Raw genomic sequence first — 218,765 nt, forward strand, 5'->3', positions numbered from 1 at the left:
GAGCAGATGGTAGCTGACTCAGCTCTTGCCTCTGTGTGGGTTCCCTGTGAGCCTCAGCCTGGGCTGCCTCTCAGCTGCCCTCTGTCAGCACCTGAGAGTCTCCTGTTGGGGGTCTGGCTGTCCTATGGCCTGTTTCTGCGGGCATCTGGGGGAACTTTACCCATCTTGCAGTCTCTGAGTGAGCCATTGACATGGGACTAGAGGCTGCGGCAGGAGAGAAGACAGCCAGATGAAGAGGACCTGCATAAAAGTCCACACCTTTCCCCGAACCATGGGCAGTCGGCCAGCATTTGGAAACGGCCTGACCTCCCATTGCCTTTCCACAGCTCATCTTGAAACTTCCCAGCTGAGCTGCTAACGTTCTCAAACTCAAGTTCAAAGAGGTGGACCTTGACTGAAGCAGAAAGTGGAGCTGGCCTGCGTCCTCCATGGCTGTGATTCCTCTTCTGAAGGAAGCAGGGTGGCACAGAGGGAGAGCTTGAATTCTGAGCCCTTTGGCTCTGCCGGGGAGTCGGCTGAATTGATAAGACGGTGAAAAGCAATAATACATCGCACCTTCCTTGTGACTTCTGGGCCAGGGTGTTTGACCCAGAGAGACCTGCACAAACACAACGTAAATGCCTGGTAATTCCTGTAACAGGAAGAGACTGGAAACACCCTTCACATGCCACTAGAGAGTACCGTCAGCAACTGTGACGTGTCCCTGTGCTGGAATATCATGCTGCTGTAGAAAGGGAATGCGTACGCTTCCTGTGTATGAATGTGCCGAACCATTCTGGGATTTTTGTTAAGTGAAAAAGCAAGTACAAGTCATTTTAGAACAGACAGTAGTTGGTTAGTCGGCCAGGGAACAGATCAGTGTGCCCAGTGTGCCCACAGCAAGGAAGAAGGGGAGCAGCTTGGGAGATGCCCTGGGTTCAGAGAAGAAACTGAAAATTGCTAGGAACCATGGGAAACTTCTGTGCTCCGTACTCACTGTCTTAGTCAAGCCCCTCAATCATCTAGACAGCCCCGTTTACAAATGTGGGAACGGAGCACAGAGAGTGAGGGAACCTGTTCCAAGTCACAGCAGAAATAGGGCCAGAGAAAGAACGCATAAAACTGGACACTGACTTCATGTCCAAATCACGTCGATCACTTTTTTTCTTTTTCTTTTTTTGACAGGCTCACACTATGTAGCTATGATTGGCTTGGAACTCACTATGTAGACCAGGTTGGCCCAGAATTTCCTGAGCTCCATCAGCCTCTGCCTCTTGAGTACTAGAATTAAAGGTCTATGCCACTACTACCCAGCCACAGTGGTCTCTTTTATTTTGCCTTTTAGAGTGGCTGCTCACTGGAATGAGGTGGCTGAAGGAGAGGGATAGTGGAGGTTGTAATGGGGAACCCAGGAGGCTTATAAGATGGAGACTCAGATGAGAATAGTGAGGGGTTGGGATGTAGTCCCTGGTAGAGTGCTTTTTGAGCATGCACAGGGCTTGATCCTCAATGTGGAAAAAAAAAAGTCTATGAGGTCTTGAGGAAGGCGATGATGTGGGAATTTAGGTGTAGAATAGAGATATTTGGGGCTGGAGAGATGAATCAGTTGTTTGCTGTTCTTCTAGAGAGTTAGAGTTTGGTTCCTAGCATCCATGTCAGATGCTCACAACCATCTGTAACTCCAGCTCCAGGGGATCTAATGCTTCTGGACTTCTCAAGTGTCTGCACTCACATGCACGTATCCACAGGCAAGCACACACACACACACACACACACACACACACACACACACACACACACACACAACTAAAGATAATAAAAACAAACCTTTACAAATAACTAAGAGATTTTTAAGACATGGGAAAAAGGCTTGGTGGTGAGCTAGAGAGGATGTTGTGGAAGAGGGTGGCGCCCAAGGTCCTTGCTTCCGTTTATTATTTTATTCATGCTCCAGACTACTGAGCTGGGCAACAGGTGCTGTTCCCAGAGCTGAATTTGTGTCAGTTACCAAGTCAGAAGTAGCCCTGTCTCAAGGAGCTCCATCCCAGGTGGTGGAGATAAACACTAAAGAATAAGCTGTGGGGAGGAGCTGGAGAGATGGCTCAGCGGTTAAGAGCACTGGCTGCTCTTTCAGAGGACCTTGGTTCAATTTCCAGCACCCACGTGGTGACTAACAACCTTCTGAAGCTCCAGTTACAGGGTACCTGACACTCTTTTCTGGCCTCCATGGGCCCAGTACACACACAGTGCACAGACATATGTGCAGGCAAAACACCCATACATACACAATTTAAGAAAATATGATGAAGAAATACATGATTCCCTGGGATCCACAGTGTAGAAGGAGAGAGCCAACCCCCTGAAGTTGTCCTCTGACTTCGCGTGTCCATGTGGCATGCCCCCATCCATGAACACAGAATAAATGAGTGAATAATTGTTCTTCCAAGAAGAAGTGTGATGATCGTTAGTTAAAATCATGAGAAACAGACTGGTCAGTACGACTGACAGTCTCTACCAGGGAGGTGTCTAGAGTGTTAAGTGGGGTGGTCAGGGACTATTTGGAGAGATGGTTGAACAAAGGTATGGGGAGGGCAAGGGAGTGAGCCCTGTAGATAGTGAGAGAAGGCAGAGGTCTGGAGGGGGAGGGGAGCGGGTCTGATGTGTTTCAGAAGCAGAAGTGAGGCAGATGTCATTCCTAACTAGCAATTTGTCCATCTTCTTTACTTCTGGGCCTAGGAAGGGCCACACCTCCCTCTGAAGCCAGGCACAGTGTGAGATTCACTCTAGCCAGTGAGATTGGAGAGGAGGAGGTGGATTACCCTTCCGGATTGAAGCATCCCTGAGCAGATGAGTGATCCTGTATTCCTACATTCCTGCATTCAGGATAACGCCAACTCTATGGATAAGAGCATGAGTACGAAATATGTCTGCTTTAAACCCTGGTTGGTCTGGGGTGTCCTGAAGCAGAACCACGCCCACACTCATGTGTACAACAGGCCAGGCTTTTACAGGTTGCTGGGCAAAAAATAAGAGTAAGAGATGTCACCAGGGACATAGTGATCAAACTGTTGGCTTCTAACTTGAGAGGAATGGGAAGCCCTGAGCAAAGCTTAGGCAGGAGGGAGATGGAACCCTATGGCATCTTACTGGCAGCCAGTTGAGACTGGCTGGGACAGCAGTGGCCAAGGTAGGAGCGAGGATGCTGTCAAGAGCCTCTGAGATGATTGGGTGGGGAAGGATGGTGACGTGGCCCAAAGTGGTGGCCGTGGCCAGATGCTGGTGTCCTTGAACACTCACCAGTGGATTAGAGAGGGAGAGGAGTCCAGGATGTTCCCACAGCTTTTGGTCAGAGCAACAGGAAGCAGAGAATGGCCAGGTTGGGCTAGTGGGGACCTAGGGATGGGGGAGAGGATGGAGCACTGCAGCTGGAGCACTCGAGAGACTCATTAGATGGCCCGCAGCAGATGGATGGCAGGTGGTCAGGTGTGAGCTTTGATAGTACAGTCTAGAAGATACTGTATGCCGTCAGCACTCAGGCATGATGGGGGCACTGGCAGGTAGGGCAGAGGGATGGCAATAACAGCCTGGAGGTGATGTCTAGCAAGCACTAGGTTCATCTCGTCTGGAGTCACAGGCCTGAGGCTTCAAGGGTGCAGGAGCAGAGGCAGGCTGGGGAGGGAGGGGAAGGTCTGTCTCCCTGGGAGGAGAAATCTAGAGAAGAAAGGCCAGGATAAAGCTCTGGGTGGGGCACCTCTGAGGGAGGCAATGGAGGAAGGAAAACCAAGAAGGGCCCAGTGGGTGGGGTGGCCAGGGAGGCAGAATTCTGACTGGGCCTCTCAGAATCCAGGAGGCCATGTGAGTCAACAATTTGGGAAGAGAGAGTGACCTATGGGTGGGTGTGACGCAGAAGATCTGGGCCTTGTGTGGGCAGAGCAGTGCCAGGGGGAGAGAGGCAGAGAAGCTGTTCGGCCTTGGTGGGGTGCCAAGATGAATATGGGTCCCAAGGGTAGGTACAGAGGGAGGCGGGTGATGGGGGCGAGTGGAGACCTTGAGGCAGAAGCTAGTGCTGTGGGCTAAGGGCCGTTGATAGCGGGCTTTTGCAGGATGGGATACTCAAGTGGGTGAGGGTTGGGGCCAAGAGGAAGCAGAAGGAATCGAGGGGAGGTCGAGCATGTGGACACTGGTAGGTTCCCTGGGGGTCACGCTGGGACACGTAAGACCTAAGTGACCCTTCCTGTTTCCCTGAGCTTCTGAGAGCTGATGGGTTGGAGAGGGTGATGGACTCAGAGCTGAGGAGAGGGGTAAAAAGTAGCGGGGGCACCTCCTACACTGTACCCGACTAAGGCCCTGGTGATCTTCAGCAGTTCTGTGAGGATCATTGGTGGTCTGACTGTGGTGAGGAGACTTCCAGGGGGCCCCTGACAGACACCGAGGTTCCAGAGTGAGAAGATGGTCATAGTGAAGATACCTGGCTGGGACACTAGGGGCAGCAGGGTGGGATACAGGGGGGAGGGAGTCTGGGACAGGCGTGTGGCTTGAGTGTTGGCCATACATATCCTAGCCAGAGATGTCTACAGCCCTTGAGTTTACCTACAGGGCTCACAGCCTCCCCTGGGTGCCCCCAAAGATGGCAGGGGAAATAGATGATGGGAGGCAGAACTCAGGGAAGGGACCTGGCTTTAATAACCGTTCCGATCTACCAAGGTCTTACCTACTAAAGCATTGGAGTAAAACACTTGCCTGAGAGATGGTTCTATGATTTCCTAAGAAAGTGTCTACATCCTCTTTCCTGGAAGCCAGAAGTATTCTGAGAAAAACAAAAACAAAAACAAAAACAAAAACAAAAACTAGCTCCTGTACACACAGTAGTGGTCACTAGACACTCAGTGGTCCCTCGGATGATCTACTGGAGATTGTACCACTGTTCTCCACACTTAATGGGAGAGGCTGATGCCAGGGAGACAGGGACTCACCCTAGGCTGCACCGGGCACAGTCGACTGAGGTTGTTGACTTGGCATGTCAGGTGAGGTTTTTTGTCCCCTGCACAGGGCTGCCCACAGGCTGGTGTGGTCAGGTAAATCCCTGCTTTCCCTATCTATCTCTGGTGGGTTCCTATCCCTGTTACAAAGGAATCAGAGTTTCCATCTCCGGTCACAAAACTTCAGCCAGGGTCCCACACCATGACCTTGCGCTTCCTCATTCTGGCTTTGAAGGTCTGGGGCTCCTTCTTCCTCTGAGGCGTTTAGAAGGGGGCATGAACTCCACTGTGAGCTGGACCATAGGTTCTCTGAGGGCAGGGCTAAGCAGTGAGCTTCAGTCTGTGTCTAGTCCGATGCCAAACTGTTGCAGTGGTTGTCATCCCAGAGGGCCATTCATGAGAAAGAGAAGGGCCTGGAAGGAAAAAAGATGTAGAAATTTCTCCTGCTCTCATAAGTCCTCCAAGAGGAACTTTGGGGCCTGTGTGAGCTCAAACCCTGGGGTACCTATGAGGCCCCTTGTTACAGCACTTCTTGCAGCAGCTCAGGGGCCCAGAGCGGGAGGTAAGAGCAGGGCCAGGAAGGTCTCCTAACCCAGGGACTCGGCACTTTCAATACACTCACCCGCGGGCTCTCTTTCCTCCACGCTTCTGTACCTGCCTCCTGACGTCCTCAAGGCCTTCCTCTAATGTGGCCTTTAGGACCCTCCCTGACCAGCCTCCTGGGTTCACTTCCTTTTTGCTCCCGACGTTGGGGTCTGTGTGCTCCTGGGGGACAGATATTTGTGGAGGGTGGAACTCATGCCTGCTGGGTTCTCGGAGTCTCCCCAGACAGCTTAGGAATGTCTGGGGGTAGAAGAATTAAGTGCCTTGGCTTCCTGGCATGGTTTGACCTGTGTGTGGGCTTTATCTAATCTCCCCAAGGCCTTTACAGGGAAATTTTATTATCTTCATTTCATGAATGAAGCTGCTGGTAGCAGGAGGAGGCTGGTGTGTAGTCAGTCACCCAGGGAGTGAATGGTAGTGAGGGATTTGAAACAGGGGCTCTGTGAGAACTGAATCTGAGGTGGGTATCCTGGCTTCATTGAATGGGTATGGGGGGGTGATTCCTTGGAGGAGGGATTGAGGCTCGGGATGTTGCTGGCAACAGACAGTATCCTCCATGGCAAGGGGTGCTAACAGAGAGGAAAGCATGAGGAAAAGTTGGCCAGTGGAAGGAGCACAAATAAGGAACCGAAGTGCCCTGGATGTGCAGATGAGTAGACTCCGAGGAGGGCACGTAGATGTGCTACAGCATCTCTAGGAACGGCTAACATCAGCACCAGGCTTTGCAGCTCTGAGCCACACCTTCAGCCTTTCTGTGGCTTTTCCATGTTTAAGAGGAAACCCGAGGGCAGTAGCTCCTGCTGTCTGGCTTACCTTTGCTCACTCTGTTCTTCCGCAGTCAGTCTGCTGGGACCCTGTGCCCACTCTGGCAGTTCTGGAGCCCCGAGTCTGTGGACTCTCCCTAGCTCAGCTTTCGGTGTGCTCTCTACTGGCCAGAGTCTAAACCTTTCCCTGGGACCTGTCCTGGAGTCCTCTTGGACTCCTACTTCTAACCTTTTCTGGGCCCAGGGCAGGAGCAAAAAATGGAAACTCCATGTGCCATATGTCTAGATCCTTAAACGTTGTACATCAAGCCAACACACTGCTAAATAGAGCATGCGCTCTCCGCCTACACTGACAAGCACACAGACTAGTACACCCTCACGCCACCTTGGGAGGCAGATCTCAGCAGTCGTGGACTCCTGGAGTGCAGTTTTGAAAAGAGGCAGTATCACGGGTGTGTGTGTGTGTGTGTGTGTGTGTGTGTGTGTGTGTGTGTGTGTGTGTATGTGTGTGTGGTTGCCCACTCTTCCCCTAGCACAGCCTTGACACATGTCACTGACCCAAGGTATGTATCCACAGGCCATCCCCATACTCAGCAACCCTGACTCCTGGCTACCTCTTAGCCCAGGCAAAAGACCCACACAGTCCGTAGAGTAAATCTTGGGGGTCTTTTAGGCAGGGAATTCTGGGTTCTTCCCTGGTAGGAAAGAGAGTGGTCCTGGGTAGGCATGTCCTTGGGCGTAGCCCTATTGGAGGGGTAACTCTAGGGGAGGCTAGACTGAGCTTCTCTGGAACGCAGGATCCAGAGCTGGGGCTCTTGTTGCTTGGCTGGGTTCAAGGGCTGTGCTGCCCCCCACCCTCCAGGCTCTCCTATTCCAGTGTGGACAGCCTTACTCTGCCTGCACCCCATATTTGAGGCATCCGCTAACCATTGGGCCCACCACACCTTGCTGAGCCTACAATTAAGGTACATGGCCTTCTCCTCTTCACTCACACCAGGGCTTCTCCTCCTTTCCCACCCAGCATGCCTCACTTTGCTCATGTGAAAGAGCAGAGGGGGCTATAGCCACCTGTCCCTACCTTCCTGGGACACTGATTTCAGCCAGCACACATACTTGCCTGGCCTCATCTGGCTGTGTATACACCTCAGTACTGAGCCCTCCTGCTTCACTCGGACCCTGAAGGCAGTGGGCAGCCCTCCCCAGCTTGTGCCCAGAAAGTGGGGCACCAACTCCACTTTAGCCAATGTTTCTCGCTCACTCAGCTGAAAAGCTGCAGCTTCCCTGAGGCTCCCAAGCCTCACCCAGCACTGACAGCTCCTTCCCTGATGCTGTGTGACAGGCCGATGTCAGGGCTCCCGCACCTGCTACCCTGCCACGGCTGCCTCCTGCCATGGGGCACAACATCTGCCACAAAAGGGCATCAGGCACCTGCAATCCACCGTCCCCCCTCCCATGCTGCCACCTCTTGGCTCCATCTTTCAGGACTTCCTTGTTAGGGTCCCTTCTGCTTGTGTTGGGGGAATGGAAGGAGGGCGGAGGAGGGGGCATTGCTGAGGACATACAATCTTTCCATCAGCAGAGGAAAGCCCTGGTTCTGGTAGGGTGTCAGGCATTCTAAAGAACGAAGCGGGTTCTGAGCTGTGCCCACATTGGGGTCTGGAGCAGCCCTGACTCCAAATACGTAATCAGGAACCTGCTGAGCTGAGACCTGGGGGCAGAGAGCTCACATAGCTGGATGCCACCTCAGGATCGACTCCTGAGACACAGCCTCTTCCCATCTTTCTTTGCAGGCTGATGGCCTTGTTCTCGCAGTGTCAACATTTCCTTGTCCCCCTCCAAGGCTTGGGTGTGGTCCTGTAGCCAACGTGGTTAGCACCAGACATGGTTCTTATAGGCATATGCTGTTGGCTGAGTGGGGGACCTGGACAAGTGGGTCCCCACCCAAGTATGCAGGAGAGGTATCCTCCTGGGCACATGTGGCTTTTGGGGGATACGTTTGCTCTGCCTTATGTGGTCCCTCCCCCTCTTTTCTCTTCATTAGGGTATCCAGTGTCCCCTTCCTGTCAAACCACCTCTCCTGGTGAGACTTGTCGGTACAAGGACTCCTGGATGAAGGAGAGCCACCATGTGTGGGTCTGATCATATAAATTCATAACGGACTGTGAATAATGGCCTGTGAGCCCAGACCCTTCCAAACCAGCTGGCCCTGTGGGTGAGGTGAGACATGGGGTGGATGGACTTGTAAGAGCAATCCATGGGTCCTCGGTCCTCCCACCCACTGTACCTGCTCCTTGTCTCAGGGCCCCTTTCCTTCTTCATTGGCCCAGCGTAACCCCCTCCAAGTAGCTCTCCTGACTACAAAGAGCTTACGCTACATCTCAGCGAAGCACTTGCCATAATTGGTCCTTGTTCTGAGTCGGGACCTCTGGGAACCGGGGGACCCTCTAGATTTTACTTACCCCGTGGGGACTCAGCCTGTTCTTGCAGGAAGGGAGGAGCTCATGGTATTCTGGCTTGTGTGAGCTGCTTGTCTGAGAAACAGGGGCTCAGTCACATCCCTTGTCAGACACAGTCCGCCCCTCCCCACTCCCCTGTTTCCCTGAAGCCCAGCTGCATCCGAGTTGGGGGCTCAGGAAGGAACTGAGGATCTGACCTCATGTCTGTCTGTCCAACCCTGTCTGGTGCTGCCTCTGTGGGAGAAAGGAGTCAAGCTGGAGGTGGGGGTGTAGGACTAGTAGCCACATAGGACCCAGGCCCTGGGTGAATGGGGAACTGGGGCCCCCAACTGAGAGGCAACCCAGGCTACACAGTAGCTGCCCATGCCTCCCATTCCAGACTTTCTCCACCATGTGATGAGGGATGTACCCAAGAGAAGCACCGGTGGACACCAAGCTTCAAGGCCACCGCACGTCTAGGAGCTGTGAGAAGGCAGTTTGGGGCTAGAGCCAGGCTCAGGCAGGCAGAGCAGAAGACTGGGCTCCCTGTCTGAGGACCAGACATTTCCTCTCTAGGGACTGCACCTTTCTGATGAATCCCCACCTGCCTGGCTGCCCCGCCCACTCCCTCATTGCAAGAGCAAATGAGGTGATGCAGAGACTCTGAAAAGCATAAAGGTGGCATTATTTTTAGCAGGAGTCATATTTGACTTGCTAATTAGCTTCCTAAAAATAGCCTCATTTATTATTGCACAGGGAGAACCCTGGGTAGGAGTTGACACCCTGGATCCTTGGTACGGCTCTTTGGCATTTCTGCTGTGTGACCCTGGCTGGGCCCTGACCTCTCTGGGCAGTTAGGCAGTGAGATCATGCCTGAGGGCCACTGAGGCTGAGACTGGATTGGCAGCTAAATTTGAAACTGAGGAGGAGACTTCCTCCTGTCGAGAGTGAGCTCTGGGATTCCTCTGAGTCATGGGTTAGAGCAGTTGGTGTCACCGAGGCTACCCAGAGCCTGCTGGAGAATTTATCCAAGTCTCTCTTGTCTTAATCATGGGTCCTATGCTCGTCCTCACCACAGAGCCCAACCATCAGGAAGCTTTACAGGAAACAGATGAGAATGGCCAGAGAAAGGCATGGGGCTGGGCAAGGTAGAGAGGGATGGAAGGGTCACCATGAGCCTCCAGCCAGCAGGAGAACCCGTTCTTTCTGATGCTTATTGAGTATGTACTGTGCACTGTCACCGTGCCCCATGCGGCGGAGATAATGGGGCAGACCAGAGGACAGTGGTCTTGTTTTCCTGGCCCTTCAGACCCAGTGGGAGGGAGCGGGCACTCACTATTTACACAATTGAAGTCTTGGTCTGACCACAGAGAGGGGTGTCGGGAAGCCTGTCCCGAGGATGACCAAGGGGGGAATGCCAGGGAAGGCTCCTTAGAGGGCTGACATGGGCTGAAACATGAAGGCTGGCTAGTAATAACTAGGCAAAGTGGGGTTGGGAGTAGGGGGTCCTAAGTAGAAGAACGAGAGGGAGCAAAGGTCCATGGTGAGGGGGGTGGAAGGACTGGGAGAAGCTGGGGCCCTTGCCTTTACCGTCAATATGGTACCCTGAAAGGAAGGCCATTTTCCATTTGAAGCTCTTTCTGTAGTTCAAGCCAAGGGCCAGTGGTTGAAGCAGGGTGAGGATGGAGGAAATGTGTGTGTGTGTGTGTGTGGGGGGGGGGGGTGGCAAGGTGTGAAACCGAGAGCATTGGGACGTGGATTAAGCTTCAAAGTCAGCATGAGGTGGCTGCTGATTCACCAAACACCGCACCTGCTTCCTTGTCTGGTTTCTATTGCTCCTAAGGAAACGCTCATCAATTGGTCATGCGAGTCACCAGTCCCTCCACCTAGTGCCAGCCGGGTAAGTGCTGCCTTATCCCCAGTGTGGTCCTGTCTCCATTTTCCCTGCCCCCTATTCCCAGGTCTCTGCTGTCACTCCTTAGCCCTGCTTGGTGAGGCTGCCGCCTCTGGTGGGCCTTCACGAAAATGGCCTGGATGTAGTAGCATAGTGTGAACTAGAGGGGGCAGTGGTGAAGGGCCCTCAGAGGACAAGCTAAGCCAGCCATGATCCCTCCCATTCCCCTCTGTGGCCTCTTCCCACGAAGGGACCTAACAGCTGAACAAATGTTCAGCAGAGCATTTCACACTGCGGCCTCTCTAGGTGGCCAGTAGTGGGAGATACTGCCCCAGGAGTGGCTACACCCATGTTCCAGCCGCCTGCCTTGGGTCCCAGGACACAGTAAGACTGGGGTTCAAAAGGGGCTCATCGGAGGCCCTCTGGTCCTTCCTGCTAGATGGGGGACTAAGGACATGACCAAGTAGATCATCATGGCACAGAACCCTAGCCTGTGGGATCCTTGTGACCTCTAGTCCTTAGTCCCCTGTCCCTTCTGTCTGCTCTGGGGCCAGGCTCCAAAAGTCCCGTTGAGAAATAAAATCACTAGTAAGGGTTTTAGGGCAGATAGGTTTTTCGGAGTATTCCTTTCTTGGGCAGGTCACCCAAGGGTCTCTCCTCAGGGACCACGTGTGTCATCGCTATTCCTGGAGCCCTCCTGACTGACACTTCTCACCTCTCCCCTATTTCCTGTCTGGGGTCTGAGGCACCCCCCCCCCCTCTCCCCACAGCGGTTGGACCGTCCCTCTCTGTCCCAATGTGATTTCATGGGGACACTTAGCACGGAGCCTGTGAGCTCCCACTTAGGCCTAGCTTCCTTTTCAAGACAGCTTTCTCTGCAGCTGCGACCTGGACACAATCTCTTCTCCAGCCTCCCCCTCTCTTGAGAGCAGAGCTGGGATAGAGTTGGGTGCATTTCTAGAATATTCTCTCAGCTGGTGCACACACAACACAAGAAGGGAGGGAGGGCTTTTTTCTTTTTGTGCACAGGTCAGAAAGGACGAACCTCCTTTGTACCCCAGTCTTATTGTGTCCTGGGAGCCAAGGCAGGAGGCTGGAGCCTGGGTGCAGCCTTTCTGGTGGCCAGCACCACCCCCTACTGGCCACCTAGAGAGGCCCCAGTGAGAGACGTTCTGTTGAGCCCTGCCTGGTCAGCCCAGGGCCAGCTGTTAGTTCCCTTCGTGGGAGGAGGCCGCAGAGGGGAATGGGAGGGACCATGACTGACTTAGCTTGTCCTCTGTAAAATGGGATAATAACACTCAGCACCCAGAGCTGGCTTGATGGTTACACAGACTAATGATACACTTTGCAAGGAGCACTGCAGGTGGAGGGTGTGGGTCAGAGGAGAGCAGAGTGGATTTCTGAAGCTGCCTCAGAGGCCGGCCTGGACTCCTCCTGCCCTGGTTGGCTTTCCGTTGCTGTGGTAAACACCATGACCAAAAGCAGCTTGGGGAGGCAAGGGATTATTTGGCTTACTCGTCCTGCTCACAGTCCCAGGAGCGGGGTCAAGAACCGTGGAGGAGTGCTGCTTGCTCCCCATGGCTTGCTCAGTCTGCTTTCACATCTCACTCAGCACCACCTGCCCAGGGGTGGCGCTGCTCACAGTGGCCTGGACTGTCCCACGTGGATCATCAACTTAAAAAATGCTCCACAGACTTTCCTGCAGGTCAGTCTGATGGAGGCATTTCCTCAACTGATGTTCCCTCTTCCCAGATGACTAGCCTGGGTCAAGTTGACAAAAAAAAAAAAAAACCCAACTGGTACACCCCCTCTTCTAGATCCTGCCTACAGACTCTTTGGCACAGGTCAGAGGTCAGATGGCATCCTGGTCCTTGGTGGTGAGAGAGGCCTCGGGTCTGGTGAGGAGAGAAGATCCTGCTGGCATGGCTCCACTACCTAATGGTACTAGTGTCCATGTAGGCCAGACCCCCAGCACCCCAAGGCAGGATGGGCTGTCTCTGCAAACATCTCCTGGGAACTGTCGAAGGTGACCGGAGACTTCAGACTTTATTCTGAAAGCTCATCACTTGTCCCAGGTGACAATTCTTAGGCCTTAATGAGAACTAATAGTCTTAGGCACCGGGCACCTGGGTCCCTTTCTGCTTCATTATATAACCCTTCCTCCCATCCCATTGTCCACTTTGAATTTCTTGAGTTCATAGGCAACCCCTGGAATAGGTGCTGTGATTAAGACAAAAAAGCAAAGAGTAGTTAAACTTCCTCAAAGCCACACAGCAAGTGAGTGGAGGAGCAAACGGAGTGGGGAGGCATGGATGGGGGTCCAGACAGAGAGAACCACACCCAGACAGAGGGAAGGGGGGCACCAGAGAGTTGGTGAACCTGTGGGTAGGAGCTGTGTGGGGGATGCTTTTTTTTAAGATTTCTACTTATTTTTTTTTGAAGTTTTTATTATTTACTTTTTATGTGTGAATGTTGTGTCTGTATGTACACCTGCATGCTGCAAGAGGGCACCAGATCTCATTACAGATGGTTGTGAGCCACCATGTGGTTGCTGGGAATTGAACTCAGGACCTCTGGAAGAGCAGCCAGTGCTCTTAACCACTGAGCCATCTCTCCAGCCCCATGGGATGCTTATTTTTTGTTTTATGTTCTTGTTCTCTCTCTCTCTCTCTCTCTCTCTCTCTCTCTCTCTCTCTCTCTCTCTCTCTCTCTCTCTCTCTCTCTCTCTCTCCAGGTCTTATTGTGTATCTCTGACTGGCCTGAAACTGGCTATGTAGACCAAGCTGGCCTCGAACCCACAGAGACCTGTCAGCCTCTGAGTGCTGAGATTAAAGGCCTGTGTTAGTACACCCTGTGAGAGGTTTATTTTGGTTTGAGGGACAGCATCTCCCAAGCCGAGTCCTGAACACTGAATGAGGTTTTCTCTGGAGGGTGCTGATCTGCCCCAGCACGTGTGAGCAGCCCAGCCTCTCTGAAGGGTAGGTGCCCTATGCAGTGGGTGGTAGTAACAGACTCAGGACCAGAGACTACTTCCTAAACTTTCCCCAGGTGCACCCTGGTGGTGACCCCAGCTCTTGGAGATCCATCTACTGCGTGGGCAGAGGCTTTCCACTCGGCCAGGAGAGGTCTCTTCCCTTTCTAGCTGCTGGGGTGTTTTGTCTGGTTCCTTCATCCCGGATCCACCCAGGGCTGGCCCTGGGTGGGCTGAAGACTTCCTGCCTGCTTGGCACTGAGGGAGTGGCAGAGGGAGGGCTCCTGCGACATCCCAGCTGGCCTGGGGGCTGCAGTCCCAGATTGGCCTCCGGGAGGGGCTCCTGACATGTTTCTTTAGATGTGTAATTGGAATCGCATGGACTTGGTAATTAGGGGAGGCAGCAAAGTGTTCTAGAAATGACTGTAATTACAGTTACAAGCCAGCAGCTAAGCCAGGAGTTTCGGTGATCACCTGGGGGAACTGGCTGAAGGGAGAGGGCAGATTTGGCTACTGAGCATCTCCTGTGGGCCAGATGCCTACTATGAGTGTCATGAGCCAGACACCAGGCCCCTCCACAGATCTCCGGGGGCTCTAGACACCCCCACAGGCCTGGAGACCATCTGGCTTCTGGCCACAGTATGACAGAGGGGAGAAGCCCGGAGAAGAGTGGGGACTTGGCCAAAGTCACAGAGGCATCAACAGCAGAACCAGGGTGGAACCCAGATGTCCCCTCAGCGCGCGAGAGAGCCTCACAACTTTGGTTTCTGTTCTATGCCAAACTCTCTCTCCTTTCCTGGCACCTCTCCCCACCAAGCTTGACTTACTCCTTGTCCCCTCTCAGGGGTATGGAGACTCTTGCTTCAGCTCTGAGGTATCACTTCCTCCAGGAAGCCTTCCCTGTCTCCCGACTGAGCACCATCCCTTGGGTGGGCCTGTCTTCTTTAGTTTCCTGCAGGGGGATGTGCCAGCTTTTGTGAACCTGAGAACTGGAAATTGTTTTCAGGGATTTTGTGAGCAGGTTGTTAAACACAGCTACTGTTAATAATTAAGTTACGTAAACTTATAATTAAATATATTTATACACACTGGAAACATCATTTTCTAACTTACCACATTTTCCAATTATCTGTGCTCGAAGGTTCTTTGTGCCTATTGTATCTGGTGGTGGAGACCCACTGACGGCGGCGTGAGTCCACTTAGTGTTTAGTGGTGTTAGACCGGGGGCTCCTTGCCTGACGTGGTAGGAATATTCACACTGCAGGCCCCCCCCCCCCCCCCACGCCTGAGCCCAGAGAGAAGGTCGTTGAAGTCTCCAGCCTCCATTGGCTCACCTTTGACCTTGTATTCTCATAGTAGGCCTGGCACCTAGCAGGACTCAGAGGATTAGAACAGGAGAAGGGAGAGTTGTCTCTGGAGGTGCCGTTACCTGTCCTTAACAGCTGCCCTCAGGGCTGGCTCTGGGTCCTGCCCTGCCCTGGGTCCTGCCCTGCCCTGGGGTTCTCAAGGGAGCACAGGTGAGTCCCGTGGGTCTACGTGTTAGGTAGGTCCTGGGATGCTGGCGGAGCTGCTTTCCCAGCCAAGGGCCGCAGGGCCCCGGATAGCCAGTTTAGGTGTGGGTGGTTTTGGCAGGACTCACAGGCAGCTGGGCCCAGGAGAGGTCCTGCCTCTTCCTGCCCCAAATGGTCTGGGCATGGTGCCACCTTCCCGTACCCCTCTTCACCAGGCCACAGCAGGAAAATGGGTGGAAAGGCTTTGGAGCCGGGCCGGCTGCCAGCAGGTATCTCAGGGGTGAAGGTTTGTGCACAGGACAGGCTGAGCAGCTCCACAGTGGAAACATACACCTGGGTACCCAGGCACGAAATGCCAAGGGGTCCTTCAACCCGAGGTAAGCATAGGAGTCACTGAAGGCAAGAGGGACAGACAGCTTGTTCACCAAGCAAGTCCCTTTTGTAAACTTGACTGGCGTAGAGCATGTACACAGGAGTGGCTCAGGAAATGTCGACCAAACCAGGAAAACAAGAACTAAACTCAGAAAAAGACTGGGCCTCAGGCTTGAACCCACTGCCACATTCCCTGACTTCACTTGGGGATTTAATTGTGTGTGTGTGTGTGTGTGTGTGTGTGTGTGTGTGTGTGTGTGTGCGCGCGCGCGCGTTTTTGAGACAGGGTCTCACTATGTAGCTCTGGCTGTTCTGGAAATCACTATGTAGACCAAGCTGACCTTGAACTCACAGAACTCCACATGCCTCTGCCTCCTGAGTGCTGGGATTAAAGGCCTGTGCCCTGTACTTGGCTTATCCATTGGGGCTTTTGAGGGAGCACAGGCAGGACCTTTGGAAGGGGCCTGTGTTGGTAGACCCTAGGCTGGTGGGGGAGACGGTACCCCTACCACCCTCCTCCTCCTCCTCCTCCTCCTCCTCCTCCTCCTCCTCCTCCTCCTCTTCCTCAGACCACAGCCTCTTGGTAGCAGTTAAAGCTGCTGGCTGCCTGAACTAGGGGGATGGGAGAGAGGATAGGTCAAACCCAGCTTCACACATTCTAGCCAGAAAGGCACCGTGGCGGGTAGCAGGTATGTAAGTGTAGGAAGGGTACAGTGGCAGAGAATGGATGGGTGGGGGTGTGAGAGGTAGGCTTGGCCCCCATGAGGCCCATGGGGTTTCTATGTGGGGAGAACCAGGATTTCTGATCTTTCCTGACTTCTCAGCTAGAAGCCTTCGCCTCTTCTGGAACTGGCTCTAAAGAGCCCTCTGGGACTATGTCTGTGGAGACCTCAGCTGTCTTCTCTGCCTCTCTGTTCTCCTCCCTCTTTGAAGTAAGGAGCATTACACAGGCTGAGGAATGTTGTTTGACGCTGGAGCTCATGCCCCACATTCACCCCAACCCTGTGTCCCCCTGTCTTCGGCTGCAGAACAGAGTTAGTACAATTCCATCTTCCACATAGGGCTTCTGGGAGAAGCGAACGGACGAGCTAATTTTATATAAATCATTTAGAAAGCTGACTGGCCTAAGGGAACAGTCCAAAACAAGCGAACTACTATGCCAACTGTTTTGACCAAGCCCCTTGCCTCCTACCTGAGTGGGTGGGAACTGACCCAGGGCTTTTCCTCTCCCATTTTTGCTGCCCTCTAGTGGAACTCATCAGTATCGTCCTGGGAACACTGGTAACTTGTCTGCAGAGGCAATTTCTTTCTTCAGATTTCAATGGAAATTTGCCATTTAAGAAATGGTTGATTTTTGTATAAACTCAAGAACTCTGTTCTTTTCAGCTGTAGGTTTCCAGGGTTTTTTTTGTAGCTGTAGTTAAAATGTAGTGAAAACGAAACAAAGAGATAGCCTTGTTCCTTTCCCTTCTTGACATTAACAATTGACCACTGGTAATTGGTTTTACGGTGGAATCACCTGCATCCTAACCTAACACACTCCTGCCACATCCTTACCCGCCACTTAAGATCCTCCAAACTCGGGAATAGCCTGCCAGGTCTTCTCAAGTTCTTTTTTTTTTTTTTTTTTTTTGAGAAAGGATTTCTCTGTATAGCCCTGGCAGTCCCGGAACTCTACACCAGGCTGGTCTCAAACTCACAGAGCTCCACCTGCCTCTGCCTCTTGAGTGCTGGGATTAAAGGCGTGCGCCGCCACCACCTAACAAGTTCTCATTCTTTGTCCTACAACAATAATACAGTGACCTCGTGTGTTTGGCTCCTGGCCTGTCAGTCTACTTTGTGCTGGAGCAGCAATTCTTGACACAGGGTATAGAGTAGAATTCCTTCTTCCAGAGCTGGAAGCTGCGGAGCCCGAGGGTGAGGGCTCACGCCTGCTGAAGGACTTCTCCCAGCACCATGCCTCGGTGGAAAGCGGAAGGGCAAGCGTGGACGTGGAGGAGCGGGAGGAGCTGAACCCTGATCACAAAAGCATCCTTCTCAAGGGCAGCGCCCTCAAGGCCTAACCACGGTTACCATTGTCATTATTTAGAGGTGGGGTCTCAGCCCCCTAACTCCCTCTTACAGCCTTCATCTCCCACCACTGCTGCGTTAGGGATTAAGTTTCCAATGCAAGAATAATTCTTCTGTGATGATTAATCTTTTAAAAAATGTTATTAGCATATGTTAATTATATATAATAATGGGCTTCATTGCGACATTTCACATACGTACATATTTCCATCATAATCATTCCTATTACACTCTTATTCCCTCCCATTCCTACTAATCCCCGTGTGTGTGTGTGTGTGTGTGTGTGTGTGTGTGTGTGTGTGTGTATGTGTGTGTGTGTGTCCCGAAGAGTTTCGCTGGGGTTGTTTACAGGAGCAGGGACGCCTTACCAGTGACTGTACCACGGACGAAAATGTCTCTCCCTTTCCATCAATTGTTAACCACGTATAAATCCTTGGGGAGGGATGGGATCTCATAAGCCCTAACCCCATGACAGGATGTCAGTGGACTCAGTCTTGTCCAGCTGATGACGTGTGGTGTCAGTTCAAGTGCACAACAGCCCTATCATACCTGGAAGTCAACATTGCACACTTCTCCCCACCCCCAACTCTTCTTTCAGATCTTACGTTTTCTCTGTCCCTTCTTGGGCAATGTTCTCTGAGGTGTGGGTGTGTGTGGGGGGTTAGGGGGAGGCTGGTGTAGATGTCCTGTTTATGGCTTGACCAGTTGTGTATGTTTTAGCAACATTATTCTGTGGGCAAAACCACAGTTGTTTGGAAGGCAGGTTTAACAGACACATCATGTCCACTTAGCCAAACGATAGCAGCAGCGTCTTCGCTCTGACCTCCTCAGTCACTGGCTTTTGATGGGGTTTAAAGTACCAGATGTGGAGTTCCCCCCTCTGCCAGGGGCCATGCTACTGTTGTACAGTGGGCTCATCTTGCCTGGCTGGTCCGTACTGTTGCAGGCAGGGTCCACGGCTGAGTAAGACTAGCGATGACAATTCTCCCTCAGCAGCCCGTGTAGCTCTTTCTGGCCCAATGAAGGCTAGTCAGCAGGAAGAAAGCTTCCAGTCCAGTTCTAGCTAGATTTCTGTATTTCCTGGGGTAAGGGAGCAAGGCACTTTGGGGGTACACTCATCCACAACACAGCTTTTCCTCTGGCACCTGGTTCAGAACCTGTACACAGTAGGTGCTCAGTGAATAACTATGGATCAATAAGGAACTCATTGCAGCCAGGTCAGAAGAGAAAGGGCCACCACGGAAGATGGGGGGCGGGGGCAGGGGGAGGCTCTGTGCTGGGTGCTGGGCCTGCGAAGCTCTGTCCCCGGGTCCCTGGAGAGAGGCTGGTTTAACGGAGAGATGAGGAGGGTGTGTCGAAACTGGAAGAGGGTTAGACATCTGCCTTGTTCCCCTGGTGGGAAGCCAGCAAGGGGAGGAGCCAGCCGATATCTTGGGTTCAGGTCCCGACCCCCAAACACACACACTAGGGAAACAGAGTTCTGTTCTGGGAGAGGTAAGGTACAAAAACATGCACGCCTTGCCTGAAGGAGCATGGAGCTTGGTTCTTCCTGAGTAAATCTGGGGCCATGTGCTCGTGTGCCTGAGGACAACACGGTTAATGGCCACTCTTGAGGCCAGCTAAGATCCCGCCACACCTGCCCGGGGTTTCTGCACCTCCTCCCACGCAGTCTTTCTTTCCAAACCCACACCTCTCAGTTCATTCAGGTTCCACCCCCTCCTCCACAGCTACTCCCCCCCCTCCACCTCGTCAGTACCCCAGCAACCCCTACATCCAATGAGGGAGCCTCTGGGGCCCGAGCTCCGCCCCCTCCACCTGCCTCTGCAGCTTGTGTGGGGCTTCGTTCAGCAGCGTCTGCTTTGCAAAGCCTTAAGCTCTGCTGAGTACCATCCCGGCCCGCCCCGTGCGGTGCTGAAGGCGACGGCCTCTGGAGAGCCCGTGCAAATGTATACTTTGAGGTCTGGCGGGTCCCCCCACTTCCGGTTTCAGGATCGCCCTTTCTGGAGGTGACACTTGGCTTCATGCTTGCTCTCTCCAGCCGCAGGAGCTGGAGCTGGGAGCAGCTGCCCCAGGCAGCCCTGTCCAACTCCTCTTGACCCTCTCTCAGGGCATCAAACATCTGGTAAGTGGGGGGTTTGGGACTGCTAGGGTCAGCTTTGAGTCCACTTAGCTTTTACCGTGGGTCTAGACAGAGAAGACTATTTAGATTTAAAAAACAAAACAACAATAACAACAAAAAACCAAAGTGCACTCTGGGACGGAGTTTTCTCTCCGATGCCCTTATCTGGTCCCGGGGAAGAACTCTGAAATAGCCCACCCTTCCTTACTGCTGTATCCCGAACCAACTACTTTCAGATCCCAGCTGCAGAGCATCGGGGCCCAACTCTGTTATTGTGGACATTGGCTCCACCCAGTGGCGAGAAATTGAATTTCAGCAGATCATCGTGAAAGTGAAGGAGGCAGGTAGCTGGCCGCTACCTAAGACAGGAGCAAACGTTTTTTTTCTCTGCCCCAGTCCTTGCTGCCTCAGACATGACTGAAGGTTGACTCACTCCATCCCTCCATCTGGATCTGAAGGGGGCTGGCTACCGTGCCCCTGTGTCCAATGCTTTTCACAGCCCTTTCAGGGCACCGTCCTTGTGCCACGCAGAAATCTCTCCTGTCAACTCATACCAGTATCACCTGCTTAGAAGGTAGAGCCTGCGGTCACAGAAAAAGCACCAGCAACTTCTCTGTGTCTACTATAGAACCCAGGGCATGTGGCCCTCCCCTTTAGCCCAGGACCCACTCTTCTCAGAGGGAAAGAAATGGCCATGCCAGTGCTGAGGGTCACTTGTTTTGGGTTCTGTGCCCTTTGCAGCTTAAGCCACAGGTTGCGGTAAAGAAGTACTCAGTCAGGGGATGGAGAGGTGGCTTATTGGTTAAGAGGGCTTCTCACTCTTCAAGAGGACCTGCATTGGTTCCTGGCACCCACATGGGTGTAATTCCAGCTCAGGGGGTCCAGTGGCCTCTTCTGGCCTTCTTAGGCACCCCTACATATGTGGCATGCAGAGACATATACATAAAAAATAAGTCTCAAAAAGTAGTACTCTTGTCATATGAAGTAACCTGACACTGCTTCTGGGTCCCTGTTTTGACTTGCCAAATCCTCTGCCACCAAAGTATCGCTGAGGCAGAAGTGTGTATGTGTCTAAGGGCATGGTGTATGTGTGTATATGTATGTGTGTATGTGGTGTGTATGGGTGTGTGGTATGTGTATAGGTAAGGACACAGTATGTGTGTGGTGTGTGTGCACGTACAGTGTGTGTGTGTGTGTGTGTGTGTGTGTGTGTGTGTGTGGTGTGTAAAGATATTGTGTGTGTGTGTGTGTGTGTGTGTGTGTGTGTGTGTGTGCATAGGGCTCTGGGTCTGCTCACTAAGGAGCTCACTACTGGGCATCCTCAGAGGCCCACTCGGGCATGATAATTGGAAAAGAAATGCTTGGCCCTAAAATGAGAATCCTGCCCAAATGAAAACCAATAAATTCGTAATAAAACATCCAACTGTAACATTTTATCAACCTCATTAATTCTTAAATTTAGTATCCATAAAAGTTTCATTACAATTGGAGGAATGTGTGGGCTAGGCTTCTCTCTCTTTGGGAAGTCCCAATTACAAAGCAGCTACTTCTCGATGAATAGTTTCAAGAGAAAAATTATAACTATCTTAAAAAAGATAACAACTTTGGAGCAAATTTTAGTATTTTAGCACATGCCTTGATGGGGAGGGAAGTGGTCTGGAGTTCAAATGTCCAGGGTTCCAGAGGTGCTGAGTCACCAATATCTAAGGTGAAAAGGGGACCGTGGCTGTGAAGGAGACAGGCGGGGCCAGCAGGGACTGGGGACAGGTAGAGTGGCCGCCCTGCACACTGGCAGCAGCACACTGCTGTAACCTTTCACCTCTCAAGCTGGGGAGCAAGGAGATGCTGCACAGGGCAGGTGAACGAAGATCAGTGCTTAGGAGGTGTCAACCCATGGGAAATTCAGCTGGGTAAGTTCCCATAGGCTACCGCAGTGGGCGGGGCCCTGGGGCTGGTCCCTAGAAGTGTTACTTCCTGGGTTCCTAACTGGGAACATGCTCTGGTGAGGACTCTGGCTGAAAATCAGAACTTTGCTGATACTGGGAGGCAGTGACCACCATCTCAGCTACGTGTGTGTGTGTGTGTGTGTGTGTGTGTGTGTGTGTGTGTGTGTGAAGCCGGTCACCCTTTGCCTGCAGATGTCTTGGGGACTTGGATACACATCAAAGGGTTATTAATTCTCACTTTGTGGATGTTTTCACTAATGCCTACATTCTGTTCTTTATCTTTTTTTAGCTGTCACAATGTCCCTGTCACACACTTGTTCTCAACTCCAACAGAAGTTGCTCCCTCAAAGAGTCTTGTTAGGGCTCTGTAATAAATCGACATTTCCTGCCTCCCCTATCTTATTTGGAACAGTGATTCAGATACTAGAGTTCATGTTTCCTGTGCTACCATTGCTGAGACCCCAAATAAAGTCCTTTGACATTTCCAGTCTCTGTGTTTGAATCAATCGACAGTTTCCAGGTTGTATCTCTCTCCACTCCCCTTAACTTCCAAATCCTCACTCACCCCAAAATTTCTGTCAACTGTATTTTATACCTCCTTTCATTTTGATTTTTCTGGACAGAGGAGTAGATCAGGGTCCATTAAGAAATAGTTCCAAAGGCTGGAGATGTAGCTCAGTGTAGAGAGCTTGTTTAGCATGGGCAGGACCTCGGGTTTGGTCCCCACCACCACAGGAGAGAGACAAAGTCCCGTGAGGCACAAGGTACTCATAGGGGGTCCCAGGTACTTATGGGACTAAGGCAGGACGGTCATGTGAGCTAGGAGTTTGAGGTCCCATCTCAGAAGAAAGAGAAGAGGCAGAAACAGCAGGTAATATGTAAAAGTGGAAGAGTCGCCAAAGTGGGGCTCCTTTTCTTCCCTTTAAGATACGAACTAGTTAGTTGTTATAAGCCCCCTTCCCGGGCAGGAAGGCCATGCTTCATTCTTTCCTCAGGAAAGCCTCTCTACTCTCAAGGGGCCACGTGACTGTCTGTCCTAGTTTGCTTCATCTTGCTGTGGTGGACACCATGACCAAAAGCAACTTGGGGAAGAAAGGGTTTCTTGTATCTTACAGGTTAGAGTCCGTCATGGAGGGAAGTCAGGGCAGGAGCCCAAGGCAGGAACCTGGAGGCAGGAACTGAAGCAGTGGACGAATGCCACTGAATGGCTTCTTCAGCCTGCTTTTTATACAAACTAGAACCAGTTGCCCAGGGGTGGCACTGCTCACAGTGGACTGGGTCTTCCCACATCAACCATCCGACAAGAAAATGCCCCCATGGACATGTGCACAGGCCAATCCGATGGAGGAAATTCCTTAATTGAGTTTTCCCAAGTGACTTAGTATGTGTCAAGTTGACGAAAGCTAAAGGAGCTTGCTGTGTAAGCCCGAGGGCCGGAGTTCAGCTCCCCAGCACTCACACAAGAAGAAAAAAGGCAGGTGTGATGGTGTGTATCCATTGCCCAAGTGTGGGGAGGTGAAGACCCCAGGGACTTGCTGGCCAGTTGAGCCGAAACAGTGAGTTGCAGGTTCAATGAGAGACCGTGTTTCAAAACAAACAACAAAACCAAACCTGGAGATGCATTTGAGGAATACGTGTGGTTGTCAGCCTCTGGTCTCTGTTTGTGCCTGCATGGGCAAACACACCTGCATACATGTGTACACACAGACATACTTCACACACACACACACACACACACACACACACACACACACACACCCCATACACACACGCACACACCCCATACACACACACACACACACACACACACACACACACACACCATACACACACACACACACACACAGACTTCACACACACACACACACACATACACACACACACACACACACCATACACACACATACACGCTGGCAATAATAATGCAAAAGGTTTAACAGCCAAACACTGCTGCTTAGGGTTAGTAAAGCCATGCTCATCTCCAGGGCTTGTTTCTTGTTATACATCTCTGGGTCCACTCCTTTCCCTGAGTAATAACTTGTTCAGTAGGAGGATTGCCGGGTGGGGTGTGTGTGTGTTAGGGAGCTGATTGTGTGACTTAGTGAAATGCCTGTAACTGGACCCATGGAAGCAAACAGGGAAAGAGACACATCTCCCCACCCCCCCAGATTTATTTTATCTTTAATTATGATTATGTCTCTGAGTGGGTTATGTGTATGTGAGTGCAGGTGCCCAAGGAGGCCAGAAGAGAGCGTTGGATCCCCTGGAGCTTGAGTTACAGGCAATTATGGGTGCTGGGAACAGAACTCTGGCTCTCTATAAGAGCAGGATGTGCTCTTAACCACTGAGCCGCCTCTCTAGTCCCGAGATACCTGGCTTTCATTTACAGTGGGTCCAAACACCACGTCCAGACACAGTGGATGGTCTTCAGATCAGTGAGGTTACATATGATACCTTGAGAACTTGTGACCTTTCCAAACACTTCATTGTTCCCATAAATCCTTGCCACGACCTTGAAAGGCAAGTCTGATCCGATCCATTTGGAGATGAAAATGTTAGTTCTTACAAGACTCAAGTGACTTTCCCGAGTCCACACAATTACTCAGTGGTTGAACTAAGATTTGAACCCAGGTCCATCTGGCCCCAAACCTCTTGTCTGTTTCATCAAACAAAACTGTGTGAGTACGTCTGCAGTCTGCTCAGCACCTTTACGCGGTGGAGGGAGGGATGCTCTCTTCTCTCTTATAGGGCTCCTGAGGCCCCATCAACCACAGGGTGCTCTCTGGCCCTGACTGCAGGACCTGGGCTTGCAGACCTAGCCTATTAGTTGCCAGAACCCTGTCCACTGTGGTTGGGCAAAGGGCTGTGCATGTGACCCAAGCTGGCCAATCAGTTTCTCAGTGAGATCCTGGGCACTGGAGAGGGTGGTCCTTCTCTGTCTGCTGAGGGAGTTCCCAGGACCTTGAGGTGGAGTTGGGGGGATTCCTGTGTTTCTTCTGGCTATGTGCAGCTTCCTGCAGGACTAGGCGGGCAACAAGGAAGAAAGAACCAGAGGCCGGAACACAGGCTGAGCATTTGAGCCAGCAACTACCTTCGGGGTGCTCGCTTCTGTCCTTGAACTTTTCAAATTGATTTCAATGAATTTTTTTTTATGTATTCATTTTTCTTTCAGCCAGTTTCAGCTGGATTTCTGCCATGTGTTCCACAAAGAATTCTAACACGATTCTATAATTAAAAGTGTTATAAACACAGGAGCTCTTCCCTGGTGGAAAGGGAAAGGTAGCTGGAATTATGAAAGGAACCTAGGTGGTGTTGAGGACACAGAGGAGGGATTTACCAGAAAGCCAGGAGTCCAGCTGGGAACTGGGAGCCATGGGGCGAGGATGAGAGCCCTGATAGTGGAGCTTTGTATAGCTCTCCTCTCCGTTCTTCCATCTCTGGCTTCATTTTCTCCGTCAGCTCCCCCCAACTCCCTCACCCCCAAGTAAGAACTTCAGAAATTTCTCGAAGGGACATGGGGGATAGAGCTCAGTTGGGAGAATGCTTGCTTACCATGCACACAGACTTGAGTTCCACCCCCAGCACTCAGTGAACCAACGTGCCTGAATCCTGATCCTTGGGCGGTGGAAGCACGAGGGTCAGGGGTTGGAGGTCATCCTCTGCTACACAAGTTCAAGACTAGCCTGGGTTAGAGACCCTGCCTCAAAAGCAAAACCAAAAAGTTCTGGAAGGGCCCATGACTGACCCAGCCATGCCGATTCACTTGCTGTTAGAATTGTCCCTTCCATGGAGGGAGGTGACTTGGGGCTGACTTTTGTGGCTCTGGAGTCTTTGCCATAGAAGTGCTTCCCAGGAGAGAATACGGACAGAATGTCTACCACACAATGAAAGCATTGGTCATGTTTTCTTTGTCAGCCACTGTGATACCTGCGGGGGTTCCTGGGGTCCAGACAGGATTCCGTCTCTAAGTTCTGGAGTGACAGAGTGGTAGCCCAGGTGCCCAACAGGGTCATACTGCAGGAGCTCAGGCTCCCATTCTTTCCTGAGGTGGCCTAGCTTACTGAGGCCGCTAGCTGGCACACTAGCACCAAAACACCACTCTTGCGAGAGGCTCTGAGTAGCTAGGTGATGTCACATGGTTAAGTTGTGGCCAATGAGATGCGTGGCATTCTGTGGGCCTTCAGGGTAGGCTGCTAAAGCGAGCTAGCTAGCTGTGTGGGAAGGATCCCTTTGGCCCTGGCTGTCTCCCTTCCCTCCCGTTCTTCCCCTCTGTCCCCTCCCCTATCCTGTCCTCTCTCTCTCCTTCCCTTACCCTTCTTGCTTTCAACAGGTCTCCCTCTGTAGCCCAGGCTGGTCTTCTTTACTACTTCCTCTTCCTCTGGTCACTAACATGGTGAGGGTTCTGGCAGCATGGTGGACTGTGGGATGGCCTTGGGGATGCAGACAAGTGCTCACATGGGAAAGTGGGATGATGGAGCCTAGGGTTTGGGGAGGAGCCGTCACCAGCCCTGGTCTATTTTTGGACTTCTTTTATGCCAGGGACAATATATTCCTATCTTCTTAAAGTCTGTGATTTGGATTTTCTCTTAATCTACCCACATCTTATCCCAGGCAATAATGCTACTTTCTTAATAGTACTGTTGGGTGTTTGTGTGTGTTAATTTTTTCATAAATAGGAGGAAATATTTGCCGAAGACCCCACAGCTGGATGGTGGTGGTTCTGGCAGACTCATGAATGTTTTGGCCTTTCTTACTGCACATTGGTATCACACTGTCTGAGCAGTAGGTCGAAGGCCTGCAAGGTAAAAGACCCACCGAGGCCTGGTCTCAGCCTAAATGGTGGGTTTCTGAGGGAGGGACTGACTGTGATCTCAAAAGACCTGGTGTTTGAGTATTCTGTCTGGGGACATGCCACATATGTCTGGTCTGTGAGTTTCTTCTTAACTGAGTGTCCTTATCAGGCGGAAGCCATTCAATGTCCCCCTGTGCCTGCTGAGCTGATTGTAGTGTCCTAGATGTCCCCCAAGGAGGGGAGTGACTCTTGTAAAAATCATGGGTGATTGGTGCCACATGACTCTCAAGACTGCCACCTTCATTCCTACCAGGCTCGGGATGGGATTCAAACAGCAGAAATTAAGCATCCTGGACCCCTGAAGAGAATGTGTCCTACACCTGCGAAGTTTCAAAGACTACCTGGCCTACGACTGGCTTAGCTCGTACTGGCATTAGGGGGCTGGCGTCTTTATGTCTTTCTAGAAATTGTTTTTTTGGGGTACAGAATGGCTGTTCTGGGGCGGGTGCTCAGGTTGCTAGCATCTGTGAAGGATGACAGGGTGACTTCAAACTCCCTGAGACTGCACCTGGGTGTGGGGATTGGCAGCAGCAGCTGCAGCAGCAGCAGCCTGCTGGCTGCAGACACTGCACGTCTGGAAGAGCAGGTGTAAGGATGGGTGAAGGGATGCTGAGGGCCAGCACAGTTCTGTGTTGGAAAGAGCCTCGTTTCCAGGCCATCGTGGGTGTGGTCCGTGCGGTTCCTCATTACTGCCTGCGGCCATCTGTGCTGGTGGGTGTTTCCTGCTCTGCTGGACTGTCCTGTCCTGTCTGGCCGCCCATCTTCTTCCCATCCTGGCACCTAGAATTTTTAGCTCCAGTAAATGGACCCACTAAAGAGCAGCAAAGGTTTCACAACACTTGCAGCAATCTAGTAAAAACCAAGGCAGGGCTTCGGACTGGTAGAAACACCTCTTTCTGCGGAAGGAAGAGCCGAAAATGTACTCGATCACCTCGGTCTTTTTCCTTGTGCGGTTGCCTGGGTGGGACAGCAAATCTTCAAGATGCTTCTCTCTTACCTCATGGTAACTTTTGTGCTGTTGCCTCGTGGACTACACCAACAGAGGATCATTTCAAAGTGTATTGGAGTGACCAAACCTTAGATAAACATTCCTCTCAAGCAAAAAGCAAAGAGGAAGGAATAAGGCATTCACTTCCTTCTGTGTGGTTAGTGGAGTGTGCATCGATCCTGGGAACAGTCTGTGCTCTGCTATCTGGACATCAAAATGTCACAGAAGTAGTTCTTTGCTCCCTCCACTTTGCCAGTGTTCATAGAGATCCATACTTACCAAGTCAAGCTTTGTGTATAGTGTCTTAGTGTCCGTCAGGTATAGGCGGTGCATGCTCAGCTGTTGTCCTTAAATGGACCGCTCCTGGTGATTATGAATAGTTTTGAGTCTCACCCCGCCCCCAAGCTGACTGCATTTTTACTTTTTACATCTTCCTTTAAAATACTGAATTGATGAACTTTGCTCTTTTGTACAGTGAAGGGTGACTTTGGACAATTGTTGATGCATGCTTTACCTAGAATAAAGGTAATGGACTGTAGCTATTGGAAGCTGCTTCTACTTTTTGCTTCCACGGTCTGCTTGAAAAACTGGTTTCATTAATATAGAGACCAAGTTTATCACTTTTTTTTTTTTTTTTTTTTTGAGACAGGGTTTCTCTGTGTAGCTTTGCGCCTTTCCTGGAACTCACTCTGTAGCCCAGGCTGGCCTCGAACTCACAGAAATCCGCCTGGCTCTGCATTTACTTTTTTTTTTTTTGAGTTTATCACTTTTTTAATTTCAATTTTAGTTTTTGAGACCACATAGCTCTAGCTGACACAGAACTCAACTGTGTAGACCAGACTGGCCTCAAACTCATAGAGATCTGAAATATGATTCTGGAATATAGTCTTCTGGAAGTTTGCTGTTCTGAAGTCTTTAGGGACTTGCTAACTTGAAGTGGTACAAAGAAAGCTAGAACTTTTATCTAAGTTGGTCAGAGTCCTCATGAGGGCAAAGGGCCAACGCTTCCTAAGGATTCCTACCTGTAGGGCAAGAAAGGAACCCACACATAAACGGGCATGGAATTAGCTTCAGTTCATTTTATAGACATCCTTCTCCCATGCGCCCATAAGAGAAACAAATCTTAAGTGGTCTTCCCATCAACTGTGGTAAACCTGCCTTGCTGGCGTGGCGGCTCACTGTGAGTTCAAGGCCAGCCTAGTTTACATAGGAAATTCCCGGCCAGCTAGGGCTACAGTGAGACTGTGTCTTAAAACAAAACAAAAACCAATTAAAAAAAAGTATCCAAAACTAAACAAAGACCTAACAGCAACACACATGAACTGCAAAATTCTCATTTTACCAGTAATACTGGCAGTATTTCAGTTACCACAGGTTTCGCCCTGGGAGACAGTAACTGTGCTGTGTCTGTTTCTTCTGGATATTTCTCAGAAAAATGCAAGGACTGTAGTGGAGAGCGAACTCGGGGTGGTGACTGGCTTTGGTTAGTGGAGATCTTGTAACCCTCCCAGAAGCTTATTTAATCTCTTTCCTTCTCAGTGGCTAGATGCTTAGAGTAGTCCAAGTCTGTGGGATTAAACCTCTAGGGGCCAAAAATGTGACACATTTGGGAACAATTTTTTAACTGATGCTGTGAGACCCATACCTTCCACGCTGCTGGAAACGGTGACACCCATTGTCCCATATGTTTGTTTTTGAAATGTTTCTTGTGACACCTACCTTAATTTTACTTATTTTCTTGTTGTAAATAAGCCTGCCTTCCTGTCTGGATTGTGTGTGTGTGCGTGTCATACCAATTAACGCCTTGGTGGTTGTAATCATTTCTTCTATTTTGTTTTGTACAAAGGGGGAAATTTTTAAAAGCTAGAATCGTGGAAAGAAAGAAAAAAGTCTCTGGGGAGCTTCAGGCTTCTTCGGTATGGGTTGTTAAATATATTCACACGTTCGTGACACTTCCTTTCAAAGGTGGATCCCAGTTCCTCTGCTTTAGTATAGGCCTGGCTTGGTGAGTTACCACAAACACACCAGAGTAGGAGTGATGATCAGAGTAGCCTTCGGCTCTCTCTTTCAGGACTTTTGTTCTGGCTGGGAAATGGCTACCACACTGGGGAGGACACACAGCTGCCCCAGAGGTGAGAAACTGAGGCCTCTGACCCACAGCTAGGGAAAGCCAGGGGCTACTGCCAACAGCCACTGAAAAGGCCTGCAGAAGGGCCAGGTTAAGTACAGCCTGCTCAGATGCTGGCCCCGAAGCTTTAGCTAAGCCTGGGGTGACAGGGACCCCTCACGAGGAGCTCTGAGCCAGAGCTGTATACCCTAGGCTGCTCCTGGTTGACCACTGGTGGAAGATACAGGAGGCAACCAGCATTTATTGTTTTAAAGCCACTAACCTTCTGAATAAGTTGCCATACATCATGAAGCACCGATCCAGCCTTGTCTGGAGGTGATGCTGGGTTTCTAGAAAGAGATGTGAGGAAGCTCGTTCCCAGAAGCCTCCAGAAAACTCGCCCTTGGGTCTCATCTACCTCCACTGAACCCCAGGCTCACTCTGTGATGCTACTGCGAGTGCCAGCCTGTGCCACTTCAGGAGTTACCTCCACAGCAGAGGGGCTGGCTGAGAGGTCTGAGGCTTGAGCTTAGGTCAGGGCAGCTGCCAAGGACAGGATCTGAATGTCTCCCATGCCCTGGCAATCCAGACTCCCTCCCTGGGCAGGGGCTGGTTTTAAAAGCACGCTTGGATGGCCCTTCCCTTCGTTCTAGTATTATCAGAGAGGACCACATGACTGCCTTTCTTTGTGAAGCTCATGCCACAGTTATTCCTGGCTGACGTCATTGCAGACTCGAGGCCATTAGTGATGCAAAACCAGCCCTCTCTAGCCCGGTGTTATCAGCAAGCGTGGGGCTGGTAGGGCAGCAGTCTCTCCCTCAGGGAGTATGACAGTTGCTCATGACGAATGCTCATTTTTCCTGTTTAAAAAAAAAAAAAATGACTGTTTTATATCATTGGAGTCTTGGGTCAAGTAGCTTTGTAAGGACAACTGTCGCTGCCGCTTGTGACCCATGGCTTGATTAACACGAGAGAAGGGGTTACGAGGACACAGTTCTTTGTGCTTGCAAGCTTAGAGATAGCTCTGTAGAGGTAGAATTTACATACCATTCAATTTACCTGTTTGTCTCTTTGCTTTTTGTTATTTTTGAGACAGAGTCTCCTTCCCTACATTGTCCAAGATAGCCTACGCAGCCCAGGCTACCCTTGAGTTTGTGATTCTCCTGCCCCAGCTTTCCTAGTGCTCAAATTACAGAGATGCACCTTCATGCTCAGAACAATAGACTCATTTAAAGCACACAACTAACTTTTTTTTCTTTAAAAACGACTTAGTTATTATTTTCTGCGTGTGAATGTTTTGCCTGCATGTATGTCTGTGTTCCATATTTGTGCATCGTGGTCTCAGAGGTCAGAAGAAGGGACTGGATCCCCCGGGACTGGAGTTATATATGGTCGTGAACTGCCGTGAGCATGCCATTGGGGCTCTTAAGTTCTGAGACATCTCTCCAGACCCTTTAATGATTTTCTTTTTCTTTCTTTCTTTCTTTCTTTCTTTTCTTTCTTTCTTTCTTTCTTTCTTTCTTTCTTTCTTTCTTTCTTTCTTTCTTTCTTCCTTCCTTCCTTCCTTCCTTCCTTCCTTCCTTCCTTCCTTCCTTCCTTTCTTTCTTTCTTTCTTTCTTTCTTTCTTTCTTTCTCTTTTTTAAAAAGATTTATTTATTTATTATGTATGCAGTGTTATGCTTGTATGCCAGAAGAGGGCACCAGATCTCATTACAGATGGTTGTGAGCCACCATATGGTTGCTGGGAATTGAACTCAGGACCTCAGAAAGAATAGCCAGTGCTCTTAACCACTGAGCCATCTGTCCAGCTCTAATGATTTTCTTATATCCACGTTTTATAGCCATCAGGACATCAGTATGAAACCATTTTCATCTTCAGTACCCTAAAAACCCCAATATTCTTTATCCTTTACCCCCAGATTCTCCTAAGTCCCCAGCCTTAGGCAGCCCTCAGGCTGCTCTGTCTTTTATTATGTGTTTTATTTGGTGTGTGTGTGTGTGTGTGTGTGTGTGTGTGTGTGTGTGTGTGTGTGTAGGCTGGAAGTCTATATCAGATGTCTTTTTTTTTTTTTTGGTTTTTCGAGACAGGGTTTCTCTGTGTAGTTTTGTGCCTGTCCTGGAACTCACTCTGTAACCCAGGCTGGCCTCGAACTCACAGAGAGCCGCCTGGCTCTGCCTCCCGAGTGCTGGGATTAAAGGCGTGCACCACCACCGCCCGGCCCAGATGTTTTTCTCGATCACTGTTTACTTTACCTTTTGAGACAGGGTCACTTACTGAACTTGGGGCTTACCAGTTTGGCTCAGCTGACTGGACAGGAAGTCCTAGCAATCCTGTTTCTGTTTCCCCAGTGCTAAGATTACAGGTGCCTGCTGACAGGACCCAGCTTTTTACACAGTTGCTGGGGATTAGAACTCAGGTCTCCCTGCTTGTGCGGCAAGCACAAGACCAACGGAGTCGTCTCCCCAGCCCCTGTGTGTGTTTTAGTAGATCTTTTGTCAGCAGATAAGAAAGGGAAACCATGTTCTTCACTATACACTAGGTCTAGTATAGACGGCTGTCAGGCAGTATTACACTTGGAAGGTGTGTTTTTGATGAATACACTTTATCAGGTGGGCTTTGTTCTGCTGATTTAACAGCTCTCTTGGTGACTGAGGGGTGCAGTCTGGGAAGTGGTGGGTGCAGGGTGTGTGGAGGGGCTGGGCTGGGCTGGGAGGGTAGGTATGGGTTTGGTTTGGTGGGTGGATGAGTTGAAAGCCTCGCATGTGGAGGAGGAACTGACCTGCAGAGCTTGTGGTAGCTAATCTGCTAAGGTCTGGGAGTCGATCTATCATGGCCTGGCCATAGATCTTAGCTCACTGGACTCAAGATTCCTCTGAGTCAGCCATACTGACCCTGAGGAATTGGGTGAGGGATAATGAGGAATCAGGTTTTAAGGTGAAATTCCTTTGCTTCTTCAAATCTCTCCAAGGCCGGAAGAGATTAAAGCTTCCTTTTCTTCCCTAGCCTTGGCCTCTAACATCAGCTGGAAACCTCAGCAGAAGTCTGCTGTGGCTGGGGGCCACAGGAGAAGGCCCATCCCTTGATTGGTCCCTTGTGGCTCCATGGGGACCCAGAGACCTGATCCTGGTTATACTCTAGTGACCCATGGTAGTTATCTGCCCCTTCCTAGACCTCATTTTTCTCATCTGTACAATGGGAGCTGACAGAAATGATCCTGTGACATCAGGTAACCCAGCCAGCAATTTCTGGTTTGCAGGGTGTGCCCTCATAATGCCAACTGTCCTTGGTCGTATCCCAGGTCCAGCTCTTAGCAACATGGTGAGGGGAGGCTTGAGAGCCAAGTTCCAGGCCAGGAGCAACTTGGACTTGAATCTCTACTGTTTTGCTAGTTAGCATTGTGACTCTGGGCAAGCAGCCATTTTGGCTGAGCCTCAGTTTTCCCCTCTGTAGCTTAGGCAAAGGTTTTGAGCCTACCTGGTAAGGGAGCTGTGGGGATGAAGAAGAACCATGCAAATTGCCTTGTGCATGGCAAGCATCCAGTCTATCCCACAGACACAGGTGAGCCCTAGGGTCCTGGCCAAGGCTGAGCAAGTCAAGTGCTCTTTCTATCTTCAATGCCGTCTTCCTTGGGGTGCTGATCCCTGGGTTCCTGAATCCAGGCTGTAGCTAAAGTTTTCCTGCCTGGCCCACAGTCAGGACAAATCTCTCTCACCTGCCAGTCCCACAGCTGCTCAGACCCAACCAAGTAAACACAGACACTTATATTGCTTACAAACTGTATGGCCGTGGCAGGCTTCCTGCTAACTGTTCTTACAGCTTAAATTAATCCATTTCCATTAATCCACACCTTGCCACATGGCTCGTGGCTTACCGGCATCTTCACATGCTGTTTTTCATTGTGGCGGCTGGCAGTGTCTCTCTCACCCAGTTTCCTGTTCTCTCAATTCTCCTCTCTGTTAGTCCCACCTATACTTCCTGCCTGGCCACTGGCCAATCAGTGATTTATTTATTGACCAATCAGCAACACATTTGACATACAGACCATCCCACAGCACTTCCCCTTTTCTTTTCTTAAAAAGGAAGGTTTTAACCTTTACACATCTCCAAAGTCAGCTTGGTATATTTGGGAATTTGGGCGTAGCTTCTCTTACTACTTCCTGCTGGAGGGGGGGCACTGTATCTTATGGGGACACAAAGAATATTTTAGGATCATGGAGTAGTCCGTGAGGGTATATCATCTGAGCCAGTTGCCTTGAAACAGTTCTGGATGTTGGATCATCTGGGCCATGGTGTCATTGGAGACCTTTCAGGTGGTCTTGACTGGTCAAACCTGATGTATCTTAATCTGGAACAAATCCATAGCCTCTGGCTTTCTGTGGAAACAAAAGCAGAGCCTCCTTTCCAAAGCAACATATGTTTACATCCAAATTTTGAAGTCAAGGTACCTTTAAAATATACATTTTGGTATAACTCAACAGCTTTTGTAATCAAATGTTTTTCTTCAGTTATGAATATCAAAGAGAACATAATCCAGATTCTCTGTGTGGTAGCCATCTTTATGTGGCTTATTTTTTCATATTAGTTTGAGCCTATTGCTTTAAACTGCAGCCTTCTAAGCCTGAAACAGCACTGGCGCTATGGCTGCTGGCTCCGCCCACTTCAGCTTCCCAACATGGCGGTGGTACGTTTTCCGCCAGCTCTGGGAGCCATCAACTTTCAGAAATAGTGGGTCTATGCTTCTATCAAAGCAGCGTGTAGCCCAGAAACCTCTTTTTTTTGTTGTTTTTTACTAGCAAAGGCTAAATCCACCACACAATTTAATGTGCCACTTGCAGAGGCCTCATTCCCGCCATACTGCAGGTCGAGCATGCACGCCAGGAACCCGCCATAGTAGCTCAAACACACAGGCTGCCGCTAGCTTGAAAGAGACAACTAGGAGCTGTTTTTAGCTCTGTTTTAGAATCTTTTTACTCAGTTTTTAGGTGGAAACTCTTGCCACCACATTGGGCGCCATTTGTAGATGTAACCAACCGTCTTATCAAATAAGAAACACAGAGCCGATTCAGAGAAGAAAGCCAAGAGGTCAGAGCTAAGAGCCTCACCCTTCCTGCTTCAGTGATCCTCTTCAGTCAAGAGAGCTCTCCGAAAGGGACCTACTTCTTGTGTGTATGTCTTTATATACTCTAGCTGTTCTGCCTTCTCATTGGTTGTAAACCCAAACATGTGACTGCCTCGTCACTGCCTGTATGTATCGCCCTCCAGGTCCTTAAAGGCGTGCGCCACCGCCACCACGCACTTGCTATGGCTCTAATAGCTCTGAGCCCCAGGCAACTTTATTTATTAACATACAATTAAAATCACATTTCAGTACAAGCAAAATACCACCACACCAGGCCTCTAGGTTTCTGTTAGATGGCTCATCTGCTACTCACAGAAAGCATGTTTAAAGGGCTTTGAAAGAAATCCAGGTCCAAGGGTCTGGAAGTCAGAGTACGAGAAGCCTGTGGGACAAGCTTCAGGCAGCTGGACCAGACCCATGTCCTGCTTATTGGGGCCCATCCTTCCTTTAGTAGAATCCCAGAGAGGTGTAGACAGAGCCCCATTTGCAAATCCATTCTCCAGGGAGTCACTGCCTGTGTGTGGCCTTGGTTTCTCCTCACTCTCGTCCGGAGCCATATTTACCATTGCCATGGAATCACTGGAAAGAACTTTCTATGAAGGTGGTCTCCTCCTGCCTCCATGGGCCCTGGCTGCCTCTGTCTCCTGACTGAGTTCCAGCTTGCTTTACCTGCTCCCTATTACCTCCTACCTGGCCTCTCCAATTCCCTCTGCTGTTTCCTGCTAGCCTGGACTTCCCTTATTTTGTTCAGAAGAAGGGCAGTGAGTTTCTGCCCTGAGAAGAGGCATGGGAATTCACACCTAGACAGCCTGGCCCAGGACACTCAGCTGTTTTGATGAAAGCTGAGACTGTGTTAATGGGCCCAGTCAGTTGAGAGTCAGGTGACTACCAACCTGAATCAGTGAGACATGACAGACTGTTGTCCTTGCTGGGACCCAATGTAATGAGTTTCTGTCCCTTCCCTGCCATATGCTAGTGACAACACAGAGCTTTTCAGGGCCACAGAGTTCCAGTTACCGGCCCCCACATTCAGATTCACATTCCCCTCCCTCCCCCTCTCCCTCCTCCTCCTCCCTCCCCCCAATCCCTCCCATTTCTTGAGGTAGACTTTCATATATCCCAGTCTGGCCTCAAATTCATAGCCATGGGTGACTGTGAGCCTCTCAGGCAAACATCACTGTGCCTGATGCCTCCTGCCTTTTCTTTGCAGATGCGTCCTCTGCCCACAGTGACAATCCACTCTCCTTCTCACAGTACCTAAGGAGGGCAAAAGCTGCAGTAAAACTTAGCTTGACTTTAACTCACTGAGTTGGAGTTTTCTTTTAAAGACTCCCTGTTTTTCATAAGAAAAATAATCTGTTAGAAAAAAAAACCCACAAATTTTTATTAGTCTTTTCATGGAATAACATTCAGTAAAATGAAAAGCAACAACAACAACAACAACAACAAAAAAAAAAAAAAAAAAACAAAACAGACAGACAAACCAAGAGCTAGGCATGTAGATCTCTGTAAATTCGAGGTCAGCCTGATCTACAAAGCGAGTTCCAGGTTAGCCGGGGCTACATGGTGAGACCCTATTCAAATCAATGACAAGGAGATATGTAGCTCAGTGCGTTTTGATATACATAAGCATGAGCTGAAGAAAGAGCATGCTGAGCTGGATGTGGTAGAGCATACATGCCTATAATCCCAGTACTTGGGAGGAAGAGAAAGGTGGGTCACCTCGGCAGGCAACACAGTCAGATCCTGTTGGAAAACAAAAGAAGAAAGAATGCATCACAGTGGCGCGTATATAATCCCAGGACTCAGGACACCAAGGCAGCAGGATCTCAAAAACAAAATGAAAAGAATAAAGCAATACTTGCTAGTCAGAGCATTTTCAGAGAACGTGGAGTACATTTTGTTTGACAAGGAGGAAAAGAAAGAATTTCAAGGATTGGGGAACTGTTCAAGATCAGCTAATAATCATCCATTTGTAAGTTCTGGGGCCATGAGGAAGACATCTAGGGCCATGGGGTCAGCCCCTCCTGACCTGTGATCTCAGGCTATCACTCATCTTACAGGATGTTTGTCAGCATCTGGACCCCACCTAGGGACCAGCAGGAAGCCTCGCTCCTGTCAGACCGCAGGCAAGGCTAACAAGCCCAGCTGTCGCCGCCGCCGAGGGCCTGGAGCGGAGGTTGGAATCCAGGCAGGGTGGAGAACTAGCTGCTGGTCAGGAGGCCTAAGTCTCCTTTTCCTCCCCTGAAGGTAGAGATAGAAAACTTGCCTTTAAAGGTATCTGGAGGATAGTGGTCTCAGGGACCCATAGGGTGGACAGTGAGGTCAGAGGCCTGGAGCCTCCTGCCTGTGTTTGCTTAGCTTGACTACAGACCTTCCAGACAGAAAGTTGGAAAGTTCTTCTCTGAGTTTGGGAGGGGCGGTGTGGGCCCAGCCCTTCGGAGAGGGAGGGGGGAGGTCAGCGCTCCATCTTCTCTCTTGGCCTTGAGCTAGTGGTTATAAAGTGTGGCTCTGGAGGTTAGGGGTGGAGGTAGGTGCTAGCAAGAAGTGGCAGTCGCAAGGACAGTATGCTGGCCAAAGGGCTTCCCTTGCGCTCAGGGCTGGTCAAAAGCTGCCAACCTTTCTTGAGCCCTACCTGGCTGGGTCCGACGCTGGCCACTGGAGGGGGAGTTAGTATCTCTACTAATAGTCCTCGCCCCTTTAATGAGATTCCTTCCCCCGGGGACAATGGTTGGCTAAACCTGTACCACTTCTGGAAGGAGAATGGCACACACAGAATCCATTATCACCACATGCAGAATTTCCAGAAGTACGGCCCCATTTACAGGTAAGCCTGGCAGAGGGCAGAGGCAGGTATGACGGGAGGCACAGGGCTCCAGGCAGGCTGCTCATTGTTCCTCAAAAGTTCTGCTTGGGGTCTTAGACTCATGTCTGCCTTCTCCCATTTCTTCGAGGCTAGGGATGGTGCTAAGAGAAGTACAGCCACCCCAGTCTCTGGCCCCAGGATTTCAGCTTTCTACTTTCACAGTTCCTTGTGGGAAGGGGTGTGAGCAAATGCACCCCCAGGGCCTCCATTCTCCTACTATGCCCCAGATACCCCAAAAGACAGGTTGGCTGTCTCTATCTTCAGAAGAGAGGTAGGTTTAGGTCACCTAGCTACCGGCTAAGCTTCCACCCTGCTTCTGTGCCAACCTCAGCTCCAGGCCCTTTGGGACTCTGCAGTAACTGATTTTGTTTCCTAAGCATCTTCTAGGAGCAATCACCTTGCAGTCCACGGCTTCTGAAATCTCAGGGTCTGTGGCCTAGCCTAGCTCAACAGTACTTGGGGTCAGAAGTCTGTAGGCTACTTGTGGGTTTTCTCTAGGGGCCACTTGGAGAGACGGGAGGTGCTGCGGCTGGAAGCGAGCGCTGAGGGCAGTGCATTTTATCTTCACGACAGGATCCTTACCCTGTTTTCAAGCTGCCCCTTCAGAGCACCTTACTATCAGCCGTTTTCTCAGTCACTTTCATCTGAGTGTTGTGCTGTGTCCCCTGAAGTTAGCGTTATTACCCCTCCCCCCCCCACATTTTCTGGAAAGAGAAGGGACTTACCAAGGTCCTCAGGTCGTCAGGCCGAAGCCAGTACTGGGAATCCAGTTGTGCAACACCTGGAGCAACTGTGCTCCACAGTCAGAGTGATGCTGTAATGTATGGACTAGAAGGTAGCAAGCCGAGTAAAAGGGAGGGACTTAGAGCACAGCCCTCATGGTCCCCCTTCCCCCGCCACATACTGTGAAGGGTCTTTGCAGTCTTTGGAGAACGGTTGAGAAGGTGCAGGGAAGCCCGAATGAATAATTTGAGATCACATCCACCCTTCACTTATATGGTACTTGAGTAACACTAAGAATGTGACTACTGCATATGTCCTGTGGAGTTGTTTCCCCAATGCACTGAAAGAGTTTTCCTCTTCTCTCTTTAAGACAATGTAAAACAGCAGTTCAGTAGTCCAGGGTGTACGGACAGCTACGTTTTGAAGACAGGCTTTAAGTGAGCCTCACTGCCCTTAGATACAACGTTCTGAGGAGCATCTCTCTTTCAGGGATTCTGTTGATGTCAGATCATTGCCTTGGGCTCAAGTCTCAGAAGTGAGACTAATGATCCTGACGGCATTTCAAGGCCTTTCAGGCTGTAGCAAATATGGGAATGGATAGTGGAAGCTGGAAAAACACTGGAGGAAGTTCTCTCGAGGCCATGAACAAGCCAAGGAAGGCCATGGCTTGTGAAGGTGGGCCTGGGCTTAGACTCTGACAAATGCAGTGCTCTCCAAGGGGGAATGAGGGGGGACAGAGAAAAGGAGAGGGAGGAGAAATTAGGAGAGAAGGAGAAGACACACACACACACACACACACACACACACACACACACACGCACACACGCACACACGGGGCGGGACTTGAAGTAGAGTGATGAAATGATCAGAGAGGGAAGGAGCCAGAGATAGGAAAGAGGAAAGAGAGATGAAAGGACAGAGATAGAGAGATAAAGAGAGGGAGAAGGAGGGAGGAGAGAGGGAGAGAGAGGACAGCTAGGAGGGAAGGAGAGAAAGAGAGGGGAAGAGGGGATAGGAGGGGAAAGGAAGAGGAATGAAGGAAGGGTGTCAGAAGGGGAGAGAGCACAACCTGACTCGTGTCTTATGTTTGTAAGACACTTGTTTCCTTAAAAATCTGAAGTCAGTGAATCTTCCTTAGGCAAAAGGTGGCTATAAATGAGAGGCATACTCTCCTGTGGCTTTGTAGAAGTTGCTTGTGTGTGTGTATGAGAGACGAGGGGAGAGAGAGAGAGAGAGAGAGACAGAGACAGAGACAGAGAGAGAGACAGAGACAGAGACAGAGACAGACAGAGAGAGACAGAGAGAGGAAAGAGAGAGAGAAGAGAGAAAAGAGAGAGGAGAGAGAGAAGAGAAGAGAGGAGAAGAGAGGAGAGAGAGAGACAGAGAGACAGAGAGACAGAGAGAGACAGAGAGAGGAAAGAGAGACAGAGAGAGGAAAGAGAGAGAAAAGAGAGAGGAGAGAGAGAAGAGAAGAGAGGAGAGAGAGAGAGAGAGAGAGAGAGAGAGAGAGAGAGAGAGAGAGAGAGAGAGAGAGAGAGAGAGTTATACATGTAGTGTATTGCCCGAGAGCTCGGGGAGCTAGATTCTGTCTGACATCAGGAGCATCTGCAAGACTGGCTTCTTCTGGGGTCACTCTCCCCAGCTGTTAGACCAATCGTCTCGCCTAGTCACCGAGTCATCTTTTTCCTGTCTCTGGTAGAATCTGTTTTATAGGAGGACACCGGGTCGTGTGTACGCTTGGGTGTCATTGGAGGCTGTCTGCAAAGCGTCCTGTGGTCCCTGTCACTCGTCATCTTCATCCATCCTCGGGCCTTGACGTTTTGACTGCAGTTCCACTTGAACAAAGTGGATTTAGTTGAAAGTTGTCATTAGGTGTACGTGTGTCTGTAGGGGGAGATGGGTGCACAAGGGTGCAGCTGCCCCCGGAGGCCAGGAGAGGGTGTTGGATCCCCTGGAGCTATCCAACATGGGCGCTGGGAGCCCAGCAAGAGTGGGATACGCTCTTAATTCCTGAGTCACCTCCTCAGCCCTGAAGGCTTACTTTCAGGGTCCCATCTGACTCCTGGAGCAGGATGTCTACTCTGAAGTACAGTTCTGCAAGGGTCCTCTAGCCTGGAACATGGGAGAGGCAGGACGTTCACTGCAGGCTGACATGGAAGTGTGCCAGCAGGACAAGACGATTCAGCGTGGAATAGACAGGATTGTAAATAGAAGGTTTGGGATGGGGGTGGGGCTGGTCGTGGGGTACGCTGTGTGATGCAGGATAGTGTCCACGAAGCTGTCCACCAGGATGAGTCACAATGGTCGTAGATACATGTGTCATGTATCTACTTCGTGGGACAGATGGCACATTCATCTCCATTTCATAGATGAAACTGAGGCTCAGTAAAGTGAAGGTCCCAGCCAGAAAGCTGTGTACCCGTTGTGTGGAGAGGCCCGGCTGCCTGGGATTTTCATGACTGCTTCAGTTCCAACATCAGCCTCTTTCTTGTCTTTCTAGGGAGAAGCTTGGCAACATGGAGTCAGTTTATATTTTGGACCCTGAAGACGCAGCGCTGCTCTTTTCATGCGAGGGTCCCTACCCGGAACGATACCTGGTGCCCCCCTGGGTCGCCTATCACCAGTATTACCAGAGACCCATTGGGGTCCTGTTTAAGTGAGTTCTGAGCGAACCTTGTGTGTGTGGAGGGTGTTGGAGGAGAGTGATAGGGAGAGAGGAAGGGGGAGAGAGTGAGTCTCCTCATCTTCCAGTTCCATAAGGTGAATGATGGTGATGTGATGGTGACGATGGTGATGGTGGTGGTGATGGTAGAGAACTGTCCTGCCAGCTTCCAGGAAAAGGACAGGCTGGGGTCCTTCAGGGACAGCGAAGGACTTTGCAAAGTTCTCACTAATTGCTCTAAGCGTGAAGTGCCACTTCGTCAAGCACCCGCCGAGTACCAGGCCTTGTGCCAGGTGTTGGCAGTACCGTGGCAAGTGAAGTGGGGTCCTGACAGCCTGAAGGAGCTGTGAGAAGCAGCAGGATCCATCACTGAAATGTCGATACTGTTTTCTACCAAATTGCTTATTGAAAAATTTATTTATAAATGGCTGGGGTCAAGCCTCAGCTTGGGCTCAGGTCCTGAGGCGGGGAAGGGGTGTTGGCACAAGGAAAACTTCTGACCACCAAGTGGATTACACTCAAGTGGCCTCGAGTAGCTTGAGTCATCTTTATTTATACTTAAACAAAGTTTTTTTTTTTTTAACCAGGGTTACATGAATAGCTTTATTATTGGCTTCTATTTTTTTAAGAAAAGTGTCATAATTTAGGGAATACATTGTGATCATTATGAAAGCCCCATTGTTCCCCTTTCTGATTCCCCAAATACGTTTTTGCACTCCCACATAGCCTTATTCTAGACACAGAGTTCAGCATTTTTGCAGGCTTAACTAAATATCGAGACAGACACATCCTGCTCTCACGGCACTTACGTCAGCTGGCAGCTACTGAGATTACAAAGTTTAAAAGTAATAGACATGGGCACAATGCTTTAAGGGCAATATTCAAACCCAAACAATTCTTTCATGTCTGCAAGATATGCTTTTATACAGTTCCCTTTTCTACAAGAAGGTCCCATGTCTCAATCTCTCTGTAAAAGGCAGACCTTGATAAAGCACTCTTTTCCCATCTCACTCTACCATACGTCTTCCACCAATATAAGCTCCTATGTTTGGTAAAGATGGATCTATCCTTCCCACATTTTGCATTGTATTTTTTCCTCTTGGAGCATGCCAGAACCTACCAGTGATTCTATGCTTGGTGTCCAGGGAACTTACTCTCAACAGTTGGCACTATGTGTATTCCTGAGGCTTTCTCCCTAGTCTGTGTATGTATGCCCTGCTCTCCTTTTGAGAACTGTGAGACATGGTTAATGATCCAGGTCTTGTTTTGTCATATATACCTAACTATCTCCATTGAGTCAGAAAAGTTCCCAGGATTAGGAATTGTAGTTAGTAATTCCAGATAAGAGATCTGAGAAATATTAGCCCTCTACTGAATCTTAGGGGAAAATATTTGAGAAAGAGCAGAATTTCCAGGGAAAATTACAGCTATTGTATGTGTGACCGACAAAGTAAAACTAAAAGCTTCTCAAAGAATCAGTAATATAATGAGAGAGAAAAGAGCCTGCAAGCTGTATGAATTTTGCAAATTCCTACGCTGTCCTGTGAACTACTGGTCCTTGCTAAGTGAGAGTTCTTTTCCACAGGTGCCTAGCCCTGAGGAAACCCACTGGACAGGTAGTCAGTCATATGCTGATCTGAGACTAGGCTGCACGGTTCCTGACAGTATATGTGTACACACACACACACACACACACACACACACACACACACACACACACACAGAGTTTCTTTACATAGTCTAGAACTTCTTAGAAGTTACTATGTAGACCAGGCTGGCCTCAAACTACAGACATCAACCTGCCTCTGACTCCCTTAAAGATTAAAAACATGTGCCACCATCATTGGAAAATTAAAATGTGACTAGATCAAGGGCTGGCAAGGCCCTGGAGCAGCTGGAGCTCTCTGGAGTAGCTGATGATCTCGTCCACTATGGTGGAAACATAAACCAGGTCTCAGCCGGGCGGTGGTGGCGCTCGCCTTTAATCCCAGCACTCGGGAGGCAGAGCCAGGCGGATCTCTGTGAGTTCGAGGCCAGCCTGGTCTACAGAGTGAGTTCCAGGAAAGGTGCAAAGCTACACAGAGAAACCCTGTCTTGAAAAACAAAAAACAGACAAACAAAAAACAAAAAACAAAACATAAACCAGGTCTCTGTGTGGACAATGCTTGGATCTTATTTCCTGAGACTTGACTATTCCCAGAGCCACGATGGCTGTGATTACTACAGTGTTTCTAACTTTAGAGACATATGCCATAGAGTATTTCTCCCAGGGGACACAGACTAGAATGTTCTCCTGTGAGAAGACATAAGAAAGCACAGACAAACCAGGAAGCCTCCTAGATGGTTGAGAGGATGGTGGACGAGAGAAAAGTGGCATATACCAGTCATCATGTATGAACTCTGGTCCACAACAGAACTGTCCTAAAACGTAAAACTGAGTAGAGAAGGCAAGTGCCCCCAAATCTGACAGGTGTTTAAAAATCTGGAAATAATTGTACATTCTTTTTAGTACCTTTTAGGAGTATATGTAGATTCGGTAAAACTATACACAAAATAGGGGCCAGGGATTCAGGCTGGGGGGCTCCCCCAGCGGTGAAGGCATCTATGAGAGGGCAAGGTAGGTTGGGGCCATGAGTTTATAACATTCTTTGTCCCCAAACTCTAAACTTTTCTTTAAGAAGTTTTTTATTCTCATTTTTTAATTAAGAGATTTTCTATTCATTTTTACATATCAACCTCAGATTCCCCTGTCCTCCCTCCTCCCACCCCTCAGCCTTCCCCCCAACCCACCCTCCATTTCCACCTCCTCCAAGGCAAGGTCTCCCCTGGGGAGTCAGCAGAGCCTGGTACATTCAGTTGAGGCAGGTCCAGTCCCCTCCTCCCTGCACCAAGGCTGAGCAAAGTGTCTCACCATAGGCACTGGGCTCCAAAAAGCCGGCTCATACACTAGGGACAGGTCCCGACCCCACTGCCTGAGGGCCCCCTAAACAGTTCAAATTCATGTATGTGTGTGTATGTCTGCGCGAGTGTATATGCCATGTGTATATAGGTGCCCCTAGAGGCTAAAAGAGGGCATCGGGTTCTCTGGAGTTGTTATAAGTGGTTGTGAGTGCCCTACAGGGGTGCTGGGAACTAAATGTGGTTCCTGTGCAAGAGCAGTAAACCATCTTGCCGGCTCACCACAACATTCTTAGAAAACAAACTCCCAAATTAGGAAAAGAGCTCTGCATAGGTTGATTTTTATGTGTGTCATGAATTGTGTCTTTTTTTTTTTTTATAAAAATTACATTTATGTGTGTATATACATGTGTATGCGTGTGGACCATTGCACATGTGTGGAAGTCAAAGAGTCATGTCTCTCCTTACACCATGTGGGTCCTGGGACTTGAACTCAGGCCTTCAGGCTTAGTGGTAAACACCTTTGCCTGCTGAGACTTTGCGCTATTCTTAAACTCAGGGTTTTAATGAAATGATTCTGAGTAGCTGGGATCCCCAACACAGCGAACGCTCAGACACTTTGGGGCGGAAAGGTCAGTCAGCTTCACCTGTGTGGGAATGAGAAAGATGAAGGAGAGGGGCCTTCAATGGCAGAGTTGTGCAAGGACCAGAAGGCAGTGGAATGTGTGGGAGATGGACTTAGAGGGGCCCACTGAGGGTTACTTCAAGGGAGATAAGCGTTTCCGGTTCTTGGTGGTGGTGGGTGGTGGTGGCAGCAGTCAGAGTGGAGCGCTGTCAGGCTTTTGGTCTCTGTCACTGTCTTCCTCTCCTAGGCCAGGCAGGGCAGGGAGGGAGTAGGAGACAACAGTGAATGTTGGGGGTGGGGGGTGGGGAGTAGGGGGTGAGAGATGGTGATGTTGCCCACCCTGAAAGCTAGAGAGTCTAGCTAGTGCCTCTGTGCCAGGCCTGGGGTCTGTGACCATGAGGTGGGACATGCGTTTCTCTAGGAATTCGGAGGCTTGGAAGAAAGATCGAATTGTCCTAAACCAGGAGGTGATGGCGCCCGAAACCATCAAGAACTTCGTACCCCTGCTGGAAGGTGTCGCTCAGGACTTCATCAACGTCTTGCACAGACGCATCAAGCAGCAGAGCGCGGGAAACTTCTCGGGGGACATCAGTGATGACCTGTTCCGCTTTGCCTTCGAGTGTAAGGGTCTTGCCCGTGGTTGGCCGGGGAACCAGCCAGTTGCGTTAATCAGCTTCTTGAACATGCCCCACTGTCAGCCACTCAGGGGGCAGCCAGGTCCCTCTCATCTGACATTTATGTTGGGAGGGTCCCCAAAACATAGGTCCTCCATGCCACCATCCTCCAAAAGCCAGAGCTTGGCCTGGTCCTTCCTGCTGCAAGTCTCCCTCCCCTAGAAACAGACCTCTGAAGTTGAGCAGGAGAGAGGAGGCCTTCATGGTTGATCTGAACTGGGTGTTGAAGGACACCTAGAAGTTATCCAGACTGGGTAAGGCACGTTAGGCAGCTTCGACCAGGGAACATGGCTTAGTGGCGGTCATGTGACACCTATAGATTTGGGGAACCCTGGGCTTGGTATGAAGCTGGCATTCAAATTCTTCACGTGGTAGGTGAGAAAACTTGAAGGTGATTGTGATCTTTCAGCCCCAGCCAGACTGAGTCCTGGGTGACTCGGAGACTGATATCCCAAGTATCCCAGCTCATGTGTGATGCTGTGAATCCAGACAATTACAAGGGGGAAATCCCCCTTGGACAGTTCCATCCTGGCTCAGGTGGAGTAGTACACGCTTCCCCCAAAAGCATCCTTTTCAGGACCTCCCTTACATCCCTCTGAGGGACCTGAATGCCAGCCACAAGGGCAGCCTTCTTTCATCCCTTGGGGCTGAGGTCTCAGTTTCTTTGCTGGAGGAAGCTAAGGATAAGGGAGCGTTCCTGGGTGTGGTGGGCATGGGTGGAGAGGATTCTGGGAGCTGAGGCTCTCAGGTAGCTGGGTCGGAAGGGGTCCTCAGCCTCAGCTCCCACCGCAGCTATCACCAGTGTTGTATTTGGGGAGCGCCTGGGGATGTTGGAGGAGATCGTGGACCCCGAGCCCCAGCGGTTCATCGATGCTGTCTACCAGATGTTCCACACCAGTGTCCCCATGCTCAACCTACCTCCAGAACTCTTTCGAATCTTCAGAACTAAGACTTGGAAGGACCATGCGGCTGCCTGGGATGTGATTTTCAATAAAGGTGAGGACTCCTCTGGCAGTACTGAGGAAATGGACTCACCTAACAGAGAGTGCATCTAGCTGGGTGCCTGGCCACAGGCTGCCTCTTGGTTTCAAGATTAGTCAGTGGGCACTAATTTACCATGGAGGAAAATCTCTGGTGAGCAGGGATGGGTGTCAGGACTGGAGGCTGACTATTGGAGTTGTTGTTTTTTTTTTTTTTTTTCCTGGAGGAGGGGGAGTAAAGATGTCCAAGATGTTCCTTAAAAGAGCTCATGACTAGGGGCTGGAGAGATGGCTCAGCAGTTAAGGACACTTACTTGTCTTAGAGCAGATAGGAATTTGAATTCCAGGACTCACATTAGGAGACTCACAACTTCCTGTAACTCCAGTTCCAGGGGATTTGATGTACTCTTCTGTCCTCCACAGGCTCCTACACTTATACACACAGACACATACACACAGACACAGACACACACACACACACACACACACACACACACACACACACACATGCATGCACGCACATGATAAATACACATGTATACTTCATTTAAAAAAATAAGCACTTAAAACAACCCTTTTAAAAAGGTGCTCTTTATCTATAGAGTTGAGGGCTATGTTTGAGCCATAGCTGTCTGGGTGACAGGAGGCTTGGGGAGAGGGCTAGGTGTGTTGAGAAGGGAGGGTTGTATGGATAAAGCTGACTGGGGTGTTGATGGAATCAAATGTCACCTTGGCTGTTAGTTCCTATGTAATCCTGGGCAAGCAACCATCTCTGCCCAGTTGGTAAAGCTTGCAAATGTGGAGCCCTGAGTTCAAGACCCAGGACTCATATTAATTCATAGTGGTGCTTGCTTGTACCACAGCTCCCCAGGGCTGGGAGGCTGAGACATGTGGGTTCCTGGGGTTCACTGTCCAGATACCCTAGACACTCAGTGACCTCCAGGCCAATAAGAGACCCCACCTCAAAGAAACAAGGTGGATGGTGCCTGAGGAGCAATAGCTGAGGTTGTGTCTTACCTCCACATCCATGTATGCACCTGCACACATGGGCGTGTGCTCTCTCTCTCTCTCTCTCTCTCTGGTTCTCTCTCTCTCTCTCTCTCTGGTTCTCTCTCTCTCTCTCTCTCTCTCTGGTTCGCTTTCTCTCTCTGGTTCTCTCTCTCTCTCTCTCTCTCTCTCTCTCTCTCTCTCTCTCTCTCTCTCACACACACACACACACACACACACACACACACACACAGTGGGGATGATCAAGAATTAAGTGACGAGGGTTGGAGAGATGGCCCAGTTGTTAAGAGTACTGGCTGCCCTTCCAGAGGTCCCTGGTTGAATCCCCAATCTACATGGTATCTCACAACTGTGTGTAACTCCAGTCCCAGGGGATCCAACACCCTCCTCTGGCCTTCATGGATGCTGCACACACATGATGCAAGGTCATACATGTAGGCAAAACATTAATACACACAAAGTGAAAAGAATGTAAGAGGGATTAAATGACAAAACAGATATGAAGGGGTTAGTACAAACCAGAGGCTTAGTAAAATGGCTGTCTACCAAGAGGGGTTCTGGAATACTAAGCCCCTGGCACCCTCCCACCCTCCCACCTGCAGGGAGCCTCACTCTGTTCTTCCTCTCGCCCCACAGCTGATGAATACACCCAGAACTTCTACTGGGACTTAAGGCAGAAGCAGGACTTTGGCAAGTACCCTGGTGTCCTTTATAGCCTCCTGGGAGGCAATAAGCTGCCCTTCAAGAACATCCAGGCCAACATTACAGAGATGCTGGCAGGAGGGGTGGACACAGTAAGTGCTGTGGGGCCCGGCCTCCTGGGTGCCCACGTGCTCCCTTCCCCCAGAGAACTGCTGCTCAATACGGGGGCGGGGCAGGCGGGGGGGGGGAATCGGAGGAGGCCAGGCACTCCTGTATGATATGCTTCTCTCTCTTGGTGCCAGGCCCTAAACAGTAGTCTCTTAAAGGGTGAGGTCAAAGTTCTGTCGTGAACCAAACACCGTTCACCACCCATAGGGCGGGATCTGAGACTTCATCTGTGACAAAGAGGGAGTAACAGGTTCAGTTATTCTCCTGCATAGAGTTTTGGTTGTTTTTGAGATGGGGGCTTCTGTAGCCCAGGGTGGCTTTGAACTGACTATGTAGTCAAGGATGACCTTGAACTCTTGATCTTTCTGCCTCCACTCCCTAAATTTGGGGCTTGCAGGAGTGCTATTACCGTGTTCGATTGAATAAAAATTTGACTTATTTATGTGTATGAGTGTTCTGCCTGCATGTATGTCTGCACCATGTGGGTGCCTGGTGCCTGAGTAGGATAGAAGACGGTGTCAGATCCTTTGGAACTGGCATTACAGCTGCAAGTCACCCTAGGGGTGCTCAGATTGAATCCAGGTCCTCTTAACTGCTGAGCCATCTCTCCTGCCCATGTTTAACTTTATGCTTAGACCCAACCCAAGGCTTCTTGCGTGCTAGGCAAGCATTCTACCAACTGAGCTACATTTCCAGACCCTCTGTATGTTGGTTGTTGTTGTTTCAGACAAGGTCTCACTCTAGTGTAAGTGGGCCTGGAATTCACTCTATAGCTCAGGCCGGCCCTGAACTCACACCAATCCTCCTGCCTTGGGCTCCCAAGTGCTGGAATTATGGTGTTCTCAGCCAAGAGACAGGAGTCTGTTAGTCTTGGGAGTTTAACCATAATAACCGAACAGCACAGATGAGTGACTCCAACAACAGACACTTGTTTTTTCAGTTTGACGCTGGAACCAATACCAAGGTGTGGGCAGGACTGGCTCATCCTGAGGCTTGACTCCTTGGCTTGAAGGTGGCCATCTCCCTGGTGTCTACCCATGGGCATCCCTCATGACTTCTTCCTCTTCTTAGGACATCAGTTACTGGACTAAAGCCCACACCCACGCCCCCCTTTCATCCCATAGTCTCCTTAGAGGGCGTATCCAAATGGAGTCACTTTAAGAGATATTAAGAGTTTGGATGAGACATGTAGATTTGGGGCTGGAGGCAGGGTGATAACCATGACTGTCATGTGTCACAGTGCTAGATGGCAGAGGCGTGCACGCTTTTGACCACTTGGAGAGTCGAAAGGAGAATTGTTGTTTGTGGGGGTGGCATTCAGTGTTGGTCATGAGATTCCTCTCAGGGAGGTAGTTTTGATCCCAATTGTGGTAGCTGGGGTGGGGCAGCCTCATCATGAGGTGATCTGCTTGCAAGATTCCATTCTTGGAATCTCGACACCATAGAAATTCCTCTTATCTTGGTGTTTTCAGCCTCAAGGAGAAGAGATAGCACAGGCAGACTCCAGACTGATTGACCTTGTGTACCAGCTTTTATAGATGTTCTTTGAGTGATCAGATGATGTTTTTTGAGCAGAGTTGAGCAAGAATCTGACTCAGAGTTGAAGGTTGCAAAAAGACAATAATGTGGATGGAGACAGTGAGGGTCAGCTCCTGGGCGGATTCTCCACCCCACCTCCCTTGAAAGATGCCAAACTTTTATCCTAGGTTCTGTTGCCCTTTGGGCAACTGAAGAGTTTGTTTTTAGACACTGTGAAGTATATCACGATGGTCTTTTCTTTTTAGGTGAATAGTGGCACAGAGAGATGAGTCTGAGGCACACAGCTAGCAGAGGGAATGGACTACCTTGTTTGACAACTATCCCTGGGTATCTACTCTGTAGTAGGCCTCGGAGGCTCTGAGATAAACACGCATGTGATCGATGTGTTCTAGGACTCTGTATATGCTTTGTGGGTAGGCAAAGGAATTCGAGGAGGAGGAGGAGGAACTGCCAATGTCCGCAGTTCTGTGTAGCTAGGGCACTGGCCATGAATTGAAGAGGTTGTAGGAGAGATGCTAGGGTGGCTGCAGGCAGGTGTTCATGGGTCAGGCTGGAGCCTCTGGCTCTCGTTGAGGTTACCTTGTTTTGCATCAACTGCAGCAAAGATGGAGAACAGATCTGTGGTCTGGTTTCAGGGTGGTTGAGTCTTATTTTCTACTGCTGGGATGAATGCTGAGGTTCAGCCTGCTATCGGTGAGTGGGTGGTTGTTGACAGTCACTTGGGTGGATAAACTTTTTTTGTTTTATTTCATGTTTTTTTTTTTTTTGGTTTTTTCAAGACAGGGTTTCTCTGTGTAGTTTTGGTGCTTGTCCTGGATCTCGCTCTGTAGACCAGGCTGGCCTCGAACTCAGAGAGATACGCCTACCTCTGCCTCCCAAAGTATTGGGATTAAAGGCCTGTGCCACTACGCTCTTGACATGGATGGACAAACCTTACAGAGGTATACATGTGGTTTCTGGAAGCCTCTGGAGCCTGCTAGAAGAGGACATTGGCTATGTAGCTGACGTTCTATTGGTTAGGAGGTGAATGAGAGCTGGTGACATGCAGGATGAAGGCAGAGGCAAATCCTACTCTGAATTCCCTTCCTTGGCATTAGCTATTTTTTGAGACAGTGTGTTAGGTAGCCCAGGCTGGCCTTGAACATGTGTCACTGAGGATGACATTGAAATCCTGTCTCCCAAATGTACTAACACACACACAGTTTACATGGTGCTGGGGATTGAACTCCAGACCTTGTGCATGTTAGGCAAGTAGTCTACTGATTGACAACATCACAAGCTCCCTACCTGGACGCCGAGAAAACCTTAAACGCGGGCCTTTCGAAGGTTTTGCAAATGGTCTTGGATATGGGGGGGTTGAGAGTAAAAGAGAGAGAGTTCCTTTTTTTTTTTTTTTTTTTTTTGGTTTTTCGAGACAGGGTTTCTCTGTGTAGCTTTGCGCCTTTTCCTGGAACTCACTTGGTAGCCCAGGCTGGCCTCGAACTCACAGAGATCCGCCTGGCTCTGCCTCCCGAGTGCTGGGATTAAAGGCGTGCGCCACCACCGCCCGGCTGAGAGAGAGTTCTTTAATGTGGGTGATAGACACTGAGGTGCCTTAAAGTGACGGGCCTTCCTGGCTTTTGCAACCCGTGTGTTCCTGCCAGACATCCATGACCCTGCAGTGGAACCTTTATGAGATGGCACACAACTTGAAGGTACAGGAGAAGCTGCGGGCAGAGGTTCTGGCTGCCCGGCGCCAGGCCCAGGGAGACATGGCCAAGATGGTGCAGTTGGTCCCACTCCTAAAAGCCAGCATCAAGGAGACACTGAGGCAAGCCCAGTATACCCATGCCTTCCCACCCCCAGGCCCTGGGGAAGGGTTCCAAGGATGGGCTAGTGGAGATTAGAAACAGGAAATAAGGAGTTTGGAAGAGGCAGTAGGACTGGGGAACTAGAGCTAGATCCAGGTCCTGCCTTAGTTTCTCCCTGGGGTGCTGTAGTGGGGGGCTGAAATGCCCAGCTGGTGTGGGAGCCAGGGTGGGGGACATGTCCTGGTTCCAGGATCTGGGACTATCTATCTCTGAGGGTTCTCTTTCTGCAGACTCCACCCCATCTCCGTGACCTTGCAGAGATATCTTGCGAACGACCTGGTACTTCGTAATTACAGGATTCCTGCCAAGGTAGGACTGAGGGGCTCTGCCAGTCAGATGGAGGAGAGGAGGGAGCAGGCTTCAATTCCAGGCAGATGGTGGTGACGGGGGCTCCTTCCTGAGCCTTTCTTCCTGATGCTGGGGTACACTGGTGGAGTACTCAGATGCAGCGGTCTCAGTTTGTGTGAACAGCAATGGTGGTGGGCATGGGGGGAGGTGATGAATGAATGCTGGAGTCCAGGGTTACAAGATTAGCCTGACTGTATTTCTGGGTTGAGAGTGAGGCAAGGGTTGAGAAAAGCATAGGAAAACCCCATGGGTTATTCCTTGTTTTGTGTCTTCAGCCTTCATCAATGCTTACAGAGTGGCAGGACCCTTGTTTGAAGCTACAGTGGGCAGAAGGCCCTGCCCTGTCCTGTTTTGGGTAGCTGGGCAGCCAGGCTTGGAGTCAGGGTTCCAAGGAAGCTGGGGCTAGGCTGTACTCAGGACAGTAGGGAGCTGGAACTGCTCAGGTGTTTTGCCTTGCTCCTAGATGTTGGTGCAGGTGGCTAACTATGCCATGGGCCGAGAACCCAGCTTCTTCCCCAACCCAAACAAGTATGACCCAACTCGTTGGCTGGAAAAAAGCAAAAATAACACCCACTTCCGTTACTTGGGCTTTGGCTGGGGTGTTCGACAGTGTCTGGGACGGCGGATTGCAGAGTTGGAAATGACCATCTTCCTAATCAACGTGAGTGGGGCTCTGGGGCATGTCAGCACCCTGGCGTTTCCATGGCCCCAATGAAGTCATCAACCCTCCTCCTTCCATCTCAGAATCCAGGGAGTTCAGGACCAGGGCTCATCCATCTCCCACAACTCTCAGCTTCCTCCTCATTTGGATGAGCCCACTTATTACCCATTGACATCCCCTGAGCATCTATCTGTCCCCACTCAGGAGGTGAGGTGGGAGAGATTGTTCAACAGACTACTTGTTAAGGTCAAAGCCATGGAACAGAGCATGCAGGGCCCATTTAGACACAGCGAGAGGCTGAATAGTTCGTGGCATGTTCTTTAGATCATACTCAACAGATCGACCCCACACCTAAAGATATCAAGTGTGTGTGACCTAAGGGAGACAAATTCTCCTTTCCATTTTCCAAGCCTACCTCCTTCTTCTTCAGGTGCTGGAGAACTTCAGAATTGAAGTCCAAAGTTTCCATGATGTAGGGACTAAGTTCAACCTCATCCTGGTGCCTGAGAAGCCCATCTTGTTCAACTTCCAGCCTCTCAAGCAAGACCTGGGCACAACCATGCTCAAACAGGGTGTCACCATCTGAACTGCAGGCTGGAGTCGCATGGGGAGATGGCCCAATGGGGGCCTTTGGGCAGGTGTATCTGTATTTCCAGAAACACCTGCTCCTTTTGGGTGGTTCTCAGTGACCTGCCTCGGTTAGCTGGGTCCTCCTTTCCTTCACCCTCTCTCCTTCTTTACTTACCCATAAAGTTAATAAACAGATGAACTCTGGGGAGTGTTTTCATTCCTTTCAGAGGCCTAAGGCATTCATTACTCCCATGGAGATTAACCCTGATCCCTGGTCAACAGTGGGATGAGGAGCATTTAGAAAGATGAGAAGCTGTTATACAGCCCAACTGTGACCCCCACACATACCATCATTCAGGAGATAGCAGAATTTATTCTAAGACTGCCAAGGGATCCAAATGAGATCTATCAGGAGAGGCTAGTACCATCATGCCAGAAGTTACCAAAATGGACCCAGGGAGCTCTGCTGTGAGAATAGAGTGGCCAGAGAGATGTGGGTAATTCCTGTCCTCCTGGGTGGAACCTCATGGAAGGTGGGGGTGGTGTGGGGTTCTGCTTGGCTGATTGCAGTAGCGGCCCCTTGTGGGGTTGTAAGGACTTTCTCCCAAGGCTCCTTCATCTTGGGCATGGCCATGGCCAAGGCCTGTGGTGAAACATCAAGTTAGTGAGAGGCTGAAGTGAGGTGATGGGGCCTGAAGACAGAAGGCCAATAGGCTTCCCACCCTTTGCCACCCATCCTGTGGGCACACCCCAGGTCTATTTTCTTGCTACAGGGGGATGTGTTCTAAGAGTGCAGGATGGGGTCTAGCTGAGAATTTGGTTTATATGACGTCTGTCCCTGTCCAGGTCTATCAAGTCCCTCTGGTTCTATATCTTGCCATGAGCAGGTGCCAGATTCTTGCAGCCCTTGGCTCCCCAAGGCAAAGAGGACCTTAAGTCTCCCCTAAGTCCTATAGATAAATGTTGAGGCTAGGCCATCTCAGAACAGCAGCCAAGCTGACTTGGTCTTTTCTAGGAAGGCTGAAGGTTCTGGGTCCACTCTTGAGCCTTTTGCTTCTCCCTAGTCCATGACCCTCCTCCCATGTCTCTCTCTGTCCTTCATGCTGCCTTTCTCTCCTCTCAAAGATGAGTCAGAAATGTCAGTGCTGAAAAGGTCCTCTTTGCCAAGACAGAGAGCTCTGCATGGGATAGATGAAGAATCTGGAGTTCAGAGAGCTTTCCAGTCACCCAGAGTCACCCAAAATGCTCATGGCCAGAACCCAGGAGACCTGGGACCCCAGCCCTCATAACTTCCTGCCTCTGACTACATTTGTACACCACATCATCAGTTCTGCCAGCCAGCATGGGATATTCGAGTGGTGTCATAGGAAGGCTTCAAGTCTTTCTGTTCCCAGGAGACTCTGAAGACCTAATCCTGAGTAAAAGGATATCAGAAAGGACAAGGTGCTGGGGACTGAGGGGAAACATGGCCTCTCTCCTATCTTGCACCTTATTTCTGGTCTCCGTGGTCTCTCTCTTCAGCACTCTCCAGGGATCATCATAGCTTTGGCTTTCCAGGCCAGGCAGTAGGTACAAGGCAGTCCCAGAGAGTCCAGGACCCAAGCTGGGTGTGAAAAGAACAGCTGATTCATTGCCAGCTGCCCTGCTTCAGGAAAGAGACAAATGCTTATTGAGTTATAGCATTTACTAAAGACATCTTTGGGGTGGGGATGACTTCCCAGCACACGGGGAAGGAGGCCAGCTCCAGGCTCAGGTCTTCTGGGGGTTAGAGGTCTCGATCTGGGAGTTTGAGAGTCTGTTGAGCTTCATGTCTGAGCTGGGTAGTGAGGGTTCCAGTTTGGAGGACTGATGGGGATCCTTGGCCACTCCAGCATTCTGTGACATATAATATATAGGACAGATAAGTACATCTCTGTTCCCAGGGTACATTGCCTCAGGGCATCTTGCCTGGCAAGTCATGCTTCTGAGGATCCAAACCCAGTAAGTAGGCTGTGGCATCTGAATAACTTTGGAGCCCATTTTATCACTGCAGGTGATGCCCAATTTCTCTGGGTCCCTAGGACTAGAAAACCTTGCAGAGGTAGTCCTATGCTCCCTGGAAGCCTTCAGGTTCTGACTTGTAGGGGGTAGTGTAGCCTTGGCTGCAAAGTGCTGATAGATAGAAAATAGGAGAATCAGAATCTTTTGCCGTAGGATATGAAGTCCCCAGGGCTGGGCTTGCAGGGGGCTGCTGTGGGTGATCTGCTTGTTCCTGGGAAGTAGGCAATGTGAATCTATCCCCAGTATTGATGTCATCTAGGAAGGAAGCTAAACAGAAATCTATTATACTAGAAATTGGGTGGGAAGAGGTACAAGGTATTCTGCCCTTGTGTGATGCCAGAGTAGAGCCAGAACATTCTAGAAATGCCTGTGTAGGCCATTTCTCACCCATAGTTATCTCCTCCTTGAGGTTCAGGACAACCAACAGGAAACGGGACATGTTGGCAGGCATTCCTATCCCTTCAGCTGAGTGGGAGAATGGAGGTCACTTGAGTATCCAGTTTGCTGACAGTAGGGACCTCAGCTCAAGACTTCGGATTCTTAGCTTAAGATCTATCCCCCAAGTTATTCTGAGGGCCCAGAGATTTGGGGGTGGGATGGCTCCTAGCCTACCACCTGGATCTCCAGGAACTTCCGTGTCAGGGTCACTCACAGGCTGGTCTATGATAATGGAGTTTGATGGGTGTCCAAAGCCATGTTGTTGCTCCTGAAGCCGTATGGCCAAGTTTTGCTTCTCTTGTGCCCAGCGGCGAGCTGAGTCCTCCAGCTGTGGACATGGAGAGGGGCGTTTAGAAAGCCAGCTGTCAGCCCAGCTCCTCCTCCAGAGCTAGGACAAACAGAGTTTGGGCCTGTCCTCTGGGAAAATGCAAAACTCTGGCAGCAGTAGAGGTGAGGGGCCAAACAGGCAGCCTAAGACACAGATAGATCTTCTTGGCAGTCCGTATGGAGTCCACACTGGGCCTTCATTCACTCTGGTCACAGACTAAGGCTGACCTGGTTACATAACGGGCCCTAATTCTGTAGTCACATACTGAGCCTTGACCCTACTTGTGTACTAAGCCTTGCTCCTGGCCAGAGGCTGAGCAGTGAGCCTGGTCCAGCCTGATCAACCGCAGCATCTTACCTACCTGGTTTTCCAGGGACAAGATCCGATTCTGAGCTTGTTCTAGCTTGGTGAGGAGGTTAAACTTGTCTGAAGTACCACCAAGGAGATCCTGTGGGAGCAGACACTCATGAGAGCTGAGGAAGCACAAGGTACTGCAGGAAAAACCAGCCAGGTATGGGTTTCACACTCAGCTGCAGATACAGAGCCTCACTCTCGGGCCAGGGCCTCTTTCTTAAGGTCTGTACAGGGCTTGATGTGCAATTTCCCCATGTTAGGAGAATCTGACGTTTAAAAAAATTTTTTTAGGTGGAATCACATATGTTCCAGGCTGGTCTTGAACTCACTATGTAAATGAGAATAATCTTGGCTTCTGATCCTCCTGCCTCGATCTCCAGAGTGCCGGGCTTACAGGCATGCACAGGTTTATGCAGTGCTGGGGATCGAACACAGGGCTTCATACATGCTAGACGAGCACTCTATCAGCTGAGCTACACCCCCAACTCACACCTAATGTTTCAACATACCAACTGCTTATGGAAAATGCACTAACGAGCTGCCTTTAATACCCAGAAGGTGGTTGAGCTGGGAGTCTTTCTGTAGATGAAGGCTCAGTAAAACAAAGGATGCCCATCTTTTTCATGCTTTACCTGTCTGCCCATGCACTGGGACACTCCAAACAGAACTAACTTCCTGGAGGACGAGGACCACTCACCTGCGTCCTCTTGCCACCATAACTCCAAATACTGACTTTGGGTTTGTGATCAGCAGGGGCACTTGAAAGAGCCTAGGCAGTGGAGTAGCCCCCGGGACACCCACCTGCACTGGCAAGGTCTCTGTGCCCTTGGAGTGGCCTGGGCCTTTTGTGTCTCGGAGCCTCTCTGCCAAGTCTCCACCTGCTCCCAACTCCCTGGGATCCACCTGGGATGGGGAAAAGGGCTCTCCAAGGCTGAACCAACACCAGAAGGTTCTGAGAGGCCCATGGTGGGAGGAGGGTGTCCAGCGGGGAGCAAGCCAGGTGGCAGGTGGAGTCAGGGTTCAGGGGTCAAGGGTGAGCCAGGGCCTTGCTCTCTCCCAGGGTGCTAGATGAGGGCAAGACATTCATCTTAGGAACACAAGGTCAAGGAGTGCAAAGTGTGAGTGTGAGTGTTTCCAGTGGCCCTGGGGGCTGGGAAGCCCAGACTCTGGGCTGGATCTTCAACCTGGCCCATGCTGGGGGTGATTGTGGAGTCCATGCTGACCAGCGGTGGCAGGCTCGAGCCAGGCACATGTTGGCAGCTCTTACCGGCAAGGCCTGCTGCTGCAGAATGATGGGGGCTGAGTGCTGGTGGTTCTTTTCCAACTCTGCCCGCAGCCTTGTGTTTTCTGCCAGCAGCATGGAGTAAAGATCAACAGCCACGTTCTCTCCCGTGGGGCCCATGTGAATGCCAGAGGCTGTGAACGCGGGGAAGGCTGTGAACATGGCCACAGGTGCTGGTGAGGTGGGTTTTCTTGCCCCCAAGGCCCCATTTGCCCCAGCGTTTTGCCCTATTCTGTTCCCAAGCTAACAACAGCTCCCTTTTGCGGGGAGTGGAGTCAGGTCCACATCCCTCAGGCTGTATTCCCAGGCTGTTTGGAATCTTCCTCCATTGTTTCCCCTGTGTTCCTCCCTCCTCACTCATTCTTGTGTTTGTCTCTCTGGTCCCTCTCTGGTCCTTGGATCTGGTTCTTGCCCTCCATAGACTCTAGCCCACACTCCAGGTGACTTAAGGAGCCCTGAGACTTCCACTGTTTTCTGAAAACTTTCAGGCCCCCAGTGCCTAGCCGTCTGTGAAGACTGAGCCCAGGCATACAGAGATACTTGGGGAGTCTCCACATGGCCAGGGAGATGGCTGATCTGATAAGGTGTCATCTTGGTCTTTCCTGCCTATCAGAGCTGTCTTTGATTGACAGTTGTGGGTAGCTGTGGCTTACACCAATGGTTTTGTCTTTTTGCTTTGCGGAGGCAGAACAGAAAAGATGCCGGAAGGTGAGGAAGCTGAGGACTTGGGTACTGTGGCCTAGAAGGGAAGGGAAATCCCTCTCTGCTCCTGCGGTTCATGGGGCCTCAGCCCTAGAGGTCTGGTCTCTTCCTACTTGGCTCACACAGTGTCCTTGTGTCCTCAGGGGCTTCCTGGCAGAAGGAGGGCTCTGAGCACCCTGGCGGCTCTTAGCGCTCCTCTACCTGAGAGAGGGGAGGCGTAATACTCTCCGGCTCACAGACACAGTGGAGCACCGCCCCCTCTCTGAAAGTTCTTGTGAAGCTGGGGGGCTCCAGGATGAGACAAAAAGCCGGAACGTCATTTACTCTGAGATCTGCCTGGGGGAGCAGGTCCGCCCACGTTGGGATTCCCCTGTGGCCTGTTTGCTGCTGGTGCTGGCTCCTTCTTCTCACGGAGCCTTTCTCCCAACACTTGCTCCATCTTCTCAATCACCTGGTGACAGAGACCAAGGCTGGCCTGGCCTGAGAGCGCCACAGCCTCTAGGCTGCAGCCCCTCCTCTGCAGACCACCCCAGCACCTACCTTCTCCTGGTGCCGAACAGTGTCCTCCAGGGCCTTCATCTTCTGCAGCTTGTCCTGGTACCGCTTCAGCTGTGCAGCCTGGGGCTGCTGGGCCTGGTACAGAAGCAGCAACTCCTTCTCTCGATCATTCTTCTGCAGGGTGGAGGGGAATGGGTACCTGAGAGTTACCCCAGCCACAAGGGCACATGTGGGATCCTGCCGAACCCCGCACCACCGGCCAGTTTCCCCCGCCACTGTGTGCTTTTTTTTCTGCTCCGGAATATTTCTCTGGCCTTTGCTCGGCCACACTGTCCCTCTGGCCCTTGGCTCACCCGAATCAGCTCATTCTGCAGGTGCTGCACCCTGTCTCGCAGCCTCTTTATGTCCAGTTCACTCAGCAGTAGACTCTGTTTCATGGACACTGCTGGGGTGGGAAGAAGCTCGCTGGAGAGGAGATGGAGGCAAGGGTACCCCAGCTCTGGGGCTTGACTCAGGACTGTATTTTCTGTCCCCCCCCCTTAAGTTGTACAAGCATGTCTACAGTGGGAAGGGGCAGGAGGGATGGAGGGACTCATGGGACACACAACATCCAGAGAAAGCTCTCTAGCACCCTGACAATGAGCAGTGTGAGCCCCAGGCTATGCTCAGCCCAGAGCCTGGGCCCCAACAGGTGTCCAAAGGCTCACCCAGGTTCTCTTCTTCAGCTCTGCTCTGTTCTTCTTCCATGCTCTGCTGGGTCAGTTGGTTCCTCAGCATACGGTTCTCCTCCTCCAGGATGCTGGCTTGCTTCCTCAGTGCCAGGATGTCCTCTGCCATCTTCTGCAAGGCCCGCCGGTAGTTGTTCATCTCCTATGATCCCAGAATCCTCAGCTGAACCCTTACCCCATGCCCCAACCCCCAGGATCCCGTTCTACATCTGCACCCACAGTGAACCACTTTTTTTTTTTTTTTTTTCCGAGACGGGGTTTCTCTGTGTAGTTTTGGTGCCTGTCCTGGATCTCGCTCTGTAGACCAGGTTGGCCTTGAACTCACAGAGATCCGCCTGGCTCTGCCTCCCGAGTGCTGGGATGAAAGGTGTGTGCCACCACTGCAACAGTGAACCACTCTTAACTCAGTGAGCAGTGCCAGCCTTGGGCTGTGCCCCAAGCCTTAGCGATTGCTCACAAGAGTGGTTGGGCATGGTCCCCATCTCTCCTGGAAGCATTAGGACAGCCACACTAATGTGCCTCCTCAGGGACCACAAAGATTCATATGACACCAAGGGATCCTAGGGTTCGGGAATCAGGTAAAGAAGCCTGCAACAGACTCAAAGGATGGAGCCACGTTTCCAGTTCTGAGTAAACCATATCTACTTCTTCGCCTTCTCTCTCCTTGAGCTTCCTCTTCTAACCCAACTCCTTCTCAGGAGGAGTCTCAGACTGTCCAGTGAAGCTACCTGGGGGCTGACCTACCATCAGCTTCCCAAACAGCTCAGCATCCTAAAAGAGATACCAAGCAGACTCTGGAGACTCAGGTAAGATCTCAGGGTTAAGGTCAGGATCCAGATACAAGATGGGGGAGATGCAGGAGGTGGGGGCAGGAAGCCGACTTAGGTCTGGAAACTCAATAATCATGGTGTCGATGCTCCCTGGGCTTCCCCCACATCCCAAGCCTCCTGCTAAGAGCTTTAGGTGCCTGCATTCAATCTCCAACAAGCCTATGGGATAGGTACTGTTAACTACCCCCACTTAACAGAGGAGGAAACTGAGGACAAGCCCCAGAGAAGTGAGCAGCCTACTCAGTGAGAATAATGGGTAGTAAAGTCAGGGTCTGAAATTGAAGCCTGCTGGTGCTTGAATCTATTTTTTTTTTTAACAAAAAAATCTGCCCATATGTGTATAGAACAACTGAGCTGAATTTTTGGTTTTGTGCATTTTGTGTGTGTGCGGGTGTGCCTGTGTGCATACATGTGTGTGTTCAGCCTTGGGTGTCAACCTCATGAATGAGATCCACTCCTTGGAAAAGGGCAATTTCTCATTGGCCTGGGCTCATCCCTTAGGCTAGATTGGTTGGTCAGTGAGTCCTAAGGGTCCTCCTGTCTTCACTTCCCTCATGCTGGGATGATAACCACTCAGTCACCACGCCCGACATTTACATGGGTGCTGGGCATCAAACTCAAGAGCCTGCACTTGCAAGGCAAGCAAGCACTTTACCTACGGAGCCATATCTGGAGCCCTGGGTTTGCGTGCCAATCGGATTCTGTACTGTTGTTACACGTTTCAAGTACACAGTGTCTTGAGACAAAATATATTTAAGAGAGAGAGAGAGAGAGAGAGAGAGAGAGAGAGAGAGAGAGAGAGAGAGAGAACTCCAAGATCCAAGAAAGGTCCTGGAAGATCAGGACTCAGAGCAGGGCTTGGGGGTGAAGAGGGAGGAGGCCAGCATGCTCTCTGAGTTGCCTGCGGACTTCCAGGCTGTGGGAAACTTTGCTCCTGTGGGTTGGTCTCACGGGCCTAGCCTGACTCTCAGGCCCCAGAAAGGACAACTCTACATCCAGCTCTCCCCTGGTCTCCTGCTGTCTGGTGGGGGAGGGTGTGGTCCAGTTACATCCCAGCTACAGTCTCCCACCTGCTGCGTGGTGGGGCACAGTTCTAGGGGAGGGGTCCGCAGCCAGCAGGGTCTCATCAGACACCACTTGTCACTTGTCATTGCTGTCTCCTCTTCTGGCTATGGTCCCTCTGACGGTGCCACTGCTGCCTCTGTCTCCCTAGCCTCTGCTGTGGCTTCCCCAGGTCTGCACCCATCTGGATCCTCAGCCAGGGTGCTAACTGGGACCCTGGACCTGGGACCACACACACACACACACACACACACACACACACACACACACACACACACACACTCATGCACATGCACATACTTGGAGTCAGGGACATGTGCGGAGCTCATGACCTCCTGGAGGCCCAGGTGTTACTATGAGCTCAAGTTGGGCTTGGCACATGTTGGCGGTGTGTATGTGTGTGTGTGTGTGTGTGTGTGTGTGTGTGTGTGTGTGTGTGTGATGATGACACTATTCTCAGTCTGTCTCATCTCTGCTTCAATGACTGTTCCACTCAATAGACCGTTTTCCCCCCTTTCCTTCTTACTACCTGGGCCTTTTGGCTCCCCCTCTGCCGGGTGGTCTTCACTTTATGGCACATCCCATGACTGATTGGACCCAGGGCCCAGGGCTTGGCTGGAGGAAGTCTCTGCTATTTCAGAAGAGGGGATCATCTCCTTCCTTCCCTAGCTGCTTCAACCTCTTATCACGCTGCCCTGATTACAGCAGCCCCAATGTGGTTACTGGCTTCTAAGGTGATCGCCGTAACACACACACACACACACACACACACACACACACACACACACACACATACACACACACACACACACACATTCCTGCGTACATGTTCAAGAAGACATGTTCAAGAATGCACCATTCAGCAGTTTGTAGTCTTACACTATGGCTTCTTCAGTGTCTGCTCTGGTTGTATGGAGTGTCCTAGAATTAATTGTCCTGGTACAAAGAGAAGGCCATACTCTATTGTGAAATGAAGAGATCACGTGGGAAGTTAACACAATCTTATACTTCGCTGAGATGGGATGTGAGCATGCACATATAAGGAATTTTGGGCAAGAGGTTGCCAATCCCTTGGTCCATCCCATAGGGTCTGGTCAGCCCACTTCTCATTCAGGGAATTATCGTTTTTAAGATCCCACCGTTGCCCATTTCTGCAGCTCTGGGATATGAGGGAAGTAAGCATGGCTCTGTTATGTATACCCTCCCCCATAGATGAAGAAAACAGAGAGCATAGAAACAAAGTAGAGGGCAGAGGGAGAGGCTGGCTTCTGGTGAGGTGGCCCCCTGCCTCAGCCAGCAGGTCCTTCTAGAGGAGGGTCAGTGGGTCCTGGGGACTCCACCCCTTGAAGACTAGCCCCATTTTCCTCCCTCGGCTCTTAGCCTAGCCCTGGGAGTGGGGCCTCTGTAGGGAGACAGTGTGGGCTCCCGGCTCATCCTCTCTACTCCAGCTGGTGCTGTTTCTGTGGGAATCTCAGCGGCCCCCATTTGCATGGCCAAGCAGGGACCTTGGCAGCACAGCTGGGCTGGTAGACCACAAGGCTCAAGCTGGCAGCCCTGACCTCTGACCACAGAGGTCTGCAGCCGGACTACCCTCAGGGCCATGTTCTACGTCACATTCCAGCCTTGAAAACACACAGGACACCATGCTCCAGATTCTCCTTATGATCTTGCTCTCTAGTTACCTCCTGGGGGAGGGACAGGCGTGTCCTCAGAGGCCCTGACTCAAATTCCACTGTGCCTGACCCCGAGGACCCTTCCTTCACACTCTCCTTCCCCACCGACACCCTCCACTAGGATCCCAACCCTCAGAGCCTGCCAGAGTGAGAAATGTCAGAGTGCCACGTTCTAGTTTTCCCCTGCCCGGGAGTATTGGCGGACTTTACCACATCCACAGCATCCTGTGGGCTCAGGAAGTGGGGTAGCAGTCCTTAAGCTTCAGTGCCCTCATCTGTGGGATGAGAAATCAGCCCCCGAGAACTAGTGCGACATGAGGGCAATAGGAAGGTTAGCCCTGGCCCTGGCACTAGGGTGCCTGGAGATAACAGTTCTCTTCCCTGAACCACTTAAAGGTGCTTGAAAGCATCCAAGAATGGCCCTGGGCACTGGGCCCAGAAATTCTTCTTATATAATGAGTCCCAGTTTACTGGACTGAAGCCCATTTCCACAGAGGAGGAGGGTGGGGGCTCTCTGAGCCCAAGGGAGATGCTTAGACTCTGGTCAGAACTTATGCTGAAGTCTGAAGCACATCACTTAATGGGGACCCAACACACACCTGGCTGCCACCAATTATTAATCAGAAGGGCCCTTGGACCATCACTATACAGATGGGGAAACTGAGGCTGGAAGTGGTGTGCCCCAGAGACTATCACAAAGCATCACAAATAACCCCCTTGGGTGGTCAAGGCTTGCGGAGGGCCACTATGTAAGTTCTGGGCCACGTGGATCCTTGAGCAGAGCTAAGCTAGACTGTCCCTGCCCACAGATGTTCACCTCTACACCGAGGGGGTGGCAGGCGCTTGCCGTGTCTGTGGCAGAAGGGGCTTCCTGTTTCCAGCTTAGGAAGCCTGGAAAGCTTCCTGGAGGGAGCAAGGACCCAAGCTTCTCTTAGGATATGGGTGGTACCTGGAGGTAAGGGCTTCCAAGTCCAGGAGAAATTGTGGGGAGGGGAGGCAGCGCAGCAGAGCAAGCTGGAGACATAGACTCGGGAGCTTGGCCTCTGCCGCAGGAAACTGAAGGGCCTGCCATGCAGGGCTGTAATAAGGGCTTGCTGTCTGCCAGACTACTAGGGACAGGTGGGAGTAGGGGTCAAGAGCAGCTCTAGGTGAGAGGCAGTAGGCATGGGAACAAGATGGAGGCAGGATACAAGCAGAGGGAGGGGAGACATGGGAAGGCAGTCCTCTAGGATGTGCACCTCAGGAAGGGAGCAGATGTTCAGAGTTGGGAAGCGGGGAGAAAGGAGGCAAAGGAGGTGGTGGGTGCTGAGGAGCCCTCAAGACCGGGGGTAGGGGTGCAATCGACAGAGAGGAAGACAAGCAGGAAGAGCCAGGTGTCCAAGCCAAGACCATAGGGCTCCCTGAAGAATGCTGGGGCTGTGAAAAGTAGTATGAGGCTGAGCAGGGATCTGGGTTCACTAGGCTTGCTTAACGTCCGGCCTCAGCCCCCAGGGCCCCTGCTCCCAGGCACAGGATACTGGTGTGTGGTTTGCCTTTGCTGCCGCCAGAGGGCGGCCGCCTCCCGCCAATGCTCTGCTTTCAGTCTGTCCCAAGAAGAGGACAAGGCTTCCCGAGAAGCCCTAGGGCTAGTGTTGCAGAGAAAGCTTGAGTATTAATTAGAGTGTTTTGCCATCTAGCCCCACCAGCACACACGTCCCTTCTCCAGATGATCCAGCTGTCCTTCCAAGACCCACCCTGTTTATGATGGGTGTCCTCTGCTGAGAACCATCTATAGAAAACCAGAGAGGTGCGGTGACTTGCCTGAAGTCACAAAGCAATTCTTGAACCTCAGCAGGGTCCTTGGTTAGCTCTAGGGCAGATTATGGGCCTGAGGCGTGGGGTAGGGCTTGGAACAAGACCTATAATGAAGGTAGCTCAACTTCTCCCACAGCTGCGGACACTTGAAGCTGACCCTGGTGCACAGTACAGCTGGGAAGGAGGGCGCGTGGGTTTAGAAAGCATTACCCCTCTCCCACACATACCCAAGTCTTCGCAAAGAGAGAAAATTCTTCTACCCAACTAGCATATTCCTTGAACACTCGGCCCAGATGGAAGCCTAGAGGTCCCAGGTGTCTGCGTGGATGGACGCTCTCCCCTAACCCTTAACCCTGAACTCAAGTCTAAATGTAAGGGCTTTGGGTGGCCAGGTTCTTGCCTCGTTTCCCCTGGTTGTAACCAGTCCGAAGGGGAGGCCATTCTACTCTCCTTGCTGAGGAAGAAGCCGGCCCAGAGGAGGAAGGGCTGGATGGTCTTTTGCTTCATTCCTAATGGACACAGGTACAACTGGATGGTTGTGAAGAGCATGTTCTGTGGAACTCAAGGAGCGAGGAGGCCTGGCTGGAGAGGACCTGAGTGCTAGCATGCCCTGGCTCTTCAGCTAACCACCGTGACGACTCCCAGCTCCCAGGTATCTATTCTGCTCCACACTGCCAGCTCCTCCTCCAGGCACTCTTCTGGTCTCTAATGCTGGGTCCTCTCAGCCTTCCTCTCCGGTGGAACAAGAAGATGGCTGGAGAAATGCTTTACTCTTCCTCTCCTGGAGAGGTGGAGTCTAAGTGTGTCCTGAATCATTCCTCTCCCCACCCCAGGCAATGTGGCTGCTGCTGGCCTTGGAGACCCCAGGAGGTGGGAGCATTCTTGAAACTCTTCCTTCCTTCCTTCCTTTCTTTCTTCTTTCTTTCTTTCTTTCTTTCTTTCTTTCTTTCTTCTCTTTCTTTCTTTCTTTCTTTCTTTCTTTCTTTCTTTCTTTCTTTTTCTTTCTTTCTTCTCTTCTTTCTTTCTTCTTTCCTTTCTTTCTTCCTCCTCCTCCTTCTCTTCCTCCTCCTCCTCCTCCTCCTCCTCCTCCTCCTCCTTCTCTCTCCTCTCTTCTCTCTCTCTCTCTCTCTCATCTCTCTCTCTCTCTGTCTCATAAAGTCCATTGTTTTCCCAGAGAGAAGCCCAGCTAACCAGGGGAAGAAGGAGCCATGAGGACAGCCCCCACGTCATTCCCACTGAGGGCACATTTGACCAGCAGCCACCTCTGACGCACACCCAGCATGGCATTGCTGACTACCAGGGAGCCCTCTCCCCCCGCGCCCCCCCCCCACAGCTATCCCGAGGCCTGATAGACTTCCCTGCCTTTCCGCCTCTCTCAGGTAGCCACTGCTTCTATCACCCTTGTCATTTTTGAGGCATTAGCGCTCCTGTGGGTCCCTCAGGATGCCAGAGACCTTCCTTGCTAACTTTGTGTTTCTAGTACTTTAAAAAGGAATGAATCTCATTTCTTTGAAATAAAATGGGACCCTTCAGCTTGTACAAACTGATCCTGGCCTTGCCCATTTCCTGAGAACAAGGACCTGGGAGTCCACTCCAAGGAACCGGGATGGGGGATAGATGGTCTGAGATTGGCTGAAAGAAGCTAGTGATGTCCCGGGGGTTGAAGTGCAGTGTGGCTAGGCAGCCCCTGTACTCACAGGAACATCTAGTACCGCTGGAGTCCTGATGGCCTCTGTCCTTCGTCCGCCCAGAAAAACAAAAACACCATGGGTAGGACAATTACCATAGAGCCAAGTGGCCTCAGAAGCTCTATTCCCTTCCACCACCAGAGGGCAGGCAAGGGACCTTGAACAGCCCATTGCCTGGGTGGAGGCACTGAAGCCCAGAGCTGGAGATCAGGCACTAGGTGGTGGCCTACTGGGGGACTGTAATCTGGGACTCAGAGGGCAGCACTGGGGAGGGCTGGGGCTAGGACCAGCTCTTCACCGGGGCTTTGAATGGAGGTGAGAAAAACCTAGGTGGAGGAACAGCCTCAGTGAGTCCCTTTCCTTCCTGTGGGTCCCTTTCTCTACCTGGAGTGGCCCTAGCTTCCCAAGCCTGAACTCAGCTCTGCTAGGGTCGGGAGGTCCTTGTCCTTAGAGAGCTGCCAGTAGCAGTGTGGGTACTTGCTATGCAGAGGATACCACTCACCTCTGGAAGTACAACTAAGAAGCAAGAGGCAAGAGAGGTGTCTCTGGCCAGGCAGAGGCCAGGACCATGAAGTTGGAGCCAGAGCTGGTGCAGGCATGGGGGTCGGACATCCAGCCTTCTGTTCTTATCCTTTGCTCTGAGGTCCCCTTCAATTTCGCCCAGTCTTTAAGGTCCTACTCTGGCCCCCTTACTCCAGGAAGCTCCTGGCAACTAAAGGGTCAGAGCCTGGCCTCTGTGGAGTCAGAGCCTGGCCTCTGTAGGGTCAGAGCCTGGCCTCTGTGGAGTCAGAGCCTGGCCTCTGTGGAGTCAGAGCCTGGCCTCTGTGGGGTCAGAGCCTGGCCTCTGTGGGGTCAGAGCCTGGCCTCTGTGGGGTCAGAGCTTGGCCTCTGTGGGGTCAGAGCCTCATCTCTGTGGCAGAAGTGGGACTTGAGTGGATATATGGGGTTTCAGCTGTGAGTATAACTGTATCACAGGCTTAAGGCCAGCAGAGCTGCAAGTGCCAGGACCTCATAGCACACAGACGGACTGCATAGCACACAGGCAGACCTCATAGCACACAGGGGGACCGCATAGCACACAGGGGGGACCTCATAGCACACAGGGGGACCTCACAGCACACAGGCGGACCTCATAGCACACAGGGGGACCTCATAGCACACAGGCGGACCTCATAGCACACAGGGGGACCTCATAGCGCACAGGCGGACCGCATAGTGCACAGGGGGACCTCATAGCGCACAGGCGGACTTCATAGCACACAGGGGGACCGTATAGCACACAGGCGGACCTCATAGCACATAGGGGGACCTCATAACATACAGGTGGACCCCGCCAGAGAGCTGGAGCAGGCCTGGCTTGCCCAGCCTGCCCAACTAGCCAGAGTGGACTGTGTCTAAGGGTGCCAGCCCCAGGAGCTCTGCTGAAGCACAGAGAGCAGATGGGAGCCACAGCAGGATCTAGAATAGAGGGCTGCTCATGTGAAATCCCATTCCTCAAATCATTTCCCCTGACTGACAGCTGGGCCTCTGCACCACGACAAAACCATGCAAAGTGCTATAGCAAATAGCCTCCCCCATCTATGAAGGGTGCCCTCTTGGGGGCGGGGACACAGTGGCTTCTTTATTCAGCCCAAGGTTACAGCAAAGGAACAAAAGAAGAAGTGCATTTTCTCTGTCCTGCTCTTTTCCTTCCCAAGCAGCAGAGGAAGCTTTTGTGCTTGCCTTCCTGAAGCTCCGAGGGGTTATGCAGCCTTGGCCTGCATCTGACCCCAGCCCTGTCTAATTAGCCCCTGCAGGAGCCAGGCTGCCTGAGCGGGCCAGGCCAGGACCATGGGGCTGGAATGGGCACAGAGGTGTGTGGAGCTTTCTGGAAGATGCCATCTGGCTTTCTGCGCCCTCCTTCTCCAGGAAGACCCTGGCCACCTGAAAGACAGCATCCGTCTTCCTCTGAGATGTGGCTCAGAGTCCTGCCTCTGCTGATAGCAACTCGGATCTGACCTGGCCCTTGTCCTCAGGCCAGGAAAGTCTAGGGCTCAGGGTGCTCAGGGGGCTGCCGAGGGGACAGAGCTCTCCTCAGCGTGATTCTGATCAAGTCACAAGGAATCCTTCCCTACTTGCCCCCTCCTCTTTCCCCTGCTTTCAGGGAGAGGCTGTCTCTGATCCTGTTCACGGGGTGGGGCCAGAACCCGGCTCTCCCTCAGTCTTTCCCTGCTGCTGCTGTCCCCTGACTGCCAGAAACCTGTGCTGGCTTCTGGACTGGAGCTCTGGGGTTCTGATCACACGCTTTGGTAGCTGGGGTTAGAGTGAGAAAGGCCACCATCATTAACCCTACTCCACCTTGCCAAACCCTGGCCTGTGGCTAGTCGGCAGCCTCTTGGGTGTCCCTTCTGATGTCTCCACGCTCCCCCAAAGCCCACACCTGAGTCTGGCAGCACAGATTGAGGTCTGGGGCTAGACCTTCAAGATACCATAGGTAGGATTCAAGTTAACTGGAGACAGCAGTCACTTAAAGGGATTTCTCCATCAAAGCCCCATTTTCCTCCCTTCTGGGTTTTGAACATGGGCTCTAGTGGCCTGGGTTGGGACTGGAGATCCCATCTGAAGGTTCCTGAGATGAGAACCATCTAGAAGTGGTGGCCTGGTCCTCCCCTACCTTGCCTCCTACTCACACAGACTCTGGGAATGCCTCTGCTGGTTGCCTGGCAACATACCCCTACACACCTGCAGCCTGGAGGAGCTGACCCATCTCCCGGAGCCAGAGGGTATGGGGCAGACTTACAGAGCAGCTTTCAACTAGGCCCAGGGCAACCTTGGGGGCTGGAGGGGCTGGAGGGGCTGGAGGGGCTGGGTCCCCCGGCTCCCCCATCAGTGTTGATAGCAGTTCCGTTTCCCAGGATGGGTCCTCAGGGACTGTTGCTACAACAAGTGTCTGCTTGGTGACGGGGCCCAACCCTGAAGCTGGCGGGAGGCAAACTATGGGGCCTCTTCCTTTTGTTCTAGGGTGGGGGACACTTGGATAGGGTGATGGAATCAGGCTAGGCTCACCTGATTGGTCAGGGGAATGCAAGAAAATGATAAGCCTGGGGGAGCCACAGCGTCCTTCAGGATCTTAGGCTCGACCCTCCCCTCACCCTGTTCACCCGCTGTTCTCCCAGTCCGATGGTCCCCTTTCTGTCTCCACTTTGTCCCCTTCTCACGCCTCTTTTCTCCCATCTTTTCATCCCTTCCTTGCCTCCCTGAATCTCCCTGTGCTTTCCCCAGTAGCCTAAGCTGGGCTCACCCTCCTCCCACACCACACCCATGGCCCCAGCATCCCCCAGCTCTGCTTTCCGGATGGTCTGGACAAATTCCTTTCCCTTTAGTTCAGCGCAGACATGGGTGGATGTTTTTGAAAGGAACTCTCTAGGAAGCAAAGGAAAACAAACCCAAACACCCCAACCCAGCACCTAGAAACGCAGCAGCACAGCAGCCTCACAGAGGCAGGGCTATCTGCCACAGCCACCCGAGCCTGGCTGCAGATCCCTCCCTGGGGCAAGAGCCTGGTTACACAGACCCCCTCCTAGAGCATGGGACAGGGTGGCGGCAGTGTTGCTGGTTAGCCTGTCTGTCCCAGACATGTGTGGCTTAAAGCTTTTTAAGCTAGGATCCCATCAGGAACCAACAAGATGCCTTGGCAGGAACAGGGGCTTCATAAAGATGTAGTACGAGTTTAATGAAGGAACAGATGACTGTTAGGGTTCTCTGGAACCTCGGGGGTCGCACAGAATTGTCTCTGAGACACCCCTACTTCAGAATCTCTCTTCTCAGGGGCCTCTGTCTTCTGTCGATATTGCTGGCATATACTAGAATGAGGGAAGACTTTTCTGGTGTGCTGGCTTCAGTTTTCACTTAGTTTTTCTTAGTGCAATGGGGATGGGCAAAGACATTGGACAATCCACCCCACTCGGTAGTCAAGCTGGCCCTGTGAGGTGGGAAGACCGTGGGCCCTGCTACTAATTCACTTAGACAGGTCACTCAACACCTCCGGGCCTCAGGTCCGTCCTGTGAGAGATGGACGTCACTGCACCCCTCAAGTGGGGCTGTCAGTGGACTACATGAAGGTGTGAAGCTCTGGGTACACTCCACGGCACACAGGAGTGGCTCCAGAAATAGCATTTCTCTTTTGTGTGACTCACGAGGGACTCTGGAGGGCCCAATACTTCCCAACAGGGAAGTGAATATGAGGCTTGGTGTATGGTCACGTGCCTCCCTGACAGTAAGTCACCCAGCAGGCACTAAATTCAGGCTCAAAACCACCCCAACCCTTCCTCTTGGCTTCTCCCCCTGGCTGCTGCCTCCTGCTGTGCGCCTCTGCCCTCCCACAAATCCAGGGCCAGAAGCCCAGGAGACGGGCACTGTGCCACCGATGGCGGCCCCCTCTCCAGCCAGCCTTCAGCTGTTGTCCCCGAGGGGCCCTGGACCCCTTGTCTGCCTCACTGCCAATCGATCGAATGTTCTGCCATCCTCGGGCGTGCCATGAATTTTTCATCAAAAGCCTGTAGACTTTGGGAAACGCACAATTAGAAGCACCATCAATAATGTACCACGTGGAGGCATTCACAGGACGCAGCCAGGCCCCAGACGTGACTGTTTTCCAGTCTGCTCTGGCAGGAGGCAGGGGGCCCTGAGTGCACCCTCGGGGGCCCAACTCTGGATACAGAGCAAGTGCAGCTGTTGTGAGAGAGAAACGACCACACCCTTGGCTGCTGGAGCCAGCTCCTAGGAGCCCAGGCCAGCCACAGGAAGACTAGTCTGATTTGGGGTGTTTTGTCAGTCAAAGGAACGCTGAAGAGTACCCTGAGCTCATCCCTTGCCCCATATAACGTGGTAAAATGCCAGGCAGTTAGGTGAAGACTCTGGGTGGGTTGCGTTTGTTTTTGTGGACCTAGGGAGTGGTTTTCCAGGATCCCAGGAAGCAGGGCAGGGGCAGGGAGACTGGAGATGCTGGTGGTGCCTCCCACAGCCAGCTCAGCCCTCTAAGAACTCCAAGGTCAGAAGGCTGTGCTGTAGCAGGGATGTAGCGATGCGCACCTGTAGTTCTAGCACCTGAGAGGTAGGCGGGCAGGAGGGAAAGGTGGCGGCTACCTGGACTACACAGAATTCCAGGCCAGCCTGAAAACGAAGTGGGATCCTATCTTAAAAAAAAAAAATCCACACTGAGGGCAGACGCTCAGTCTATTCAGAAAGAACAGTTCAATGATGCCACCTCGTCTCAATTCTCTGGGTGGAATGCTGGAGCCACCAGGCTGTAGCCTGGCCTGCCCCATCCGCCCCGAGGAGCTGTCCAGCTCTAGGCCCCTGGGCTGCCCCTTGCTCAGCTGAGTTGAATGTGGCTTCTTTGGCATTCCCAGTCCTGTGACCCAAGTGTCCCTGTTCTTCGAGCAGGGACCTGTCAAATGCTGTGGGGAGCAGAGCTGGAACCAGGTTGGAAGTCCTGTCTCTTGGCTCCCGGGACATCTGTGCTCTGTGATCACTGGGTGTGAGAAGGGGGCTTCCTCTGTAGGACTAGGATTCAGCCTGCTGGAGTCAGGTTGGGGGAAAGGGCTATAAAGACCTCAGGCCAAGTTTGGCTCAGCAGGGTGAGAAGCTGGGGAGGGGAGAGAGGAGGGGGGGGGGACGGGAAACAACGCCTTTGTCTTTGGGGATCCTGGATTGACCTTCCCTGAGAGTTGTGGTTGTAGGAAGAGGGTTGCTTGTCTCTACTCTGCCGCCCATCTGAGGGGGAGGCAGGCCCAGCAGCTCTCGATAAGGACACATGAAAAGCACAGATGGTACCAACAAGTGCAAATTAATTGAGCAAAGCCTGTGTACACAGGCGCTGTGAACAGGCGGCTGACAGGGGGGAGGGGCTGAGGGGGGACAGGGCAGGGAGCAGGGAGAAGCCTTAACGAGCACTTATCGATGTCTCGCTGGATCCACAGCCCAGAGCACAGTTATTGACAAAGCCTGTCTATAAATCTCCCAGTCATGTCTCCAGAAGCCTTAATTACGGGGCCTCATTACCCTTCACACCTCTAGGCTCGCGGGGGCCAGCGTGGACAGGGGTGGCTGACAACACTGTGGCTGACCTGTGACAGCCTTGCTGAGCCTTTCCGTGAAAGGTGCCCAGCTGGGATGACTGGAACAGTTTGGGGGATAGGTATCCAGCGGAGCAGGTGGGATTCAGCCTCCTAGGCTAAAGGCAGGGTGTGGATGGGATTCTGGAGCCAGAGAGCTCTAAACTCCTGATCCAGTTTGTCCAGTTACTGTGGACTCCAGTGAATATCTCCCCTCTTTGTGCCTCAGTTTACTCCTGTACCAACGAAGAGAGGATTTTAAGAAGATTAAGGGCCAATGTCTATCTGAGTCTAGCTCATATATGAATGTAATACTATCCGGCCACAGCAGGACCCTGGGGCTCTTCTGTTGCACATACCATTCCAGCACCATGCCAGGCCATCCACATCGGAACAGAGGGAAGGATCAAGCACTGTCCGGTCCACGAAACAATGACCCCACCTCTCCCATTCCTGCCTAACACGAGCAACTACTACAACTTCACCAGGGACAATTTCAGCCTCACTCATGTCCTCCTGCCTTCTAGGTGTGAATTAGCAAGAGGGTAATTATATTCACGGAACTGTCTGGCCCTTCATCATCATCAGCAGCAGCAATTACAGTCCTGCTCTTTCCCACCACACTCAGAGCGCCCTGAAGCTGCCCAGGAGCCCCCTACACCAGCCGGTCAGCTGACCTGGGGGATGGCAGCTGTGTTCCTGTGGGGATGGCCAGCCACTCATTTGCTCCTTTGCACGTTCTCTTTGGGAGAGCATGCTGCCCAGGCTTTAACTGGGGGCTATTTTTTTACCCCCTCACCTTGGATTATTCTTGTGAAGCTGTGTGGTTGTTGTTTCCTACTCATTGTCTCCAGGGAGGCATCTGGCCAGAGAGAAAGCCTGGGTCAGGGGCTGTGGAAGGGAGGGATCTTGGTGGTATCTGCCTGCTCTCTGCCTGGGGGAAGGAGCCCTGGCTCCATATCTGGGCTCTTTGGTGATCCGAAGATCCCCTTGAGCCTGGTGGTATGTGTGTGGATTGGTGGGTGAGCTGAGGTGGCAGGGAAGGGCTTAGCTGTCGTGGGCAGCTGGTGCTACAGTGGGTGAGAGTGAGACCTGGCTCCCCTGAGCATCTGTTAGCCAGTCTTGGAAGGGTCCATTGAAAGGAGGCACCCTCTCTCTGCCTGGGAGCCAGGAGGAGCTGACTCCGAACAGGCATGTCTGCCCTGTGGCCCCAGGACTCATGCTTTCCAGAATAGCGATGGATGTGGCCCTACACCAAATCATAACTCAAAACATTATGTGTATGTATGTATGTATGTATGTATGTATATAATATATGTATAGATCGTGTATATATCACATATGAGGCATATATGTATAACTTGACTCTACTTCTTGAGTCTGAATTTTATAGATGATAGTATCTGTCACAGTGTTAGAAGGTTGGACACGCTTACTCCACAGGCTTTCTCAGAGAGAAGATCCATGGAGTACTGCCCGAGGTGTCCTGTCTGGGGATGGGGATGGGGCATGTCCCACTCACCTCCTGGGCTGTACCATCCTCTACCTGGACTGCCTTTTGAGGGCTATGAGTCTACCACCCATTTGTCTTCAGGTAGCTCACCTTTCCTGCCTCCAGCCCAGGCCCCAGTTGTCTCAGCCTCGTGCCGTTGAAAGCCTCCATTTCCTCTGGGCTATCCACGGCCTTGCATAGTGCTTCAGTTTTTGGTGTCCTGGGCAATGCTTCTAGAAATCTTGTGTCCACCTTGGCCTGTTGTGGTTCCAGCCCAGGACTCCAGGGTCCCTTGAGAGCTCCCTCTCACCTGGCCTGTCACCCAGCCTCTTCTGGCCACTATCCCCCTCATGCCTCGCCTTCCCGACCCCTGAGAGTCTTCCTGCAGCAACCCTTCCGGTGTTACCCCTGCTAAGGTGTGAGGGTTAATCTGAATGTCAACTTGACAGGATCTAGAGTCACCTAGGAGACACACCTCCGGCACATCTGCGAGGCAACTTCCAGATTGGGTTAATTGAGACGGAATCCCCCTAATGATGTCACCATCCCATGAGCTGAGCAACTGCATTCATCTCTCTCTGCCTCCTCACTTGGGGCGTCATGTGACTTGCTGCTTCCTGGCCTTGTTGCCATCAACTGTACCCTCAAACTACACTTTCCTTCCTAAAGTTGCCTTTGTCAGGCATTTGCCCACAGCAATGAGAAAATAACTAGTGCATTAGGTCCCACCTTCCTCCCAGGCAGTGAAAACCCGGGGCCCTTGTGTAAGCAGCTGCAAGTGAGGGAGGGGCTTAGTGGGCATCTTAGTTAGGTGGCTACACTGCTGTGGTAAGACATCAGGACCAAAAGCAACCGGGGAGGAAAGGGAAACCAGAGCAGGAACTCAAGGCAACATCTTGGACCCTGGAACTGATGCAGAGGCCACGAAGGAATGCTGCTTATGGCTTGCTCAGCCTTCTCTCTTATACAGCTCAGACGACCTGCCCAGTGGTCACTGCCCACTGTGGAATGGGTCTTCCCACATCCACCATTAGTCAAGACAATATTCCCCAGTCTTGCCTACAGGCCAGTCCTATGGAGGCATTTTCTCAATTAAGATTTCTTCTTCTCAGCTATGTCTAGATTTATGCCAAATGGACCAAAAACCAGGCAGCACAGTGGGGCAGCTTGCTTTGCCTGGGGGTACCCTCCTTGGGGTATCAGGGAATGACCCCCGACCATCTCAGGCCCAGGTCAATTTTATCAAGCTTGCTTGGTGTCCTGCCTCTGTGCCAACCTCTTCCTTTCCAGCGGCAGGTTCCCCTAAGTCAGGCAATCAGAATGGAGAGTGCAGAGTGGGGATGAGTAGATTTTCCAACTGAGCAGCTGACAATTGTCATATAGGGTCTTGGAGAGCAAGAGACAAAGCCTGGTCCTCCAGATCCCTTACCCAGCTGTCCCCTGCACCTAGTACCAGGGGCTTTTCATAGCCCATAAAGTTCTTTCCAGGCACCCAGGACTCACACAGCCAACCTGTGGGGCATTATCCTTATTTAACAGTTAAAAGGATGGATTGCTCTGAGCTCTGGCCGGAGGCCAGGCAGGCAGCAGACGCCCGGGGTCAGCAAGCTGCTGGCGGGGTGTTTGATGTTTGGTGGGGTTCAGGGAGCTGTTGGTTATGAGTCGGATATTCTGGGTTCTGGTGAGGGCTTCGGCCCAGACTTCAGAGCCTTAGGGAGTCACCAGGCGAGCTCAGGACAGTGGAGGACCGAGAAAGATGGCAAGCAGATTTGGACATCTGTGTTTTGCACAGGCTGTTTCTCAAGCAGGAGGTGGTCCGATGAGAAGAGGGCTCATCTGGACTCAGTTCCCAGGTTTCCTGAGTGTCCCCCATCCCATAAAGAAGGGAGACAAAGGGGAATGCTTTCATCTTCAGCCTCACAGCCTACCACCAGCAAAGTAGGGATCAAGAGGGGGTCTCTCCAGCAAGCCTGATGTGGAAGCTGAGATGCCTCCAGTCCCCCTAAAACAGCCACTTGAGGTCCCTGAGCTACTATTCAGTGCAGTCCCCGAAGCTCACTATGCTGTGGAAGATTTGCATATCTGAGAGCAAAAATAATTCTGTGGCTGGCTTAGCACCACAAGGCTGGAGCCCCTTTTGTCTGTTTGAGTAAGAGCTGGCTAAGGGTGGAAAGATAATTAGTCCCCTGTGGGCAGTGTCCCCCCCCTTGAAGATTTAAAGATGCAGCCTATATACCCTGCACACACACTCCCGCAGTCTGCTGTCTACGGGATGTCTGCATCAGCAGGAGCCGATAAATGGGCATTTTATCTGATTAAACTGGGAGTGAACTGGCTGTTCTCTATTATCTGTAGGTTTGATTGGATATTTAGCACCATGTGAGTGTGTGTGTATGTGTGTGTGTGTGTGTGTGTGTGTGTGTGTGTGTGTGTGTGTGTGTGTGTGTGTGTGTGTGTGCGTGCGATTTTTCCGGTCTGTATCAAGAGAAAATTGGATTGCACTGAATAGCATTTAATCTGAGCATACAGGCGTACACCCTAATAGAGTCACAGAGCTGAAAGGAGGGACAGGGGACAGTTGGATCCTTAGCCCTGGACAACGAGGGCTTCTGCACAGGGACTTCTGTGCTCGAAGGCAGCCCTCCTTTTCAGTCCTGTTCTGGTCCTCCTCAGGACACAGCCCTTCCCGCCTGGCGAGGAGTAGGTAGGACCACCAGATGTGCCCACCCAGAACCTGTGCCCCTTTTAGCCCTGGGAATTCCCTCCTGCTGCTGGTCCCATGCTCCATAAGGTGGCAGTGCACCCTTATGCACACAAAACAGGTTGTGGGCTGAAACAAAATGGGGTGAGAAGAAGAGGGGGCCCGGGGACTGTGTCCTCCCCGCTACCACACTAGCCGCTAGGGAATCCAAGGACCGTTTGAGGGCTGGCATGCAGGGCATTGGTTAGGGCAGGGGACAGAACCTATTCCACAGTTGGTTCCTTCATCCCATTTGTAGTGGAACATTGAGGTGTGTGGGGGGCCTCTCTCCTGCTTTCACGTGCTCTGGCCTGGGAGGGAAGCGGAGCCCACAGCTGTCTATATGTTTACAAGGAAACTGAGGCAGCCTTCTATCCCAGATGGGCTGGAGGAGGAGTATGTGTGTCAGGATCCAGACTTCTGTGTTCTGAGTCACTAGGCCTGACTGGCTCTGGCTGCTATGGGATCAGGCTCTGAGCTAGAGGCCCGGATCTGAGTTTGTCAAGCCTGTGGGTGGGCCTCGTAGGTGACAAGATGGGGGTAGGTAGCTACCTGCACAACACTGAGTTGAAACAAAAATTAAATGAGCTATGACTAAAAGTTTGGGGGCTGAAATTTAGTCTGTATGAACACATACACTTGGCACTGTATACTTAGTATCATGAGAATGATGAGGGCTGGCACCTTGCAGAAAGAGACTGCTCCCGGTGCCCGGGTCAGCAAATCTCCCCCAGCTATCCCTGGGTCTAGTACATGTGCCTCTTTGAGAATTGCTGACTTAGCCTTAGGAACTAACGACCTCACTTCTCTACCTTGTTTACCGTGGATGCCACACCCTTGCCTGCCCACCGCCAGTTAATCAAGGGCAGGGTGGACCATGGATTGGAGTGCCAGGCAGTGCTGGCATCTTGCTGAGAGCTTGTTCCAGCGTCACTAAGCATGGTGGAGGGCGTGTTATCAAGCCCAGGCCCCTACCTGATCCAGAGAGGGGAAGGCCAGCAGGGGAGACTGCCAGGCACAAGTCTTCCCATGTTCCCCTCACCCGGAGCTCTCTCTGAGGGTAATTTCTCCTGCCTCTGAGGGCCCTTGCCCCGGGTGGCCTCTCCTCCTCAGCATCTCTCAAATAGATCTTTCAGATACTTGGGCCAGGTCCTGAGCTGGCCAAGCCATACCCCAGCAGCTTTTCAGTCCTCTGCCTTATACCTGGAAGACTTCCTCTCTCCCTCCGAGTGGGCGCTCTTCTCCCCATCTCACAGACAGATAAAGAAACGGAGGTCTAGAAGGGAATGGATGAGCTTGGAAGGCCTGATGGGGGCTTTTAGGGAGATCTTGGCCAGGCTCAGGAAAGATGTGAATTCAGTGCCCATATGTATGCATGTACACACACACACACACACACACACACACACACACACACACACACACACACAATTTCTGCTCAGCAGGGCAGCAGATTCCTCTTACAGGAACAAACTGACCATCTCTCTGCTGCCAGTGAAGCCAGATCTATCACAATTTTCACACTGCAACCCTTCACACTTGGCTTCTGTTCTCATTCTCTGCTGTCATAGTGACATCTGCCCCCACCCCGAGGCATATGAAGTGTGCCCTGTCCGACAAGCTAGTGGGGTTAAGGCTGGATTCCATCCTGAGAGAAGACTGTTTCCTGGTTCCTGTCATCTCTTCCCCCCCACCCCATTTCCTGTGTGTCCCTCTGCTCGCCTGGGGCTTCTGAGCACAGGTATCCTTGGATGGAGTTACCTTTATGTGACTGTCACTTGAGGACGAGCTTCTGGAGAGAGGCCTGGGTGAGCTGTGCTGTCTGCCCTTTCCCCCCTCAGTCTGAAATAGCCCATGCGCATACTCATCATTACCAGGTCTCCTGACTAGTGGACTGCAGCCCGCTCCCGTCGGTGCTCTCAGAGACCTCAAAAGGTAAGTAGGAAAGACTGATCCCTTACTTTAGCATCAGAGCAGTGATGGGCAGCAACCCGCTAGACCTGCCCAAGTTAGTGATGGGTTCCTTGTAGTGAGGTCGCAGGACCTGGCACAAAGTCGGTGCTAGAAAAGCTGGATGAATGAATGCACATGCTAGACCTTGGGGAGGTGAGAAGCAGCTGGGGACATGAAGGAGGGGAGCTCTGGAAGTTTTCAGTCCCAGTATGCGGGACATCCCTTCTTGACTCCTTGAGCCTGCTTGTACTGGGCTCAAGTCATCTTTCCCTCTTGGTCCCGGAGGTCCCTCCTTATCGCTCAGCTTTCCCAGGCTGACTCGCTTCTCTGGGCCTCTGTAGGCTCTCCCTGGCAAATCACTGCAGAGACTTCTCCAGACCACCCCCAGTGTCTTTAGGTCCAAAAGAGGGTATAAGTGGCAGTTCCGTGTATGTCCTAAATAACCATCCCTGGGCTTAGGAGGGAACCATGAAGCTATTTGGCATTTGGCCTTCTGGAGGATGTGTGACTTCACCCACTGCTTGATACAGTCACTGTAGGGCAGAGAATGCTGGGCCTTTGGGTATCTAGGAGTCAGCCTAGTGGTGTGGGTGTGGCTTTCACCTAAGTCAAGGTCTTCTGCCTCTCTGGTTAGTTGGATCAAACCCCTCCAGCGGGCAATAGCTTTCAAAGCTGGACAGCATCGGTTTCCACCCAGCTCTAGGGATGGAGGTTGGGAGGGAGTGGGAGCGGGGGAGGGGAGCTGGCCAGCAGGGAGCCTTGCTCAGCCTGCTTGCTCCCAGCACACACCCACCGAGAGACAATAAATCGACAAACACTTAATCTCTCTGCAAATTGAAATGCAGCCGTAAATATCTGGCGCATCCCAGTAGCTGAGTTATGAGTCTCGTTTATTAATCTCTTTAGTCTCAGGTGATGGATGGAGAAGGAGAATGGCCCGCCTGAGACGCAGGGTGAGGGGGTGCGGGGGGGAGTGTGAGGAACTGTGGGCAGGGGTCTGGCGACAGGCTTTCTGGAGTTAGAGTCATGGGGGGAGGCCTGGAGATTTGTGTTGGTTCTTTTCAGCCTCAAAGGGTCCTACATCCTGAACACCGGGGCTGTTTTCATTGCCCTACTGTCCACACGCTTGTTAATCTTCCCCATAGCCTCAAGAGGGCGCAAGGAGACAACAGTCCTTTCATTTAACAATGAGGAGGCAGGATCAGAGAGGTGGAATGATTTCTCTAATCTCACACAGCTCTGGAGGTAGACTTGAGACAACCTGTTAGAGTTGTGGGTGTCAGGCGGAGCTGAGTCTGAAGGAGAGACAACAGGCCCCCACGTGGGATGACAGCTTCACTCCTCCCTTTCCAGCCTCTCTTTCCCCTTTTCCTCTCTCTGCCTCTCCCGTTCCTCCAAGGCTTGGTAATTCTCCCCCACCTCCCACTCTGTATGCATGCCTCTCCTTCCCTCTCTTCCCTCTCTGCTCTCTTTCCCTCCACCTCTTTGCTCTCTCTCTCTCTCTCTCTCTCTCTCTCTCTCTCTCTCTCTCTCTCTCTCTCTCTCTCTGTGTGTGTGTGTGTGTGTGTGTGTGTGTGTGTGTGTGTGTGTGTGTGGTGTGCCTGCAGTATGAACTAAGGAGGAAGCAGAGGGAGGCACAGGAAAGAGAAGAAGCTGCTGAGGTCTCAGCCAGCTGGGGACTTTTGCACATTCTGTGCATTTATTTTTAGAGCCCTTTCCTCTTGATGCCAGCACACAGGGCTCCTGGCTAGGAAGAGCAGAGGCTCAGGGCCCTGAGATGACCCCCAGCCTGGAAGAGCAGGGCCTGGAGGGGCCCGGTCCTAGAGGTCCGGGGCAGAGAACTGGGTGCCGTACGGGTGAAAAGAGCATAGCCAGACAATGAGAGGCAGAGAAAGTGGGGGCAGTGGAGACTGAGGTGAGACGGATGGAGGAACAGCTGTGTGGAGAAGAAGTCAGCTGGTGGCTTGGGCACTGTGATCTGAAGGACACTCAGCCAGGTCTCTATTTTGACACGGAGGCAAGCCTGGGTGACTCATGCTCTTGGTTGCCCGGGTTTCTGTCCCTCTCCTCTGTTCTGTCTCCATGGTTCTGCAGGGTTTGGGTCCCCAGGCAGAGGTGGTGGTGGTAACAATGGAAGATGTCCTCTCAGGGCCTGGGGATCTTCCTCTTGGCCTCTGTGATACCTCTGTGGTACCCACCCAGCCCTGGGTGCCCTGGGTGCCCTGGGTTGAGGCTCTCTTTCCACGGAGGTTTCTCTTCTCGTTACCTGTGTCAAAAGAGTCTAGGGGAACATTGTGTCTCCCTCTGGTGACTACTGCTGGTGGTCACAAAGGTCTCCTGCTTAGGGTGCATCACCTGCCACCAGGTGGTGCTGAGGGAGCCAAAGTCAGCTTTGAGCCTCCGCTCACCTGGGTGGGGTCTGGGGGGGGCGGGTGGGATGGAGGCTCCAGCGACATCGCAGAGGGAACTAGGGCACATCTGCTCCAATGTCTTCTGCTGGCAGAAGCAGGAACTGGGGCCCAGAGAGGAGGGATGAGTTCAAGGTTACTTCAAGGAGCGATGAGACAGAGAGTACAGGGCCCAGCATGGAGCTAGGCCAGGCAAGGCTGTGCCCTGTGGCCATGGACTAGTGGAGGAGGCAGAAGATATATGAGGGGCTCAGAATGAGGCGGGCTTGGAGCAGGGACATTTCCATGGCATGGAGATGGCCAGGCTAGATTTGCCCAGAGTAAATAGGGAGATTGGTTGCCTTTCGGGCACGCAAAGAAGGAAGAAAGGCTTTGGTTCACAGGGATCTTTGCCACACGACCGACCGGCCTCCCTTCTCAAGGCCTTGCTGGTCTCCTTTGCCCAAGGGAGCAGCTCTCCCATGTTACAATCAGGGCACAGAGACATGAAGTGACAGAAGTGGGCAGGTGCAGCAGACACCCCTCTGTGCCGGCTGGGGAGGGTGGCCTTGGCCTGGGGAGTCTGACCTCCCAGGCTGAGCTGCACTCCTTCAGCTGTGCGCCTCAGGTGAAGCCCCCATGTGCACATGGGGCCCTCTCAGGGGCAGTCGCCCTGTCACCCCTAAGAGCGGTTTAAACAGAACAAGGACAGCTAGTGACTTAAAGAGACCTTGAGGTCGAGGAACCTTGTAGACTCAGGAAAGGAAAAGAAAAGCTTGGGCTTGGGGGTGGGGCAGGGACAAGGGGATGGGAGGAGGGAAGGGAGAGGCTTTCAAAGAGAGAATGAAAGAAATGAGTTATTCCAGTGTGGGGAGCTTAGAAAAGTCCACTGAATCTTTTAACAACCCTGTCAATTATTCATTTTCTAGTGTGCGGGCCCTCTGGTTGGCCTCAGAGCTGCTGTGAGCAGGGCGGATGGAGGGAGGGAAGCAGAGAGAGAGAGAGAGAGAGAGAGAGGGGGAGAGAGAGAGAGAGAGAGAGAGAGGGAGAGGGAGGGAGAGAGTGGGGGGTAATGGGGGTAATATCAGAAAGAAATGGGAATATACAAAGACAATGGCATGCATGTGTATATGTGCATGGGTGTGTGTGTGTGTGTGTGTGTGTGTGTGTGTGTGTGTGTGTGTGTATGTGTGGGGGCAGGGAGAAAGAGAGAGAGCAAGTGAGAAATGGTGGGGTGGAGGGCAGTGGAAGGGAACACCCCTGCTTCAACCTCTGGGTGGAAAATACACTGAATACCTTTTCTAAAGCCTGGTCCTCCTCCTTCAGGAAGTCTTCCTAGGTTCTCTCTCCTTCTCCCCTCCTAGAGGAAGGTCCTTTGTCTGGATCATGTCCCCCTGCTTGGCCATCTCTAACATGTTCATGCTTGTCTGCTCTGTGAGGCTGACGGTCTGTGGCTGTTCCTTTGTGAGGGGGATCTCCAGTTTTCGGGCCTCAGTCTCCTCTCTTGCCCCCATGTCCTCACTGGGTGTAGGACAGGGCACTCACTAGACTGATTCATCCTAAGCTTCTGACTAGTCTCATGGGTCTTTGTGAGTGGAACTCCGCCCCTCTGAAGACTGAACAGACCCTTTCAGCTTACCTGCTGTGGTGGTGGCATCAGGAACACTGGCTAGCTAGAGTGATGTGGCTCAGCTGTCTATGGGATAAGGACAAGATGCTGGCAAAGTGGGTCTTCAGAGAACTGTCCCTTTCAGAATGATCCAGGAGCTCAACATTTCCAAAGAAATGTATGTTCTGGGCTGCTCATCAGGGACGCAATTGCTTCCCTTAGCTCTGCCACGGGTCCTCCCCTCCATCTCAGTGGTCCCACCCAGCACTGAGCTTTCTCCTGCCCTGAGAAAATGGTCCCTGGAATATCTGCATTAGAGCTAGGTGTCTGGGGATGGAAAGAGATGGCTGGGCTTGGTAGGAGTCCCAGCTGGAGTCTGTGTGCTGTGAGGGGCAGGGAGCATTGCACACGAGACCACAGACCACAGTCCCTCTACCTGCTCCTCTGTCCCCAAGGAGCATCTTCCCAGAGAATGTTCAATTTTCAGTGCTCCCAAGTAGACTCGGGAGAGAGCCAGAGATAAAATGGATTTGAGGCTCTGGGGAATGCTTGGCGACACTAGACAGAGACCGAGGCGCCACGGAAGTCAGGTGATGCAGAGGCTCAGCCAAGGCCACAGAAGAGAGCAGAGGGGGCCACTCATTCATCCTCGGACACTGCACAACGACTGCTGTGGCCCAAGGCACCCTGCCTCACTCACAGGCTCTGCTGATGACACTCCCTGGTACAAGTCCCGAGTCACATACCTCATGATTGTGTCACTGCTGCTCGGGTGCCTCGGGGCTCCTCAGGTATCTGCTGCTATAAGTCTGCGCCTTGAACCTCAGGTGCTGTGCCTGTGCTCTGTCCCACAACCATGCCTCCCTGCCCTAAAGTGCTGGGTGACATCATCGCACATCAGTGTCTATTGCTACGCAGCCACACTCCTGGCCTCCATGGCTGTGTTCTGTTGCTTGTCACAGAGCGTGCGTCTCTCGGTTGCATGAGTTCATCCACTGCTATGTAATTTTCTTTGGTTGCCATGGAACAGTGTGACCCATGGCTACACAGCTGCCTGTGATTGGCATGGAACTGTAGACTGTTGCTACCCAACCGCATTCTGTTACTTGCAACGGGGTTTCTCTCGGCCATGGGAAGGTGTATGGCTGGGTCCCGCCCTCATCTTTCTGAGCTCTGGCCTGTCGGTTTGTAGGATAGCAGCTAGGATAAAGTGATGGCATGGGGGCTGGGGAGAGAGCGGGGGGGGGGGGGCAGCGAGAGAGTCCATGTGCTGTGTTGGAGGGCTGAATCAGCATGGGAAGATAAAGGCTGAGGCCAAGAGTCACGAAGGAGGGTTCAAGGTTAGCATGGGTCTGGAGTAGCCTGGAAAGGGCAGGAAAGAGGGCCCCGGGCTGCAGCCTTTTACAGGGCATGGAAGGTGGGCTAGCTCACCACAGGCCTCTGCAGCTACCCAGAATTTTCTGGATGCTACATAGCATGGATTGACAAGGCCAGGGAGCCTTGGGCAGGTATCATATTACTTCTGGATCAGGTCATAGCCACCGTGGGTAAAATGAAAACAGGTCACAAATGGTGGTTAATCTTGATCAGAAATTTTTCCCTAATGGCTGACCTTAACTTCTCAGGCTGTGTCTAATCCCTCTCCTTTGGTTGAATCCTTAAGAAAAAGTCAAAACTAACTGTCTCTCCGTGTGATACCATCCTTGCTGACATTTAAAGTCAAGCCTTCAAATGTCCACCCATCAGATCCATCCTACCCTGAAAGGCCCTTTTCCTCCTTCTCTCTCATTCATTACTATTCTCAATCAATTTCATAGATGCAATGGGCCTCCAGTCCGGCCATTCCACTCCCTTTTATGTCTCCCACCACAGACAAATGCACAGCATTAAGTTACGTGTGTTTACCATTGCATATGGGTCTGGCTCTCAGACTTGCTGTCCTCAGCTCAGATCTTACAGAGAGCCCCTGCCATTCCCAGCATTCCCAGTGGGGTGGGGCTTGGTACTGCTAACTCCTTGCTCACACTATGTTCAGGATGTTCAGGTAGGGTCTGTATCTCTGCTGTCAGAGGTAGTGTGACTAAGGGTGAACTCTGGCCTCTGGGGTTGGGTAGGGCCGAGGCTTGGTTGACTCACCTCAAGGCAGTGGGGGTTGGGGGGCAGGAACTCACTGACACTCTTTGGTGGTAACCAGGGAGGACCACCTTTCACCTTCTCCTTCCTTCCCATCTGCCCTTTCCTGTAGTGGCCCCTTCACTTTTACTCACTGCCCTGGCTTTTTAAAACCAACTTCCTTTTCTGCTTTGGGTCAGGTTGTGCAGGCTGACAAGAATTAGTTTACTGCTGTCCCGAATCTCCCAGGCCAAGAGATCTGTACCTTTATTTTCAATGCAATTGATGTCTGGGCTAGAGGTCGCCCCTGAGTCTTGCTTCTCCACAAGGCAAAGGTGGAGTGTGTGGACTAGAAATGTTTCTGAGAGCTGTTGCTCAGACAGGAAGGCTCCACTCTTGGGGAGGGTGCTCCATGTGGGGACCTCTTGGGGACACTCAGCAGCCAGCAGCCTTTCCTATTGTCTGATGGGACATGTTTCAGAAAGGTGCCAAGTGCCAAGGGTGGACAAGGAGATTGCCAGTAGAGAAGGGCAAGTCCTCAGGAGGAGACCTGAGGATTAGGTTGGTGGCTTTGCCTGGGGCCTTTCCTTGGGATCTTTGGAGCAGCATTTGCTCATGGGATCCACTGTGGAGGGCTGTAGGAAGCCACATTATGGAATCTCTCATGGTCACTGACTGGGGTGGTGATACCTCCACTTGGGACTTCAGAGGGATTGTCTTTTGAGTATATGCTCTTTTGCTGTCTGTACCAAGAGGCTGAGACTCAGAAGAGACCCATCCTGAGGCCAGGTACCAGCATCAAAGACAGGTACTGTGCCTGAAAATAGTGTCCCTTTTTTTTTTTCTTTTTTCAAGACAGGGTTTCTCTGTGTAGCTTTGCGCCTTTCCTGGGACTCACTTGGTAGTCCAGGCTGGCCTCGAACTCACAGAGATCTGCCTGCCTCTGCCTCCTGAGTGCTGGGATTAAAGGCGTGCGCCACCACCGCCCGGCCCCCCCTTTTTTTAAAAGTGCATCTCAACTACACCTTTTATAAGTTACAGCTAGTTTCTTGGGGGCTTTCCACAGCCTGGGGGACATACTCTGAGCTGGACATGACTGAGCAAGCATTACAGGAATTCTCATAAATCCCATGAGAGCCCACAGGTGAAGAAACTGTGAAAGGGAGTCACACCTTCCTCCCACCAGCTCGTCTTTAGGGGTAACTCACATGCAGAGTGTGCCAAAGGAGTGGTCCACTTGCCACCTGGGGGGTGATCTCAGGGGTGGTTCCTTCCCTATTGCCCCAGCACAGTACAAGTCCTCCCTGTCCTAGGGAGAGGCACTCACCATGTCACGCAATGTCTGAGGCTCCTCGGCTTCCTGAGAGGATTCTGAGGAGCTCATGGACCAGGACTCACGGATGGCACCCAGATTCTCATCTAGGATCTTGGGGTTCAGAGTGGGCAGAGCCTTGCTCTTGTTTGGTGTCAAGAAGTTTTCTGGCCTCTAAAAAAAAAAAAAAAAAAATGGAGACTTTGAACTGGCCCTTCCATGGTGCCTGCTATACTCCAAGCTCCCTGGCATGGCTCAGCAGGCCCTGCACACCTGCCCTCTGTACACTCTCTGTCACCTGCCCCTTGCTTAATGGGTCCCAGACACAGTGTCCTGTAGCTCCTCCAACAAGCTAAGTGATTCCCTGCCTCAGGGCCTTTGCATCTGCTTCTTTCTCTACCCAGAGATCCTTACACAATTCCCCCTTACCATCATTTGGGTCTGGCCCATGTATAATCTTTTTGGAGAAGCCCTGCCCTTTGACACAGAGACCACACTCCCACTCCAAAGTAACCCCATCATTCATTGCATACCGTTTTACAGTGTTCACAGTAATCACTCTATGAAAACACCTTTCAGACAGTGGGTTTGCTTATTGACTCTCTCGGCCTTCTCCCAGCGTTCACACCAAGACTGAAGTTTCACGTAAGCAAGGGTACTATTATCTCCAGTGTCTTTCTCACTGTGGCTGCTCAACAAACGTTCATAGGTGCTCAGTGAGTATGCCACCAATGGCCTCCATACCCAGTACAGTGATAACTTCTAAAATGCCCTGCTCTTTTCTCCCCCTTCCCATCACTCACTTTGATCACCCCCTTAGAGTGTCTCTCTGTGCACTTTGGTGAACCCTTCTTCTTCATGACCCTCTCTCGTCCTCCCTCCTCCTCCCTTGGGGAAGCCCTGTGCCTCTGTCCTCTCTTGGTCAAGGGTTTCCTGGGTTGTTCTAGCCCAGCATTGGCTACCTGTACTTTCACATTGCTCTGCGGTTCTAGGCTAGCTTGCTATTTTTGTTTTTCCCAATAAAACTTTATCTTCCTCCTATGTTCTTAGGGACATGTGTCGGCGGTCTTTTTGTGGGGGTGGTCACTTTAAAACTTGTTTGGGGGCTGGCGAAATGGCTCCACGGGTAAATGAGCTTGCTGCCAAGCCTGAAGATGTGAGTTTGATCCCTGGGAACCAGGCAGTGGAAGGAGAGGGTCATCTCCTGCATGTTTCCCTGACCTCCACACATGCACCATGGCACACGTTGACATGTGCACACATACACAAAGTAGATAAAAGTGTACTAATTGTTTTTAATTAAGGAAAAGTTATTTGAAACCCATTGTTAGCTCTACCAGTTCGACAGTTAGTTCTACAGTCTCCTGGTTTTCAGAGGCCTCAAATGTGATGCAATCTCACCCCGCGTTAGCTGTTGGAATCCTCGCTCAGCCTCAGTGCAGACTTATTTATTCACTGGATGGTGTCTTGCTAGAAGCAAACAGAGCCATGGGCACAATGCCAAACAGGAGGGATGTGCTCGGGGCTCCAGGTGGCCCCGTGTCTAACAATTGGAGTGAGGAGGGTACCTGAGTACCTCACTTCGTGGACACTACATGGAAGCCTACACTCCTGGACTACGTAAACGGAAGACTATGCACTCAAACACTGAGGTGTTTGCAATGATTTCTTTATGTGCCATACAATTTGGGGTTCAGAAATGCATTATAACACAGGGCTTCTACATGCTATGTCAGCAGAGTTAGGGATCACTCACACACACATGGAATCACCTGGGACATTCTAGGCCCCAATCCCTCTCTTTTGAATGGGTATAAAATAGATAATTCCTAAGAGAAACATCTATAAATGCTCTTGGCATGAAAGAGGGATGCATTTGGTAACCCGAGGCTGACTTCAGCAGGCCATTTAAATCTGTGAACATCAGTCCAGCTTCCTGCCTTATCTTCTCCTGTTTGAAGAAGGGCAGGATTCACTTAGATGTTTCCCAAATAATACCGAATCTTTTATGCCCTGGAAGTAAGTGCCCAGTGCAGCATCCCACTCACACAGTTTGGGGTTTTCTAAGTGAGTGTTCGGATAAGTACCACATCTGTCTCCTACTCAGAAATTTTGAACACTTGGGGATGGGAAGATTGTTCAGAGGTTAAGAGCACTGGCTGCTCTTCCAGAGGATATAGGTTCTATTCCTGACTCCCAGCAACCACGATCTGTTAACAGCCCTCTTCAAACTTCTATGGATACTAGGCATACATGTGGTACATAGGAATATATGCAGGCAAAATATTCATATATATAAAAAATATTTTTTAAAATGCTGAACATCAGACTGACTGCAGAGGGATAGCTATGAAATGCTTATTGGGCAAATTGATGGTGGTAGAAAAATAAGGAATAACCAGCCAGGGCAAAACCCACCTCCCTAGTGACCAGGTGGGTCCAAGCTCGGGTGAGATGCTGATTCAGGACCCGTAATGACATTTCTCCTCATTTCCAGGCAGAAAGCCAATCTCAATGCCCTGGATTTCATAGACTGCCATCTAATCCAGTTAGCGGAGGAAGTAGGAGTAATGAAATCAAAAGAGGTCTCCAGAGGTGGCCCAGTCATTACAGAAAGCAGGGACAATTGCCGAGGGAGTCACCTCCCCCACTGCCTGTCTCCTTGCTGTCCACCCTGTATGGTCCCAGGACCAGCTAGGCCAACCCAGTGATGTGGAACTGATGTTTTTGGGTCAGAGTTACACACTCACCAGATATTTTTAGGCAGATTCTGATACTATGTATAAATCCATTTAATTTCACAACAGATAAGTTAAAAATGAGACTCTCAGTCCAGAACAGTGAATCCATCTCACCAGCCTCTCCTGGGCAGGGGAGTATCCCGAGGAGGAGGGAAGGCTGGCAGAGTAGGAGGGGGCAGGAGGGAGCCAAGCCTCGTGGGTGAACTGCCTATTCAGGCCTTGCTTGGCTCTGCTAACCCCATTCTTTTCTGTCTGCTCACCCCGCAAGCTTGTTTATTTGCTTTTCTATTTGGCAGGACTGCTGGGGCAGCATGGGGCTGACAAGTGGCCCCTCAGTCTGTAGCTCCGTGGTGGGAGCAGATCCTGCTTCATTAGGACCGTAATTGGGGACTGACTTTGAAAGCTCAAAGAGATGCATGGCCATGCACCAGCTCAGACACAGCACCCAACCCAGCCCCTGCACTGTGCCGGGCGGCTGCACACCACGTGAGAAACACGGTGGGAGGAGATGTCCAGCAGGCACTCTTACCAGCAGAGTGGGGTCTGTCGAGAGGCTGGGCCAATGGCATGCCAAGCTGGCAGCATTTGAGGTCACCTGTCTCCCCTCCCTACCCTCAACACCTCTGCTGCCCTCCTCCCTACTCCATCCCCTAGATCCCTGGTCATGCAAAATGCAACAGCTCCTGCTTGCCCCGGCAATTACAAAGCAACCGGGCTGCAGCTGCTGTCCCTGGTGCTGAAAGTGCCCGCCTTCCGGCCAGCCCGCCTCTCGCCCCGCCTTGAGCTTTCTTGGTGGGGGACACAGGCTCTTAATTCAATTAGCTGGCCCTGAACCCTCCCCAGGGAGCCTGGAGCGGAAACTGACAAATTCTGTTTAACAAAGACATTTGTCCCCCGCCCCGCCAGGCGTAGGGCTCTGCTCTCCTGTATCCCGCTCATTAGGTATCTAACAAAGTGCGTCCCAAGAAATCTGCTTCCCATCGCTAGTAATTCAGGAGGCCTGATACAATTTTCTCCCTGATAAGGGTGGCTCACCCGCTGGCAAGCACCATAATGAGCCCCGTGCAGTGGCTCCCTGATCAGTCACTGCTTTGCCATTTCCTGTGGGCTGCAGTTGCAGGTTCTTATCTCTGCAGCTGTAGGCGAGGCTCAGACAGCAGGCCCTTCAAGAGAGCTTGCCTCCCATGCATATGGCCAGCCTCATTTATGGCATCCTGAGGGCTGTGGCAGCTGTGGCAGGTTTGAGCATCTAGGTCGCTCTCCCAGCCAAAAGGGGCCCACGTGTTAATACTCAACGGATCCATGATATATCCCTCAGAAAATGGTGTCAATACCCCCCAAAAGCAAGGGGCAAGAATGGGGGTGGTAAAGATTTTATTATTATTATTATTATTATTATTATTATTATTATTATTATTATTATCATTTTTAATTCTGTTGGGGTGTTAGGATTAAATAGAGCCCCGCCTGTTGCTTAGTGGGTTGGCTGTGGGTTCATTCACTCTTACGGGCCAGAAATCGTTTTTTACCTACATTTCATCAGCCCCTGTTCACATCTGGACAGAACCACACACTACTGCTGCTCAAGGATTTTCTATAGTTGTCCACCACTTTTTGGCCAAGTCCAAACCTTGTGTCCTGGCACCCACCCCATCCTTCCACAATCTGGGCCCCACTTACAAGTCCAGGGTCACTGTTACTACAGCATCCCCACGTCCCACAAGCCTTCATGTCAATGCACATACTGGTCTCTGATACACCTCTGCTTTCCCAATTTCCAAGCTACTATCTGAAGTAGGACTCAAACCATGTCTCTTGGTGACACTTCCCCTAGCCCTGTATTCTCAGTGTAGCGTCTCACGCTGGATGCTCAGGTGATGATAATCTGTTGGAGTGCTTTATTGCTAGGTACAGGTCAGGGCCTAAATAAGTAGGGCCCTAATGAAATTACACATGTGTGATCTCGCCTGGGCCAGGGATCTATCTGGCTTGGCTGGAAGACTAGGCTAGTGCAGTCTGGTCTTGAGTTGGTGAGAATTCCTAGGCCAGCTCTCATTTTCTTAGAAGTTTTTCTAGAAGCCTCTACTCTCTCTATGTCTTCCTTTCATGTCTTCAACCAACAATTCATGCATTGAGCTTGTAAGGAGAGCAGCACAGAGGATGTTCCAAGCCTCCAGGTTCCTCAGCCTGCCCAGCATCCTGACTTATTCCTTGAGAGGTATTTCAGGCTCATGCTCTCAAGGCAACAATGGCCCCAAGGCTGGCGATAAATTTGAGATGAGTGTATCAGGCCTCCTGAATTGCTTGCACCAGAAGCAGCCTGGATCTTGGTCTCAGACCCAGAAGCAGGTCTTTATGTATCCATTTCTTCCATAGCCCCAGATGCAGTCAGGGAAATTCAGCAAATTTGACCTCTGGAGAGATTATCATCACCTTTTTTATTTCTTCAGTCTCAGAAAATGTTCTGTGAGAGCTGAGAGGTGGCTCAGGAGGTAAAGGTGTTTGCCATCAAGTCTGACGACCTGCGTGAGCGCCGACTCCTGCAAGGTGTCCTCAGACCTCCACATGCATGCCTGCTATGGAACACAGTCACGCGCACACGCGCATGTACACACACACACACACACACACACACACACACACAATGTATGGCGGAAATTACTGTGAAAACAAATGAGGGGCTGGTGATGTTTATCTTCAGCCCTTGACAAGGCTTTTTGATGTCCGCATGAGCAGAGAGCAGCTGTCAGGAGGGGCAGGTGCTGAGTGATGGATTAGTGGGGTTCTGGTGTTCCCTTATCCCAATGCCCTGCCCCCATCTCTCAACTCGGTATGCTTGTCAGCAGCTCTGGTGCACAGTGCTGAGAGCTCCCTTCCTGAGGGCTTGCAGGATCCTGTTCTGGGCCTCAGCACAGGCCCCAGCTCTCTCCTCAGCAACCGTTACCTTCCTGAGAATGCAGGATTACAGCTCCCATTACAGATGAGAAAAGGAAAGCTCAGAGAAGATCCCAACCCAGGTCTGAAGATGTGCACTGTGTGTGTCTTGACTGTAATCGTTGGCGACTTGGACCCTGAGGCAGCGGACAGGGAGGACTCTCGGTGTGTCATAAAATCAACATCTAGGGTGACCTTAAGCCTAGAAAATGAGCTGAGATGAAGGTGAGGTACCACAAGCATATTTTAGCACGTCTAAGCATGAAAGAGCAGAAGCTCCAGGTGAGGGTGGGCTGTCCTGCTCAGGTGCCGTAGCCTGGACTTCAGTGGCCCTCACTGCCTCGGAAGGATTCAAACTAGCAGCCTCCAGCTGCACGAAAGGAGAGCATGTGTTTAGCAAAGGAGTGATGGCCTTGTGCCACCCAGTACTGCCAATGGCGCCTCGCTGTCTTGGAGGACGTTTTAAGAGAAGAGTGGTCAAGATTTGATAAACAGGAGTCAGAAGTGAAGTGTGTGAAGGGCCCATCACGGGGGAGGGCTGCTTCAGGCTGGGGAGGGTAAATAAACTGTTGTGGCAGATGCATGCATGTAATCCCAGCCCTCAGAAAGCTGAAGCAGTAGGATCATAAATTTGAGGCAGCCTGGGATACACACTGAGACACTCAGTGTTTCAAAAATAGGAAAGCAACACCAAAATTTGCAGATGCCGGGAGGCTTGATGTGAACATGGGAGCTGAGTTCCCTGGAGATGGGCTGGGGAAGGAGAAGACAGGCCAGTGGGAGGGAACACGGAGAGGAAGGAAGAGGCTTCCAAGGAGGTATAGAGACCAGAGAGGGCTCCTGTCAGGAAGTGGGGGAGCTCCTGTCCCAAGGAGCAAGCCAGTAGAGTCTATAGAACCGTGTGTGTGTGTGTGTGTGTGTGTGTGTGTGTGTGTGTGTGTGTGTGTGTGTGTGTGTGTGTGTGTGTTGTTGGAAGAAGTACTAGACTCCCTCCTCTCTGAGGTAGGCTGTATGCAAAGAGTGACATGGGAGACATGAGACTGTGGTGTCCATATTGTCCTCAGAGCATGCAGCACCCACGAAGGCAACTCCAGAGATACAAAAAGCAGGTGGGAAGCTTGGAAGAAGGGTGACGAGCCCTGCCCTTGTGACCTTGCACCTGCGACCCAAGGGCCAGGGTGGCCCTGGGGAAACTGAGGCTTTCTTTTATCCCCTGCACCTGGACCTCCAGATTGGACCTGAGCCAGTGAGGGAAGGATGCTGTGAAAGAGAGGGGCAGGACAGAGCTTTCTGTCTCCTGCCGTCTGGCCTGAGCAAGGACAGAGAGCACAGGGGACCTCGGGGAAGGCAGCCAGGACTATTGTGAAATGCTGCAGGGGGAAGTGTTCCTTCTCTGGCCCCCCTCCTCCTATGATGGTGTTTTCAGAGCTGGACTCCTTGAGGGTGGGAATAGAATCTTCCAAAGGACAGGCTAACAGAGGAGAGAGCCTTGGGGCCCTGGATACTGGCTGTCCAGGCAGGTGAGTTTGGTGGGGTGATGGAGGCAGTTTTGGGTCAAGATTTCTCTAAGGACCAACACAAAGCAATCACATGGGGCTTTCAAAAAAAAATCATCCAAGGTCTGTCTGATTATACTTGTCCTCTGCCCCGTCTCTCTGGTCACCTGGCTGACTTCGCTCTGGGCTGGTAGCCAGAGAGGACTTTGTAATGAAGGCACCAGGAGGCCCTTTTGTGGCCTCAACTGTTGCCCTACCACACTTCCAGGGAGAGGGAAAGGGAGAGGAGGGCCAATGGGACTGTCTGCCACCTGTCGCTGAGAGCAGGGCCTCAAATGCACCGCTTTGTATGAGATTCCAGGCATCCAATGGGCTCCAAGTCTTCCCCACGTCCTTGGATGTTGCAGGCTGAGCAGGGGTGGCCACACACATGAGAAGCCTGATCTCTGCCTGCCCGATGTTCCTCGACCCTGGTCAGCCACTGAATCTTGAATCCTAACCCTAAGAGGGGGAAATGTCCTTAAGATCAAGGTGTTTATGTGGTCCTGTCCTGCCTCACTTCCAGGGAGGTGCATTCCCTGCAGAGGCGAGAATGGGCCCAGTGAACACCTACTGTGTGCATGCCAGGGTCAGGTGAGGGAGATTTGCTCATCTTGGGCTGCTCTTCAAAGAGGCTGCCTGCCAGCTGGAGGGCACCCAGGATGTGGTGGGATTATTAAAAGGAGGCAGGCTGCCTCGCTTGGAGAAGCAAAGCCTTTTGGGGGTGAAAAACAACACATTCCCCTCTTCAAAGAGAAAAGGCTGAGATCAAAGGGAGAAAGCAGGAGGTCAAAGGTCGATTCCTGTCTGTCTGTGGAGTGGCCAAGGGCTCATGGATTCTTAGTGTCTATGTCCTCCAAAGTCTACCTTTCTAACTTCATGGAAAAGAGGACCCGGTGCATGGATTCTAGTTAATGTACCTGCACGTTTTGCTCAAGCACTCTCCTACACACACAACTCCAGATCACCAGAGGCAGCAAACGCCCACAGAGAAGCAATACATCAGTGTAACCACAACCCCACACCCCCACCACTGACAATCCCCTCTGAAGCATAATATCCCAAACTAGAGATAATGCTTGCCAATCACTGAGCCTACAGGCTGTGTTAGCTGATCAATCTGCCAGCATGCCTGCTGGCTGATGATGCCATCCATGCGGGCGGCTTGCTGGGGTGTGCTGCAGCCACAGAGGGCAGAGCTGGGAGCATGGGACAAGGGGAGACCCCAGAAACAGGGGATCTCAGTGTGAGGGAAGTTTCTGTCTCTCAGAGTCATAGCTGTGTCATGGGGAGGGGCTGCTGCTAAGGAGAGTGAATATCCTGTCATGTCAAAGCAGGAGACAGGATAGGATGACTATGGTGCTGGATGTGGCCGAGAACGTTCCTGTCTAGGTGGATTTGTTGAGGGAGACCTCTGCTGTCTCCTTTTGGACATCCCAGCACACTCTTGTCCCTGAGCTCCGAGAGTGGGTGGTACAGAAACCGTGGGTATGGCAGACTGAGCTTGCCAAGTGTCCAAGGAATACACCAGCTTGTACTGAACCTTCAGCCCTCAGGTTGGGAGCACTTCCTCTCTATGCCCCTTCTGGCCATGTGCAAGGAGTTACCCAAGGATGGACTTGTCAGTTGTGTTGGCCAGGTGTCCCAAGACACCTACCACCTCAAGCCCTTCTAGGGCAGCTGGAATGCACACAGGACTCTGGCACTTTGTTCCTGGTGGCGACTCTTGGCGCTTTCAGGCTGTGTTAGGAGGAGTTAATGGGTGGTCCTTGTTCTGATTCTGCCATCACTAGCCCATAAGCTGCACGTGGAGAAGCATATCATGGACCACAAAGCTGAAGTCTCCTCTAAGGTGGAACATCAAGATGGAAGGATCCTGGCCTCTCGTAGTAGCTAAGCTCCAACTTCACTCAGATTGTTTACTCAGGGATGACAAGTAGCCTTTCCAGGGACTCTGGATTTTATCATCTCAAGGGTCATCAGGCTGTATGCCACTAACCAGTATCTACTCACGAACCTATGTGTTCATTCTAGTCTCCATCCCCTGATGTCTATAAAGGGAAGGACTTTTTCTTTTTTCTTGGTCTTGCTCAATGTACTATCCCTTAACCCTAGCACATAAGGGTTGATGCATATTGTTTGCAGGTGTGTAAGGATGATGATGGGGATACAGGGAGAGGACCCTTTTAGATTTACCTGAAGTACCACCTGACCCCTTCACCAATTCTCAACACTCTTCTTTTAACCCTTAGTGGGACGATGGCAAAAGAGTTAGTTTCTATACTAGGTGAGGGTCATGTTCAAGATTAGTTGAATTAAATTAATGAGGAACATGGGCTTTATAGCCCCAGGACATGCCCTCGCTTCAATCCACAAGGTCACATGGTGAAATTCTTCACCTGCCCAGTGTCTGGCATGTAGGAAATTCTCCTTAGATCTGTATAGCATGACAGATGTCATTTACTCCTTATATTTGTATAGCATAGAGATGGCTGTCGTTGCTGCAAGTACCTGATAATAAGTCCATTCACACCAGCATTACCACAGTCACTTCCCTAAATTGATCTTCAACATTGTAGAGTCAAAGTGAGTCACTTATTGGTCAGTTCTCAGATGGAGTGACCAAGGAACAGCTGAGCTACAGAGAGATTATGTGTGTGTCAACACAGGTGTGAAAATGTCTGTCATTTACATCTGTGGGTGTATGTGTACTTATGCATTAAATGCATGCAACGTTGAAGAGGTGTGTGCACATGCATATCTGTGCATATGTGACTGTCCTTGTGTGAGCGTGTAGACGTGTGTAGAACCTCTGTGTACAAATTCTTGGCTGCTGGGTCTGCATTTCTGCTAGTACAATTTTTTTTTCTGGTGCACACCTAATCTTGGTCTCTTTTCTTTTCCTTTCTTCTTAGAAATCCATTACTAAAAGGCTTCCCCCCCACCTCCAGGGGAAGGGGGCTAAGGAAAGGGGAAGCTAAAATCACAAGGCCCAGATCAAAACACTCAGCAGCTAAATGAATTCGGCAGCGTTTTCCCGCATGACTTGGAGGGATAATTTAGTGAGGCCGCCAGCTGGAAGGAAAGGGATTAATTCTGCACTTAGCGCAGTTCCAGTGAATAATTCATCACTGGAGACCTTTGTGCCCAGCCTCTGGGCAACAGGGGACGTGTCCTACCCACCTGCCTGTTGCCTGTCTGTCCCCATCATTCTCCTAGCCAGGGATACCTAGCTCTCTCTCCTTCTTCTGGTTGCAGAGTGCATGTGTCTTGGGGCACATGAGGGCAGGAGGCAGAGGGAAATGGCAAGAGACTAGCAGTGACTGTTGACAGATCCTAGACCCTGAGACGGCCCCAGCAGCCTGGGATGCTCTTGGGAAAGATGTCACATTTCCCCACTTTCTTAGGATTAAAAAAAAACTTATAATTTTTTTAGTTATGATACATGACGAATGTGTGTGTTATTATCAGTTAGTGTGTGTGTGTGTGCGCGTGCATATGTGTGTGTGCTTATGTGTGTGTGTGTGTGTGTGTGTGTGTGTGCGCGCGCGCGTGTGCACATAAAGGTCAGAGCACAACTTTGTGGCATCAGTTCTCCCCACGTCTGTATAAGGTCTGGGGATCCAACTCAAGCTGTCAGGCTTGAGCCAGCTCAGCGGTCCTGGGTCTCTGCGGCGTCTCTCAATGGGTTTTCTTATTTTCGCGGTTGATTTACTGGTGAGTACAGGTGTGGATGCCATGAGCAGGGGTTAGAGGGATCTGGAGGGGATGATGGTGAACACCACACTGGGCCTTTTGTGCTGTCATCATCCCAGATATTCTCCTCATACCACACACCATGGAATTCCCATGTTCTTCATGGGTAAGGACATAAGGCTCTGAACTACCTTATAGCTGTTGGATTTTTTTTTTCCTGTCCTGAGAAGCTAACAAGAGTAGATTAGCCCTTAATCAGCTCTTGAACATTTCCTGGGTTCGGGGTCAGATTGCCCACACCCTAGTACCAGAGAGGGAAGTGGAGAGGTTTCAGTGGGTGGTTTTCAGGAACACTAGATCCATGACCAGCGTCGAAGCTGGAGTGAGCCTAAGTGGAAGTGTCCAGAGGATCAGTGGCCATCCCCCAGGCAGGGCTTGCCTGGTAACCTTTCCACTTGGACCAACTCTGCCGTGGCAAGCAGGATCCCAAAACGGGTCCCCAAGCCCTTCCACCTTAATATTTAGAATTGCCAAATAGAGAGCCACCACTTCCATGATTCTGTTGGGTGGTATGACACAGCAGACCCTGAGGCAAGATGATGATCCAGTTCTTTTAAAAGCACAGAGTCTTCTCTGGATGCTGACAGAAGCGAAAGTCAGAATTTCAAAGTGTGCTGGGGACTAGCTGTGCCTGCTGGCATCATAGTACAGGGACCATGGTAAGAAGGCATGTGGGCGGTCTCCAGGAGCTGAGAGCACCCTGGCTAGCAGCCAGCAAGGAATCTGGGCCACCAGTCCTACACCACAAGGAACTTGGTCCTGCCTGCACCCCCAAAAGAAGCCCTGTCATCTTCACAGAACTCTGACCCCCAGTTAAGCAGGTGTGGGTTAGGTTAGGTTGGGGCAGAGGTAGACTCCTGGGCCTTTGTGACCCTTTGTTCTTGCCTCTTCCTAATCACAGCACTCTACCTGACTTCCTGGGGCCTCAGACCCCCTCAGAACTTCCCAACTAAACCAGCAGACTCTTCCTTCTCCCTGGCCCCAGACTCTGAGAGTCAGTCCCTGAGAAGGACATTGTCACTCACTTGGGGGTTATGGGAGCCGACACATGTCTGACCCTTCCAGGCCCCCACTCTTACCTCAGAGGAAAGAAGTTGGAAGGAGAGATTCACTGTGGGGGGCTCTCCACTGATGGTTTTTAGGTGGGTGTCCTAGGGAAGAGAAGGGGCAGTGAGTCTACACGGCCAGGCCAGTGCAGGCAAGACCTCTCAGGTCCAGCTCTTGTTCTGACTCCTCCGGGAAGAAGGAGGGTACAAAGGAATGTGGGAGGGATGCCAGAGCTGGCCTTCTGCCTCTGTTCCAGCAACGCCTCCACTCGGCCCTTCTCACTCCGTTCAACACCTGACTGGCACCTCCACGCTCGTCTTCTGGCAGAGCAGAAGTTCCTGCTTGCTGTTATGTCAGAAGTATTTAGGGAAATGGTGGCACAGAAATAGACAATGATGCTGGGTATGGTGGCACATGCCTATCGTCCCAGCACTTGGTAAGCGGAGACAGGAGGAGCAAGAGCTCCAAGTCATCATTGGCTACATAGCAAGTTTGAGGCCAGAGACCCTGTCATATATACATATACACGTATATGTATGTGTGTGTGTGTGTGTGTGTGTGTGTGTGTGTGTGTGTGTGTGTGTGTGTGTGTGTATGGTAAAAACAGTAATGATAAAGCTATTTTTTTTTCCAGTGAGGATTGAACCTTTGGCCTCTTGCAAGCTCGCATACTGGGCAAGTGCTCTTCCACTAAAGCTACACCCCAAGCCTTGTTTGTTTGCTTGTTTTTATTTTGAGACAAGTTCCCCACACTGGTCTCAAAGTCGTTCTGTAGCCCAGACAAGCCTCAAAGTTTTCATCCTCCCACGTCAGCTTCTGGGGTAGCCAAGATTTACAGGCCTGCACCACCAGGCCTGACACTGAGAACCTATTCTAGGTGCTTTATGTATTTCCTGACCGAATCCCATAGCAACCCTGTGAGCAAGCATGCTCCTCTCTCATTCCTCTCTCCTCTCTCTCTCTCTCTCTCTCTCTCTCTCTCTCTCTCTCTCTCTCTCTCTCTCTCTCTCTCTCTGTGTGTGTGTGTGTGTGTGTGTGTGTGTGTGTGTGTGTTTATGTGCATGTGTATTACAGACAAGGAAAGTAAGGCATGGATGCTACTATTTTTCCTACGGAAGGGAATACGGTCACATGTGAGCTGGCAAGTGGTAAAATCAGAATTTGAGCTCCGTCAGTCTGCCCCCAGAGCCCGAGTATACCCCTCTGCTTATTGTGTCCTGGACATGTGGACAGAGATGAGAAGGAGGTCTCGAGAGGTTGTATTCTGTCCCAGGTCCTATAGGAAGATGGGGTAAGGGAAGCCTTGGGCTCAACTCTGGGAAAGCCTTGCCGTTACTCCCTGGGGCCCCAGGTTTGCTTTCCAGGGGCTCACCCTGGCTTGTCTCTCAAGCACTCCCAGGTAAGACCAGTCTTTGGTGTTCCTCACACCTACAGGCTACCCTAGAGGGCACCCAGACAGAGGCTGTTAAGAAGCCACATTCAGCTGCGTGGTGGTGGCACATGTCTTTAATCCCAGCACTCCGGAGGCAAAGGCAGGAAGATCTGAGTTCAAGGCCAGCCTGGTCAACAGAGCAAGCTCCAGGGTAGCCAGGGCTACAGAGAGAAACCCTTCTTGATGCCCCCCACCCACCGCACACCCAAAGAATCCATATTACCTTCTATAGGTGTGGCCATGGGGCAGGAGCAGGGTGGTACCATGTGGGGGACCAACTAATGGTAGGGACTTACCGTGATGGGGAGCCGCTCCACACACAGCCCTTTCAAGTCTTTTCCTGTCAACATCTTGTGGTAGAGACGAGATTTTAGTGGTAGCACGGAGACACCCAGGGGCTGCTTGAGGGTCCATGGTTCACTGCTTTTCACTGTGGGAGGAAGGACCAACTGAAGCTTCCTGTTCCTGCCTCCCAGATTCTTAGATGGGTTTGTAGGTATTCCCTGGGCTCCATCTTTGGTGTTGGACATGCAGCTCTCTAGGCTCTCAATGCCCCTTGATCCCCACCTCCTGTTCCCTTACACACATACACTGCCTCTTTGTTTCTTCAGAGATTTATCAGCTTAGAATGAGCTCTAAGCAGATTCTATATCCATAGCTATTTTTCTGGATGGCCCTGTCTCTATCCTCTGGTGTGTGTGTGTGTGTGTGTGTGTGTGTGTGTCTTAATTTAGATTATGGATCCAGACTTGGGATCAGCTGGTCCCTCTACCATTCTCCAGTACACTCTCTTCTCACTGATGGATGTTAATGATGTCCAGGCAGGGACAGGCCCCCATTTCCTGTGCTCTGCAGCTGCCCTATGGCCATGGTTTTAAACTAGACCTTCTTCTATTCTTCTGCCTGTACTGGGGGCTTCCTGGCTCCTGGAGGCCCTTAGGCAGTCCTTACAAGAGGCATTGGCAGGTGGCCCAAACGTCCCTTAATAGAACTCTCCTGATGAATTTTGCCCCATGGGTCACTGGGCACTTACTTGAGGCAGAAGGGTAATACTCTAGCACCAGGGCTGCGTCCTCTGAGAAACTGGTGGCTCCATCTCGGCCTTGGAAGAGGAAGGACTGGTTCCATAAGGGCTGCTCTGGGGGTCCCCCAGGCTTGGACAGCTGGAAGAATGTGGGAGCAGGTGTGGGGTTATACATTAACATATATATATGGGATTGTATATATATCCCTTACATGCCACAAGTGTTTGTCCCAATTATAGAAAGTCAAGAAATAGTAAATAAAAGGAAGGGAAAACGCCTGTATTCTTACATTCAGACAACCACTCAAGCTGGGCAGTGGTGGTGCACGCCTTTAATCCCAACACTTGGGAGGCAGAGGCGGGCAGATCTCAGAGTTTGAGGCCAGCCTGTCTATAGGGCAACACAGAGAAACCCTGTACTGGAAAAACAAAAGACAGCCACTCAGTACCACCGTGTTCCCATTTTTCTGTGAATATTTTATACGTATAATTGCCACTCTGCCCTTTTCCACTTACAATCAAAATGTAAGCACAACCACAGTCTCAAGAGACTCTCATTACTTGTGACTTTAGTAACTTCAAGATATTCTACATGTGATGGCATAGACCTATAATCCCAACACTTGAGAGGTAGAGGCAGGAGGATTCAGGACAACTTGGGCTATGTAAAGTTGGAGGACACCTCAGCTATGTAGCAAGTTTGAGGCTAGCCTGGATTACGTAAGACCCTCTTAAAAATCAAAATAGAGCCCACCTTCCCCAGAAGATGTGTTGCCATGCCCGACTGACCTGATTTCTCCTTTTTTAAAAAAAAAAATTTTAATTTGTGTGTGTGTGCCACAACACATATGCAGAGTTTGAAGAACAACTTGCTTGAATCAGCTCTCTTCTTCCATCATATGGTAGGTTTTGGCTAATCAAACTCATATTGTCAAGTGTGGCAGCAAATGCCTTAACCCTCTGAGGCATTTTGCTCTCCCATTTTCTGACTTCCCTCCTGACAACACTGTGATGGATGCTCTTTGCCTCATACCTCTGTATCCCAGACGATTTTCTCAGTACAAAAAGCTAAAGTGCTGCTCAGTGAAATTCTTCTCATGCTCTAAGGTACTGGCTCGATGTGTGTAGTGTTTTTCGCAATGTTGTACCAACATTCACAGCCCCTTTCTATTCCATACAAGTTACCCCAGCCCTGTTCAGAAGGCCACACAGGTCTTCAGATTCCAGAAGCTGGTTTTATCTGGCTTCAGGCCGTTGGAGACTCAGGTGACTTGAAGGCACTGTCAGGCAGCAGCTGGAGCACACACATGGGGATGGCTTGGAAGATGAAATGCGACAGCATTGACCAACGCCCAGATAAGGGAGACTGGGTGGTCCAAAACCCTCAAAGGAAGCAGGCCTAGAGGAGGCTCAGAAGGAAGATGTGACAAGGTGAAAGAAGAGGAAAGGGACTTCTAGGTGGGGAAATGACCAGGCAACAGAGTGTGGAGGTGGCACACAGCTCAGCCATGTGAAGGACCCCGGAAGTGGGTGGGGGGATTCATGGAAAACCCACATAAATAGGAAGATGGGAAAATAGCCTGTAACTCTTAGCATGAAGCCCTGAATGGTCTCAGCATGGTCTGCTTTGCCTCTGCCCTGTCAGGGGCTGTCGGCCACAGTGGCAGTGGTCCTACCTCCTGCTCCCCTGAGGGGATTAGCAATCACAGGAAAAGGTCAGCACAAACACTCCAGGAGCTACTGAGGCTAGATGGAGAGGGGCCTACTCCTCCTGATTGAGTGGGGCCCTCACACCTGTCACACTTAATGGGCTTGCTCTGGTCCTCAGGAGTCTTGCCCAAGGCTTGGCTGAATCTTTCCCTGTCCCCAGGGAGATGGTTTGTGGTCATCTCAGGGACAGATGAACACTAGGACAGCGCTGGAGTCATAGGCACATCCCTAAGACATCGTGGTGGAAGCTCGGGGATTGCCACCTGGTGAGCACTCTAGGCCCCAGAAGCCAGTTGTGAGTTCTGCGGAGCTTGGTACTGATCTCTCAGGATTGATCCCCACACTATGACCCTCCCATATCCTGGGCATCAGAGGAGGGTATCCACATTGTCTGGACCAGCTGCCAGGCTCCAAGGGCCTCAGGGAGGAGGGACTGTGACTTGGTTTCCTGGGGCCTCATTTGTTGCCCCTATCCTGGGAAAGGGTTATTGAATGGATACTAGCTGTCTGCTGTGGGACTTAGATCTAAATGGAGTCTACATGGCAAGAGGTGGTAAGTGGTTGCCTGCCCAATGAGGGACAGCCTTTTCCCTGAATGGGTTCCCAGAGTAAATCCCCCAGGATAAAGCCTTTCATACCTAGAATTTGGGAGGGTGAGTCCTACATATTCTTTCTCTTTCTCCCTCATACAAAAACGAGTGTGTGTGGGACTCAAGGTTAAATAACAATCTATTATCAGCCCTGTGAAGATATCAGCCCTGTGCTGTGGCTGGTCGGCATGCTGTGCAGAGGTGAGGGGGTGGGGTGGGCGTAGGGTAGACACAGTCTGAAGATGCTGATGGGAAAGGCTAGGGTGGACTTCGGAATTAAGGAATACGATTAACCCTCAGCTGTGATCTTCAGAAAAGCCATTAACCCTCTGCCACTGAGGCAGACCAGCCTTCCCTGGGGACAGAGCCTCCATTCCATGGGCCCTTGTCCCTTCCTCCTCCTCCTCCTCCTGTTTCCTCTGGACTCACCCTCACTCTCAGCCTCACACACTGCTGTCTCTTCTGCCCAGGCACAGTGGAGTCCTGCTGAGAGCAAGAGCTGCTGGTGGCTGGGGCTGGCTGGGCCTTCCAACAAGCTAGGACCCTTGGCTCAGGGCCCAGGGACCACTTTAAGCTTATTGTTTGGATCACAGTGAGTCCCTTCCCTTCTCTGGAGCCAAGTTTTTTTTTTTGTTTTTTTGTTTTTTTTTTTGTTTTTTTTTTTTTCCTTCAAATGCCTTGTGCTTCACACTTTGAAAGCCTTTTGCAAGGTTGAAAGGGACAATGGATATTTTTCTAGTACGCAAAAGTTCAGTTTGACTTAACTTAGCAAATGTTGCCTGGGACATCACGACAGACACTTGTATGTAGGGTATTGCAGGGATTATGAGAGAGCTAGAGGCAGACTCCGTCCCTTCCTGGAGCTTATCTTCCAAGAGTATGGAGCATATGCATGCATGTGAGTAAAACCCACCCACTCCTGCCATCATGCTGAAGCCTGAGCAAGTTATTGTGGGAGCAGTTAGGATATGTGAGGAGAAAGCCACACCTCTTATCTGGGGCCCAGAAGAGCTGAGGGTTGAGGTCAAGGCTGGAGGGGAGAGAGGACAGATACGGAGAACGGCGAGTCTTCCCTGAGGCTGGGTGAGAACTGGAGCCATGAGGTCTGTGTCTGGATGAACAGCACCTAGCTAATGGGGGCTTGGTCCCGTGTGTGAGAGGGTTGAAGGGTCCAAGGGAAGCCTGTGGTTCAGGGCAGAGCATGCTTTACTTGCTTCTCAGAGAAGAAATTAGCAAGGCTGGAACAGGAAGGCTGCTGCAATGGCCTAGGCAAGAAAGGCAGCCAGTACTTGAGTGAGTCCAGGGTGATGGGAAAGACTGAGAGAGCTTGGGAAGATTGGCTGTGGGGATGGGACAGGGAGAGATGATGGGCACAGGCGGCTCTTTCCATCCATTTGTTTCGTTCTTGGGAGCTCTGCCCCAATTCTGCAGGTTGTGAGAGCTGTAGGAGCAAGCAGGTGGGTCCAGCATCCAAATCTACGTCCAACCAGACATGTTTGATCCATCCCTTGACTGATCAGAGCTCAGGTTTTGCTGTCCTCACCAGGGGGAGGAGTGGAACAGACTGGGGTGGCCTGGTACATTCTGTCCCCCTTGCCTCACAGCCAAAAAGTAGAGAGCCCTCTTACCCAGGTGGCTCCTTTCTTCACACCTGCTGGCTTAGGCTATCAGCAAGCCAGAACCACACCCTCATCAGTGACTGGCTCAAGGAAGTGCTTGTGACCTGATTCTGGCCAATGAGACCAAAAGGAAGGTTGGTGGGAAACTTAGTGGGAGGGGTTAGTTGCTAGTTTCTCATAAAAACCTAGCTCTTTACTAGCCTTTGATCGTATCTGGGCCAGAAACCTAGGACATTTTGCTTCCAGGAGCAGTTAGTTGCCCAAATGGTCGTTGCTAGGTGTTAGAGGTCGTGTCCTTAAGGGTGATCACCCTGTAGCATCTAATGCTGAGACTACTTGTGATGTATGGCAGTGGATAGGTCCATCTGAGTTGGGGTTTCTGTGGGGTTCACCACAGACATCAGGTGCAATGACAAGGCTGGCCTCAGGCGGCGTATTTATCATAAAGGGTGTGAAGTTCTGCAGGGGACGGAAGGGACTCTTAGCCTGGGTTAGCCTTTTCATTCTAACAGCCTAGTCAGGTAGGAGTCAATAGGTCTGGAGGAATCATATAGTTTGTCGAAGATCACACAACTAACAAACTACAGATGCCAACCTAGGTCTGCTGGGTCTAGTAGGCTCTGCCCAAGGGTTTGTGGGAAACTCACTGTGCCCCAAGATGTCAAAGGGGACCAGACTTAGAAATTATCTGGTTCAGTCCCCACTCCATCAACTGTAAAGTTGAGAGATGAGGCTCAGGAGGGGCAGGGCAGGGGACTGTGTGCTCTCTAGGCTCAGGGTTCCTGACCAGATTCCCTTCACTTCCCAACCTGTTCCTCTCTTGTTTTCCCTGCTGGCCCCTGGGCATCTCTGCACAGGCTACGTGCAGCTTTACGCCTCATCCAGCTGCCGCCACACTGGGTAACCTTTAGCAAGTGTCTTATTATTGCTGAGCTCTGGCCTTGAGGCCCACATGTGAGGAAAGTGCTGGGGAGGTCTGTCGTGAGGAGTGCCTCCCCCATTCATGTGGAGTTAGGCAGTGGAGATAGCCACTGGTCAGGCCTGGAGAGGCTCACTCATTAAAGCAGGCAGTACCTCCTGCCCCTTGGGACGGCTGCTGATTCGTTCATAATTTCCCGTGCAAATGCAGGGCCATGTGTGAGATGACTCTGGGGAAATCAGGCTGAGGATTGGTTTGGTTTTGAAGCTGTTCCCCATGATTCCCCTTTATCCCACCCTGCCTACCACCACCCCTGCCTGTGTCTGAGCCTTCTTTAAAGGCCTGCCTTTAAATGAAAGCCGGGGCTCCAACAGAGTGTCTTGTTCTAATTTTAGTGGGCAGATGACAGGAGGGACTTCCAAGAACACCCTGTCTTCCAAGCCTCCTCCATCATGTACAGCAAGCTCCCAGTGGCATGCAGTCTGTAGGAGGTCAATCTGGCCATTTTCTGGGCCCAACCGTGACCTGTTTACCATTTCTCCCCCATATTTAAACATATGCCTTCCTGCCCATTCCCAACATGCACTACACCTTGGGTTATACCATATACTATACGATACAGGTGTTTTCACTGCCCTGGACCAATCATAGCAAAACATCAAGACCAATGCCCTGGTGAAATGGCTCAGTGCTAGAGACTTCGGTCAAGGCTTGCCACCTGAGTTTGATCTCTGGAACCTAAACGAAGCCAGTTCCACAAAGCTGTCCTCTGACCTCTACATGTGTGCTGTGGTACAGATGCCCCCTCCCTATATGATGTATATACGTACAATAAGAATGAATTTAAAAGGAAAAAAAACCTAAAAAGTGATGACTAGGGTGGCATCATGCCTATTTTACCAGGGCTGGGAGGGTAAGGCAGGCAGATGGAGAGCCTATAAGGAGACCCTGTCTCAAAAACAAGGTGGAGGGTCAAGACTCACCTTCCCTAACCATCCAGACATCAACGCTCCTCTTCTCTGATTAAAAATGTATTACGGGGGTTGAGAAAATGGCCAATCCTGTAAAGACCTGCTAGAGAGCTGAGCTCTGTTCTCAGCACACAAATAAAAAAGCAGGCAAGGTGGTGAGCCCCTGGAATCCCAGCACGGAGAGGCAGAGACAGGAGAGTGCCTGGGACTTGCTGGCCAGCCAGTCTAGCTGAGTCAGTGAGCGCCAGATTCAGGGAGACACGCTGTCTCAAAAAATAAGGGCTGGCAAGATGGTTCAGTGGGTAAAGGTGCCTGCTGCCAAGACTGATGACCTGAGCTCGGCCCTTGGGACCCACATGGTGGAAAGAGAGAACGGTCCTCTAAGTTGACCTCTTGACTTCCATACTTGTTCTGTGGCATGTGAGCACACATCCCCCCAAATCTCAAAAATACGAAAACAATAAAGTGGAAAACATTGGACACTGACCTCTGTTCTACACACACACACACACACACACACACACACACACACACACACACACACACATGTGCATACACAAACATGCACGTCCACACATCATCCCAAGTGTTTCATGCCTGCAAGTCAGTAGCTTCCTGCTCTCTCATCTCCCCAGCCCTTGATAACACTATTCTAGATCTTGTCCCTCTGGCTGTTAATCTGAGGTGCCCCATGGCAGGTGGAATCCATACTATTTGTCCTTTGTGTCTCCTCTTCTCTGCTTGTCACAGCTCTGATAGTCCCTGCTGGCTTGTTACTAGATTAGACATGATCTGGGCGGATGTTTAGTATCTCCGGGAGTCCCGAGGGCAGGTTCTGTGTAGCACACAGGAGCGGATTCTGGGCAGCAGTGAGATGTAGCAAATGCCTTTCAGTAGTCAGCTGAGCTGCCAGCTGATGTCATGATGAATGAATGGGTCTGTTTCTAGTATACTCCAGTGAGGGGCGTGGTTGGGAAGGAGCCATACCTGAGGACACCCGTTCTGACTGACCCGAGGCACATCGAAGTTCATTGGTGAAGAGATAGGGACAGAGATCTGGGTGAGGGGCAGCCCCACAGAGGCACGGTCCCGCCTGGCCTGGCTGGCCCTGGGGAGGCAAGGAGACAGGAGTTAGTACTTTCTGACCTGTGGCCAGCCTGGCAGCTGGGACTCACATTTGGACTCTGGGTTGAGGTGTAGGGGAGAGTACAGGGAGCCATCTCATTTAAGCCAGGACTTTGTAACAAACACGCTGGTGAGGTCTCTGGCCCAAGCCTTGGGAAGGCTGGTCTTGGTCAGGAGATGAAAGCTGTAGCTCTCAGGCTCCCTTAGCAGTGACTTGAGGTGACCTTGGCTGTATCAGAGGAAGTCAGCTTTACCATCTTTAAAATGGGCCTTGCCTTCCCCACCTCATCTTTGAAGGTCTTTATCTGAATTCCTCCTGACTTGTGGGAATCCTAGCTTGTGCTTAAGGGGTAAAGAGCCTGTGGGGTAATGTGCACACATGCGTGCAGTTTGGGCCCATTGGTATATTATCACTGCAGCAGGACATTCATAATCTGCACACCTCCAATAGGAAAGTGAGGTTTTGGGGATATAAAAACTCCTCAGAGCCATAGATGAGTCAGGAGGTCAGCTTGGGCAGTGACAGGCAGACAGACGACTTCCATACATGTGCTGTCACAGAGCACACATTGCCTGAAGAACAACACCCTCTTTATCCTTCAGTGGTTAAACTCTCCTGAATTCTTTCCTGAGGATTGACTCTAAAGGAGGTCTGGAAACAGTGGGGGACAAGTTGGGACTGGGGCAGATGCCTCCAGGATGCTGAGGGAGGACACTCCCAGGTAGGACTAATGTTCCAAGATGGCTTTAGGTCGTCTACTTTGGGGACCAGCAGGAGCAGGAACCTTGGAACCTTGAACCTGACAGGGAAAGGGGACCATGGCGTGGTGAGCTTGGGATGGGAGGCTTGTCTGAGGGGGCAGGGAAAGGGGCCTCTCTTGGGGTCCTTAACACCAGCTCCTTCCTGCTCTTCGGCCCTACATGCTCAGAAATCTCAGGAGAGAACCTCACTTTCCCTTTCCAGGGTTCAGCTCACTAGAGCCTCAGGTCAAGGTGTGCGGGGAGCTTAGAGGGAACTTAGGGGAGCAGAAGTTTTCCCCATCCCAGATCTCTGCCCTCCTAACCTGCACCCACTTACTTAAACTCAGTATAGCTGGGAACCACCCGAGCGATCACCACCATGGGGTTGGGGCTGTTGACCAGGGGCTCGTTGATTCCCCGAAGGAAGACCTGGAGAAGAGAAGAGGAGGCAGGTGAAGGCCCATGGCTTGTGTCCCTCCCCGAGTCACAGCCAGCCCCCTTCCCACCCTACCTCTGACATCTCTATCATCCCTACACCTGCCATGATCACATGATCATCATGCCTCTACCCATCCCTGGGACCTGCTCCTCCCTGTCCCTGCTTCCCTTGCTTCTTGCTCTGCTCAAGGCTTCTCTACTTCAAGAAGTCACCCTCTGGGTCTGACTGGGGCAAGTGCCCCTGGTTTCCTAGGGGCATTCCTGGAATTCAGCTGCCCTGGGGGACAAGGTGTATAAGCACGAGTCTAGGCCTGGGAGGAGGTCTGGTCACGGGACCTCCCGGGTTACAAGAGCGGGTTCTCTAATTAGACTGTGGTATGAGAGGACACGCTGTAAAGTGAGGACACTAAGCCCAGGAATGGTTTCTCTAATTGTGCTGAGTTTCCCAGTCCAACGTCAGAGGTCAGTCGGACGGGGCACTTCTTGATTTGAACAGTCCTGGTGGCTGTTCACCGCAGGGCTTTTCCCAGCAAACGGTGGTTAAGAAGGCAAGCCTCGGCGTCAGCATCACCCCGGCAGCACTCATTTCACAGTCTTGCCATGTTGCCAAAGCCTGTAGGTGTTGGCCTGTCTGCTCCTCTGCCCGCATTCCCGCCAGCTCCCAGACCCCTCTTTCTGCTGTGGTCTTTTTCTCTCCTAACATGTTCTTGCTTCTGCTTTAACACATACCAGTTCCTGTCCCTGGGCCTCCCCACCCCCATCCTCTGCCAATTTGTCCCGACAGCTGCTTCTCCTCCTCTAGATTCTGTGGCACCATCCCTGGTTCCCTTCTAGTCACTAAAGAAGCCCATTTTCTTGGTGTCTACATTCCTCCTCTGTAGCCATCAATCATCAGAATTGGAGCTTCTCAGCTCTTGTTTACTTTCTAATTGGTATGACTGGCATGCGCAGAAACACGCATCCCGTTCACCGTTGTATTCCCCGCTTTTAACACAGAACCTGGCATGGGGGGGTGATCAACAATGTTTGTGGCATTAAAGAGGGGAAGGGAGAATGATGGAGAGGTGCTTCTATGCTTCTGCGTGTTAAGGAGAAGGATGGAAGAATAGAGAGTCCCAGGGACAGAGTGGGAGAGACACGGTGGCCTTAGAGAGGGTGGGGTTGAACTGGCCTCAAATGATGGCTAGGTCCTAAAGAAAAAGGGCAGGAAGGGCAGGGCCCCTGGACACAGCTTGGGGGTCATTCCCTCGCTGGGTCTGCCCCAGCTGGGAAACCTGGGCCAGACTCAGACCCTCTTTAGGCCTCAGTTTCCCAACCTGTGCATTGAGAGTCTGGGTCTTCTAGCTCTGACATCCCGTGGGAAAAGAAGTCCAGGGGTGGGGCTTGCTCTGGATATCTCCCTCACTTCCTGACTATCCCCTAAGGCCTTTCTGTCTGGGCCCATCTCTGCTGGGTTGCCGGTGGCTAACTCCACACAGGTGTGAACTGATAAGCATTTAAATCATTCTTAGTGCCTTTTGGCTCTCAGTGGGGCCTCCCAGAGAGCCTCTGATGTCAGTGGAGAGCTGTCATGCTCTATGGCTCACAAGAACTCCAACAGGTATGGAGGCTGAAGGTAATGGTCTAGGCGTGTCTGTAGGGGATGGGCAATTTACACCTGTTGTGTGCTGACTCTGGCCAGGTGTGAATGAGACAGCTGTACCACACCTGCTCGTGACAGCCTGGTGAGTAGCTGAAGCAATTTCTTTTCTCACTGTGTCTCCTGGTCTACCATCAGTAACAGACAGATGCTCCTGTGGCTGTTCCTGTGACATACTTGGGAGGAAGGTCTGTGCTGAGCGGGGTATGGGTGAGTGGGCTGCTGGGGCCAGGGGAGCTCAGACTCTATTAGACAAGTCGGAAGACTGAGGCAGGGTGGGCCAGGTCCACAGTCCTGGGGATGTGACCCCTTCCCTGGATGAGGCTTGTGGACAGCAAGGCCATCTTGACTTTACTTTTTCTTGTTCCATATGTTGGAGGGACTGTCTGCTCTAGAAAGGGGCCAGACGGAAGAGAGGGAAGAGATACCAGCTGACACCCAAGGGGTGGCTGTGGAGGAAGCAGAGAGGTTGTTCAGGATTTCTGTGTTCTTGTATCAGACTCATTTGGGTCTCAGGGTCCCCAGCTATTGCCCTACCAGGCTCATGGTGCCCCATGGCAAGGGATCAGATCAGGTTTGCTGGGGTAGGAGAAGGCTAGAGTCAGAGTCCTGTGGATCACACACAGGCCTTTGTGGATGGGACTCTGTTGCCTAGGGAAAAGCTCAGGGCCCAGGTGCCTGGGCCACGGCTGCCGGCAACATCAGTCATTCCTCCTGAAGCTGTCCTTGGGCTGAAAGGTGAAAGAAAGATCATGGTATGGCCCATGCTTGGTCTGCCCAGTGGACGAGGCTGTATAAATAGCTGTTGGGAGAATGAGTGAGTGAATGAGGTTGTAAATGCTCAAGCAGTAGACCAGCCAAACTTCAGGAAGGGCCAGGGAGACGACAGGCTTGTCTGGGAGTCTTAGGCCCTAGGTCATGGGTCATAACCCCAACAGGGAAGAACAGGACTGAACACAGCCAGGGGCTGGACTATGGTATGGAAGATGGACTTTTCCTTGCTCCTAGAAAGTGCAAAATCCGAGGGAGCCTGTGCTGCTCCCTGAAATGCACATGAGGAACACAGCTGTCACTCAGTCCCTTCTTCCTCCATCCAAGGGTAATATAGGAAGGAGAGACCAGGGCACTTTTGTCCCAATCAAGGATTGTCTTCAGAAACTCGACTATTTTGTTGATGTTTTTAATATTTTTTAAAATTTATTTTTATTGTGTGTGTGTGTGTATGGTATGTTTGTGTGGGGGAGGTGTCCTTGTGCCATGGTGTGTGTGTGTGTGTGTGTGTGTGTGTGTGTGTGTGTGTGTGTGTGTGTGGTGTGTATGTGTGTGTGTGCGTGTGCGCGTGTGCGTGTGCGTGTGCGTGTGCGTGTGTGTGTGTGTGTGTGTGTGTGTGTGTGTGTGTGTGTGTGTAGGCCGTAGGACAACCTTGCGGAGTCAGTTCTCTGTGTGTATTTCAGGGATTGAACTCAGGCCAGCAGGTTGCACAGTAAACTTTACCCACTGGGCCATCTCGCTGGCCACACTGTGGCTAAGTTAGAGAGGCCTCATTGCTTTTGCCCTTTTTGATTTCTTCCCCAAACACCTCTGCTCCATCCTCTTAGGCCATTCAGAGGCAGTCAAGGGCTCCACCTGTCCCCACAGTCCCCACAGTCCCCCAGTGCTGGTACCTCCAGAGCTGTATGGTCACAGCCAATGTATTGGGGTAGTAAGCTGCCCTTCCGAACCACGGTGGCATAGAGGCGGGTCTTGGCCGTGGCGTCATCAGCTTTCTCAGACTGCATGGGGTGAAGACAGGATGGAGACAGAAGATACACAGGAAGGAGAATGTCTAAGGGGCAGAGCCTGGTCATAAATCCAGGCCTGTGTGGACACTTGCTTATCATTGCACCACTGGGACTCCAGCTGTAATTAAAGCTCATGGTCCCTGGGAGCCCTTCCAAGAAGATCAGCCAATAAATCTCCCCTTTTCCGTTTGAATATTTCATTGCCCTCGCAAGGACTACTACCCGCCTGCACTCTTGGTGAAGATATGATAAGGAGGCCTGGGGTCTAAGTGGTTAGAGGGCTAGGGGCCTGACAGATGCTCCAGAAGAGAGATCTAGGGCTACCTCCAGGGTCTCTTGGGGTCTTTGCTTTCCTGCCTGCCCTGATGCCCCTTCTGTAGTCCTGGAGCCCGGGGATGATAATGATCTCTGGCACCATAGTTGAAGAGTTGCTTGGCAGGAAGGTGAATGCCAAGGCCTGGGGGAAGGAGTAGGGATGGGAGCTACACACGCTGAGTTCTTCCCGTGTGCCGGCACTTTACCCATCACCACACTGGAGCCTGTCCAGAGGTGTCTTGTTTTGCCTTTGCTAGGGAGCAATGGAGGTCTGAAGTAAAGTGGCCTCGTATGGGCACACAGCTTGAAGTGGCAGACCTGGGACAAGAGCCCAGACAATCTGCTCTCACATTGTCCTTTCCTTTGGAAGGAAAGGTTCTGGAGTGCATGTTGGAGGAAAGCAAAGAGATGCTTCTGCTCCTCTGTGGTCCATGACCAGGCACTCAGTAGGTGCTTAATAAATAACTGAGCAATGAGAGTGACTCCCCCTTCACCAGTCAGCACTAAGGAGTCTAGTCCAAGGTTGAGAGGCTGGATTTTCTACTCTACAGGGTTCATTCTGGAGAATGTTTTGCCTACCAAATGTATACTCCATATCTCTGGCTTGGAAGGAGCATGACCTGGGCCCACCCTCAACTCTATTCTTAGAGAATATTTGGGAATATCAAAGCACTTACTTCCCATCAGATCTCCCCTATCCAGCCAGAGGTTAGGCTCAGAGCCCAGGGCTTGCTTGGGCTTACCTTTTTAAACTCAAAGTGGTATGGGTGGAATACACGCAGGTATTTAATGGGGATTTCATAGGACACCAGCTCCTCCTTCTTATTGTTGTCCATCACCTTGAGGATGACACCTGGAGAGAGTGGGGGGTGGGGAAGGAGCTTTCCCAGTGATGGGAGACAGTGAGAGGCAAGGAACATTGCTGAGACAGCCAGATCACGGAACATATGGGGGAACGCATGCCTTTCCTTGTGTGGCCATTTTCACAGAATTAAACACTCCCTTCTGGAGAGAGGAGGGAGGCTCATAAAACTCAGGAAAACTATGTAATGAAAAGGCTCAGAAAATTACAACACTCACAAGCCCCTCTCTAAAACTACAATAGCAGTCCACAATAACTGGTAGAAGGAGGACTCTGGTGGAGCTGCCTGCAGGCTGGGCCAGAAGATCCACTGATGCAGCTTTTGTGAGTGGCCTCCCACGCTGAGGGTGAGCTTTTCAGTGGTACCACTGCCTTTGAGTCACCCATGCTCATGTAACTGCACTGGTTAGTTTTTGTCAAGTTGGCACAAACTAGAGTCATGTGGGAAGAAGGACCCTCAGTTGGGGACTGCCTCCATCATACTGAATTGTAGGCATGTCTTTGGGGCATGTTCTTAATTGCTAATTGGTAAGAGGCCACTGTGGGTGGTACCATCCTTAGGCAGATGGGCGTGGTCTGCATAAGAAAAGTAGTGAGCAAGCCAGTAAGCAGACTTCCTCTATTGATTTTTGTCTCAGCTACTGTCTAGAGTTCCTGCCTTGGTTTCCCCTGATGATGGACTGTAACCTGTAAGTCAAATAAACCCTTTCTTCCCCAAGTTGTTATTGGCCAGTGTTTTATTACAGCAATGGGGAAGGAAAGTAATAGAGTAACTCCTTCCTTGAAGTAACCTAAATAAACTTTCTGGTCCATCAAGCTGGACTTGAGAGGAATCATTAGATTGTCATGGTACACCACCTGGGGGTAAACGCATTTGTTTCCCCAGGGAAAGTCACACAATACATGTATGTGTAGGGAATACATATGTGCATATAAGCCCCAAGGCATTATGTACATGTAGGAAACACACATGTGCCTATAACCCCCCAGGCATTATCTGCATTTCTATCCAGGGCAAGACTCCATGTCATGTGCTGTTAGAACCTCCAAATGTGAAGAACCTCTGAAACCCAGAATGGTAACATCAGACCAAGGCCAGTTCCATGAGGCAATAGACATATGTGAGCACAGTATTACAGGCAAGCAAATGGTGCACATGCGTACATGTAGGCAAACACTCATTCACAAAAAAATGAAAATAAATCAATTTTAACCTGTAATAGTGCCACCTGCAGGACTAAGACCCCCTCCCTTAGTCATAGGCACTCACACCAGCTCTTCAGGAGTGTGTCCCATATGTTTTAGGTAGAGAAACAGAGGTTCAGTAAAGAAAAACAATCTACTCAAGAAAGCTCTCAATAAAAGAACCTTTAAAAGTCCACTCCATGGGGCTGGAGAGATGACTCAGTGTCAAGAGTACTAGCAGCTCTCCAGAGGACCTGAGTTCAATTTCCAGCACCCACATGGCAACTAACAACACTGGTAACTCCAGTTCCAGATCTGATGTCCCCTGCTGGCCTCCATCGACACTGCATGCATGTGATGCACAGACATGCAGGCAGACAAAACACCCACACTCATAAAATAAAAATAATAATTAAAAAAGCCTACTCCAAGTAAATTCAGTACTTTTGGGAGGTTAAAATTGATTTATTTTCATTTTTTTGTGAATGAGTGTTTGCCTACATGTACGCATGTGCACCATTTGAGAGCCTTGTGCCTGCAAAAGCCAGAAGAGGGTATCAGATTCCCTGGAACTGGAGTGTGGTGTGGTAGTTTGAATATAATTGGCCTCCTAGAAGCTCATAGGGAGTGGCACTATTAGGAGGTGTGGCTTTGTTGGAGTACGTATGACCTTGTTGGAGGAAGTGTGTCACTATAGAGTTAGGTTTTGGGGTCTCATATATGCTCAAGCCAGGCCCAGTGTCTCAGTTCACTTCCTGTTGCCTTTGGATCAAGATGTAGAACTCTCAGCTCCTTTTCCAGCACCATGTCTGCCTGCCTGCCACCATGCCCCACCATGATGATAATAGACTAAACCTCTGAACTGTGAGCCACCCCAATTAAATGTTTTCCTCTATAATAGTTGTCTTTTTTTTTTTTTTTTTTTGGTTTTTCGAGACAGGGTTTCTCTGTGTAGGTTTGCGCCTTTCCTGGATCTTGTGCTGTAGACCAGGCTGGCCTCGAACTCACAGAGATCCGCCTGCCTCTACCTCCCGAGTGCTGGGATTAAAGGCGTGCGCCACCACCGCCCGGCCATGGTGTCTCTTTATAGCAATAGAAACCCTAACTAAGACAGAAGTTGGTACCAGGGACTGGGGTATTGCTGTGATAGGCCTGATAATGTTTTTATTTGAAAGAATATAGAACTTGGGGCTGTGGATTAGAAAAGCAGCTGAATGCTTTAAGTGCTGCTTAATGGGCCATACTGGTAGGACATAGAAGACAGTGGTGCTGAGGGTGATTTGATGAACTGTGGGGGCACAGCTCAAGACGTTTCAGAGAACAATATTAATATGTGGAGAATAATATTAATATGTGGCCTAGAGATCATTCTTATGATATTTTGGTTAAGCATGTGGCTGCTTTTTGCCCTTGTCTGAAGACTGACTGGGGCTAAAGTGAAGAGTTTTGGATTAATTTCATTGGCAGAGGAAATCTCAAAGCAGCCTAGTATAGACTCTGTCATGTGGTTATTAGTAGTCACTCTAATGAAGACTTATAATGGCAGATCTCTGAGTTTGAGGCCAGCCTGGTCTACAGATTCAGTTTCAGGACAGCCAAGCTTAGGCTGTGAAAGAAAACAGAAAGCTGGTCAAGATGTAACTGAACAAGGGGGCCATGTTCTAGTCCCAGCAAGCAGCAGAACTTGGCAGCTTCAGCCCTGTGGTTCTGTCTTTAAGGATAGAAGAGAGGGGTAATGGAATATTCCTCCATTATTCCTCAGTGACTAAGGAGAGCTGCTGAAGCTAGGCCTGTGTCAGGGGTATCTCTGAATGGAGGCCTAGAGAGGCCATTGCATGAAGCTGTGAAGTTGAAGCCTGGATTGTCTTGGAGACCCTAAAATGTTGGAGATGCCAGAGCTGTGGGATACCTGCTGAGGAGAGCTGCAAACAGGGAGTGGAGCCAGCCCAAGAGAGAGAAGTGTGTTGCAGTGAATGAAGCTAAAAGGAGTTTAAGTTCTGAAGAGCATTTTGACATCAGACATGGAGATGTAGAGTTTGGAGTTTGCCCAGCTGGTTTTTTGATCTTGCTTTGGTTTAGTATTTCCTCATCATGCTCTCTTCCCTGTATTTTGGGATGATAATGTATATCCTGTGCCATTATATGTTGGAAGTATGTGATCTGCTTTTTAATTTTGATTTTATAGTGGATTACAGTTAAGAGACTGCATGAACCTCAGAAGACACTTTGAACTTTGGACTTTAAAACATTGTTGAGACTGTGATAGACTATGGGGACTTTTGAAGTTGGATTAAATGCATTTTGCCTTATGATATTGTTACAAGTTTATGGGGGTTAGTGAGTGGAACTTGGTATTTTGAATGCAGTTGACTCCATAAGCTCATGGGGGTGGCACTATTAGGAGATATGGCTTTGTTGGAGTAGGTATGCCCTTGTTGGAGGAAGTGTGCCACTGTGGAGGCAGGTTTTGGGGTCTCATATATGCTCAAGCCATGTCCAGTGTCTCAGTTCACTTCCTGTTGGTTTTGGATCAAGATGTAGAATTCTGAGCTCCTTCTCCAGCACTATGTCCTCCTGCATGCCACTATGTCTCACCATGATAATAATGGACTAAGCTTCTGAAACTGTAAGCAAGTCACGCCGATTAAATGTTTTCCTCTTTAAGAGTTGCCGTGGTCATGGTATCTCTTTATAGCAATAGAAACTCTAACTAAGCCACAGCAGATGTGAGCTGCCATGTGGCTGCTGGGAACTGAGTCCAGGTCCTCTGCAATAGCAGCAGGTGCTTTTAAACACTGAGCCATTTTTTTCCAGTCTCTACTCCAAAGAAATTAGAACGAAAATCAACACACCATTTAGTAAACACTTCCCAGAGACCACATTGTCTCCTAAAATCAGGATAAACTTTAAGGAGAAAGCCAGCATCCTGGAAATGATCATGGTGCCCACTCATGAGCACCTGCTGTGTTCCAGGCATGGTGATCACAAGTATATAGCTATTATTCCTATGAATTCTGATGGCAAGCATCATCACCTTTCTCTCTAAAATATGATTGGTGGCACTCAGAGGGGCCATGGAACTGGATCAGCATCACAAGCTAGGAGATGGGTGGCAAAGAGGCTGGATTCAGTGACTTGATGCATTTTCCCATTCTTGGAAATCTGTTTGTTTGTTTTTTGGGTTTTTTTTTGTTTGTTTTAAAAGAAGAAAAAGATGGGGAATGAGGAAAGAGGAGAAAGATGAAGGGATGGGGAGGGAAGATAGAGCTGGAAGGAGAAGCTAAAAGAGATACAGAGAAGATGGGCTAGGGAGGACAATGCTTGAGGGCTACCCTTCCCGAGAGCACATTTAAGCACCACGGACAGCTGCTGCCCCAGCCCTGTGCGCCCCTCCCACCCGCAGTGGGGTGACTAGAGGGTAGGAAGTCATTCTTTCTTTCTCAGTATTCTTCCTTACAGCCACCCCGAACACACAGAGAGGGGAAGCCACTTGCCAAGAGTGGGCTACATGGGACCCATACCCAGAAGGAAAGAGACACTGGAAGGTCCTGCAATTGACCAGAAGAAAGTATAACAAATCCAGGATTTGAAGTGAGCAGGTCCGAGTTCTCTTACCAAGGTGCTAATTTGCTTTCTGGCTTCTGGGAATTCATTTAGCCCTTCTGGGCTTCTGTATAACATGAATACTTTAAATAACCAAACAGAAAAGAAAGAAACTTTATCCAATTCCTAAGATTTCTGAGGCAGGACTTATAAATGAGGACCTCCCTCCCTCCGTCTCCCTGCCCTGCCCTGGCTCTCACCAGTTTCCCCTTGCTAACCATCTGCAGCTCCCCACACACTCACCCATCCCTGAGCAGACCTGGGAAGACTCTGCAGGGGGATCCCGGAACTCCCAGCCAAGAACCAAGATCCGACAACAGTAGCCCAGGAAGCTGTAAACACATACCCACTCCCCATGGACTCTGAGTTCCCCAAACTAGTCAGGATTTTATGAGACCCTGCATCTACCTATCTTGGGACACCCTGTTTTTGCAGGAAGCTGGCCTTGGGCTGTAACTGGGGGAGTGGACAGCCATTCCTTCCATGATCTTGTCTTCTTGTTTCAAACACGCTTCATCAGCTTCCTGTTTGGGCACTGAGCCCTTCCGCTTCCTACCACTCCTTTTGTGTGGCCAACAAGCCATTTTGGCTGCCCGCCCACTTTGGCCTTGACCCAGGGTCTAAAATTCCCCTTTGCTTTTCATTAACATTTTCTCCAGCTACCTCCCCCCAATCCTCTTGCCTCTTGGCCTGACCCCCAATTCCCTACCCACTGTAGTTATCACCACAGCAACCAGTTCCAACTAGGTTCCAACAAGCGACTTCAGTCTGTAAAGAGGTGCCTGCCAATATTCATGTGGCCTCCTCACCCTCCTGTGCCTCTTGTCTCTGCTGCAACTCATCCTGCCTCTGGCTACACAAAAGACTCGGGACTACTGACCTCATCACACCCTTCCACATCTCACCCCGGTTGTGCATGGCAGAAGGCAGGGCCCACCTACGCCACTACTAACTTACACACACACACACACACACACACACACACACACACACACACACACGCACGCACGCACACGTGCACGCACACGCACAGAGAGAAGGGTGACTACAGCACAGACAGCAATACTATGCAATGGCGTTCACATAGACACAGGAGCCAGCACACAGACCCCCACAAAAGTGTGAGTGTATAAGCACATATGTGTATCTGTGTGAAATCCCAGGATGTTTTTTTTCTTCTCTTTTATATCTTCTCAAACCATCCCCACAGCTCCACTTCTTCCTTTTTACAGGAAGGAAACTATAGCTAGCCTTCTCCCTGTGTGTGGGAACCCAAAGTGTTACCTCCCCCCCCCCCCCGCCCCGCAGTCTCTTGATAGTCAGCTTTTGGCTCTGTGAGGTGAACAAGGAGGACAGTAAATCTGCCTGCAAGAAGTGGGGATGCTGATCTGACTAGCTGAGTCCAGGGACACGACAGGGGACCTCTGCTCTGTGCTGCTAGTGCTCCCAGGATGCCCAGTGCTAGTGCTCCCAGGCTGCCCAGTGTCAGTGCTCCCAGGCTGCCCAGTGCCAGTGCTCCCAGGCTGCCCAGTGTCTGTCAGTGCTCCCAGGCCGCCCAGTGCTAGTGCTTCCAGGCTGCCCAGTGCTAGTGCTCCCAGGATGCCCAGTGCCAGTGCTCCCAGGCTGCCCAGTGTCTGTCAGTGCTCCCAGGCTGCCCAGTGTCAGTGCTCCCAGGCTGCCCAGTGCCAGTGCTCCCAGGCTGCCCAGTGTCAGTGCTCCCAGGCCACCCAGTGCTAGTGCTCCCAGGATGCCCAGTGCTAGTGCTCCCAGGCTGCCCAGTGCCAGTGCTCCCAGGCTGCCCAGTGTCTGTCAGTGCTCCCAGGCTGCCCAGCGCTAGTGCTCCCAAGCAGTTCTGGCACCAGCAGTCAGTACTTCAGTATGCCCAGCCCAACCTCTCACTTGGGGGTAGACATTAGATGGTCTCACAGTGAGAAACACACAGGGCTCACTTGCAAGTGTGTATACTGGTACCTGGTCCAAGACCAAGGGAGGACTAGCCAGGGACAAAGATCCCTTCTAGCTAGAGGCATTCATCAAACAAATCCAAACTCAGCTAGAACCTGGAGCTCCAGTGATCTGAGATGCCTAGTCTGTCTATGCTTACCCAGCACTCGTGTTATTTAAATTCCCTACACCTCAGTATTCTCTTCCAAGTAGCATAGCTCCTCTTAGGAGGTGGTGACTCTAATGATGGACGCGTGGGGACATGCCACAAGACTATAACGTGCCATTTAAGTGGGACATGGCAGTAATAACAACCGTGAAAATAATAACAACCGTCATAAAAAACGATAAGCTCACATTGTCTGGAAAATTCATTTATGTGGAACAACTCATTTTTCCAGCAGGCTGAGGAGATGAGGCGTGATGGGATTATGATATTTTTTTTAAATGCTTTTATCGGAGTACAGGGAGGCACTCAGGTGATCTCCAGCTGTGTTGGGAGGAGGCTGCTTTTGCCTTCCATGGCTGGTGGGCCTGTGTTCACTGCACCTCCCACACGCCAGCCCCCAGCCCCCAGTCTCACCTTTCCGTCCTGCATCCTCTGCCTGGATCTCCACTTTCACTGTGTCCCCCCAGATGGGTGCTCTGGTGGGTTCTGAGGTCACAGAGGTCACTGCTTTGGGGCTGGGAGCGGTGGCTTCCTCTGATGTGGTTTTTCTGGAGAGGAGGGGCAATTGAGTTAGAGGGAGGCTTCCTGCCTGCTGTTACCCCCTTCCTGGGCTCCATTGTGCTGAGAGGGTAGACAGAAAGTGGGCAGCTCTCCCCATATAGACACTCATGCCATCCTGGGCTCAATGAATGCCAGGCCTCTCCCCTTAGCTGTCCTGTTTGGTGGCCACACCATCTCGCTGGCCACTACTGAGGCCTTTGCTTAGGTGCAGGAGCCAGAAGCTCAAAGTGAGAGCAGGACAGATGTCATATCTGTCTGATTTCCTGCCCCTTGCCAAAGAGGGCTCCTGGCAGGTGCCTGTATGAGGGACCCCATCTGGACCCTCTTCTCTGGAGGTCTGTTCAATGGGAGAATGCTTCTGGGTAACAGTTGGCCCTGGACCACCCACCTCAGCTGCTCACTCCTGGCTTTCATGTCTCTAAGTGTGTGGCCCAGAGTTCCAGGCTGGCCCCAACGCCTCAGTTCTGAACTCCTTCAGTGGGGTATACTATTTCCCTACCCACAGAAATCTGGGGTGGACACTGGAAGCTGGGCATAGGGCAGGAGGGAGAGCTTCATGGCCCCTGAACACTCAGGCTATCAGGGGCAGGGTGTGCGGGTGAGGCAGGAGCACAGTATAGCCCATAGGTGTGGGAGACTAGTCTCCCAGAGATCCAGGGTCCTTAGACAGCTCAATGAAAGAGTTAATATCCTTGTGTTATTTTCAGCCTGTAAATGGTGTTGCTACAGTGACTGCCGCAATCATGGGTGAGCAGTCTGCGACCCCAGCCTTTAGGAGGGGAGCTACACCATGCACCAGCAGGGGAGGTCTGGTGCACCTCCCCCTCTGCCATCCCTTTGTCCTATCTCTGTGACCATGGCTGACTGAGGGTGCCCCATGAGCTCTTCCTGCCGTTCTGTACTTCTGTTCTCTCTCTTATATAGCTACACTGGCAAAGCCAGAGACTTGTGAGCTCCCAGGCTTTGCCATCAGCCCACCGCACTGATGTAAATGCACAGAGACACCTCAGCCTCCCGCACTGGGGCTCCGTACCTCTGACAGAGGCAGAGGAAGACAGCAGGGTGGCGGTGGAAACGTGGGTGAACTAAGGACACGCAGGAAGGAAAGCAGGCCCTCCTCCACGGCACACGGCACAAATCTGCCCCCGCACAGGCTCAGCCTTGGGGGCCTCTTAGGGATTTTCAAGTGACTCCATGTGCATAGAAAATATCAAACCAAGGGTGTGGACTTGTGGCCAGTGACAGGGCTGAGATGGGAACCCATGACCAGTCCCTTGACAGCCCTTCTTCTCCCTCCAGCTCCTGCCCTCTCTCCTCCTCTATTCATGCTTTAGGGGGTTTGCAGGAACAAGTCAGAGTTAAAAGATGTGGGAAGTTAGTCGGAGCTTTCCCTTAGGACAGAAAGAGTTAAGTCTCCCCCAGCCTAGCCAAGAGGTGGTCAGGGTAGGTGAGTGAGATGAAGGGAAGGGGGAGGGAGGCCCAGGGGAGAAGGTGGGGGGCAGCGGAGGAAGCTTTTAGCAGGTGGGAGAGTCTGTCACGGTAATGGCTTTTCCTGGCACAGCTGACTGACTCCTTGGAGCCTTGATGAGAATCTAGAACTGGAGTTGGGGGTGGAGAGAGCCCTCTGATTCCTCCCAGAGTGGAAGCAGGGGACCAGTTGACTCCTGAGTCCCAGTCCCAGTCCTGCACTGGGATCTTGGCACCTGGCCGAGTTCTAGGTCCCCAGGCTAGCAGCTCAGGTCTCCCAGTACAACTTCAGGGCCCAGGGGCCCTCTCTGAGACCGACATCCCTTTCAGCTGTCTACAAGGTTTAAGGTTCCTCCCTCCCTATCTCCAAAGGCTTGCCCTTGCTAAACAGCCTGGCAGCTGCAGTCAGGGGCTGGAGGGACTGGTGCCTATTTTCTCAGGGCTTAGGGCTAGCTCAGTCTCAGCAGGATGGGACTGGGGTTGGGTGAAGAGAAGGAATGCAGCTACCCTGGGCCCCAAGCTATAGGAAAACGCAACCCTGTCTCCAAAGGCCCACACTTCCCCCAGGGTAGAAGAGGAGTGTGTCTGACCAACTCCAGGCCTCTAAGCCTGTGTTACCTGAAGCTCCCACCCCAGCGCGGTGGGTGCGAGGGGCCAAGTGCAAGCACAGCTGGGAGTGGGCGGCAGTGAGAAGCTTCTTGCTTTTTGTTTTTGTTTTTGTTTTTTTTTTCCTTCAAGGTCATGACTAAGGGAAAATGCAGTGCCTGCTTCCCACTGGCTACTGCTGCGGGGTGGAGATGTGGAAAATCAGCAGACATGGGTGCTGGGGATTGATCTGATCAGGTCCTCATGTTTGCTCAGCTTTACAGACTGAGCCAGGTCTCTGGTACCTTCACCATCCCCATCCCTGTCCTTACTTCCATGGCTGGCTGTTAGCTTCCTGCTGCCTCTGCTGTCTTCCAGTCCCTTCTGAACCTGTCTCCCCCCATTTGCCCCACAGTCCTTTGGGCCTCCCAGTCCTTTTAGAACTTCAAAGCAAACTGCATGGGGGGGGAGTGCCCCCCCGGGGGGGTGTCTTATCCAGAATGCCAATCCCAGGACAGCTCACCAGGAGAGCAAAGCAAAGGGGAGGGCCCCAATTCAGTCTGTTCTGGTTGCTGGAGACCTAGAAAGCTCTTAGGAGGAGGAGTAGGGCCAAAGCAATGTTACCAGAAACACCCGGCGGGAGGCACTCTAGCAGGCCTTGAGAAGGATAAATGAAGGACAGATCTTTAGATGGGTGCATGGCAGACTAAAGGTCCTGCTAGCTTTCAAAGAGGTCCACTATGACTCTGTTGATGGCTCTCCTGGAGGACCTAGAGGGAGGTGGGAAGACAGGTTCAGGCTAGGTGTCCTTGAGGTCAGCTGCCAGGTGTGTGGTTGGGCCTGACTATCTAGAGAAGACCAGGCAACCCCTGCCCCCGCCACACCAGGCTCCTTCAAGTCAGCCCCAGAGCCAAGGACACCAGGTTCCTCACCCTCTAGGAGGCAAGTAGCAGCCAGACTCCCAGGCCTCAAGTCTACCTTCCTCCTAGAACGCACCTATCAGCCTGAAGACCTCTCTCCAAGGTCAATCTTCCGCAACAGGGGTAGGAGCTATAGAGCTAGCCTCTGCAGAGTGGGTCAATGGCTGCATTCCTGTCTCTGAGCTCACCTACCTTGGCTAGCAAGGGAAGATGTCTGGAGGAGGCAGGGATCACAGAGATGTCCCCAGGAAGAGGACCTTTCCATGGGGAAGGCTTACAGACTTGTAGGAGGTCAGGAGCTGGCTCAAGGCAAGTCACAGGAGGGGCAGGTTTGGGCAGTCAGGCTTTAGGACCTCCTGAACGAGCCCTTTCTGGAGTTTTTTTTATTCCAGGCCCACCTTCGGGGTCCTCTGAGGTCACATAAAGGAAGGGACAGCCCTGACTCCTGTGGCCTCGGCTAAGCCACGGGGAACTCCTAGGCAAGAAGCTATGCCCAGGGAATCATGAAAGAGGAGAGGGGTTGATCTGAGACAGGTAGAGTCCAATCCAAAGCCCCTTCTCTTTCCTCTCTCATTTCAGACCCAGCCCAACAGTCAGATCCCCATTTCATGTATCCCTCCTCTGACTCCAATGCTGTTCAAGTCCTTGTGGGCTGCAGGCTAACCAGGGCCTGTCACTTAGGGCATAAACGGAGCTGTTTTCTTCTGCAAAGTGGTGGGCTCTCATCCCGAGTTTCATTGATTAATTACAGACTAATGAACCATCACTAATTGCTGATGATAAAACAACACCTGGTGGGCCTCTGTGGTTAATTTTTGTCAACTTGACATAAACTTAGACATACCTGGGAAGAGGGAATCTTAATTAAGGAATCTCCTCCATTAGATTGCTCTATGGAACACTTTCTGGATTGCTAGCCCATGTAGGAGGGCCCAGTCCACTGTGGGCAGCGTCATCCTTGGGCATGGATTATATAAGAAATGTAGCTGAGGAAGCCACAGCAAGCCAGCCAGTAAGAAGCATTCTTCCATTGGTTTCTGCTTAAGCACCTACCTGGAGTTCTTGCTTTGACCTCCCTTGTGATGAACTGTAACCTGTAAGCTGAAATAAACCTTTTCTTTTCCAAGTTGCCTTTGGTCATAGTGTTTATGGCAGCATGGAAGCAAACTAGGAGAGTCTTCATCCACAGGATGACTCTGGAACTAGGAAAGTATAAGCTGAGGTCAGGGATCCCCTGCCAACAGGAAACTAACTCGGCCATCTATAGGAAGTGACTTAGCTTTGGGAACAGAAATTAAATGTGGTTAAGCCAAAAAGTTCTTTATAGTTCAGGTTGAGTGTTGTGTTGCATCTCTGTGAGTCCACACTTGGGAGGGTTTTACCATAAGTTTGAGGCCAGCCTGGTCTGTATAGTAAGATCTAGGCTGCCCAGGGCTCCATAATAAGATTCCATCTTAAAAAGCCAAAAGCCAAAATGAGACTTTGTCTCTCTACCTCATCCCTTTCCACTTCAGCTGTTCTTAGAGGAGCCCTTCATGGGGGTGGAGATGCCATCTCTTTTCAGAACTCAGTTAGCTGGGTGGATCTTCCCACGTGGTTCAAGAGGGAACTGTGGTCCACAGAACACAATGTCTGAGGTAAATTTATAGTCAACCCTGTGGACTGGGCATTGTCACATCCTCTCTCTTCTGGAAAAGGAACTTCCCTGTTTCCCAAAGATGGTCTCTGAGGCTGGGGACAGCACTGGACCAAAGACAGCCTGCTGCCTGCCTCACCTGCAAGCCTCAGGGGACATCTATCCTAGGTCATCATGGTGAGGCTCTCAGAAGTCACCTTCTTAGGTTAGGGAGGCACCAGAATCCTGTGTGGGCAAATGACAGTCCCTGTGACAAGCTGTGGGTCTGAGCGAGACAACTTGAGAAGGTCTCATGTCTTGAGATCCTCTCAACAGATCAATCATTGACCATCCACTCTCCTAGCATCCCCTTGCCTCTGTAAGCAGCCTTAGCACAGAAGGGACCCAGGCCAGACTCTGAGGTGAACTTCCCAGCCTCAGAATTCTTCCTGAATGTTCAGATTTATTATTCCTAGTTCTGGGGTCTGGGGTGTCTCCTTGCCCAAATGCTGGGGACTTGAGCCTGTTCAGATATTCTCTGGGAAGACTGTGGACAGAGGACAGAGGAGTGGGGACAGTGTCACCTTACCAGCTCCTTCCTCCCACATACACTACTGACTTCAGGAGCAGGGACCTGACCAGCCATGTCAGGTGCTCATATCTTACCTCCCAGTCTTGGCCAGTGGGCCCCAACTTCATGGGAATGAGGACAAGGGATGGTTGTGGGAAGGCATATGGAGATAGCTCTTTTCCTGAAGCTGTACTGGGCACCCTTGGCTCAGGTGCTGGGACCCTGCCTGTAACTCTGCCCTGGAAGCAGAAGGCAAGCTCGGATCCCAAGGGCTGTCCCAGCCGACTCTTCTTAAAGGTGGGGGAAGCCAAGCCTGGCTGTAGGGACTAAACCTCTTCAGGAGTCCAGCCCAGATCCCGGCCTCTCTGTTCTCACAGGGCCTCATAGCTGGATCCTGGCTCTGGTTTTCCAAGACACACAGACCATCTTCGGAGTCCCCAGCCACAGTTCTGAGCTAGTCTTTGGACCAAACTCCTCCAACACCTTCACAGCACCCAGATCACTGTCCTCAGGTCTTGAGATGCTTGGGAAGACTGGGTCACATCTACCGGCCCCTCCCCCAATCCTCTTAGCCCCCTTCCTATGGGAAGAGGAGAGGAATTTTACCCTTTATCCTTTCCAGAGGTAAATCCCACAGCTTTCTGAGGATTCCGGGCTGGTCCCACTAAAGGCCAGAGGAGGTGGATAGGGGTTCAGGTGCACAGCTGTTGATTGGAGTCTTGGCTCCTGGCTCCGCTGCTGGGGATCCAGACTTGTTCTTGAACATTTCTTCCACCAAGGGGCCCTGTAGCTAATGGTACCAGATAAGGTGAGGAAGCTCTGTCCACACGTCCATTCACAGGGCTGAGGGGAGGCGCAAATTGGACCCAGGTCTTCTAGGGCTTTCAGGGTGCAGTGTGAGGACACCTGGGGTGGAAGAGACTCCAAGGAGAGACGGTGTGCATAGAAGAGGCCACAATGGAGTTGGAAGCAGTATTTGCAGGTGTGGAGGCTAGAGGAAAGCCAGAGGCAGGGAAGGGTATCTGGCCATCCCGGAAATGAGAAAAAGGGAGGCTTCGAAGAGGCAATGCCTGCTCACACAAGCAAAGGGACACTGCTAGGGGAAGCGACTCTTCGGGGAGGAGGAGACTAGTCAGCACAGCGCGATGTGGCATTGAGTCAAGGCTGCGCGGGGAGGGGAGAGCTGTGAGGGGCCGCTGCAGACTCTAGCTGACCAGGGCTGTTTGGCCTGCATTGCAAGCTCTGGATTTCACACAGAAATCTGGATTTCAACACAGTGTAGACAAGCCCCAATTCCCCCAAATCGGAGATCAGCAGGCAGGTGTTGGGGTGGGGTGGGGGGTGCTCTGATGGAGCCAGGGCCCTTGGCCTTTGCCAGGCTCTGCTACGCCCTATTACATCACACACCAACGACCTCAGGGCTATGTCACAGGTCCGGCCCTGAAAGTGTGAACTTTGACATTGTTAGTGAAGTCCCTTCTGATGGAAGCTGTGTGGCTGGGTGGAGGGTGACAGGCACGGGGAAGAGGCAAGGACAGGTGGAGCTGAAGTGGGACCCAGAGGCCTCTGCCAGGTGGCCCCCTATGTCTGCTGTACGCTACACCACGAGACACCTATTTCTGAAGCCCACAGGGCCCAGCCAGGGCAGGGGGAGTTCAGACAAAGTTTAGAGGGAAGCCCAAGCGCTCCCAGCAGCCCATGATGTCTGGGGAGGGAGTAGCTTGGTAGGGACTCTGCACACGCTCAGTAAAAAAAAGCTCTGAGGCCTGTGCATCACGTGCCGTGGACTCCAGAAGGAGCCCTCCCTGCCCTGCTGCTCACCCTCTTCCCAAGCATGCTTGCTTCTGCTGGGCAGCATTGCCCCCCTGGCTATTTCTCAGGAGACTGGTGACCCGGAGAGGGCTCATACCGTCAGGGCTGAACGTTCATTTCAGAACGAAGCCTCAGGAGCCTTGTGCTGAGCGGATGGGGGAACATCTGGAAAGACTGTAGTGTCTGGCTGGGGTGAGGGTGTCCCAGGCCAGCCCCACTTTGACACCAGCTGTGTTTACAGTTCTGGGACACTGGGAGGTTCTCACAGAACACAAATTTGGAGGCTCTGAGCCTCGAGAGTGAAACCATATGGAGCAGATGTGGGCAGGAAATCGGGCTACGGGACTGAGGCCTTCCAGGATGATGGAGTCCCAGGGCCCACCAGGATCTGCTCCCCAGCCTTGTCTCTTTCCCCAGGGGTATCCTTCTGGAAGACAAGGAGCCTTGATCTCTACTAGAGTCAGTGGTCAGACAGGAACTACTACCTTTATCTGCACTATTCCAGGGCCAGCCAATCACCACAGTCCAGTCCTTCCCTCTCCAGGGCCTCGGACTTCTTGGCTACTTCGAGGGGACAATATCACTTCCCTCCCAGGGCCCCGCTGTTAGGGGTGTATAGGGAACTGGATTGCTGGTGAGCTTAAAACAGGACCAAGTTACACACCACACGGGGGCCACTTTCTTCCTGGAACTGTCCCTCAAGTATGGTCACTGTTAGTGTTCATTTTGCTAAGCTCAACCCTCTGGTTGTTGAGGCAGAGGTCACCGATGAGTTATCCTGGACTTCTACCTTCTTTGCTTAGATTCTTACCCTCTGTGGCCCCTTGGTTACAGGCAGGGCAGGTAGGTCCAGAGCACAGGCTGGTCACTGCATCTCTTTGGAAGGCTGTTACGGCCTTGACGCCAACATTCCTCCTCCAAGAGAGGAAACTACTGCATAAAAGGTCAGTTCAGCTGGGAGATAGAAAGGACTTTGGATTTTGGAATCCTGGATCCTCGCCTGGGGACCTATTCACTGTGTGACCTCAAGGATCCTAGAAATGCTCTGAGCTGCAAGATGTCCATATGTAAGATGAGGCCTGGAGCCTACACACTCTCTGGGCACATATGCCTCGAACATGCGGTTCTTTAACTCGCCTCTTACTGAAATCTTTACTGTCTGCTTCCAATATCCCTTCCAATCAGTCACAAGGGACAGAGCCATCTGTGACCAAGATGTGGACCAGGGTGAGGGCTCACTCCTGACTATGACTGTCTGGCCCTGACCTGTTTCTCACCCTGAGCTCAGCTAAGCCAGGCCTGGCCACATGCACAGAGGAACCACCCAGGCTGGCTCTGCCCCCACTCATTAGCTCAGGGCAGCAGGCAGCCAAAGCAGCAGCTGCCAGCATGGGCAGTCCTTCGCCAGACTTTGGCCAGGGGTCAGAATCCACAGGCTATCTCCTGGTGCTCCCCCATCCGGCCCACTGTGGTACCCCCACCTGTCAGGACCACTACCTTCCTGGTGCCTGCTGGGCTGTGACTGACAGGTTCTTCTGTGCCAGGCTGGGAGATAGGTTCTGGACACTGGACAAGTTAGGGGAGACCTGGGGCCTGGGCACTGGCCCAGCAGACCTGGGCGAGGAATCTGCCTTGTGCAATACAGGTAGGCTCTAAAGAACAGACAGTTTCCCAGGCTAGACAGCAAGCCAGGCTACCAGACTTGTACCAACATGGAGGCTGGCACTCATATCCTGGTCCATGGAAAGACTGACTTTGAAGACCAGGGACTGGTTGGCGGTCACACTGGAAGGCAGGGGCAGTGGGCCAGACTCTGGGTCTTCCTGATCCCAGTTTGATTTCTTTCTACTGCCCTGGGGCTTTTTTCTGGTGCGTTTCATGTGCCCAGTGTGAGTGCTGGCTGAGGACTCCTTACTCTGTGTTTTGCGTTGGACCTGCCAGTATCGCCCATTGCCTGACTACTATCTTCAAGGCTCTCTGAACATTCCCACATGAGGCATTCAGGCATGGAGAGATGAATCAACTTTCCCAAAGTTACACAAAGTGAGAATAGCATCCATCCATCCATCTATCCATCCATCCATCCATCCATCCATCTATCCATCCATTCATCCAGCAATTACTAGCTTCCAGCTTCCTATATTCCATAGGTTTTGTAGTGGGGAAAGAACAGTGAACAAGAGAGACCCAGTGGTTGCTCCTGGAATCAGTGGGACCTGCCAAACAGCGAGTGAATAATCACATAAAGTCAGAGCTGTATCACCGTGGAAGTCTGTAGTACTGTGGAGGTATGCAATGGGGAGATGCTGGCCTGGGAGATCAGGGGTCTCTTCTTGGAGGAGGTGAGATTGTAAGAGGAGTGCAAAGGCTGGGGTGGGAGGGGACAGTGTTTACTCAAGAACTGGAGGATTCCCATTATGGCTGGAGCAAAGGTAGAGAAGCGGGGTCATGCTGCTAGGAAGCTGGAAAAGCCAATGAGTGAAGACAGCCATGTGGGGCCTGGAGTTCTCTTCATCCTGGGAACAGTAGGGAGCCATGGGGTCACTTTGGTACTTTGATGCTACAGTAGCAAAGGGAAACCTGCCTTAGAAGGAAATTGGCAAAGTGGCAATATTGGATGTGCCTAGAGCAGGTGAGAAAACAACACATTGGCCTGCTAAGTGGTGGAGAGACGTGGCCAAATTCAAGAGATAAGGCCGAATTCTTAGACATAGATTGAATGGGGTGAGATGTGATTCCTGATGCCAGGATGGGCACGAGATGGCATGGGGAATACTAGGAATGGGTGGCTTTGGAGGAAACTAAGGTGGGCCAACATTTGATGCTGTGTAGAAGACATGAGGAGCAAGGCCAGGGAGGAAGTGAGAGTAGGGTATCTTGGAAGCCAAGAGAAGAAAAGGCTCTAAGGACACTGAGTGGTCACCAGGCACCAATGCTACTGGGGGACCACACAGATGAGGTGACCCTTGGATGTAGTTGAGGTACAGTGCCCACAGATGAGGTGTTCCTTGGATGTAGTTGAGTTACAGTGCCCACAGATGAGATGTCCCTTGGATGTAGTTGAGGTACAATGCCCACAGATGAGGTGTCCCTTGGATGTAGTTGAGGTACAATCCCCACAGATGAGATGACCCTTGGGTGTAGTTGAGGTACAATGTCCACAGATGAGGTGTCCCTTGGATGTAGTTGAGTTACAGTGCCCACAGATGAGATGTCCCTTGGATGTAGTTGAGGTACAGTGCCCACAAGAGACTCAAGAGAGAATTGTTGTCATGTGGTAGTGAGTGGGATTGGAAGGCAGCTTGAATAGAGACTGGCAGAACCATAAAACAAGCCACTGGACCTGTTGGACTAGACAACTGTGGTGACTGGACTGGCTGGGGCTGGTGTCTACAGAGGGATGAGGTGGCCTGAACCCTTTGTAGCTCCTGATAATGAAACAGATGAGGGAGTAGTTTGGGACTTCATGCCCCACCCTAACCACCTCAACTATAAACCTGCCTGCTGGGAAAGCAATAAAGCCAAAGATGACAGAAAGAATTTGAGACAAGAACCCCAGGATCCCCACCCTGGTCTGAGGTGGACCAGCATGGACAGGCAGAGTACAGTAAGCCAAGCTGGATGACTAGACTCAGGACACCAGAAAACATGGTAAAATGCTTAGAGTAAGAAGTTATATATGCATGTATATATACATATTCTGGCCTTATTTAGGTATAATTGAAAAGTAAAAATATATATTAGACATACTTACCTACTATGAGTGATACCATGTAATCAAGCTAACACATCCACCCCTTCACAGTTGTCCTTTTGTGTGTATGTGGTGGGAATGCTTAAGACTCACCACATTTAAAGTCTACAGTATAATATTAACTACAGTTGCCGTACTGTATAGTAGATTCCCAAATGTATTCACCTTATAAATGGATGTTTGGACTCTCCGACTGACACCTGTTTTCTCTATCCCTAGACCCTGGCACTACTCTTTTACTCTCTATTTTGTGAGTTCAATGAGATTCCACATTAAAAGAAATAATGTGATATTGGTCTTTCTGTGCCTGGCTTATTTCACTTAGCATTATGTCTTCCCTGTTAGAGGAAGTTACCTATGACATGTATGTGTGTGTGTCATTTCCCCACTCATTGATGGGTAGATGTTTAAGTTCATTCTATATCTTCATGTGATGATGCTATAACAATACAGGGATGCAGATACTGCTTTACGATGCTGACTTCATTTCCTTTGGAAATGTACACAGATGTAGGATTGATGGCTCTATACGAATCCTATTTTTAACATTTGAGGAGCTTCCACAGAGTTTTCCACTGTATGAATTTGCATTTCTAGTCATAGTTTAGAGAGATTTCCTTCTTCCCACACCCTCACCAATATTTGCAATTTTTATTGCACTTAATTAATTTTGTATATCTGAGTGTTTGTGGGGTGGAGCGGCACATGTGCTGTGGTGTATGTGTGGTCAGAGAACAACTTGTGGGAATCAGTTCTCTCCTACATGTGGGTTCCAGGATTGAACTCGGGTCGTCAGACTTGGTGATGAACACTTTTACCTTCCCAATGCTGGCTACTTCTTGTCTTTCTGATAACAGCCAACTTAACAGGTGTGGGTGGGGATGGCCTACAGGTTCTGATTTGGACGTCTGTGGTCATTAGTAGTACTGAGCACCTTTTCTTACACCTGTCACCCGATTGTATGTTTGTTTGTTTGTTTTGAAACAGTTTCATGCAGTGTGGGCTAGCCTTGAATTTAGTGCATAGTCAAGGACGATGACCTTGAACTTGTGATCTTCCTCAGTGGCCAAGTGCTGACATTACAGGTATGTGCCATCATGCTAGCTTTATGTGGTGCAGCACTCAGGGCTTGGTATATGTTAGGCAAGCACGCTACCACAGAGCTATACTTCCAGCCCTCATTGCCTGTTTTTTTTCTTTGGATTTTATTGTTGTTTGTTTGTTTTCAGAAGGGGTCTCACTGTGTGTCCCTGGCTGTCCTGGAACTCACTTTGTAGCCCAGGCTGGCCTGAACTCCCTGAGATCTGCCTGCCTCTGCCTCCTGGTAGCTGGGATCAAAGGCGTGTGCTATCATAGCAGGGCCCTTTTTAAATCAAGTTGGTTTTCTAGTATCGGGGTGTGTGAGTGCTCCATATGCTCTGGGCACTGACTCCTCATTAGACGTGTGGTGTGCACACGTTTTAGACCATTCTGCTTCTTTAAGTCAGTGGTCGTTTTTCCTTTGCGACACAGCTTTTCAGCTTCTCGTCACCCACTTGTTTATTTTGCTTTCGTTGCTTATACTTTTGATGTCAAATTAAAAAAAAAAATCATTGCCAAGACCAATGTAAGGATCCTGGGGAAAACTGTTTACTTCTAGATTTTAACAGTTTCGGATTTTACATTCAAATGTTTATAATTAAGAAAAAACATACATTGAAATATCCATATGAGAAAAGACTTAGTGGACTTTCTTATTGCATACTTTGTTGTTCTGTATTGTAATCAGATGTGGGAAGACATCAAATTCTTCCCAGGGTCTAGGGCCCAGCTCTAGGGTTTGGGGGAGTTCTTGGTTCTCCCTCTGCGATTCCTACCTGGGGCTGGGGGTTAGCACTGAAAACCATCTCTGGGTTCTGGCAGCTGGGCCTTCCTTCCCAGAAGCCCTTCCTTCTCCTTTCCATTTGCATCTCATTAGCACCACTTGGAGTTGCTGGCAGCTCAGCCTGGAGCTCTGGGACCAGGCTGTAGCCTGGCACAGGCCCTGCTCCCATCGTGAAAAGGGGAGTAGGGATGCACGCCTCCCTCTTTCCACCCTACATGCTGTGCCGTAGGGTCAGAGGGACTAGGATGTTCTCAGCTCTTTACACTCCCATCCAGGCTCATGTTCCCTAGACTCCCCTCCCTTGTGTGTTCCTATGGCAACAGGGTGATGGTGCAGGGGTCTTGGAGCATCACAGTCATCCAGCTACCCTCCCCTCCACAGCCCAGGCTGGATTGGTGACAAGCAGGGCCTCAATCTCCTGAGATGATCAGTGATAATTGGTTTATGGAAATAGCTGAGAAGCTGAGGTACATTCCCAATAGAAACCAGCCTCCCGCCAAGCCAGCTTTCTGCCACCTGTCCTTCCCTGGTTAAGTAACGGAGCTGGGGGAGGAGAGGGCAAGAAGCTGGGCTGAGGCTGGTGGGGTTTTTCTGGGCAAACCAGGCAAGAGCTTCACCTGTTGTTCTTCAGCACAGCCTCTATGCCTTGTGGGAGAGGGGGTGTGAGAAGGGCTGCTTGTCATTTAGCCAAGCTTTGCATCCTCGGCCCATTAGTCTGTGACCGTGTTGGGTGCACTGTTGGAGAAATGGGAGAATGAGACCCGGGATCTGCAAGAAGCCTCAGTTCTGGGGACAGACAAGAAACATGTGTTGCCGTTGCTAGGGGATCTACTCTGGTAGATCTGGCTGTCTGGAGGAGGAGGAGGTCTGAGCAATGCTTTGAAGGTGAAGATTTAGTGGTTGTACACATGAGGGCTGGGGCAGGCATTCTCCAAAGGGACTGAGCAGTGGGCAGGAAGTGCCTGATGCAGGCAGGGAGGTGTCAGGTAGAACTGTGGGAGGCAGCTGGAGCTAATTTCCCTCCAGAGGGAAAGCTGGCTGGCTACAGTGTTGCCTCACATGCTCTTGGAGGAGAACTGAGGCTCATGAGGTGGGGGCAGCAGACACGGCATGGCAGGCCACTCCATGGCAGAAGTAACTAGGGGGAGAGGCAAGGGCCCACAGCGGGTGGCTGGAAGTTGCACAACCTCTTGAACCCCCAAAAGTCAGGAGAGGCAGACTCCAAGTCTTTCTGTGACAGGAGAGTAAGGAAGGACTTCAGAAAGTAGCCAAAGAGCCAGATGACAGAGAAAGACTGGAAGCCATTCCCCAGCCAGGCTTCAGGTAACAAGCAGCATCCCAGGAAAAAAGTCCGTTCTATATAAGGTGATGGATGGTGGAGGTAAATGACCAGAGGAAGGTAGTGAGCCCACGCTGAGTTTTTTCCATGTTTACCTTTCCAGCTCACTAGCCCATTCCCATTCTTAGGGGCTGTTTCCATTTCTAAGTATGTGTCCCTAGTTCAATTTTTTCCCCCTAAGACAAACTGAAACTCAAATCTGTGCTTATAACATCTCCTCGGACCATCCCCACCCCACTCTGAGCCCAGCACAGGCACTACAGACAAGGGCCTTGCCCTTGTGAGGTCAGGCCCTGCTCAGCCCTGGCAGCAATTACCACACAGCAGGGGACAGAACAGGCCTCTCATTTGTACAGCCTTAGCATGACATCTCTGGGTACCACAGTCCCTTCAGGAGCTCAGTTTCCAAATGTTCATCAGATGGTTTCTGTTCACAGATCCAAGCCCACCCCTACCCCAGCTTCCACAGCTACTTACACCACCACATAGGGCCACGGCTCAGAGCCATCCTTGCTGGCAGGAAGGTTGGTAGCTCCGTGCACAGTGACCGTGACAATCTCCTTATTATAGGGAGCCAGGTAGTTGGTGTCAGGACCTGGGTCCAGGGAGATATCCAGGGGGTCCCCTGGTTCTTCAGGAACCTGTGGGGAGAGCCAGGGCTAAGTGGACTCTTCTGATGGAAAGCTTCTCTCTACTATCACCCATAACCTCTACCAGGCATTTGGAAGCTTTTTGACATTGTAATTTTGGCTAGGGAACCATGTATTTAATTGTAAAACAAAGGAAAAATCAGGAAGAAATTTCATAAAAACCGCTGAGGGTGGTGCACATTTATAATCCCAGCCCTTAAGAGGTAAAGGCAGGAGGACCAGGAGGATCAGAAATTCAGTCATCTTCAGCTACTCCAGTTTGAGACCAGCCTGGGTTATATGAGACCTTGTTGCAAAACAACACATGATTGGTCAGTGAATTGGCTCTCCCTTTGGCTGTGTAAGCCTGATGACCTGAGCTGGATTCCAGAAACCCATGGTGGAAAGAGAAAAGTGACTTCTAAAACAGTTTTCTTCTGATTTGCACTCACAGACATACACAATAGTAAATAAAATACAGTCAAATACAAATTTTATGTTTTAAGTAAGTCTGTGATTTTGTGTTGAACTGTGCTCACAGAGAGTCTTGGCTGTAGACTGGGTGGACCTGACTGTCTATTCCTCCCAGTACCTTTTCCTCTCTGTAACATCACCCTGCTTCCTGAACTATGGAACAGTAGCCTAGGAAGCCATTTTCTCCCTAGCTCTGTCTCACACACTGCATATCCTCCAGGGTCTCCCTTGCTTCTTCCCTGGCCCTTGGTGTGTCCCCTACTGCAACAGAAGTCAGGCCACCTTGGCTGGCAAGCACAGACCCTCCAGAAGCTTCTGCAGGTGCCTCTGTCTATAAGTCCTCAGTGCCACCTGTTCCTCAGGTCCTAGTGACTGCCACCTTTCTTCTTTCCTACACCTCCACCTGAGGTCACCAGTGTCATCTCACACCCATCCTACGGGACACTGAGGGCTGGGGCCAGGCAGGAACGACCACTCTGCTCCACCCTCCTGCCTCCTAGCATGGGAAAAGGAAACAGCATGGCTTACCCTGGGAACATTTATGAATGCCACTTAATTAGATTCTCAGAGCCATGGTACTGCATGGGTGATCACAGCAGGAGCCACAAACAACCCCCTTCTTCATCCCCAGGGCCCCCCAGCCCTTGTCCTGGTATTCCCTTTGCCTGGGCAGCTCTTTCCAGAAGACTCTAAGCCCTGCATCCCTACCACATCCCTCACTTGCTGTAGGCTGTGGTCCCTGCCTCACAAGTTGTCTCATTAGGAGGTGAGAACAGGGCTCCCCAGCCCTACACATGCCAGTTCCACGGAGGCCTCCTCTGCCTGTGACTGAGGAGTGAACCCGCTCCCTCCCCCAACAGGACCCAGCAGGGCCTGTCACCATCTGCAGAGGTGTTGATGAGAGTTGCCTGCCCCCACTGCATGGCAAGTGTGGGTGGAAGGGAGGGGAGCCTTGCTAGGTGGGGGAGGGGGAGCATTCACAGACTCCTCTAGGTCAGAGGACTTCCAGCATCCTGCTTCCACTGTGTGCCCTGCCACACCCTGCGGGGGGTCACCCCCCCCCCCCCCCCCCCCCGCAAGCTTGCTTTCCTGTGTTCTGATTGATACAGGGGTGACATCAGCTGACAAGCCAAGAGACCTAGGTCACAGCACCTTTGTCCCTTCTGAGATGCTCCCTCTCAGAGCCTGTCTCCCTGCACACCAGTGGGAATGTCTAGAATGATTTGTGATTCAGCTTTTCCAGGGCTTGGTGTGTCTAAGGTTCCATGAAGTTAGGCTTGGAGAGGTGAGTGACTTCCTTTGTACTGCCAGATGAACCTCCTTGCTGCTGTGAGGACACAAGCCTGCCATGGGTGGGCTCCCTGGGGCCACAGAAGTAAAGGCTCCTTCCCATGGCAGTTGTCTAAGGGTTTCTATGAGTCCTTGGCAACCCTGGAGGCCACCAGGCCTCTGCCAGGTCCAGAGATTGGGTGTCTTCCTTCCTCATCTACTCCATGCCTGCCTCTCAGGACAGTCTTCCAGGAAACACAGCTTACAGAAGCGCTGCTTGTGCTTCGTGTGTGTGCTTGAGGCCAGCTGCTAGACAGGCATCTCCTGGTGAGGCCTGCAGGCGTGGACCCCATGGACATGCTGGGCCTAGGGCCTGGGAGGCTGGACCCAAGTTATGGCCTGTAGGGGGCGGACACGAGATGAGTCAGGGCTGCCAGCCTTCATTTTGCCTCATTCCTTCCTCATGGTGTCCTTGCATCAGGACCAATGTCTCTGCCTGTCTCTGCCCCTGGTCACACTGAAGAATTTGTGGAGCAATAGGAATATATATATATATATATATGCATATGTATATATATGGAGGGAATTGTGGGTAAAGATGCTGATCCTGGGCAGAGAATCTTTTTCCATGAGAGCAGAGCTCCAAGCTCATCACAGCCTCTCAGGCCCCACTCTCGCTCACCCATGCAACACTGTTAAGATACAGAAATCAGCAGAATACAGTCTCACAGACCACAGACAAGGGGCTGGTGGTAAGCACAAAGTCTGCTGGTTTCCAAGCCGAGTTCCCTCAGCTACCCCTTAGGACTCAGGCCCCGGGAAGGCTTGGAAGCTGCTAATCCCAACATCTTGTCCATCCATGCAAGTAAACTTGACCTCCACAGGTAAGGAGTAGCCAGCAGATGTCCCAGAATGCTCGTTGCTTGGGGCAGAGTTGGGTGTGTGAGGAAGGAGAGGGGTGTGAGTAGGCAATGGGACCAGTAGCAGACAAGTTACACCTTCAGCAGGCTTCAGGTGGTTCTGCCAGGGAGAGGGATGAATGAGATTCACTCCATCCTATCTGCTGTTCCAGCGATCTGGGGAGCCATGGAAAGCTAAGAAGCCCGTATCTCTCTCCCAGAAGGGTCCACATCTGAAAGCACACTAGCTGAAGAGCCTGAGCTAGGTCCTCAAGAAGGATGCTGGCCTGAGAGGGTCTTGTGACCCTGATATGCCATTTGGGCAAATTATTAGACTCTGCTGAATGTTGGGCTTAAAAAAAATGGTCTCTCGCCGGGCAGTGGTGGCGCACGCCTTTAATCCCAGCACTCGGGAGGCAGAGCCAGGTGGATCTCTGTGAGTTCAAGGCCAGCCTGGGCTACCAAGTGAGTCCCAGGAAAGGCGCAAAGCTACACAGAGAAACCCTGTCTCGAAAAACGAAAAAAAAAAAAAAATGGTCTCTCAGGCCGGTGAGACGGCTTAGCAGGCAAAAGTTATTCTTGCTGCGTAGGCCTGGCAACCTGAGTCGGATCCCTATAACCCATATAAAAAGCCAGGGGAGGTGTCATACATCTGTAGCCTTAGCACTGCGGAGGCAAGATGGAGGATGGAGACAAGAAAACTGCCCAGAAACTCGCAGGTCACTCACTACCCTGCATGTGGGATGGGCAGAAATGACGAGAGATCTTGCTTCAGAACAGGGTAGGAGAATGCCAGTTTCTAAAAGTCATCCTCTGAACTCTACACACACCACACACACCACCACCACCACCACCAACAAAAACAACAACAACAACAAAAAAAAACCAGAAAAAAAAACCCCAGTATTTCACAATCCTTCTAGTTTTGATGACCGACCTTGCCTGGGTACTAGGGTAGCTGGTAAAACCCCTTTATACTGAAGAAAAGGACTCAGGATATGAGACCTCTCCACTCTTTTCATGCTTCTTCATGCAGACCCGTTTTTTGGGTTACTATGCCTGCCCCTAGGGCTTGCAGCCTCAGGACTGATTGGAAATCGCAAGGAGTTGGAGTGCCTGACACAGGAGCACCTTTTCACACCACGACCCAGGGCTGAGGTGCCGCTCAGTGGGAGAGCACATACTGAGCATGTACAAGGCCTGAGGCTGGATCCTCACACACACACACACACACACACACACACACACCATACTTAAAATGTCAGTAATCATAGGGAAGATAACTGATAGGTTTGACTACAGTTTTTAAAATTTCAGGCTGGGGAGATAGCTTGCAGGTAGAGAGCCTCCCTGTTATGCACAAGATCCTTGTATTCAATCTTCAGCACAGGAGGGAAGCCTCACAGTGTGGATTATAACCAGGCTTGGCGGCTCTTGCCTGGGATCCCATCACTTAGGAGGCAGAGGAAGGAGGATCACCACAAATCTGAAGGCTTGCCTGGTCTACATGAGTTCTGGGCCAGCTAGGGCCACACAGTGAGACCCTGTATCAGAAAGCAAAGGAAAAAAAAAGAAAAAAGGATGACAAGAGAAAGCTGCCTAAGTAAAACAGAGTGAAAGTTTCTAAGGAACAAAGTGCACTGAAATTTAGAAATATTACCCCAGTAAAAAAGTCACGAGCCGAGGAATGGCAAAAGAAGTTAAAATGAGGGGGCTGGGCATGGCTCAGTGGGTAAAGTGCTTGCTAGTACAACTTTATTGAGCACCTACTATATGCCAGGTAATGTTCTGAGCACTGGGTATACAGTAATAATCAACAAGAAAATAAAAAGGGGCAAAAATATAGAAAAACTGAAAACAAGCATGTGGAGCAGCATTCAGATCCCCAGCACCCACACAAAATCTAGGCACATGGCAGACTGACTCTGTGATCCCAGTGCTGGTAGGGTTAGGGGTGGGGGATATAGAAAGGCATCCTAGATCCCTGGAGCTCAATGGCCAGCCACTCTAGCTATTCAGTGAGCTCCAGGTTCAGTGAGAGACCCTGACTCAAAAAATACAAGGGGCGGGGTGATAAACAAAGACATTTGATGTCTGCTTCTAGCCTGCATGCATGCACACATGCACACATACCTGCACACACACATGTACACACATCAAGGAAATACGAATATATGATATTGTAAGGCAGGCATCCTTAGCATGCACCCACTGCCTCTGGTCTGTTCTTACAGATAAATGACACAGACATAGGTCTGGCTGGTGAGAGGTAAGCAAGCCCTTATGTTGAACTGTTGGCGTTTTGTGGCTCTGGTCCCCTCCTGGCAGGTTTTTGCTGTTCTTCCACATCTCTTTATTGAGCTCCTATCTGTCCTGTGCACTGTTCTGAGTGCTGGGGAGACAGCAGCAACCAAAACAGACTCCTCCCCAAACCCCTTCTTTGCAGAAGGTCAAGTTCTGTGTTCAAGGTGAAGGCAAGGGTGAGTTGAGAGAAGAAGGGAGAGCCATACAACCAAGGACGGTATGGCAACTGACGGGCAACATCAGTGGGCTCTCAGGCAAGGACAGGCCAAGTCACCCTTTGAGAACACTGCGTTTCATCTCTGATGGCCTCAGAGAACAGAGCATCTAAATCACCACTCTCATTTTATAGCAGGGACTGAAGCCCAGAGACGGGACACTTTGGTCAGCATCAGAGAAAGAGGATGAGGTCACGCAGCTGTTACAGACTCTGCCACAGCCTTACCTTTGTCTTTTGCCGTCCCATCCTCTTGGGGGCAGGAGTGTTCACTTAACAATCTTGGGGGTTAGGGTCAGCGTTGGGTCTTGGCAGGTGATCACTCAGTCATCGGTTGGCCCTGCCAGACAGCTGGCCCAGGTGCCTTGAGTCTTTGCCCATGAGTGTGGTCCCATGAGTGCCACACACTGGCTTTGGGGGCTGGACCGGGTAGGGGAAGGATGAGTGGGTGTATGCAATCTGGATCTTCCTCAGAAGTGAGAGATTTTGTGGGTGGAGGTGCTTGGGGGTATTTGGGCCATGGCCAGCTAAGCAGGGAGTTAGGGAATTGATTCTTGGCACCCTCAGGAGGGTGAAGTGGGGTGATCCTTGCTCTGCCCAGTCCTGGGAAAGTACAGAGTTTTCCATTCAGTCTGATCTCCTAGGCAACACTGTATGACATCACAGGGCAGAATCAGTCACCCAGATGCAATGCAGCAGGGTGGAGTCAAAAGCCCTCCTCTCTTTCCTCAGAACTGCCTGGTGTCCAGTTCCCGCTTTCCGGTTCCTGCTGCCTGTGACTGGCCCACCACACTGTGTGCCCAGTCCCTTGCGGTTCCTAGAACAGCCTAGGAGACCTAATCACTGCCCTCAGAGAAGTCGCCATAAAGTTCTATTGCTCTTGAATCAGTAGCCATCTAGCCTCTTTGGGTATTTAGAATCTTCCTTCTGCCTAGCCATAATCACAGCTGGGGAGATGGCTCAGTGGACAAAGTGCTTGCCTTGTGAGCCTGAGGACCTGAGTTCAGATCCCTAGCACCCATGTAAAAATCAGGGCACGGTTTACGTGCATCTGTAATCAGCACTGGGAAACAGTGGTAGGTGGTGGGCCCTGAACTCGCTGGCCATCCTAGACAGTGGGTGAGGCCCAGATGCCATAAGAGAACCCACCTCTGGCTGAGACTGAGGCGCCCCTCATTTGCACCCCAGATCCTGTCTTCCTTTCCCACTGTTCCGTGCCTCAATAGGTGATCCTCGGCGATGACCACACTGGCTTCTAGTTGGGCTAGGCTTCCTTGAGGTGCCTGCAGGGATCTGGGGAACTTCATCCACACACCCAAGGCCACTTGGGATGCTGTCCCAGAAAGCTGCCCTTTGGGCTGAGTTCCTGTTCCCAACTCCTGCCCTTCAAGCCTGGGGTCACAAGGTTGCTTGATATGACAACTCCCTTCTTGTCCCACTTAACCCCGAGGCAGCTGTTACGTGAGTCCCTCTTGTAGGTCTGTGCTCACACTTGACATCCTACCTACCATCACCGCCGCCATCATCCTCTCCCGGGCACCTTTCTACACCCCAGCATTTAATGGACACATACTGAGTGGGGGCTCTTCCCAGCAGCTGTATAACTGGCTCAGTTAAGCCCCACATTATGATCCTTGGAAACAACCTTTACCACTCTCTTCGTCAAATGAAGAGGCGATGCCCTGAGGACATAGACCTGCCTAAGGTCACCCGGCCCTGAAGGTAGAGCTGGGATTTGAATCCCGGCCTGCTGGCTGGGAAGTCTGTAAGCACAGCCAGCAAGGCCTGCAGGCTCTCCCTTCCCTTTGGGAGAAGGAGTTGCATTCTCCTGACTTCTCTTTCAAAATCAGGGAAACGCGGAGAGCGTTAAGACCAGACGCGACCATCTGTGGGTTGTTTTGGTTGTGAATGTTTGGTGCTGGCGATTGACCCTAGGCCATGGTAGGCAAGGCCTCTGCTATGGGGCAATTGACCCTAGGCCATGGTAGGCAAGGCCTCTGCTATGGAACCTCTGTTTAGTAGCCTCAGCCCTTGCTAACCTTTTGAATAGGGCAGGCAGATGGCTCAGGACAGCCAGCTAGATGGTGGCATCCGAAAAGAGCAAGCTGGTGTGTCTTGGAAGCTCATCTGAACAGAGTGACCTGGCATCTGGAGGTACCCAACACTAACAGATCATTTGTCCCCATCCTCCAGCAGGTAGGCACAGGACCACTGAGCTGTGGCTGGTAGTCTTAACGTGGCCCTGGTCCATTTTGGGTCAAACCCTGTGGATGCAGGCTGCAACGACAGAACCTACTGGCCGTTTAGGCCACAGTTAGCAGTGGAGGGTCCAAGTGACTACTTCCGTCTCCCCTCAGTCCCTCAGTATGCAAGGGGAACCTCAGTAAATGGCAACTGGGCTGAATTGGTGTGTTCATGTTTTTGTTCCAGGCCATCTTTGTGACAGCTTCTGTGGCTGTGTCTTGTGGCCTCTTGTTCTAGTGGCCTCTAGTCCCCAGGACAATTAGGCCAAGCACTAGCAAGTGAGCAGGAGAGACTGTAGCTACAAAACACATGATATCTTGAAATCAGTGGGACCCACCTTTAGCCCCGGTTTGCTCTATCCACTCTGACCTTAGTAGCCTCTGACCTAAGCAGCTGTGTTGACTGACTTCATGTAGAGGGACAGAGAGTATTAGACAAGAGAATGGGGGCCAGGAGGAACTGGGCAGCCCAGAGAAGGTTTCCCTCTCATTTCTACAAGTTTATATGATAGAGAGCACCCATGGCCCTGGCTTTACCTCCAGCAGACACAGGGGTGACCTCACAGAGAGTAGTACTCCTATTGGCTGGTTCTGCTTCCATCTGCTTAGCAGGCACATTGATTGATGGCCCCACTGGAAGATTCTTCTCAGTGTTGAGTAACCAGAGCTCCCATCGAAGGCAGCTCAGGTCCCACTGCCAACTCATAAATCACTTTGCTAAAGATGCAGCGTGGCTTTTGAACATTTTTCTTTTAAAAAAATCGATAACTCATTAACAAGTGATTGAATAAAGGGTAAGCGAGGAAGCTACCCTCTATTCCCTTCCATTAGGCAGGGGCAGCGGTGGTAGGTACCCTGCCAAGGTGGAGGGTGTCTATTTAGCAGGAGGCTTTTGTGGAGCAACCAATCTTCAGCATACTTTTGGGTCCTCTCAGCCCCACCTCTCCCACCAGTCGGGCCTGCATGCCCCAAGAATGTCCGTCCACCTCTCCTCCCTCCACCCGCTATGCTCCAGCCTCCCCTGAGTAGGCAATGGTTTCTTCAGCCTTTGGAACCATATGTATGCTGCTCTATCTGTCTGGCAGTCCTTCCCCGGCCGAAACCATAGACAGTTAACCACCACCAAATCTTCCCTGAAACCTGACCCCACTTTCTTTCCCACATAATTGTATCAGACTCACAACCCACAGACATCCCCACCAGAGCTCATGACCCACTATTTACTTCTCTAGGACAGGGTCTGCCTTCCTTGAGGGCAGGAACCATGCCTGGGGAAGCTAGGTCTCAGGGGCAGCACAGCACAAGGTCTGTATCAGGTAGGTGCTTGGTGAGGGAGGAGATACATTAGCATTGAACGCTTCCCCACATCTTCTACATTAGCCTGGGATAGTGATGCCTGTTTCTCCAGTGTGGTACCCCTTGGTGCCTTTCTCATCACAAGAGTGGAGAACATCTGCAGATCTCAGAATGACTAACATTCAGTGGATACCTAGAATGTCACAGAATAGCTCTATGCGCTTTGTATAGGTTAATCCTCTCTCTAGTTCCTATGTATTTATTGTTGTTTTGAGACAAGTCCTTGCTATGTAGCCCTGGCTGGCCTAGAACTCCCTATAGAGTCCAGGCCTGCCTTAAACTTGTGGTGTTTGCATGGCCTCTGCTTCCTGCGTGCTGGGATTATAGGCGTGTGCCACCATGCTGGGCCTGTAGTTCTCATTTTAAAGACAAGGAAACTAGAGCTAGGAATGTAGCTCAGTTGCTAGAGTGTTCGCCTAGCATACACAACTCTGTCCCCAGCACTGCATAAAACTGGGCATGGTGGCACATTCCTGTGATCCCACCACTTAGGCCAAGGAGGATATGAAGTTCAAGGCTACACAGTATGCTTAAGCCTAGGCTGGGTTACATGTTGAGAGGAGGGAAAGGAGGAAGAGGAGGAGGAGGAGGAGGAGGAGGAGGAGGAGGAGGAGGAGGAGGAGGTTGAGAATACTGAAGCCACACTAAAGAATTTGTATTCATCACAGCACCCTCTCTTACTGAAGTGCCTATAGGCAACCTGGGATTAGTGGGGCGTTAGAGCCCAGAGCACCCACCCCATGATGAGTCTAAAGGTCAGCACTGCAGCCAGGATACAACAGAAGGGCTGAGGAGCTCCAATTAGAGGAAACTGCTTATTCAGGCAGCCTGAGCCTGCAATGGCTCTCTCTCAGACCTCCAGCTCAGCACTGGTTACTCCTGCCCATGCTGCCTGCTGCCTCCACTAGAGAGCAGAGCCTTTGGCCCTAATCTCATTTGAGGCCATGAAATCACATTTGCAGTGTGTTAATGCAGCATGGAGCTGGCCCAGCTGTCTTGTCTCCTGGCAGAGAGAGGAGCCTAGAAAGCCATCTCGCTGGGAGGGAAGTCTCTTCAGGAACACCAGGAGACAGAAAGCAATTACTCTGTAAGAGGAAGATTAAAATAATGTCTACACTCGCCAATGCTCACCCAATTCAGCACCATTTAGCTGCAATGACTTACGGCACGCTTTCTGCTGTGGGGAGAGGGGGGACGCCATAACCAGGCCCTCACCTGCCCCCCAGCTCACCACCTCCCCAGTAGTCTCCAAGTCCCCCAAAGAAACCACCATCTCCAAAGCCCTGTGTCTTTGCCCAGCTGTCCTCTGCTTAGAATATAGCCTCCAACCTTGTCTCTGCCAGTAACCTGCCTGAGGATCCAGCTTCCTGAGCTCCTGTTCTGGGCTTCTATGTACTTTACAACTGATCTATACTTCTGTCATGACATCTTCCCCAGTCCTTATGACCCAGGAATGGAGCTACACAGGTGAAGTCCCACAGCCGAAGGTCAGCAGAACTTCCATTACCTACCTTCCTACTTTACTATCCTGACCATATATATATATATTCCATGTTCATTGATTCAATCAGCCTTTGATTAAAAATATATTAAATGTATATTATTAAATATATATTTTAAAATATGTTTTTAAACCTTTGGAAAAATAGTTTCTAGGGTTCGCATGCTTGACATGCTCAAGGACTGGGCTCGATCTCTGGCACGTTGAGAACACTAAAATAAAATTGCATCTGCACTGACTGTATAGACTTTTGAGTCTCTGAACAATACAGTGCAACTATCTACATTGTACCTGCGTTGTGTTAGGTACTGTAAGAAATCTAGAAATGAGTTAAAGAACCAAGTGCCGCTGCATACTCCTGTGATCCAAACTCTTAGGAGGCTGAGACAGGGGGATCACAAGTTTAAGGCCAGCCTGGGATGTCTAGTAAGACCTTATCTCTTAATAATAATAATAATAATAATAATAATAATAATAATAATAATAATAATAAATTTAATTATTATATTGTAATGTATTATATTTAATTATTATAAAGAAAGATTATACAGGTTCTGTGCAAACACCATACCATTTTACATAAAGCACTTGGGCATCTACAGATTTGGGCTTTTGAGGGGTCCTTGGCACCAGTTCTCAGGATACCAAGGGCAACGGTATCATCTTCTCTTCTGTTTCTTTAGCTTTCCCAGAGGGAGCTGATTTGTGTACCCTCCTTACCTGATAACTTTGTGCTCACTATGTTGCTCTTGTCTGCCTGAGGGTTCTGAGAGGCTAGACCTGGCTCAGGACCAGGGATCAACAAAGCCTGCTTCCTGCAGGTGGCAGGTCAGGGTCCTCCAGGACAAAAGCCAGGGGACCTTCCAAGTTGTCTATTTTTTAAGGAGTTTGGGGGATCCTGTCTCCTCCAAGAAGCCTCCCAGGACTGCAGGGAAGCCAGTAAGTCACTTGATCTCCACAATCATCTTTCGAGGGAGGCATTATGGCCCTTCTACAGAGGAGGAAACAGAAAAGTAACATGACTCCCGCAGGAACAGGAGGAGGCGGTGAATTGGAACTCAAGCCTGAGTCTAAAGTCTGGCGGTGGCACTTTGTTGGTGTAAACACACACACACACACACACACACACACACACACACACACACACACACACACATACCATCGTTCTTCAGGCAGCATATCGGAAGGTTTACTCATGTGTTGGGAATTTTTATGCAACATTTCTTCTAAGTCTCATGAGCCAATTCTAGTGGGTCACAAGGTTTATCCTGAACTCTGCACTTTGACAACCCCAACTTCACTCCAGCCTGGCTCTCAAGCCACTCAGTGCCCCTCCCTGTGGGGGTCAGCTGAACACTGGGTTACCTGTCTTGGCTGCTCTTGGTATGATATATCATATCATATCATATCATATCATATCATATCATATCATATCATATCATATCATATCATATCATATCATATGATGCCACCAGGAAGCAAACTACTTCCTTATGATCCTATCCCAGGGGCCAAGAAAGTAATGAGGGCCCCCTTTCAAGGGACTGAGGCAGAGCTTGCAAATTGTGAGTCTGCCTGGGCAGGGGTGCAGCTGGTCATCCCCTCACCCCTACCCTGGTGCTGACTGCTAGAGCAGAAAGTCTGGAACATGCTACGGAGAGCAGGATTCCAGCTTGGCCTTTGCTGCTGACTCGGCAGGACCTTGCCTTCTCTAGTGCTTAGTTCCCTCCACAGAAAGTTCCCCCCACTGTCAAGGCCACCCTGCCCACTGTCTTAAGACCAAGGTGACGCTCTAATGCAATGGTTTTCAACCTGTGGGTCGAAACCCCTTGGGTTGAACGGCACTTTCACAGGGGTTGCATATCAGATATCCTGCACATCAGATGTATTTACATTATGACTCATTACAGTAGCACAATTACAGTTATGAAGTAGCAGCGAAATAATTTAATGGTTGGGGTCACCACAACATGAGGAACTGTATTCAAGGGTTGCAGCACTAGGAAGGTGAGAATCACTGATTTAACAGGCTTTGTGGATACCCAGTGAGTTCTGCCTTTGTCAGTCTGGCTCAGAGTAGCCTCCAAGACAGGAATGCCAGAGTTCCTGGAGATGCCACCTCCTCTTACACATCCCCTCAGCACACCTGCAATTCTCTAGTTCCTGATTTCTCCCTACCAGCCAGGATATACCAGGATATAGAGTCCCTTGCCCAACTCTATATCCTGCCTCTACACTGTGCTCTTTCTGAGAGCTCCATCTCTCTTCCGCCCCATCTGTCCTTGAGGTAAGGCTCAACCATTTCCCTGACGTCTGTGAGGGGCTTTACACCGTGCAAGCCTCACACCCTCCTCATCGATAGGCACCACTGTACCCATTCTTCGGCTGAGGACTACGAGGCCCAAGGAGGTCAGTGCCTCCATCTGAGTTGTAACTGTTCAGATGGAGCTGGGAACTGAGGTTCAAAGTCTTCTGAATCCTTCAACAGCTGCTTTTCTGCAGTCACCTGAGTCCTTGGAGTTCACTTAGAGATTTTGTGGGTTTGGAAAGTCACTGTCAGTGCCTCCCATTTCCCTGCTGTGCCTACCTGGGCATTTCCCCAAGGGCCGGACACACAGAAACTCAGTCTACTGCTTGGGAGAGTGAACAGAATGAATGAATGGATGGGCAGATGGATGAATGAATGGCTCCCTCCCTATGTCAAGTGAGGTTGGACCACAGTAACACAAGGCAGGCTGTAGGCGCCACATGGAGGAAGGACACCCATATGCATGCTCCATTTATCCTGGAAAAGGGACTGATCTCTGCTGGCCCAGGCCTCTGCTGACCCTGAGACTTTGCAAACCCAACCCAGGCTGAGGGTGGCTGTGCTGACCTCTGCCTGGGAGGCCAACCCTCGCTGAGACCAAAGTAACCCGGCTGTCAGCTTTCCCTGCTGCCTGCCCCCGTTTGCTGTCAGAGTTGTATTAAATACCAGTTTCACACAGCGCTTTAATCTCACCTCATACATCACACATGCCATGTCCCCAAGCCTCTTAGTCACTTGGGAGAGATTGTGTTTGGGGGATCTGTACAGAGATGAGGCCAGGAGGCGTGGGTCTAGATGTGGAGGCATGTGTATGTTTCTTGTGAGCTTGTCTTTGTGAGAGGTTGTGGTGTGTTTCTGCATACCTATAAACACTATGTACATGTGTGTTCCTGTGAGCCTAAACATCTGTGAAGGTGACTGCTGGAGATGAGAGGCGGGGCCACCTCTCTCTCTCTCTCTCTCTCTCTCTCTCTCTCTCTCTCTCTCTCTCTCTCTCTCTCTCATGCAGGCATCCAGGAGGTGTGAGTCAGCACCAGTCCTTGCTGGTGGGAGAGGGGAGAGGCAGCGAGGAGGCGGGCCAGCAGGGCCATCTGCTCTGCTCTGTTCCCTTACAACAATCTGCTAAGGGAACTGCTTCCCAGACTAGCACCCAGACTGGCCCTCTCTCCACCCTGCCGTCTAGTATCTGACCCAGGGATGTGGGACTCACAAGTCCATAGCACCCCTCTTTGGGGAGACTGGCCAGGCTAGAAGGAGCTCTCTTGTTTTCTAGGTGCAGAAATGGAAGCCTGTACTATTTGCTTGTTCAACACAGGTTTCCTTGTGAGCTTGCTGCTGGAACAGTCGGCTTTCACTAAAACACCTTCTGCAGGGCATACTGGACTGTGCATTTTCACTTAAATCTTCCCAGCAACAGCCGACATAGGAGTTGTTCTTACCCATTTCACAGGTGGGGAAGTGGAGGCTGAGAAAGTCCTGTATCTTGTACCAGGTCAAGATGCTGCTAGATAAACCAGAGCTTAATCTTCATCCAGGGTCATCTTGACCATGTGCCTGCCTGTCATTGAAGGCTGGCTGCTCTGTCCTCTCAGCTGATAGACCAGGGGCCCCACGACAGGAATCCAGGTCTATAGAGGCAGCTTGAAGATGAGTCAGGGTGAAGGCAGAGGACATCAATACAGGACCCCTACAACTTACGAATCTTTGAGTCTCATCCAGGATAGCCACACTGGGTGGGACCCCTGGGTCTTCCCTAGAGGATTCCTTGAATAGGAACTATTTCATTGCTGGTGGCCAACAGGCCATTATGGGAACAGTCAGGCCCTGGCTCCTCCCCTTGGTGTGTGTGTGTGTGTGTGTGTGTGTGTGTGTGTGTGTGTGTGTGTGTGTGTGTTGGGGGAGGGGTTGGAAGTGCTCTCTGCCCCACCCTCCCCAGGGCCAGAACTGGCCACCCCACTGCTCTGCCAGCAGCGGACTTCCTGCCCTAGAGACAGGCTGCACCCTCCCTGTGCGGTGACAGCACTCTCGGAGAACGCCTCGACAGCGCCTTTGTTCCTCAGAAATAAAAGAAAATCGAGCTACAAAGGGAAACCTCAGGTAGCTTTTAGCAGGGCTCAGCTGCCTGGGGCAGAGTGTGTTTAAGCTGGAGGCACTTGTCACTGGAGCTTGAGGGGAGCCCCTCAGACCCCGCCCAGTCCCTATGTGGTAAGCGGGGCGGGAGGGTGGAAGTCCCATGATCACGTTTACTTAAGAAAAAAGCTCTTTCAAATAATGGCAGAGGAGGAAAAAAAAAAATCAATGAAAATTGATAGGGAATGTAAAACAGGGCTCTGTGTGTGTGTGTGTGTGTGTGTGTGTGTGTGTGTGTGTGTGTGTGTGTGTGTAGAGAGGGGGGGAAGAGAGGAGAGAGAGAGAGAGAGAGAGAGAGAGAGAGAGAGAGAGAGAGAGAGAGAGAGAGAGAGAGCGAGCATTTGCCAGGGCCCAAACTGACCTGCTTGGGGCTCCAGGCCCAGGACGGTGGGGGCGGGGAGTCAATCCCTGGCACGTGCCTGCAGAAGGGCGCTGGTGGCTGGGGGAGGGGTGGCAGCTGAGTCTCTAACTCGAGTTAAGAGAGAGATTAATATATTCAATCTGCTCCAGGGTAATTGAGGGAACAATTGGAGTGTTTTTCTAAAGCCCATAAAACTGCCTCATTTGCAAGGAAGGGCTAGCTGCCTTGCTGCAGTCCGCAGATTTGACAGAGGCAAAAGAGGCAGAGAAGGGACAGGCTTTGGGATCCCAGTACAGGGCAGACTGGGGGGCCAGCCACATCAGCCAGGGCAAGGGGCTGGCAGTCCAGTTCTAGCCTGCTCTCTCCCGCGGCACCTCCCAATGCTTCCTTTTTCGTACTTCCAGAATTATTTTCTCAACCCCATCTCCCAACCTGTGAAATGGGCCACAGCACTCCTCTCGACCAGGACTGTGGCAGGTGGAAACTTTTGAAAGACCAGGGAAGCGGGCTGGCACTGAGGGACCGGGGCATGAACAAAGAGGTGCCCAGGTTTCCTTCCCCACCCTCCAGGCCAGTCGCCTGAGAGTGAATGGGCAGTAAAGAGTGGAGTTAATGAAATCCGCATCGTGTGCCTCTCCCGCTTGAACCACTCCAGTCTCCAGGGCAATGGGAATAGCACATGCAATAGCAAGCAATAAAAGGCATAATGAATTTAAAAGCAGCTAGGAGAGGGAGAGTGAAGACCGGCGGGACTCTGGCCCGAAGCTGGAGGGTTCCTGGGGTAGCGAAAGTGCTGGCCTGCCGCTCTAGCCAGAATCGGGACTTGGAACAAACAGGCTGAATGGGGGTGGGGAGAGGGAGCGAACAAAGGGAAAGGAATGGTGACACCGCCGAGGTGTAGGGACCGAGGGGAGAGGTGAGGTAGCAGGCCACTCCGCTCGCTCCGTGGCCGCTCGGTTCGCCTCCACTTCTTCTTAATAAAAGCCCCCAGCTTGTTAGCGCCAGAGCCACGGTCGGAATCCACAGGCTCAGAGCCAGGTGCTTCGCATTTGGTGATTGCTTTACTAGCTTTTTTTTTCTTTCTTCCTTTCCCTCTTCCTCCGGGGCAAAAACAATAATAATAATAAAATAAATAAAATAAAAAGGTGTTTTAAATGGAAGAAATAAAAAAAAAAATTGAAAGCGTCCTTTAAAAGGCTCCAGGGGAACAGAATCATTTCCATGAAACAAAACTGTGATTGTTTGGGAGAGGAGACTGCAGGGAGGGCTCCCATCACACCCTCCTCCCCTCTTCCTGGGAACCACAGGGTCTTGCAGGAGGAAAGTGAGGTTTGCAATGGCAGGAATCCCCAAGGTAGCCCCCAGAGCTGCTAGCAAGGAATTAAACTCAATGTTTCCAGAAACTCCATCCCTGGGAATTTCCAGCCCAAAGTTTCCCTCTTCAACAGCCCTGCCTGTGGGACAATGTCCCTGAACTTTCAGGGAAGCAGTGGCCCTTGAGGGAGTAATGGCTCAGGACCCAAAGTCCCTTCCCTCCCCCACCCCACTGAGGGGTATAGTTTTGGGGAGTTGGTCAGAGCTCAGACTTGCCTGTACTTTCTACCCTCCTCCCCTCAGAAGCCCTTTGTCTAGCACGGTACAGACCATCTACCTCTTTTCCAATCACTGCCCCTTCTTCTGGGCAAGGACACATGATTAGTCATATGATCTCAAAGCTGCCAGAAGGTGAATTCGGGCAGTACCAGGTGTGGGCAGACACCTCAGGAAGCCCCTGTGCCCTGGGGGAGGGTGACAGCCAGCGGTTACAGAGAACCTGAGGTAGCTTCTGCCTGTGCTCCCAGGATCCTCCTTTGTGAGTCAGAACACCCCGAGGGACCTCCACATTGAGCCTCTGGCTGTCCATGTTGGAAATATTCATGGCAACGGTTCCTGCTAACCGCCCCCACCTCCAGGGAAATATTAGCTCAGAGCAACTGCATTTGGTGTGACCCGTTAGAACCAAGTGACCTGTGCACCATGGCCAGGAAGCAGGAGGATTCAGACTCAGTCAGCAGACATTCACACTGAGCTCTGATCCTGGTCACTCCCTGCCACCCAGTTAGATGCCTGCCTGCCCTTCACCCCATTGTTCTATTCCCCCTACCCCAATGCCCTTCATCTGCTGTGGCTTGGGAAAAAAAAATGGCACACACTATGTAAAGCAAAAAACACTCATGAAACTGAAGGTCTAAGCTGAATAGATTGTTGAGACACCTGGTACCAACAGGGCTGAGAACAGCCTGGAAGGAATGAAATCCACGCTGGTAAGGCTTCCTGGAGGAAACGGCTTTGAACTGAAGCCTCTGTCTCTGGAGCCCAGAAATCTGTTCCTAGACTTGAACTGAATTTTGCTGCAGTTGCGCTGGAACCCCAAAATGAAATTCTCTGCTGTCCCTTCTCCTGTTCACTGCCTACCTCTCTCCAGTTCCTTCTCCTCCTCTTCAGTTCTCAACCAGAAAGCCAGGGGAAGCCCCCTCTCCTGGATAGAGTCCCCCCCTTCCTTATGACATCCTCTTATCTGGACATCCTTGTCCCTATCCACAAGGCAGGGAGACAGTATGGCTAGGAGGGCCCTATGGTTCCAAGCCACAGGTCCAAAGAACCAGTGGGCCCCACTAGCCTTTTGTGTCCTGCCTAGGCCTCCAGGTGACAAAAGGAGGGCCCTGCCTTCCTTAGCCTGAGCTGCTGGCCTGAGCCTGTCTAACTACAAGCATGTCCCCTGTTCACAAGGAGCCCTCCATTGTCTGTGGGCTCCGGCACCGTCATCAGGACTGTGATTGCTGACCCCCCGCCCCCACCGAAGGAGAGCGATTTTCCTCTCCCTTGAAAGCTATTTTCTTGTCTTGGTAGAAGCAGACATCTGACACTTTAAGAGGGAGTGTGGCGCAGAGATGATGACTTTAAATAACAGAAATTAGAGCTGCCGAGGTCGAGGCAGCCATCTCGCCAGCCCCCTCCCCCCAGCAGTCCCAACCTCTTTCACCCCCATTTTACACGGTAGCCTGAATGCACTGCCCATGTGGCCCAGGCTGGCCAGGCCGTGCCGGGACCCAAAGAACAGAGACAGCTTGTTCCTGGGTTCTGAGCCTCCTCCCTAGATAGATAGCACTGTTACACTGAGGGGTGGGGCCCAGGCTCTGGACACAGGGAGCTTTCAGATTCACCTAGACTACCCATCTCATTTCACAACAGAACAGAATGGAGCTGAGCACAGAGCGGGTCAGAGAGGTGTGTTAACTGATTCAGACGTGAATGGACAAAGATTAGAGTGGGCCATGGAGTAGGCCAGGAGGCCTGGGCAAGAGCAGCTGTTCCTGGGTCCCTGTCACATGCCGCCTGCTTACTTTACCTCAAATCCCTTCCTTAGAGACCCCTCCCATGCCTCCCTTTTTGCCTTCAGAATTGAATTCCCACCTCTGCTCTTGGCCGTGGTAGCTTTAGTGCCTCCCACTTCTTCCCCCATTAGGACCTCTTCATGACCAACTCAGTCTACCTCCGGGGCGCTACTCAGTGCCAGCCTAGATTGTGTGAAAGAGAGAGAGACAGAGACAGACAGACAGACAGACATACACAGAGGGAGAGAGAGAGACAGAGACAAACACACACACACACACACATACATACACACAGAGGGGGAGAGAGACAGAGACAGAGACAGACACACACACACACACACACACACACACACACACACACGGGGGGGGGGAGCAGGATAGCTGTGCCTTGGAGTGCCACCTCAACTTGTCCCTCTGCTGCCAGCTGAATCATCCCTTGTTCTTTGCTAGCTTATACTAGACCTCACTCCTGGAACCTTCTCCCCTAAGCCTAAAATTGTCACCCCTAAACCTCACCCACCTTGTGTGGATCTGACACAGCCAAATATGGAATGGAGGAGTGAACAGACAGATGAGTGGAGAAGGGACGGGGGACCCCTCTCAAATGATGGAGGAGTGAACAGACCGATGAGTGGAGAAGGGACGGGGGACCCCTCTCAAATGATGGAGTGAACAGACAGATGAGTGGAGAAGGGACGGGAGATCCCTCTCAAATGATGGAGGAGTAAACAGACAGATGAGTGGAGAAGGGACGGGGGACCCCTCTCAAATGATGGAGTGAACAGACAGATGAGTGGAGAAGGGACGGGGGACCCCTCTCAAATGATGGAGGAGTAAACAGACAGATGAGTGGAGAAGGGACGGGGACTCCTCTCAAATGACACATCTTCTGAGAAAACCTTTCCTGGACTTATACTCCCTCTTCAGAACATTCCTGCCAGCCTTGAGGACCATGTGTGAAACCCATATTGTATCCAACTGTATTGTATCTAGTGACACTCCATTCTTAGGGGCTGACCTAGCCTTGGATTCCACAAGCTTCTACTGTGTTCTACGATTCCCAGTAGATGTTGAGATTTAGTGGAATCCAGAATCCTGGGTGTGTTTTCTCCATCCGTGAAATGAACTACTGCTTGCTCTGTGTATTCTCAACTGGACATGATGCCTCGATGCAGAACATGGCCATAGTGGGAGACCTCCCACAAAATGACTAGCACCCCTCACCTGAGCCTTATGCTGCCAGCGTCCTGGTTCCCAGCTAAGTTCTTCCTGGTCACTGTTGGAGCTGGATGGGCTCACAGAAAAGACTTCTGCCTTGTCACTCAGGACCTCCCTCAAAGTCTGCTGAGAACATAGGAGACTGAGGTTGGGGACCTTAGGGCTTCATACAGCCGGTTTAATTCAGAGGCTGTGTCCTGAGCAGGGACCCAGGAGTACCTACCTGTAGTTCTGGATGTAGTGACATCAGTTCTGGCTGGCTGGGCTCCACAAGGCAGTTTGGGACAGAGGACCTAGGGGCTCGGTGCACGTGGAAGGCCACACTGTAGGTCAGGCCCCCACAGTGACGGGTCGTGGGGTCCTCACTAGCTCGGAGAAGAGCCAGGTTGCCGCAGTAACGATAGAGGTCCTCATGCTCCTGTGCTGTGAGGTTCATTCGGGGCTCATCCGGTCGTGGGTAGATGGGAAAGATAGCCTCACCCACCCTCTGGGCCACTTGTCCTGAAGATCCATCCAGCCTCAGTGCCTCTATACGCAGATGTGCATCATTCTGCCCGTCATTCTTGCAGAACCCTGGGTGGAGAACATGGGTTTGAATACGGTCTCCGGGGATCCCCCTTCTTCTTCCAGGGAGTAAGAAGGACATCCAGGGCCCTGGGGCATCTTGAGCTGAACCCAAGTCTGCTTGGCTAAGATTTCTTTTGTGGGTGACCCCTCACTCAAGGCTCCTTCCCTTTACTTATGCTTCATGTGAACTCACTAGAGTGAGGAAGGAAAGGCTTATAGCCTATGGGAATCATTCTGGGTCCTGACACCACTGTGGACCAGGGAAGCGTTTGGCCAGTTCCTGATTTCTGGCCAGCCATAGTCTTGGGCTTCTACCAGGAAGCCTACCTGGGTTGCTCTCATTCATTCTAAGCCTGAATCTTCTAAATCACTTAGCTATTTTTGACTTAGGATTCCTGCCTCTTTGTACCCAGTCCGGAAGCTCCCAGAAGGCAAGACCAGGGTCTTCTATCCATCTGTGTCTGTTCATTCTCCATTCCTATAACCAGCAGGTGCTTAGGGGACTTCTAGCATTATTCCATGTTCACTGCAAAGACTAAACGTGCTTTGGGCTTACTTCTTTCAAATTCATGCCTCCCCTTTAAGTTCCTCTTCATCCTTGCCCCCTGTGAGAACAATGTCAGCATCCCATGGTACACTGAAGGAAGCAAGGGCTTTTACAGGGCCAGCATTTGCCCAAGGTCACACAGTCACACAGGCAGAGCTTGGAAATCCATCCAGAACTCTGCTCATGGCTCTCCCAGGTCCCTTGGAGCTCCCCAGGGTTCTGACAAGGTCTAGGGCAGAAGTCCCAAGGACCCTGCTTCCTCCCCAACCCCTGACTCCTCTTTGTACCTTTGGGCAAAGTAAAGATAAATTTGTTCCTGGTGAAGGTGAGGCTCTGGTCAGTATCCTGCTGCTCAATGACCTCAGTGACAGCAGAGCAGGCTGGGAGGGGGTCCCCATCATTGACACGCAACTGCACTCCAGCCCCAGAGCCTGCCTGTAGTGGGTTCTCAGCTGACAGCCTCAGGGCGTATCTGCCCTCCTCATTAAATCCCACACTCAAGACCTCAAACTCCAGGTCCAGTGTCATCTCTTCAGCCTTCAGCCTCTGGCTCAGCAAGGATGCAGGGAGGTAGAGATTAGGACCTCTGAAGGCCATGGCTTCAGCCAGGGTCAGAAGTCCAGGCAGAGCTCCGTCCTCTCTGGCTCACAGTCCCATCCTAGTCTGGAAGCAGACAGATTGGGTATGTGGGGCCACACCTCACCCTTCTCTGTTTGTTTGAGAAGGATCCAGGCAACAAGCCAGGAAACAGCCTTAACTGGGGAACAAAAGCAGCAATGATTTCTTCCATTTAGCATTTGATCTTCCAGCAAACATTTATTGAGAACCTACTGTATATGAGGCGCTGTCTTAGGCATTTTGAATACAGCAGTGAACCGAACACACATTTCTGTCCTCAGCCCCACCCCCACCCCCGCAGAAGCCTGTCTTCTAGTGAAGGCAGCAGGCTGAGAAGACAAGCATGAAACGTGGAAACAAATGGCCAGGGCTGGGAAGCTGGCTCAGTCAGTGAATGACTTGCTGTACGTGCACGAGAACCCGATGATTCCCAGAACCTATGTAAGCTGGGAATGGTGGTGCATCCTTATCATCTCAGCACTGGGAAGGTCTAGATAGGTAGATTCCTGGAGCTGGACTGTCAGTCTAGAAGAATCAGCGAGTTCTTGTCTCAAAGAATTCCTGTAAAAGGTTCCTGAGGAATAACGCCCAAAGTTGATGGCTGGCCTCTACATGTGTACCTGTACATACGTGTGTACTCATAAACATATATGTATACTCTTAAACCTATACACACACTATATGCACACACACACACACACACACACACACACACACACCCCACCTCAAGTTCTCAAGTATACAAGGAGATGATATATTCTATGCATTCTATAGAAAAGTGAGGGGCATGTGGGTATGTGGTATTCAGAACTCTCTACTTCTGGGGAGCATGTCTCTACCTGAGAGTCCTTAGTGTGGATATGGGAGAGGCCTCAGGGCAGGGGAGTGTCCAATAAGTATGTGTTTCTGCAGCCAGCTTACCTTGATCAAGACACACAACTTCACTTTACAGAGAACTTGGTCTCTCACACCAAGGTTGTCAATCAGGAATCTGTGCTCCCTGGTCCTGGGTTTCAGTGGCGATCAGAGGATCCTGGACATTCCTCAATAAAGATCAAGTCTACTGCCACTACAACCACCTTACCACTATCACCATTACCATCACCACCACCATCACCACCACCATTACCTACTGTGGCCAGCACAGTTAGGGGCATCACAGGGACCTGGAAGGGAGGGGTAATAGTAGAAAGAGATATAAGACTCTGAGTTCACTTCAAGAACTTTTTAAAATTTTCCCCACTGCTGTTTTCTATGTTGTTTATCTAGCTACTGGAAATGGCATCGTAAGCAGAACTCGAACAGTCTCTTTGACCTCCTAATCTGAGTTCTTCTGCTGCAGTTCCCTGAACATGTGGTCTTGATTTTGCCCTGGAGGACACTCCTCATAGGCTTTATCTCCTGCCTGCTGTTTTCCACAGTCATGGGGCCACATCTGGTTCAGGGTTTGTCCTTGAGGAAGAAACTTCAGACCATCTAGACTCCAACAATTACCACCATCACCACCACCATCCCTGTCACCATCACAGACTGTCACCATCAACAAAACCACCACTACCATCACCACCACCATCCCTGTCACCATCACAGACTATCACCATCAACAAAACCACCACTACCATCACCACCACCATCACTGTCTCCATCACAGACTATCACCATCAACAAAACCACCACTACCATCACCACCACCATCCCTGTCTCCATCACAGACTATCACCATCAACAAAATGGTTATCACCACTACCATCACCGCCACCATCCTTATACTCAGGGTTATCCAATAATATCAATATCACTACCATTAGTGATACTTTCCACTGAGCAGTTTCTGGGCACTAGACATTCTTATGGATCTATAAGGTGTCATAACTATTTCCTGTTTTCTAGATGGAGAATGTGAGGCTGAAAGAATGTTCAGACACTTGTCCCAGATCAAGCGGCCAGTGAGAATTGAGGTCTGAACATAAGGAGTGCAGTCTAGCTACAAACTCCTCTACAAAACATGTCCTAGGATCAACCCAAAAATGTGATACCTTCTGCTGGGGAAACTCTGTAGCCTGAAGCTGTAGAAGGAGGATTTTGAGTCTGTAGAGGATGCTTATGAACAGTACAGCTTACATTCTGAACAGTTCACTTACAGTTAGCCATGTTGGCTGAAAACATTTTCATGAAGGAAAAGACACTGTTTTGAAGATGGCTACTGGCAAGTCCAGTTAAGGGTCCCAGTATATGTGGAAGGTTTCCTTTACAACTGTCAAATTCAGTTTCTTCATGTCCCCAAGGAGACACCAAGGAAGACTTCTAGTGATCCAGCATGTAGGCGACACTCAGTGCATCCCTTCTGTGTGAGGGGCAGCAGTGGGGCAGCTAAGCCATCCTGGAACTCTAGTGGTTTGGAACTCTGTAAGCCACACAGGGAAAAGGCCACAGAATGGCTGTTTTGGGGAGATGGTGTGTTGCAGAGGCTTCCTGAAAATCCACATGTGGCCAGCCGTGGACTGGAAGCTGGGTTTGTCTCTGCCAGGCCTGTCCTGAAACGAAGTGGCTTGGTACAAACAGCTCTATTCCTTCCTGTGTCTGAAGCCACTCCCAGAGATGTCACAGATGAGAAGCCATCTTGCCTGCTCTAAGACCTGGTGACCTCTGTACACTGTACCCCTGCCACCATGCTCCAGCAGGCAAGGCCTGCATGCAGAACTGAGTCTTCCCAGTTGGTTCTCCCAGTCCCTTCAGAACTGCCCACACTCCCTGCTGCCTTCTCTGTCTTTTCTCAAAGCCTCTGAGGTGGCTCGTTGGCTTCAGCGTGCTTTTAGGACCCTCCACTCTCTGGCATCCCATTCCTTTCCAAGTATCCCCTTCCCATTCTGTCTCTAGGGTAGGCTCACTTTGGTGTGTGTGTGTGTGTGTGTGTGTGTGTGTGTGTGTGTGTGTGTGTGTGCGCGCGTGCGCGCGTGCATGCATGTACTTAAAAAACAAACAAACAAACAAACAAAAACTCAGTTGATGGGACGGCTCAGTGGGTAAAGGCACTTGCTATCAAACGTGAAAACGTGAGTTTGATTCTTGAGGCTCGTGTGGCGGAGGAGAACCAGCTCCCCCACAATTGTCCTCTGACTTCCACATGAGCCCTGTGGAACATATGTTCACTCAAATACACAGCAAATAGACAGACAAACAGACAGACAGACAGATGTAATAAAAATTTTTAAGGAAAACAACAATGAAAACTGTGGATCTGGGGATGTAGCTCAGTTGCTAGGATTCTTGCCTAGCACACACCAAAACCTTAGGTTTGATTTCAGCACTACATGAAGATGAGTGTAACCTAGGAGGTACAGGCGGGAGGATCAGATGCTCAAGGTCATCCTTGACTGCATATCAAGGTTGAGGTCAGCCTGGGCTACAGGAGGAAGAGAAGCAACAACAAAACACCAACGGCTTTAAAAATGATGCAGACAGATACAAACAGACGAACAGACAGATAACGCTTTCAAAAGTACAGTTCAGGGGTGTTCTGTTCTCTTTGCTGTGTCATCAAGCTCTCGAACTCTTTATCTCATAAAACAGAAACTGTCCCCCATTAAACAGCAGGTCTCTTCCCCCAGCCCTTATTCCCTGGCAACCTTAACTTCTGCTTCCTGTGTCTGGATGCCTGTTGGACCTGCCCACTCCAGGTGTTCCCATGAATGAAGCCTCACAGCACTGTCCTTTCAGACTGGCTCCCTTCCCACGGGATAACATCCTGGGGAGGCTCAGATTGCACCAGGCCAGGTCCATCCTGCACCTTCGCACTGACTGCCTTTGCTGGTGCTCCTGCAGCCTGACAGAACTTTTACCTTCAGCCCCTCCAGGGACGCTCTCCTTGGCTATCCTGTACCCTTTCCTGTCCTGTTTCAAACGATGACCTACCCATCCTCTATTGACATTTCTTTAGGGAACATATGATGGTTTGTGTGCCCAGGTCAGTAATAGGGACCCAGGAGGTGATTAAAACACCATGGAGTGAATGAAAGAGTGGATTAATTGATAAAGACAGCTTAGCCAGAGCGGGAGAGATGGCTTAGCTGTTAAGAGCACTGGCTGCACTTCCAGAGGACCCAGATTTGATTTCCAGCACCCACACGGTGGCTCAAAATACTCTATAACTCCAGTCCCAGAAAATCCAACACCCTTTTCTGGCCTTTGTGGGATCTGCATACACTTGATGCACAGACATACATGCAAGTAACACACCCATGCACATTATCATAATAAGAAGAAATTAAACACAACTCAGCTTCTATTTGAGGATGTTTCATCTGGATTCCATCTATGAGAGGTAAAGGAGCTTTTGAACTCTACTTGAGGCGCCTTGGTGTGCCCAGAAGCCTTGTGGGTGGGAAGCCGTGACAGACTATATACTACGTGACAGGACAGGAGGCAAGACCACCTGATGCTTAGAGTTCTCAGAAGAGTTCTGGCCTCCATTCTGCAGAGATGGTCGTAGCATCTTAGCAGTCAGGACTGAACGACATCCACATTTTACACTTGGAGAAACTGAGTTCAACCATGCCTAGAAAGACAGGTCTGGACTCCCATCTTTAAGAGCTTTCAAAAGGCTCAAACCTCAGGTGAGGCTGTGCTGGGCGGCAGGGCCTGTCCCCCTTGATTGTGGAGGAAGGTGTAGGGAACCAGCAGTCTCAGAAGGCTGACTTCTAAGACACCTTCTGCAGTCCCAGCATGAAAGCCTTAATGGGGCCCTGGACTCCCCTTTCTTCTGCAGAAGAATGGCCACTCAGAGGCTGCTGGGGTCTGGAAGAGCCTGGGCCTGTAATTAGCCACCCCAGAGGGCCTCTTCCTGTTTCCCACAATGACTCTTTTCAGTCTGCCTGCCAGCATCCCGGGGGCTCCTGAGGGCTCTTAGGCCCCCATCTCCAGGCACCTACCTCCCACTCCCTCTCCACCCACCCACTCTTGGCCTCTGCATAGAGCTGAGTTCTCACCAAGAGCAGGGACATCTGAGAGTCCCCTGGAAGTGGCTGGGACCTGTGGCTGAGACGCGCATCCCCTTCCATCAGAGGAAACAGGCCAGAGAGAACAGGTGGGTGGGGAGGGTAGGCTCAGGTTTCCTAATGCCCAGCCTGTGGGATTCATAGATCACCCCATCTCTCCATAGGCCTGTAGCCTGCATCCTTCCAGCTCCTTCAAAGCCTCCCTTCTTCTCAAGCCCATCCTGTTCCCTTCAGGTCTGAGGCTCCCAGGCTCACAGGGTGACAGGGCTGCAAAGAGAAAGAAGCATGGCAACCGGTCTGTCGCACATCACAGATTGAGAGACTAGGGGCCAGGTCAGGAACTTATAATCACTCAGCTTATAGGTGACAAAAACAGTCATTATAGAAGCGTGGTCCCTTTTCTTCATGGAGGGCCAGGCTCCCTGGAAACTGTTTCCTGTATGGTACTTGTCAGCCTGTCCCCCTCAGACCCCATCAGGCCTCTGAGGCCCCAAACTCAACACTGAGCAATCCAGGGGTGCCATAGTCATTCCTGAAATCTTCTGTCCCTGGCTTTGGTAGGGTAGGAGTTGTGGGAGTATGTGGAGGCTGCAGGGGAGAGTCTGGGGCTCACCCCTGCAAGCCTTTTCATCAGCTTTGCCTGTGAGGGCTAAAGTTTCTGGGGTGGCAGAGTCAGCAGTACTGGCCTTTGGGAGTCTGACTGCCGGCTGCTGGGTGGCCCAGCAGGCTCCCTGGACCCAGTGGTGGCTACCTGGCTCATAATCGTAGACTGGAGGCCTATAGATTCTCGGTCTCCAGGAACTTCTGACAGAGCAGGTAAGCTGCAGAACTGAGCAGGAACTGGGTTGGGTAGCAGGGGGAGTTGGCCTGTCAGGGGCCAGATGGAGGTGGGCAGGGGCTAAAAGAGCTCCTATCTGAAACCTTTGGGAGAAGGAAGCAAATTTCATAGGGAGGGAAGGAGGGACGGGGTGCGTGTGTGTGTGACATAGAGTTAGAAACAGGATGAGGCATAGCAACCGTTAGGAGAGGCATGATGGCTGGAACATGGCAAAGTGCTTACCTTGCAAGTGGGAGGGCTGGAATTTGATCCTTAGAATCCACATAAAAATCCTGGGTATTGTGGCATGCATTTGAATTCCTGCAAACCTAGTTAACTATTGAGCTTCAGGCCAACAGTAAACAAAAGAGGAAGGCAGCACACCTGAGGATGAGACCTGAAGTTACATACATCTATACACACATGAACACACACACATACACACACACACACACACACACACACACACACACACACACACACACACACGAACACACAGAGAAAGAGAGAGACAGGGACAGAGAGAGACAGAGATGCACACACACACACATACACACACACACACACACACACACACAGAAGTACACACATATGCACACACAGGTACACACACACAAAGATGCACACATGCACATGCGTATAAAATAGAAAAAAAATGAAAAGACAAGAACATATTCTAAATCAGGCATAATGGCTTATACTGTAATCCTAGCACTCGGGGGCAGAGTCAGGAGGATTGCTACAAGTTCAAGGCCAGCCTGAGCAACCAGATATTATAAATAAAGTAAGGAAGGGAAGGCTTAGAAAGAAATTTGGACAAAGAAGGAAACCACTACTCCACTGAAGCATCTGGACAAAGCAAACTTTTTTTTTTTAATCAAGGATGAGCTCAGCAGAGCAAACCCACTGACACCGGAAGTGCATTTGGTTTTTATTTTAATCGGGTGATGACTGTGTGTTTCTCCATCCGCTGGGGTCTGACCTCACAGTCTTAATTCAATTGGCTGGTCTGAAAAGAGTTGGCACACTGGAAATGAAGGAAGGGGAACGCGGTCACTGCTCCAGGCCATCAAATTCCTGGAATACAGCAGCAGGCCTTTGTGTAAACAAGGGTTTTACTGGATAGCGTGTATGGGGAAGGAAGACATTTGTGTAAGAGTCTTATAAGGTGGGGAAGATCAAAAGATTTGAATAATTTGTCGTAAGTACAGGTTTTGCAGTATTTGATAGAAAAGACTCGTATTTGGCACTTCTTACAGGGAAGAAAGAAGTAAAGGAGGGAGAGAGACAGAAAGATGAGACACAGTGCTAATGTTCAGGATGGAGAGACTGACGGACAGGGACAGACAGCCAGGTGGGATAACGAGATGGAAAGCAAGTGTACTATTGGAGATGGACAGACAGCTGCATGCAGACAGTAGGCAGACAAGGTATTGAGAACTATGGCCCAGGCCCGCCACTTGGATTAGTGAGCTGAAGGGGTCTTCCCCTTATCCAGAGTAAAGCAAGTCCATGCTATAGGAAGGGAGATGCCTGGGGATAGAGCAGTGTTCTGTGAGTGGACCAGGGGTGGGGGAAGGACTGGGGAGGAGTCTCTGACCTAACTTTTCCCTCAGTTCCTGACCCTGCCACTTTGCAAGATCTCTGTTGTTAATTCTCCTTTGGCTGTAATAAACCGTGGAACCATATGATAGACTATTGAACTTATGGTCTAACCTCAGCTTAGGCTCCATCTTTGCAGCTAACTTACTGCTCTGTTCTGCTCAACTCACGACCTCTGCCTCTAGGTCCCAAAAGACTTCCTGAGATCTAGCCTTCCGGACTGCATTCTAGCCTTCTGGAAGGAGGAAGATGTGAAGAAAACACCCTTCTTTTAAAAACACGTCCTAAGAGTTATACTCAATACTTTTTCCATTTCACTGACTAATGTTTAGTCTTAGAGTTTGCATCTAGCTGCAAGAGAGCCTGGGGGATGAGCAACACTGGCTGAGAGTGGTGTCCACTCAGTGCAACTCCAAACTGCCTTCCAGCTTCTTACTCACATCAGGCTTCAGCACATCCTTAGTCTCCTTTCACTTATGAAAAGATTATACATGTGATAAAGGTTTGAAGTAAAACCCCTTCTGTCAGGTTTTTGCCCCTCCTCCACGTGTTGAGGATGAATGAGGCAGGAAAAAAGGAAACAAGAAATGGCCCTCTGCAACCATCTGCTTCCCAGGCACCATTTAGGACACACGACACCAATAATGCGTGGACATTCTCTGGCACCTGAACTGACATGTCTGATGTCTGGTAGCTCTCTTTGCAAATAGCTTGCTCGGTGGTCAGGGGAAGACAGCCAGTGGCTCCCCTGTTGGGACTAGCCTGGGGATGCTTTTTTGCTTGTTATCTCTCTCCTGGGTTAAAGAGAAAAACCCCATATGCAACCTAGAAGAGACCCGCCTAAGCCAAAAGGCAAAGGAGAAGGAAATGGAGGCGTAACTGTCCCCTCAGTGAGACCTGTCCTTCGATACCTCAGAGCTCCACCCCTCCGTTCAGAAGTTCACAGACTCACTGTTGAACTTTCTGGCTTTCGGATCCCTAAATTCAGAAAGCCAACATCTCTACCTGCCCTCCTCCTGCCACACACACACCTGCTAAGACTGGGCTTTCAGTCCTGTTGCTTGGGGGCCTCTTTCTCTTTGACTCCAATAAACAAATAGTCCTTGAGGTTCCTTCTGCATCTTTTTTTTTAAATTCCTTTATCTAGGAGACCAAGAACCTGCAAAAGGATGCCTGTGGCACATGACAACAGTGTGACCACTCTGAATGGTTTGCTGTATGCCTGCCAGATTCACCTATTATGTCTTTACCCAAACACACATGCATCTTCTTGGCCAAAGCACAAAACGGGATGGCGATTTCTGTATCGCTCTACCACTGACGGAATGGTCACTGCTCCTGGGCAAGATGTCTTGGAATCTGCCATATTGGGAAGTGCCTTGTTTATCACAGTGAAAGAGTTCATCACTGTAGACTATCAAAGCTTTTTGATGCATGCGGGGTTAATTGATGTTCGTTTTCCCCTATTGTAAACAGCCTTGGGTTTCTCTGCTTGTCCATGAAAGTGGCTTCACAGTCCCTTAAAGTAGGGCAGGCAAGGGCTACTCTTTGGTCATATGGTTTAATCTTGTCTACCTACTAACAGTTCTCCCAGGAGGAGGGGCCACCAGCAGGTTGACAGCTTCCCAGCAGCAGCCTTGGGCTGTTGGCAGTCCCTCTCCATCTCTCCCTGCTGGACAGCTGAGTATCTCACACCGGGGCATCGTCCACAGTCCTGCTCTCTTCTCCTGACCACTGAGAGCTTATGGCCCCCAGGCTGCCCACCCTGATTGACCGCAGCAACTTTCTCTTTCCAAAAGGAGACTCCCCTCTCTAGGTCTTCCTCCTGAGAAGCCGGACTCCTTTCTTGTCCTAGCCCTAGCCCACCCGTCCCTTACTCTGCCTGTCACAGCGAAGGGTGTAGCATCTTTTCCTTCCCCATGCAGCTGCCCCCCTGCAGGACGTCCCTTTAAGGAAGATGAAGGAACGTGGTGAGCAGTGTCGGGGTGCCGGGGATCTGGTTTTGTCCCCATTGCCTCAGGAGTGTGCAGAAATGTACTAGGAATGATGAATGGTACCAAGAGCCTCGTAGCCTCTTTGTGAGGAGTGGAAGAGGAGGGTCTCTGAGGGGGCTCTTTGACTTCCTCCTAGAATGGCTCATACCAGAAATTCCAGCTTCATCAAAGTGTGGTCTCCCTCCTCCCTACCCCATGGTCAGGGCCCTCAGCCCAGCTGGGCAGCAGCAGGGTGCTGATCAGTTATTAAAAGCTGAGCTGGTGGCTGGGCTCAGTACAATTCATCAGGCGATGGCCCCCTGGGAGTGATGGATGATGACAAATGAGAGTTGGGAGGGGCGGTCCCTGAGCTACCCATAGACACAGCTGGGGAAACTCAGCCATCAAAGCCTGGGTTTCTCCTGTGGGGGTGATTCTGAGGGCCAAGGGGATCAAGTTTCGGGCAAATGGTTGAGGGGCGGAGAGACTCCATTATAGGAGACACGAGGCCCTGTGTGTTGTGTGGGGCCCCAGCAGCTCAGGGGCACAGAGCTGAGCTAGACGGGGGTGGGGGGAGGTAGGCCCCTCTGATCCCAGCACTGCGGAAAGGAGGTGGGCAGGAGGAGGGGCAGGATTGGAGCTGGGAGGGGGCTGCCTTCCGGGAGAGCAAACCGTGCCACTTAAAGCAGGTGTGGGGCCCCTTCTCTGGACAACTAGGGTGGCCTCACAACCAACTTGTCTCCAGGACCCAAGCCCTAGCAGTGCTGAGCCTCAGAGAAGAGAGCTGTAGTTGATCAGGAGCACTCGGCGGTTTCCCAGATCAGTCAAAGGAGTGGAAGGAGCCCGGAAGGGGAAGTCAAGGGAGCGCTCAAGGTGAAGTGGGCTGGAGCCAACCTGGAAAGCTGGGTAGGACTCTTAACTGGGAACCAGGCTGTGGAGGCTGGAAGGGCCAGGAGCAGAGGTAGAGCCATTCTGAGGGACCAGATTGCAACTATGGACATGGCAGGGGACTGGGAAGTGAGTTGGAGCTTGAAAGAAAATACAAGGATGTCGCAAAAGTCACATCAGATCAGGACCCAAGTTCTGGGACAAGAGATGGGTGGAAAACCCTGTCCTGTGGTCCGCAGGAGATCTGCCAGCAGTCAGTGGTCAGCTCAAGGCTCAAGTCAGCTTCTTAAGTCTGTACCATGGTGGTGCCACCCTTAAGGGGAAGGAGACTCCCAGACCTTAGAGCTTTGCAATCTTCATGGTATTTGTATCACTCCAAATCTGAAGGCCAGGAAGCTTGGGTAGCATCTGGAAGCCACCGGCCTTTCATCAACTGTCTCACCAGAAGGGAGACTCATTACTCCACGAGAGTAAAAAAGTTGCCTCTGCCCTGAGCAGAAGTTGAGCTTCCCATCATTCCTCCCCGGGTCTGTTCCAACTCACTCCCCTGGGGGAGGAAGAATGTGCCACTCCCCGGAACAGCCAGCTACCCTGTTCTGCTTCACCTTACCCCAACTCAGCACATGGTGGTGTAGGTGAGGAGGCATAGAATTCCGAGGAGGCATCCTATGATGCTCTGACCCTCCTGTTTGGCAGCAGAAGAAAGAGATTAAGAACGCCCACATTAACTTCTCTCAAGCTTGGTAGCCAACAGACCTGCTTCCCAGCCCACTGTGTGGAGCCAAGATAGTTTGGCTCCTGTGTGTGCTGGGGTTGTTTGATGATGATGATGATGATGATGATGATGATGATGATGATGATGTATGTGTGTGTGTGGTGTGTTATGTACAGGTAGGCAGACCCCCAACACACTCTGCCTTCTTGGAACTGACTCTGCCTTTCTGTTTACCTGCGTGATCTCTGGGGGGCCACCACCCAGCCCCGCAGCAGACTGAAGCACCCAATGGTCCCTGTATCTTTCTGTGGGGTTGGGGGTGCAGCTAAGTTTTCGGTGCTATGGGACTTACGATGAGCCACTGAGTTTAGAGTCCAAGGCTGGCATAGGAGGGTGGAGAGTGATGGGGGTCTGTGGGTTCTGATTGCTGCTCATGGGGTTTGGGTCTTCTTTCTCCTTCCCCTCAGGCTCAAGTCCTAGAGTTTTGGGGTGAGTGTGTATGCTTATGAAGTTCTGAGGGCCTCAGGGGACGCACTGGTGTTCTGGGGGTTATCGTGGAGTTACTGACATGTGGGGGTACTGCTGAGATTCAGGAAGTGCCTTGCAGTTTTGGGGGGTCCTTCTGAGGTGCTGTGCTGCCCTCACTCCTGGCATCTTGCTGTTGGTTCCTTCTGAGCTTAGCACTTTGCCCTTTGAAGAGTTTGATAATCGCAGGCATGCACATGGGCCTCTATTCCTGGACACAAACATTCCTCAGGTTTAATCAACTTTGAACAAAAACACCTAGAGGAAGGAAGCCTTATCCCAAAGCTTTTAAGAACCAGCTCCATTCCAAGGGACAAGGTTTCTCCCTGTCAAACCCAGATGGCCAATGGCCTCAGCTGGAGGCAGTGTAGACACTTTGACATCAGCCTCATCTGGGTCATCAGAGCTCACACAGGCTAAGTGGGAGGGCAGCCCTACCCTTGCTTGCTCCATGCTCTTTGGGCCTCTTGCATTCCCTCTCTCAGCTTCCTAAGACTCTTCATTCTTGTGACCATGCCTAGACCTCTCTGAACTCAGGGCCCTGTTCCATATCGCCTCTGCCAGGAAGCCCCCCAAGATTGCTTTTCCTCCCTTGCCCTCCACTCTCCTCGGGTCTCTACAGTTCTTTCTGGCAGTTTCCTCTTCTCTCCAGCATCCCGTCCTGAGGGCAGAACTCACCTGCTGTTCTTCTGGGTACATGGGTCACTATGGAGCCAGCTCCCAGGAGCAGGCTGGGCCTGTTGCCAGGACTTTGCAGAAATTCTTCAAGGACACATCTTAGCATTCCTGGATCCCAGCCTTTCTCCATGTGGCTAGGCGATTTATTCCCATCCTCTCAGAGCTAGTCCTCTGGTTTGCGGGTGGGAGGACCACGCTGTTCTTGTTTTGGGCTGAGGAAGAACTTTGGGCTTAGGAAGTGGCTTTGTCTTCAGCCGGTGGCACATGGTTATCCATTACTCATGTATCATCCACACTGGCCTGCCAGAGTGGATGGGGGTGGGGAGGGAGCCAGAGGATAGGTAGAAGTCATGGGGGGATCTGAATAGCCATAGCCAGGCTCTGTGGCTTTGATATGCTTGCTACAACAAGGTCTGGCCTCCACATTCTCAGGCCATGAAGTCACTAAGACAGTCTTGGGAGAGAAGCCACATAGAAGAATCCCTGGGCTGGATGCCACGGAGGTGGGGCTAAGACCCAACTGGAGTAAGGAGTCAAGGCTGCAGGGGCAGAACCAACACTTGGGCACAGGTAGTCTGCCTCTCCCTAAATGTTCCTACCCACTGCCATGTGGGAATCTGTCCAGCTTCGCCCGCCAGTGCTGCCCTGCCTCGCACATGAGCCCCAAGGCTGCTTCTAGGTCCATGCCAACAGAGAAAAACAAAGTGTATACTTTCCTTATCCCTGCCAGGGAGGTAGGGCTGCCATCGAGGTGGCTGCTACCTCTCCCTCGGGACAAGGGAGGTAGTAACTTGGGGTCTGGGGCAGCATTTTTAGGAATCTCCTCTGAGGGAGCAGATGTGGTACAGGGAGGTGGGGTAGCGACCCTGTCTGGCCTTGGCAAGGAGCTCTCTATATGGCTTCACCCTTGAGTGGACAGACGCTCCTTCAGGCGGCCCAATGGGGTCCCTTCCTCCCTCCCCTCATGTCTAGGCTGCATATCACCTGCTCAGTGAAGCCTCTGCACACCTCTGCCTGCAAAGCTGGCTCTGCACTCCCCATCTCTCTTTCCCGCCCCCACTGTAGCTCCCCCTCAACTCTGACGGCTCACAGCGAGCTGTCTCTTTCCACCTCCCTATACGCTAAGTCTCATGGGATGGCCCTGTTCATCCATCAGCAGCTGAGACACGACTGCCACATAAGATATTTGGAATAAGTGGATTAACAAAGCTTGGGAGGTAGTAGTGAACCCCTCTAAGACAGGACAAGGTTGACAGGTAGAGGTAGCCAACCAGGAGCGTCTGTCATGTCCAGGCAGCTGGCCACTGTCTAGGACTGAGCTCTCTTGGTTAACGGCATCCCAGGAGGCAGGGGCTGATTGCTCTCTACGCCGAGTGTCTGTGACCCTTGAGAGGTGAAGGGCATGCTAGGCTGTGGCACTGGAGCAGAGGGCTCCAGCAAGCTTGGCATGTAGCAACCTCATGACAGAGGTCCACGAGTATAGATGAGCTTCCGAAACAAGGAGGGTTTTTTTTTTTTTTTTTTTGCCAGATTGTTTCTAAAGTCTCTGTGGTCTCGAAGCCAGACATTGTCCTAAGGGGCAGAAAGAGAGCAGGAAAGGAGAAGCAGGGCCCTGTCCCCAGAGCCTTCAGCAGGCCTGAGGGGCAGGTTTCCAGTATAGGCTCCTGTGGTGCCTGAGAAAACTGTCTCAGCACTTCTTCTGTGGGATCAGGAGAGAAGTCGGAGCCCTCTTCCTGGAAGACAGGTCCTTTGGGTAGGAGGCAGAGAAGGTTCGTAGGGCTCAGGCCCCCATCCAGCCTGATGGGCTTTACTAGCAGTGCAGAGGAGAGCTTGTGAGCCCTGTCCGCCCTGAGCTTCCTTCTGCAGTGAACAGGCTCCTGTCTGCTCTGTCTGGGCCTGCAGACCAGCGGGTGTCCTTCAGAGCTCTACCCAAAGGTGGTTTTCCTCAGGAATCCTCTTCACTCCCACTCCTCTTTTTCCAAAAATAGTTGCCGTGGGGCTAATCCGGACACCCTACGGCGGCTTCTCACTGCAACCCTCAGGCTCTGGGGGTGATTCAGTACATATGTTAGTTGGCTATTCTCCTGAACTGTGACCTCTCTCTAGTCCCAATGTCCAGAACAGTACTGGCACATAGTAGGTGGTCAGTAAGTTTCTGTTGAAAGAATAAATGAATGAATGTTTTCCTTTTTAAAGGAGGGGGGGTGTCAGGTGGCTCTGTGGGTAAAGATGTTTGCCACCAGGGCCCAGTGACCTGTACTCTGTCCTCCCTAAGATCCACACGATGGAGAGAGAGAGTCAGTTCCTATAAGCCATCCTCTGCCACGGCATGTGCTGCCCCCCCCCCCCCCGCAACTACACACCCACAAATTAAATAAACGTAATAAAAATGTTTTTAAAGCCTATCTGGGCAAGGCCATGGCCCAAATCCTTTCAGCATCCGTGCTGGGAGGAATGTGGAGCACTGCAGGGCTGGGAGCCTCGGAGTGTTGGGTCCCAGCTGAGAACAACTCTCTCCTCTTTGTCTGCCTCTTGCTCCTCCCTACAGGCTGGGCCGGGGAAGGGAGGGGGCAGCCAGGGGTCCAGCCCCTCCGGGAGAAGAGGAAAACCCTCACCCCTTCACCGGGGCTGCGAGCGGAGCAGCAGGCAGGCAAGGTTCATCTTCTCGCAGGTCTGGTTTGAGTTTGAAGGACTCATTTCCGCCTGTGGGGGTGTTATCTTCTTGTGAAATCAAGTCGTAAGAACAAAAAGGTTTTACTAGTGTAACACGTGTGTTCTCCCTCATATATACTCAGGAGACCATGTGGATAGGTTCCTCCCTGTCTCTGTGGCCAGCATCAGTAGGGTGTTATCCTAAGACGCCACGATGCTGGACTCTGCAGAGGGGCTGTGCCTAGGGGGGAGAGCTCCGGGCAGGTGCTAGAGGTAGACATGTGCATGGTCAGCAGCCATCCATCTGTGGGGGCTCATCAAGAATTATGGTGTGTTCCCAGCACTGAGGCTGAAAAGGTAAAGGGTCTGGCCAGGGGCAAGCGGACACTGGGGGATGGTCTCAAGGGAGCCTTGGCAAAGAGGGGAGGGAGGGCTTGGGCTGGACCCCAGAGCAGGAGGGGTGGGGAACCCAGCTGTGGGGCAGACCAAGTGGAGCCGGCCACAGCCCGCCCACCCTTTCATCTCTGCAGCTCCTTCCTCCTTGGTCCCCCTTTCTACTCTGTCTGTGGGTCCATCTGGGTGGGCTTGGGGCGGGGAAGGAAGGGGTCTGTGCCGGCAGTTTGCACTGGGGAAATCTTTGAAAGTGGACCAGCTGGTAGCAGGTCAGTTGGCCCACAAGGTGCTTCAGCAAGAGCCTGGAACTCTGACTCTGTCAGACCGAGCAAGATTGGGTGGGAAAAGACAAGAGGAGACTCCTGAACACCCCCCTCCTACCCCACCCCCTACTACCCCACCTCCCAGCCCCCGCCGCCAGCCCTCCCCTGACCTGAAGTCCCAGATGGCTTTTCCCAGAGAGCTAAAAGCAAGAAAGTAACCTTTGGGATTAAGAAGAAATGTTCCTTTGTTTCTGGTTTTCTTTCTTTTAAGCCTCTTTTCACATTTGTATGCCTTTTTTTTCTTTTCTGTCTCTCCCTTGTCTGGGTTCAAGGAAGAAAGGTTGGAGCATGGCGTCCCAGGCAGCAGAGGATGGGAACCAGACCTCCTCCGGGGTGACAGATGATTACAGCAGCTGGTACATTGAGGAGCCTCTAGGGTCTGAGGAGGTGCAGCCAGAGGGGTAAGTGTGGCATTTGGCTCAGTTAGCCATCAGAATGGATTATGGTAGAGAGGTTGCCCAAGATGGAGGCAGAGAGACCCTGGGCAAGTATTTAAGACTGGCTCTCCCATTTATCTGATGTGTCACACTAGGTAAGTCACAGCCTCTCTGGTCTTCCGGCTGTCTCTAACACCCGAGAACAACAGTTCCTGAGCCATTATTAAGGTCTTGAGGCCATCTGGCCTGTAGCCAGCCAGGATGGGGAGCAGTGTGGGTGTCACAGACCTCTCTGGTGACAGGTATATGGTTTGTACAAGCATGGGAGAGTCAGAAACCCTAGGAGGAAAACCTGGGCGTCGCGGAGGAAAGCTGTGACCCGTCTCTGGACCACTCTGAGTGGATTTTAGGGAGTTATGGAAAGAAAGGAGGTCTGGTTCTTGCAGCAAGTGCACAGGTTAGCCCAGGAGGGTATGCATGCAGTTCAACTCACCCTCACCCCACTGGTGTCCTGAGAATCTTGGCCTTGGCCCTTCCTACCTGTTTAGTCTGGGCACTGAAGTTTTCTGTGGCATGGCACTCCTCTCCCCTAAGTCCCTCTGCCTCCATGGCACTCTGAGCTCAGCTCTCTCCTATTGTTCCTGGCCCCTGCTCCATCTGAGGGTTTTTGAAGAGCTGGAAAGGTAAGGCAGAGAGGTGGGGGTGGGGTGAGATGGGGTGGAGGGGAGGTACTAAGCCAGATGTGTGCACATCTGTTCCCCATTAAAATTTGAAACTGGAGAAGGAAAAATGCTCAAGTGCTTCCCCAGAGGCTAGGGCTGTGGCATGGCTCGGTTGGGGTCACCCAGCAGGAACTGAGGCCCCACCCAGGCCCGAGGGAAGGAGCTGTAGTTTGGAGGACTTAGGGTTCTGGCCACTTGCAGAAGAAGTCTGTGGTCAGCAAGGCCCTCGTGACTCCCCCTCTCCCAGCCTCCCCAACTCTGCCATGAAGGCCTGGACTAGAGGAGCGGCCTAGACTCTCCTAGGAAACCAAGCTCCTAACTTGGGGTGAGGACCCAATCAGAAACTGTGTCCTTGTGAGTGTCAGGGACCAGGCTGGGCACGGGCAGGAAGCCAGGTGCCTGCAACTAGTTCTGTTGTTGGGGAAATCTGTGTACAGGCTCAGAATAAGGCGAGTGTATGGTGGGAAACGCATCTGTGTAGAGGTGGGTCTGTAGAATGAAGGGGATTATTGCAATCTACTTATTTAGAAAAAAAAAACAAGTCTAGACACAACCCCACCTCTTTCCTCCCAGCCCCCAAAGGCGAGAACAGGAAGCTGGGAGTACAGGGGATTCCCTAGGAGATGAACTTGGGTTCACCTCTCCCTACGTGAGTCAGACACCCCAGGGGTATGCTACATCAAAGCTTTGAAGAGTTCCAGGATGCAGACTTAGTGTGCCCCTGCACGGTAGGATGGAGCTGGGGTGGGGCCTCAGGGTCAGGATGGACTCAGCCACAGACTTCTAAGCTCGAGGCCTCTGCCTTGCACAGGCAGCCTCCACAGTGCCTCCCCCACCAGCTTTAACCTGGCCCTGGCCTCCCTCTGGCCCAGCAAGCTGAGAGGCTTGTTTAGTGCCAGCCACACTGTCTTCTCCCTGCTCAGGCTCTTTCCACACCCCAGGGCTGCCTCCTCCGTTCTTTTCCTGTGGAGATGCCAACCTTCTGTCCAACTCCAGCCCCAAAGCACTGTAAGGGTCACCGTTTCATGGCGGTGATCCAATTTCAACCCTTCCAACCTTCTTCTCAGAAGCGTGGTAGAACTTTCTCTCCCCTCTACACACTTTAGTACCTACTTGCATCTCTCCTGAGAGGGAGTTCCTTGCCCTCCCTTTGGTCATATCTGTGTTATCCTGTCTGACCAATCACACAAAGCCTGAGTCCCCACCCCCACCCCAGTGAACACACTAAACTAAGGCGTCAGGAACCTTATGTTCAATAAGGACCAGAGGTTCCCCAGAGAGGGCCCTAAATAAGATTTCCAGGGTTGAGGTGGCTTTTAGTTTGATGTGGGCTCATGAGAAAGTGGCCAAGTTATTCAAGGGACAGCGTGCTGCATCTCTGTCCTGGCAAGGCTAGAAGCACGGGGCTGAGCAGAACTAGACCCAGAGAAGGGTTTAGGGACTTGAGTGGTACTCCTGAGGCCCTGAGGCTGGTCAGAGCCCTGCCCATCCCACACATTGCGCTTGGGAGTGAGAGGCTGAGACCCAAGCTCACACAAATAGATATCCCCTACACTCCTGCATGGCAGGCATGTTGCCTATGGAAGCAGCTTTGCTGGGGCTAGAAATGGCACAGGAAACACCCATTTGACCCCTCCACCTCAGTGATGAGCTCAGGAAGTCCCCAAGAGAAAGCCAGCTGGAGGGAGAAGGCCAACCCAGCAGACGGTCCCAGGGCTCTTCACATCTCATTGCTACGGCAGGTGCCTAAGAGGGTGACCTAGCCTCCCGGCCAGGAAAGCTGAACCATAGCAGACTCCTTTCAGTTCTACCCTTCCCCCACTCCCCACCCCAGCTCCTCACTCTCCTCCCCCACCTCCCCATCCCACACATGCCACACCCCCATCCTCCCAGGCCTCACTCACATTGGAAACCTCCCTCTGGCTCTCAGACCCAAGCTGGGCATTCTAGAAAACTATCGAGTCCTGGCACCCAGCCTGCCCGCTTGCCCGTCTTTAGTCGAAGCTTTCTCTGCCACATGACCCAGCCATGGAAGCTGTAGCATTCGTGGTCCTCATTGAGCCCTTTATTTCCACTGGCCTCCTTCTGTGCTTAACTACCTTCAGAGCAGGACCTCTTCCAGTCCCCAGGGAGCCTCTGTGGTGATCAGGAGAAGGGACACTTCATTTAGTGTGTTCAGCTCAGCGGGCACAGGGCACGGAGAACTGTATAGCCTGGATTTCTGATTTCTGTCCTTGTGTTTTGCTGTACACCAAAGCTTTTAATGAGATGGAATGGGGAAAGAGAAAGGACCCTTCAAGTCCTAGATCAATCAGGCATCAGAAGCAAATCAGACAGGACTAAATGCTAGACTACTTGATTCAGATGGTGGCCTCAACCTCTGTTCTGCAAAGGGGTCTGTGAGGCTCTGGGCAGTCAGGAGTCCCCTAAAGATGGATGATGAGAATCCTGGAGGTTTGGATGAACAAGAACAGATATTCAGACCAAGCGTTCGTACTCTGTGTTTCCCAGACTCTCCTGTCTCTAACCCTATACCATGGCACAGGACCAGCTCAACACAGGGGTATGGGGATCCAGACTGACTCCGAAAAGCAGAACTAGGCAGGCTGGGGTAGGGAGAGAGGGAGGGAGATGCTGGTGAGGCCTCCTCTAACCCTAGAGCCAGCGGAACCTGTGGCTGTTTGTTCCACAGGGTGAAGCTGACCTGTCAGCCCAGTGTACCACCTGCCCTGCACCATGCCTGCCTGGCCTCCCTGTCAGTAAGTCCAGCCCACCTTGCCACCTGCTGCCAGTCCAGGCAGAGGGATTTGTCTTCCTATTTGGAATGGTGATGGGGACCTAGTGCCTCCAAACCGGAGGTACTGGTCAAGTCCAACCTCATTGATTCCGTCATCTTTTAGCCAGTCCCCAAAATGTCACCTGAGCATACGTTGGGTGGGTGAGGAGCATTTTGAGACCCAAAGGGACAAGTCTTGGAACTCAGATCTCTGGGAAGCCTGACCCCCCAAGCCTTCTTCTGCTCTCTTCTTCCAGCTCCTGGCTCTGCTCCTGCTGGCCTTGCTGGTGAAGCGTCGCAGGCTTTGGGCACGCTGTGGTCACCGCAGGCCTGGACTGCCCAGGTTGGTGCTAGGCTCTGGGAAGCCCCACTTGAGGCTCCACTGACAAGGCTCCTCTGGGAGGGTGGATGACATTTTAGAATCTTTAAAGCCAGCTCTGACTTCAGAAACACCCCTGTCTCTCTCAGTCTAGAGCCCTCCCGACCCAGCGTTCTTGGCTTAGGCAGGCAGGTATAATAGGAGGTAGAGGGGCTGCTCCATCCATCAGTCTGAGTGTTCAGGAGATGGGGAGAGGGGAAGGGAAATGGAGGTCCTGGTAGGCGGCCCTCAGGCTTAGAGTGGCCTAGAGTGGCCCATCAGCCCCTGATGTCATCCCAATCTGTTCCCTGGAGAACATCCTGGGATTATGATTTGGGAGCGATTGCCCCGCAGCCCCTGTGGGCCATATAGCTCACTTCAGAGAGTGAGGTGAGGGGCCATTCTGAGGACACAGGACCGGGCTGGCTGAAGAAGGAGACAGCACATGTTAGGAAAGGCGGCAGGCGCTAGTCCTCTGGGAATTGGGATCTTCCGTGGAAGCAGCCTGAGATGTCTGGGGCAGGGGGACATCTGCTTTGCTGGGGAGTAGAAGGAGGGAGGATGGGGCTCTTAGAGGACCAGGGCAAGCTGGAGCAGAGAAGCAGAGACCAAACGCCTGAGACTGCCGTGCCCGCTGTCTGCCCTCTGCCCTGGTCCACACCCAGTCCAAGGAGGCGGTCGGTCATTGCACAAGGATGTTATGACTCCCTGTGTTCTCTGAAGGCCTGCCAGCCCAGACAGACAGATCTACTCCCATGGAGGCGGCTGTTTCCTGGAGCTCCTCTGGTGGGTGGAGCACCGAAAGCTTGTTCCCACCCGCCTTTTGCCTCAGGGCCCAGCTCAGGATGGGTGCTAGGCCCACCACAAACATGCTGGCAGTGAATGAAGGAGCGGTGAAGAGAGACCTCCCGTCTCCCCTTTGGATGGTAGACAAAGTCACTGTTTACGGAGCATAGTGTGGAGGGGACAAAGGTCAGGGACTGAGTGCTTTCCTTGTATCCCTTCCCTGTCTATGGCAGCCCTGTGGATTTCTTGGCTGGGGACCGGTCCTGGACAGTGCCCACTGCCGTCTTTGTGGTCCTCTTCAGCAATCTGTGCCTGTGGCTCCCCAGTGAGGACCCACTGCCTTTCCTGAGCCTCAAGACAGCATCCAGCCCAGGTATCTTGTGCAAGGGATCCGGGGGCTGGCCTGATGGGACAAGGCAGGGTGGGGTCCTGGTTTATTAAGGTTGGCTGGGGAGGTGACGGGCAACAGGAACATCCGCCAGTAGGGGGTCCTCTGGCCGCAGAATGACCTCTTTAGATCAACAGTCTCCACAAAGGGTGGGAAATATTAATAGCTCTAGTTTACAGTAGAGAGAACTAAGGGTCAGAGAAGAAAGCAGTGATAAAATAGTACTTAGTTTGCTGAGTACTTACTCAGGCACCATGCTAAGCACTTCTCGGTTTGCCTCTGCTACAACACTGGCCCTTTCCTTTCCACAGGCGGGGAGACGGAGACATCAAGAGGTAACCTGGCTAAGCTCGCAGCCTTTGCTCGAACTGTAGCAGAGTGAGCTCTCACCCGCTGAAGAAGCTTTGACCCACGGAGGGGCTTGGAAGATAGACGGGAAAGAGCTTCAGGGGGATGGGCCAGGCCCTCGGTCTTTCTCTCCATCAGCGTCTCTCATTTGTTCCACGTTCTAGGGCCCTGGAAGCTACTGGCCCTGCTCTACTACCCAGTCCTTTACTACCCTCTGGCAGCCTGCGCTACGGCAGGGCTCCGAACTGCATACTTACTGGGCACTGTGCTATCCTGGGCCCACTTTGGAGTTCAGATCTGGCAGAGAGCCCAGTGTCCTCAGGACCCCAAGGTAACCCTGACTCACAGTGGCCTAGGGCAGAAGGGTGCACCTGCTCGGCTCTTTTCACCTCTGTCCACACTCCGGGCTCCCCTACTTCCCTCCATTATTCTCAGACTCTCATGCCCTTCAACCCATGTCTGTGCCAAGCTTGGCTGCTGTGGGGTTGAGGCCTGGGGCATTGAACTGGGCCCTGTCCTCAGCAGCTTTCAGCCTAGGAGGCCAGAGTGGAGGACGAGGAAGCCTACACCAGCCCTCCCCTGATTTCCGAGTCTTCCTTTGGGCAGGGAGAATAGACGAAGGAAGAGCCGAGTGTGGAAATAGCCTCAGAGGCCAAAGGAGAATTCTAGAACCCCAGAACAGCTTCACTGGCTACTGGCTGGGACTGTGAAGTTCCTCAGTTCAGACCCAAAGAACAGTGGTGCAACCCAACGTCAGAGCTTCACAACTTCATTCATTTGTTCAGTCACCCATTCAGTCATTCATTCATTCAAGAAACATTTTCGGGCCTTGAAATATGCCTGTGGACAAAATAAAAAGTCCTTGGCCTTCTAGGAGCTGTCCTTCCAGAAGAAGAGACACAACACACAGCAAGGTGATGCTACCGAAAGCAAAGTGCCCAGAGAAAAGAGTCACTTGTCTGAGACTCAGTTTCCCCATCTGTCAATGGAGTTGACAACACCAATATCTCCAGGAAAGTGAAGATTAGGAAATTTTTTTAAATCCAATCATCATGGATCCCACCTGTAATTCCAGCTCTTGGGAAGCTGAGGCAGGAGGATCACTAGTTTGAGGCTAACTTGGGCTACATAGTGAGATATTGTCTCAAAATAGAAAACAAAGACACCAAACACCAAAGACTAAGAAGCTTTTTTGCTAAGGGACTTGGACATTGTTCACCACTTAGAGCTTGGCACACATTGTGCTCTCAAGAAAAACACACTGAATTGAAAAATCAAATAAATATGGAAGGAGCCGACCCAGGGAGGTCTCACATGGGTGCTGGGGCATGTACTAGACAAAACAAATTGTACTAGACAAAATTAGGTCTTTGTCTAGTTTTTTATTTATTTAACTTTTTAAAAAATGTGTATGAGTGTTTTGTTTGCACGTATGGATACATGCATGTGTACCACATGCCTACAGTGCCCATGGAGGCCAGAAGAGGGCACTAGATCCTCAGACCCAGAGTTGCAGACAGTTGTGAACTGCCATGTGGGTGCTGGGAACCAAATCCGAGTCCCCTGGAAGAGCAACCAGTGCTCTTAAACACTGAGCCATCTCTCCAGCCCCCCCTTTGCTCTAGTTTTTAATAGTGTGTGTCCTAATATCCTGGGAGCACAGAAACTGGGAAATTGGGTGGCTAGTTGCAGGCTTCAAAGGAGCCCTTGGGAATATAGGAAGGGATGGTGCCTCCTTCTTTGGGTTCTGTTTAAGCCATTAGGGCACAAGGTGGGGAGGTGACCCAGTTTGGAGGCCCTAGAACCAGAAGGCTTACCATGGCTCCCTGGGATCCCCAGGGCCCTGTTTGGGGTGGAGGGATGTGGATCCTGGGAAGAAAGCAGAAGGTAGGTCTGACTGAGTGTCTGTCTGTCCAGATCTACAAGTACTACTCCTTGCTGGCCTCCTTGCCTATGCTTCTGGGCCTCGGGTTCCTGAGTCTTTGGTACCCAGTGCAGCTGGTGCAGAGTGTCCGTTACCGGACTGGAGCAGGCTCCCAGGTAAGCAGGCTCCCTGGTAAAATGTGGACCAGGGCTGCCTTCCCATGTCTATGTCCCCTGTGTTTTAAATTTTCACCTTTTTCTCTATGCATCTGTGCATGTTCCTGCCTGTGTGCATTCATGCGTGTGTGTGTGTGTGTGTGTGTGTGTGTGTGTGTGTGTGTGTGTGTGTGTGTGAGAGAGAGAGAGAGAGAGAGAGAGAGAGAGAGAGAGAGTCCAAAGTCAGAGGACAACTTTTGTGAACTCTCTTCTTCCACTATGTGGGTCCTGGGGATCAAACCCAGGTTGTCAAGCCTAGCCACACCTTTACTCACTGCCAGCCCAGACAAAAAAAAATTTCAGAATAACTGTTTTGTGCTGTCCTCTATCCCTGTCCCCAGGCAGAGGCTGGGCCAGGTTCTTGAAGGTCCCAGGGTGCCCATAAGAGATACTCCATAAGGCTGAGGTTTTATCTGTTGGTAGAATGCTTGCCTAGCATGCATGAGGCCCTGGATTTGATCTTGAGCATCAAGTAAACTGGGCATGGTGGCTCCCAGAACTTAGGAGGTAGAGGGAGAAGAACTGGAAGTTCAAGGCCAACCTAGGATAGAAGAGATAGTGTCTTGGCCGCCTTTAATCCCACTTCTCAGGAGGCAGAGGCAGGTGGATCTCTGAGTTCGAGGCCAGCCTGGTCTACAGAGTGAGTTCCTGGACAGCCAGGACTACACAGAGAAACCCTGTCTCAAAAAACAAAACAACAAATAGCAACCAAAAAAACCCCCAATCTACCAAACAAACAAACAAACAAACAAGAGAGAGAGGTTATCTTAAAAAAAAAAAAAAAAGAAAGTATTGTTGAATTGTTTGGCGGGATGGATGCTATCCATGGATCCCTCATGACAAGACAGCATTATTGAAAGATAATAAGAACTTATCAAGAAGCTTCTAAGGCCCTCCCCTGTGTCAGGTGCTGGCTGGAATTTGGGACTTCAGAATCCACTGACTTGGACCTCCTGCAGGTAGTGCCCTGAGATGGGTACCACAGCAAACCCAGACAGTGATGCATTGAGTCTGTAGCCATAGGAACATAGATGCAGAGGTCATGAGACCTCCTAGGGACTGGGGAGGCCAAGGTGAGGGCCCAGATGGGGTGAGTAAGGCACAGGTTAGGGGATGGGGGCATGGGCAAAGAGATGGGGGAGAATCCAGCTGTAACCTCAGCCTGGCTGAGTATGTGTGGGCACAAGCATGGACTTGAACAACACAGCCATATCGCTCCCGCCCCCGCCCCCGCCCCCAGCTGACCTAGGGCAGGTAGCTGAGGAGTAGGACCACCCAGGGTGGTGTTCTCCTGGGTGCATACTGTTTGGGTTACAGATCAGCAGAGGGGACTTGGTAGGCACTGAGCTGGAGTTGAGGAGAAATGGAGAGGAGAGGGGGAGCCTGTGGACCCAGGAGGCCTATCTGGTCCAGGAGGCCCCTGCCTCTTGGTTAGGTTCCAGATTTGCTATCCACATGTAGCAGGACCCTAAGTGCTCACTACTTTTGCCTTCCTGATGTTTATATTCTCTCTGCAAAGCCTGGGGTCCCCCAGAAGACACAGTGGCCTGGGTACATGTGCTTCCACCACCTCTCAGGCTTTCCTCTGCCCTGCCTCCTTTCCATGGCAAACCTCTCCTCCAAATTTTCAGAAGAATGAAACCCTTTTTGGGTGTTAGTCAGAAAGATTTAAGCCACAAGAGACTCAGTTGAGCTTTGAGCTGACCCATTCCTACCCTGGGCCCCCAGGTTGCTGTGGCAACAGATGACCATTGCCTGTATTCTCCCACTGATCCAAGCAGAGGGTCAGCCCACCTTCGCCTGGGTCTCTGCCACTGTGCAGGCAGCTTAAGGCCTGGAATGTGGTTTAGGTAAATCCCATTACCCTGTGATCTCTCCTGAGTAAGCAGTAGCAGGAGGGGAGCCTAGGGTATATGCCCTAGACTGGCACCATCTTGTGTCCTAAGCAGCAATGAGCCCATGGGGCCCAGGCTTCTCTTGGCCCCAGTCCTGTTTGGAAGAGGCCAGAAAGCCAAGAACTGACTAAGAGGGGGATCTTGGGAAGGACTTCCCAGCGTTGCCGGCTCTGTTATAGAAGACTGAGTGGTATTTATTTGTGGAGAATGTAGCTTTCCAGGGTATGGCCCTTGTCCCTATGGTCATAGGTCAGTCTCCCTACACTCCACTACCACTGTCCTAATCAGGTGGCATTACAAAAACCACTGGTGTCCATTCATCCATTCAGTGTCCCTGGCCAGGGCCCCAGGGACAGCTGGTGGCAGATCTCAGCCATTCCAACACTTGCCCACACAGGGGCTGCAGACCAGCTACTCCGAGAAGTATCTGAGGACCCTCCTCTGCCCGAAGAAGCTGGACAGCCGGTAAGGTCTGAGCATACCTCAGCAGGCAGGAAGATGAGGTTCTGGGGGCCAACCCTGTGTGGGAGGATGAGACCGGACGAGTGCCATAGAGGAGGTTCCTGTTAGTGGCATGGTGCTGGGAAAAATAGTGACCCAACTTGCATGTGGCCTTGGAGCAGAGGGCTTTTCCTGAGGCTCCACCTACCTGGATTTGTCTGCAGCTCCCACCCCATCTCCAAGCACGGCCTCCTGTCTCAGGCCTGGGCCTGCTTCCAACACTCCATCTACACTCCACAGCCAGGTATGTGGTACGGTGGAGGTCCAGGGTTAGGCTGAGCCCTTGCCCAGAGAAGCTGGTGGGAAGGGTCAGCTCGTTCCTCATATGGAGACACAGTTGTCAGTGTCCTGGACAGGAGACACACTGGCCTGGCCTGGACGGGACGGGGCCAGAGGCTGGGTCACATTGTTCTCCTCATGCCTTCTTCCGGTCACTGTAGGATTCCGCCTGCCCTTGAAGCTGGTGATCTCAGCCGCTCTAACAGGAACAGCCACTTACCAGGTGTGTCCTGAAGTTGCAGGGCCCTCTGTCCCCAAAACCTCTGCCCTCATCCCCCAAACCTGGGACAGCTCAGGGCCCAATCAGATCTCCAGGTATGCCCCCTTATCCAATCAGCTGCTCTGTGCCTCCTGGAAACACTAGCCTACCCAATGGGCGGGATGCCAGTTCTCAGCAGGTTCACATAACGATTCACAAGTTTCAGAGTCAACATAAACATGGATTTCAATTGTACCTCCATTGTTTACCTCTGGGGTGACCTTGGCCAAGTTTCTCCACCTTCCTGAACCTTTTAGCTCATCTATAAAATAGAAGAAATAAAACCACTTTTCTATGTTGGGGAGATTTTGTGAGTTGCCATGTTGGATAAATCACCACCACCTTTAGCATGACTCTCAAAAACAAATAAACTGCCAGGGACTAGGGCTGTAGCTTAGTTGGTAGAGTGCCTGCCTACATATATGAAGCCCTGGGTTAATCCCTAGCATCATGTAAACGTATGCCTGTAATCCCAGCACTTAGGAGGTAGAGACAGGAGGTTCAGAAGTTCAAGGTCTTCCCCAGGTACAAAGCCTGTTTGAGGCCGGGTTGGACTAGAGGAAACCCTGTCTCAAAACACAAACAAATAAGCAACAATAGTACAAAAAAAAAAAAGGAAAAGTTTGAAATCTCTCTCACACATCTACCCCTATGGGGTGTGTGTGTGTGTGTGTGTGTGTGTGTGTGTGTGTGTGTGTGTGTGTGCCAAAAGACAACTCCCAGGATCATTCCTTAGTTACCATCCACCTTGTATTCTGAGCCAGGATCTCTCACTGACCTGGAGCTTGCCAAGCAGGCTAGCCTGGCTGGTTAGCAAGCACCGGGGATCTGCCCATCTCTGCCTCCCCAGCGCTGGGATTATAAGCAGGAGGCACCATGCCCAGCTTTTTATATGGGTTCTGGGAAATCAAATTCAGTAAAATGCACCAGGTACTTTACAGACTGAACTACTACCCCAGCCCCAAGATGGAAATGTTTATATTCTGAATCTCAGGTAGATAGACAAGTAGAGGCAAATAACTAGGGATAGCTGTATGGAGGCCTCTCCTCGGCCTCCTGGGCTGAAGTTAAACATTCATGTCACACTCTGTTTGAAGGCAGAAGGACCTGCTCTCAGGACAGTTGGGGGCATGTGGCTGCAGCCTGGTGCAGTCTCCTCTAGTAGACTGGGACACACTTTTTCAGGGTGGCGGGGGCTGATATGCACACAGCTGGTCCCCCCACCCCAACCTCATAGTGGGGCTTTTCCAGGTGGCCCTGCTCCTGCTGGTGAGCATAGTGCCTACTGTGCAGAAGGTAAGGGCAGGGATCACCACGGATGTCTCCTACCTGCTGGCTGGCTTTGGGATCGTGCTCTCCGAGGACCGGCAGGAGGTGGTAGAGCTGGTGAAACATCACCTATGGGCTGTGGAAGGTGAGCTTGCCTGGTGTCCCTAAGGGCCATAAGGGGATGGGGGACAGGCTACTGGACCTGGTGATAGCCTGCCATGAACACACAGGATGCCTTTGGTCATGCCCCCTTTCTGCTCTGGGTCTCCACACCTCATCTCAAAATAGGGGCGGTTGGAGCTTCCACATCTACGGTCCTTATCAACCTTTATTGTATCTTCCTCTCCCCCAGCCCCAATGTCTTTGACCAACTCTCTAGCTGTAGTGACAGAGAAGCCCATGGCTGTGTGACTTCAGGGTGGGAAGGGAGAAGATATGTATGTGGGATGGGGGCTGGGATTTATGGGTAATCCTCTTGGCACAGACTGTACCTGGCAGAGCACCTGCCTTCTCTTCCCAAATCCTTGTCTATCTGGACTATCTCCCCCCACCCTGCCCCGCCCCGCCCCATGTGATGAGCCTCAAGCCAGGGAACAATGTCAGCTGCCCCTTCCGTGGCTGATATGGCTTATAGTTACCTTTCTACCCACCTCCTACCCTCTCCCAGCAGCTTTGTGGGAGACACCTGGGGAGGGGTCAGCCTCAGGTTGTACAACCAGGCACAACTGATAGAATATAGGTCTCCTGCAGCCCAAGTTAGGGCTCCCTTCCACCCTGTCGTAAAGTCGTCATGACTCACGGGACCTGTACCATTGGTCCACTTGAGGTTCCCTTGTCGAAATGAGCATTCTGGCTTTGGAGAAATAGCATGCAATGGTTTGAGCTTAGGCAGATGGAGATGTGGCTGCTTTGCATATTCTCCTGACGCCGTCCCAGGGCATGGTGGTGGTGTAGGGCAGAGAATGGGGAGCATATAGGGGTCTGAGCTGTCAAGCCCCTGAACAGTTCCCATGAGAGACCCTGTGGGCCTGCTGTGAGGGTCTAGAGTGAGGCTGGTTGGCATGTGGGTTGAAAGTGCGTCAGCTACATCCACGAGATTCTTACACATGTATTCAGAGCTCTCTATCCACCGTTACAGAGACTGTGGACCTGACTGTCTCAGTGTCTGTGTGTGTGGTCAGGGGTGTGCGGGAGATAGTTGAGAAGAAGGGCCCCACCCAAAAGAGCTAGGTAACAGTCAGCACCTCCTTCATTATGGTAGGCACAGGGCACTACTATCTGTGTTTTGATCAAAGCCACTACTACAAGTGCAGATGGGTTTATGGCCAGGGTCATTCTGGGAGGTGGGCCACAGCATCATGGCCAACAGTGAAGCTTGTGATTGTCACAAGGCCCTCTTGAGGGCCAGTCGCATGGGCAGGAAGTGGGGAGCTGCAGGCAGATGCCAGGTAGGAATCTCTCATTGCAGGGGTCATAACAATGTAAGCAACAAAACCAAGGTGAAGGCCGGGTCTGTGGCTCAAAGCTGCCCTTTCTCTTTCTTGGCTATCACATATTACTGGGCAAGATGGGCCTGTAGAGGTTGTCAGCTCATGCTGGACCTAAGAACGGGAGCTGGGGTCCAGTGGTTTCCCCTTGAAGTGAGGTATAGGGGTCAGAATCTGTGGAAGATCCTCTAGCCCTTGTCTTTCCCGGCTCTCTCTCTCATCCAGCATGCTACATCTCGGCTCTGGTCTTGTCCTGCTCATTAACCTTCCTGCTCCTGATCCGTTCCCTGGGGACTCACAGGTCAGTGACAGGCCCTGACACTCCAGTCTAGAGGTAGGGCAGGGGACTTGAGGGATCCCAATCCAGGGTGGAGGGAGAAGCCTCTGTAGGCCAGTTTGCCACAGACCACCACCACCACCACCACCACCACCACCACCACCACCACCACCACCACCACCCGCTGACTGTATGTGGTGAGAGGAGAAGGTGGGCCTCGCCTGCCCCAGGCATGTGTGGTTGTCCTTGAGATCTGTGAGTCGTACAAGGCATGATACATTGCCAAGAGGTTTGCCTGTGAGAAGGTGTCCTGGGAGGGCTGGTAATGAACAATCCAGTTCCAGTGGTGGAAGAGGCTGGGGCTGAGGGACCAAGGGTACCAAAGGCAGGAGTGACCACATGAGTAAAAGCAGAGAAGTGGAAGATGGAGGGTGAGCAGGGACCCCAGAAGGTGGAGGGGGCATTGGGGAGGTTGTTCTGAGAAGCGAGCAATGCAGAGGACTGGTTCACCTACTCTGGGCACTCAGCCGGCTTCAGCGTTCCTCCTCAGGGTCTTGGACCACAGAGCTGGCCCTGTGTGCCCTGGCATTTGAGGCTCTTTGCCTTGCCTTTCTCCCTGGAGCCCCAGCTGGGCTCTAATCCCATCATTCCCAGTGATGGTTCAGGTTGTGCCTCTGTCTGGGGTCTCCTAAGACTACACAGAACTTACCTCCTCTGGAAGACCGCTCCCAGACTGTTAACCTCCAGGCTCCTGCAGCCCTAAGTTTCCCTGCTGATGGCCAGATGCTCGCCCGGGGTTACCATTTAGAGGTATCATGTTGTTCTCTGAGGTCACTGTTCCCAACCCAGGGCCAATCTTCAAGCATTGCACCGAGGGGCTGCCCTGGACCTGGGTCCCCCACTTCAGAGTACTCATCCCTCTCGCCAAGCCATAGTCTGCTGGATGAGTTTCAGCGCCTATCAGACAGCCTTCAGCTGCCTTGGTGAGCCCCCTTCGCCATGTTCCTAGAGCTGGGCCCCGGTCGGAAGGGTGGGTACTTAGCAAGGGTTTTCCTGGGCTGGGCAGGACAAGAACATCTGGATTGGTGATGTCAGAGTCCCCCAAAAGGGGAGCCCTTCACGTGAAGGTGCACCTGGGTGATTATGGGCAAGATGGATCTGGGTCTGGCTGTGGCACATTCAAGATGGTACACAGTTGCTTCTGTAAGGGAAGGCTGGCCATAATGCACTGTCTCAGGGTGAAGAGTTCCTCGTTCCTGGGGATGCAAGCAAGGTTCCATGGACATGTGAGGGCTGCTCAGCAGTGCTGCCGCCTGAGAGAGTCTAGTCAGATGACCCTCAAGGACTTTTCTAGACCGTGTCTCAAGTTCTCCCCTTAGACACCACGATGCACAACACACTCAAACTATGAAGGACTTGGCCTCTCCTCCAAGTCCGAAGGCTAGACCTGGCCTTGAGCTCTCGCACTCTCACCCAGGGCAGGAGGTAAGGTGATGTAGGATAGGGAAAATAATAAAACTGAAAGTTGTATTTTCATCTTGGTCAACCTTAGACCTCCCAAGCCCGTCTGTATACACCATCCCAGGTGGCTGTAGAGCCCGATGGCTTCCATAGCCACCCCAAGCACCCACAGGTACTAAGCTCTGATTCACAGGCATGCACATGCTCATTTAAAAGGTAATTTGTGCCCCAAAACTCAGGATCAAGTTGAGGGCAATATCACGGGTTCTGAGGCTACAGGAGTCTTACAACAGCTCTCCAAGGCAGGGACTAGCATCCCTATTTTATAGAAGAATCCAAGGACATGGAATGGAAGTGGCCACAGAAGCTTGCTAGAGTGCAGGGTAAGCTGGCTCCCACAGAACCTTGTCTGTCCCCTTGTCCCTTCTGCCCCCTACAGGGCTCCTGGTGCAGCAGGTCATCTTCTTCTTGGGGACCACCATCCTGGCCTTCCTGGTGCTCATGCCTTTGCTCCATGGCAGGAACCTCCTGCTCTTCCGATCCCTGGAATCCACATGGTGAGTGAGGCAAAGATCAGGGGCTCTGGGACTTTCCAAAGGGCCCTCGAATGACACCCCGTTCCTCATCCTACCTACCTACAGGCCCTTCTGGCTGACTTTGGCCTTGGCTGTAATCCTGCAGAACATAGCAGCCCGCTGGGTCTTCCTGGAGACTCACCATGGTTCCCCAGAGCTGACCAACCAGTAAGACGGCCCCTGAGTTTGTGGTTCCTTCGGGTCCCAGATGCTTCTTTCTGTAGATTTTGCCTTCTAAAATGCCTCTTTCCTATCTGTCACAGAGCCAACCTCCTCCCAGGAGATTTTGGGGGTGATAAGAACCCACAGCCTTGCAAGCCCCAGGCCTAGGGCATGGTAGACACACACTCTGCCACTGAGCTGTTTGCCCAAGTCTGTCAGGAGCCTTTCTTGCTTTGAGAATCACTGGTGTTCTCTTCCCCCACAGACTCCTCCTCACCTTGGAGCAAGGGTGTGGGACAATCTTGGCTCCGAAGAGGAGCTGGAGTTTGTGGATGGGGGGATAGGACAGAGGAGGAAGAAGGTGGGAACACCAGGGTCACACAGATACAGGTGGAGGTCTCAGGGGACGGCTCATTTGGTAAAGCACTTGCTATGCTGGCATGAGGACCTGAGTTCAGTTGACCCTCAGCGCCCACAGAATGGTGGCACACGCCTGCAGGATCCGTGGGGCTTGCCGGCCAACTTAGTCTTGCCGAATCAGTGGGCTCCATGTTGAGCAAGAGATTCTGCCTCAAAAAACGAGGTAGAAGAGTGATAGAGGAAGACACCTGCTAGTAAACTTGGGTTTCCCTAGGAGGTACAAAAGCCCACCCAATGAACGTCAGTCGCTGGGTCACAACAGTGCCTGTGGGCATGGAGCTGTGACCCTGGCCTGGCACAGGGCTCTGGGCGAGGCCTGCCTGAGCCTTTCTCCTCCCTACCCTCAGGCGCATGCTCTGCGTGGCCACTTTCCTTCTCTTCCCGATCAACACGCTGGTGGGAGCTATGGTGGCCCTCTGGCGGGTGCTTCTTTCTACCCTCTACAACACTGTTCACCTCGGCCAGATGGACCTCAGCCTGCTGCCACCCAGAGCGGCATCCCTGGATCCAGGTAAGGTCACTAGGCAGGGACCAGGGTGCGGGGGTGGGGGGTGGGGGTGCTGAGCTGTCCAAGGAGCTGCCCCACCTTAAGCTCTAAGCGGATCTGTGCATGTAAGCTTCTGCACTCACGTGCAGCAGGTGTGTGAGCACTGCCAAGGCCCTGTGGTGTAAGGCTGTGTGTGTGCACTGCCAGGGCTCCACAGGTGTGTGCAGTGTGTGTGCTGAGAAACGCCAGAGCTGCTTGGTGCAGGACAAGCTTGGGCGGCGGGGTGGGTGTGGTGTATTCTAACAAGGGTGCCAGTGCCTGTGTGCAGTGTGTGTGTAACATGCTTGGTCGGATGCCCCAGATGCCTCTTGCTGTTTCTGGGTACCTCTAGTCTGCCATGGGCTCCTCATGCCTCAGCATTCTGTTCCCAACCTATCCCAGGCTATCACACATACCGAAACTTCCTGAGGATTGAGGCCAGCCAGTCCCATCCAGCAGTCATAGCCTTCTGCACCCTGCTCCTTCATGCGCCAAGTCCTCAGCCCCGGCCCCCACTGGCCCCTCAGGACAGCGTCAGACCAGCAGAGGAAGAAGAAGGTACTTCTTCACCTGGGCTGGGGATGTAGACTCCCAGTTTCTCGGGAAGGAGTCACAGGAGACCTCTCCAAAATAGAGAGTAGCAGGAAGCCTCCCATCTTCTGTCCTTCAGCTTTCTGCTGTCACCCTCCTGACTGGGTCTCAGGGTAATTTTTTCTTTAATATGGACTTGCACACACATGTACCTTATGTGTGCACAGAAAATAGAATGAGTGTCCTGGTACTCCCCCTCCTGGAGAACACCACCTCCTTCTCTGCCCAGGAGGTCTATGGTAGGGGACATTAGGCCTGCCCTCACTCCCTCAACCCCCACCTCCTGCTGCTAGCCTGACACTTGTAGTTCCTCACAGACCTCATCCCCTCCCTCCTCTTCCAGCAGCACGGTGACATGCTTCTGCAGCCCAGCCTTCTGCCATTCCCTAGCTGGCAGCTAGAACTCTGGCTGTGCCTGGAGGTTTCAAACCCCTCTCAGGTATGGGGCCTGTGGAGGCTTGACTGGGACTCAGCGAAGGTTTCTCTCTCTCTCTCTCTCTCTCTCTCTCTCTCTCTCTCTCTCTCTCTCTCTCTCTCTCTCTCTGTCTCAGGAATGCAATTGTTACAGACCAAGGACCTGATGGCCAAGGGAACAGGACCCAAAGGCAGCCAGAGCAGGGCCCGCTGGGGCCTGGCCTATACGCTGCTACACAACCCAAGCCTGCAGGCCTTGCGGAAGGCAGCCCTGAGTGGTGCCAAGACCAATGGCACCCAGCCCTGAGGGTGAGGAAAACCACACCACGCTGCTCTTACGTGCTGAGGCACATTCCCGTCTACCACCCTCCCTCCTGCCCATGTCAGCACTTGCCCTCCCCCAGAGGCAGCTCTGCCAGCCAGCAGATCCCTGTGGGATCAGGGGACTGGAGTCGCGGTGTCTACACCACCAGCCTCAAGAGGACTTTGGTCTGTGCTTGTCCACCAGGCTCCCAGCTAGGGCTCTAGAGAAAACAGCTGGTGGGCCCTGGTCTTGGAACTGGCAGAGCAGGGGTGGCCACATTTAGGCCTCTCCTCCCCACACTGGCTCTGCCCTCAGCCTGCCAGGCCTCAGTGAGGCCCCTCTTGCTCCCTGCTGGTGATGAAAGGTCTGGGTATCTCCCATCCCAGCTGGCCCCACCTCAGTCCCAGCCCTCCCACCATGAAGGTGGAGCCTGTGTGGGCTTCCTCTCTGGCCCAGCTTTCTCCTTCCTCTCTCCCTACCACCCTTTCCTACGCAGCCAAGTCAGACTCCAAGAGGCCCCACTGAGCTGCCCGTTCCAAGAGCTACATATTTTTGTAGTTTTAATGCCGTTAGTTGTCATGAAAGAAGTTAGTGTGCTCCTGGTAATAAATGTGCCCCTGAGGAACATTCCTCCTCACAGGGGAGGACTCTCAGGGGAACCACTACACTGTCAGTAAATCTAATCTGAGCTTGATCTGGGGGAGTAGGGGGGCACTTGGGGTGCTGGGTGGACACTGGGTGAGGATAGAGAGAAGCCCCAGTTTTGTGTGATGATGGCTGGGGACCCTACAAGGCCATTCCTGGGCAGTGTAGATGCTGGACTTCCTGGTTTTAAAGAATGGGCAGGAACACTTTCTTCCCTTTCTTTAAATGGGGAGAAGACGCTGCAGGATGGTAGAGGCTCTAAGGGATAAAGAAAGACACAGAGGGGAGAGAGGTGCAAAGGAAGATCAGGCAGTGGACCAAGGATGCAGAGGGACGGTGGAGATGCGGACACTGGGGTCTTGGAGGAGATGGAGGATGTATGAATCAGAGAGATGCTCTAGATGTGGTTCACCATGCTTCTCCACCCTGTTTGGGTCAGGGAACCTCAAAATCCTGCCCATTTATTCCCAACTATAGATCAAACACATACACAGGTCACACCAGAGGTACCTCCTGGCCCTCCAAACCCATGATCTGGGCTGCCCAGGGGGCCAAAGAAAGCATGCTCTAAGTCCCCCTCAGCCTACTGCAAAATATCTTTATGTGGGGTGTCAATAACCCACACAGTCACAGGAGGAAAACTCCAATTCTGCCTCCGCCCTTAAGAAGGAGACAGTCACAAGAGAATATAATCTGGCTGGGTCACAAGACAAGGGCTCAAAGGAAGGGGCCTGCTTCACGCTGAAGATGGGGGAAGATCCAAGGAAACAACTTGGAGGAGGTGATGCAGAAAACTGATTCAGCCGGATGAAGATCAGGAAAAGGGTGTACTGGGGAGGCGTGGGCATAGGCTACGTAAAGATGAACATGACCCAGCTTCTTCACAGGCATCGTAAGAAGACGAAGATGGGGAGGTCCACACGGGAGCAGCCAGTCACAGGGTCCATGGCTGGGAATTCATGCTACACACTGAGGACAGTGGAAGCCACAAAAGACCAAAGCAGAGGAGTAGCTAGTTCACTTGAACACAATAGTCCCCATGTTGCTCTGCCTCAGGTGGTAAGTGAAAGGCGCTCGCTGGACCTTCAGGATGCCCAGCCTCCTTAGTGGCGAGTGGAGCAGGGATGCTGCCCAGCCTCCTTAGTGGCGAGTGGAGCAGGAATGCTGCCCAGCCTCCTTAGTGGCGAGTGGAGCAGGGATGCTGGACTCAACTCAAGTCTAGATCAGTCAGATGGACCTTTAAGACACTACCTTTTCTTGGTGTTTTTTCAGGAGATAGGATCTCATGTAGCCTGGGCTGGCCTCAAATTTGCTGTGTAGTGTAAGAATCTGGTCTTCCTGACTTTGTTTCCTGAGTGCCCACCTCCTGAGTGTCCAGATGACAGGCATGCACCACTATTCCAGGGCCTCATGCATGCCAGGCAAGCACTCGGCCAACTCAGCTACATTCCCAGCCCTCTGCCATTTGATTTCTAACACACCTGAAACCCAGAGATGGGCAGTAACTTACCCACCCAAAAGAACACAGCATCTAGGATATGGCTCCATCCTGGTGCTTTCCCTCAGATATGAAGACATTCTTGATCCTGGCTGGCTGATGGCTAACACGGACTCAACATGAGCCACAAAGTCAGAGAAGGATGAGGGAGAAAGGAGGCCTCACATGTGGACCCCAGCCGTGGGGGAGGGGCTGGCCAGCCGCCAAGCTCACAGCTGCTCCTCCAGACTCCTCAACCTCCTGCCTTCGTTCTGCTGAGTCCAGCAGTCCTGGGGCTGGAAAGAGGGGCAGGCCTTCCCCTGAAGGTCACTGTCCCTGTGTGCACACATCCAACCTTTAAAGACGGGGAGTAGGGAGACATCTCGCAGGCCTGGAGTTCTGCAGTGTCTCTACTGGCAGGCCTGTATACAACCTCACACTGTGGCTGGCCCCCAACTCCCAGTCCTCCCTTAGGTCAGAGGTTTCCACTCTGCTGGAGCATCCCTTCTGGGGCCATGTCCTCTTTCTAGAGGGAAAGCTGGAGTGTGCCGCTATTCCCTGTCCTCTTCCTCCAGGCTGTCTTCGGTTTCGTCCTCATCCTCTGTCCCCTCTTCCCCATCCTTCAGCCTCGTTCCTTGCTCTTGCCCCAAATGTCCCCAACTCTATTCCTCTCTCTTCCGAAGACTCTTCTTGGGTCTTCAGTGCAGGCTTTTCACCTCACCCCTTTCCAAAATGCAGAAAGCGATGCTCACGTTCCATCTCATGAGCTAGTTCGGAGACGGAAAATTCTACAGTTTGGCTCATACCAGGACCCAGTGATGGGTCTGGGCTCCCCTCCCATGCTACTGGAAACGCCCTGCACTTGTGTCCAACGGGTCCCTGTCGGTACAGCTCTCACATGTGGCCATCCCATCCTCTCATAAGGACTCTTTGATCCCAACAGAATTCCCGGTAGACAAAGGGGAGCGTCAGAAATGCTGTTTATTTTTTTTTCTGCTACCCCAAACTGGCTAGCCTCTTTGGAGGGGCAGGCTACTGGTACATACTTGGAAACAAAGGAGGGACAAGTGTCTCGAGAGGCAGGCACAGGCTGTGGGATCTGGGATAAGAGAACAGAGAGGCCCAGCCAGGGACAATTCCCACATTTCATCAGAGGGCATTAGGAAGACAGGGAGAGCGCTTAGCCTTCCCAGTCCTGGCCTGTAGTCCTTCCTTTCCAGATCCTGTACTGTCCACTCCAGGTTCCTTTCCGGACCAGCCCCGGTGCCTACCTGGGTGGCCTCCCGAAGCTCCTTACCTCAGTGCTGAGAACTCTCAAAGTGGGCCAGGGTAAGGGCATTATTGTTGCCCTGTTAGCCTGCTGCCCCTGATAGGAGCGTGGGCAACGCTGTTAGCAGCCATTAGTACCAGAGATGACGAGTTCTGAGATACAGTTCTATCCTAGTTGCTAGCTCTGAGCAAATCGACAAGTCGGAATAATGAGTGGCCCGGAAGAGCTCAGAAAGGGAGGTAGGAAAACGTGAAGTCCCCAGGCCAACCTCAGGCCTCACCAACTCCAGACCTCACGGTACTTAGAGGGAACATTGGCAGGGTCAGGAGGAGTTAGGAAGGCCCTGGGGCTGCTCCAGCCAGCCGGGGCAGGGTGTGGTTAGAAGCAGGCGAGGAAGAGAACAAGCAAGCTTTGGCCTAGCAGAAGCAGGCCCGAGAGCTGCCGCACAGGCTTCCCTTCTGCTGCTAGTGCAGCCTCTGGGGTCCCAGCACGGCTGAGGTAAATGATGACCACGTTGTCCTCGGGTCCCGACGGCTGTACCTCGTTGTCAACCGTGTAGCAGCCCTTGCCCTCCGCTGCTTTGCCATGGAACCTGCGCCCCAGTGCATCCTCTCCCCCCTCACCTGGAGTGGCCAACGCCACGTTCACAGAGCTCTCGGCACTGCCCAGCTCATTGGTGGCCAGACAGGTATAGGTGCCCTCCTCCGGCTTGCCAAAGTCAGGGATAAGCAGACTGCCGTTGGCAAAGGCCTGGAAGCGTGGCCGCCCATTGGTCATAAGGGTACCAGGTAGGGCACGTCCGTTAGTGCCTACATTAGGACTGACAATCTCCACTGTGCCACCGTGGGTGTGGATATGCCAGTGAAGCTGGGGGGCCGGCTGCCCATCCACATCACAGTGGAGTGCCAGCACAAAGCCAGGCCGCAGCTCTGCTCCATCCTGGCTGGGCTGGTAGCTTAGCTGCACCGAGGGTGCTGAGCAGGGGAGCGGTGGCAGGCGGCTCAGTGGGGTGCCCTTCAGCACATGTGGTGAAGTACAGGCAATGTTGTCCTGCTCTGGAATGGACATCGCGGTGGCCAGGGCCCAGGTCTTGAACCACACAATGCCACAGGTGCAGTCGAAAGGGTTGTCGTTGATCTGCAAGTGGGACAGCGCGGTGAGTGGGGCGAAGGTGCCCTCGGCCAACGTGTGCAGGCGGTTGTGATTGAGCTGCAGAGAACGGAGGGCGTGGAGGCTGCGGAAGGCATCCCGAGGGATGAAGGCCAGCTCATTGCTGTCCATCTTGAGCAGCTGCAGAGCACTGAGGTTGTGTAGGTCGCTCCAGGCAAACTCAGAGATGAGGTTGTGGCTGAGGTCCAGACTCTTGAGCTGGCCCAGGGGGGCCAGGGCACCAGCGGCCACCGAGCGGATCTCGTTGTGTGCAAGCCACAGCGACTGCAGTAGGGGGACCTCCCTGAAAGCCCCCTTGGGCAGGCCTGGCAGCCTGTTGGCTGACAGGCTCAGTGTGGTCACATTGGCTGGGAAGCCTGGTGGTACAGCCTGTAGGTCACGATAGGCACAGTCTGCAATCTGGAAACCATACTTCTCCCCACAGTCACAGGACTCCGGACAAGCTTGCACCAGGTTCAGGAGAACAGCCCAGCAAAGCAGGCACAGTGCCCGCATGGTACCTCCTACAAGGAAGGACATGCCACCCAGGTGAGCTTAAGGATTCACAGAAAGGACTTATCCCTTCTCAGACCCCAACCATTAGAAGGCCCTGCATAATCCAGCCAGACACTACCACCTAACCCACCACCCTCACCCCCTAGGAGAAGAAACTGAGGCCCATAAGAGGGCTCGGACTTGCCAAGGTCGTGTAGGCAGGCAAGGTGAAGACAGGATGGAAGGCGACCCCAGCTTTTCCTCTGCACAGAGCTCTTTCTGCCTCGGCCTGTTGCTAGCTGACTTTATGACTTGAAATCTGTTTTCCAGCCACCCCCCTCCCCCAGCACTTCACAGAACCTCCCTTCTGCCCTCCCACATCCTGGCTACAGTCCCTCCCACTGGAGCCCCCCATAGGTATGTTTTGCTGCCCTAGTCCAGACAAGGCCCCTTGTGCAACGCACACACACCCTCCACCCCTCCCACTCCGGGGCCTGTTCCGTTAAAACTACCCCAGGCAGCTGCCTAAATAAACCAACCAGGACCTCTCAACTAAGGCAGGGGGCCAGAGGCTCATCCCAAATGCAGCTGGGAGTTCTGGAGTTGAGATTGTCCGAGCAGACGCTCTCCGGATGGCTCTGAGCAAGGGCCTGTTCCAAGTCCGTCAAACTCACAGGGATGGAAGAACAAACCAGTCAGAGCCTAGCAGACCTCCACCCCCAACTCCCTCACCCCCAGCTGTGGGGACTCCTTCTCTCCTTCTTCCCTGACTCACCTCCAAACTGCTCTTCCGAAGTCAAGCTGAGCCTCTCTTAAGATGGGTAGAACCAAAGCACCGAAGGACCAGGACTGCCAGGCAGGACCAGGATGCTGGAGGAGGGGATTGGCTGCTTTGTACACCCCGCTGACCAGGGTGCCCAGGACAGTCCTGAGCAGGGGCTGCAGGGAAGGATCTGTGCAGCCTAGACGCCTTTCAACAAAACAAAAATGAGCTTCGGCCACAGGGACCCTGCTTCATAAATGACACCAGAAACTGGAGGGGAAAGGGGCCAAATTTGGGGTTGTTCATGTGCTCTCTCTCTCTCTCTCTAGCTCCAACTTCCTTAAAGTCACAGCACTATCTGGGCAGGACCCAAGAAAAGATGAGGCCCGAAAGGATCCTTTTTTTTTCCTAATGGGGGAAGGGTGAGAAACTGGATCTCATGGAAAGTGGGAAATTTGTAACCTCGCTTCCAACAAGAAGAAAGCGGTGGCCCCTTCCTCCACTCCTGGCTCTGAGTTGCTGTTTGTGTGCACAGCTGAGTGTGTGCTGTGGCCTTGGTGGGGGAGAGCGGGTGTTGCTGTGTGTGGATGAGGCCGTGTGTTAGGGACATGCAGTAGGAGACACTGTGCTCAGGGGAGTTTGAGGGTGCTTGCGTGTGTGTCTGTGGGTTGGTGTGTTTGTGTGTGGATATGAATTTAGTCTCTTTGTGAGTGTGTATTCCTGTGTGTCTCTCTTGGCGTGTGTGTGTGTGTGTGTGTGTGTGTGTGTGTGTGTGTGTGTGTGTGTGCTGGGGTGTCTATAAAAAACTGTGAGGGCCAGAGTGTAGGGAACAGCCACCAGGCTCCAGCCCCTGGGTGAGAAACCAAAATGTTAGGCTTTTTTTTTTTTTTTTTTTTTTTAAGTAAATATATCCTGCAGGCTGAAGTTGCTGGGCAGGGAGCTCCCAGGGCCCCAGCTGAGCCCCACACTGAGCTGGGCGTGTGTGCAGGCGGGATGAAGGGATGACAGCATGCCTGACAGAGAGCAGAAATCAGCCTGGGCAGAGGTGTCACTGGCTGGGGATTCTGGACACCCTGGCGTGCAGACAAAGATGTTCCATGGTCCAGGATCCGGCACTCAGAGCAATGTTGAAGGGCCTCGCTTCAGGAACAGTCCCTGTGGCTCTGTTCCCACAGTGTTCAAGGCCTGTCATAGACGCCAGACAGAGTGGCCAGCTCTGCCACCTCTGGGATCTACCATCCCACACTGCCTCTGGAGAGGGTATGAGACCTTTCTCTCCAGACAGGAAGGGCCGTGGATAGGAATGGAGCGAGGGAGAGGCCAAGGAGCTGGGGTGGAAGCGGAAGACAAGGGAGCCTGAAAACAACTTCCCGGCATGGACTCCTCTGCCCTCCACGGCATACATCTATCCATCTCCCCCCGTAGCCCTCACTCATGCTTCCTCTTCCTGTCTGGTAACCTGATAGAGTCTGCTGTGACTCAGCTCACCCTCTCAGCGAGGCCAAGGGGTATTGTCGCTGACTGAAAGTATACAAGGAGCCCCACCCCAGCTCCTCACACCCTCTCTCTGTCATGGAGCTTTCGAAGACCCCAGAGTGCTGCCTGTGAACACTGAGTTTGAAGCTAGGATGTTATTGTAGACTCCTTTAGATGTGCCCTTCTCGGCCCTGTGCCCAGGAAGCCTTCTCTTGCACCTTGTTTATTGTGTAGAAGGGGTTGGGGCAAGTCCTGAAGTGGGTGGAATAAGCAGAGGGTGGAGGCCTACATACCCAGATTCAACAACGCAGGGAAATCATGTGACCTCCGAGTCTGTCAGGGGCAACTTCCCGGAGACTAGGGCTTCACTAGGTTTCTCAGAACACAGCTGCACACACTCTCACTGAACAAAGCCCCTGTCATCAGCCCTACCTGCAGGGCCCCCCAAGGAGCTCACAGTCCCCACCCTATCCCATTTCTCTAAAGCCCACCCAAGGACAGATGGACCATCCTCCCTCCCCGTAACCCTTCTGCTGTAGCTGCCTCCTTCTGGCACAGGCAATAGAAGTCAAACGGCGCACGTCTTTAATGCCAGTACTCGGGAGGCAGAGGCAGGTGGATCTCTGGGAGTTCGAGGCCAGCCTGGGCTACATAGTCCCAGGATAGCCGGGCTGTGTAGAGAGAGAGACTCTGTTTCAAAAAAAGAAGGAGAAGGAGAAGGAGAAGGAGAAGGAGAAGGAGAAGGAGAAGAAGAAAGAAAGAAAGAAAGAAAGAAAGAAAGAAAGAAAGAAAGAAAGAAAGAAAGAGAAATCACCTCACCATGCAGCTTTCTGAGGCCCCCAAATCTGGGGTTGTTCTCTTCACTAATTGTCCTCACGGACCCCCCCCCCCCCCCGCTCTGATCTACAGTTATTTGTTCTTCCATAGGCAGATGCCTTATCTTGCGGGTTGCTATTGAACCAGGTACCTAGAGGCCCTTGGGTGAATGCAAGAATTGGCAGGTCATCGGATATCACAAAGGAAAGCGTTTTAAGGTTCATCTGTTCTCTTCCTTGTGGCACAAATGGAGATTCTAGGCCAGAAGGAAGGAGGGACGTGCCCAAGGAAAGTTCCTTACAATAAAGGCATTTCAGGAAAGGTTGTATAGAATGCAAGGGAGCCACATTTTTCAGGGATGGGGGGCTGTCACTAGCTGTCCCAGGAACGGCAATCCTGACCTCCTCATTCTCCACCAGCAAAGCTCTTGATGGTAACCAAACACTGGTCCCCAGAATTCCGTTTCAGAACAGCTCTGAAGGCTGAGGGCAGGAGAAGCGAGTGGAGAGGGGCCCACTCAAGCAGAAGAGACCGTGTGTGTGTGTGTGTGTGTGTGTGTGTGTGTGTGTGTGTGTGTGTGTATGTGTGTGTGTGTGTGTGTAGTCACTGATAGCTCTGCATTAACCCAGGTCCAACCAAGGCCATCAGGGTAGAGCCATGCCTCCTCTGCCACCCAAGGGCCACTGCTCAGAGTAGACCCCATAGGACCTTCCGTGAGTTTTCACAATGGGGTATGTAGACCACGCCCAGCAGGGCACTAGGAGCAGTTTATAGTTGTTCCAGGGCACAACCTCTTCAAGTAACTGTTTCCTGTCCCACTGATGATCCCAGATGAAGCACTTCCTGCAAAGGCCGCTCCAGAGGATACAATCCAGGAGGCCTCATTCTCCTCCAAGCCTGTTGCTAGCTCCCTGCCCATCACTGGGGCCGTCAGGTCAGAGTGGGCCCTAAGAGGATATGTGAGACCTTGACTGTCATCCAGAGGCCCACGATTGGAGAGCCTTTCTCCAATCCTCGGGCCCCCTATGGCATCTCGGTCTTCAGCAGCTCTCAAAGGAGGGGCACAGAGGAAGGGAGAGGGAAGAACGAGCCCCGGCCTCCTGCCAGCCCCGGTCCCAGCCCCAGGGTTCTCTGATAGCTTGCAGAGTGGCCTGCCCTGGTTTGCCTGCTGGCCTTTCTCGGATGCAAGATTGTCATGGCTACATCTACACCACTTCGGTAGACAGGGACAGCCGGTTGGCTCTCGCTCTGTCCCACAGCGGTTCCTTTCTCATTCTGCAGACTCAGCCTTCTCTCCCGGCTCCCACTCCCCCCTTCCCTCCTGTCCCGCCACCTCCAACTAAGGCGGCCAGTCCCACACCAGCTGTGGCTGCTCAGCCGGAAGCCCCCACCTCAGAGAGGCCTATAGGGGCCTCTGAACCATGCCAGGCCACATCAGCTTTTCCTGGAAGTCAGAAAAAAAGATCTCAGAGAGAAAATGGAGGTGTCGCGGGGGAGGCAGGGGTGGGAGTAGGGGCAGAGCCAACAGGGGGAGAAAACTGGGGAGAAACAGAAACAGGGGGATGGAAATGTCTCAGAGAGAGGTTAACAGAAAGTCACGGAGTGAGACACGGGGTGTTTGTCTGGGGAGGGGAGTGACCCCGAGAGAAAGGACTCTGGGAGGACGCAGCTCTGGGAGGAGATGGGAAAGGGCTGGAGTCTGCAACAGAAAGTTGTGCTGACACAGTGTCCCAGTGCCCTGTGGAAGGACAGTGCTGGTCTCTGACCCACACCAAACGCCCTCCAAACAGCTTGCAGGAACCCTTGGGAGGAAGCGAGCTCACTCCCACTGGAATTTGTTTCACCCATGAGTCTCCAGGGAGAAAAGGATGGGGTATGGAGAGCCCTGGGTTGTCCGTGACACACAGGGCTGTGTTTAAACGGGGCTCTTTCTGTTGGCATGCGTGTGAAAGGGGAGCCCGTGCTTGCTCCTATGTGCACGTGTGTGTGTATGTGCACCAGAGCCAGCAGGAGCCCGCGGCGTGCACACTCGAGACGACAGAGGGGAAAGTAGAGTCCACCTAGTTTTCTCTACTGCATCTGCCTCTACCCGGAGACTCCCGCTGACTCAAGCCTGACTGTACACGGGACAGACTTACCCTTTCCTCCTTACCCTCCACACACTCTCCCCACCACTCAAGTGTGAGTTTCTTGTTTTGGGGTCTCTGACCTTGGAAATCACGGGCCTGGGGTTGCCCTTAAACTTGACAACCTGAATCTGAGCTTCAGGACCTACATGATGGAAGGAGAGAACTGACTCCTGCAAGTTATCTTCTGACCTTTACACAGGCCTGGGGAGGGGTATCATAACCAGCCAGGATCTATGTGGGTGAAGAGCAACAGTTTAGCTTTGTGGGCAAAGCCAAGCCTGGAATGGGAGCGCAGGAACACACCATCTGCTGGGGTGGGAGAAACAATGGACTTGGTAGATAGGGGCTTGGGGACAGTGCCAAGAGAAGGAGGAGAGGAGAGAGGGGAGTGGGGGTAGGAATAAGAGTCGGGAGAGGTGGGAACATCGAGACCTGCGATCTGGAAGGGCTGGGGCCAGCTGTGAAAAAGGCCAGCCTGTCCCTGACAGCAGAGGAGGAAGGTGACAGAGCTGACACATGCCCGTCACTGATGGGTCAGGCTGCAGTCTGTTTCCATGCAACACTGCTCTCCCCATCAGCAACCAGACGCTCCTGAAATCAGAGCTTGGTTCCTCTCAACCCAGGGAGCTGTGAGGAGGTCCAGGGTGACATATGTTTTTTTTTTTCTGCAGAGGAGAGGGGAGTAGGGTACCAGGCTGGAGACAGAAAGAGGAGGGAGACGTGGTTGAGCTGCTGGGCGAAGCGGGGGAGGACAGGGCGGCAAAGCTGTGGTGACTTCAGCCCAAGGGAAGTGGACATGAAGAAGGAAAGATGGTATCTAATCTGCCTGGGGAGGTGGCACTGGCTGCAGAAACTTCTGCAGGTGGCAGCCAAGGCAGGACAGCATGACGCACAGCCACTGAGTATGTAGAAGCTCAGAGAAGGGAGAAGCAGGTGGACATTGTTGTTGCAGAATATTAGTTGAAGATGTGTTACATTTGTTTATGCTGTGGAACTTTTGTTTAATGATGCAAAGATGTGTTGCATTCTTTAATGTTTAACTCTGTGAAGCTGTGTTATTTGGCTTGTCTAAAACACCAGACTGGTCTAATAAAGAGCTGAATGGCCAATAGCTAGGCAGGAGAAAGGGTGGCAGGGCTGGCAGGCAGAGAGTATAAATAGGAGGAGTAATCTGGGAAGAGAGGTCCAGGAATGAACAAAGGAAGGGGAGGAGGAGGCAGCGGGGTGAGACTCATGTGCTCTGAATAAATATATGTTACACACCCTGCAAGCTGCCTAGGAGTTTTTATTCTTCCTTCTGGACAAACACACCTTCACAACCACCGAGAAGACCAAGTTCCAACTTAGCACTTGCGAAAGAGAACAATTGAATGAAGGAGGAAAACAGTGTGAAGACACAGGGGCGGGGGGGGGGGGGGGGGGGGATGGTAAAAACTGAGAGGAAGGTCGCTGGAGAGGGATGGATGCATCCACAAGTGAAGAAACCCCTACAATGGTCATCAACCTGCAGACCCTAGGGAGAGGCAGGGAGCAGATTCCACCCTCCACAGCCCATAGCATGGACCAGCGCTGAGGACTTCTTGACTGTATGCCCTCACATTCAGGCCTATGATACTGTATGCTGTGTTATTTAAGTCACCTAGTTTTGGGTCTGTCCTTGTAGAAAACACTCTATGAAAAGTAGATCTCACTCCACGTATATAATCTTTCACCCCTCCCTAACCCTTCTCATTTTGCTAGTTAAGATATTTTGGGGCAGGGGGCTGAAGAGATGGTTCCGTAGTTAAAAGCACTGGCTATTCTTTCAGATGACCCAGCTTCAATTCCCAGCACCCACATGGCAGCTCACACCTTTCTATAACTCCAGTTCAAGGAGGATCAGACACCCTCTTCTGACCTCTGAGTATACCAGGCGTGTCTGTGGTACACAGACATATGTGTAAGCAAAACACCCATATACATAAAACGAAATAATTTTTTTTTAATTTAAAAATATTCTTGGGGCAGGTGAGATGACTCAGTTGATAAAGGTGCTTGCTGCTAAGCCTGATGACCTGAGTTCAAACACCATAACCCCCATAGAGGGAGAGAATCGACTCCAGCAAAGCATCCTATGACCTCTACTCTGCAGTCATGGCAAGTTCACACCCACACACATGCCTCCACATACGCACAAATAAAAAAAATAATTCTTGATTGTCCTGTTGCTCACATTTGAGCATTAAGCAATACAGGCAGTGGGACTTCCCAATCCACAGAGCTGGGTACACTCTAAGGCTTCCTGCTGTAAGAAACTTTTGCTTCTCTCTTCCCTTTTATTCTTCTATAATTAAGTCGCTCACGGTCTCATCTGTACATTGCAAAGGATGGTAATATTTATACTATTCTAAAGTCACAAGTACAATGGTTTCATTTTGTTCATAGATTCTAATAAGTTTTTTTTTAACCATCAATAACCTAATATTACATTCTCGTGTCCATGTGAGTACAGTCCATTACCACGGCTGAGCTAAGGACCATCCAAGGATTACATTTCCTCCCCTCCTGATCCAGCGTTGGGATGCCATCAAGGTCAGATGGATTCAGTTCCACCAATTGCTTGGAGGTATGGGAGTCTCACTTGCCTTATATTTGGGCTACGGCTTCTTAGGAAGAGCTTCTGAGCTACCTGAAGTTCTAATTGCTTTCGTTATTCTTATTGTCAAGAGAATAATGAGCAGGCCTTCACTAAATGCTAAAAATAACCCTGGCTTTGTGTGCAGTTCCTTGTGCTGACTCCATCTGGTGCAAAAACCACCTAGTCGCTCACCGTATTGACATTGTGAATGCTTGTTTTCACTTCTCAGGCAACTGAAGGTGCTTTGAAACCCCAAAAGGTATTTTTTAAAAAATTCTTCTGGGTTATAGAACCACAAGTGCGCTCTCTCTCTCCCTCTCCCCCCCCCCCCCCCCCCCCCCCCCGCCTCTCTCTCTCTCACTTTCTCTCTCTGACAGGCTTATGTAGCTTCAGACCAGATATTTATCTAAGGATGACCTTGAAATGCTGATCTTCCTGCCTCCACCTCCCTAGGACTAAGATTATAAGCTACCATGCCTGCTTGCCCACCCTCTCTTTAGAGTGTGTGACCCACTAGGCTGGCCCAGCAGCAATTCCTTTAACAACCTTAGGAATCCTTCCAGGTTTGTTTTTTGTTTGGTTGGTTTGGTTTTGATTTTGACAGGAGAGAATTAGAAAACAATGTATTAATTGCCTCCATATTTTTAACTTCTCTGTGTACGTGTGTGTGCATATTCATGTATGTGCAGGTGCACACATGTGAAGGGAGGTGCACATACGTGGACATGCATGAGAAAGCCAGAGGACAATCTCAGCGGCAGTTCCTCATGTGTTATCTACCTTGTTTTTATTTTTGAGACACAGTCTTCACTGGCCTGGAGCTTGGTTGGTTAGCCGTCGAACGTCGGGGATCCACCCAGCACTGCCTCCCCAGCACTGGGGGTGTAAGTACAGGCCACCACACCTAGTTTTTTTGTGTTTTTTGTTTTTGTTTTTGTTTTTAGTGTGGGTTCAGTAGATCTAACTCAAGTCCTCATGACCTGAGTTTACGTTACAACTACAGACTGGGCTACGTCCCCAGTCCTTCTGTCCTTTTTCACTCAAGGTGGGAAGTACCAGAAATCTTATCTACTGTTCTTTTCGCATCTAATTTGTGCCAGGTTCTTTGTACACACAACTGAGAACCACAAAAGCAAGCACTTTATATTGCCCATTCTAGAGAAAAGAACAATGAGGTTCAGGTTAAAGAATTCCTTAACTTCCTCTCAGTAAGGGACAACATACCTTCTTTCAAAAGTCCTCATGGCTCCCATACGTGGCATTGTCAATGAGGCCACAAACCTGTGGTTAAACAAGAACAGGTGAGGAAAAGATCCAAAGAATGTGTGTGTGTGTGTGTGTGTGTGTGTGTGTGTGTGTGTGTGTGTGCGTGTGTGTGTGTGTGTGTGTGTAGGGAGTGAAACAGACCAAGCCTTCAGAAGCTCCTATTGGAACCCCCAAACTTCTGTTGCTATGTTTCAAAAGTAAAGAAGCATTAGTGGGCAGGGGGGAACTCATTACTGTCATTCCGCTAAATGGACATAACAATAAAACTACTAATGACTTATTGCTATACCCATAAAGCAGGGCGTCTCTCAGCCCTCATCAGAAACTTCTATTTGCGGTAGATGGTAATTAACACAGACATCTACAACTGGTCAATGTGCAGAGAATAAAAGACACCAAGGTCTTCATCACATCCCTCCCTGTCCTTGAAGTCCAGCGATCTATGTGGAAGAGAAAGTGGAAAGATTGCAGGAGCCAGAGATGGTGTATAACTTCAAAATTGCGTTTTCTAGATGCAACAAGACAGATGCACATAGGAACTCACAGAGACTGTGATAGCATACATAAGACCTGAAAAACTCAAGTCAGACAAACTCCTAGCAGATCTCACCCTAGCCGAGGAGTTACCAGCACTCGACTGCCCCTGGAAGGGGGAAAGTCACTTTTCTTCGATAGTGTAACACCTGAGGTGGTGTTTGAATGAGAAAGCCCCCAACCAAGGAGTATGGTAGCTCCCAATTAGTGGAACTATTCTAAAAGGATTAGGAGGTGTGGCCTTGTTGGAGGAGGTGCCACTGGCGGTAGGCTCTGAGGTTTCAAAAGTCTCATTCTTTCTCTGTCTCTGCCTACAACTTGTGGAATCACATGTGAGCTCCCAGCTACTGCTCCAGCACCATGCTTGACTGACTGTCTCCATGCTCCCTGCCATGATGATCATGTAAACAAGCCTCCAACTAAATGCTTACTGTTATACATTGCCTTGGTCATGGTGTCTCATCACAGCAATAGAACAGTGACTAAGACACCTGGTATATCAATCACACTCGGGACATGCCTCACATCTGGGGAGGAGTTCGGGGGTTGGGGTGAAAATGAACAAATCACATTGTACGAAATTCTCAAAGAATGAATAAAAACATTCTCTTTTTGAATGAAAGAAATAGGGGACCAGAATCCAAAGTTGTGTCTCTCTTCTCAAGCTCTTGTCCTTCCATATCTAAGTGGGGTCATACAGACTAGAAAGGATTGGTCTCTGCTGGAAAGAGCAGGATCAAGGACACAAAAAAACTTGATCCAAATCTTGAGCTCTTCAGAGGGTCAGTGGGAACTGGAAGGCAGGAAGACCAGATAGTCCAGTGGCTTTTCTCTCGTGTGTGTCTGGGAGCAGACACAGGTGTGTGGGTGTGCAATAAGAGCTAGAACTTAGGACTCCGACGTCCAGTGCAGATACTGGATAGAAAGTGGGAACGGTGGTGGTAGTGGGGGCAGGGGGTCTGTCAAAAGAGAAGTGTGGGAGACAGAAAGGGAGAGGCAGTGTGTGGAGGGACAGACGTGAGACGTGGTAAAATGATAGGTGGGCCGGCGTGCGCAAAGAGGACGCTCTCCAGACCGAGAGAAAGAACATGGTGATGTCCACTAAAGGGTGATAAGGGGACGCAGCTTACATGGCCTCTTGCTTGAGTGCACCGACCGCTTCATGTCATCCATTTCACAAGCACCTGAGGGCTGCTCCTAAGATGTCAGTGGGTCCTTGGGGGGAGACAGGGACCGAGTGCGGGCTGCCTTCATAGAACTTGATTGTCACTCCCCAACAAGAGCTGCCCCAGCAAGAGATCCCCCCAACCCCTCTCCTTCTTTCCTTTTGAAACACAAGGGAACTTTCAGGGCTGTGGTAGGGGCTCCTGGGGGAGAGGGGAGAGTCTGTGTCGACCATCACCACACTGCTGCTCAGCCAAAGCCGACTCCGCCCGACGTCACGCACATTTTTTAGGGATCTTTTCCACACCTGTTCCTATTCTTCGATTTCATGGGAAGAATTTTCGCTTCTTGTTTTCTTCATGTCTGGGTTCCATGGGAGACCAACAGTTGTGAGTGTCCATCAAAATGACCGTGTAAGGCTCTAAGGACAGCTGAAGAGGATCTAAACTCCGAAATGAGCAGGATTCAGGGCAGCTCATACAAAGCAGGTGGGAATGTAAAGTGGTCTAGCTGCCTCAGAAAATAATGTGGGAGGTTTTTACAAAGCAAAGCATGCACTAGCCATGCAACCCACTAAGTCTACTCTTAGGATTCAAGAAAAATAAAAACGCGTGTTCGCACACACAGACACCTGTACGCACACGCTTACATGACATAGTCTTAGTCACAAACACTAGAAACCACAAATGTCCATCAGCTAGAAAATGGATAAAAGATAACAACGGAGAAAAGGTGAAGCTGCCAGCTTGCACAGGGGCCTGAGGACACCTCAGAAATGTGGTGCACAGGGCAGGGTCACCGGTGTTTCAAATGACAGGCCAAAACAAAGCCTTGTGTGTGGGGGCACATGTCTGTAACCCAGCATTTGGGAGCTGCATAGTAAAACCTGTCTCAACAACAGCGCCACCAGCAAGATGCCTCAGTGGGTAAAGGCAATGGGTAAATGGTAAGCCTGATGACCTGAGTTTGACCCCTGGAGCCCTCAAGGTGAAAAGAGAGCCAGCTCCCAAAAGTTCTCATTTAACTCACATGTGTGCACATGCGCACAAATTTTTAAAATGTAGTTTTAAAAAATCTTAAAGAACTCTCTTCAAAGAAAGAAAATCCAGAACAATCCATGCCATGCTCTTTCTTTATTTTTGAATTTGATCTTAAAAATGTGAAAATAGCCAGGCAGTGGTGGCGCACACCTTTAATCCCAGCACTCGGCAGGCAGAGGCAGGCGGATCTCTGTGAGTTCGAGGCCAGCCTGGTCTACAGAGCGAGATTCAGGAAAGGCACAAAGCTACACAGAGAAACCCTGTCTCGAAAAACCAAAAAAAAAAAAGTGAAAATAGATGTTGATTTGGAATTATATGTTATATATTATTTGCTACATAATATGTAATTATTTGTCATACATAGCAAAGTATAATATATAATATATACTATTACATATTAATAACAAAATATACATACTGTTACTTAAACAGAGCAAGAGGACCAGACAGTGATTGTCATTTGTAATTAATATAGCTAGTTGAATAATATATTTGAGAAAACACCATTTTTTAAAAAAGACTTATTTTTTATTTTTATGTATGAATGTTTTGCCTGCATATATGTATGTGTACCACATGCATGCCTGGTGCCTTCAGAGACCAGAAGAGGGCATTGGAGCCCCTGGAACTGAAATTATAGATACTTAGGAGTCATCATGTAAGTGCTGGGAACCAAAGCCAGGTCCTCTGCATGAGCAGCCAGTGCCCTTAACTGCTTGCGCCATCTCTCCAGCCCAGAAAAATAATGTATTTTGATATGGTTTCTATCCTCTCTTTACAACTCCTTCTGGATGTTTAAATCTTACAGACTAATTCTGTAGACCAGGCTGGCCTCAAACTCACAGAGCTCCGTCTGCCTCTGCCTCCAGAGTGCTGGGATTAAAGATGTGCACTACCAGCCGGGCGGTGGTGGCGCACGCCTTTAATCCCAGCACTTGGGAGGCAGAGGCAGGCGGATCTTTGTGAGTTCAAGGGCCAGCCTGGTCTAGATGAGCGAGATCCAGGAAAGGCGCAAAGCTGCACAGAGAAACCCTGTCTCGAAAAACCTAAAAAAAAAAAAAAAAAAAAAGATGTGCACTACCACTGCCTGGCTCAGACTAATTCTTTTTTTTTTCAGACTAGTTCTTATAAAATTAAAATACATAAATGGGAAATTTCTAAAAAGGAAAATGTAAACGCAATGGGATAGATGGAATAAACCTTTACATTTAATAAACAAAACACATATTTGATGAACTTCAAAAACCACATTTTTTTTCAAGAGACTTCCAGTCTTCCAGAACTTTTTTGGTTGCCATGGCACCCAGGACATCAATCTTCTATGTAATAGTAAACACAAATAGAGGTAAATGTAAAATTCACTGTCATGTGCAGCTCTGCTCTTCACAAGCCCTCAGGGCTCTGCTTCCTAGTGTCATGTGTGATGACATCAAATTAATATCCTCTTGACAAAAGCACCTGAGCATGGAATCCTGGGATTTTGCCTACCAGGCTCTTAGACCTGTGGCCATCCGTTTTGGCCTCTCCATAGATGATGACCATTTTCTTTGTTGCTAAAGGCCTGTTTTAGAACAGGCTCATTAGTAGACCAGCTGCTTGTCAATTGGGATTTTTTTTATTTGTTTGTTTGGTTTTTTTAATTAATTAATTTATTTATTTATTTACTTAATTATTTATTAATGCTGAATGCCTTTTATTGAAGGAGGGAGGAGGTCTTAAATACAGGCTTACAGCACAATGGGAGAACCCCGGAGGGCAGAAGTTTGCTACCGATGTTTTACAATCTAAGCTGTTAACGCCCAATATGCAGGATACACAGACAAGGAGCTTCCCTTAAGCATTCAGGAGGGTGGAACCCAGGAGGGAGTTAGCATAGGGATGATTTTTTTTTTCACATCCATAAATTCATCATTCAAGCTATCCATCTATCTATGTCTAAACTGTCCATCATCCCAAGGTGCCTCAAAGGACACTTGGTGTCATCTAAGGTAAACCTCTTAATTCAGGAAGATGGATGAAAAACATGGAGTCATCTGAATGTGTGAAACTGAAGTTGGATATAAATAAGTTGCAGGTTTTCTTATGACAAAAAAAAAATATATATATATATATATTGAGCCAGGCGGTGGTGGTGCATGACTTTAATCCCAGCACTCAGGAGGCAGAGCCAGATGGATCTCTGTGAGTTCAAGGCCAGCCTGGTCTACAGAGCGAGATCCAGAACAGGCACCAAAACTACAGAGAGAAACCCTGTCTGGAAAAAAAATAATATTGGAGAGAATGTAGGGAAAGAAGAACCCTTATTCACTGTTGATGGGAGTGCATATTAGTACAATCATTGTGGAAATCAATATAGAGGCTCCTCAAAATATTAAAGATAGAACTACCGCATGACTCAGGTACACCACTTCTGGGATGCCAAAGAACTACATAGCCCACCACAGAGATGCTTGCACATCCATGTTTATTGTTCCTGTGTTCATGGCAACAAAGAAGTGGAACCCCCCCCCATGTGCCCCAACAGATGAATGGACAATGAAAATGCAGTAAATGCACACAATCGAATTTCATTCTGCTGCAAAGAAAAATGAAATCATGAAATTTGAAGAAAAACGAATGGATATGGAAAATGTAACTTTAAATGAGGTATCTTAGTTACTTTTCTATTGCTATGGTAAAACACCATGACCAAGGTAACTTACAAAAGAAAGTATTTAATTGGACTTATGGTTCCAGAGGGTTAGGGTCCATGATGGTGGAGCGCAGTCATGGAGGAGGTAGAAACAGTTGAGAGCTCACATCTCAAACCAGGATGCAGAGGACGCTGACTCAAAATGGTGGGAGTCCTTTGAAACCTCAAAGCCTGCTCCCAGAGACAAACTTCCTCCAACAAGGCCACACCCCCTAATCCTCCCCAAACAGCCACCAACTGGGGACCAAGTATTCAAATGCCCTAGACCTGTGGGGCACATCTCACTTCTGACCACCACATGAGGTGACCCAAACTCAGAAAGACAAACCTGAATGTTCTCCCTCACATGTGGATCTCGGCCTAAAAGGTGTATATTTAAAGAGATGTGAGTGTAGGTAAAGCCTAAGGAAAAAAATCTAGGAACCAAGAGAGGGTAATATTCTGTAGTGAGGAAAGATGGGAGGAGTGCAAAAGAACACCTGGGACGTGAAACGGGAAGAATCCAGCAGCAGCTACAAGGGAGGAACAGGGAGATGGGGGCCGGAGGAGACTCACGGATGCACATCGTTACCAGTGCCACAATGGTATCTAACATTGTGTCCTGATTTTTAAAAAAATTAAGTGACAGATTTTTTTGAAGAAGTTGAAAAAGTCCTATTTAACTTACTGTCCTTCTCTGGTGATTTTGTTCCAAAGGAGTCTTATTTCCAAGAGTCAGTTTCTCTCTCTCTCTCTCTCTCTCTCTCTCTCTCTCTCTCTCTCTCTCTCTCTCCCAGCAGATGAGGTTTTGTCAGGTTCATCCTTGTCCTCTCAGATCACAGAACAGTCTTGAAGAAATGGCATATCACTTCCATTTGGCAGTGACCTTTCCCTTCAGTCTCCCGCCGCCCATGTGTTTCCACACTAGGGAAAGACATTTCCTCTAGCCTACCCTTTGAAAAGCTGACTTACAGAAGGCCAATATTTTAGCATCTTTTCTACAAGACATCTCAACTGCATATGTTTCAGAAAACTATCTCATTCTACTTCCATAAATAAATAAAAAAAAAATCTCACCAAGCGCTTCTGCATGTTTTGGGGAAGCTGAAAAGTGAGCATAGACCACATTATCAAAGTGTCATCTCACAGGTAATAAAACCACACGTCTTTTCAGTAGTATATAAAAGGAGAAGCAGACAGTTAGCAGGTGAGTTTTGAATTTTTCTTGGGTCGAATTCTATAGACTGAGTGGAGTTTTTCAGTTTATATTTATACTCCTTGCCAAAAATACAGCTAGATGAGCAAATCCTAGCTTGAATTAAGTAAGTTGCCAACCTTTTATTTTATTTTTTAAAAACAGGTTCTTATGTAGCTCAGATTGATGTCAAATTTGCTAGGTAGCAGAGGACGGCCTTGAACTCCTGATGCTCCTGCCTCCACCTCACAAGTTCTGGGATTACAGTTCCGTGCCATAGCAGACAGGTTTTGCAGTGTCGAGGATCCTGCTGTGATAAAACACTCACCAAAAGCAACTTGGGGGAGGAAATGGTTTATTTCATTGAACACTTTGTAGCGTCATTGAAGGAAGTCAGGGCAGGAACCTGGAGGCAGGAACTGAAGCAAGGCATGGAAGAATGCGGTTTACTGCCTTGCTCTTGCTTGGCCTGCTTTCTTATACAACCCAGGCCCACCTCCCTAGGGACACCATCACCCACAGTGAGTTTAACATCAATCACATCGACTAACAATTAAGAAAATGCTCCACAGACAGGCCCATTGGCCAATCTGATGGAGGCTATTCCTCAACTGAGGTTGTTTCTTCCCAGGTAACTTCAGTTTGTATCAGATTGACAAACACTGACCAGCATAAACTTGAAACTATTTTTCAAGTGGAAACACCCAGGAGCTCAGCTATGGCAAGCATGTCTCATTGCCATAATTCAACCCACTGCTTACTGTGCTAGAGCATGCGTGTTTGCTGAAATAACCCACAAAGCCAGGGAGGGATGGACCCAGGTATTACCCAAATGTCCCCTTTCGTTCCCTCACAGAGTGCTTTAGTTGCAACCTGTAAATCCTTTTACTCCATTTCCTAGAGCATCAAAGGAGCAATACAGTAAGGAGAGGTGCTTGGTGTGATGTACTCAGGTACGAAGGCTGCCTCTGCTGTCAACGGTGCATTAGTGCCTTTCTGCATGACACAACCAAAAAACCCCTCATTTATTCTAGCTTGTCTGTTTGATTGATATAGACGTAACTATCTCAACCTAGATGACCGAGATTCACTTCCGCATTAGTGAACAGACCTCTCCCTGCCGGGCCAGGGCTGCAGCACACAGCCCAGGTTGTACGCCCCCCGCACCACAACGATGGCAGACAAGCATCTCCTGGGGCAAAGCAGGTGTGTGCCGCCTCCCTAAGCTGGAGCTAGCTCTCAGGGTGACTTTTCTAGACTGATGCACAGCTATTCAGCCGTGCAAATGGGAAAAGTGGGAGGTGATGCAATCATCGTGCAGGTCCTGGCTTTGAACGTGACTAGAGAAAGGTTCCTGGAGGCAATGGGTGATCTCGGGGTTTCACTACCATAAAACTCCCTGCTGGGGGTGGGTGAGGGCAGGGAAGGCAAGCAGATTCCTCCTAGGATGCAGCCTACCTCATGGCAGAGGGAAGCAGCTGGGCACACAGATCTGATGACCCCTGCTGTCGGCTATCCACGGGAAGGCCTGTGTTCTGCTTGGTTCCCAGGTTTGCAGTGGTGCCGTGTGCTCCATGTGCCAGCCTGGGAACAAGCAGGCAGAAGTCTGCATTTGAAATTGTTTCCTGGGAAAGATGGGCCACCAAGCCATAGGTTAGTCACAGTAAGGCCAATGAGATATTAGAAATCTTTGGCCTGTAGCCCAAACCCCAAAGATCATCTGGCTGAAAGGGAAGTGCCTCCCATTCCTGGGGAATTACATTGGTCCTGGCACATTGATGTGACAGGGAAGGAAGGGGTAATCAGGTAAAAATGGACTTAAATGATTTCTTAGCCAAAGGGGAGAGGGGCTCATTGATATTAAGAAAATACGACCATAACAATACTTAAAGATGCATGCGTGCTTGCAAAGGCTTTCCAAAAAGACTAAGTTACTTAAGTGGGGAAGAGCAGGGCTAGGGCATGTGATGCATGTGACTAGCAACATGTATGTGTGCCCAATTTGCTTTGCCCAGTCTGATTTTTGTTTTTGTTTTGTTTTGTTTTTCCCCAAGTGGGATGTTGGTTCTGTTGAACAATGTCCTTTTTCCATGCTTCTAGAGCAGAATTAGGGCTACCAGGAAGCTAGCAGAGACGCCTGTCTTATTAGAGGGCAGGTATGAATCCAGAAATAGTGCAGAGCTGGTCAGGAGTGACAAAGAGATAACAAAATACAGCTAAGCTGCCAGGGTTGGAAACAGTCTGGTCGCTGGGTCTGGGAGGAGAGAGGGTATGGGGGGAAGTGAAGATTTTCGTTGACTTAGCTTTTTCGGGACCGCCAAGGCTTAGCTCAACTTCCTGCCTGTCACCAGGATGAGCCAAGTGCTGAGACTCTCTCTCTCTCCTCTCTCTCTCTCTCTCTCTCTCTCTCTCTCTCTCTCTCTCTCTCTCTCTCTCACACACACACACACACACACACACACACACACACACACACACACACACACACACACACACACAGTGGCAAGAACCTGGATGAGGTAGTAGATATGGAGAAAGCAAGGCAAGAGCCGGCAGGGACCTTGAGTCATTGGCAATTTTTTTTTTTTTTAAATTTCTGAGCAGTTATTTTAGCTTCATGTGATGCTGTCACAGTTAGCCATATGGACTCAGTTACTGTCAACCAGTCACCAGCTGCTGGAGCAGCAAAGTTTCAGAGCTCTGCTCTAGCTGGGCCTGTAATCCTCGCTACACAAAAGGTGAGTAGGAGGTGGGAAGGTCAAAGGCCTGCCTGCCGGGGCTGCAGAGTGAGCTCGAGGCCACCAGCCCGTGTGACTTAGTGAGATGGTTTTAGTGAGTAAAATTTAACAAGCTCATCGGGGAGGTAGCACGGTGTCTAGCCTATGTGAGGCCTTCAAACTCATTCACTCCCTAGAATTAGAGAGAGAGAGATCTAAGGGTGTGACTCTCTCAGAAGTCACGCCAGTTTGCCAACCTAGTGGACCCCTAATGACTGAGCTCATTTCTCACTGCAGCAGGATGTATTTCCAGAATCTTCGGTGGTGACAGTTGCAAACTGGCTCAAGGATGGACCAGGCACAAACTCTCTCAGCTCCTTTCTCTGTCTATTAAATCCAGAAAGTCCTTCCTCCCTCCCTCCCTCCCTCCCTCCCTCCCTTTCTTTCTTTCTTCCTTCCTCCCTTCCTTCTGTCCTCCCTCCCTCCCTCCCTCCCTTCCTTCAATACATATTGAACACCGGCTATGGTTAAGTTCCAGAAAAGAATGGGGAACCTTATGGCGTTCTGACCGTAAGGCCCAGCCGCTGCTGCTTTCTGAAGTCATCCACATTTTCATCCCCAGAAAACGGTGACTGTGACACCATTTGTCAACTTAAAAACAAATCTGTGCTTAAACAGGAAGACGTTATTAGAAAGAAGAGACTGTTGCAATATGCTGGGCACTCCCATCTTAGAAATCTGAGAACATCCCAAAATCAATTAAAAAAAGGATTTTGCTTTTTAGGGTGAAGGAGGGATGAGCAGAATGGAGCAGTCTTTGGAGGGAAGCTGGAGAAGCAGGAGAAAACAACAGGACCGTCCAGCTATGGCCACCAGTTCCCTGGAGAGGCTGATAAGAAGTCGCATTCCACTGTGTTCTGTGTGCTTGCTTTGGCTTGAGGAAAGAGGGCCTGGGAGCCTGGGTGAGAGGAGTCTGCAGGCAATCAGAGCAAGGCAAAGTGGGGGAGAAACAGGCGTTGTGAATGGTCGGTCGATCACCTTGGGAACTGACGCTTTCCACAAGTGTCGGATGGGTAGCTGATTAGACAAAGTGACGGCTGATAGATTATGTTCCTCAACCTCATTCTAGGAACCCTCCTTTCACACACCCACGCACAGACAGACCCACGGGGCTCCTTTCCTGCCGAGATTCTGATTGCTTTATTCTGTATTTCATAGTTTTCTAGGCCATTCAGCAGTAGTTCCCTTATGATGGGGGGAAAATGAACCTAATTATATCTGAAGCACATCCAATAGCCAGAGAAAAATGAGGAAACCAGTTCCAATATCTTCCTTTGTTTCTTGAATAAGAAAGGGCCAAAAGAACAGAAACAAGATGTGTAGCAATACAGATCAGGACGGGGTGGGGGTGGGGAAACGTAATCAATTTTCTTAAAGTGGGAGGGCATGGTAGACAGAAAACTGAAAGTGTTTCAAATTCATCCACACATATCTTTAAGCACAGTAAATTATAACTCCATTGTTATCCATGGATAAAAAGCATTCCACCTGGATTTCTAAAATCCAGTTAGATACGTACGCTCCACAAGTATTTCCTTCCTCTTCTTCTTTTTTTTGGGGGGGGGGGGTTTGGTTTTTTGGGTTTTTTTTTTATTTCCTTATTTATTGCTACATGACAAATGCTCCCAAAGCTTGGTGTTTAGATAGAAGTGGCTTGTTTATTACTTTTCAAATTTCTATGGGTTTGGCGATCCAGACAATTCTGCTGGCCTTGCTGAGTTGGTCGTAGTGTTGCTGTGAGCTGACCACTCAGCGGGCCAGAGAGTCTCAGATGTCCTCGGTACATGCCTGGCTGTTGGTAATGGGCACCTTGTTCTCTTATAAAAATGATGCCTGAGAGTGTTCTCCTGCCCACTGGATCAACTCAGTGGGCATCCGTGTATGTAGTTTGGGGTGCAGAGACACAATCCAGCATGAGGAAAATTGTCCTCTCATCATCCCGGTGTGCCGATGTGTCGGGAAAGTGCTCAGGTTCTCTCGGAGGCTTAGTCAAATCAAGCATTGCTCTATCAAAAATGTATTCAGGATTGCTAAATAAACGAACACCTTCAGACACTAGGGGAGCATGTCCTCAAATCTAGAATTCCACGCCCAGCCACACCATAAATTAAAACTGAGGGCGCTTTTCAAATGGGAATCACATGAAACAGTATTGGTCAGAATCTCCATGTCTATGGGGCACAACATCGTGACTGTAGTAAAAATGCAGCTTGTGGTGGCACACACCTTCAATCCCAGAACTGGGGAGGCAGAGGCAGGCAGAGCTCTGAGAGTTCAAGGCCACCCTGATTTCCATAGTGAGACCCTGTCTCAAAACAATAGCAAAAAGCAAGCAACAGACAATACACACACACACACACACACACACACACACACACACACACACACACACACACACACCGGGTGGGGGGGTGGCTGAAGAGATGGCTCAGTGGTTATGTTCTTGTTCTCCTGCAGAGGACCTGAGTCCCACAAGTGTCTCAGAGCTCTTTGTAACTCCAGGAGATCCAACATTGTCTTTTGGCTTCTGCAGGCACCAGGCACATATGTGGCACACATACATGTATGCAGGCAAAACACTCATATGCATAAAAGTAAATAATAAGTAAGTTAAAACACACATCCCCACAAAACCTTTCAGGTTGTGCCTGGGTGTGGTGGCACACACCTGTAACTCTAGCACTTGAGAGGCTGGTGGAGAAAGGTCACGGCCAGTTTGAGGCCAGCTGGGTCTACATAGAGTTCTAGACCCACCAGGGCTACACAGTGAAATCTTGACCACAAACAAACTTGTATGATAACACACACAATCTCAGCATACAGGGGATGGAGGCAAGAGGATCAGGAGTTCCAGGTCATCCTCGGCTATAGAGGGAGTTTGAGACTGGGCTACATGAGACAAACACAAAACCTACAAAACACACACACAAAAATAACCCTTCAAGTTGACACCTATGATGTTATGTATCTTATTAATCTCAACTAATAATAACAGATTATGATCAAACACGCTAAAGAAAAGCCTGAATTAGTCTTTTATTTTGCTCTATGGAAAGTGCTACAGGGCAGGGTATGGAGATGCAGCTCGGTGATGGAGCCAGCGTGCTTGAGACCCCCGTTCAATCCCTAGTACTGAGAAGGAAAACAAAAAACGGAACAGGACAGCATCATTAGCGTCAAGAAGCAGCTTTGTAATTTGTCAACTTACTCGGCTGAGCTGAGCTGTTTCTCAGAGTTCCTCTTCTGGAATAGTTTTAGTTGGAGTGGTCACAGAGACATTTGGGAAGGCGTGGAAGAGAGAAGACAGCTGTCTGGGTGCTTCCTTGCCCGGTAACCTCCTCAGTGCAGCGGGTCTGAAAATGATCCACTTTTCCCCAGAATCCTTTTCCAGTGCCCCCGACACCCGGGCCAGGTGTGCATCTAGTTTGTGAAGTGGGTGCCCGCTTCTCCAGCAAGGGGCCCGCATTACCAAAGCCAGAGAGAGTTCTCATCTGTCCTTGTGGGTTCCAGCGTGTGTTCTTTAAAGACATTTTTTGTGATGCATAATTTTCTACTTTTGATTGTTTAATAATTACATACACTTATTTTAAGTCTTACAAATCAGAATCCTTACCTGCTTCATTAAAAGACAGAGTGGGAGCTGAAGAAATGGCTCAGTGGGTAATGTGCTTGCCTGGTAACCACGAAGACAGGAATTTATCAGATATCCAGCACCCCTGGAATTTGTACTTCTGAGGCAATTTGGATACAGTAATAGAAATAAAGAAAATAAGCAAACAAGAAGAACAAGGTAATTATCAACTTCAAGAAGAAGAGAAGGTTGTATAAGAAAAGAAACAGGAGTGTAGGTCTACACAGGGACCAGCTGCGAATAATGTTTGCATAATTATCATAATGACAACTGTGAACATCGATTTAAGCAATAATTGCAATTTAATTATACTAGGAGGAAGGGGAGTATTGAGTGTGTGTGTGTGTGTGTGTGCATGTGTGTGTGTGTGTGTGTGTGTGTGTGTATGTGTGTGTGTGTGTGAGAGAGAGAGAGAGAGAGAGAGAGAGAGAGAGAGAGAGAGAGAGAGAGAGAGAATTAATTCTTCATTCTCCACAGGAAGTCAATATGTCAAATTCAAAACTTAAAAAAATCCAGGAAAGCATGTCTTTTTTAATATGGTAGGAAAGAGCGGAGGTGGGAAAAGTTGAGAACGGTTGCCCTGGGGAACTGGAATCAGAGGAGAGGCACAAGGGCTGGATTTTTTTCCTTAGAGAAAAATTTGATTAAAAATAAATTTTAATAATAGAAAAGGATGTATTAGGCATACATTATAAAACAAAGAAAATGAAAATTGCAATCTTAGCACCAGAAAAAAAAAAAGAACAGATTTATGGTAAAATCACACACAACAGCAGGGATGACACATGAGCAGACACTGTGGCCCTCTGGGACGTCACACACCTAGGTATTCACACACTACAGCTTTGAAATGCATAAATGTGAGAGAAAAACACATCTGGGTGTTCTGAGTAGAGCTAGGAAGACAGCTGCAGGGCCACTCCTCAGATGCGGGATACCTTTTCTTTTGAAAGCGTTTCTTACAACATTTATTTATTTTATTTGTACTAATGTTCTCGAATGCACTCAAGGGCTGTGTGTGTGTGTGTGTATATGTGTGTGTGTGTGTGTGTGTGTGTGTATTCATATGCCTGTGCTTGCACTTGCTTGTGCACACCACGTGCCCACAACCCAGAGACCAGATGAGGGTGTTGGGTCTCCTGGAACTGGAGTTACAGACTGTTGTGAGTTGTGCCTGCTGGGATCTGAACCTTGGTCCTCTGCTGGAGCAAGCGC

General features: G+C 51.1%; 4 protein-coding genes and 1 pseudogene across 9 annotated transcripts; 3 read left to right on the top strand and 2 right to left on the bottom strand.

The window, feature by feature from the left end:
* The first annotated feature begins 26,922 nt into the window (after nt 1-26,922).
* LOC128105170 (ADP-ribosylation factor-like protein 6-interacting protein 1) lies at nt 26,923-27,618 on the top strand (annotated as a pseudogene).
* Nucleotides 27,619-37,277: 9,659 nt separating this feature from the next.
* On the top strand, nt 37,278-53,028 carry LOC128104251 (cholesterol side-chain cleavage enzyme, mitochondrial). The gene is made up of 9 exons (XM_052729098.1): nt 37,278-37,537; nt 40,800-40,955; nt 44,906-45,105; nt 45,951-46,154; nt 47,783-47,940; nt 51,139-51,305; nt 51,576-51,654; nt 52,157-52,354; nt 52,785-53,028. Exons 1-9 carry the CDS (start codon nt 37,278-37,280, stop codon nt 52,938-52,940), a joined length of 1,578 nt encoding a protein of 525 aa, XP_052585058.1. The 3' UTR covers nt 52,941-53,028.
* A 1,161-nt stretch (nt 53,029-54,189) lies between these two features.
* Nucleotides 54,190-156,662, bottom strand: Ccdc33 (coiled-coil domain containing 33). Its single transcript, XM_052761970.1, has 22 exons — nt 156,291-156,662; nt 155,135-155,462; nt 154,896-155,031; nt 135,087-135,250; nt 120,536-120,669; nt 113,102-113,211; nt 111,927-112,034; nt 108,523-108,614; nt 107,307-107,427; nt 100,520-100,649; nt 99,783-99,916; nt 98,087-98,158; nt 86,057-86,215; nt 59,274-59,436; nt 58,920-59,011; nt 58,609-58,740; nt 58,393-58,519; nt 57,352-57,518; nt 56,886-56,987; nt 56,092-56,178; nt 55,617-55,730; nt 54,190-54,799 (listed from the first exon to the last, which is right to left on the bottom strand). Exons 1-22 carry the CDS (start codon nt 156,598-156,600, stop codon nt 54,674-54,676), a joined length of 3,108 nt encoding a protein of 1,035 aa, XP_052617930.1. The 5' UTR covers nt 156,601-156,662; the 3' UTR covers nt 54,190-54,673.
* Nucleotides 156,663-171,439: 14,777 nt separating this feature from the next.
* On the top strand, nt 171,440-191,094 carry Stra6 (signaling receptor and transporter of retinol STRA6). Of its 3 annotated transcripts, none has more exons than XM_052761979.1 (19): nt 171,440-171,822; nt 172,454-172,582; nt 175,973-176,039; nt 176,314-176,399; nt 177,434-177,573; nt 177,900-177,923; nt 178,101-178,267; nt 179,854-179,976; nt 182,308-182,375; nt 182,576-182,655; nt 182,852-182,913; nt 184,201-184,363; nt 185,931-186,006; nt 186,832-186,965; nt 187,883-188,000; nt 188,085-188,186; nt 188,948-189,111; nt 189,529-189,684; nt 190,269-191,094. In XM_052761979.1, exons 2-19 carry the CDS (start codon nt 172,470-172,472, stop codon nt 190,436-190,438), a joined length of 2,013 nt encoding a protein of 670 aa, XP_052617939.1. In that variant the 5' UTR covers nt 171,440-171,822; nt 172,454-172,469; the 3' UTR covers nt 190,439-191,094. The 3 variants fall into 3 exon arrangements, with proteins under 3 accessions (XP_052617939.1, XP_052617947.1, XP_052617956.1); XM_052761987.1 differs by lacking the exon at nt 171,440-171,822 and adding an exon at nt 172,036-172,127; XM_052761996.1 differs by lacking the exon at nt 171,440-171,822 and adding an exon at nt 172,166-172,196.
* A 2,426-nt stretch (nt 191,095-193,520) lies between these two features.
* Nucleotides 193,521-204,522, bottom strand: Islr (immunoglobulin superfamily containing leucine rich repeat). Of its 4 annotated transcripts, XM_052762103.1 has the most exons (3): nt 204,497-204,522; nt 196,247-196,441; nt 193,521-195,500 (listed from the first exon to the last, which is right to left on the bottom strand). In XM_052762103.1, the coding sequence occupies exon 3, from the start codon at nt 195,490-195,492 to the stop codon at nt 194,206-194,208; it is 1,287 nt and encodes a 428-aa protein (XP_052618063.1). In that variant the 5' UTR covers nt 195,493-195,500; nt 196,247-196,441; nt 204,497-204,522; the 3' UTR covers nt 193,521-194,205. The 4 variants fall into 4 exon arrangements, with proteins under 4 accessions (XP_052618063.1, XP_052618056.1, XP_052618072.1 ...); XM_052762096.1 differs by lacking the exon at nt 204,497-204,522 and having other exon boundaries at nt 196,247-196,959; XM_052762112.1 differs by lacking the exons at nt 196,247-196,441; nt 204,497-204,522 and adding an exon at nt 196,017-196,159.
* Nucleotides 204,523-218,765: the final 14,243 nt, after the last annotated feature.

Source organism: Peromyscus californicus, unplaced genomic scaffold (genome assembly GCF_007827085.1).
Source record: "Peromyscus californicus insignis strain IS unplaced genomic scaffold, ASM782708v3 Scaffold_11__1_contigs__length_118956290, whole genome shotgun sequence".
NCBI classification, from domain to species: Eukaryota; Metazoa; Chordata; class Mammalia; order Rodentia; family Cricetidae; genus Peromyscus; species Peromyscus californicus.

Coding starts and splice junctions, on each gene's coding strand:
- LOC128104251 (XM_052729098.1), top strand. CDS start 37,278: ATGCTGGCCAAAGGGCTTCCCTTGCGCTCAGGGCTGGTCAAAAGCTGC. Junction 40,956..44,905: donor CCCATTGGGGTCCTGTTTAA/GTGAGTTCTGAG, acceptor GCGTTTCTCTAG/GAATTCGGAGGCTTGGAAGA. Junction 45,106..45,950: donor GTTCCGCTTTGCCTTCGAGT/GTAAGGGTCTTG, acceptor CTCCCACCGCAG/CTATCACCAGTGTTGTATTT.
- Ccdc33 (XM_052761970.1), bottom strand. CDS start 156,600: ATGGCCTTCAGAGGTCCTAATCTCTACCTCCCTGCATCCTTGCTGAGC. Junction 155,032..155,134: donor CCCAGCCAGCCAGAACTGAT/GTCACTACATCC, acceptor CCCCAACCTCAG/TCTCCTATGTTCTCAGCAGA. Junction 107,428..108,522: donor CCCAGCTATACTGAGTTTAA/GTAAGTGGGTGC, acceptor TTGCCTCCCCAG/GGCCAGCCAGGCCAGGCGGG.
- Stra6 (XM_052761979.1), top strand. CDS start 172,470: ATGGCGTCCCAGGCAGCAGAGGATGGGAACCAGACCTCCTCCGGGGTG. Junction 172,583..175,972: donor GAGGAGGTGCAGCCAGAGGG/GTAAGTGTGGCA, acceptor TTTGTTCCACAG/GGTGAAGCTGACCTGTCAGC. Junction 182,914..184,200: donor CAGGAACAGCCACTTACCAG/GTGTGTCCTGAA, acceptor GGGCTTTTCCAG/GTGGCCCTGCTCCTGCTGGT.
- Islr (XM_052762103.1), bottom strand. CDS start 195,492: ATGCGGGCACTGTGCCTGCTTTGCTGGGCTGTTCTCCTGAACCTGGTG.